This window comes from Pristiophorus japonicus, chromosome 5, assembly GCF_044704955.1.
Source record: "Pristiophorus japonicus isolate sPriJap1 chromosome 5, sPriJap1.hap1, whole genome shotgun sequence".
Taxonomy (NCBI): domain Eukaryota; kingdom Metazoa; phylum Chordata; class Chondrichthyes; family Pristiophoridae; genus Pristiophorus; species Pristiophorus japonicus.
In genome coordinates this window covers 115,372,622-115,660,979 of record NC_091981.1, presented here as the reverse complement: position 1 = coordinate 115,660,979, position 288,358 = coordinate 115,372,622, and the positions used below count along the sequence as shown (strand labels likewise).

The 288,358-nt window shown below is 46.7% G+C and overlaps 1 protein-coding gene across 1 annotated transcript; it reads left to right on the top strand.

The window, feature by feature from the left end:
• The first annotated feature begins 116,238 nt into the window (after positions 1–116,238).
• lrrc3b (leucine rich repeat containing 3B) lies at positions 116,239–249,825 on the top strand. The gene is made up of 2 exons (XM_070879946.1): positions 116,239–116,315; positions 248,187–249,825. The coding sequence occupies exon 2, from the start codon at positions 248,345–248,347 to the stop codon at positions 249,122–249,124; it is 780 nt and encodes a 259-aa protein (XP_070736047.1). The 5' UTR covers positions 116,239–116,315; positions 248,187–248,344; the 3' UTR covers positions 249,125–249,825.
• Positions 249,826–288,358: the final 38,533 nt, after the last annotated feature.

Below are 288,358 nucleotides of genomic sequence, written 5' to 3'. Positions count from 1 at the left end.
CCTGTGCGTGAATTTTTTTTAACGTGTGGTGACCGTTTCACATCAGCCACCACGCGGACTTGACAGAGCTAAGCCTTTATCCAGTGGCAAGGATTAATCAGGATGACTGGAGACCTGCTCTGCTGCACGGACCCAGTGGGCACACATATCGCAGTGTGGACTCGTCCGTGCTGCCCCTGGGCCCTCGGCTCTTCTGGGCCCCGTACCCTCATCTGTCGCACCTCCGCCACGATCTTCTAGGGCCTGGCGCTCCAGCTCTATTTATAGCCCAGACCTGCAGTGGTGTTCTCACACAGGTCGAGGCAGCCCACGATGTTAATCATTGCAAAATGCGCACCTCATGAGTCAAATATTTGGTACATTAAAAGATTACCAGAGTCGCCATGAGGCTTAATCATCCACAACACATTAACTTCCAACATTTCCCCTTGTATTACCTGTACAAATCTGACTTTCACCACTATTTAAATCTAAAGAAGCTTCAGTGTGTGACATTACATTTTTGTTTAAATCTTCATTATGTTTCCATACTTCCGAATGCAGCGACATCCACATCACATCTGATCCTGATGTCAGAGAATTGGTGGCATTGCAAATAATGGCCTCGCTGTCCTGTCACGCGCTATTATGGTTGCAAATAACACTTCAATTGCTGCCTACTGGATTTATTTATTAATGATGTATATTCACATGTTTTCACTAACTATAGCTGTACAAGTTAAATACATGCTCCGTTTCAAAGAATTTGAGAATTCATATTTCAAATAAAAATATAGGAACTTGTTAAAATTTTAGTCAGGGACATGCTGATAAAAGGCAAAGATGTTGATATTATCAGTGAAACATGACTGTGTACAAGGCTCAATAAAGAACAAAGGGTTTCTATACAGATACTGCATTTCAAAAATCAACACTTTGGTATTTTGTTGCAACATTGTAACAAAATGCTGATATATGAAATAGGTCCAAGTACCAGTTTTGGTAACTGCGCAGTACTACATATTTTGACAACGATTCTAACTTCTCGACAAAAGCAAAATACTGCGGATGCTGGAAATTTGAAATAAAAGCAGAAATTGCTGGAAATACTCAGCAGGTCAGGCAGTAGCTGTGGAGAGAGAAACAGAGTTAACGTTTCAGGTCAATGACCCTTTATTCTATCTTCGCTATTTGTTTTGTTTAATGCATTCAGTAAATGTCTTGCAATGAAATATGTAATGCAAATGTTCTCTAAAATATTTACATCTAAATTTAATATTAAGGAACAAGTTGCCATTTAATTAAAAGTTTTAAAAAATTATTTGAAAGTTTTTTAAAGTCTTTTAAAGGAAATTTCAATGCTACAGACGAAAAGAAGTTTCTGTGGGCATGGCTTAGATTTGACAGATTTTTTGGGCATGTCTTCCCTTATTCATAGGCTGTGCACTGCGCTCCTGGGCTCAGTGGTGCAATACACTACGCAGTGCCAAACAGCAAGTCTATGTTTAGGGCCTCGCACAAGGTAAATGTGAATTCTTTTCGCAGGTCAGCAGCGAACTCCATAGCTATGCTGCCGCCCGCAATTATTGAACCAATAATTTTAGATTTTAAGTATTTTATATTGCTGCTGCTTGCATAGACAAAACAATACAAATGGTCATTTTCATCAATGGTTTCATTAACTAACTTTTCTATTTATCATTAATTATTTTAAATTAGCATTTAATTCCCAGACAATTGAAAGCCTGGTCTTTCTCAATCAGTAGTTATTGCATTTCCACGTTCAAACAAGGTGACCTTTCAAACTTAAAACACTCTTTGATGACTATACATACTGTGCAGCTTTTTGAGAAATTACTGTCTTATTCATTAACTGCCAGTCAAGGTAATTGTACTCAAATATTCATGAAGATTTTTTTTTGATCTTACTGGTTGCTATTAACAGCAGAATGCTGAACCAGCACAATCATAAAAGATGCACAGATTATAGTAGACTACAAGAAATATTAGCCAATTTCTTTTTCATAGTCTAACCGCACTTATTCATCTTCTTAGCCATATCCCTCAATCCCTTTCTTTCCAGAAACACATTTAATTGTCTCTTGGATCAATGTATTATCCGCTTCAGTTGCCTTCCCTGGTTTCCAAAAAGAGTTTCACATGCCTATTAGCATTTGGGTAAAAGTTACACCTATTAACACATCTTACAGCACCTCACAGCTAACCTGACATGCCTTGATGACCCTGAGATGCAGAATGTCCACAGCGCTTGGTCTGCCCTCTAGGCCTCCATAACCAGTGCCTGCAAAGAGACGCTCCGTCACTCAATCAGAAAACACCAGGACTGCTTTGATGAGAATGTTCAGGAGATTCAAGAACTAATAAATCGCAAACGCAGGGCATTTCTGAGCCTTAAACAACAACCCAACTCAGGAGCAGCAAAGCAGCATTACAGACGGCTCAAGGCTGAGGTCCAACAAAAAACCCGGGACCTAAAGAACAGGTGATGGATGGAGAAAGCACAAGAGAAACAGCAGCTGGCCGACAACCATGATGTGCGAGGATTTTTCATCGCAGTCAAGGCCACCTTCGGACCAAACACCCAAGGCCCCACCCCACTGCTGACCAAGAACGGGAAAACACTCATCAAGGACACCGAGGCAGTCAGGGCCCGCTGGAAGGAGCACTTCGAAGATCTCTTCAATCGAGACTCTGCCTTTGACTCGAGTGTTCTCGACTCCATTCCGCAGCATGCTACCCACCACCACCTCAGCGATACCCCAACACTGCACGAGGTAGAAAAAGCCTTAAGGCGGCTAAAAAACAACAAGGCTACGGGAGCGGATGGAATCCCTGATGAGGCACTGAAGTATGGTGGAGAGGCACTGCTGGTGCGAATACACGACCTCATCTCTCTCAACTGGAGAGAGGAGAGCATGCCGGGAGATCTTAGAGATGCAGTGATCGTGACCATCTTTAAAAAAGGGGACAAGTTTGACTGCGGCAATTACAGAGGAATCTCCCTGTTATCAGCCACTGGGAAAGTCATCGCTAGAGTCCTCCTCAACCGTCTTCTCCCCGTGGCTGAGGAGCTCCTTCCAGAGTTGCAGTGCGGATTGCACAACGGACATGATTTTTGCAGCGCGACAGCTGCAGGAAAAATGCAGGAAACAGCACCAGCCCTTATACATGCCCTTCTTTGATCTTACAAAGGCCTTTGACACTGTCAACTGCGAGGGTCCTCCTCCATTTCGGATGCCCCCAAAAGTACATCACCATCCTCTGCCTGCTCCACGATGACATGCAGGCCGTGATCCTTACCAATGGATCCATCACAGACCCAATCCATGTCTGGACCGGGGTCAAGCAGGGCTGCGTCATCGCCCCAACCCTCTTCTTAATCTTCCTCGCTGCCATGCTCCACCTCACAGTCGACAAGCTCCCCGCTGGAGTGGAAATAAACTACAGAACCAGTGGGAACCTGTTCAACCTTCGCCGTCTCCAGGCCAGATTCAAGATCACCCCAACCTCTGTCGTAGAGCTACAGTATGTAGATGACGCCTGCGTCTGCGCACACACAGAGGCTGAACTCCAGAACATAGTCGACGTATTTACTGAGGCGTACGAAAGCATGGGCCTTATGCTAAATATCAGTAAGACAAAGGCCCTCCACCAGCCTGTCCTCACCGCACAGCATTGCCCCTCAGCCATCAAGATCCACGGCACAGGCCTGGACAACGTGGATCACTTCCCTTATCTCTGGAGCCTCCTATCAACAAGAGCAGGCATTGACGACGAGATCCAACACTGCCTCCAGTGCACCAGTGCAGCCTTCGGCCACCTGAGGAAAAGAGTGTTTGAAGACCAGGCGCTCAAAACTGCCACCAAGCAGTAATACCCGCCCACCTGTATGGCTCAGAAACATGGACCATGTACAACAGACACCTCAAGTTGCTGGAGAAATACCACCAACGATGTCTCCGCAAGATCCTACAAATCCCCTGGGAGGACAGATGCACCAATGTTAGCGTCCTCGTCCAGGCCAACATCCCCAGCATTGAAGCACTGACCACACTTGATCAGCTCCACTGGGCAGTTCGCATGCCAGACACGAAACTCCCAAAACAAGTGCTCTACTCGGAAATCCTTCATGGCAACTGAGCCAAAGGTGGGCAGCAGAAACATAGGGCTAGACTTTCCACTTTCAGGCTAAGGCCCAAAAAAATGGGCCTTGTTCCAGTGATGCAGGACCTATTGCCCGTGCTGATCGCCAGCTCAAGGCCCATTTTTTTTTTGCGATTTTCCACTCGGCCTTACCCCAGCGATGTCAAATGGGCGATGTAATTTCTCTCCTGATCGCCCAAAGAAAACGGACGTGAATGACAAAAAAAGCTTCCTTAGCAACACATTACTGCGCATGTGCAGGTTGATTTTTTTTTCAGGTTCATGCTTCTTCCCACGTTTTGAGAGGTTAAGGGTCTTCACACATGCTCAGAAGCTTTGGATGGGTCTGGGAGAGAGAGAGAGAGAGGAGAAAGGAAGCAGGTCAGAAAGTCTTATCCAAATTACAGATAAGTTTAAAGAATGGAGGGAGGTGCAGGATAGAGAATGGCCAAACCCTTCAGCGAAGAGGCAAATGAGGCCCTCGTAAATGCCATCAGCTCCAGGTGGGAGGATCTGACACGGGGTGGGCAGGGGAAACCTCCACCCCGTGCATATCGCAGGAATTGGTCCGAAATAGCCGACGTAGTCACGTCGGCCTCCAATGAAACGCGCACACCGGACCAGTGCCGCAAACGGCGGAACAGCCTACTGGCAGCTGCACGAGTAGTTGAAATTTATATTTATGTATTATTTAATGATCTAAATAGTAACTAGAATCTGCAATGTTATTGGGTTACATTTAAACTAAATTTTACGCAACCCAGCATAAAGTTAAATGTTCACTTGTTCACTTGTTATCATTACTTAACTGTTCCCTTTCCATTCTTTCTGAAATGGTCACTTGTTGTCATGACTGAAATGGTCACTTGTTAGCATGACTGAAATGGTCACTTGTTGTCATGACTGAAATGGTCACTTGTTGTCATCACTGAAATGGACACTTGTTGTCATGACTGTAATGGTCACTTGTTGTCATGACTGAAATGGTCACTTGTTGGCATGACTGAAATGGTCACTTGTTGTCATCACTGAGATGGTCACTTGTTGTTATGACTGAAATGGTCAATTGTTATCATAACTGAAATGGTCACTTGTTAGCGTGACTGAAATGGTCACTTGTTGGCATGACTGAAATGGTCACTTGTTGGCATGACTGAAATGGTCACTTGTTGTCATCACTGAGATGGTCACTTGTTGTCATGACTGAAATGGTCACTTGTTGTTATGACTGAAATGGTCAATTGTTATCATAACTGAAATGGTCACTTGTTAGCGTGACTGAAATGGTCACTTGTTATCATCACCGAAATGGTCACTTGTTATCATTACTTAAATGGCCACTTGTTCTGTAAAATGTTCATTTCTTCTTCTTGTAACGTTTTGTGGATTTTGAGGGAAGGGTGGGTTGGTGAGGGGGGTGGGGGGTTGGAGGGAGGGTGTTGTTCATTAGTTCTTTGTTAATTAAAAAAAAAATTTCTACAACTTTTGAACCTTCTCTCTTACTTACATAAGTTTTACAATGTACAGTTCTTCATGCAGATTTGTTTGTTTATTCTGTTTCCCCACGGAATATCATTAAATAACTTCACTATGTAAAAGCTATTTAGTAAATAATTCCAATATATGCATAAATAAGGTGATAATACCTATTTATATTCCCTGTCCCAAATTTCTGAGTACAATTTGCATCAATTTTACTCTTTAAATAACTCAGAACAATTCTCCACCCTTCCTCAGAGGCTAAAAATGGCGTCCATAGTGCCCATTTCCCTCTCAAAGGCCCTGAAAAAGCAACTATTTTTGAGCACTCTTTTGGGCCTTGCATCGGCCCAGCGAAGTGCATGCTAAGTGCTGAAACTTGGAATGGGCCTTGTATGGGCGATCATTTGGGCGATCTTCTCAGTGATCAAAGTGGAAACTTGGGGGCCTATTTTTCCGGCGATATTTTGGGCCTAGTTTCCACTTTTTGCTCAAAATGGGCGGTAAAGGTCCATTTTGGGCCATAGATGGGCCTTAGATGGGCGATGTGAAGTGGAAAGTCTAGCCCATAGAAACATAGAAAATAGGTGCAGGAGTAGGCCATTCGGCGCTTCGAGCCTGCACCACCATTCAATAAGATCATGGCTGATCATTCACCTCAGTACCCCTTTCCTGCTTTCTCTCCATACCCTTTGATCCCTTTAGCTGTAAGGGCCATATCTAACTCCCTCTTGAATATATCTACCGAACTGGCATCAACAATCTCTGCGGTAGAGAATTCCACAGGTTCACAATTCTCTGAGTGAAGAAGTTTCTCCTCAGCTCAGTCCTAAATGGCTTACCCCTTATCCTTAGACTGTGACCCCAAGTTCTGGACTTCCCCAGTATCGGGAATTTTCTTCCTGCATCTAACCTGTCTGGTCCTAACAGAATTTTATGTGTTTCTATGAGATCCCCTCTCATCCTTCTAAACCCCAGTGAATACAGGTCCAGTCGACCCAGTCTCTCCTCATATGTCAGTCCTGCCATCCCGGGAATCAGTCTGGTGAACCTTCGCTGCACTCCCTCAATAGCAAGAACATCCTTTCTCAGATTAGGATACCAAAACTGAACACAATATTCCAGGTGAGGCCTCACCAAGGCCCTGTACAACTGCAGTAAGACCTCCCTGCTCCTATATTCAAATCCCCGAGCTATGAAGGCCAACATGCCATTTGCCTTCTTTACCGCCTGCTGTACCTGCATGTCAACTTTCAATGACTGATGTACCATGACACCCAGATCTCATTGCACCTCTCCTTTTCCGAATCTGCCGCCATTCAGATAATATTCTGCCTTCACGTTTTTGTCACCAAAGTGGATAACCTCACATTTATCCACATTATACTGCATCTGCCATGTATTTGCCCACTCACCTAACCTGTCCAAGTCACCCTGCAGCTTCTTAGCATCCACCTCACAGCTCAAGCTTGGTGTCATCTGCAAACTTGGAAATATTACACTCAATTCCTTCATCTAATTCATTGATGTATATTGTAAATAGCTGGGGTCCCAGCACTAAGCCCTGTGGCACCCCACTAGTCACTGCCTGCCATTCTGAAAAGGACCCGTTTATCCCGGCTCTCTGCTTCCTGTCTGCCAACCAGTTCTCTATCCACGTCAATACATTACCCCCAATACCATTTGTTTTAATTTTGCACACCAATCTCTTGTGTGGGACCTTGTCAAAAGCCTTTAGAAAGTCCAAATACACCACATCCACTGGTTCTCCCTTGTCCACTTTACGAGTTATATCGTCAAAAAGTTCTAGAAGATTTGTCAAGCATGATTTCCCTTTCATAAATCCATGCTGACTTGGACCGATCCTGTCACTGCTTTCCAAATGTGCTGCTATTTCATCTTTAATAATTGATTCAACATTTTCCCCACTACTGATGTCAGGTTAACCCGTCTATAATTACCTGTTTTCTCTCTTCCTCCTTTTTTTAAAAATGGTGTTACATTAGCTACCCTCCATTCCATATTAACTGACCCAGAGTCGATAGACTGTTGGAAAATGATCACCAATGCATCCACTATTTCTAGGGCCACTTCCTTAAGTACTCTGGGATGCAGACTATCAGGCCCTGGGGAGTTATCAGCCTTCAATCCCACCAATTTCCCATCAATTTCCCGAACACAATTTCCTGACTACAAGGACATTACAAGGACACCCTCAAAGTCTCCATGATAAAGTGCGACATCCTCACTGACACCTGGGAGTCCCTGGCCAAAGACCGCCCAAAGTTGAGGAAGTGCATCCGGGAGGGCGCTGAGCTCCTCGAGTTTCGTCGCCGAGAGCATGCAGAAATCAAGCACAGGCAGCGGAAAGAGCGTATGGCAAACCAGTCCCACCCACCCTTTCCCTCAATGACTGTTTATCTCATCTGTGACTATGGTTCTCGTATTGGACTGTACAGCCACCTAAGAACTCATGTTAAGAGTGGAAGCAAGTCTTCCTCGATTCCGAGAGACTGCCTATGATGATGACTCTTAGTTTTAGTGCTAAGATTCAAATTGACTTTCTATCAGATCCTGTTGATTCTCAAGGCCCAATCTACAATGAAACCTTTTCCTCAGTATATTCTTTGAAAACTAAACACTGATCCTGGACAATACTGTTATCTGTTTTGGGATACAAAACTACAATATGAGAAGAAAATAACATTGTTTCAACTAAAATATTTGCACTACTGTGCACATTGCAATGTCTTAATTAAAAAAATCCCACTTCTTTGTATATATTTAAAAACTATTCTTAAATCTCTTTCCAAATTTGGGTATTATGTATATTCATTTTGCTCTGTCATTAATCACTTTTGTGCTTGCTCACATATATACATCATTTATATAAATAGGGGCAGAGCGATCCCATACTGTATTACCGGAATATTCACTATCATTTAAATATTAGCAGATCTGTGATGTTACTTATAGTACTTCATATGGTTCAATGTTTTGCAGAAACAGTCGTGTCATACCATGTAATGCTGCTAAGATGGTGTGTCCCTTTAAGATCACAAAGTCTAATTGTAAATTGTAACGTAAACACTTCCTCAGGTCAATCAGAGTTTAATTGTTGTTCGGTGAGATTTGAAATGGCTTGTAATTTTCAAGCACTTGGTCAAAGGCTGGCTTTTAGAAAAATTATTTCCATCTTTAACAAAATGCAGCATTTGAAGCGATGGACATAAATTAGATGCAAAAAGTTTATATAGACAGAAATGCCGATAATTAAAAAGTGTACAGGGTCTATCATTAGCTTTGGTTTTGTATATGAATACTTAAGACAAACATAAGGACCATATTTACATTTGGAATCACTAAAGATCTATTATTCTGTTTCAGGAACATCCCATGACAGTTTTTTTCCACTTAGGTTTGATGTGAAACATAATGCAAATAAATAGTATGACCAGCCAAATTAAGATTTTGAAAATGTGATTCAATATGCTACCTGTACTTTGTTGGTTAAGGCTCTTTTAACTAGTAAGGCAACATGAAATGCATTGAGCCTGGCTAATTCTGGCAAAGCACATTTCTTTTAGCAACTATAACTTCATTTTCAGTGTTAAGCAATAATTCAAACTCTTCACAGACTCCAGTGTGAATAGAGTTAATCATCTATCAGTAACTCTGACGGATATGAGAAGGTATAAAGAGACATCAATCAAAATGGTGAAAAACAGGTGGTCACTTAATTATAAAAAAACAAATACAAGAAACTAAATATTATTTATAGCTATACAAGCAGAGAATACCACAGACTTTTCTCTGGTGTTTTTATCAGTTCACCGATCTGCACACCCCACCCCCTTTGCCAGCTTGATTAGAGAGAGGTTAGCCACCATCCTCCTCTCATATCCACTCTCACTTTGTATATGCAAGTTTAAAAACAAAGAATGTAGCACAAGCAGGGTCATAAGAACATAAGAACATAAGAATTAGGAACAGGAGTAAGCCATCTAGTCCCTCGAGCCTGCCCCGCCATTCAATAAGATCATGGCTGATCTGGTCGTGGACTCAGCTCCACTTACCCGCCCTCTCCCCGTAACCCTTAATTCCCTTATTGGTTAAAAATCTATCTATCTGTGATGTGAATACATTAAATGAGCTAGCCTCAACTGCTTCCTTGGGCAGAGAATTCCACAGATTCACAACCCTCTGGGAGAAGAAATTCCTTCTCAACTCGGTTTTAAATTGGCTTCCCCGTATTTTGAGGCTGTGCCCCCTAGTTCTAGTCTCCCCTAACAGTGGAAACAACCTCTCTGCCTCTATCTTGTCTATCCCTTTTATGATTTTAAATGTTTCTATAAGATCACCCCTCATCCTTCTGAACTCCAACGAGTAAAGACCCAGTCTACTCAATCTATCATCATAAGGTAACCCCCTCATCTCCGGAATCAGCCCAGTGAATCGTCTCTGTACCCCCTCCAAAGCCAGTATATCCTTCCTTAAGTAAGGTGACCAAAACTGCACGCAGTACTCCAGATGTGGCCTTACCAATACCCTATACAGTTGCAGAAGGACCTCCCTGCTTTTGTACTCCATCCCTCTCGCAATGAAGGCCAACATTCCATTCGCCATCCTGATTACCTGCTGCACCTGCAAACTAACTTTTTGGGATTCATGCACAAGGACTCCCAGGTCCCTCTGCACCTCAGCATGTTGTAATTTCTCCCCATTCAAATAATATTCTCTTTTACTGTTTTTTTCCCCAAGGTGGATGACCTCACACTTTCCGACATTGTATTCCATCTGCCAAACCTTAGCCCATTCACTTAACCTATCCAAATCTCTTTGCAGCCTCTCTGTGTCCTCTACACAACCCGCTTTCCCACTAATCTTTGTATCATCTGCAAATTTTGTTACACTACACTCTGTCCCCTCTTCCAGGTCATCTATGTATATTGTAAACAGTTGTGGTCCCAGCACCGATCCCTGTGGCACACCACTAACCACCGATTTCCAACCCGAAAAGGACCCATTTATCCCGACTCTCTGCTTTCTGTTCGCCAGCCAATTCTCTATCCATGCTAATACATTTCCTCTGACTCCGCATACCTCTAGCTTCTGCAGTAACCTCTTGTGTGGCACCTGATCGAATGCCTTTTGGAAATCTAAATACACAACATCCATCGGTACACCTCTATCCACCATGCTCGTTATATCCTCAAAGAATTCCAGTAAATTAGTTAAACATGATTTCCCCTTCATGAATCCATGTTGTGTCTGCTTGATTGCACTATTCCTATCCAGATGTCCCGCTATTTCTTCCTTAATGATAGTTTCAAGCATTTTCCCCACTACAGATGTTAAACTAACTGGCCTATAGTTACCTGCCTTTTGTCTGCCCCATTTTTTAAACAGAGGCGTTACATTAGTTGCTTTCCAATCCGCTGGTACCTCCCCAGAGTCCAGAGAATTTTGGTAGATTATAACGAATGCATCTGCTATAACTTCCGCCATCTCTTTTAATACCCTGGGATGCATTTCATCAGGACCAGGGGACTTGTCTACCTTGAGTCCCATTAGCCTGTCCAGCACTACCCCCCTAGTTATAGTGATTGTCTCAAGGTCCTCCCTTCTCACATTCCTGTGACCAGCAATTTTTGGCATGTTTTTGTGAAGACCGAAGCAAAATAATTGTTTAAGGTCTCAGCCATTTCCACATTTCCCATTATTAAATCCCCCTTCTTATCTTCTAAGGGACCAATGTTTACTTTAGTCACTCTTTTCCGTTTTATATATCTGTAAAAGCTTTTACTATCTGTTTTTATGTTTTGCGCAAGTTTACCTTCGTAATCTATCTTTCCTTTCTTTATTGCTTTCTTAGTCATTCTTTGCTGTCGTTTAAAATTTTCCCAATCTTCTATTTTCCCACTAACCTTGGCCACCTTATACGCATTGGTTTTTAATTTGATACTCTCCTTTATTTCCTTGGTTATCCACGGCTGGTTATCCCTTCTCTTACCGCCCTTCTTTTTCACTGGAATATATTTTTGTTGCGCACTATGAAAGAGCTCCTTAAAAGTCCTCCACTGTTCCTCAATTGTGCCACTGTTTAGTAGTTCCCAGTCTACTTTAGCCAACTCTGCCCTCATCCCACTGTAGTCCCCTTTGTTTAAGTATAGTACGTTCGTTTCTGACACAACTTCCTCACCCTCAATCTGTATTACAAATTCAACCATACTGTGATCACTCATTCCAAGAGGATCTTTTACTTGGAGATCGTTTATTTTTCCTGTCTCATTACACAGGACCAGATCTAAGATAGCTTGCTCCCTTGTAGGTTCTGTTACATACTGTTCTAAGAAACAATCTCGTATGCATTCTATGAATTCCTCCTCCAGGTTACCCCGTGCGATTTGAGTTGACCAATCGATATGTAGGTTAAAATCCCCCATGACTACTGCCGTTCCTTTTTCACATGCGTCCATTATTCCCTTGATTATTGCCTGCCCCACCGTGAAGTTATTATTTGGGGGCCTATAAACTACGCCCACCAGTGACTTTTTCCCCTTACTATCTCTAATCTCCACCCACAATGATTCAACATTTTGTTCATTAGAGCCAATATCATCTCTCACAACTGCCCTGATATCATCCTTTATTAACAGAGCTACCCCACCTCCTTTCCCTTCTTGTCTATCTTTCTGAATCGTCAGATACCCCTGTATGTTTAATTCCCAGTCTTGGCCACCCTGCAACCATGTTTCTGTAATGGCCACCAAATCATACCCATTTGTAATAATTTGTGCTGTCAACTCATTTACTTTATTTCGAATGCTGCGTGCATTTAGGTAGCGTGTTTTAATCGTTGTTTTTAAACCATGATTTTTAGTTTTGACCCCTCCTGCAGCCCCTTTATATTCAGTGGCCCTTTTTGTTTTTTGCCTTGGGTTTCTCTGCCCTCCACCTTTACTCATCTCCTTTCTGTCTTTTGCTTTTGTCTCCTTTTTGTTTCCCTCTGTCTCCCTGCATTGGTTCCCATCCCCCTGCCATATTAGTTTAACTCCTCCCCATCAGCACTAGCAAACACTCCCCCTAGGACATTGGTTCTGGTCCTGCCCAGGTGCAGACTGTCCGGTTTGTACTGATCCCACCTCCTCCAGAACCTGTTCCAATGCCCCAGGAATTTGAATCCCTCCCTACTGCACCACTGCTCAAGCCACGTATTCATCTGTGCTATCCTGCAATTCCTACTCTGACTAGCACGTGGCACTGGTAGCAATCCTGAGATTACTATTATTGAGGTCCTACTTTTTAATTTAGCTTCTAGCTCCTTAAATTCGTCTCGTAGGACCTCATCCCTTTTTTTACCTATGTCGTTGGTACCAATGTGCACCACGACAACTGGCTGTTCTCCCTCCATTTTTAGAATGTCCTGCACCCGCTCCGAGACATCCTTGACCCTTGCACCAGGGAGGCAACATACCATCCTGGAGTCTCAGTTGCGGCCGCAGAAACGCCTATCTATTCCCCTTACAATTGCACCCCCTATCACTATCGCTCTCCCACTCTTTTTCCTGCCCTCCTGTGCAGCAGAGCCAGCCATGGTGCCATGAACTTGGCTGCTGCTACCCTCCCCTGATGAGTCATCCCCCTCAACAGTACATAAAGCAGTGTATCTGTTTTGCAGGGGGATGACCGAAGGGGACCCCTGCACTACCTTCATTGAACTGCGCTTCCTGTTGGTCTTCCATTCCCTAGCTGGCTGTGGACCCTTCACCTGCGGTAAGACCAACTCACTACACGTGCTACTCACGTCATTCTCAGCATCGTGGATGCTCCAGAGTGAATCCACCCTCAGCTCCAATTCCGCAACGTGGTCCGTGAGGAGCTGGAGGCGGATACACTTCCCACACACGTAGTTGTCAGGGACACCGGAAGTGTCCCTGAGTTCCCACATGGTACAGGAGGAGCATAACACGTGACCGAGCTCTCCTGCCATGACTTAACCCTTAGATACACTTAAATTGGCAACAACAATGTTAACAGGTTACTTACTGATATAAAAAAGAAAAAGAAAAACTACTCACCAATCACCAGCCAATCACTTACCCCCTTGGCTGTGACGTCACCTTTTGATTTCGTTCTACTTCTTTTTTGCCTTCTCTCCCTGCTGCAGCTGCACCGGCTGGGCCTCTCCACGCACCTGGGCCTTTATAGACCGCTCCGACACCACGCACTCCCGCCTCTTGGACTGCCGCCGCCTGTCGCTGTCAGGAGTAGGGTACCGCTGGAGTTGGCTTTCCCTACTCCATCTCTGCCAATCACGCCTCCCCAGAGGGCTGTGTCCCTGCCGACCCTGGCGTTGAAGTCACCGAGGAGGATCAGTTTGTCGCCCGCGGGGACACAGGTCAGGGATTTTTCGAGGTTGGTGTAAAAACCCTCTTTGGCCTCTGTTTTGGATCGATAATAATAGACCCAGGTTTGGGATCTGGATGAATGTTAAATAAGAGACAAGACAAATGAAGTAAAGAATAAAATATAATTTACTCAGAGAAAAGAAACATATTAATACAGTTTACGAAGAAAAGAGAAGTATAATAAGATGCAACGACGCTCACGGCCTTCAGCCTGTCGGGAACTCCACAGCGACGGCTGGTCTGGAGCATTGGGGGTCCCGGCACCGCTCGCGAATCACGGTCCAAGGTGAAGTTCGAAGAGCTACGGGACAGTGCCGCTCCTTTATACTATTGAACAAAACATGGGTGCATGTGGCTTATGGCCAATTCCTAATCTGTAAGACCCCAGGTGCTCATCCACAAAGCATGAGATCTTGAGGCGCTGACCGTCTCATAACAAGCTGGTGTGCGTCCCAAGGTCGCTTCCCTCTCTCTCTATAGCAACAAGATTCTACGGGGAATGGGACAGAGACACACTGTAAATGACTAAATATCATAATTAACCCTATGTGATTAACCTTATACAATACAATCCACCCTTGATATTTAGACATTCTAAGTAATATAATCAAATTGAAGGCGTAATGCATCAGTTACACGTTGAGTATGGGCAAGCAACGCCCGCAATCTACAGCTAAGAATACGTACAAGCAGTAATATCTGTAATAACGCAACGAGTAAAACAACGATAGGATGTATTAACAGCTTCAAAGCGGCGGATGTTTTTGGGGACCATCCATAAAAGATGTCCCACCAATACAATCCACCCTTGATTGTCTTGCGTACGATCAGTGTTAGCTAACCGCCACCCTGTACGGCCATCCCATGCTGTGTTTGAGGATAGAAGTAGCACAGTCACAGATAATGAGACACAGAGACTTGCCAGCATGAGTTGGTAAGTCGCCATTTTTGGCAGAATTCCTGTGGGAGGAAGCATAAGTATATTAATTTCAGCCTCGTTTAGTCAATTTACCCTTGTCAACACAGAGAGGAATATCTTGACCAGTCAGGAGCACCCAATAAGTGTTACCTTCTCCTTTCGCTAAGGATTCCCCTGCTTGTAAGGGTTTCTGGGGGTACTGCACCCACACTTTTCCTCCTTCACAAACTGTGTCCTGAGTCTGATTTTCTTTTTCAATAGTAGGACACTAACTTTGCCTAACATGTGGCTTATGGGAGTTGCCCCCGTAATGGTCGGTGATTCAGATTGCGCACTGTTTGTGGTAAGACCTTTAACCACCCTTGCAATGTGTTAGTGGGAGTTAATGTTTTAATCTGTTGTTTAAGTAGTCCATTCATGCGTTCTCTCAAAGGAAATATTTCATGCACTTTTCAAAGACAAAAAACCAGCATGTTACTGAAGTATGTTGACTGTTGTATCTGTGTACAACAGCTTGCGGATAGTAAGGTATGTGAAACATCCAATAGATCCTGTTGTCTACCGCCCACTGTTGTACTGTTTGAAGTGCGACCCATTATCGGACTGTACTTCTGCTGGCTCACCGTAGTATGTGATTAGATTCTCCAGTCCTTTAATCGTACTTTGTTGATTCGCTTTAGTCACTGGATAAGCTATCAAAAGACCAGAATAGGTATCAACAGCAGTGAGCAAATATTGGAACCGTTGTTGCAATGGTAAAGGTCCTACATAATCAACTTGCCATATTTGTGCTGGTGAAGTCCCTCTCTTAATATGGGCACCGGGTTGTCATTGTAGGGGAAAATGCTTCACCTTTTGACAAATTCCACAGGTGTTTATGATCTGTTTAACACCGTCCGTAGTCAAATGTAACCCCCTATTTCATGCCCATTGTATCGTACCCTGAATGCCCAATTGTCCAGATTTGTGGTGGGTCCACTTGCCTATGCCATATTCTTCCTCTTCCGCCTCTTTGACAGCCCGTACCCAGGCTATATTATCAACGGTGTTATTATATTCAGAGGTCTTTGAAATGTTTTCATGTGAGCGTCCACATGATATACAGTTATTTTCATCTTCTGGGCTTTGGACCATATTTGTTCCCATAGGTGCTTTCCCCACAAGTCTTTCCCAGTTATTTGCCAGTTATGTTCATGCCAGTTTCGCATCCAGCCCGCCATGCCATTGGCTACTGCCCATGAGTCAGTATATATGTGTACTTGTTGCTGTTCCTCTCCTAACGCAAGAACTACAGCTGCTAGTTCTGCTAGCTGGCTGGAGCCTCCCACACCTTCACCATGCACAATTCTCTGGGTTTTTGGATGGAAGGCAGCGGCTCGCCATCGCCGAAGGCCGTTTCACCAGACCGCTGAGCCATCTGTGAACCAGGCATGGCTACGTTCTTCAGGTGTTAACTGTTCAAAACACACGCCCCAGAGATCGGTGACTCTTGGGTTAAACTGACAGACGACTGCATAAGTTCACTCTCAGCTGTTTGTGGGTATTCAGCCACATGCTCATGTAGTCGGGTGATTCCTTCTTTTCCTTTACTTGCTCTGTTTGCGATATACCATTTCCAGCGCACTATGGAGCTTTGCTGCGCTCGCCCGACCTTGTGTGTCTCATTTTCTGAGAGAACCCAGGATAATATGGGTAGGTCTGGTCTTAAACTGACTTTGTCGTCCCCTGTCTGTCCTTCTGTTTCTGTTAGGGCCCACTAACATGCTAATAACTGTTTCTCAAATGGAGTGTAATGAGTAGCAGCATCTGTCAATTTTCTAGACCAGAACCTAACGGTATACGGGTGCAATGTTGAACCTACCACAAACTCCATACTGCAGTATCATTGGTAACGGATACCTGTAGCTCAAAAGGCTGCCCAGGCACTCACAGGGCTAGGGGTAAAGCTTGAGCTACGGCTTCTTTGGCTGCATCAAAAGCCACCTATTGTTCCTTTCCCCACTCGAAGTGGGCCTTTTTTCGTGTTACGGCATACAGCGGTTTTAATAACATCGTGAGGTGAGGTATGTGTCTCATCCAGTAACCCAATAGTCCCACGAACCGTTGTGTCTCAGTTTTATTCGTGGTGGTGGCCATTCCTTTAATTTTATTCTTCACCAGGCTCGGGTATGATGCGCTCACCCCGAGACCATTGGATCCCCAGAAACTGGACAGTCTTGCTAGGGCTCTGCATCTTCTTCACATTTATCTCCCAGCCCCTGTCTCGCATGTGTTGGACTAAAGTAGCTAGGGCTTCTGACACCACTGCCTCGGTGGGACCCCTTATTAGTACATCATCGATGTAGTGTGCCAGTGAGACATTAGGAGCCAACGTGCACATGTCCAGGTCCCGGGCCACCAATCCGTGGCATAGGGTAGGGCTATGTAGGTAACCCTGAGGTAGGCGTTTAAACGTGTATTGCCTCCCTTCCCAAGTGAATACTAACTGGTCCTGGGATTCTTCCGCTATTGGAATGGAGAAAAAGGCATTGGCCGGGTCGATTACCGCATACCACTGCGCACCTTCTTCAGACAGCCGTTCTGTTATAGTTACTGCATCTGGGACAGCAGTTGCCAGGGGAGGGCCAAATTTGTTCAGTTGTCAGTAATCCACAGTCATCCTCCAACTTTTGTCGGGTTTCTGCACAGGCCAAACAGGGCTACTGTAGGGGGACACCGCATGTCTAATGATACCCGCCTCCAAGAGCCCTTGTATGGTTTCCCCTATTTCTTTGTGTCCCCCAGTTATTCGGTATTGTTTCATAGTCACTATACACGATGGCCATGGTATTACCACTGGTTCCCACTTTGCTTCCCCTGCAATCACAGTGATCACCCGTATCCCGAATGAGAATCGTCCGAACGAGATGTTGTGTGTGGTTCCCTTTAAAAGGTCCATCCCAATAATATGTTCCTTTACTGCCGATATTAAGACCGTTACCCAGTGCTGAGGCCCATTTCCCAACGCCATCCTGATAGTTGTTCGGACAACAGGCGTTTCTGCCCCTCCGAACCCATTAATCATCATACGGGTCCCTGTGTGTTCCCTAGGATTTCCATGGATAATAGTAACTTCTGCCCCTGTGTCTAGTAAAGCAACATCTCTTTGCATGTTTCCCCACCCCCCCCCCGCCAATGTATCGTAATTGGAATGTGTGGCCTCAGGTCCCCGGGAGCTTGAGTGGATGTGGTTCTAACAGGGAGTGCTCCTGGATCCCAGCCACACCCCTAGTCGAGGGGATCTTCTACATCCTCTAACTGTCCTAACAATAGGCAAGCGTGCCCCACCCACTGCCCTTGGGCTGGTCCCAATAATACAAGTAGCTCACCCCTCATCATAGGAGGGCCACACTTCATCAGCCTGCTCCGCATTCCTGCCATAAAGAGCTCCTGATCTGGCTCCCCATATGGTTGGTGATATATTCCTCCCTGTGTTGCCATGTTGCGCAACTGTATCGCACCCTCCGCCATAGTATTCCAAGGTTTTACCTCCCCTTCCCAATCAACGGCAGAGGGATATTTTTGCTGGACTCCTATAGTAACCATGTCCCATAGTGAACTTGTGCCCTGAACATTCCGTAGCACTGCTGTGATATGGTGGTCCGTAGTCATAGTCCCCATTTTTGTTAACTCTTCGGGGTTAAGTATTATGCCTGATGCTCCCTGGTCCCAAATCCGGGTTAGCCATTCTGACAATGATTCCCCGGGTTTTTGACAAAATCGAGACCCTATTTCTTGTGACTCACTGGTGGTGAAGTCACGCACCCCTCAAGTGGTTACCGGCTGTTCCCCATCTTGCTGTTTCATCTTATTTGTCATAAGGGGTCTAGCTTTCGTGCTCGGAGCATATGGGGGAGGGTCTTTAGTTTCCTCCTGTTCCCCCCCCTCTCCATCTGTCCACTCATATTCTGAGTCAAATGAGTACCAGATATTTTTGGTGCACCACCCACAATTTTTTCCAGCTTGTATACCTTCCCCACATGATTTTGCATTGGCTTTTAAACACTCACTGGGGTCTGATTGAGCAAGTCCAAACCACATGCAGCAGCAAATCAGTGCAATACAAAGGATATATTTCAAATCCATCTGTAATTTCCATCGTCTGGCTTTCTTTTTATTTTGTACTGTCGGCAGACGGCATATTAAAGTTTCTGATTGTTCATTGACCTTGTCCGCCCGCTCTTGTGCAGTGCGGACCGCTTCAGTCAGGGTCGAGTTTTGACTTTCTAAAACCTTAAGAGCAGTTTTTAACTGTAGGTTTTCTGCCTCACTTTCCTTCAGTTGTTTACACATCGCCCTTAAGGCTGTCAACAAAATCCATCCCATTTGTGGGGGACTATTTTTCTCCTGTGGGAAGCCCACTTCCTCCAGGAGCGACAGTACCGCGTGGGGTACGGTTCTATCCTTCTTCTGTTCCAATAACGGCGTATCTCAATGTTGCGGGGGTCAAAACCATGCTAGCACATTGACAAGAGAGCCAAAACCCTCATCCCTCGTGCCCCACCCTGGTATTCTATACTTCCCTCCCGTAGGAGGGGACTGCTTCTTGTCTTTTCTCTTAAACATTTTACCAGATCCTGTTCATGACGTCAAAATGTTTTGGATCGATAATAATAGACCCAGGTTCGGGATCTGGATGAATGTTAAATAAGACACCAGACAAATGAAGTAAAGAATAAAATATCGTTTACTGAGAGAAGAGAAACATATTAATACAGTTTACGAAGAAAAGAGAAGTATGATAAGATGCAACAACGCTCACGGCCTTCAGCCCGTCGGTAACACATCAGCGACGGCTGGTCTGGAGCATTGGGGGTCCCGGCACCGCTCGCGAATCACAGTCCAAGGTGAAGTTCGAAGAGCTACGGGACAGTGCCGCTCCTTTATACTATTAAACAAAACATGGGTGCATGTGGCTTATGGCCAACTCCTAATCTGTAAGGCCCCAGGTGCTCATCCACAAAGCATGATATCTTGAGGCACCAACCATCTCATAACAAGCTGGTGTGCGTCCCAAAGTCGCTTCCCTCTCTCTCTATAACATTCTACGGGGAATGGGACAGAGACACACTGTAAATGACTAAATATCATAATTAACCCTATGTAATTAACCTTATACAATACAGCCTCATCAGCTGCATCGAGTGTTGGGACGTACTCACTGATGCCTGTGGCGCATTGGTTCCAGGATAGAAGCAGTGCCGCAAAAAAGTCAATGCCAGAGCACTTAAGGACCCAGGTAAGAGAGCCCTATACAGCCAGCGCCTCACAGCTAACCTGGCGTGCCTTGACGACCCCGAGATGCAGAATGCCCACAGCCCTTGGTCTGCCCTCCAGTCCTCCATAACCAGTGCCTGCAAAGAGACGCTCAGTTACTCAACCAGGAAACACCAGGATTGGTTTGATGAGAATGATCAGGAGATCCAAGAGCTAATAGATCGCAAGCGCAGGGCATTTCTGAGCCTTAAATAGCAAACCGCGGGAGCGGCAAAGCAACATTACAGACGGCTCAAGGCTGAGGTCCAACAAAATACCCGGCACCTAAAGAGCAGGTGGTGGATGGAGAAAGCACAGGAGATACAGCAGCTGGTCGACAACCATGATGTACGAGGATTCTTCATTGCAATCAAGGCTACCTACGGGCCAAACACCCAAGGCCCCACCCCATTGCTGGCCAAGAACGGGGAAACGCTCATCAAGGACACCGAGGCAGTCAGGGCCCGCTGGAAGGAGCACTTTGAAGATCTCTTCAAACGAGACTATACCTTTGACTCGAGTGTTCTTGACTCCATCGCGCAGTATGCTCCCCGTCACCACCTCAGTGAGAGTCCAACGCTTCACGAGGTAGAAAAAGCCATAAGACAGCTTAAAAACAACAAGGCTATGGGTACGGACGGAATCCCTGCTGAGGCACTGAAGTATGGTGGAGAGGCACTGCTGGCGCGAATACACGACCTCATCTCTCCCATCTGGAGGGAGGAGAGCATGCCGGGAGATCTCAGAGATGCAGTGATCGTGACCATCTCTAAAAAAGGGGACAAGTCCGACTGCGGCAACTACAGAGGAATCTCCCTGCTATCAGCCACTGGGAAAGTTGTCGCGAGAGTCCTCCTCAACCATCTTCTCCCCATGGCCGAGGAGCTGCTCCCGTAGTCACAGTGCAGATTTCGTCCCCTACGGGGCACAACGAACATGATGTTTGCAGCATGACAGCTGTAGGGAAAATGCAGGGAACAGCGCCAGCCCTTATCTTGGCCTTCTTCGAACTTACAAAGGTCTTTGACACTGTCAACCGCGAGGGTCTATGGCGTGTCCTCCTCCGTTTTGGATGCCCTCAAAAGTTTGTCACCATCCTCCGCCTGCTCCACGACGACATGCAGGCCGTGATCCTTACCAACGGATCCACCACAGACACAATCCATGTCCGGACCAGGGTCAAACAGGGCTGTGTCATCACCCCAACCCTCTTCTCAATCTTCCTCGCCGCCATGCTCCACCTCACAGTCAATAAGCTCCCCACTGGAGTGGAACTCAACTACAGAACCAGTGGGAACCTGTTCAACCTGCGCTGTCTCCAGGGCAGATCCAAGACCACCCCAACCTCTGTCGTCGAGCTACAGTACACGGATGACACCTGGGTCTGCGCACATACAGAGGCTGAACTCCAGGGCACAGTCGAAGTATTTACTGAAGCGTACGAAAGCATGGGCCTTACGCTAAACATCCGTAAGACAAAGATCCTCCAGCCTGTCCTCGCCGCACAGCACTCCCCGCCCCCCCCCCCCCCCACTCCCCAGTCATCAAGATCCACGGCGCAGCCCTGGACACCGTGGACCACTTCTCATATCTCAGGAGCCTCCTATCAACTAGAGCAGGCATCGACGACAAGATCCAATACTGCCTCCAGTGCGCCAGTGCAGCCTTCGGCCGCCTGAGGAAAAAAGTGTTTGAAGACCAGGCCCTCAAAACTGCCACCAAGCTCATGGTCTACAGGGCTATAGTAATACCTGCCCTCCTGTATGACTCAGAGACATGGACCATGTACAGTAGACACCTCAAGTTGCTGGAGAAGTATCACCAACGATGTCATTGCAAGATCCTACAAATCCCCTGGGAGGACAGGCACACCAACATCAGCGTCCGCATTCAGGCTAACATCCCCAGCATTGAAGCACTGACCACACTCGTTCAGCTCCGCTGGGCAGGCCACATAGTCCGCATGCCAGACACGAGACTCCCAAAGCAAGTGCTCAACTCGGAGCTCCTTCACGGCAAACGAGCCAAAGGTGGGCAGCGGAAACGCTACAAGGACACCCTCAAGCCTCCCTGATAAAGTGCAACATCCCCACTGACACCTGGGAGTCCCTGGCCCAAGACCGTCCTAAGTGGAGGAAGTGCATCCAAGAGGGCGATGAGCACCTCAAGTCTCAACGCCGAGAGCATGCAGAAATCAAGAGCAGGCAGTGGAAAGAGCGTGCGGCAAACCAGTCCCACCCACCCCTTCCCTCAACGCCTATCTGTCCCACCTGTGACAGAGTCTGTTGCTCTCGTATTGGACTATTCAACCACCAAAAAACTCACTTCAGGAGTGGAAGCAAGTTTTCCTCGATTCCAAGGGACTGCCTATGATGATGATGATGATGATTAGCAGGGTGAAGTGCACTCAGTGAAGTATTTCTAATTGTATGAAACAGAGCTTTAATCTCTTGGATAATCTGTCAATGTTCCTCGAAATATATTCCCAACCTGGGATCTAACTTCATTCGCACACTTATTTTGTATAAACATAACTGGTTAAGCTGGATGAAGCCTTCGGGCAATCTTAGTTTATTTACTGGATCATACAACTTCATAGATCCTTCGATCTGGTGACTTCAATCCTCCACTCTCCTTTGGCCTCTGTAGTTCAATTAATCTGACTTAAGGGGCTTTCCCATCATCTAAAAATGCAGAGATATTTCTGAAGGCAAAATATTGAGCATACAGGATATATACATACCAAAAACATCACCTTGAATCTTGCCTTATTTCTGGTCGCCATGAAATAAGGGAAATTTGAAAATGCCTGACATAGTGCAGAGAAGAGCCAGAAGGTAACAATTAGTGTTAGGAGTCTGAGTTATCATCAGGAAACACTGGAGAAACTTGACTTTTTTCTGCTGGGAAAGCATAGGAGAGGTGATGTAATTAGATAGTCAAGAGATTGGAAGAGGTAAATCCAGAATATCTGTGAGTACAACAAGGACATGCAGATTCATGCTAATAAAAGTTAGCTTTATAACTGACATCTAGAACCTTGTCTGCACACTGTGGGGTAACTTTAAAATGTTGGATATCCGCTCGCCTGCCCATTAAACAGCTCTCCCCATTTTTGTTTCAATTCAAATCAATAGAAACAAAAATCAAGAGAGGTGTTTAATGGGCGCATGAGCCAATATCACTCATTTTACTATATCATCTAAAGTCAAAATTACCCCCCAAAAATAATCAGCACTTGAAATGGACTTTGAGGAACAGTAACAGAGGAGAAATTCCTGGAATCATTCAAGAAACACTTGGATATTACAATGTGGGATCTTTCTGGATGGATGAATTAAATAGGCCGAATGACTTCCTCACCTGTAATTATATGGTAATTTTAAAAAACTAAATGGAATAGTTGTGAGGGCATGATGCTTATTTGTAGGGTCTCACTTTTTCCCATCAAAGACAATACCATGTTCTACATCACTTGTTCTGTTAGCTACTATCCTAAGCACATTGACCCCCATCCGCTAATGTTAACATATCATCAGCAAAATAGTCACAAAAACATCCTTGAAAGGACAGTTTAAAGTTTAAATTACATTTCTATGCAGGAAGCTTATTTCCAGTGTTGTTGAGAAACAAGTATGGAAGCTTTATATTTTTTTTGTTGTGGTTGATGTAGGGTTATTTAACATCAGAGGTCATGTAACTGTACTTCCTGAATTTCGTTCTGGAACAGAAAGACACATTGGCCCTGAAATTCTAGCCTCGCAGGGTCCATACTGAATATGTACAGACCTGGCGAGGCCTTGCAAAAGCCATTTTTTGGCACGCAATGCGCATGCGCTGAAAACCGGCTTTTCCGATCTGTTAAGATATCTCTTGACAGATCCTCCGCATCCTCAGGAGAAGGACATCTGCACAGGTGAGATTGAGCTATTTGCCCATCTCTTGCCCAGCGAAGGTCCTTCAAACTTTTACGCCTGGTAAAAGCAGGCGCATAGCCTACTTTTACCAGCATAAGAGTTTTAAAACATATAAAAATAACATTTAAATGCACATTTTTATCGTAAAAACCCTGTCTACTAAGGTAAGTTTATTTTAAACACTATTAAAACACACAAAAAAAATCCCCAAAATATATTTTTTTTCTAAATTTAATATTTAGAAAATATTTAATTAACTTTAATTTCAATTAATTTTAAATATGTGTGAATTTTTTAATTTATTATGTTGTGTTTGGATGTTTTAGGGGGTTATTCTCATTGATAGTAATGGGAACTCGTAAAATTGGAATTCCCATTACGATCAATGAGAATGCTGTATCGTGATTGGTTGTCCAGGTCCACATGATTCCAAACTTCTCTGTCCGTATCTAGAAGACGTGGACGCGCCACAAAGCGCAGGAAGAGAAGGCCTCCGACCAGAATGCAAGGCGCTTCCGGGACCACTGGGTACATTCGTAGAGAAATTTCAGGTCAGAGGCGTTCATCCGAAGGAAGTTTCCGACCGGAATTTCAGGGCTATTGGTTTTATTCTAATAAAACCTGGCTGTCTGCCCTTCTGTGCAGTAACAGCAAATGTGTCCAAAACTTTAAATCCAAAAGTTTATGCTTTTGTTGTTGATGTTTTTGCCAAATTCTTGCAGTTCCCCCCTATGATATTTCAAGAATCCTTCTGGAATAGAAACATAGAAACATAGAAACTAGGTGCAGGAGCAGGCCATTCAGCCCTTCTAGCCTGCACCGCCATTCAATGAGTTCATGGCTGAACATGAAACTTCAGTACCCCCTTCCTGCTTTCTCACCATACCCCTTGATTCTCCGAGTAGTAAGGACTTCATCTAACTCCCTTTTGAATATATTTAGTGAATTGGCCTCAACTACTTTCTGTGGTAGAGAATTCCACAGGTTCACCATTCTCTGGGTGAAGAAGTTTCTCCTCATCTCGGTCCTAAATGGCTTAGCCCTTATCCTTAGACTGTGACCCCTGGTTCTGGACTTCCCCAACATTGGGAACATTCTTCCTGCATCTAACCTGTCTAAACCCGTCAGAATTTTAAACGTTTCTATGAGGTCCCCTCTCATTCTTCTGAACTCCAGTGAATACAAGCCCAGTTGATCCAGTCTTTCGTGATAGGTCAGTCCCGCCATCCCGGGAATCAGTCTGGTGAACCTTCGCTGCACTCCCTCAATAGCAAGAATGTCCTTCCTCAAGTTAGGAGACCAAAACTGTACACAATACTCCAGGTGTGGCCTCACCAAGGCCCTGTACAACTGTAGCAACACCTCCCTGCCCCTGTACTCAAATCCCCTCGCTATGAAGGCCAACATGCCATTTGCTTTCTTAACCGCCTGCTGTACCTGCATGCCAACCTTCAATGACTGATGTACTATGACACCCAGGTCTCGTTGCACCTTCCCTTTTCCTAATCTGTCACCATTCAGATAATAGTCTGTCTCTCTGTTTTTACCACCAAAGTGGATAACCTCACATTTATCCACATTATACTTCATCTGCCATGCATTTGCCCACTCACCTAACCTATTCAAGTCACTCTGCAGCCTCATAGCATCCTCCTCGCAGCTCACACTGCCACCCAACTTAGTGTCATCCGCAAATTTGGAGATACTACATTTAATCCCCTCGTCTAAATCATTAATGTACAATGTAAATAGCTGGGGCCCCAGCACAGAACCTTGCGGTACCCCACTAGTCACTGCCTGCCATTCTGAAAAGTACCCATTTACTCCTACTCTTTGCTTCCTGTCTGACAACCAGTTCTCAATCCACGTCAGCACACTACCCCCAATCCCATGTGCTTTAACTTTGCACATTAATCTCTTGTGTGGGACCTTGTCGAAAGCCTTCTGAAAGTCTAAATATACCACATCAACTGGTTCTCCTTTGTCCACTTTACTGGAAACATCCTCAAAAAATTCCAGAAGATTTGTCAAGCATGATTTCCCTTTCACAAATCCATGCTGACTTGGACCTATCATGTCACCATTTTCCAAATGCGCTGCTATGACATCCATAATAATTGATTCCATCATTTTACCCACTACCGATGTCAGGCTGACCGGTCTATAATTCCCTGTTTTCTCTCTCCCTCCTTTTTTAAAAAGTGGGGTTACATTGGCTACCCTCCACTCGATAGGAACTGATCCAGAGTCAATGGAATGTTGGAAAATGACTGTCAATGCATCCGCTATTTCCAAGGCCACCTCCTTAAGTACTCTGGGATGCAGTCCATCAGGCCCTGGGGATTTATCGGCCTTCAATCCCATCAATTTCCCCAACACAATTTCCCGACTAATAAAGATTTCCCTCAGTTCCTCCTCCTTACTAGACCCTCTGACTCCTTTTATATCCGGAAGGTTGTTTGTGTCCCTCCTTAGTGAATACCGAACCAAAGTACTTGTTCAATTGGTCTGCCATTTCTTTGTTCCTCGTTATGACTTCCCCTGATTCTGACTGCAGGGGACCTACGTTTGTCTTTACTAACCTTTTTCTCTTTACATACCTATAGAAACTTTTGCAATCCGTCTTAATGTTCCCTGCAAGCTTCTTCTCGTACTCCATTTTCCCTGCCCTAATCAAACCCTTTGTCCTCCTCTGCTGAGTTCTAAATTTTTCCCAGTCCCCGGGTTCGCTGCTATTTCTGGCCAATTTGTATGCCACTTCCTTGTCTTTAATACTATCCCTGATTTCCCTAGATAGCCACGGTTGAGCCACCTTCCCTTTTTTATTTTTACGCCAGACAGGAATGTACAATTGTTGTAGTTCATCCATGCAGTCTCTAAATGTCTGCCATTGCCCATCCACAGTCAACCCCTTAAGTATCATTCGCCAATCTATCCTAGCCAATTCACGCCTCATACCTTCAAAGTTACCCTTCTTTAAGTTCTGGTCCATGGTCTCTGAATTAACTGTATCATTCTCCATCCTAATGCAGAATTCCACCATATTATGGTCACTCTTCCCCAAGGGGCCTCGCACAATGAGATTGCTAATTAGTCCTCCCTCATTACACAACACCCAATCTAAGGTGGCCTCCCCCCTAGTTGGTTCCTCGACATATTGGTCTAGAAAACCATCCCTTATGCACTCCAGGAAATCCTCCTCCACCGTATTGATTCCAGTTTGGCTAGCCCAATCTTATATTAAGGTCACCCATTATAACTGCTGCACCTTTATTGCATGCACCCCTAATTTCCTGTTTGATGCCCTCCCCAACATCACTACTACTGTTTGGAGGTCTGTACACAACTCCCACTAACGTTTTTTGCCCTTTGGTGTTCTGCAGCTCTACCCATATAGATTCCACATCATCCAAGCTAATGTCCTTCCTAACTATTGCATTAATCTCCTCTTTAACCAGCAATGCTACCCCACCTCCTTTTCCTTTTATTCTATCCTTCCTGAATGTTGAATACCCCTGGATGTTGAGTTCCCAGCCCTGATCATCCTGGAGCCACGTCTCTGTAATCCCAATCACATCATATTTGTTAACATCTATTTGCACAGTTAATTCATCCACCTTATTGCGGATACTCCTTGCATTAAGACACAAAGCCTTCAGGCTTGTTTTTTTAACACCCTTTGTCCTTTTAGAATTTTGCTGTACAGTGGCCCCTCTTGTTCTTTGCCCCGTGTTTCTCTGCCCCCCACCCCTCCTCATCTCCTTTCTGTCTTTTGCTTTTGCCTCCTTTTTGTCTCCCTCTGTCTCCCTGCATTGGTTCCCATCCCCCTGCCATATTAGTTTAACTCCTCCCCAACAGCACTAGCAAACACTCCCCCTAGGACATTGGTTCCGGTCCTGCCCAGGTGCAGACCGTCCGGTTTGTACTGGTCCCACCTCCCCCAGAACCGGTTCCAATGCCCCAGGAATTTGAATCCCTCCCTGCGGCACCACTGCTCAAGCCACCTATTCATCTGCGTTATCCTGCGATCCCTACTCTGACTAGCACGTGGCACTGGTAGCAATCCCGAGATTACTACTTTTGAGGTCCTACTTTTTAATTTAGCTCCTAGCTCCTTAAATTCGTTTCGTAGGACCTCATCCCTTTTTTTACCTATGTCGTTGGTACCAATGTGCACCACGAAAACTGGCTGTTCTCCCTCCCATTTCAGAATGTCCTGCACCCGCTCCGAGACATCCTTGACCCTTGCACCAGGGAGGCAACATACCATCCTGGAGTCTCGGTTGCGGCCGCAGAAACGCCTATCTATTCCCCTCACCTTTGAATCCCCTATCACTATCGCGCTCCCACTCTTTTTCCTGCCCTCCTGTGCAGCAGAGCCAGCCACGGTGCCATGAACTTGGCTGCTGCTGCCCTCCCCTGATAAGTCATCCCCCCCCAACAGTACTCAAAGCAGTGTATCTGTTTTGCAGGGGGATGACCACAGGGGACCCCTGTACTACCTTCCTTGCACTGCTCTTCCTGCTGGTCTTCCATTCCCTAGCTGGCTGTGGACCCTTCTCCTGCGGTAAGACCAACTCACTACACGTGATACTCACGTCATTCTCAGCATCGTGGATGCTCCAGAGTGAATCCACCCTCAGCTCCAATTCTGCAATGCGGACCGTCAGGAGCTCGAGGCGGATACACTTCCCGCAGATGTAGTCGTCAGGGACACCGGAAGTGTCCCCGAGTTCCCACATGGTACAGGAGGAGCATATCACGTGACCGAGCTCTCCTGCCATGCCTTAACCCTTAGATACCCTTAAATTGGTAATAACAATGTTACAGTTCACTTACTGATATAAAAAATAAAAAGAAAAGCTACTCACCAATCACCAGCCAATCACTTACCCCATTGGCTGTGACGTCACCTTTTGATTCCTTTCTACTTCTATTTTGCTTTCTCTCCCGCTGTAGCTGCACAAGTACGCCTTTATAGACCGCTCCGACACTGCTCCCACCTCTCACCAACTGCCGCTGACCCTCGAGCTCCCGCTGGGCCTTTATAGGCTGCTCCGACGCTGCTCCCACCTCTCGCCAACTGCCGCTGACTATCGAGCTCCCGCTGGGCGTTTATAGGCCGCTCCGACGCTGCTCCCGCCTCTCGCTAACTGCCGCTGACTCTCGAGCTCCCGCTGGGCCTTTATAGGCTGCTCCGACGCTGCTCCCATCTCTCGCCAACTGCCGCTGACTCTCGAGCTCCCGCTGGGCGTTTATAGGCCGCTCCGACGCTGCTCCTGCCTCTCGCTAACTGCCGCTGACTCTCGAGCTCCCGCTGGGCCTTTATAGGCTGCTCCGACGCTGCTCCCATCTCTCGCCAACTGCCGCTGACTCTCGAGCTCCCGCTGGGCATTTATAGCCACTCCGACGCTGCTCCCACCTCTCGCCAACTGCCGCTGGTGAATATCAAACGTCCTCTGGTGAAAACACATCGTGGCCTCCAACCAACCCACTTTACTGTTAAACACCCTGAATACATCCCTTAAAATACAACATGAACACATTCGTACAACATATTTACAGAGAAAAACATTCAGGGTCAACCTTTAACGAAGGCCTCCCACTAATTTCAGAGCGCCTTGCTTCACCTTTTGCAAGACAGCCGCAAGAAATACATTACAATGAGAAATTGTACAATTACAAGAGTGTGCGAGTAAATCCGGATCCACGGAGGAACTTCTACCTTCAAACCAATGTCCCACCGGGGCGGGGAATTTATCCCTTTAATTTCCTCCACTGTGTTCCGGTTTGTCTGTTCCAACGTAAAATAATATTTCTGCGAAAGCTCAACGGTTTTGTTAACGTTGTGAGGTGTTCGGGCAGAAAAGGAATCTGATATCTGAACTGTGTGATGTGATGCTGCAGATTATGGATTGTGTCATTCACCGTGATATGTACCATGGATGGCTCTGGGATTGGAAGGATGTGCTCAAGGGCCACTTGAACTTCGGTGTGGGGTTTGAAGCAGAAAGTCGTGTCAGTGACCGGACACCAAGTGTCACAGTACACTCGGTACTGGTCCACGCTCGTCGTCACGCAGTACGTCCCGTTGCCTGCATATGCTACCTGAGGTGGAACGTAGCTCTGGGCCATCACCTCCATGGTGCAATTAATCGGCTCTGCAATCTCTGATTCGAACCCGCACTCTGGCTGATCGACGCGTTCAAGTGCTGGGGACACAAAATGATGTGTGTGCCCCTGCTCTGGCACCCCTTGAGGTCAGTGCCAGTCATGGCGTGTTCCCACTTTATTACAAAGGGTGGGGCTCCGTGGTACCGCACGTGGACCCCCTCCCGTAAGATGCCAATGTTTTCCACTCTGTATACCGGCGCTGGTTGTGGTGTCCTGCCCATCACCGGCATACGCAACACAATCCCAATAACCGAGTGGTTGGACCGACCGCAATCCATTGGGACTGGGTACGCTTCGGAAGCTAAACGGAGCTGACACGGACTCATCGAATTATGATACGGGCTGAGCGCTGCGAGGTGCCGGTTGTTGACCCACGATGGGACGCGACCCTGCCAGAGGTCCTCCAAATTACTACGTCCCTCGCCTAGCAACCAAGCACCGTATAACACGCACACTTCATTCATGGCTGCCTGTGCCGAGGCATTCCTATCCTCCTGTATTAATTCATTCACCATGTTAGCATGTATCTCCAGCTCCGCGATGACCTCTTTTAAGTGAATAGTCATCGCCTGGTCCTCCTTTAGCTCCGACCCTACCACTTCGTTCCCTTCCCCCAGGATCTTCCACAGCTGGTCCTTTAAACCGCTAACCTGCATCTGCAGCTGCACGTCGTCCATACTATTGACGAGAGATGTACCCACGCTAAACGCCGTAGCGACATCAGTGAGCACCCCTCGCCTCTGCCTCCCTGGACTAACGTTATCGTACACTCCCATGTCGTACAACTTTTCCCGACTCACATCTCCAGTTCAAAGAACTGGTGGAACATTCCTTTAATGAGGGCCTCATACAGCTGCTCAGTTTCTTTTGGACACCACTCGGGCAGATGTACCACGGTTGGGAGGAAAAGCAATGCGTGAGGAGGACACAGAAAATCTGTGAAAGGACATAGGGCTAGATTTTACAGTTTTGTGCTTATCGCCCATAAATGGGCGTTATTTCCAGCGTGGGCGATAAAAATGGCTTTTCAGATCGCCAGCTTCTCGCCCATTCTCAAAGCACCTAGTCTCCATTTTTTAAATTGGGCGTTACCGTGAGCGATACGAAATGGGCAGTAGCATCAAATCTCGCTGACCTGCTGCCATAAAATGTCGCTGTCCTTAGCAACAGTATGGCAATGCTCGAGTCCCGCGATTCAGGAGGTCAAGTGTCATCATGACGTGCAGAAGAGGAGACAGAGAGAGAGGGAGCTGAGAGGGACTGAAGGCATGGCTGGGTGTGGTGTGGCTGCTTTGGGAGGAAGGATTGAGACTTTGGAGCTTTACAACAAATAGGAAAATAAAAATTAGCTGTTACCAGCCAAATATTTGCCCGAATTTGGCCTATAATGGAGGGGGAGGAGAAGACATCACAGCACACTGTGGAGACTGATGCTGGAGAGAGCAGTGAAGTGGGAGAGGAGCACATTGGAGGGTGCAAAAGAGCGAGGAGGTTCTCAGACGAGACAAATGCCTCCCTCCTGCAGGAGATCAAGTTATGCTGGGGTGATTTGACACAGGGAGGGCGTGGGAAGCCCACCCCAAAGGCCTACCAGAAGATATGGGCCGAGATAGCAGAGGTGGCCTCGTCGGCGACCATCGAGGAGCGTGAGGGCAACAAATACCGCAAACGATGGAATGACCTTGTGGGATCCGCAAGAGTAACTATTACATTTATTTACATGTACTTATGTATTTATATAATTTGATTTACAACAGACATGAGTGACTATCAGCAGATGTGAGGTCTTTCACTTTTACCAGGAATGTTGTAGTCAAAGCCTGTGGTCACGGTGAGTGTCTTTAGGTAAAGACTGATAATTATCATAATAATGATGATTACATCTGTTGGTTATGTGTTGTATCAGTCTCTGTGACAGTACCTAGCAATGATATCATGCAATGATCTCATGTCATGTCATCCTGACACCTTTTACAGAAGAAGCTATCGACGATGAGGTCCGTGCAGAGGCGAACGGGTGGGGGGCCACCACCCCCAGCGACATCACTGAGACGGAGGAGCGGGTGCTCGGACTCGTGGGGAAGCACCCCCGGATGGCCACGGATGCATCTGCAGACCCTGAAGTGAAGCGAAGTGAGTAAAGTTGACACCATTGCATGATGTAAAGTCAATAGATGCCACACTCATTCATATCTGAACAATCATATATGATAGATGATTTCTAAAATTGTCATGGAAATAATGCTGGCCTAATGAAAATCATTGCAATGCACCATGTGTTGATGGCCATGAAATGTGATGTCAGTGATGATCTTGATAGCAGTGTTGCTTTTGTCGTGCATATGCTGTGTGTAGCGTCGGATTCACCTTGTCACCCTAGCACCCACTTCTCCTCTAATAACCTCATTTGTGTTTTGCAGCTCGGCCAGCAGCGCAGCCCCAGGCAAGACCACAGAGGCCAGAAGGTGGGGGCACGGGGTAGGACTCGTCAGACGATACTACATCTGCTGAGGAGCAACGATTCTTGCCCGTCAATCCACTGGGTCTGTTCTCTATGGATGAGAGCGCGAATTTCGAGGAACCTGCATCGCCATGCTCCAGAAGCTATTCCACCCCAAGGCCATCGAGTGCTCCTCCGGTCATTCCCGCCTCCACTCTGGAGGTACTGGGCCCAAGTACCGCGCCACAGGGCACCCCATTTGTCCCCAGGATGGCGCCGATCCCGCGGAGGTTTTGTGGACGTGGCAGGTCTGGTCCACGAGCGCGACATGGGAGCGGATAGATGGTACAGTTGTCTAGGAGGACTGTAGACATTGGTGACCAGCTCCTCGAAGCATTGGGGGGCCATATCCTGACAGCTGGCCACCATGACTGTGTACATTCCACAGACGGAGGAGGCTCTGAAGGCGATAGCCAGGAACACTGCTGGCACAGGCCTCCCAGTGGTCCAGGAGCGTGGCACTCCTCCACTAGGTTCCGCACCACCATTGCGAAAGACAAATGAGAGGCAGGACCAAGATCCTGCTTCTGCATCAGAGAATGTTCCTCTGTGTAGTCACTGTATAGTTGCATAAGATGGAGACTTGTTATCTGATGTACTATCAATAAGCTTTACACTGTGTATATACTATGCTGGCACCACGAGAGAGTGCAACTGGTGGAGACCGGGGTTTTCTGCCCCTGTGGCAGAGGCTGTCCACTAGAGGGCACTGTGGTGGGAGACCAGAGGGTCACCTGCATAGGTGTGCAGGGCCCAGTATAAAAGGCTGCACACCATGCTTGTGCCTCACTCTGGAGTTTGGAGTAAAGGACCAAGGTCACTACAGTTTGAGTACAACACATTCATAAGTATATTATGGACATAACAACTGGCGATGAGAATATGGACTTTCACGCGAATATGGCTACCTTTGACACACTAAAAGACTTCGCAGAGGGTGATGATTGGGATGTCTTCACGGAAAGGCTCGAGCAATATTTCGTGGCAAATGACCTGGCAGGGGAGACTGACATATTGGCGGAGAAGCGCAAGGCTATACTGCTGACCAGTTGTGGGCCCGAGGTCTACCGCCTCGTCAGGGACTTGCTGGCACCCATGAAGGCCAAGGATAAAACATACGATGAGCTGACTGAACTAATTCGCAACCAACTAAAACCAAAACAGAGCATCCTCACGGCTAGGCACAGGTTCTACACTCACCGCAGACCTGAGGGCCAGGAGGTTGCAAAATATGCTGCCGACCTCAGGAGACTTGTGGCACTGTATGATTTCGGCATGCACCTCAACGAAACATTGTGAGACATCTTCATTATGGAAATCGGCTACGAGGGCCTCCTTCACAAGCGACTATCTGCCGACACCACATCAACCTGCAGAAGGCCATCAGCATCAGTCAGGCGTTCATGACCTCGACCTGCAGCATCAAGCAAATTATTCATCCTGTGGACTCAAACCCGGCAAGTACTGTACACAGAATGGTGCCTTTCACAGGCAAGACTGTAGAACATGGCTCTGCCCAGGGCAGAGAGCACAGACCTCAGGGTTCCAGAACTCAGAGTCTGCCGAGGGGTGCTAATCGAGTAGCACCATGCTGGCGTTGTGGAGGAAACCATAAGGCTCACCAGTGTCGGTTTGCTGAGTACATATGCAAAGCCTATAACATGAAGGGCCACCTCCAGCGTATGTGTAAAAGAAATACAACTCACCACCTAGCAGAGGAGTTGGGAGATGACTTTGAATCCAGTGGGGAGTATGATGATTTGGCCAGAGAGGCAGTTCAGCCCTAAGAAGAAGTGTATGGAGTGTATACCTGCACCACCGATTGTCCTCCAGTGAAGATGGAAGTCGAGATAAACGCCGTTCCAGTCTTCATGGAAGTGGACACGGGCGCGAGCCAATCAGTGATGAGTCAGGAGGCTATGGAACGAAAAATGACCCGAGCTGGTTCCAGTACAGGAAAAGTTGCGCACCTATACCAAGGAGCTGATCCCAGTACTTGGTTGTGCGGATGTAAGAGTAATTCATAATGGTGTGGTGCACAAGTTACCTCTGTGGATTGTTGCAGGTGATGGTCCAATGCTACTCGGAAGAAGGTGGATGGGGAAGATTCAATGGAATTGGGAAGACCTCTTCACTCCAGCCATCGATGTTCCCCGTGCTCAGAGGTAGAGCAAAACCTCACCTTCGTTTGGGCCAGGCACCAGAGAACAGACCAGCGCAGCACCTGAGGCATAGTCCATCCATCACGACTGCGTGGCAATGATCCGGCGGAAACAACCTAAAAGTACCTTCTCGGCTCCAGCGGCAGGACTTCTGGGAGGAAGATCGAATTCACAGGCACTTTTCCAGCATTTGTGGCAGAATCGCAGGAGAGAAGGATTAAGGCAGTTGACCTCGAGGACAGAGGCAAGATAGCGTCCCTGCTGCAGCGAGGTGCAGTGTGGCTGAAAAAAAAGATGACCACAGTCATATCACGAGGTGCAACGCTGAGGGACCAACACGTGGTGTCTAACAAAGGATTTGTTTGGGGTAACGCCAGCAGGGTTCTCTTAAAGGTGACCTACAACCAATTGAACTTAGAAACATTGTATGCATGGCAATCAATGTAACGAACCGATTAAGATTGTGAACAAAATGTTGCGAGATGTCGGGAACAGACCATCACCAAAAGTAGCAAGCGAGCGAATTCGGGAGGGTAAAGGCGCTGATCCTGATGCTCTGCCCCAGGTGTCCCCACAGGTTATAGGCCAGCATCCTCAGGAGGGTGAAGGCACTGATCCTGATATCCTGCCCCAGGTCTATCCAACGCTGCAGGCACCCGATGGCACTATTCGCTACGGACCTGGAAACGAAAACGGTGCCAATACGCGCAGTCGGCCGCCGTTACCCACCACCCGGGTGGAGACGGTGTAGTCCCCAGACCCAGTCGCTACCTCGGCCATGTCCGAGAGCGAAAGATCAGAACCAACGAGTTCCCCAAATGGGACCTGGAACAGCCAGCTTCCCAAAACCTTTGGAGAGCAGGCAGAAGATTCTGCAGCGCTCAAAGGAGGACAGAGAGGCCACACACATCTGTGGCTCCGCCCAAAAGTAGGCAACGGCAAAGGCCCTGAGTCCTGGCTAGGTGAGCGAACCAAGCCCACCCCGCTAGCAGGAGGTGCGGCGCTGCTATCAGATGACTAGGACCCTGTCCGGTTGCTCTGGAACCTGCGTCCTCACATACCTGTACTGCTACCTCAGTACTTACCATGACTGAACCATGAATGCAATCTACCCAATCCTGGCACACGATCGTAAAAATAACGAATGTCAGTCACTGAACCAAAGTGTCACAACATATAATGTAACTTCCTTTCTTTGTACTTGCACTGTGTCTGATCTTGTATGTTAATGTAACGGGCCTGCTGCATGATCTCGCTGTAGGTGTGGGGGGGGTTAATGGATGTATTTAGCCATGGACACACACATGGATTACACCCACAACTGCATCATCGAACCATCCAAACTGGTAACCGCTACCAAACGTTGTGGCTAAAGAACTTGAGATTTAACAGGGAGAGAGCCAAGCCAAAGCACAGACAAGGCGCATGGACTATTGGCACTTAAGTCTGAGAAGAGCTAAGCCAGAGCACATAGTGCAAAGGTAATTGTCACAAAGGACTTGGGGGAGAGTGATGTTGTATATGCAGACTCTGGATGTACTCTCTGTGTAGTCATTGTGTAGTTGCTTAAGATGTAGACTTGTTACCTGATGTACTATCAATAAGGTTTGCACTATGTATATACTATGTTGGCACCACTCGAGGATGCAACTGGTGGAGACCGGGTTTCCTGCCCATGTGGCAGAGGCTGTCCACCAGAGGGCATTGCAATGGGAGACCAGAGGGTCACCTGCAGAGGTGTGCAGGGCCCAGTATAAAAGGCTGCCCACCATGCTTGTACCTCACTCTGGAGTTACAAATAAAGGACCAAGGTCACTACAGTTTGAGTACAACACATTGCCTCGTGGAGTCATTCATAAATGCATTACAGAAATAACAATTCCCCCATTGGCACCTCCCACTCCCGTACTTGTGCAACCATTGCCTCTGCCTTCATCCCCCCCAAAGAGGCACTGCCTGAGGAGCTCTTTGGCTAGGCGCCGTGGAGCGAGGAGAGAAAGTGGTAGAGTTGAGGAGAAGAAGGAAAGTGAGGTGCATGTCCGCAGGTGATGGCTGTGTTATATCTCCATCTGGGTGTATGCAATTTGTTGTAATGTATGAGGGGAGGGGACTACCCTCCTGCTTTGCATTTGTATTCTGTGTTGCTGGACATGTTGAATATTTGATTGATGTCAATGATGGAAAAAGTGGATTGTGGGTGGGGGTTGGGTGTTTTTGCCTGTGATACTCATGATTTCAGACCAATGTTAGTATAAAAAAAATTTTATTGAACATAACCTTGTTGCGCATTGTCTCAGATAGCTGGACCGTTACACACTGGTGATTCCTTAACATGAAAGGATTAAATAAAAGTTAACTTCAATCAACGTATACTTTAACTGGCACCAAGGTGATGGGCACCAATGTATGTCTGAGCTGCACACACACAGCGTTATCACTCACAGCAATGTTCTTTCAGGAAAATCGTTCAGATATCAGCTCCTCACATAAGAGTCTTGCAGCTATGTTGCTCCACGGGCCCTTTACTGTGGTCTGGAGGGGCTCGTGGGCACGGTTGCATAGCCAGCCTGATTGTCTGGCCCTAGGTCAGCACCCAGCCCCTCATTGTCCTCTTCTGCTCTCTCCTGAGGTGGAGCATCAGTCCCTTCTGGCAATTTTTGTCCCCTCCTAATAGCCAGTTTGTACAGCATGGAGCACACGACCACAAATTTACCTGCTTGCTCAGGGTTGTATTGTAGCTCCCCTCCTGAGTGGTCCAGACATCTGAAGCGCTGCTTAAGCACAGTTATTGTTTTGTGAACCACATTACATGTGTCTCTGTGGCTCTAGTTGTATCGCTTCTCGTCCTCGGTGTGGGTGTCACGCAGGGGGGTCATCAGCCAGGTGGCTCGGCCATATCGGTTGTCACCAAGCATCCAGCATTGTCCTTGTGGCTGACTCTTAAAGATGTCAGAGACAGCGCTCTCATGCAGGATTGAGCTTCATCGCAGCTGCTCGGACATTTGGTATTCACTGCCATTATGATCTGGTTGTGGTCGACAACGAGTTGGACCTTCAGGGAGTGAAATCCTTTTCTGTTACGAAAAAGCTCTGGGTCCTGAGAAGGTGGCTGTATGGTGATGTGAGTGCACTGTATTCTCCCTGCACCCTGGGGAACTTAGCAATGAGGTAGAATGCTCCAGCCCTGTCAGTCTGAGCCTCCGTGGTCATGGGGAAGCTGATAAAGTCCATCCTTCACCTGTACAGGTCCTCCATGACCTGTCTAATGCAGCGATTGGTGACATGGTGAGACAGAGGGAAAATCTCGACCGCGGAGACCCAAAATGAACCGGACGCGTAGAAAGACAGTGCCACGTTGACCTTGACCTTGAACTCGACCGACACTGATGTCCTGGTGGTAGGTTGCATATGTGGCCTGATGAGCTCACATATTTCATTGATCACCACCTTGTGGAAGCGCAGTCTCCGAAGGCAGGTGTGGTCGGACACGTCGAAGTAAGACCTCTTTTCCCTGTACGTGCGGGGTGTGTATGGTCTGGCCCTCCTCCTCATTCTTGTACGTCTGAAATTGGGCGCATAATGATGTGCATCACACATTGAGCCATCTGCACGCTGCAGCATCTGCGTATCAATCGATGCAGGCTGAGAAATGGCTGGCTCCATTGCAATGAAAGTATAATAGCGATTGATCGGAAGCAATAATTTCCTCACTAAATACATCTACAGTAAACCCCCAATAGTCCAGTCTGAAAATATGTCTGTTGAGATGGTCACTTCACCTGAGAAGAACTCGAGAGTCAATCCAAACTCCCCTGAAGTTGAAGCAGCCTTTTGAATGAAGCGACCTGCGATTTTAAAAATGGCGCTCACACCGCTGGCTTTAGTTCAGAACAGTTCCACTTTTTCTGGGCGGTATTTTGGGCGAGCGATATTGTGGCCGATATGTGGGCGAGGTGATGAAAGTGACACAAGGCGATCTCCTGGGTGTTAGTTTCGGCAAATGTGATCTTTATGACAAAAAAAAGTGGGCGGTCAGTATTATTGAATCTCGGCATTAATTCCATGCGGAGAGTAACGCTGGGTGATATTATGGGCATTGATTTTGCTCATTCTGATGATTCCGCCCAAAAAGAGTGGGCGGGCGGTATTATTTTTTCCCGGCCTTACGCACATGGAGAAAGTAACGCCCAGCGATAAGTTTCTGAAAAATGCCCATCAGTTTCCATTTTGTGGCTAAATGGGCGATATCTGGGCATTATACGTCATTTCAGCGGTAAAATGGACATTAAGTGGGTGTTAAGCATGCAAAAAATGTGGAAAATCTAGCCCTATGGATGTTATTTATATGGACTTGCAGAAGGCATATGATAAGGTTGCACACAAGAGAATGTTAACATAAATGAGAGAGCATGGAATGGGAGGTAGCTTGTTGACATGGGTAGGGAATTAGTTAGGAGGAGGAGACAAAGAGTAGGAATACTAGGTATGTATTCAAATTAGCAGGATGTGACTAGAGATGTCCCGCAGGAATCTGTACTGGAGCCTCAGCTTTCCACTGTATTTATAAATGACTTAGACAAAGGTATAGCGAGCCATTATTCCAAGTTTGCTGATGACACTAATTAAAGTGGCATAATAAATAGTGTAGATGGGAGCAGAAAGTTTCAAAGGGACATTGAAAGTGTTAAGTGAATGGGCAAAACTGTGGCAGATGGAGTTTAATGTGGGGAAGTGCGAGGTCATCCACTTTTGACCTAAGAAAGATAGATCAGAGTATTTTCTAAATATTGGCAAGCTAGGAACTGTGGAGGAGCAGAGAGGTGTAGGGATACATGTACATAAATCACTAAAGGTGAGTGGACAGGTACAAAAACTAATTAATAAGACTAATGGAATGTTGGCCTCTATCTCAAGGGGGCTGGAATACAAAGTGGTAGAGGCTAAAAAAAAATAGAAGCATTTTGCAAATGGGTCCTAAAATAGGAGCAGGACTTTCATTTTAATATTGAAATGAAGCCTGCCTTCATTTCAGGTGGACGCTGCTTAAAAAAAAGGTCCTGATGAATTTAGAAGCAGCCCAAACGCATGGGTACATCATGCATGGGCCTTCGCTCAGCTAAATTTATCATTGTTATTTCCATATTTCGCTGGCAAAACTGACATAACAATGGTGAATTTTTGCCCCAATGTGTGAATTCCTATTTCAGAAGAACACCTTCAATATCACTAATGTAGTCACATTTCCATTTCCAATACTTTTAATCCTTATGGCATCTGCAGACTTCATGCCAATAACAGAATTTGAAGACTATTTATGCTGTGGATCTGTTAACTGGATTAAGAATGTTCAAAATCATTTCAAGTACATCTCTTCACAGCCATCTGTTTGGATTGTAATTTAACACAGGTCCCAGAGGTGAAAGTATTTTGTTCAATCAGACTGTATCACTCAATTCTCCATGATAAACTCATTGTTAAATCTGAAAAATGGTGATAGATTACAAAAAAACAGAGGAGTGTGAGCTTTGCTTCATTTCAACTTTAATTATCCACCCATACTAAAACCTCACTTCACCTATTCACCAATATTATAAATAAAAGTAATATAACATTTAAGTCAATATTTTGTTTGAATGTTCTTTATTACATACCTTTCAAAATATTTTCTATCACTTAGCACTTGATATGGATTTAGAAATTGAAGACCGAATGTAAAAAATACAGAATGTAGACATACAGGCTTACTAGAAAAAGCAAAAGGCTATAATTTCCCTATGGCATGTTAAGTACAATAGAAATAAAAGGTCGAATTAGAGGATCATTATGAATCTGCCAATATCATAGAAAATGTTTATTATTGCATAGCACTATACAGCACATTGCCCATCATTTCAACATATCATATTCAATACATCACATTCATGCTCAAAACAACATAAGACACTAATGTTATAAAATGCTTTCAAACTGGACAACCAAATAATGAGTTAAAAACCTACATTACTGTGGCTGTATACTGACCAGCAGCTTGAATCCTGTTAGTAGGGCAGTGGACTACCCTTAAAACTGCCACTAAGCTCATGGTCTACAGGGCTGTAGTAATACCCGCCCTCCTGTATAGCTCAGAAACATGGACCATGTACAGTAGACACCTCAAGTCGCTGGAGAAATACCACCAACAATGTCTTCGCAAGATCCTACAAATCCCCTGGGAGGACAGACATACCAACATTAGTGCCCTCGACCAGACCAACATCCCCAGCATCGAAGCACTGACCACACTTGATCAGCTCTGCTGGGCAGGCCACATCGTTCGCATGCCAGACACGAGACTCCCAAAGCAAGCGCTCCACTCGGAACACCTTCACGGCAAATGAGCCAAAGATGGGAAGCGGAAACATTACAAGGACACCCTCAAAGCCTCCCTCATAAAGTGCAACATCCCCACTGACACCTGGGAGTCCCTGGCCAAAGACCACCCTAAGTGGAGGAAGTGCATCCGGGATGGCGCTGAGCACCTCGAGTCTCATCGCCGAGAGCATGCAGAAATCAAGCGCGGGCAGCGGAAAGAGCGTGCGGCAAACCAGACTCCCCGCCCACCCCTTCCCTCAACGACTATCTGCCTCACCTGTGACAGAGACTACGTTCTCATATTGGACTGTACAGCCACCTAAGAACTCATGTTAAGAGTGGAAGCAAGTCTTCCTCGATTCCGAGGGATTGCCTATGATGATGATGATGATGGACTGCCCAAAACATTCATATCATTGTTTCACCTGTTCTGCTGTCTCTTCCTGCAACTGTTGCATTTTGCCTGAAAAAAACAGTGATTGCTCTTTGATTGTTGCTTAATGGATGCAAGCAATTCCATTGGTTATCACCCTTGCCAAAAATTGATTTTTCTTACGCTAGACTGAAGTTCAAGATGTCACAAGGTTATCGCTAAATGCAATTTTCAGTCCTCTGATGCTGGAATTATTGCAGTCTGTGTGGTGAAGATAGTCCCACAATGCTGTTAGGTAGGGAGCACCAATATGTGCCCAAGTCAGGATGGTGTGTGACTTAGAAACCTAGAAACATAGAAATTTACAGTGCAGAAGGAGGCCATTTCGGCCCATCGTGTCTGCGCCAGCCGACGAAGACCCGCACTGCCCTCGGTCAACAGCCCTGAAGGTTATATATAAACCTATGAACAATGAACAATGACGGAAAGGTAAAGAGCACCCCGCCCAACCAGTCTGCCCCACACAACTGCGACACCCCTTACCCCTTACACTGAAACTTTCGACATTCCACCCCAACCGGAGCCATGTGATCTCCTGGGAGAGGCAAAAACCAGATAACAACTCAGGCCAATTTTAGGGGAAAAAAAAATTCTGGGAAAATTCCTCTCCAATTGATCCAGATGATCGAAATTAGTCCAAGAGATCACCCTGGCCGTATTCGATTCCCTGTAGTACTTACCATTACATCTGTGCTGGTCAACAAGAGATTATCCAGTTATAATCCCAATTACTAGCTCTCGGCCCGTAACCCTGCAGGTGCTATGTGGGAAGTCAGGACGCTTCCAGTGTCCCTGACTACTATGTCTGCAGGAAGTGTGTCCAGCTGCAGCTCTTGACAGACCGCAGGTAAAGGTTACACAGGCAGATAGGGAATGGGTGACCAGCAGGAAGGGCAGTGGAACTAAAGTAGTGCAGGGATCCCCTGCGGTCATCTCCCTCCAAAACAGATATACCGTTTTGGGTACTGTTGGGGGAGATGACTCATCAGGGGAAGGCAGCAGCAGCCAAGTTCATGGCACCATAGGTGGCTCTGTTGCACGGGAGGGCAGGAAAAAGAGTGGGAGAGCTATAGTGGTAAAGGATTCTATTGTAAGGGGAATAGATAGGCGTTTCTGCGGCCACAATCGAGGCTCCAGGATGGTATGTTGCCTCCCTGGTGCAAGGGTCAAGGATGTCTCGGAGTGGGAGGGTGAACATCCAATTGTCGTGGTGCATATAGGTACCAATGATATAGGTAAAAAACGGAATGAGGTCCTACAAGTTGAATTTAGGGAGCTAGGAGTTAAATTAAAAAGTAGGACCTCAAAGGTCGTAATCTCAGCATTGCTACCAGTGCCACGTTCTAGTCAGAGTAGAAATAGCAGGATAGTGAAGATGAATACGTGGCTTGAGGAATCGTGCTAGACAGAGGGATTCAAATTCCTGGGACACTGGAACCGGTTCTGGGGAAGATGGGACCAGTACAAACTGAACGGTCTGCACCTGGGCAGGATCGGAACCGATGTCCTCGGGGGAGTATTTTCTAGTGCTTTGGGGAGGGTTTAAACTAATATGGCAGGGGGATGGGAATCTATGCAGGGAGACAGAAGGAAGTAAAATGAGAGCAGAAGCAAAAGGTAGAAAGGCGATAAGGAAAAGTGGAGGGCAGAGAAATCAAAGACAAAAATCAAAAAGGGCCACATTACAACATAATTCTAAAAGGACAAAGAGTGTTAAAAAAATAAGCCTGAAGGCTCTGTATCTCAATGCGAGGAGCATTCGTAATAAGATGGATTAATTAAATGTGCAGATAGCTGTTAACGAATATGATATAATTGGGATTAAGGGGATATGGCTCCAGGGTGACCAAGGTTGGGAACTCAACATCTAGGGGTATTCAATATTCAGGAAGATTAAAGAGGAGATTAATGCAATAGTAAGGAAGGGCATTAGCGTGGATGAGGTGGAATCTGTATGGGTAGAGCTGTGGAACACCAAAGGGCAGAAAACGCCAATGGGAGTTGTGTACAGATCACCAAACAGTAGTAGTGATGTTGGGGATGGCATCAAGCATGAAGTTAGTGATACGTACAATAAAGGTACAGCAATTATCATGGGTGACTTTAATCTACATATAGATTGGGCTAATCAAACTGGTAGCAAACGGTGGAGTAGGATTTCCTGGCGTGTATAAGGGATGGTTTTCTAGACCAATATGTCGAGGAACCAACTAGAAAGCTGGCCATCCTAGACTGGGTGTTGTGTTACGAGAGAGGATTAATTAGCAATCTTGTTGTGCGAGGCCCCTTGGGGAAGAGTGACCATAATATGGTAGAATTCTTCATTAAGATGGAGCGTGACACAGTTAATTCAGAGACTAGAGTCCTGAATTTAAAGAAACGTAGCTTCGATTGTATGAGACGTGAATTGGCTAGAATAGACTGGTGAATTATACATAAAGGGTTGCCGGTGGATAAGCAATGGCAAACATTTAAAGATCACATGGATGAACTTCAACAATTGTACATCCCTGTCTGGCGTAACAATAAAACGGGGAAGGTGGCTCAACCGTGGTTAACAAGGGAAATTAGGGATCCAAGGAAGAGGCATATAAATTGGCCAGAAAAAGCAGCAAACCTGAGGACTGGGAGAAATTTAGAAATCAGTAGAGGAGGACAAAGGGTTTAATTAGGAGGGGGAAAATAGAGTTTGAGAGTAAGCTTGCTGGGAACATAAAAACTGACTGCAAAAGCTTCTATAGATATGTGAAAAGAAAACGATTAGTGAAGACAAATGTAGGTCCCTTGCAGTCAGAATCAAGTGAATTTATAATGGGGAACAAAGAAATGGCAGACCAATTGAACAAATACTTTGGTTCTGTCTTCACTAAGGAAGACACAAATAACCTTCCAGAAATACTAGGGGACCGAGGGTCTAGCGAGAAGGAAGAACTGAAGGAAATCCTTATTAGTCAGGAAATTGTGTTAGTGAAATTGATGGGATTGAAGGCCGATAAATCCCCAGGGCCTGATAGTCTGCATTCCAGAGTATTTAAGGAAGTGGCCCTCGAAATAGTGGATGCATTGGTGGTAATTTTCCAACATTCAATAGACTCTGGATCAGTTCCTATGGATTGGAGGGTAGCTAATGTAACCCCACTTTTTAAAAAAGGAGGGAGAGAGAAAACAGGAAATTATAGATTGGTTAGCCTGACATCGGTAGTGGGGAAATGTTGGAATCAATTATTAAAGATCTAATAGCAGCGCAATTGGAAAGCAGTGACAGGATCAGTTCAAGTCAGCATGGATTTATGAAAGGGAAATCATGCTTGACAAATCTTCTCAAAATTTTTTGAGGATGTAACTAGTCGAGTGGACAAGGGAGAACCAATGGATGTGGTGTATTTGGACTTTCAAAAGGCTTTTGGCAAGGTCCCACACAAGAGATTGGTGTGCAAAATTAAAGCACATGTTATTATGGGTAATGTATTGACGTGGTTAGAGAATTGTTTGGCAGACAGGAAGCAGAGAGTAGGAATAAATGGGTCCTTTTCAGAATGGCAGGCAGTGACTAGTGAGGTTCAGTGCTGTGACCTCAGCTATTCACAATATACATCAATGATTTAGATGAAGGAATTGAATGTAATATCTCCAAGTTTGCAGATGACACTACACTGGGTGGCAGTGTGAGCTGTGAGGAGGATGCTAAGAGACTGCAGATGACTTGGACAGGTTAGGTGAGTGGGAAAATGCATGGCAGATGCAGTGTAATGTAGATAAATGTGTGGTTATCCACTTTGGTAGCAAAAATAGGAAGGCAGAATATTATCTGAATGGTGACAGATTAGGAAAAGGCAAGGTGCAACGAGACCTGGGTGTCATGGTACATCAGTCATTGAAAGTTGGCATGCAGGTACGGCAGGCAGTGAAGAAGACAAATGGCATGTTGGCCTTCATAGCGAGAGGATTTGAGTACAGGAGCAGGGAGGTCTTACTGCAATTGTACAGGGTCTTGGTGAGGCCACACCTTGAATATTGTGTACAGTTTTGGTCTCCTAATCTGAGGAAGGATATTCTTGCTACCTTGGGAGTGCAGTGAAGGTTCACCAGGCTGATTCCCGGGATGGCAGGACTGACATATGAGGAAAGACTGGATCAACTAGGCTTATATTCACTGGAATTTAGAAGAATGAGAGGGGATGTCCTCAAAACATATAAAATTCTGACAGGATTGGACAGGTTAGATGCAGGAAGAATGTTCCCGATGTTGGGGAAGTCCAGAACCAGGGGTCACAGTCTAAGGATAAGGGGTAAGCCATTTAGGACCAAGATGAGGAGAAACTTCTTCACTCAGAGAATTGTGAATCTGTGGAATTCTCTACCACAGAAAGTTGTTGAGGCCAGTTCATTAGATATATTCAAAATGGAGTTAGATGTGGCCCTTATGGCTAAAGGAATCAAGAGATATAGAGAGAAAGCAGGAATGGGGTACTAAAGTTGCATGATCAGGCATGATCATATTGAATGGTGATGCAGGCTTGAAGAGCTGAATGGCCTACTCCTGCACCTATTTTCTATGTTTCTATGGTTATGGCACTTTAAGTTCCCATCCAACCATCTCTTAAAAGTGGTGAGGGTTTCTGTATCCACCACTCTTCCAGACAGTGAGTTCCAGATCCCCACAACCCTCTGCGTGAAGAAGCCACTCCTCAAATATCCTCTAAACCTTCCATCAATCACCTTAAATCTATGCCCCCTCATAATAGACTCCTCCATCAATGGAAGACACTTCAATATTAGAGGATAATTTGGAGGTGAAGGTGTTCCCAAGCACCTTGTCCTTCTAGGTGGTGGAAGGCATGGGGTTTGGGAGATGTTACCAAAGAAGCCTTGACAAATTGCTGCAGTGCATCCTGCAGAATGCAAGCACAGAATGCTGCTGGTGGAGGGGGTGAATGCTTAGGCTAAAGGATGAGGTGCCGAGGAGACAAGAACTGAAGAAGGGGCAGACATTTTATCTTGTACTGCTGTTTCCCAAATTCGAATGTGCAATAGATGGCATCCATGTAGTCATCAAGTCTCTTCACCAGATCCCAACCATCTACATCAATTGGAAGGGCTTCCATTCTTTCATTGTACAGGTCGGGATGGGACATCAATATGGTATCCTGCTTTCCAATACAGTTTCCAAGAGCACACATGGTGGCTTCATTCTCCAGCAATTTGAACTGTCTATATTGTTTGAAGATGACAATAGGGATGATAATTGGGAGACCAGGCCTGGAAGCAATGCTCTTCACACCATTAATAATCCCACACACCAGCTGAGTGCTGCTAAAATAAGGTCAAAGTCACTACTCAAGGCATAATGCTGAAGCAACACTTCCACTGTTTGCATGACTCTGAGTGGAGCCCTACAATACACTGCTCCAATGTATGCCAGATTGTCACAGTGTGCTACATGTTGCATAAGCAATGAGGGATCGATATGTAGCTGCAGGAGAGCTGGGGAAGACAGTGAGAAAGACGAGAAGGAACTCATTCTCTTAGCATGTAGGGTGAGGGCCCAAACCACTGTCATTCTTTTTGTTCTCAGGTTGTGGAAAATGCTGAAAAGTCCACATTATTGCCCTAAGGGAATTATGAGTGTTGTCTATGCGTAGTCACTGTGTGGTTGGATAAGATGGAGACTTGTTTCCCTGATGTACTGTCAATAAGGTTCACATTGTGTATATATATGCTGGCACCACTAGAGGGTGCAACTGATGGAGACTGGGGGTTTCCAGCCCTGGTGGTAGGGCCCAGTATAAAAGACTGCACACTATGCTTGTGCCTCACCCTGGAGTTTGGAGTAAAGGACCAAGGGCACTATAGTTTGAGTACAACACATTGCCTCGTGGAGTCATTCATAACCACATTATGGACATAACAACTGGCTACGAGAATACGGACTTTCACACGATTATGGCTACCTTTGACACACTAAAAGACTTCGCAGAGGGTGATAATTGGGATGCTTTCACGGAAAGGCTCGAGCTATATTTCGTGGCAAACGACCTGGCGGGGAGACGGACGCATCGGCGGAGAAGCGCAAAGCTGTACTGCTGACCAGTGGTGGGCCCGAGGTCTACCGCCTCGTCAGGGACTTGCTGGCACCCATGAAGGCCAAGGATAAGACATACGATGAGCTGACTGAACTAATTCGCGACCAACTTAAACCAAAGCAGAGCATCCTCACGGTCATGCACAGATTCTACACTCACCACAGACCTGAGGGCCAGGAGGTTGCAAAATATGCTGCCGACCTCAGGAGACTTGCGGCACCGTGTGATTTCGACACGCACCTCAACGAAGCATTACGAGAAATCTTCGTTGTGGGAATTGGCCACGAGGGCCTCCTTCACAAGTTATTATCTGCCGACACCACAGTCAACCTGCAGAAGGCTATTAACATCAGTCAGGCGTTCATGACTTCGACCTGCAGCACCAAGCAAATTATTCATCCTGTGGACTCAAACCCGGCAAGTACTGTACACAGAATGGTGCCTTTCACAAGCAAGACTGTAGAACATGGCTCTGCCCAGGGCAGAGAGCACAGACCTCAGGGTTCCAGAACTCAGAGTCCACCGAGGGGTGCTAATTGAGTAGCACCATGCTGGCGTTGTGGAGGAAACCATAAGGCTCACCAGTGTCGGTTTGCTGAGTACGTATGCAAAGCCTGTAACATGAAGGGCCACCTCCAGCATATGTGTAAAAGAAATATGACTCACCTTCTAGCAGAGGAGTTGGTAGATAACTTTGAATCCAGCGGGGAGTATGATGATTTGGCCAGAGAGGCAGCTCAGCCCCAAGAAGAAGTGTATGGAGTATACCTGCACCACCGATTGTCCTCCAGTGAAGATGAAAATCGAGATAAATGGCATTCCAGTCTTCATAGAAGTGGATACGGGAGCGAGCCAGTCAGTGATGAGCCAGGATGCCTTCAAGAGGCTATGGAACGAAAAACGACCCGAGCTGGTTCCAGTACAGGAAAAGCTGCGTACCTACACCAAGGAGCTGATCCCAGACCTTGGTAGTGCGGATGTAAGAGTAATCCATAATGGCGTGGTGCACAAGTTACCTTTGTGGATTGTTGCAGGTGATCATCCAACGCTATTCCGGAGAAGATGGATGGGGAAGATCCAGTGGAAATGGGAAGACTAGCAATCGATGTCCCCTGTGCTCAGAGGCAGAGTAAAACCTCACCTTCATTTGGGCCAGGCACCAGAGAACAGATCAGCGCAGCACCTGAGGCACAGACCGTCCATCACAACTGCGTGGCAATGATCCGACCGTAATGACCTAATAGTATCTTCCTGGCTCCAGTGGCAGGACTCCTGGGGAAGAAGATTGAATTGACAGGCACTCTTCTAGCTTTTGTGGCAGAATCACGGGAGAGAAGGATCAAGGCAGTCGACCTCGAGGACAGAGGCAAGAGGGCGTCCCTGCAGCAGCGAGCGGTTGCGTGGCTGAAAAAAAAAATGGCCACGACAATATCACGAGGTGCAATGCTGAGGGACCAACATGTGGTGTCTAACAAAGGATTTGACGGGAGTAAAACCAACAGGGTTCTCTTAAAGGAGACCTGCAACCAACTGAACTTAAAGAGACATTGTATGCATGGCAATCAATGTAACGAACCGATTAAGATTGTGAACAAATGTTGTTGTGAATTGTCGGTACTATTCCTAATGTAAAGAACAAAATGTTGTTGCGAGATGTCAGGAATAGAGTGTCCCCAAAAGTAGCAAGCGAGCGACCACAGGAGGGTGAAGGCACTGATCCTGATACGCTGCCCCAGGTCTATCCCACGCTGCAGGCACCCGATGGCACTATTCTCCAAGGACCCGGAAACGAAAACGGCGCCAATACGCGCAGTCGGCCGCTGTTGCCACCACCCGGGTGGAGACGGTGCAGCCCCCAGACCCAGTTGCTAGCTCGGCCATGTCCAGGAGTGAAAGATCAGAACCAACGAGTTCTGCAAACGGGACCTGTAACAGCCAGGTTCCCAGCGCCGTTAGAGAGCAGGCAGAAGACTCTGCAGCCCTCAAAGGAAGCCAGGAAGGCCATACAGATCCGTGGCTCTGCCCACCACTAGACAATGGCAAAGGCCTTGAGTCTCGGCTAGGTGAGCGAACCAAGCCCACCCACTAGCAGGGGGCGCAGCGCCGCTATCAGACGACTAGGACCCAGTCCGGTTACTCGGGAACCTGCGTCCTCGCATACCTGTATTGCTACCTCAGTACTTACCATGACTGAATCATGAATGCAATCTACCCAGTCCTGGCGCACGACCGCAAAACGTAACGAATGTAAGTCACTGAACCAAGGTGTCACGATACAAACAGTAAAAACATTTTTTTTTTCTTTTCCTTGTACTTGCACTGTGTCCAATCCTCTATGTTAATGTAACGGGCCAGCTGCATGATTTTGCTGTGGGGGCCGGGGGCGGGGCAGTGGAAATAGATGTATGTCGCATGGATACACACATGAATCACAGCCAGAACCCACTGGAACCTCCACTGCATCATCGAACCATCCAATCAGGTAACCACCACCCAACGTTGTGTCAAAAGGACTTGGGAGTTAACAGGGAGAGCCAAGTCAAAGCACAGCAAAGGTGCAAGTGCTATTGACACTTAAGTCTGGGGAGAGCTAAGCCAGAGCACATAGTGCAAAGGTAATTGGCACAAAGGACTTGGGGAGCGTGATGTTGTATTTGCAGACTATAGATATACTCTCTGTGTAGTCACTGTGTGGTTGGATAAGATGGAGACTTGTTTACCTGATGTACTATCAATAAGGTTTACACTGTGTATATACATGCTGGCACCACTAGAGGGTGCAACTGGTGAAGACCGGGGGTTTCCTGCCCTGGCGGCAGGGCCCTGTATAAAAGGCTGCACACCATGCTTGTGCCTCACTCTGGAGTTTGGAATAAAGGACCAAGGTCACTACAGTTTGAGTACAACACATTGCCTCGTGGAGTTATTCATAAGTACATTACGGACATAACACGGAGACAATCATGTAGTGGACTGGAGTCATGTGTACACAGTCATGTGTAGGGGTGGCAAGGTCTCTTCCTTGAAAGACATTAGTGAATCATTTGAGTTTATGTTTTTACAACAATCCAGCACTATTCATGGTCATTTTTCTGGTTCTAGCTCATAGATTACCAGATTTATTGAATTCAGTTTCATAATTGGTCATGGTGGTATTTGAACATACAACCTCTGAGTTACTGGTCCACGGTGACCACTACGTTACTGTATACAACCTTAATCACTCATTATTTCCAGCAATACCAACACAACACACTCCCATATGCCATCTTTCCTCACATTCATCTGCTACACAGAATCCTCTTCACCAACAGTACAATCGCTGCTGTCATGCCAGCTGACAGAAAGGACACCATCCCAACCACCTATAATTTCACTCCATCCTCATTCAGACACTAAATGTTCAGACAGTAAGAAATGTTGGAACAGTTTCAAAACTTATTGCAAGGTTTACACAATAATCTGCTTACTTACTTCCTACATCTTTGCTTCCATTTTGGTGCTTGTGCAAGGAGTGCTTCTATTTTGAGTTCTAAATTCTCCGTCTCTATAAGGACATAGATTTAAAGTTAAAAACATGGGCGAAAACATTTCCAAAAAGCTGGAGCAAAGTTATAGGCAAAACAGTTTTCCTACCAAAAATATTCAGCTGTATGCCTTTCAGAGTTCCCTTGTGCATTTATTAGCTGGTCCCAGTAACAATGCCTGTCTTATACAAGCAATTCTTAGAAGGGCAGAGTTGATTGTGGAAACTATGGAATTCAGAGTGGATAACGACATCCTGTTCCAAATCTCTCATTTTCATACTCAGCTTGTTTTGGGCAGATGCTTCTTGCTCCCCTGTCCTCACTTCCAGTAGAATTTAGGACATGACAGGGCCAAAATTGCCCTGCAGCCGAAACGAGGCGTACCTACCTATGTTTGGCGTGCATTACTGCCACAATGGATGGGGCGGCCATTAGAGCAAAATTCAACAGTGCAGTGTTGATGGGGGAATGGGATGTTTGCAGTGGTGTGTGGCCGATTAGGCTGAGAAATTGAGCTGATGCCGATTGACCGATGACGAGGCAACAGCTCACTGGCCTTTTTAAAGGGCAGCTTTTGCAGCTAGGCCCTCAGCATTGAGTTTGGCTCTGGTGCTTGTGAAGGAATGGCTAATGCAAGAGCTTTAAGGAGGGCCAGCAACTTCACCAATGTTGAACTTGAGAGCCTCGTCCAAGCTGTGGAGGGAATACAGGAAGACCCAGTCGCGCTGTTTATCAATGCGTGGAAAAAGATGGCTGGGGAGGTCTCGGGGTCCTCCATTCATGACCTTACCGTGACCCAATGCCGCAAAAGGCTAAATTACATCATTTGACTGATGAAAGTGAATACATGTTCCCCCAATTCCTGACCTTCCATCTCTGAGCCTCTCCTTCACCTACTCTTATTTCCCACCTTCATTCATCATCATCATCATCATCATAGGCAGTCCCTCGGTATCGAGGAAGACTTGCTTCCACTCTTAACATGAGTACTTAGCAGGTTGTACAGTCCAATATGAGAATCACAGTCTCTGTCACAGGTGGGGCAGATAGTCGTTGAGATAAAAGGTGGGTGGGACTGGTTTGCCATATGCTCTTTCCACTGCCTGCGCTTGATTTCTGCACGCTCTTGGTGACGAGACTCGAGGTGCTCAGCGCCCTCCCGGATGCGCTTCCTCCACTTAGAGCGGTCTTTGGCCAGGGACTCCCAGGTGTCAGTGGGGATGTTGCACTTTATCAGGGAGGCTTTGAGGGTGTCCTTGGAACGTTTCCACTGCCCACCTTTGGCTCGTTTGCCGTGAAGGAGTTCCGAGTTGAGCGCTTGCTTTGGGAGTCTCGTGTCTGGCATGCGAACTATGTGGCCTGCCCAGCGGAGCTGATCAAATGTAGTCAGTGCTTCAATGCTGGGGATATTGGCCTGGTCGAGGATGCTAATGTTGGTGTGTCTGTCCTCTCAGGGGATTTGTAAGATCTTGCAGAGACATAATTGGTGGTATTTCTTCAGCGACTTGAAGTGTCTACTGTACATGGTCCATGTTTCCAAACTATACAGGAGGGCAGGTATTACTACAGCCCCCTAGACCATGAGCTTGGTGGCAGTTTTGAGGGCCTGGTCTTCAAACACTCTTTTCCTTAGGCGGCCGAAGGCTGCACTGGCGCACTGGAGGCGTGTTGGATCTCATCGTCAATGCCTGCTCTTGTTGATAGGAGGCTTCTGAGATATGGGAAGTGGTCCACGTTGTCCAGGGCCACGCCGTGGATCTTGATGACTGGGGACAGTGCTGTGCGGTAAGGACAGGCTGGTGGAGGACCTTTGTCTTACTGTTGTTCAGCGTAAGGTCCATGCTTTCGTACGCCTCAGTAAATACGTCGACTATGTCCTGGAGTTCAGCCTCTGTATCCGCGCAGATGCAGGCGTTGTTCATGTACTGTTGCTCAACGACAGATGTTGGGGTGGTCTTGGAACTGGCCTGGAGCTGGCGAAGGTTGGACAGGTTCCCACTGGTTCTGTAGTTTAGTTCCACTCAAGTGGGGAGCTTGTCAGTTGTGCGGTGGAGCATGGCAGCGAGGAAGATTGAGAAGAGGGTTGGGGCGATGACGCAGCCCTGTTTGACGGCGGTCCGGACGTGGATTGGGTCTGTGATGGATCCGTTGGTAAGAATCACGGTCTGCATGTTGAGGTGGAGCAGGCGGAGGATGGTGACAAACTTTTGGGGAAATCCGAAATGGAGGAGGACGCTCCATAGATCCTGCAGCTGTCGCGCTGCAAAAATCATGTCCGTTGTGCCCCAAAGGGGACGAAATCCGCACTGCGACTCCAGGAGGAGCTCCTCAGCCACAAAGAGAAGACGGTTGAGGAGGACTCTAGCGACGACTTTCCCAGTCATCTGCATATATTCACTATATAGTCACTGAAGTACCATTTGATTGCTGAGTAATCTAGTGTGCATACTCATAATGGAGGGGCCCTTAAATGTGAGAGTTCCAGCTGCATGTAATGGACCCACACTGGCACTAATTGCCGACGCCTTAATACACTGCTACTCAGCAACCTTTCTTTGCTTTGCAGGCCAAGGTCTCCCACAATCGTTTGGAGCAACAGAGGACTGGTGGGGCCGAGGCCGATATCCAGCAGCTCAGTGACATAGAAGAGAGGGTGCAGCGGCTAATGGGCGCACATATTGCCTTCCCTGTGACCGCCGTTCCATGGGTCCCACTGGGGGGCAGCATTGGCAAGTGAAAGCATTCCTTTAATGCCATCTCTCCATGAAAGTCCAAGCACCTACCAGTCAATTGGTTATGATTGTGTGCAAGTTGCTTGCTGGGTGGTGCAATGCCCTACCTCACTCTGACAGAACCCCTTGTGCTATTTATGATTGCAAATGATATCCCAAGTGTGAGCTATAGCGAGACCAAGATCCTTGAGCCGAGTGTGAGCTAGAGTCAGACCGACACCCTTGAGCCGAGTGCAGACATTGATAGCATGTCCGATGAGGGCGATGAAGAGAGGAACACTGCTGCCAGCACCGCGTCACTGCTTCCGACACGCCCAGCTCAGATACTGGGAATATGCAGTCGTTGCAGTTGGATTTAGGAGAGGAGTCTGCACTGAGTGATGCACCGGGGCCTTGTGGGCTGCAGCATAGTGAAGGGCAAAGGGAACCTCGGGTGTCATCTCTCCGGGGGGCGAGTTCACACGCGAGTTCTGCTGCAGAGGACTCAGATGAGCCCATCGATGTAGCGGCTTTTGAAACAAGGGTGCGGGCCATGCATTTGCAGATGTTGGGTGCAAGTGTGCCCGAGAGCCTGTCGCAAGTGATCAGGAGCATGGAAGAGTCTGCCTCCCGCATGTGGACAGCTCTGCGCAGACCACAGAGCATATCATTGCCAGTGTGCAGACGATGGTGGACTCCCCCAGTGACCGTGTGGATCCAGATGTGATGGCAGCTGCGATTACAGCATAAGCGGAAGGGAACCGACATCTGAGTGCTTCTTTGGCGAGGATGGGTGCTGACCTGGAAGTTCAGAATGCTCTCATGCACTCTCAACAACATGCCACAGAGCATCCTATTGCTGTCGTGTCTGGTGGCATCGAGACGGTGTCTGCTCTCATGCAGTCTCAGCTGATGCCACCCGAGATCTGACTGCTGCCATCGCAGCTAGGTCCACCACGGTCACACCACCCCACCCAACTGTGCTCCAGCAGATTGGTGGGGATGGTGAGGTGCTGCCCCAGGGGAGGGTTCAGATGAGTGAAAATTTAAAAAGTCAAAAGAATAAGGAGAAAGCAATAGAGCAGGGTAGCACTGAAGGAAATGAAAACCAGAGTGTGACAGGAAGGGACAGGATGTATAAATATAAAAGTGAATCAGAAAGTAGGGTCAAACCAGGAAAAAATGGTAAAAAAGCAAATTTAGAAGCTCTTTATCTGAATGCACACAGCATTCGTAACAAAATAGATGAATTGACGGCACCAATAGATACAAATGGGTATGATCCGATAAGCCATTACAGAGACGTGGTTGCAAGGTGACCAGGACTGGGAACTAAATATTCAGGGGAATTTGACAATTTGGAAGGACAGACAGAAAGGAAAAGGAGGTGGGGTAGCTCTGTTAATAAAATATGAGATCAGTGCGTTAGTTAGAAATGATATTGGCTCAGAAGATCAAGATGTTAAATCAGTTTGAGTGGAGATAAGGAATAATAAGGGGAAATAGTCGCTGGTGGGCGCAGTCTATAGGCCCCCTAACAGTAGCTATACTGTTGGACAGAGTATAAATCAAGAAATAATAGAGGCTTATAAAAAAGGAACGGCAATAATCATGGGTGATATTATCCGTCATATTGATTGGACAAAGCAAATTGCCCAGGGTAACCTTGAGGAAGAGTTCATAGAGTGTATCCGGGATAGCTTCCTTGAACTGTACATTGTGGAATCAACCAGGGAGCAGGCTATCTTAGATCTGGTACTGTGTAATGAGACAGGCTTAATAAACGATCTTCAAGTAAATGATCCTCTAGGAATGAGTGACCATAACATGGTTGAATTTCAAATTCAGTTGGAGGGTGAGAAAGTTGGATTTCAACACATAAAGGAGACAACAAAGGTATGAAGGCAGAGTTGGCTAAAGTGGACTGGGAAAATCGACTTTAGGCCTCAATTTTGGCCGAGCCTGTTTCTCGCCGCACTTACTGGAGTTGCGCCACTTATTTACGTGCCGAGATGCGCCGGAAAAAAATGCTGCAACTTTGGCCACTGCCTGTCCTCTTCACTGCAGCCGCGCAGAATGGCGAGTGGACTTGGGGAGCAGAGCCAGCGTTCTGCGCCGAAAACTGTGCCGAGATGTCTGCACATGCGCAGTGGATAGTGGTGATGTCCGCACATGCGCATTAGTGCTGGGAGTTGGCAATGGGCCCCGATGCTTGCCAAGTCCCTCCCTCCCTGCCCTCCACCACCCACCCCCCCGCTCCCCCCCGCAGCCTCTCCGTTGATTTTCAGCCTGCTCTCTGTGGGGCCCGATGCTTGCCAGGTTGCTCCCTCCCTTCCCGCCCCGCGCCCCCCCGCACCCCCCACCCCAGCCTCTCCGTTGAATTTCAGCCAGCCAGTTCCATCGTTCCTGCCCCTAGTCCAGGCCAAGTGGTCTCCCATTGCGTTGTCCCGCCCCTAGCCCAGGCCGAGTGGCCTCCCATTGCTTTGTCCCGCCCCTAGCCCAGACCGAGTGGCCTCCCATTGCATTGTCCCGCCCCTAGCCCAGGCCCAGTGGCCTCCCATTGCATTGTCCCGCCCCGAGTCCAGGCCCAGTGGCCTCCCATTGCATTGTCCCGCCCCTAGCCCAGGCTGAGTGCCCTCCCATTGCGTTGCCCTGCCCCTAGCCCAGGCCGAGTGCCCTCCCATTGTGTTGTTCTGCCCCTAGCCCAGGCCGAGTGGCCTCCCATTGTGTTGTTCTGCCCCTAGCCCAGGCCGAGTGGCCTCCCATTGCGTTGTCCTGCCCCTAGCCCAGGCCGAGTGCCCTCCCATTGCGTTGCCCTGCCCCTAGCCCAGGCCGAGTGCCCTCCCATTGCGTTGTCCTGCCCCTAGCCCAGGCCGAGTGGCCTCCCATTGTGTTGTTCTGCCCTTAGCCCAGGCCGAGTGGCCTCCCATTGTGTTGTTCTGCCCCTAGCCCAGGCCGAGTGGCCTCCCATTGCGTTGTCCTGCCCCTAGCCCAGGCCGAGTGGCCTCCCATTGCGTTGTCCTGCCCCTAGCCCAGGCCGAGTGGCCTCCCATTGCATTGTCCTGCCCCTAGCCCAGGCTGAGTGGCCTCCCGTACCAGCCCATTGCCTTCCCGGGCCGAGTGCAAAAAGCTGCATTGCATTTTGAAGATGAACGTAGGAAGTTAATTTTTTATTTCTTATTTTAAATGTGCGAAGGAAGGATGTCTGTTCCCTAAACTTGGTTAGTTCAGGTCCAGGTCCTCTCCACTTCCCTCCCCTATCCCAGGCTGAATGGCCGCCGATGTACCTACCTGCGCCGATTTCTTTAACTCTCCGCAAGGGTTTTCTGAAGTGGCCACATACACTGGCCTAAGTTGAAATGGAATAACTATTAGCTGGCCAAAGTTGCCTAAATGGGCAGAACTGGCATAGGTGGCTGGTAATGCCCCCTTTTGAGAAAAAAAAACTAACCTAAAAAAATCGTATCTAACTCAGTTACGCTGGTGCAAAATAATTGGGGAAAATGGGGATTTTTAAATTACACCAGAAAAACTAAATTGCTCCAAAAAAAAGGAGCAACTCCTGGCCAGAATTGAGCCCAAAGTGTGGGACGGCTGATGAGCAGTGGCAGACATTTAAGGAGATATTTCATAACTCTCAACAAAAATATATAGCAATGAGAAGGAAAGACTGTGAGAAAGGATAACCATCCGTGGCAAATTAAGGAAATAAGGCATGGTATCAAATTAAAAACAAAGGCATACAATGTGGCGAAGACTAGTGGGAGGCTTCAGGATTGGGAAACTTGTAAATGCCAGCAAAGAACGACTAAAAAAAAAAATAAAGAGAGGGAAGATTGATTGTGAAAGTAAACTAGCATGAAATATAAAAACAGATAGTGAAAGTTTCTACATGTACATAAAAAGGAAAAGATTGACTAAAGTAAATGTTGGTTCTCTAGAGGATGAGACTGGGGAATTAATAATGGAGAACAGAGAAATGGCAGAGACTTTGAACAAATATTTTGTATCGGTCGTCATGGTAGAAGACACTAAAAACATCCCAATAGTGCATAATCAAGGGGCAATAGGGAGGGAGGAACTATCACTATCACTAAAGAAGTAATACTCTGTAAAATAATGGGACTAAAGGCAGACAAGTCCCCTGGACCTGATGGCTTGCATATAGGGTCCTAAAAGTAGTGGCTGCAGATAAACTGGATGCATTGATTGTAATCTACCAAAATTCCCTGGATTCTGGGGAAGTCCCAACGGATTGGAAAATTGCAAATGAATTGCCCCTCTTTAAAAAAGAAGGCAGACAGAAAGAAAGCAGGAAACTATAGAACAAAAAGGGCCACTGTACAGCAAAATTCTAAAAGGACAAAGGGTGTTAAAAAAACAAGCCTGAAGGCTTTGTGTCTTAATGCAAGGAGTATCCGCAATAAGGTGGATGAATTAACTGTGCAAATAGATGTTAACAAATATGATGTGATTGGGATTACGGAGACGTGGCTCCAGGATGATCAGGGCTGGGAACTCAACATCCAGGGGTATTCAACATTCAGGAAGGATAGAATAAAAGGAAAAGGAGGTGGGGTAGCATTGCTGGTTAAAGAGGAGATTAATGCAATAGTTAGGAAGGACATTAGCTTGGATGATGTGGAATCTATATGGGTAGAGCTGCAGAACACCAAAGGGCAAAAAACGTTAGTGGGAGTTGTGTACAGACCTCCAAATAGTAGTAGTGATGTTGGGGAGGGTATCAAACAGGAAATTAGGGGTGCATGCAATAAAGGTGCAGCAGTTATAATGGGTGACTTTAATATGCACATAGATTGGGCGAGCCAAACTGGAAGCAATACGGTGGAGGAGGATTTCCTGGAGTGCATAAGGGATGGTTTTCTAGACCAATATGTCGAGGAACCAACTAGGGGGGAGGCCATCTTAGACTGGGTGTTGTGTAATGAGAGAGGATTAATTAGCAATCTCATTGTGCGAGTCCCCTTGGGGAAGAGTGACCATAATATGGTGGAATTCTGCATTAGGATGGAGAATGAAACAGTTAATTCAGAGACCATAGTCCAGAACTTAAAGAAGGGTAACTTTGAAGGTATGAGGCGTGAATTGGCTAGGATAGATTGGCAAATGATACTTAAGGGGTTGACTGTGGATGGGCAATGGCAGACATTTAGAGACCGCATGGATGAACTACAACAATTGTACATTCCTGTCTGGCGTAAAAATAAAAAAGGGAAGGTGGCTCAACCGTGGCTATCTAGGGAAATCAGGGATAGTATTAAAGACAAGGAAGTGGCATACAAATTGGCCAGAAATAGCAGCGAACCTGGGGACTGGGAGAAATTTAGAACTCAGCAGAGGAGGACAAAGGGTTTGATTAGGGCAGGGAAAATGGAGTACGAGAAGAAGCTTGCAGGGAACATTAAGGCGGATTGCAAAAGTTTCTATAGGTATGTAAAGAGAAAAAGGTTAGTAAAGACAAACGTAGGTCCCCTGTAGTCAGAATCAGGGGAAGTCATAACGGGGAACAAAGAAATGGCAGACCAATGGACAAGTACTTTGGTTCGGTATTCACTAAGGAGGACACCAACAACCTTCCGGATATAAAAGGGGTCAGAGGGTCTAGTAAGGAGGCGGAACTGAGGGAAATCTTTATTAGTCGGGAAATTGTGTTGGGGAAATTGATGGGATTGAAGGCCGATAAATCCCCAGGGCCTGATGGACTGCATCCCAGAGTACTCAAGGAGGTGGCCTTGGAAATAGCGGATGCATTGACAGTCATTTTCCAACATTCCATTGACTCTGGATCAGTTCCTATCGAGTGGAGGGTAGCCAATGTAACCCCACTTTTTAAAAAAGGAGGGAGAGAGAAAACAGGGAATTATAGACCCGTCAGCCTGACCTCAGTAGTGGGTAAAATGATGGAATCAATTATTAAGGATGTCATAGCAGTGCATTTGGAAAATGGAGACATGATAGGTCCAAGTCAGCATGGATTTGTGAAAGGGAGATCATGCTTGACAAACCTTCTGGAATTGTTTGAGGATGTTTCCAGTAGAGTGGACAAGGGAGAACCAGTTGATGTGGTATATTTGGACTTTCAGAAGGCTTTCGACAAGGTCCCACACAAGAGATTAATGTGCAAAGTTAAAGCACATGGGATTGGGGGTAGTGTGCTGACGTGGATTGAGAACTGGTTGTCAGACAGGAAGCAAAGAGTAGGAGTAAATGGGTACTTTTCAGAATGGCAGGCAGTGACTAGTGGGGTACCGCAAGGTTCTGTGCTGGGGCCCCAGCTGTTTACATTGTACATTAATGATTTAGACGAGGGGATTAAATGTAGTATCTCCAAATTTGCGGCTGACACTAAGTTGGGTGGCAGTGTGAGCTGCGAGGAGGATGCTATGAGGCTGCAGAGTGACTTGGATAGGTTAGGTGAGTGGGCAAATGCATGGCAGATGAAGTATAATGTGGATAAATGTGAGGTTATCCACATTGATGGTAAAAACAGAGAGACAGACTATTATCTGAATGGTGACAGATTAGGAAAAGGGAAGGTGCAACGAGACCTGGGTCTCATGGTACATCAGTCATTGAAGGTTGGCATGCAGGTGCAGCAGGTGGTTAAGAAAGCAAATGGCATGTTGGCCTTCATAGCGAGGGGATTTGAGTACAGGCGCAGGGAGGTGTTGCTACAGTTGTGCAGGGCCTTGGTGAGGCCACACCTGGAGTATTATGTACAGTTTTGGTCTCCTAACTTGAGGAAGGACATTCTTGCTATTGAGGGAGTGCAGCGAAGATTCACCAGACTGATTCCCGGGATGGTGGGACTGACCTATCAAGAAAGACTGGATCAACTGGGCTTGTATTCACTGGAGTTCAGAAGAATGAGAGGGGACCTCATAGAAATGTTTAAAATTCTGACGGGTTTTGACTGGTTAGATGCAGGAAGAATGTTCCCAATGTTGGGGAAGTCCAGAACCAAGGGTCACAGTCTAAGGATAAGGGGTAAGCCATTTAGGACCGAGATGAGGAGAAACTTCTTCATCCAGAGAGTGGTGAACCTGTGGAATTCTCTACCACAGAAAGTAGTTGAGGCCAATTCACTAAATATATTCAAAAAGGAGTTAGATGAAGTCCTTACTACTCGGGGGATCAAGGGATATGGCGAGAAAGCAGGAATGGGGTACTGAAGTTGCATGTTCAGCCATGAACTCATTGAATGGCGGTGCAGGCTAGAAGGGCTGAATGGCCTACTCCTGCACCTATTTTCTATGTTTTCTATGTTTCTATAGACCAGTTAGCCTAACATCTGACTTTGGGAAAATGCTGGAGTCCATTATTAAGGAACCTGTAGCAGGACATTTGGAAAAACATAATTCAATCAAACAAAGTCAGCATGGTTTTATAAAAGGGAAATCGTGTTTGACAAATTTGTTGGAGTTCTTTGAGGATGTAATGAGCAGGATGGATAACGGGGAACCAGTGGATGTGGTGTATTTGGATTTCCAGAAGGCATTCGATAAGGTGCCACAGAAAAGGTTACTGCACAAGATAAAAGTTCACAGGATTGGGGTAATATATTAGCATGGATAGAGGATTGGCTAACTAACAGAAAACAGAGAGTTGGGATAAACAGGTCATTTTCTGGTTGGCACACAGTAACTAGTGTGGTACCACAGTGATCGGTGCTGAGGCCTCAACTATTTACAACCTATAATCATGACTTGGATGAAGGAACTGAATGTAATATAGCCAAGTTTGCTGATGATACAAAGATGGGTGCGAAAGCAAATTGTGAGGGACACACAAGAAATCTGCAAAGGGATATAGACAGGTTAAGTGAGTGGGCAAACATTTGGCAGGTGGAGTACAATGTGGGAAAATGTGAGGTTATCCACTTTGGCAGAAAAAATAGAAAAGCAAATTTAACTTAAATGGAGAAAATTGTAAAGTGCTGCAGTACAGAAGGACCTAGGGGTCCTTGTGCATGAAACATAAAAAGTGAAGATGCAAGTACAGGAATTAATCAGGAAGGCAAATGGAATGTTGGCCTTTATTGCAAGGGGGATAGAGTATAAAAGCAGAGAAGTCCTGCTACAATTGTACAGGGTACTGGTGAGGCCACACCTAGAGTACTGCGTACAGTTTTGGTCTCCGTATTTAAGGAAGGATATACTTGCATTGGGGGCTGTTCAGAAGTTGATTTATGAATATAGGTTCAGTAGGTTGGGCCTATATTCATTGGAGTTCAGAAGAATGAGAGGTGATCTTGTCGAAATATATAAGATAATGAGGGGGCTCGACAAGATGGATGCAGAGAAGATATTTCCATTCATAGTAGAAACTAAAACTAGGGGGCATAGTCTCAGAATAAGGGGCCGCTTATTTAAAACTGAGATGAGGAGGAATTTCTTCTCTCAGAGGGTTGTAAATCTGTGGCATTCTCTACCCCAGAGAGCTGTGGAGGTTGGGCCATGAATATATTTAAGGTGGAGCTAGACAGATTTTTGAGCGATAAGGCAGTAAAGGGTTATGGGCAGCGGGCAGGGAAGTGGAACTGAGTCCAGGATCAGATCAGCCATGATCTTATTAAATGGCGGAGCAGGCTCGAGGGGTCAAATGACATACTCCTACTCCTATTTCTTATGTTCTTTTGTTCTTATGTGGCGCAGGCTCCTCAGACCAAGATCCTGATCTCAGGATCACAGCAGTCCTGAGCCGAGACCTGCCACTCCGCCATTGTTGCCAACCATGGCTTCGCCACAGCCAATTCTGACTGATGGTGCCTGTCATGTATCCTACTATTACAAGGTGTGCCACCAGAGGGCACCGCAGTGGGAGACTTGTAGGTTACCTGTACAGGTGTGCCAGGCCTAGTATAAAAGGCAGGCCACCAGGTGTGATCCTCACTCTGGAGTTAACAATAAAGGACTAAGGTCACTACAGTTCAAGTACAACACATTGCCTCGTGGAGTCATTATCAGAGCATCTAAAGACATAACAATTGGCGACATGATTACGGACCTTCACGCGAAAATGGCTACCCTTGGTATATTGCAGCAGTTCACTGATGGTGATGATTGGGACTCCTTTGTGGAGAGGCTTGACCATTTCTTCACAGCAAAAACAACCTGGCAGGCGACAATCTGGCCACACTGGCTGATAAGCGCAGAGCTGTCTTGATAACCAGTTGTGGGCCCACTGTCGATGGCCTCGTCAGGGACTTGCTGGCACCAGCAAAGACTATGACCAAGATGTATGAGGAGCTTGTAATGCTGATCGAACAACAACTCAAGCCCAAAGAGAGCATCCTCACAGCCAGACACCGGTTTTACACCCACCGACAGCCCGAACGCCAGGGAATCACAAAATATGCTGCAGACCTCAGGAGGCTGACGGCACTGTGTGATTTCGGTGACCACCTCACTGAAGCGTTGCAGGATTTCTTTGTCATTGGAATCGGCCATGAGGGCCTTCTTCATAAGCTACTGTCTGAGGATACCACAGTCACACTGCAGAAGGCCATCTCCGTGAACCAGGCATTCATGACCTCGACTTGCGGCTCTAGGCAGATGACTCATCCTCAAGACTCAAACCCGGCAAGTACTGTGCACAGAGTGGCGCCTTTTAGAGGCTGGACTGTAGAACATGAACCCTCTCAGGGAAGAGAGAACAGGCCCCCAAGTCCCTTAACTCAGAGTCTGCCGAGGGGGGCTAATCGAGTAGCTCCATGCTGGCGTTGAGGAGGGAATCACAGGGCTCACCAGTGCCGCTTTAAAGACTATGTGTGTAAAGGCTGCAGCACAAAGGGCCACCTCCACCGAATGTGTAAAAGAAATAAGACTCACTGTGTTGATGAAGAGTCTGCAAATGGCCATGAATCCAGCGCGGATTATGAAACGATATTCAGGGAGGCAGCTCAGCCCCACGATGAGGTATATAGCATGTTTACCTGCACCACCGAGTGTTCCCCGTTGAGGATGGAAGTCGAGATAAATGGCGTTCCAGTCTTCATGGAAGTGGACACGGGGGCGAGCCAGTCAGTGATGAATCAAGAAGTATTTGAGAGGCTATGGGACAATCAAACTGAACGACCCAAGTTGGTCCCGGTTCAGGAAAAGCTTGAACCCTACAGCGATGAACTTATCCCAGTCGCTGGTAGTGCGGATGTAAAGGTACTCCATGATGGCACGGTGCACAAGTTACCTCTGTGGATTGCTGCAGGAGATGGACCAACGTTACTCAGAAGAAGGTGGATGGAGACAATCCATTCGAGTTGGGAAGATTTCATCCCTGCAGCGATCGACGTCCTCTGCGCTCAGAGGCAAAGCAAGCCCTCACCTGAGGGTGGACCCGGCACCAGAGAACAGACCAGCACAGACCGCCCAGCACGACTGTATGGAGATGATCCAACTGAGACGACCCGAACGCACCTTCCAGTGGCAAGACTCCGGAGGAAAAAAATCTGATCCAAAGGCTACTTCCCAGCTTCGGTGGCAGATCCCAAGGAGAAGAGGATCACTGCAGTTGACATTGTGGATGGAGGAAAGATGGCGCCCAAACCATGAAATGATGCGCTGGAGGAAAAGATGGTGGCGGCCAGACCACGAGGTGCAGCGCTGATGGAGCAACACGTGGCACCAAACGGAGAAGAGGATTGGAGTAAAGATAGCAAGGCTCTCTTAAAGGAGGCCTGCAACCCACCACACTTAAAGGGACAGTTCCACATTCTCAATCAACATAAGAGCAACTGTGTTAGATGTAAAATGTGCAATTGATGATCAGAGTTGTGTACATGTAATAAGCAAAGAAGTGTCACGCGATCGTGATCAGAGCTACAGGTTATTTACAATGAGTAATGAAACATTGTGCGATGTAGGATTTCAACTGCATTCAGTAAATGCAGCGGGCAGACACCCTTCGGGAGCACACAGGCCCAGCGAGCTACCCAATGTAGTAGCCTGCGTCCCTGGGACCAGAGTTATGCACCATGGAGTGTGGCCACAAACAGCCAATACATACAAACTGCAGAGCAAGCGATCTCAGGAGGGCAACGGCACCAGTATCGATACTCTGCCCCTGATCGGCTCCACCTCTCAGGCACCTGATGGCACCAACCGTCATGAGTCTAAAAGAGCAAACTGTGCTAAGACGCAGCCCCCAGACCCTCTCACCACCAAGGCCATACCCGGGAATGAAGGGTCACCCGCTACAGTTCTTCCAAATGGGACCGGGACCAGCCAGGATCCCAAACCAAACATGCCCAGGCAAGCGAGTGAGCAGTTCCCTGTGCACTGCTAGATGACTGCTCCTCAGGGAGCAGCAGCGACCCGGGGCGCAAGGAGAGGACAGGGACGTCACAGGCATCTGTGAACCTGCCCGACACTAGGAGCAACTGCAAATGCCCCGAGAGCCGGCAACTTGAGCCAACCGGGTTCCCACTGCCAGCACTGGGCACCGCGCCGCCACCAGACTGCCTGGACACCACCCAGTAGTTCTGGCAACAGTTTGTCCTCATGCACCGGCGTTGACCCCAGCACTGACTCCAAGAATATTCCAAACATGTACCACGAATGTAATACTGTAAATGCAAATGTTTTTTCGGACTTGAATGTATATGAATCTAATGAGCCAACGGCACCATCTATATGTGGGGAGGGAGATAATGGAGTGGTCATGGACAGACAAACAGAAACCACTAGCACTCTACTGCCAACGAAGCACCACCCACTCACCCAAGATCGAAATGACCCGCCAAGGGTCAACCAGATAGAGCTAAGCCCAGAGCACAGTCAATGCAGAGGCGATTTGCACTGAAGGCTTGGGGGAGAGTGATGTCATGTATCCTACATGGTTACTGCTCATACTATTACAAGGTGTGCCACCAGAGGGCACCGCAGTGGAAGACTTGTAGGTTACCTGTACAGGTGTGCCTGGCCTAGTATAAAAGGCAGGCCACCATGTGTGATCCTCACTCTGGAGTTATCAATAAAGGACTAAGGTCACAACAGTTCAAGTACAACACATTGCCTCGTGGAGTCATTATCAGAGCATCTAAAGACATAACAGTGCCGAGGAGGATGTGGTCCAGTCTGCAGCCGGCCCTTCCAGGGCCAGAACTGGTCAAGGGCATCCAAGAAGCATAGCTGTGGCTTCTACACCTAAAATACAGCAAGCTTCCCAGACCCATGATGCAGCCACAGGGGAGACACTGTGGTGTAGTTCCAGAATAGGTTTTAATAAGATGGGTTCTAAGGAAATGTACAAGGGTGAGAATTGATAATGTGAATATTTTTTGCACCATTATTTGTCGTGTAATAAATCTTTATTTTGTGTTTGAATATCTGTGCAGATCTCTCATTTCATTGTGGGGAATGATAAGTGAAAGGGCTCATTGGTTTGACCATGGAGATGCACAGATGACGGCTAAAGTGCGCATGAACTCAGCGGAAACGAGCAGCAATGAGACGGTTCAGGACATCCCTTGCAGGGTCCGGATGGCGATGACGCTTCCTGCATGGCCGACGATCCCCTGTGCCTCCTCCTCCTGCTCCTGCTCATCGTGCTCCTGCAACTCCTTTTCCTGCTCTTCCTCCTCAGGTGATACTGCTTCCTCATCCTCCAATGGTTGTGCTCTCATGATTGCCAGGTTGTGAAGCATGCAGTAGACGACGACAAATAGGGAGACCCGCTCAGGCGAGTACTGCAGCACTCCTCCTGAGCAATCCAGGCATCAGAGCCTCTGTCTAAGGATTCTGATGCTCTGCTCAATTAAGCACCTGGTGGCGGAATGAGTCAATGTAGGATAGCTACGCAGCAGTCCTGGGGTGATGAAGGGGAGTCAGCGGCCAAGTACACAGTGGTAGTTCTTGTCTCCAAGGAGCCAGCCGCAATCTTGGTTTGGGCTAGCAAATATGTCTGGCACACCGCTCTGGCGCAGGATGAAAGCATCGTGGCTGCTGCCAGGATACCGGTCATCAACTGTCATGATTTTGCGGTGGTAGTTGCACACCAGCTGCACATTGAGGGAGTGGACTCCCTTATGGTTTCTGAACATCTCGGGATTGTTCTGTGGTGTCCTCAATGCAATGTGGGTGCAGTCTATGGTGCCCTGAACCTTGGGGAAGCCCGCAATCCTAAAGAATCCGGTCTGCCACTCCAACTGCTTTTCCCTGCTCATAGGAAGGGATATGTAGTCCTTCCTCCTCTTATACAGAGCATCTGTCATCTGACAGAGGGAGCTATGCATGGCAAACTATGAAATGTTCAAAACATCAGCTGTTGCAGCTTGAAAAGATCCAGTCGCATAGAAATTGAGGGCAATGGTGACCTTTGATGTGACTGACAGAGCTGTCCTTGTTTGAGGCTGCAGATCTGGCTGCAAGAGATTGCACAGCTCCGTGACGACGTCCTTGCAGAATCGCACTCTCCGGAGATACTGGTCATCAGTGAGGTCCATGTAGGAGAACTGCTGTCTGTAGACCCTTTGATGATAGGACCTTCTGCCACCATGTCTATATAGGCATCTTCCTCTGACAGCTGCCTCATTGCCTTCTCCCTCCTGCTGTTGTTAGTCCTCTCCCTCTGCAACCTGGTGCTGGGAAGCATCTGCCTCTTGTGCATGCTGCCTCCTCTCCATCTGGGCCACTAAGTTGTGCTGGGAGTCTGTGTACCTGACCCTTCTCCTGACGGCAGGCCCCTTCTGCGGTCCTTCCTAGTGCACCTCTCTGGGTTTAGCTCTGTTGCAATCTCCATGGCCTTCTGCATCTTCCTCAGCCATGTGTGCTGTGTCCCTTGCCCGCTGCTTCTCCAACCGTTGGAACTGGCACCGCCTTGTCCTGCGTGTCTCTGTCGCGCACAATGTGTAGGAGGCATTCCACTGCCAGCACTAACCCCATTTAGTCCTCCTCAAGCCCAGCCTCCTCAATCAGTGCTCTCTGTTGCAGATTATGAAGAGCCTGGGACAGGATAAAGGATAAGGGGTAAGCCATATAGGACCGAGATGAGGAGAAACTTTCTCACCCAGAGAATTGTGAACTTATGGAATTCTCATTCACAGAAAGTTGTTGAGTCCAGTTCGTTGGATATATTCAAAAGGGAGTTGGATGTGGCCCTTATGGCTAAAAGGATCAGAGGGTATGGAAAGAAGGCAGGAGTGGGGTACTGAAGTTGCATGATCAGCCATGATCATATTGAATAGTGGTACAGGCTCGAAGGGCCGAATGGCCTGCTCCTGCACCTATTTTCTATGTTTCTATGTTTCTAATCCTCAATTCCGGTGTCCACAAGGCAACTCTCAATGGTTTAAACTGTTCGAAATAATGTGGCGGACAAGAATGGTGGGAGTTGAACCACGCCTTTAAATGTCGTTGGCGGTGTTCAACAAGCAGTGTGTACCGACCCAACGACAGGCGGCCGGAAGACGATTTAATGGCAATGTAGCTTCCAGGGCGGTTCCGAGGCAGTGCACGCTCTGGTGACGCCGTTAACTACACATACGCAGGAGCGGGGCAGAAGTGGTGGGAGCGGGGCGGATACTTACACCACCGGAAATATCCATCAGGGCAATGCCACGAGTGTCAGTCAATCTGCTGCGACTCAGCAGCCATTCCGCTCCGACCCCTGGCCGCTACTTTCAGGTGGCCACAGACCTTATAGAAAGGGACAATTTCAGCCCCAACTTAAATGGAACAAAAACCTGGTGGATCTAGATCCCGACCCAATTCCACATGTTCCTTCCCCCCCCATAAAAATCGCCCACATTGCATGCCCCCTCGCACCCCCAACTTCACAAATTTTACCCCCCTTGTATCTTAATATACTATTTTAACATATGCATTTTAATGTCCTTCAGTTTATGTTTATTATATCTTAACCTACTTAAGTGTATTATCTCACACCCGTTCAAAAAGCAAGAACATTCTTTTGGGTGGATGGTGGAGAAGTAGATACAAAAAAGGATCCAGTAATAGATTGTTGGGACAATAGTGGTGAAAACACAAACCCATAACCTGCTCTAATTTCCACTTAAATGTCTTCTGTATCCACTATTGACTTTATATGATAATTAAGGAATAGGAACATTAGGGAAAAATCCTCGACTTCTCCGTCTCCATCTCTGGGGATAGGCTATCAACCAGTATCCACTATAAGGCCACTGACTCCCACAGCTCCCTGGACTACACTTCCTCCCACCCCGCATCCTGTAAGGACTCCATTCCATTCTCCCAGTTTCTCCATCTCCATCGCATCTGCCCTGACGATGCTACCTTTCACATTAATGCCTATGACATGTCTTCCTTTTTCCTCAAAAGAGGATTCCCCTTTGTCATTATTAACATAGCCCTCGACCGTGTGTGTTCTATTTCCCGCACTTCTGCTCTCACCCCTTCCCCTCCCTCTCAGAACCACGACAGAGTTCCCTTGTCCTCACCTTTCACCCCACCAGCCTCCACATTCAACGGATTATTCTCTGCCATTTTCACCACCTCCAGCGTGATCCCATCACCAATCACATCTTCCCCTCCCCTCCCCTCTCAGCATTCTGAAGGGACCGCTCCCTCTGCGACACCCTGGTCCATTCCGCAATCACCCCCAGCACCCCTCCCCTTCCCACGGCACATTCCCGTACAAGTGCAGGAGATGCAACACCTGCCCTTTTACCTCCTCCCTTCCCACTATCCAGGGCCCCAAATACTCCTTCCAGGTGAAACAGTGATTTACTTGTACTTCTTTCAATTTATTGTATTGCATTTGCTGCTCACAATGTGGTCTCCTCTATATTGGGGAGGCCAAATGTAAATTGGGTGACCGCTTTGTGGAGCACCTCCGTTCAGTCCATAAGTGTGACCCTGAGCTTCCGGTCGCCTGTCACTTTAATTCCCCGCTCCACTCTCACTCCGACATCTCCGTCCTCGGCCTCCTCCACTGTTCCATTGACGCTCAATGTAAGCTCAAGGAACAGCACCTCATCTTTTGTTTAGGCACTTTACAGCCTTCTGGACTCAACGTCGAGTTCAACAATTTCAGATAACCTCTGTCCATTTTTGGTTCCCTTCCACACCCCCACCACCCCTCCACCACCCCTCCATCCCCCACCCCCCCGACCCCGCATTCCCTGATCTTATGGGTTTTTTTCTCTTTGTCTCCAATGGCAGCTGGTCATTACTCCACCATTCACACCATATCTAAACTAATCTTTTTCTAACCTCTACCATTACCATTTCAATTCGGACCATCATCCCATTTGTCTCTCTAATATCTCCTGCCTTTTACCCTATCACAGACCTTCCCTTTTGTTCTTTTTTCCCCTCCCCCTTTCAGTGCTCCTTAAGAACTTGTTCTTTTCGAACATTCGCCAGTTCAGACGTTAACTCTGTTTTTTTCTCCACAGATGCTGCCTGATCCACTGAAATTTCCAGCATTTTCTGTTTTCATTTCAGGTTCCAGCATCCGCAGTATTTTGCTTTTGTATTCGTGAGAAATTATAGTGGCTCAGAAGATCAAGATGTAGAATCAGTTTGGGTGGAGATAAGAAATAATAAAGGAAAGAAGTCACTGGTGGGAGTAATCTATAGGCCCCCAAACAGTCGCTACACTGTAGGACAGAGTATAAAGCAAGAAATAATGGGAGCTTGTAAGAAAGATACTGCAATAAGCATGGGCGATTTTAATCTTCATATAGATTGGACAAATCAAATTTGCAAAGGTAGCCTTGAGGATGAGTTCATAGACTGTATCCAGGTTGGTTTCTTCGAACAATACATTTTGGAACCAACCAGGGAGCAGGCTATTTTAGATCTTGTAATGTGTAATGAGATAGGATTAATTAATTATCTCATAGTAAAGGATCCTCTAGGGAAGAGTGATCATAGCATGTTAGAATTTCTAATTCAGTTTGAGGGTGAGAAACTTGGGTCTCAAACGAGTGTCCTGAACTTAAATAAAGGCAATTACAAAGGTATGAAGACAGAGTTGGCGAAAGTGGACTGGGAAAATAGATTAAAGGCTAAGACAGTAGATAAGCAGTGGTAGACATTTAAGGAGATATTTCATAACTTTCAGCAAAGATATATTCCAGTGAGAAAGAAAGACTTTATGAGAAGGATGAACCATTTATGGCTAATTAAGGAAGTTAAAGATGTCATGTATGTACATTCTGTTTGTAGCCACCAGATGGCGTCATTGTTGGAGGCCATTGAGCAGCATGCACATGGCGCTGCTCAGGTATAAAAGGCCAGCCATTTTGAGAGTCAGGCACTTTGGGCAGAGCCAAGGTTTTACATTGCTTAGTTAAACAGTACTCAGTTTGAACCTTTATTGCAAACTTAACATTTGGCGACAAGAATACAAGAACTTTTGTTTGCAAAATGAGCACGATTGGATTTTTAGAGCGATTCGTGGAGGGAGAAGATTGGGCAGACTTTGTGAGCTGTTTGAACCAGTACTTCATGGCCAACAAATGAAGGGGGTCGACGATGCAGATAGGCGCCGGGTCATGTTCCTCACTGTGTGCGGTTCAAAGATCTGCTGTCTGATAAAGAATCTACTCATGCCTGGTGATCCAACAGAGAAAACGTACAAGGAGTTGTGTACATTGGTACGGGAGCATCTCAAGCCAGATGACGGCATCATCATCTCGAGATACAGGTTTTATACACATGTTCGATTGGAGGGCCAGCGCGCGGTGGAATTCGTTGCTGACCGTGCAAGTTTGGGACAGTGTTGGCAGACATGCTGCGGGACTTCTTTGTTATCGGTATCAATCACGAGATGATCCTGTGCAAACTTCTGGTGATGGAGGAGTTGGATTTAAAAAGGGCCATCCAGATCGTTCAATCATGTATGGCGACGGACTGGATTCTAAAGCAAATAGCGGTGAGGAACCAAACCTCGGCAAGTATTGTAAATGCAATTGATTCGGCGTTCAGCAGAACAGCACATGGCAGGGCCTATCCGGCTGCGATTGCGAAACCTGTGGCTGCCCAAAATCCGTCAGCGGGAATGTATCCGACTTCTCTGTGTTGGCGTTGTGGAGGAAATCATCGGCACCAGCAATCCGAAATGCCAGAGTAGGAAGTGTATGGACTGTACTCCTTCATAACCAAGAGTAAATCAATTTTGATTAATGTGAAGTTTAACGGGATGGAACTGGACACGGGGGCGAGTCAATTGATCATGAACGAGAGGGCATTTAATAAGCTGTGGGATACTAAGACTGTGAGGCCCAGGCTGAACCCTGTTAACGCCAAGCTGCGCATATACACCAAAGAACTGATAAAGGTGCTTGGCAGTGCACAAATTTAACGTGTCATATAACAGTGCGGTTCACGAGTTACCGCTGTGGATTGTTCCAGGCAATGGTTCAAAGCTGCTCGGCAGGAGCTGGTTGGAGAAAATCAGATGCGACTGGAATGGTGTTGTCATTGGAGGAAGATATATGTGCCCAAGTATTGAGCAAGTTCCCCTCACTGTTCGAACCGGGTATCGGCAACTTTACGGGAGCCAAGGTGCAGATCCACGTGGACTCAGATGCAAGACCCGTCCATCATAAAGCTTGGGGAGTGCTGTATATGGTGAGGGAGAAGGTCGAAATTGAACTGGACAGACTCCAGCGTGAAGGGATCATATCACCGGTCGAATTTAATGAATGGGTCAGCCCCATTGTTCCTGTGCTGAAAAGTGATGGCACAGTCAGAGACTACAAGGCTACGACCAACAGGGTTTCGAAACAAGATCAGTACCTGTTACCGAAGGCTGATGACTTGTTTGCGACGTTGGCCAGAGGGAAGTCGTTCACAAAACTGAAGTTGACGTTGGCCTATATGACACAGGAGTTGGTCGAGACGTCGAAGAGACTTACGTGCATTAACACGCACAAAGGACTGTTTATTTACCACAGGTGCCCTTTCGGAATTCGCTCGGCTGCAGCAATATTCCAAAGGAATATGGAAAGTCTACTGAAGCCCGTTCCCAGAACCGTCCTGTTCCCAGATGACATCCTGATCACCGGTCATGACTCCAAGGAACATCTGAACAACCTGGAAGAGGTTCTACTGCATTTGGACAGAGTAGGACTCAGACTGAAACGCTCGAAGTGCGTCTTCATGGTACTGGAGGTTGAATTCCTCTGGAGGAAAATCGCCGCTGATGGCATCAGACCTACCGATGTGAAAACCAAAGCCATAAAGAATGCACCAAAGCCGCAGAATGTGACGGAGCTGCGTTCAGTCCTGGGTCTATTCAACTTCTTTGGTGACTACCTTCCTAAATTGAGCACCTTACTTGAACCACTGCACATGCTACTGAGAAAAGGCAACAACTGGGTTTAGGGCGCATTGCAAGACAGAACTTTCGAGAAAGCCACCAATCTGCTTTGCACGAACAAGTTGCTGGTACATTATGACCCATGTAAACATTTAGTTTTGGCCTGTGATGCATCGTCATATAGAATTTGTTGCGTACTCCAACAAGCCAATTAGTCGGGGAAACTTCAACCTGTCGCGTATGCAATAAAAGTTTGTCTAAAGCAGAAAGAGCCTACAGCATTGTAGTAAAAAAAGCTTTAGCGCCTGTGTATGGTGTTAAAAAGATGGATCAATACCTATTCGGTCTGAGGTTCGAATTAGAGACTGATCACAAGCTGCTCATTTCATTGTTTTCTGAGAGCAAAGGTATCAATACCAACGCTTCATCCCGCATCCAAAGGTGGGCGCTGACATTATCTGCCTATGATTATGTCATTCACCACAGACCTAGCACAACGAATTGTGCCGATGCTTTGAGCCGGTTGTCGTTGCCCACACCGGAGGTGAAAATGCCACAACCGGCAGATTTAATGTTAATCATGGATGCTTTTGAGAGTGAAGGTACCCCTGTCATGGCTCAACAAGTTAAGACCTGGGCCAGCCAGGACCCAATTTTATTGGTGGTAAAGGGTTGCATCCTCAAAGCGGAATGGTCTGCCTTACCTAAGCAAATGTGCGAGGAGGCCAAATCGTACATTCGTCGCAAGGACGAACTGTCTATTCAAGCAGATTGCATATTGTGGGGCAATCGCGTTGTAATGCCCAAGAAAGGGAGAGAGAAGTTCGTGCATGAGTTACACAGCACACATCCTGGTATAGTGATGATGAAGGCCATCACCAGGTCCCATGTATGGTGGCCAGGAATTGATTCTGAGCTGGAAGCACGCGTGCATCAGTGCAACACCTGCATGCAGCTCAGTAAAGCACATCCACGGCAACCATAGAGAATCTCAATGTCATGTTCGCGACACATGGTCTGCCTGACATAGTGGTGAGCGACAATGGGTCATGCTTCACCAGTCAAGAGTTTCAGGAGTTTGTGAAACTTAATGGCATAAAACATGTAAGGTCAGCACCATTCAAGCCTGCATCCAACGAGCAAGCTGAATGTGCAGTACAAGTTATCAAACAAAGCATGAGGAAGTAACCCAAGGGTCACTGCAGATCCGCTTGTCCTGAATACTGCTGAGTTACAGGACAAGACCCCACACACTCACAGGCATCTCGCCTGCTGAATTCATGAGGAAAAGTGGTCTTTAGACCAAGCTATCTCTAGTACACCCGGATTTACATAATCATGTTGAATACAGAAGACAAAGTCAACAAGGGTACCATGATCGCGCAACTGTGTCACGCGAGATTTCTGTTAATGATCCTGTATATCTGTTGAATTATGATCAGGGTCCCAAATGGATCACTGGTACGGCTATGGCCAAGGAGGGCAACAGCATATTCATTATTAAACTTGCAGGAAACACATGGATCAGACAAAGCTGAGGCACACAGACGAGCCAGAACAGTTGGACGAAGAAACCATCAATGACCAACCAACCTACCAGAAGTCTTCAGAGGACTCAAGGGTCATCAGTGAACCCGGAATTTCCATCACGGACCTGTTCAATAAAAATGGACTTGCAGTTCCTGACATGGCCACTGCTAGCCCCAACAAATCAGTCATCCAGCCATCAGCCACAACAGACCCTGCACATTCACCCAAGGCTGGAATCGAACTGAGATGGTCAACCCGGGAGCGCAAAGCACCGGACCGTCTCAACCTGTGAAAGACTGTGATAAAATCTCAGAGGGGGGTATTGTCATGTATGTACATTCTGTTTGTAGCCACCAGATGGCGTCATTGTTGGAGGCCACTGAGCAGCACGCTCAGGTATAAAAGGCTTAAATCTACCGCCAAGCTCATGGTCTACAGAGCTGTAGTAATACCCACACTTCTGTATAGCTCAGAAACATGGACCATGTACAGTAGACACCTCAAGTCGCTAAAGAAATACCACCAATGATGTCTCCGCAAGATTCTACAAATCCCCTGAGAGGACAGACGCAACAACATTAGCATCCTCAACCAGGCCAACATCCCCAGTATCGAAGCACTGACCATATATGATCAGCTCCGCTGGGCAGGCCACATCGTTTGCATGCCAGACACGAGACTCCCAAAGCAAGTGCTCTACTCAGAACTCCTTCACGGCAAACGAGCCAAAGGTGGGCAGCGGAAATGTTACAAGGACACCCTCAAAGCCTCCCTGATAAAGTGCAACATCCCCACTGACACCTAGGAGAACTTGGCCAAAGACTGCCCTAAGTGGAGGAAGCGCATCCGGGAGGGTGCTGAGCACCTCGAGTCTCGTCACCGAGAGCGTGCAGAAATCAAGCGCAGGCAGCGGAAAGAGCGTGCGGCAAACCAGTCCCACCCACCCCTTCCCTCAATGACTATCTGTCCCACCTGTGACAGAGTCTGTGGTTCTCGTATTGGACTGTACAGCCACCGAAGAACTCATGTTAAGAGTGGAAGCAAGTCTTCCTCGATTCCGAGGGACTACCTATGATGATGATGCACTGTCGGACGTGTCATCTTTTGGATGAGACATTAAACCAAGGTCCCGTCTACTCTCTCAGGTAGACTTAAAATATCCCATGGCACTATTTCAAAGAAGAGCAGGGGAGTTATCCCTAGTGTCCTGGCCAATATTTATCCCTCAATCAACATAACAAAAACAGATTATATGGTCATTATCACATTGCTGTTTGTGGGAGCTTGCTGAGTGCAAATTGGTTACAACAGTGACTACACTTCAAAAAGTACTTCATTGGCTGTAAAGTGCTTTGGGATGTGCGGTGGTGGTGAAAGGCGTTATATAAATGTAAGTCTTTCTTTTTATTTCTAAAGTACCTGTATGCCATTCTTCTTTAAGCCAGGACAGAGATTTCATCATTTCTAAACAGAAATTGCTGGAAACTTACTGCAAAATAAGAATCAAATTTATTCTGCCAATTTCTAATTTCTTCTTCACAACAATTAAAATGTATTAAAACAATATGGTTAAATATTAGTATAGGTTTCCAGCCTTTTTTAAATTGATGGACATCAGACTAGTGATAGGGAATGAGTTCAGGCACATGTTTTTGCTGATAATCACTGTGTAAAAGAAAGGATAATAACTCTCTAAGAAAGATGGATGTTTGTACTTAGGGCTTACATGATAATGAAATAAGAAATTCATGGGCCTGGAACCACAAATAAAAACAGAGATAAATAATTCATAGAGATGCAAGTTTTTTTTTAACTAGTGATTTGATCAACTTTCATTGGTTTTTAATGCATGAATATTTGTCTATTAATATTTGCTTTCTTATACAGGTTGAACCTCCCTTATCCGGAACTCCCTTATCCGGAACTCCCTTATCCGGAACCACCCCTCGTCCGGAACCATTCCCGGCCACCGGGTGGCGCAGGCGCAGAACTCCGATATAAAAAAATTGAACAAATTGAACTCCTTCCTCGCTGCCGACTCCTGCAATCGCTGGCTAGACCTCACAATTCCTCCCCCCCGCCCATGATCTCTCTGCCGCACTCCCAGCCCCAAGCCAGCCAACCCTGATATCCCCTTGCTCAGTAACTGTACCATCCAATTTAACGTGACTACCCCTCATCCGGAAAAATCCCTTATCTGGAACAGGTCAGGTCCTGAGGGTTCCGGATATGGGAGGTTCAACTTGTAGCAGCATTTATTTTCAAACTTAGAAATATGATTTAAAATAGATATTTGAAGCGGTATCTTGGATTGCATAGTATGAATAACTTATTGTGCAATGCTAATTATGTAAAGAGCAACTGGTATTCAGTTCCAATTCCTGATTTTCTTGGCAATATATGTGTCAAATATGCAGCTAGTAAACTCTGAGAACATACCTCAAACATGATTATCTTTAATGTTATGAAAACAGGAAATGCTGGAAATACTCAGCCAGTCAGGCAGCATTTGTGGAGAGAGAAACAGAATTAACGGCGTAGAAATTCCGCTTTCTCCTTCCGCGTTCGACTAGATTTTAGAGAAAAAATGAGCACCTACTTGAAGCTGCTGTGCCCGCTCGACTTCCCAATCCACAGGCCTCCTCTCCCTGCATTTCGCAGCGCCGACATGTTGGGACGTGCGCAGGCCTGGAGCTGGAGTCACATGGCTCTGGGCAGCCAATCAGGTATAGTATATTCTCATGCATAGCAATAGGGGTTTCGTAAGTCCGAAACTCCTATTACTATGAATGAGAAACCCCCCCCAAACACCCAAAACACCAATAAAAAAATAGAAAATATACACTACATATTTAAGATTCATTTATTTTAAAGTTATTAATGTCTTAAAAAAATATATATATTTTCCCAATTTTTAAAAAAGTTTTTTTAATTATGCCTTAAAATAAACTTACCGTAGTGGGGAGGGTTTTTAACAATAAAATATGGTTTCATAACTTTATTTTAATACGTTTTTGTGTGTTTTAAAACACTTGCACCTGTAAAAGTAGGCTATGTGCCTACTTTTTCAGGCGCAAGATTTTTGCTGGGCAAGATATGTGTAAGTATCGCAAACTTACACAAGCTCCAGCTTGACAGATCGGAAGAGTTTGTTTTCAGTGCAAGCGCATTGCGCGCTGAAAACTGGCTTTTGTGATGCTTTCCCGGGTCCTCAGAAACTTCATATGGGCTCAGCGACGTCGGAATTTCTACCCCAACATTTCAGGTCTATGACCTTTCATCAGAACAGCAAAATGTTAGAGATGTAACAGGTTTTAAGCAATTACAGAGTCAGGGGAATCTGGGAGGGGAGGACAGAACAAAAGGAAAGATCTGTGATAGGGTGGAAGACAGAAGTGATTAAATAACAAAAGGGGTAATGATGCATAAGAACATAACATAAGAACATAAGAACATAAGAATTAGGAACAGGAGTAGGCCATCTAGCCCCTCGAGCCTGCTCCGCCATTCAACAAGATCATGGCTGATCTGGCCGTGGACTCAGCTCCACTTACCCGCCCGCTCCCCGTAACCCTTAATTCCCTTATTGGTTAAAAATCTATCTATCTGTGACTTGAATACATTCAATGAGCTAGCCTCAACTGCTTCCTTGGGCAGAGAATTCCACAGATTCACAACCCTCTGGGAAAAAGGGGTATGGCGAGAAAGCAGGAATGGGGTACTGAAGTTGCATGTTCAGCCATGAACTCATTGAATGGCGGTGCAGACTAGAAGGGCCGAATGGCCTACTCCTGCACCTATTTTCTATGTTTCTATGTCTATGTTTCTCAACTTGGTTTTAAATTGGCTCCCCCGTATTTTGAGGTTGTGTCCCATAGTTCTAGTCTCCCCGACCAGTGGAAACAACCTCTCTGCCTCTATCTTGTCTATCCCTTTCATTATTTTAAATGTTTCTATAAGATCCCCCCTCATCCTCCTGAACTCCAACGAGTAAAGACCCAGTCTACTCAATCTATCATCATAAGATAACCCCCTCATCTCCGGAATCAGCCTCATGAATCATCTCTGTACCCCCTCCAAAGCTAGTATATCCTTCCTTAAGTAAGGTGACCAAAACTGCACGCAGTACTCCAGTACCCTATACAGTTGCAGAAGGACCTCCCTGCTTTTGTACTCCATCCCTCTCGCAATGAAGGCCAACATTCCATTCGCCTTCCTGATTACCTGCTGCACCTGCAAACTAACTTTTTGGGATTCATGCACAAGGACCCACAGGTCCCTCTGCACCGCAGTATGTTGTAATTTCTCCCCATTCAAATAATATTCCCTTTTACTGTTTTTTTCCCCAAGGTGGATGACCTCACATTTTCCGACATTGTATTCCATCTGCCAAATTTTAGCCCATTCGCTTAACTTATCTAAATCTATTTGCAGCCTTTCTGTGTCCTCTACACAACCCGCTTTCACACTAATCTTTGTGTCATCTGCAAATTTTGTTACACCACACTCTGTCCCCTCTTCCAGGTCATCTATGTATATTGTAAACAGTTGTGGTCCCAGCACCGATCCCTGTGGCACACCACTAACCATCGATTTCCAACCCGAAAAGGACCCATTTATCCCGGCTGTTTGCTTTCTGTTCGCCAGCCAATTCTCTATCCATGCGAATACATTTCCTCTGACTCCGCGTACTCTTATCTTCTGCAGTAACCTTTTGTGTGGCACCTTATCGAATGCCTTTTGAAAATCTAAATACACCACATCCATCGGTACACCTCTATCCACCATACTCGTTATATCCCCAAAGAATTCCAGTAAATTAGTTAAACATGATTTCCCCTTCATGAATCCATGCTGCGTCTGCTTGATTGCACTATTCCTATCTAGATATCCCGCTATTTCTTCCTTAATGATAGTTTCAAGCATTTTCCCCGCTACAGATGTTAAACTAACCGGCCTATAGTTACCTGCCTTTTGTCTGCCCCCTTTTTTTAAACAGAGGCGTTACATTAGCTATTTTCCAATCCGCTGGTACCTCCCCAGAGTCCAGAGACTTTTGGTAGATTATAATGAATGCCTCTGCTATAACTTCCGCCATCTCTTTTAATACTCTGGGATGCATTTCAACAGGACCAGGGGACTTGTCTACCTTGAGTCCCATTAGCCTGTCCAGCACTACCCGCCTAGTGATAGTGATTGTCTCAAGGTCCTCCCTTCCCACATTCCTGTGACCAGCAATTTTTGGCATGGTTTTTGTGTATTCCACTGTGAAGACCGAAGCAAAATAATTGTTTAAAATCTCAGCCATTTCCACATTTCCCATTATTAAATCCCCCTTCTCATCTTCTAAGGGACCAACATTTACTTTAGTCACTCTTTTCCATTTTATATACCTGTAAAAGCTTTTACTATCCGTTTTTATGTTTTGCGCAAGTTTACCTTCGTAATCTATCTTTCCTTTCTTTATTGCTCTCTTAGTCATTCTTTGCTGTCGTTTAAAATTTTCCCAATCTTCTAGTTTCCCACTAACCTTGGCCACCTCATACGCATTGGTTTTTAATTTGATACTCTCCTTTATTTCCTTGGTTATCCACGGCTGGTTATTCCTTCTCTTACCGCCCTTCTTTTTCACTGGAATATATTTTTGTTGAGCACTATGAAAGAGCTCCTTAAAAGTCCTCCACTGTTCCTCAATTGTGCCACCGTTTAGTCTGTTTCCAGTCTACTTTAGCCAACTCTGCCCTCATCCCACTGTAGTCCGCTTTGTTTAAGCATAGTATGCTCATTTGAGACACTACTTCCTCATCCTCAATCTGTATTACAAATTCAACCATACTGTGATCACTCATTCTGAGAGGATCTTTTACGAGGAGATCGTTTATTATTCCTGCCTCATTACACAGGACCAGATCTAAGATAGCTTGCTCCCTTGTACGTTCTGTAACATACTGTTCTAAGAAACAATCCCGTATGCATTCTATGAATTCCTCCTCCAGGCTACCCCATGTGATTTGATTTGACCAATCGATATGTAGGTTAAAAGCCCCCATGATTACTGCTGTTCCTTTTTCACATGCCTCCATTATTCCCTTGATTATTGCCCTCCCCACTGTGAAGTTATTATTTGGGGGCCTATAAACCACACCCACCAGTGACTTTTTCTCTTTACTATCTCTAATCTCCACCCACAATGATTCAACATTTTGTTCATTAGAGCCAATATCGTCTCTCACAACTGCCCTGATATTATCCTTTATTAACAGAGCTACCCCACCTCCATTCCCTTCTTGTCTATCTTTTCGAATCGTCAGATACCCCTGTATGTTTAATTCCCAGTCTTGGCCACCCTGCAACCACGTTTCTGTAATGGCCACCAAATCATACCCATTTGTAATGATTTGTGCCGTCAACTCATTTACTTTATTTCGAATGCTGCATGCATTTAGATAGAGTGTTTTAATACTAGTTTTTAAACCATGATTTTTAGTTTTGACCCCTCCTGCAGCCGCTTTATATTCAGTGGCCCTTTTTGTTTTGTGCCTTGGGTTTCTCTGCCCTCCACTTTTACTCATCTCCTTTCTGTCTTTTGCTTTTGTCTCCTTTTTGTTTCCCTCTGTCTCCCTGCATTGGTTCCCATCCCCCTGCCATATTAGTTTAACTCCTCCCCAACAGCACTAGCAAACACTCCCCCGAGGACATTGGTTCCGGTCCTGCCCAGGTGCAGACCATCCGGTTTGTACTGGTCCCACCTCCCCCAGAACCGGTTCCAATGCTCCAGGAATTTGAATCCCTCCCTGCTGCACCACTGCTCAAGCCACGTATTCATCTGAGCTATCCTGCGATTCCTACTCTGACTAGCACGTGGCACTGGTAGCAATCCTGAGATTACTACCTTTGAGGTCCTACGTTTTAATTTAGCTCCTAGCTCCTTAAATTCGTCTTGTAGGACCTCATCCCTTTTTTTACCTATATCGTTGGTACCAATGTGCACCACGACAACTGGCTGTTTACCCTCCGTTTTCAGAATGTCCTGTACCCGCTCCGAGACATCCTTGACCCTTGCACCAGGGAGGCAACATACCATCCTGGAGTCTCGGTTGCGGCTGCAGAAACGCCTATCTATTCCCCTTACAATCGAATCCCCTATCACTATCGCTCTCCCACTCTTTTTCCTGCCCTCCTGTGTAGCAGAGCCAGCCACGGTGCCATGAACTTGGCTTCTGCTGCCCTCCCCTGATGAATCATCCTCCTCAACAGTATTCAAAATGGTGTAAAGGAAAAGAGGGTGGTAATGGGACAAGTAAAGAAACAAATGAAGGATCGAGAGGAGCTGTAAATGGCAACAGCCTTTACCATTACCAGCACCTGCTGTTCGAAAAATTGGGAGCAGTGGTTATGGTTCGTTATAATCTACCAAAATTCTCTTGTTTCTGGGGAGGTACCAGCGGATTGGAAAGCAGCTAATGTAACGCCTCTGTTTAAAAAAGGGGGCAGACAAAAGGCAGGTAACTATCGGCCGGTTAGTTTAACATCTGTAGTGGAGAAAATGCTTGAAATTATCATTAAGGAAGAAATAGCGGGACATCTAGATAGGAATAGTAGTGCAATCAAGCAGACGCAGCATGGATTCATGAAGGGGAAATCATGTTTAACTAATTTACTGGAATTCTTTGAGGATATAACGAGCATGGTGGATAGAGGTGTACCGATGGATGTGGTGTATTTAGATTTCTAAAAGGCATTCGATAAGGTGCCACACAAAAGGTTACTGCAGAAGATAAAGTTACGCGGAGTCAGAGGAAATGTATTAGCATGGATAGAGAATTGGCTGGCTAGCAGAAAGCAGAAAGTCAGGATAAATGGGTCCTTTTCGGGTTGGAAATCGGTGGTGAGTGGTGTACCACAGGGATCGGTGCTGGGACCACAACTGTTTACAATATACATTGATGACCTGGAAGAGGGGACAGAGTGTAGTGTAACAAAATTTGCAGATGACACAAAGATTATTGGGAAAGCGGGTTGTGTAGAGGACACAGAGAGGCTGCAAAGAGATTTAGATAGGTTAAGCGAATGGGCTAAGGTTTGGCAGATGGAATACAATGTCAGAAAATGTGAAGTCATCCACCTTGGAAAAAAAACAGTAAAAGGGAATATTATTTGAATGGGGAGAAATTACAACATGCTGCAGTGCAGAGGGATCTGGTGGTCTTTGTGCATGAATCCAAAAAGTTAGTTTGCAGGTGCAGCAGGTAATCAGGAAGGCGAATGGAATGTTAGCCTTCATTGCAAGAGGGTTGGAGTACAAAAGCAGGGAGGTCCTGCTGCAACTGTATAGGGTATTGGTGAGGCTGCACCTGGAGTACTGCATGCAGTTTTGGTCACCTTACTTAAGGAAGAATATACTAGCTTTGGAGGGGGTACAGAGACGATTCACTAGGCTGATTCCGGAGATGAGAGGGTTACCTTATGATGATAGATTGAGTAGATTGGGTCTTTACTCGTTGGAGTTCAGAAGGATGAGGGGTGATCTTATAGAAAGATTTAAAATAATGAAAGGGATAGACAAGATAGAGGCAGAGAGGTTGTTTCCACTGGTCGGGGAGACTAGAACTAGGGGGCACAGCCTCAAAATACTGGCGAGCCAATTTAAAACCGAGTTGAGAAGGAATTTATTCTCCCAGAGGGTTGTGAATCTGTGGAATTCTCTGCCCAGCAAAGCAGTTGAGGCTAGCTCATTGAATGTATTCAAATCACAGATAGATAGATTTTTAACCACTAAGGGAATTAAGGGTTACGGGGAGCGGGCGGGTAAGTGGAGCTGAGTCCATGGCCAGATCAGCCATGATCTTGTTGAGTGGTGGAGCAGGCTCGAGGGGCTAGATGGCCTACTCCTGTTCCTAATTCTTATGCTCTTATGTTCTTATGATCTGAAATTGTTGAACTCAGTGTTGAGTCCGGAAGGTTGTAAAGTGTCTAATCGAAAGATGAGGTGCTGTTCCTCGAGCATTCATTAAGATTCATTGCAACAGTGTAGGAGTCCAAGGACAGAGCAGTCAGAGTGGGAGTGGGATGGAGAATTAAACTGTCCACAAGGCGGTCACTCAATCTGCATTTGCTTTCCCCAATATAGAGGAGACTAAAGCGGGAGCAACGAATATAGTTTATTAAATTGAAAGAAGTGCATGTAAATCACTGGTTAACCTGAATGGAATGTTTGGGGCCCTGGACGTGGGAAGGGAGCAGGTGCAAGGGAAGTTGTTGCATCTCCTGCGCTTACATGGGAAAGGACCGATGGAAGGGGAGCAGGTGTTGGGGGTGATTGAATAGTCCCTTTGGAATGCTGAAAATGGAGGGGCAGGGTAGATGTGTTTGGTGGTGTCATTGTTCTGGAGATGGCGGAAATGGCGGAGGATGATCCATTGAATGTGGAGGCTGGTGGGGTGCAAGGCGAAGACAAGGGGACCCTTATCAGAGTTCTGGGAGGGAGTGGGCAGGGTGAGGGCAGAAGTGCGGGAAATGGGACAGACACAGTTGAAGAACCTGTCAACTACGGTGAAGATAAATCCTCAGTTCCACGTATCCCATGAAAAAGCAGGCATGGCTAGGACTCATATGGTTTCACATAGCGACACCTTTTATTTGGAGGAAGTGAGTGGAGTCAAAGGAGAAGTTGTTCCGCCAGGCGGAGGAGGATGTTGGTGGATGGAGACTGGTTGGGTCTCTATTCTATTCAAGGAAGAAGTGCAGACAGTCCTTGTAGGGGATGGAGGTGTAGTGGGACTGGACGTCCATTGTGAAAAAGAGATGGTCAGGGCCAAAAAACTGGAAACTGTTAAAGTGGTGGAGGGCATTGGAAGAGTCGCGTATATAGGTTGGATGAGACTGGACAAAGGAAGGAAAAAAGAGTCAAGATAGGAAGAAATAATTTCCATGGGGGAAGAACAGGCTGAAACAATGGGTCTACCAGGGCAGTCCTGTTTGTGGATCTTGGGAAGGAGGTAAATGCAGGCTTTTTGAGTTTGAGGGACTATGAGGTTGGAGGCCACGGAGAGAAGATCTCCAGAGGAGATGACGTCAATGACAGTCTTGGAAACGATGGCTTGATGTCCGGTGGTGGGCTCATGGTCCAGGGAAAGTTGGAGGAGCTGTCAGAGAGTTGCAGTTCAGCCTCCATAAGGTAGAGTTATGTTCGCCAAACAACAGCGCAGGGCTTGTCAGCAAGTTTAATGACAATGTTGGAGTTGGATCTGATACAACATAGTGCAGCAAGTTCGGAAGGAGGTCGGTTAGAGTGAGTGATGGGAGCAGATAAATTGAAATGGCTGCTATTATGCCAGCAGCTCCCAATGAAAAGAAGAAGAATGGGTAAGGAGCCAGGGGGAAGGGTCCAGGTAGAACGAGAGTTCTGGAAATGGGAGAAAAGGTCTGCTGTGCCAGAGGAAGACTCCTGTTATAAGTGGTTTTGCCCTTGGTGGTTTCGAATCACTCCACTTACAACAGTTCTAGACACCGGAATTATCGTGGTGAACAGAAATACACAGTTATAGCCACATCTTCCGGTCTCAACCGACACAATGCTTTTATTCAAATTAAAGCACACACCTGCACTCAGTAAAACACATCCTGGTGGTATAAAACAAACAAACACAGTACAACACACAACCCTGGTCCATCTGAACCGGCCCCTAACGCGAAGTAGCCATGATTAAAACACCCCTGCTCGGATTCAAAAGTGCACCACTGAATCTGTCTAACAGAATTGTGCATATGCTTACGATCCATGCAGAAAACCTCCCCACTAAACCCCTAAACGCCTAAGGCTTGGTTGTGACACACAACACCCCTTCACACTATGCGATGGTCTTAAAGATGTGTGTGCTGAGATAAATGCTCACCAATTACCCCTCTGGCTTACTCGCTGCTTCTCCTGATGAGGCGTATCTTCTGGTTCTGTACCAATCTGTGGTATTCAAGTCCAGTCTCAAGGTCAGCTTCCCAGTTGAAATACTGAGGCTCTCTTTGCTCATAGATGATGTTTCTTCTTTCCGTCCCAGAAGGAGTGCTCAGTCTTTGAGCATTGATTGAAGCGAGTAAGCGTCGAATAAAGGAGAGAGAGAGATGGCAGCCAAAACCTGCTACTCTTAGACCTGCAAAGTGCTTCTTTTTGCACAAAAAGTTCAATTGTCCTTCGCCTGAGGCAGTGCAACTGAAAGAGCAAAATCATGTCTTTAGCCTGTTCCTTTGTTACTGGGCTGTTTCCTCGATAAGGCTCCAACAAGTCTGGGTGGTTGAGTAGCTTCCTTTCTGTCTTGAGCACCGACCAATCTTCTTGATCTCTCACTGATTACATGACAAAAGGGCCCATCTATCAACCATCTTCCTGCCATTTCAGCCATTGATTTCTGCCCACCTGCTGTGTATTCCTGTGGGACATGTTTGGACCTGTCCCACATCAGGCTGTTTGCCCTTGTGCAGTAATAGCCAAATTAAAGCAATGTCCAAAACTTTTAGTCCAAAAGTTTATGCTTTTGCTGTTGATGTTTTAGCGGAATTCTTACACTGTCCAACGAGGTGGGCACGCAGGTGAAGGTGACAGGAGAAGAGCTCAGCATTGTACCGAGTTTGAAATTCATTGAGGTGGGGACATAAGTGGATGAAGCTGGGGTGTTTAATGAGGACTCATTATTCAAGGTCAGAGAGGTGAAGGTCAGAGGGGATAGTGAAAACACAGCATAGGGTGAGATTGGAAGGGGGATGGGGTCAGAGGGGATAGTGAAAACACAGCATAGGGTGAGATTGGAAGGTGGATGGGGTCAGAGGAAACTGAAGGGAAGAATAATCCAGAGATGTGTTGTTATCTAAGAGTTGTTGAAGCTTGTAAGTCTTGAGACCTGAAAGGAAGAAAAAAAGTTTTTTTGTTGAAATGGCAGATGAGGCGAAGGATGAAATGGAACTGTCGACCAGGACAGCTTTGATATAGTGAGTCGTTGCTGCTGAATAGAGAGGTTGAGCACATGCATGTGGCAGCATATGGCAGTGAGCCTGGATCTCAGGATGCGATGAAAGCAGTAGTTCGAGGAACGCTGAATATCATGGAGACATCTGTGATCATGGGTAGATCCAAAACATGAGGAGTGTAAATTCAGTTGGAATCCACGTGGAATAAGTCAGTACCAAAGTCAGTTGCTAAGGAAGTTAACTGTCTGTAATGTTAACTGCTAGCTCCGAAACATGTTCCTAGTGTTATATTCATTTTAAATTGAAGATCAGTTTATAGAGTGAGCATAATGATATCAACAATCTGGTGCAGAATATATTGGCCCTGACTTTGCCGTCGATATGAGTATGCCTTTGAAATGGATAGCAAGTCGGGATTTCCGCATGCGCTTGCGGATCATCCGTCAAGTTCCGGAGTGCTGCGCTGTCAGAAGTGCCGTCTTTCGGATGAGATGCTAAACCAAGGCCTCATCTGCTATCACAGGTGGACGCAAAAGATCCCATGGAATTATCTCAAAGAAGAGTTATCCCCAGTCTCCTGGACAATATTTATCCCTCAATCAACATAACAAAAACAGATTATCTGATTATTATCACATTGCTGTTTGTGGGAGCTTGCTTGTGTGCAAATTGGCTGCCATATTTCATACATTACAACAGTGACTACACTCCAAATAATACTTCATTGGCTGTAAAGTGCTTTGGGCCATCCGGTAGTTGTGAAAGGCACTATATAAATGCGAGTCTTTCTTTTTCTTTTACAGTGTATGTTGTTATTTTGTCTCCAATTTGTGTTTCTTTAAAAGAAATGGGAATGTAGCAGATGTTAATTTCACTGAATTTCACCCTGATTCTCCTGAGTTCCTTGTAGTTCTGATAAAAGATCAATTTCATTTCTCCAAATAACATGTTGCTTCTGTTTCCTGATTGGAGTACCGGCCTATGTGATCCCAGATACGTTTACCGTGGGATCCATGGGCCACTATGCTGCCTTCGCAGCGACTGACAGCAACCTTTTGTTTGGGGCCTCGCAACAGGGAAGTATGCATTCGCTTCGGATGCCAGCGGCATAATTCTTAATTACGCCGCCGACCGCAAAATCCAGCAATCTGTGTGGTATTGTACCATGTCCCACCAGCCATTTTTATCGAAAGATTGTTGATGGATTACTTTGAGACTGTAATCCACCAATAGATTATATGGGATTAATTCTGATTACATTTCAAGTAACACAGTCATCTGTATACCTCAGAGATGTGGACAACAGAAAGATTGTGTCCATTCCTCCATGGTTTTTGTAGAAGTTTTATGTACAGGTAGAACCTCTCTTGTCCGGGACTCCCTTATCTGGCACCACCCCTCATCTGGGACCATTCCCGGCCACCGGGTGGCGCTGCGCCAAACGTGACTGTCAAAATCGTACTCACCAATATAATCTTTTTCCTCAATCGGCTGCTTCCTCCTTGTTACTCTGCTGGAACTCCTGCAACCAATGTCCTGAGGCCGGCCGCTCCTCCCCACGACGCTCCCTCAGTGGGTCGGGCCGACTCTTCTTGGCCCGCCAACTCATCGGGGCCCATCAGGGCCCGCCAACTGTTCCAGGGCCTGCTGACTCTTCTGGGCCTGCCAGCTCTTAGGGGACAACCACCACTTTCGGGCCCGCCAGCTCATCGGAGCCCGCCAGCTCTTCGGAACCTGCTGGCTTGCGGGTTCTTCGGGGCCCGCCGGCTCTTCTGGGCCCCATGCATACTGATTGGCTGACTGACTGACTGTCGGTCTAGCCAATCAGCGCACACAGATACTTACCCCAGCAACAGCACTTAAAGGTGCAGTCCACCCAAACACGTCCGGCAAAATCCCTCATTTGGAACAGGCCAGGTCCCGAGGGTGCCGGACAAGAGAGGTTCAACCTGTATTTTTATATTGCTTTTAGGCCATTATTTTATAGAACTTTAGGCCCAACTATCCACAGCATGCAATCTGGATGGTTATGTTGGGATCATGCCGTGCAATGTTAACCTTACTAGAGTTTGTAGGGTCAGTGGAAGAAATTGCATGGGGCAGACAGGCACAAGCTTTGACTTCCCCATTCAACTGCAAAATATAGTGCCTAGCTGCTTTGGGGGGAGGGCCTCTTCACTGGTATGGACCCACAGTCCTCATCTCACTTGGAGTATTGACCTCAGTACTATTCCAGCTCCCAAATGAGCCTGGGAAGCAAGAACTCCTGGCAAAGGGAGTCTCTGCCCCTCCTGCACCCCCTGAAGAAACAGAATCATAGAATCATACAATAGAATCATAGAATGGTTACAGCACAGGTGGCCATTCGGCCCATCGAGCCCGTGCCGGTTCTCTGCAAGAGCACTTCAGCTAGTTCCACTCGCCCGCCTTTCTCCGTAGCCCTGCAAATGTTTTTCCTTCAGGTTCTTATCCAATTCCCTTTTGAAAGCCACGATTGAATCTGGCTCCACCACCCTTTCAGGCAGTGCATTCCAGATCCTAACTACTCACTGCGTAAAATAGTTTTCTCTCATGTTGCCTTTGATTCTTCTGCCAATCACCTTAAATCTGTGTCCTCTATTTCTTGACTCTTCTGCCAATGGGAACAGTTTCTCTCTATCTACTCTTTCTAGACTCCTCATGATTTTGAGCACCTCTATCAAATCTCCTCTCAACTTTTTCTAATCTAAGGAGAACAACCCCAGCTTCTCCAGTTGATCCATGTAACTGTAGTCCCTCATCCTGGAACCATTCTTGTAAATCTTTTCTGCACCCTCTCGAAGGCCTTCGCATCCGTCCTAAAGTGTGGTTGAGGCAGAACCAGTGTTTTATAAAATTCATCACAGCTTCCTTGCTTTTGTGCTCCATACCTCTATTTGTGAAGCCCGGGATCCCGTATGCTTTTTTAACCATACTATTTCTAACTCAACCTACCCTGCCACCTTCAAGAATTTGTGCACATATACTCCCAGGTATCTCTGTTTATGCATCCCCTTTAGAATTGAAAGTTTAGTTTATATTTCCTCTCCTCGTTCTTCCTACGAAAATGTATCACTTCGCACTTTTCTGTCTTAAATTCACCTTGTCCGCCCATTTCACTCCTCAGTTCACTATACTTCCAAGTTTTGAGTCATCTGCAAATTTTGAAATTGTGCCCTGTACACCCAAGTCTAAATCACTAATATTTATATGGAAAAACAGTGGTCCTAGAACCGACTCCTGGAGACCACTGTATACCTTCCTCCAGTCCGATAAACAACCATTCACCACTACTCTCCATTTCCTGTCACTTAGCCAATTTCATATTCATGCCGCCGCCGTCACTTTTATTCCATGGGCTTCAATTTTGTTGGAAAACCTATTGTGTGGCACTTTATCAAACACCTTTTGGAAGTCCATGTACACCACATTTGCCTTGTAAAAGGTGGGTGGAGGTTATACCCTTACAAAGCAGGTCAGAAAATCCCAGAAACAGCATAGACTCAGCACAAATAGGTCCCTACCATCTTCCATCATACAACTGTTGGATTTCAGCTGGAGTCCAGCAGAATTCCCGCAGGTGTTCAGGCCATTATCACACTGTCATCATCACTTCCTTCTGTTATTCTGTAATGCACTCATGAATGACTCCACGAGGCAACGTGTTGTCCTCAAACTGAAGTGACCTTGGTCCTTTATTCGTAATTTAAGAGTGAGACACAAGCATGGCCCCCTGTTGGCTTTATCCCAATCAAATCCTTTGTGAGACACACGTGTTGGCCCCTCAGCGTTGCACCTCGTGATATGGCCGTGGCCATCTTTTTTTCAGCCACGCTGCGCCTCGCTGCAGCAGGGACACCATCTTGCCTCTGTCCTTGAGGTCGTCTGCCTTGATCCTTCTCTCTCGCGATTTTGCCGCAAAAGCTGGAAGAGTGCCTGTGAATTCGATCTTCCTCCCCAGGAGTCCTGCCACTGGAGCCGGGAAAGTACTTTTAGATCGTTCCGCTCAGATCATTGCCACGCAGTCATGATGAGCAATCTCTGTCTCAGGTGCTGCGCTGGTCTATTCTCTGGTGCCTGGCCCAAGCGAAGGTGAGATTTTGCTCTGCCTCATAGCACGGGGGACATCGATTGCTGGAGTGAAGAGGTCTTCCCATTTCCACTGCATCTTCCCCATCCATCTTCTTCTGAGTAGCATTGGACCATCACCTGCAACAATCCACAGAGGTAACTTGTGCACCACACCATTATGGATTACACTTACATCCGCACTACCAAGGACTGGGATCAGCTCCTTGGTGTAGATGCACAACTTTTCCTGTACTGGAACCAGCTCAGGTCGTTTTTCATTCCATAGCCTCTCAAAGGCATCCTGGCTCATCACTGACTGGCTCGCTCCCGTGTCCACTTCCAGGAAGACTGGAACGTCATTTATCTCCACTTCCATCTTCACTGGAGGACAATCGATGGTGCAGGTACACACTCCATACATTTCTTCTTGGGGCTGAGCTGCCTCTCTGTCCAAATCATCATTGATTCAAAGTCGCCTAACGACTCCTCTACTAGATGGTGATTCGTATTTCTTTTACACATACGCTGTAGGTGGCCCTTCATGTTACCGGCTTTGCATACGTACTCAGCAAACCGACACTGGTGAGCCCAATGGTTCCTCCGCAACGCCAGCATGGTGCTACTCGATTAACACCCCTCGGCGGACTCTGAGTTGTGGAACCCTGAGGTCTTTGCTCTCCGCCCTGGGCAGAGCCACATTCTACAATCTTCTCTGTGAACGGCACAATTCTGTGTACAGTACTTGCTGGATTTGAGTCCACAGGATGAATAATTTGCTTGGTGCTGCAGGTTGAGGTCATGAATACCTGACTGATGCTGATGGCCTTCTGCAGGTTGACTGTGGTGTCAGCAGATAATAGCTTGTGAAGGAGGCCCTCGTGGCCAATTCCCATAACGAAGATGTCTCGGAATGCTTCGTTGAGGTGCGTGCCGAAATCACACGGTGCCGCAAGTCTCCTGAGGTCGGCAGCATATTTTGCAATCTCCTGCCTCTGGTCTGAGATGAGTGTAGAATCTGTGCCTGGCTGTGAGGATGCTCTGTTTTGATTTTAGTTGATCGCAAATTAGTTCAGTCAGCTCATCGTATGTCTTATCCTTGGCCATCGTGGGTGCCAGCAAGTCCCTGATGAGGTGGCAGACCTCGGGCCCACAACTGGTCAGCAGTATAGCCTTGCGCTTTTCCGCCAATGTGTCCGTCTCCCCTGCCAGGTCGTTTGCCACGAAATATTGCTCAAGCCTTTCCGTGAAGGCATCCCAATCATCACCCTCTGCAAAGTCTTTTAGTGTGCCAAAGGTAGCCATAATCACGTGAAAGTCCGTATTCTCGTCGCCAGTTGTTATGTCTGTAATGCACTTATGAATGATTCCATGTGGCAATGTGTTGTACTCAAACTGTTGTGACCTTGGTCCTTTATTCATAACTCCAGAGTGAGGCGCAAGCATGGTGAGCAGCCTTTTATACTGGGTCCTGCACACCTATGCAGGTGACTCTCAGGTCTCCCACCGCAGTGCCCTCTAGGGGTGCCAGCATAGTATATACATAGTGTAAACCTTATTGATAGTACATCAGGTAATGTCTCCATCTTATGCAACTACACAATGACTACACAGAGAGTATATCTATAGTCTCCATATATAACACCTTCCACCTTTCAAGATAAACATTTTTTCTATCAATTAAAATTGCTTTCAGCTCTTCAGTGGCACTGGAAAGCTGTAATGTTCATTGATGTAATTGTTGCAGTTGCACAAAAATTAAATTTGAAGTCAAATTCTGGCATTGAATATGATGAAACATTCAGAAGACTTATTTTAGAATAAGCTTGCATAAATTTGAAGCTATACAAATTAAATTTTAGCACTGAATCATGTAGGGATTAGACACTGCCTGAATTATGCAATTAAGACCCTCTGATAAATGGAGCATGAGAGACACAGTGTAAGTGAAGGTGTGGGGAAAAAATAGAAAGTTACTTTGCATTATCTTTTATGAGGTAGGAAATATATTTCATGGTGCACATTATCAACACCCTCATAACCCGTGAAGTTACACCCGTGAATTCCCCCAAGGCTGACAAATGCACTAAACATAGTCTGGAGCCAAATTCTAATTCTCCTGCGTCTGGGATGCATCTCCTCCCCCCCGCCCCCCCTCACCTCGATGTGTGCAGGATCCATTGAGTGACACTTCCTTCAAAAACAGGTCAGCCAAATAAAAATGGAGCTTTCTTCCAATATTTTTATGATCATGGAAATAAGGAAATATTTTCTCACTTCTGTTTCTAGTGTTGTCCTCCAAGCTGGTTTTTCACAACTGTTTCAGATGTAGATAGAAGCTCTTTAGTATATTGCCTTACCCTCCTAGTGCAACGAGGATGACGTTTGCAATTTTCAGTCACAAGTAGAAACCTAGAAACATAGAAAATAGGTGCAGGAATAGGCCATCCGGCCCTTCGAGCCTGCACCACCATTCAATAAGATCATGGCTGATCATTACCTCGGTACCCCGTTCCTGCTTTCTCTCCATACCCCTTGATCCCTTTAGCCTCAATAGCAAGAACATCCTTCCTCAGATTAGGAGACCAAAACTGAACACAATATTCCAGGTGGGGCCTCACCAAGGCCCTGTACAACTGCAGTAAGACTTCCCTGCTCCTATACGCAAATCCTCTTGCTATGAAGGCCAACATATCATTTGCCTTCTTCACCGCCTGCTGTACCTGCAAGCCAACCTTCAATGACTGATGAATCATGACACCCAGGTCTCGCTGCACCTCCCCTTTTCCTAATCTGCCGCCATTCAGATAATATTCTGCCTTTGTGTTTTTGCCCCCAAAGTGGATAACCTCACATTTATCCACATTATACTGCATCTACCATGTATTTGCCCACTCGCCTAACCTATCCAAATCACCCTGCAGCCTCTTAGTGTCCTCCTCACAGCTCACACCGCCACCCAGTTTAGTGTCATCTACAAACTTGGAGCTATTACACTCAATTCCATCATCCAAATCATTAATATATATTGTAAAGAGCTGGGGTCCCAGCACTGAGCCCTACGGCACTCCACTAGTCACTGCCTGCCATTCTGAAAAGGACCCGTTAATCCCGACTCTCTACTTCCTGTCTGCCAACCAGTTCTCTATCCACGTCAATGCATTACCCCTAATACCATGTGCTTTGATTTTGCACACCAACCTCTTGTGTGGGACCTTGTCAAAAGCCTTTTGAAAGTCCAAATACACCACATTCACTGGTTCTCCCCTGTCTACTCTACTAGCATAAACCCATGCTGACTTGGACCTATCCTATCACTGCTTTCCAAATGTGCTGCTATTTCATCCTTAATGATTGATTCCAACATTTTCCCCACTACTGATGTCAGGCTACCTGGTCTATAATTACCAGTTTTCTCTCTCCCTCCTTTTTTAAAAAGTGGTGTTACATTAGCAACCCTCCAGTCCATAGGAACTGATCCAGAGCTGATAGACTGTTGGAAAATTATCACCAATGCATCCATTATTTCTCGGGCCACTTCCTTAAGTGCTCTGGGATGTAGACTCTGTTGACTAAAGTAGTTCTCTTTAATCCTGTGGGTCCTGATATTTTTAATATTCTAGTGTAGAAGATGGCTTGATTTGTGACAGTTGCAAATTATTTGCATATATCTATTTCCAATAAGTCCATTCAGAATAATGCACTAACATAGCGCAACACAAAAAGACTCTGTTCTACTTGTTGCAGCATGTAAAAATGTTAGCTAAATTATCAGTATTGATGTATGATTCATCGTCTTACATCAGTCAGTTTATCTTAGTTGTTGGCACTGTTGCCTATGTGTCAGAAGGATCTGGTCTTGAGCCCCAGATCAGGAGTTCTGAGTTGACATTCCAGTGTAGCATTGAGAGAGTGTTGCATTGCTGAAAGTGCTGTCCTTCAGATTAAGCATTAAACCCTTCTTTCTTTTCGGATGGTTTAGATGGATGTTAAAAATCCCATGCCACAATTAAACAAGAGCGGCAGCTTTCCTGGTATCATGTTTAGCATCTTCAAACAAAGCCAACAACAGATTAACTGGTCTTTCATCTCATTGCCATTTGGAGAATTGGCAGTGTTGCCCACATAACAGTCACTACAATTTAGAGTAATTCAACATATGCTTTTCTTGTCTTATTCAATCTCAGTTCAGTGTGCACCAACCCTTTGTGCTGGGTCTGTTCCCCATTACAGTTGAGGGACTTGGGTTGTTATAATGGATTGAATAGTTTAATCACTGTACAACTGCTCTCTCTGCTCAACAGGAGTATTGTAATTTAATCAAATGTGGTAAGCCAGGGCGAATGTCTTGCTGGGACTTACATAACAATCATCTGATGCAGGATAAAGGCCTTGTTTGTTTTTAATTTTGCTGTGGGTTTTATTTTGGTGCATGCAGCAACTTTTAAGATTCAGGCAACAGAAGAGATCAAAAGATTATTGCATTTATTGGACCATTCGTTCCAGTCCTGGTGTGTTAACTAAATCTAGATAACTGCAAATCCTCTGTATAGAACTGCAGAATGCCAGCAACCTTTTAATAGTGTTTTATTTATATCTTCAACTTAATGCCTCGGGATGAGCCTAACCATTATTTCTCATCCATAATTAATCAGATAAATGATCACTAATTTTCAGGGGAATAATAATCAGCATCAGGAACTCCAACCGAACAAATTCTATTTTTAACACTCATAAATCAGTACAAAGAGTGAATTAGAAAACTAGCCAGAAATATTGGCATCACCTCATTCCAATTGTCAGAATTGCCTTACTAGGCATGTTTTACTTTTTTTCTTTTCTTTCCTTCCCCTCCACTTTGTCTCTTTTCTGGGTACATTCTCACAGGTATTGGATACCCTCTAGTAGCCCATCGCACTCCCAAGTGATCATTCTTCAAGTGTGAATCTAGACAGTGTGCATTGGCTGACTATTCTACCATGCATTACAACCATGACTGATCCTGACCTTACCTGACAATCGCACACATTATCCAGCAGGAATCATACTGTTATGTATTTAACTCCTTGTAACCTGTATTATACTACCACCAGAGGGCCTACCTGTTGGAGTCCCAAGGGATCCAAGCATCCCTTGGCAGCACGAAGTACCTGCTCTCTGGAACCTTAATAAAGGAGCTAAGGTCACACTTGCTCATTACACATAGTACTCAGTCTGACTATTTATTATGAGTGTAACAATTGGCGACGAGGTAATGAACAACCACGCAAAAATGCAAAGAACAGTCGGCATCCTCGAAACGTTCTCAGTGGGGGATGATTGGGAGGCCTTCGTGGAGAGACTCGACCCAATACTTTGTGGCCAACGAGCTGGAAGGGGACAAGAATGCGACCAAACGAAGGGCGATCCTCTTAACCCTCTGTGGGGCAACAACCTATGGCCTCATGAAGAATCTCCTGGCCCCGGCAAAACCAACAGAGAAATCCTATGAAAAACTGTGTACGCTGGTCCGGGAGCATCTAAATAAGGAAAGCGTTTTGATGGCGCGATATCGGTTCTATATGTGTCAACGATCGGAGGACCAGGAAGTGGTGAGCTACGTTGCCGAACTAAGGCGCCTTGCAGGACATTGTGAGTTTGAGGGATTCCTAGAACAAATGCTCAGAGACTTTTTTGTACTGGGCATCAGACATGAGACAATCCTTCACAAACTGTTGACTGTAGAAACTCTGAATCTGAGTAAAACCATAATGATAGCCCAGGCATTTATGTCCACCATGACAAACACCAAGCAGATTTCACAGAACAAAGAAGTTCCAGCCAGTACTGTGCATAAAGTAACGTCGGTTTTGAGCAGAAATGTACAGGGCAGAACATACACGCCGGCTGCTGTGGCCCGACCTCAACTGACCCAGAGTCCGCCATCATCTGTTAGTGCGAGGCAGTTAACACCCTGTTGGCACTGCGGGGGTGATCATCGGTCCCATCAATGCCGCTTTAAGCACTATGCGTGCAATGGCTGCAGAATATTGGGACACCTCCAATGTATGTGCAGGCGAGCTGCACATCCTGCAAACCCTGTAAACCACCACGTTGCAGAGGAAGATCAATCCACAGTGGATCAGACGGAATTGGAAACTCGTACTGAGGAGACAGAGGTGTACGGGGTACACGCGTACACGACGAAATACCCACCAATAATGTTGAAAGTTGAACTGAATGGTATTCCAGTGTCTATGGAGCTGGACACGGGGGCAAGTCAGTCCATAATGAGTAAAACGGCCTTCGACAGGCTGTGGGGAAAGAAGACACACAGGCCCGAGCTCATCCCCATTCGCACCAAACTAAAGACTTACACCAAGGAACTAATCCCTGTAATTGGCAGTGCTGAAGTCAAAGTCTCCTATAATGGAGCAGTACACAAACTCCCACTGTGGATTGTGCCAGGGGATAGCCCCACGATGTTTGTTAGAAGCTGGCTGGGGAAAATCAACTGGAACTGGGACGACATCCGAGCGCTTTCGTCCGTCGACGACACCGCATGTACCCAGGTTCTAAGCAACTTCCCTTCATTATTCGAGCCAGGCATTGGCAGCATTTCGGGGGTGAAAGTGCAGATCCATTTGGTTCCCGGTACGCGACCTATCTACCACAAGGCTCGGGTAGTACTGTACATGATGCGTGAAAAAGTGGAAATCCCGAGTTGGACAAGCTGCAACATGAAGGCATCATCGCACCGGTGGAATTCAACGACTGGGCCAGTCCAATTGTTCCAGTACTCAAGGAGGACAGTATGGTTAGAATTTGCGTGGACTATAAAGTAACGATTAACCGTTTTTCGCTGCAGAACCAGTACCCGCTACCCAAGGCAGACGACCTATTCGCGACCCTGGCTGGAGGGAAGACGTTCACCAAGCTGGACCTGACCTCGGCCTACATGACGCAGGAACTGGAGGAGTCTTCGAAAGGCCTCACCTGCACCAACATGCACAAAGGTCTGTTTATCTACAACTGGTGCCCGTTGGGGATTCGGTCGGCCGCAGCGATCTTCCTGCGAAACATGGAGAGCCTGCTAAAGTCAGTTCCTTGCACAGTGGTCTTCCAGGACCGACATATTGGTTACAGGTCGGGACACCTTGGAGCACTTGAAGAAACTGGAGGAGGTTCTTAGTCAGTTGGATTGCGTGGGGTTCAGGTTGAAACGCTCGAAGTGTGTTTTCCTGGCACGGGACGTCGAATTCTTAGGAAGGAGAATCGCAGCAGACGGCATCAGACCCACCGACGCCAAGACGGAAGCCATCAAGAACGTTCCGGGACCACAGAACGTGACGGAGCTGCGGTCGTTCCTGGGGCTCCATAATTACTTCGGTAATTTCCTACCTGGGTTAAGCACCCTGCTAGAACCCCTACATGCACTACTGCACAAGGGAGATGACTGGGTATGGGGGAATTCATAAGAGGCTGCCTTTAAGAAAACCAGAAACTTATTGTGTTCAAAAAAACTGCTTGTCCTGTATAACCCATGTAAACGATTGGTGTTAGCTTGCGATGCGTCGTCATACGGGGCCGGGTGTGTGTTACAACAGGCTAATGAATCGGGAATTTTGCAACCAGTTGCGTATGAATCCAGGAGTTTGTCCAAGGCCGAAAGGGCCTACAGCATGGTTGAAAAAGAGGCTCTGGCGTGCGTATACGTGGTTAAAAAAAATGCACCAGTACTTATTTGGCCTCAAGTTCGAGCTTGAAACTGACCACAAGCCGCTTATATTGCTATTCTCGGAGAGCAAAGGGATTAATACCAATGCCTTTGCCCGCATCCAAAGATGGGTGCTCACTCTGTCGGCACACAACTAGGTAATCCACCACAGACCAGGCACAGAGAACTGTGCAGGTGTTCTCAGTCGGCTACTATTGCCCACCACCGGGGTGGAAATGGCACAGCCAGCGGACTTGCTCTTGCTCATGGTCATGGAGGCATTTGAGAATGAGAAATCCCCCGTTACGGCCCACCAGATCAGGATCCTTTACTGTTCTGGGTAAAAAAACTGTGTCCTCCATGGGAGCTGGTTCAGTGTCCCAGTGGAGATGCCACAAGCGATTAAGCCGTTCCACAGACGCAAAGATGAGCTGTCCCTGCAGGCGGACTGTCTTTTGTGGGGCAATCGTGTAGTCTTGCCCAAGAAAGGCAGAGACATATTTATTGGCGAACTGCACAACACCCACACAGGCATCGTAATGATGAAAGCCATAGCCAGATCCCACGTGTGGTGGCCTGGCATCGACTCAGATTTAGAGTCATGTGTGCGCCAGTGCAGCACTTGCTCTCAGTTGAGCAATGCACCCAGAGAGGCACCGCTAAGTTTCTGGTCGTGGCCATCCAAACCGTGGTCAAGGATCCATGTCGACTATGTGGGCCCATTCTTAGGCAAAATGTTTTTGGTTGTCGTGGACGCTTACTCAAAATGGATTGAATGTGCAATAATGTTTGTAAGAACATCCACGGCCACCATCGAAAGCCTACGAGCCATGTTTTTCACATACGACTTTGCCTGATGTCCTAGTCAGTGACAATGGGGCGTGCTTCACCGATGCTGAATTCACAGAATTCATGACTCGCAATGAGATCAAACATGTCACATCTGCCCTGTTCAAGCCCGCATCCAATGGCCAGGCAGAACGGGCAGTTCAGGCCATCAAGCAAAGCTTGAAACGTGTGTCGGAAGGCTCCCTGCAGACCCGGTTGTCCCGAGTACTGCTCAGCTACCGCACCAAACTCCACTCACTCATCGGGATTCCCCCAGCTGAGCTGCTCATGAAAAGGGCGCTTAAAACAAGACTCTCTCTTGTCCGCCCTGATAAACATGATCATGTGGAGGACAAGCAGCATCAAGAAAGTGTGTACCATGACCACGCAAATTTGTCATGCAATATTGAGATCAATGATCCCGTGTTTGTGCTCAATTATGGACATGGTCCCAAATGGTTCGCTGGCACGGTCACAGCCAAAGAGGGGAGTAGGGTATTTCAGGTCAAACTGACCAATGGACAAATGCACAGAAAACACTTGGACCAAATTGCGGTTCACCAACAGCTACGAACAACCTGAAGAGGACACCACCAACTTTGACCTTCCAACACACACACACAATTGGCAACTGACATCACAGTTGACCACGAAACCGAACTCATCATCCCCAGCAGCCCGGTAATGATGGCTGCCCAACAGCCCAGTGAAGAACTGACCAACCCACCCACACCAGCATTTGTACCAAGACGATCGACAAGGGAGTGCAAAGCCCCAGATCATCTCACCTTGTAAATAAGTGTACTGTTGACTTCACGGGGAAGTGATGTTATGTATTTAACCCCTTGTAACCTGCATCACACCTGTCCACCAGAGGGCCTACCTGTTGGAGTCCCAAGGGATCCCAGCATCCCTTGGGAGCACAGCATATAAGCAGGCCACCCACGAGGTACCTGCACTTTGGAACCTTAATAAAGGAGCTATGGTCACACTTGCTCATTGCACACAGTACTCAGTCTGACCATTTATTATTATGAGTGTAACACAAACATTGAGCAGTGCACTTTCCAACTGAGCCACCAGGGAAGTGTTGGATATGTGAATCCAGAGAAAATTCTAATTCAGAGTACAGATGCAGTTAGCCTACAATGCAAACTCCTCTTGTAGCATAGGCATCCATCCAATGTAAACAAACAAGACATCGCTAAACATCCGTAAGACAAAGGTCCTCCACCAGCCTGTCCTCGCCGCACAGCACCGCCGGCAAGTCATCAAGATCCATGGCGCCACCCTCGACAACGTGGACCATTTCCCATACCTCGGGAGCCTCTTATCAACAAAAGCAGACATTGATGAGGAGATTCAACACCGCCTCCAGTGCGCCAGTACAGCCTTCGACTGCCTGAAGTAAAGAGTGTTCGAACATCAGGCCCTCAAATCTACCACCAAGCTCATGGTCTACAGGGCTGTAGTAATACATCTCCTCCTCTGTGGCTCAGAGGCGTGGACCATGTACAGTAAACACCTCAAGTCGCTGGAGATATATCACCAACGATATCTCCACAAGATCCTACAAATCCCCTGGGAGGACAGGTGCACCAACATCAGTGTCCTCGTCCAGGCTAACATCCCCAGCATTGCAGCACTGACCACACTCGATCGGCTCTGCTGGCAGGCCTCATAGTTCGCATGCCAGACACGAGACTCCCAAAGCAAGTGCTTTATGCAGAGCTCCTTCACGGCAAACAAGCCAAAGATGAGCAGTGGAAACATTACAAGGACACCCTCAAAGGCTCCCTGATAAAGTGCGACTTCCCTACTGACACCTGGGAGTCCCTGGCCAAAGACCACCCTAGGTGGAGAAAGTGCATCTGGGACGGTGCTGAGCACTTCGAGTCTCAACGCTGAGAACGTGCAGAAATCAAGCGCAGGCAGCGGAAAAAGGTGCGGCAAACCAGTCCCACCCACCCCTTCCCTCAACGACTATCTGTCCCACCTGTGACAGAGTCTGTGGCTCTCGTATTGGACTGTTCAGCCACCATAGAACTCACTTCAGGAGTGGAAGCAAGTCTTCCTCGATTCTGAGGGACTGCCTATGATGATGATGATCCATCTATCATAGAATCATGGAGATGTAAACAATGGAACATAAGAATGTAAGAAATAGGAACAGGAGTAGGTCATATGGCCCCTCGAGCCTGCTCCACCATTCAATAAGATATTGCTGATCTGATCATGGACTCAGCTCCACTTCCCTGCCCGCTCCCCATAACCCCTTATCCCTTCATCATTTAAGAAACTGTCTATTTCTGTCTTAAATTTATTCAATGTCCCAGCTTCCACAGCTCTCTAAGGCAACAAATCCCACAGATTTACAACCCTCTGAGAGAAGAAATTTTTCCTCATCTCTGTTTTAAATGGGCGACCTCTTATTCTAAGATCATGCCCCCTAGTTCTAGTCTCCCCCATCAGTGGAAACATCCTCTCTGTATCCACCTTGTCAAGCCCCCTCATAACCTTATTTGTTTTGATAAGATCATCTCTCAATCTTCTGAATTCCAATGAGTAGAGGCCCAACATACTTAACTTTTCCTCATAATTCAACCCCCTCATCTCTGGAATCAACCTAGCGTACCTTCTCTGAACTGCCTCCAAAACAAGTATATCCTTTCATAAATATGGAAACCAAAATACTGCGCAGTATTCCAGGTGTGGCCTCATCAATACCTTGAATAGCTGTAGCAAGACTTCCCTGCTTTTATACGCCATCCCCTTTGCAATAAAGGCCAAGAATCCATTGGCCTTCCTGATCACTTGCTGTACCTGCATACTAACCTTTTGTGTTTCATGCACAAGTACCCCCGCTGTACTGCAGCATTTTGCAATCTTTCTCCATTTAAATAATAACTTGCTCTTTGATTTTTTTTCTGCCAAAGTGCATGACCTCACACTTTCCAACATTGTACTCCATCTGCCAATTTTTTGCCCATTCACTTAGCCTGTCTATGTCCTTTTGCAGATTTGTTGTGTCCTCCTCACACATTGCATTTCCTCCCATCTTTGTATCGTCAGCAAACTTGGCTACGTTACACTCAGTCCCTTCTTCCAGAACGTTAATATAGATTGTAAATAGTTAGGGTCCCAGCACTGATCCCTGCAGCATCCCACTAGTTACTGGTTGCCAACCAGAGAATGAACTATTTATCCCGACTCCATGTTTTCTGTTAGTTAGCCAATCCTCTATCCATGCTAATATATTACCCCCAACCCCATGAACTTTTAGCTCGTGCAGTAACTTTTTATGTGGCACCTTGTCAAATGCCTTCTGGAAGTTCAAATACACCACATCCACTGGTTCCCCTTTATCCACCCTGTTCATTACATCCTCAAAGAATTCCAGCAAATTTGTCAAACATGACTTCCCCTTCATAAATCCATGCTGGCTGTGCCTGACCGAATTTTGCTTTTCCAAATGTCCAACATGGAATACCAATGGAAAGAGTATCAAGTTTACTATTTCACATTAAGGCTTGAAGAGGTGATATAAAAGCTGACAATATTTTTCCTTACCAACGAGACTGTAGGTGCGGGCAAACCACACTTACCCAGCATAGAATGGACCCCATTTTGTCTTTTTGGGTATTAGGGGAGGGAGGTTAATCGTGTACAGAAAGATTCTGTTTTGACCGCCTCCTGCCACAGTAACAACAGCCAATCAGAATCTGGAAAAAGATTACCTTTCATTATCATAATACTCATTGTCTTTGAGTGCCCAAATACCCCAGATGACATTGCAAGTTACATGGTCAAGATAAGTGCCTGATGAGTGAGGTGTAATTTCGACTCAGATTCCTTGAGACTTGTTCGATATACCGCAATAAACCCATACTGCTTCCTCTGCACATGCTGCACGAACGATATTGGAAGATGGAGCTATCTAACCTCCCTTCTGCTCTAAATAAAAGGCTAAGTGGCCACATGTGAATGCTGGAAATCTGATTCACAAGGAAAGAATTAAAAAACACACTGATGCCCACTCATTATCAATAGTAAATTAGATAATTAGGAACATTAAGCCCAAATTGATGGATTTCCTTTTTTGCATTTAAATTTTAAATAAAGACGTGGAAGAATACATTTCAGAAAGCTTTTCTGTCTAGGCTTGCAATAGTTAGGTCAGGGGCACAGTTACATCACCAGTGGAACAGTTACATGCCCATGCCATTCCCACCAGATTATAAGATAGATGGGGAAAATGGTGGAGAGGGAGGAGTAGCCTCAGTGATTAATAATCAAATTACTTCAATGATAAGAGAGGATATAACAAGTCGTAAGCAGACAGTAGAGACTTTATGGGTAGAATTAAGAAATAGAAAATTATTTAATACTGCAGTGGGAGTTGTGTATAGGCCCTCTGGTAGCAGCTGTGAAGCACTAGATTGAATAAATGCAGAGATTAGACAAGCATGCAGTAAAGACAGAGTGGTTTTAATGAGGGATTTTAACTTTCTTATAGATTGGGAGAAGCAGACTAGCACCTGTGAGAAAGGTAGTGAATTTCTTGAGTGTGTCCGGGATAGCTTCTTGCAAGAATATGTCCTATAACCAACAAGGGGGCATGTCTTTTAAATTTAGTAATGAGTAATGAGCCAGATTTAGTTAACAGCCCAACAGTGTGTGAACATTTATCTAATAACGATCAGAACATGATCGAGTTCAACAAAGTGTTTGAAAGGAAGAAATGCGAAACAGCTGCTAAGATTCTAGATTTAGGTATGGCCGACTTCAACGGGATGAGACAGACTATCCAAAGTAAACTGGGCAAATCTGTTAATGGGTAAAATGACAGAAGATCTGTGGGAGATATTCAAAAAATAATTTTATGTGATTTAGAACCAATTTATACCCCTGAGGGGCAAGAGCTCTACTTACCAAAAAAAACAGCTATGGATGATTAAAGAGGTAAGAGACAGCATAAAACTAAAATAAAAAGCGTACAAAAATGCAAAAAATAACACAGATCCTGGCCAATGGGAAAGATACAAAGAACAGCAAAGGGTCACAAAATCAACACAAAGATTATTTTACAATTATAGTAGGGAAAAGAGCGTGATCAGGAGCAAAATTGGCCTCTTGAAAACAGATATTGATGATGTCGTCAATGATAATAAAGAAATGGTGGACCTGTTGAATAATTACTTTGCGTCAGTATTTACAGTATAAGAAGAGGATAGCACGCCGAAATTATTGAATCAGGGACAGGGACTTAATAAAACTAACGTAAGTAAAGTAACAGAAATGAAGAAAATAATGACAATAAAAAGTGATAAATCCCCAGGACCAGATGGTTTCCATCCCAGGGTTTAAAGAAAGTAGGTGAGCACTGTCATGTATTCAACTTTCATTGTAACTCATGTATAAACTGACCTAAGTTGTACACCGTGAGAACATTGACCACTAGGTGGTGAACTTGTGGGAGACACTCCTAACCTGGACTTTCAGGTATAAAAGGGGAAGCTCCACCCACCTTCTTCATTTCAGTGCTGGCTAATAAAGGTTACTCGTCACAGAGTGACCTTCTCTCAAGTATGGGCCTCGTGTGCATTTGTACTGTATAGTAAGGACATATTATTGGCGACGAGAAACTGGGATTTAAACCACACGAGCATGGCCACTAGCAGCACAGACAAGAGGTACTGTGTTGGTGATGATTGGGACAATTTTATTGAGAGACTACAGCAAAGTTTCATTACTAAGGAATGGCTGGGACAGGATTCGGCCGACAAACGCAGGGCTCATCCCCTGATGGTTTGTGGATCCAGGACGTACTCCCTGATGAAGGACCTTCTAGCGCCAGAGAAGCCGGTGGACAAGACTTTTGAAGAGTTCAGTAAGTTGATTGGGGAACATTTTAAACCGGCGAGCAGCATGCACATGGCGCGACACCGGTTTTACACGCACTGGTGGCGAGAAGGGCAAAGCGTTCCAGACTTCGTGGCAGATCTCTGGCGACTGGCGAGCCGATGTAAGTTCCCAGATACATGCAGAGCGAAGATGTTGTGAGATTTTTTTTATTGAGGGCATCGGGCACGCTGGGGTTTTCAGGAAACTGATTGAGACCAAAGATTTGACCCTGGAAACGGTGGCTTTGATGGCCCAAACATTTATCTCAGGGGAGGAAGGGATCAGAATGATGTTTGACAAAAATATTGGTTTAAATGCAGCAAATGGACAGGGAGTCAACATTGTTAACGCAGCACACAGTTCCCCAGGCAGACAGGGGCAATCGGACATGCCCGAGCATGTAGTCAAACCCAAAGGGGGAATTCAACAGAGACAATGGCTAGCTGAACGGCGATTCATGCCATCGCAAGGGAAAATGCGGCCAGTAATGGGGCCATCAACACCTGTCAATGGTGCGCTTAAGGACAGTTACAGAGACAATCAGAGACGATCGACTGATAATGGACCTTTTGTTTCCAACAATGGCTCATGTTGGAGATGTGGAGGCAAATGCACAGCCAGAGCTTGCAGGTATCAGCAATATACCTGCAGAAACTGCAACGTCAGCGGCCACTTGGCGCGTATGTGCAGGAAGCCTGCAGCCAGGTTGATGCAAGAGGAGGACGGGCCCGATGTGAGCCCTATAAGGCCAAATGGACACTGGGGGAAATCGCTGGAAGCTGAAGTTCAGCAAGTTCATGTGGAGCACATATACAGTCCATACACCAGGACGCCACCGATAATGATGAAAGTGCTCCTCAATGGCATCCCAGTATCAATAGAGCTAGACACGGGGGCCAGCCAGTCCCTGAGGCATATCAAACAGTTCGACAAGTTGTGGGCGTCCAAGGCCAGGAGGCCAAAATTAGTGCCGCTTGACGTACAGCTACGGACGTATACAAAGGAGATCATTCCGGTGCTAGGCAGTGCCACGGTAGTCGTGATCCACAAAGATTCGGAGAACAGGTTGTCACTCTGGATTGTCCCGGGGGATGGTCCCGCACTGCTGGGGAGGAGTTGGCTTGCTGTCATGAACTGGAAATAGAGCGATGTCAATACAATTTCTTCTGTGGAGCGAATATCATGCTCACAGGTCCTGGACAAATTTGACTCACACTTTCATGGGGGCCAAGGTAGTGATTCACATAAACCCGGATGCCAGTACACCACAAGGCCAGAGCGGTGCCGTACGTGATGCGGGTAAAGATAGAAGGCGAATTGGACCGCCTGCTGAGGGAAGGCATCATCTCGTCAGTCGAATTCAGTGACTGGGTGAGCCTGATTGTGCCGGTGCTCAAGGCGGAAGGGTCGGTCAGGATATGTGGTGATTACAAGGCCACCATCAATCGGGTGTCACTCCAAGACCAGTACCCGCTACCGAGAGCGGAGGAACTCTTTGCGACGCTATCCGGTGGCAAACTTTATTCAAAATTGGACCTGACCTCAGCTTACATGAGCCAGGAGCTGGCGAGTGAGTCGAAGAAGCTGACCACCATCACGACACACAAGGGGTTGTTTGAGTACAACAGATGTCCGTTCGGGATTCGCTCAGCGGCCGCGATCTTTCAATGAAACATGGAAAGCCTCCTCAAGTCGGTTCCAAAGACGGTGGTTTTTCAAGACGACATCCTCATCATGGGTTGCGATACTGAAGAACACCTCCACAACCTGGAGGAGATGCTACGCAGACTGGACCGGGTAGGGCTGCAACTGAAAAAGGCTCCTAGCTCCAGAAGTAGAATTCCTGGGGCTGACGGTAGCAGCAGACGGGATCAGACCTACTGCGTCCAAAATGGAAGCGATCCAGAGAGCACCCAGACCCCGTAACACGATGGAGCTGCGTTCGTTCCTGGGGCTCCTGAACTATTTTGGTAACTTTCTTCCCAAATTGAGCACGCTGTTAGAGGCGCTACACGTGCTCCTACGCAAAGGTCATGAATGGGTCTGGGGGGACAGCCAGGAAAGGGCTTTTGATAGAGCACGCAATTTGTTATGCTCCAACAATCTGTTAACGCTATATGACCCATGTAAGAAACTAGTTTTAACATGTGATGCGTCGTCCTAGGATGTCGGGTGTGTGTTGCAGCATGTTAATGCCAAGGGTCAGTTACAGCTGGTAGCTTATGCCTCCAGAAGTCTGTCCCAGACAGAAGGGGCTACGCGATGGTACAAAAGGAAGCGCTTGCATGTGTCTATGCAGTAAAATAAAATGCACCAGTACTTGTTTGGCAGGAAATTTGAGCTGGAGACAGATCACAAACCCCTAACGTCCCTTTTGACTGATAACAAAGCCATAAATGCAAATGCATCGACTTGCATACAGAGGTGGGCACTCACGTTAGCCGCCGATGACTATACAATTCGGCACAGACCGGGCACTGAAAACTGCGCCAATGCACTCAGCAGGCTCCCACTAGCCACCACCGAGGGGGCAATCGAGCATGCTGCTGAGATGGTCATGGCTGTTGAAGCTTTCAAAAGCGAAGGCTCACCCGTGACAGCCCGTCAGATCAAAGTCTGGACAAATGGAGACCCGCTACTGTCTTTAGTCAAGAAATGTGTCCTGAATACGGACTGGGCAGCTACGTATGGGGCATGCCCTGAGGAATTTAAACCATTTCACTGGTGCAAGGATGAACTCTCGATTCAGGCCGAGTAGTCATGCCCCAGATGGGCAGAGAGGTGTTCATCCGAGAACTCCACAATGAGCACCTGGGCATTGTCATGATGAAGGCAATTGCCAGGTCACACGTTTGGTGGCCAGGGATAGATGTAGACCTGGAACTTTGTGTTCGCAGGTGCAACACATGTGCCCAGCTGGGCAATGCGTCCAGGGATGCCTCCCTTAGCCCCTGGTCCTGGCCCACCAAGCCATGGTCACGCATCCATGTGGACTATGCAGGTCCTTTCATAGGAAAAATGTTTTTGTTTGTAGTAGACGCCTACTCCAAATGGATCGAGTGTGACATTCTCAATTCAAGCACATCCTCTGCCACGGTAGAAAGTCTATGGGCAATGTTCGCTGCCCATGGTCTACCGGATGTCTTGGTCAGCAACAATGGCCCGTGCTTTACAAGCATTGAATTCCAGGACTTCATGACAGGAAATGGAACCAACCATGTCAAAACGGCACCGTTCAAACCGGTCTCAAATGACCAGGCGGAATGAGCAGTGCAGATAATCAAACAGGGGATGCTCAGAATCCAAGGGGGTTCCCTACAAAGCCGCTTATCACACATCATGTTGGCCAATAGATCCCGACCACACTCGCTCACAGGGGTTCCACCCGCAGAGCTGCTAATGAAAAGGACGCTCAAAACCAGGTTATCCCTTATACACCCCACCATGAAAGAAATTGTTGAGAGCAGGCGCCAGTCACAATGTGACTACCATGACGGGAATGCGAGGGCGCGATGTATTGATGTCAATGACCCTGTTTTTGTCCTCAACTACGCTGCAGGGCCCAAATGGCTCACAGGCACTGTGATTGTTAAAGAGGGGAATAGGATTCTGGTAGTTAAAATTACCAATGGACAAATCTGCCACAAACACGTGGCTCAAACAAAAAGGAGGTTCAGCAACCCCATAGAAGAAGCAGAGGAAGAACACGATGTAGAGTTCACTCCACCACAGGTGACCTGAACACTGGAACCAAGTGGAGGAGAGCCCAGTCACTGTGGGCAGTCTGGACAGGCCTCAGGCATCGCAAACAGCAGACACGCAGGCCAGCATCTAACAACCGGAACCCCAACTCAGGCGCTCTACAAGGGAGCGTAAACCACCAGAGAGACTTAACCTGTGATCCCAATAAGACTTTGGGGGGGAGGTGATGTCATGTATTCAACTGTCATTGTAACCCATGTATAAACTGACCTAAGTTGTACACCGTGAGAACACTTGTTAGATCTCTTAATTTCCAATGAAATACGAACTCCGATTGTAGTTTCAACTTCTTTATTTTTGGCAGAGAGCAATAACAAGTTCTTGGCTTTAAGCCAGGTCTTTATTCTTCTGGTACTACATGGTCAAATGGCTGTACTTATACCTGGATCAATTTACAGAAAAGAACTCGTCTTCTTTGACCTTATTGGCTCAATTAATAGTCTTTTAACCTTTTAATTGGCTCGCTACCCAAGGTCCTAAAATGTCAAGTTGATTGATGACTTAATGCAACATGCTAACACTCACGTAGCATCTCTGACTTGTTGTCTGTGAATTTTCACAGCCTGTCTAAATGTAGCCTGTTTGTATTCTCTATCAACACTGACCACTAGGTGGTGAACTTGTGGGAGACACTCCTAACCTGGACTTTCAGGTATAAAAGGGGAAGCTCCACCCACCTTCTTCACTTCAGTGCTGGCTAATAAAGGTTACTGGTCACAGAGTGACCTTCTCTCAAGTATGGGCTTCGTGTGCATTTGTACTGTATAGTAAGGACATATTAAGCACATTGTAGATGCCCTAACTATAATCTTCCAAAGTTCTCGCTTTTCAGGAGCCATTCTTTTAGATTGGAAAATTGTGTATGTCACTCCACTATTTAAGAATGATGAGCGAGGGAAACCATGGAATTATAGATCAGTTGGCCTAACATCTGTTGTCGGGAAATTACTAGAGTCTATAATTAAGGATATGGTGACTGAACACCTCGAAAATTTTCAGCTGGTCAGAGAAACCCAGCATGGATTTGTGAAAGATAGGTCATGCCTGACAAACCTGATTGAATTTTTTGAGGAGGTGACCATAGTAATGGACAGGGGAATGTTTATGGATGTTAGTTATATGGACAATGTTAGCTGACATTGTTAACAGTTCGCTCTCCTCAGGTACAGTTCCCCCTCTCCCTCAAATCTGCCGTCATCAACCCTCTCCTCAAAAAGTCAACCCTCGATCCCTCTGTCCTTGCAAACTACCGCCCCATCTCCAACCTCCATTTCCTCTCCAAAGTCCTTGAATGTGTTGTCGCCTCCAAAATCCGTGCGCATCTTTCCCGCAATTCCATGTTTGAATCCTTTCAATCTAGTTTGCTTTGTGACTGTCACAAAGGCAAACTATCCTTCCTCGTACCTTTTGACTTGTATTTGACACGGTTGACCACACTATCCTTCTCCAATGCCTCTCCATTGTCGTCCAGCTGGGTGGGACTGCACTTGCTTGGTTCCATTCTTATTTATCTAATTCTAGCCAGAGAATCACCTGCAACAGCTCCTCTTCCTGCCTCTGCATTGTTACCTATGGTGTCCCCCAAGGATCTATCCTTGGCCCCCTCCTATTTCTCATCACATGTTGTCCTTTGGTGACATCGTCTGAAAACACAGCATCAGTTTCCACATGTATGCTGATAACACCCAGCTCGACCTCACTAACATTTCTCTTGACCCTCCACGGTCTCTAAATTGTCAGACTGCTTGTCCGACTTCCAGTTCGAGCTGAGCAGAAATTTTCTCCAATTGAATATTGGGAAATCGAAGCCATTGTTTTCGGTCCCCACCACAAACTCCGTTCCCTAGATAAAGACTCCATCCCTCTCCTTAACTCCTGTCTGAGGCTGAACCAGACTGTTCGCAACGGTGATGTCATATTTGGCCCTGAAATGAAATTTCAACCACATATCCGCAGCATAATTAAAACCGTCTATTTTCACCTCCGTCACACGCCCATCTCCATCTTTGCCTCAGCTCATCCGCTGCTGAAGCCCTCATCCATGCCTTTGTTACCTCTAGACTTGATTATTCCAATGCACCCCTGGCTGGCCTCCCACATTCTACCCTACGTAAATTAGAGGTGATCTAAAACTCGGCTGCCCGTGTCCTAACTCGCACCAAGTCCTGCTCACCCATCACCCCTGTGCTTGCTGACCTACATTGGCTTCTGGTTAAGCAACGCCTCGCTTTCAATATTCTCATGCTTATATTTTAAATCCATCCATGGTCTTGCCCTATCTCTGTAATCTCCTCCAGCCCCACAACCCACTGAGATGTCTGCGCTCCTCTAATTCTGCCCTCCTGAGCATCCCTGATTGTAATTGCTCAACCATTGGTGGCTGTGCCTTCTATTGCCTAGGCCCCAAGCTCTGGAACTCCCAGCCTAAACCTCTCCACCTCTCTACCTCACTTTCCTCCTTCAAGATGCTCCTTAAAACATACATCTTTGACCAAGCTTTTGGTCACCTACGCTAATTTCTACTTATGTGACTCGGTGTCAAGTTTTTATCGCATAATACTTCTGTGAAGCCCTTTGAGACGTTTCACTACATTAAAGGCACTATATAAATAAAAGTTGTTGTTGTTGTTCTTGATTTCCATAAGGCATTTGATAAAGTCTTTCATAAGAGACTGTTAATTAAGGTCAAAGTCAGTGGAATTGAATGCAAATTATTGGCCTGGTTAGGAAATTAGTGGAGTGGCAGGAGACAGAGAGTAAAGGATGGTATCAAATTGAAAACAAAGGCATACAATGTTGAGAAGAACAGTGGAAGGCCAGAGGATTGAGAAATGTTTAGAAACCAGCAAAGGACGACTGAAAAAATGGTAAAGGCAGAAAAGATAGCATATGAGAGTAAACTAGCAAGAAATATAAAAACAGACAGTTTGAGCTTCTACAGGTATATAAAACAGAAGCAAGTAGCTCAAGTAAACATTGGTCCCTTAGAGCATGAGACTGGGGAATTAATAATGGGTAACAGGGAAATGGCGGAGACTTTGAACAAATATTTTGTATCAGTCTTCACGGTAGAAGACACTAAAAACATCCCAATAATGGATAATCAAGAAGCTAGTGGGGGGAGGGGGGGTGCGGAGGAACTTAAAACAACCACTATCACTAGAGATAAATACTAGGCAAACTAATGGGACTAAGGGTAGAAAAGTCCCCTGGACCTGATGGCCTGCATCCTAAAAGAAGTGGCTGCAGAGATAGTGGAGGCATTGGTTGTGATCTACCAAATTCCCTAGATTCTGGAGAGGTCCCAGTGGATTGGAAAACCACAAATGTAACACGCCTATTTAAGAAAGGAGGAAGACAGAAAGCAGGAAACTATCATCATCATAGGCAGTCCCTCGAAGCGAGGATGACTTGCTTCCATGCCGAAAAGGGATGAGTTCACAGGTGTTTCAATGAAGGACCTAATATTCCAGATCCCGAACTTGAAGGGTGGAAGATGCCTGTGCGTGGATTTTATTAACGGGCTTGACAGAGCTAGGTCTTGGTCCAGTGGCAAGGATTACCCAAGACGACTGGAGACCAGCTCTGCTGCACGGACTGAACGCGCACACATATCGCATTGTGGGCTGGCCCGTGCTGCCTCTTCTGAGCCCCACACTCACGCCTCTCCTGGGCCCCGGTCACTCCCATCTACAAACTCTCGCCCCTCCTGCTGTACCTGCCCGCACTGCAATCAGCGACCTAGCTTCGCAGCCGTCGCCCTCCTGCAGCAGCACGTGCTGCTCCCTGCAGTGGTATGCCGCCGCTCACTGCTCCCTCCAATGGCCCTGGCCTGCTGATGGTCTTGCAGACAGGGACCGCGCCGATAACTATAGACCAATTAGCTTAGCATCTGTCATTGAGAAAATACTGGTGTCCATCATTAAGGAAGTAGTAGCAGGACATTTAGAAAATCAAAATGCAGTCAAGTAGAGTCAGCATGGTTTTATGAAGGGGAAATCATGTTTGAAAATTTTGCTGGAGTTCTTTGAGGATGTAACGAGCAGGGTGGATAAAGGGGAACCAGTAAATGTTGTGTATTTGGATTTCCAGAAAGCATTCGATAAGGTGCCACATAAAAGGTTACTGCACAAGAGCTCACGAGGTTGGGGGTAATATATTAGCATGGATAGAGGATTGGCTAACCAGCAGAAAACAGAGAGTCAGGATAAAGGGGTAATTTTCAGGTCGGCAAAGTGTAACTAGTGGGATGCCACAGAGATCAGTGCTGGGGCCTCAACTATTTGCAATTTATATTAATGACTTGGATAAAGGGACTGAGTGTAATGTAGCCAAATTTGCTGATGATACAAAGATAGGTGGGAAAGCAAGTTGTGAGGAGGCCGTAAAGAATCTACAAAGGGATATAGATAGGCTCAGTGAATGTGCAAAAAATTGGCAGATGGAGTGTAATGTGGGACAATGTGACGTTATCCACTTTGGTAGGAAAAATAAAAAAGCAAATTACTATTTAAATGGGGAGAGACTACAAAATGCTGCAGTACAGAGAGATCTGGGGGTTATTGTACATGACACAAAAAGTTAGCATGCGGGTACAGCAATTAATCAGGAAGGCAAATGGAATGTTGGCCTTTATTGCAAGAGAGATGGAATATAAATGCAAGGAAGCCCTGTTCCAACTGTAGAGAGCATTGGTAAGACCACACCTGGAGTACTGCATACAGTTTTGGTCTCCTTATTTAAGGAAGGATATACTTGATTTGGAGGCAGTTCAGAGAAGGTTCACGAGATTGATTCCTGAGATGAAGGGGTTGTCATATGAAGAAAGGTTAAGCAGTTTGGGCCTATACTCATTGGAGTTTAGAAGAATGAGAGGTGATCTTATTGAAACATTTAAGATTCTGTGGGGGCTTGACAGGGTAGGTGCAGAGAGGATGTTTCTCCTCATGGGAGAATCTAGAACTAGGGGGCATAGTTTCAGAGTAAGGTGTTGCTCATTTAAGACAGAAATGGGAAGGAATTTCTTCTCTCAGAGGGTCGTGAATCTTTGGAAATCTCTACCCCAGGGAGCTGTGAAGGCTGGATCATTGACTATCTTTAAGGTGGAGCTAGACAGATTTTTGAGTCATGCGTTATGGGGAGCGGGCAGGGAAGTGGAGTTGAGGCCAGGATCAGATCAGCCATGATCTTATTGAATGGCGGAGCAGGCTCGAGGGACCAAATGGCCTACTCCTGTTCCTATTTCCTATGGTCTATTGCCAAAAATATATATTTTAATATTTATATAAATATATGCAATACAGCAGGTGAATATAAATTGCTAGCAAATTCTTTTCACAAGATGAGAAAAGACAAATTGCATTAAGTAACACAAAATACCCATGTAGTTTTTTTTGCAGGAATTTTCTAACAATTTAAAGTACTGCATTGTGCCCTAAGGCAAACTAGCACCTCAGCTTTCACTGTCCACTCTTGCTTGTAGTAGAATAGTACAGCACAGAAGAAGGTCATTCGGCCCATCGAGTCTGCATTGGCAATCTAGTTTAGATAGATTTTGGATTCTATGGGAACCAATGGATATGGAGATCGGGCAGGAAAGTGGAGTTGAGGTCAAAGATCAGCCATGATCTTAATGAATGAAGCAACCGGTTTGAGGGGCCGTAGGGCCTATTCCTGCTCCTAATTCTTACGCTCTTGTATAAAAACAGAAAATGCTGGAAATCTCAGCAGGTCAGGCAGCATCTGTGGAGAGAAAGTAGAGTTAATGTTTCGGATCGATGACGAAGGGTCATCGACCCGAAACGTTAACTCTGCTTTCTCTCCACAGATGCTGCCTGACCTGCTGAGATTTTCAGCATTTTCTGTTTTTATTCCACGTTCCAGCATCCGCAGTGTTTTGCTTTTGTCACGCTCTTATGTCCTTTTAGCATTCTCTGCTTCAAAGAGAACAACCCCAGCTGCTCTAGTCTATCCACCTAACTGAAGTTCATCATCCCTGGAACCGTTGTAGTAAATCCTCTCCAAAGCCCAGAATTGGACACAATACTCCATCTGGGGCTGAACATGTGTTTTATACAGGTTTAGCATAGATTGTCATTGACCAGTTAGGTAAGGTCGTTGGCTCCATGTTATGATGGTGGATACCAGATGGATTGTATTTTAAAACGAAGCGCTCGGCTGCCTCAGTTCTCCATGCCCAGCCTGGCCTCACTCGCCTTCGCCCTCCCCAGGCTTGGGTTTTATGGCTCACACTAGTTGCCAGGGTTACGGCCGCCGGGCTGCTGCTCCCAGCTTCCATTCCGGCTTTCCACTTTCTTTTGGAAACCGGATCATTTTAAATTGTAGTTTTACCTCATTTATAATTCATAATCACCTCTTCTCACGAGTCGAAGCAAAAGTCCTAACTTAACGTAACACAAAACGTATGATCAATAGTTAAAGCCACCTCGGAATAATTGGAGAGAGGAAGTGAAAATATTTCACAGCCCCGAAAGCCGATGTCATTCACAATAACGGCACGAAACGATATCCCGCCTCTCAGGATTCACTGTAAACATTATCAAATGCTTAATGGTGTCTGTTCACTGTGATGCATTCTTTTCATAAAATCTAACGTTTGTGCAGGAACCGTTTTCTTTCAGTCGGCGATGGATTAATATCGAAGAAAATCGAATTTCATGAAAATAATTCACGAATAAATAGTTAAGTTCGGCTATGAACATATTGATTGGGCGAGGAGTTTGTGAAGCTGTCCCTCGCGCGCCGAGTTACTGTCTGGGTTTGCATTGTGTTTGAAGGCTGCTTCACAGTGTGTTTGGGGGGAGCTCCCCTGTGACGCGGCAGAGATCAGCAACCTGCTGAAGCCACTTTAAGAGCTCCACAGCGATGCCTTGAAACGCAGCGATTTCTGCAAGTTCAGGGATAAACCGAAGCTCTCCTCCGAACCACTGCCTCCCGGAGATGCAATCGCGAGGTGTGCCCAAGGAGGAGTCGTGCTTTTAATGCACGACTTGTTTACAACAAGCAGAAATGTGACGACTGGGAATTTTCTTCATTACAGACGCAAACGGTGCAAGTTGTGTTTTATTTCTAGAGAGATGAGACGATGCGAGGAAATCGAATTGAGCACAAACCCTGAAAGCGGCGGACAGCTTCTTGAGATCTAATTTTCTTAATGGTAAGGAATGCGCTGCCTGTTGCTCCTGAAACTAATGCACCTTTCGTGCGGGAGAAACGGCCACGATCGTAGTTGCTATTGCTGATGCGCGATCTTTCATTTCTGATCATTACTAATGGTTTTGGATGAGATGCAAGTTTATTTTGCTTTGGCAATTTCATTGTACTGCACTGTGACTGTATACTTTATAGTGAGAGGCTCAGCCCAAATCTGCGACTGGAGGGGACGAGATCGACCCCGTTTCCGCAACGATTAGATCGGCGTTTAGCGGAGGAAACGCTGCAGTACTCGAGGGGAAATTAATAGAACAAATATGTAGTTCAAAATTATGATTTCATTATGTGCATCACATATAATTGCAATATGTTATAATATGCCATTTGTTATATAATTTAGTGCAAGGAACTGTGCATGCATTATACGGTTCTGACAAATAGTGGCATTTGAAATGACTTAATTCGCGTGAAGAAGCTTCAACACTATGTTTACTCGCATAATTTTCATCATTGTCAATATTTGTTTATTATCTGGTGAATCGGAACTGAAATTTAAAACGGATTCTATGACTTTTTTTCATTTCACGCAGCAAGCGAGTGCATTGGAATTGCTGGGATCAGGGAACCTACTGTTTAGTTCATAGAGCATTTAATATTATCGGGTAAAAGTTGTGTTAGTGAAATTGGGTGTGAACTCATTAAAGAAAGTTATCGATTTATGTGGCCCCATAGCTTCGGCGCTAGTGTGTTAAACCTCTGCAATTTCAAACCTATCGAGATGGCTTTCAGTTTCTGTCAGAATGATCCTACCAGAAAGGGATTTTATGGTAAGGATTCACCGAGTCAATTTCTGGCACGAGCTGTGACCTTTAAATACTTTGCTCAATCATTTCTGCTTTAAATCTACAGATTTGTATCTGCAATTTGTAACTATCTCGGTGCCATTGTTTACCTCCATAGTGCCAGTTAAAATTGAGGGGAAAGAGAAACGATGCAGGAGTTTTTTCTCTATTCTGATCGAGTAAATATTTCATCGTTGTTTGTATTGTCCTTCTGCTGGGAATTGACAATAATTGCAAATTTTCCATCACAATTCTAAACAGATTATATCAAACACTCAACCCGTGGCTCGTGACATTCAGATTCGACTGCCCTCTTGGATGAGTTTAGCCGATGTCACATTGAATTTAGAATGAACGCTGCATAATATGCAACTCAAGAGGAAGGTTTCGTTTTGTATTGGTAATGCGGTGAAATCGATGGCAGCCGGGATCCAGACTATTAAGCTCTGCTCCTGCCCTAATATTAGTGAGATATAACAGCGGTGACTTAACATGGGAATAAGTGAGGATATAACTATTTCACCCTATCCCTTTATACGGCATAGTTTGTTTAATTTATGCAGTCTCAATTATTGGTGTGTGCAATCAGTACTACGGAGAGTACATGAGGCGTGAGTACCATAGCACGGGGTAATGAATGGATTACAGGAAACAAGTTTCATCTTGGGCAAGTACGTAAACGGAACTGTTCAGTATACAGCACTGGAAAGAAACACGCTTCTTTCAATATATTTCAGATAGATCACTTTTTCTCTGCACAATAATTTACTGTGGTGTAAAAATTGATTCGTCTTCTACCGTCTTTCCACACAGTTAACCAATTATTGAATATTTGAACGTATAACTTCCTGCCCTCCTCTCAGTTTCCACTTCCCTTTTATTTTCTAATCCTTTCTGCCAATTTCCACACCATTCCTCCTCTCCTGAAGGCACTGACTCAATACTGGGGTACAGTTCAAAGGGTACTAGGCATACTCTGATACCTTGCTCATATGATCGTTATTTATGTCTGAGCTTTGGGTCAGTGTCAGTAGGCTATTGACTGCAAGGGATGTCAAACCAAGCCCAATCCTGTCAACACACATGCATTTTCAGCAGGTGTTAATGGATAGCAGTCAACAGCAGGAACCCTGGCTGCATTTCCTCTTCCTTAGGATACTGAAGTCAATTGTAACATTCCCTACCACTACCCTGGATGAAATCAGCTAATTTAATATAGACCATGGATTGCATTTGGGACCTTCCTGGCCTGTATGACTCATCTACATCATAGGATACCTTTTGCTGATCATTGGTGAGCTTCCTTCTCTGACAGATGGTAACTCATGCTAGGGTACTTTACCACATTACCCATATGGTTACTCTTCATGTATGATCTTAGATTATTGTATGTCAGTAGATTATTCTACCATAGGGAGCATCACAGTGAAGCCTGATGCTGTCCTTACCAAAATCCTTTTCCCAGAAGGGGTTACTGATTAGTTATCCAGAGCTGGCTGATTTTCCCTTTTTCTAGCCAAAGGACAGTGAGGTGAATTGTAGTGCCATCACAACTCTGGTTCACATCAGCTAACTTGGCACAAACTTAGATTCAAACGGGGATCTTCCTGGTCAGTATTACTTAATACTGTAGTTACTCTCTCAGCTACTGAAGAAAATGTACTATTAATCTTATTTGACTTACTGATACTAATAATCTGTAAAATATCAAAATTCTTGCATATAATACTCATTTCCTATGTCACACATACTTCATGTAACAAATTCCCCATCACATTTTTCCCAACACACATTTTTGTTAAGACTCGAACTGTTATAAAATAGAGTATTCTTTGGCACACTGTGAGTAATGTCCAGGGAGATCCAAAGGTACTGCTCCAGCAGTATAACATTGTGCGACAAATTGAATAAGGGGGCAGCAAATGGATCCCTGAATAGTTCTTATCTAGTCGGTTCTTCATGGTAGCTGGTGACCTTTACAATAGATGAGGCACATGATATGCATGGGCACAGAAATTAATATTACTGGGTACGGTAGCATAATATTTATGTTACTGGACTCGTAATCCAGAGGCAAGGAATAATAATCCAGAAATCACGACTTTGAATCGCACCAAGGCAGTTCCAAATTTGAATTAATTTGTTTTTGAAAATCTGTAAATAAAAAGCTGGTATCAGTAAAAGTGACATTAAGATGTCGGAGTGTTGTAAAAACCCAACTGATTCATTAATGTGCTTTAGGGAAGGAAACCCCTCCGCCCTTACACAGTCTGGCCTATATGTGACTCCTGTCCCACACCAACATGGTTGGCTCTTAACTGCCCTCTGAAATAACCTAGCAAGCCATTCAATTGTATAAAACCGCTACAACGGTTCAAGAAAAAGGCCCACCACTACCTTCTCAGGGCAACTAGGGATGGGAAATAAATGCTTGCCTTGCCAGCAAAGCCAACATCCCCAGAAGGAATGAAAAGCAATGGATCTCCAGTCCTCATTTGTTCCATACTAAGTTTGAAAGAATAACATAGTAGCCAACATAATTTTTAATGTTTTAAAATTTGGAGCTAATTCTTCCATTTCTTGCACAGACAGAAGTGGGGTTACATGACCCCCAAAAATGGATTATTGATTACAGTGCTTTAATAACAGAGCTGGAAATACATTATGTTACACATAAAATAACAAATAACTGTACTTCAATTTTTATAATAATGTTTATACTTTGACTTTATTGCATATATATATAGCAAAAATATAGACAACTAATCCATCAATTAATTAGGCAAAAGATTTCCCAGCCAACTTGTCGGGTTGACGTGGTTCATCCATGATGATCAGGGATGCATAAAGAAAGAAAGAAAGATGTTGCATTTATATAGCGCCTTTCAGGACCTCCCAAAGCACTTTACAACCAATAAAATACTTTTGAAGTATAGGCACTGTTGTAATGTAGGAAATACAGCAGGCAATTTGCATACAGTAGGCAATTTGTGCACAGCAAGCTCCCACAGACAACAATGAGATAATGAGTGTAATGTAGCCAAGTTTGCTAATGATACATAGATGGGTGGGAAAGCAAATTGTGAGGAGGACACAAAACATATGCAAAGGGATATAGACAGGCTAAGTGAGTGAACAAAAATTTGGCAGATGGAGTATAATGTGGGAAAATGTGAGGTTATCAACTTTGGCAGAAATAATAGAAAAGCAAATTATAATTTAAATGGAGAAAAATTGCAAAGTGCTGCAGTACAAAGAGACCTGGGGGTCCTTGTGCATGAAACACAAAGTTAGTATGCAGGTACAGCAAGTAATTAGGAAGGCAAATGGAATGTTGGCCTTTATTGTAAGGGGGATGGAATATAAAAGCAGAGAAGTCCTGCTACAACTGTACAGGGTATTGGTGAGGCCACACCTGGAGTACTGCGTACAGTTTTGGTCTCCGTGTTTAAGAAAGGATATACTTGCATTGGAGGTTGTTCAGAGAAGGTTCATGAGGTTGATTCCAGAGATGAGGGAGCTGATTTATGAGGATAGATTGAGTATGTTGGGTCTATACACATTGGAGTTCAGAAGAATGAGATGTGATCTTATTGAAACTTATAAGACAATGAGGGGGCTCGATAAGGTGGATGCAGAGAGGATATTTCCACTCATAGGGTAACTAAACCTAGGGGACATAGTTTTGGAATAAGGGGCTGCCCATTTAAAACTGAGATGAGGAGAAATTTCTTCTCTCAATGGGTTGTAAATCTATGGAATTCTCTGCCCCAGAGAGCTGTGGGTCATTGAATATATTTAAGGTGGAGATAGACAGATTTTTGAACGATAAGGGAGTAAAGGGTTATGGGGAGCGGGCAGGGAAGTGGAACTGAGTCCATGATCAGATTAGCCATGATCTTATTGAATGGCGGAGCAGGCTCGAGAAGCCAAATAGCTTACTCCTGCTCCTATTTCTTATGTTCTTATAAATAATCAGATAATCTGTTTTTATTAGCACTGTTGTTTGAGGAATAAATATTGGCCAAGACACTGCGGACTACTTTGAAATAGTGCCATGTGATCTTTTACACCCGACTGAGAGGGCAGATGGGGCCTCGGTTTAACATCTCATCCAAAAGACAGCCCCTCTGGCAGTGCAGCACTCCCTCAGTAGTGCACAGAGCTGTCAGCCTGGATTATGTGCTCAAGTCTCTGGAGTGGGACTTGAACTCACAACCTTCTGACTCAGAGGTGAGAGTGAACCACGGCTACATACAGTCCAGGTTTGAAATCAGAGTTGTCCTTTTAGATAGATTTGCCTGAGGATGCTGAACGAGCACTGTCTGCTTCTGTTTGGAATCAGATTTTCCCCTCACTTAGATACAGTTGCTTCACAGCACTTTATTATGTATTATTCCATGTAACCCCCCAGGAAACCAGGAAAGGCTACCCCATCCACCACTCGTGGGATGCACCTCTATGCCATTGTATCCCAGCAGAGAGACAAAAGTCCAGGCACTCAGTGACTTTCTCCCACATCTACCGAATCGAGAGATTGTAGGTGAGACTGTGGAATGCATGGAGCAATTTATGTTTCTAGGATGACTGATCCACCAGTCATATCGATGCATCCCAGAAATATGACACAGAATTGTGCTGATGCACTCGGCAATGATGGACCTGGACAAGAACATATGGTCATTGTATCTTCTGCTTCCAACGAAGATTTGCATATATAATACTGGCATCACTCCAGTTCTCCTGCATGCATTGGAGACTTGCATCTCATGCAAGCAGGCCAAGCAAAAAATGTTGCAGCAACCTAGTGGTATCTTCATTACATCTGCTGCATTTGGTGGTGTGACCGTATCACCAAACGTTAGGGCAGAAAGATGACCGCCCAACCTAAATGTCACATCTGCCAAAAGGCAGTTATCACTCTTTGGGCAAGAAGCCAGGTTCAATTGGCTACATGGCACCTCCAGGGCACTCTAAGCCTGTCCTCTGAACACTCACTTTTGGTGAGCCAAGAAACACCTGACTCTTGACTATTACAGCTGACCTCAGGACCATGAGAGATGGAGACATTCGATCTTCCAAGCAATGTTTTGAAGGAGCAAGCTACAATCAGCAAAAATATATATTTACTGGAATTCCAAGTATATACTACCTTATTGTTAAAAAGCAAAACTACCTAAGTTTTAATTATCTGGATGCTATGTGACATGCTACACTCCTGAAAAGGTTGCAGTTGAGCAAGCACTAAAAGATTACTTTGCTTCAATAACTTATCCATACAATGAGGCACACATTGCTAGTGATTCTGGGCTCTTGCCAATTATAGTGTGTAAGCAAGCCTCTGATTGGCTGGCAGCCAGTCCACTCCGGACTGCTTGAGGAGCCCTTTGCTAAGAATTGAAGGAGAGTTATAAAGGGAAGTGCCGGTTTCACAATGGCTTCTAAAGGGGACCAAAATGTCATCTAGAGCAGAAGTAGGTGACAAATCTAGGTGAGGCAATGTCTCACTCAGATTTGTGGCAGGATACACATGCATGAGTTGACACCAACCCTCGGTTTATCCCCAGCTCGTCCTATTCATTGCCAACAGAACGCTGTCTAGCTCCATTACGGGGATATAGATTGATTGCAGGGCTACAGACATATTGGATCACTTGAGCAACAAACACTGGGGTGACAGATTGAGGAGAGAGAGAGAGAGGGATTTAGGGAACAAAGTAAAAGACATTGGAGGGACAGAGATAGATAGATGAGGGAAGGAGAGAGCGAGAGAGAGAGATTAGTGAGAAAGAGAGAGAAATATGAATGTCAGAGAGGCACACATAGGAGAGAAAGGGAATGAAAGGGAAAACAGATAAAAGAGATTTGGAGCACAAAGAGAGTGACATGCATTGGGAGAGGTGGAGTGAGCAAGATGGAAGAACACGGAGAATTTGGAGAGCCAGTGAGACACACATCTGGGATATATATTTTCAAACTGTGATTTATCAGATGTAAAATGGACCATGTTCCTGTGACAAAGCAAAGCAGTCTGATTTTGTTAACTATACTGTTAAAATGTATTCATTACCTGTCCTTCACATATTCATTAACTTTACATATCGCCTCCTTAAGTTGGAAAATGGTGTCATGTCAGCCTGAAGTTATTGCTTGATTCTGAGGCAACCAGGTAACACTGAAAAAACAAGCTGATAACATTCAAAAATATTAATGTCACTGATCAAAGGAAATTTACTTGGGCTTGCTTTCAAATTACATTTTTTAGTTAAAGATTTTTTGGGGGGAGTGAAAAGTAGATTTTCTTCAGTTTATTATTTCAGTGAGAAATATTTCCTCGATTGAAAATAAAGTACAATTTGTACAAAACAGCTTCCTATAACATGTTGCAACTTTCCAATTTGGAGGATGTAAACATATATTTCATGTTTTTTTATGGAGCACATTGGAGCCTTTTACACCGAATGGGGTTGCATACAGTAGAAGAATAGCCGAATGTAGCTGTGAAACATTGGACAAGATCTGTGCAAAATAGCAGGTTAAAAAAAACAAAATGGAGATATGGCTGAATTGGTTCCTTTAACATGGAAAATTAGGATTATTAAAGGTTAATCTGAAATACTGCAATGTGGATAAACATAAATGAGTACAGGAAATAATGGAATTTCTCATTGCCACTGACAATGTGTTAATCTTAAAAATAGGTAAGAATGGGAAATGATTTAAATGATAAAAGATATGATGATGAATACATGGGAAAAAACAGACATAACTTATTCTGGGATAAAAGATAAAGATGTGATAAAAGGCAAATGCAGATTGCAATGCATGAGAACAAAGAGTGAACAAAGATTGCCACATGTGGAAAAAGAGCCTGAGAAAGTAATGTTAATTTTTGGCAAAATAGCTTTGGATAAGAGGTTGGGTAAAGTTCATATGAAACTGGACATCGTGTCCTGTGCAAATGCATAAAAAGTCTGGTTATTTAATTTATAATGTGATCACAATTGAGGAGAAGCAGCGAGATATAGCTGTAGCTAATCATAATAATGCTTGGAAGATGGTGTTTGTGCATTTAAATTATTAGAAGTTAGTGTCTGGAAAGAGCACTGGAATAGATTATAGATGTAGATAATGATCCATGAAAGGACCTTTCTGCACTCAGCTATTGAATGATATTGGTTTGAATAAAATATAATTATCAACTCAAGGAAATTTATAAATTAATGCATTTTGCTAGGTCATGAGAGTAATAATTGTGTAACATGCAACATATATTCAACCTTCTTTCTATTATGTAAGACCTTGACATCAAATTATTACTTGCTTCCACTCTATCAACAGCATCCATTCCTTCAGCTACTATGGCCCACCCTCTGGGATTCTCTTCCAAAATCTCTTTGCATTGTCACCTGCTTCTAAATATATTTTAACCAACGCTGTTCCAGCATCCTGTGCCTCCCAAACCCTGTTTACCCCTCTTTCTCCTGCTTTGTGCCCATCTTTTTATAGCTTTTTAAAACCTCTGAGACATTCTCTTTATGTGGCAAATGCTATGGAAATGTAAGTTATTTTGTTATTGAGTTCTGGTTTATAGTTCCAGAGAACAGTTTATAGACAATCTGTTCTTATAAATTTACTATGGTATTCAAAAATAGGAACATAGGAGCAGGAGATAGCCATTGAGCCCCTCGAGCATGATCTGCCATTCAATGAGATCATGACTAATCTGTGACCGAACTCTAAGGGCTCAATTTCCCCCGGTTACCTGCGCCGTTATTTTGCCGTGCGCCGCTTTTTTTGGCGTAAATTAAAATATCCAAGTTTCTCCAAAGTTCCTGTGCCAGTGTAACTCAGTTAGTTACGACTTTTTTAGGTTAGTATTTTGTTGCGCATAATCTGCCAGTTTTCAGATTCAAGCAAGTTTGGCCAACTTACATTTTTCCTAGGATGTTGCATGTGACCACTCCCAAAAAACCTTCTGGGCACTTAAGAAAAACTGGCACACATTAAAAGATTGGCGCAGAAAGACACCATTGTTTTTTGGCGAAGTTTTGGAGGGAGTCAAGATGACAAAGAATATGCATCATGAAGCTGAACTTTTTCAAACTCAAAACGGAGAAAATGGAAGTCTAATGCAATTCTTTAATTTGGGAATTTTTTCAAAGTGCCACATCACCACCGAACGTCTCCTCACTGGGCTCGAGCGTCGGAGCGTCGGCCGGCACAATCGCTCCCTCGGCCGGACACAGGGGCTCGGCTTCAAAATAAGCCCGGGGAGGGAGGGAAGCTGAACTGAAGGGATGAGACGCCTTACACTATACAGCTACTTCAAAAGAAGCCTGGTGATGGGGGTGGGGGGCGGGGTAGGTGTTTGCCGAGCCCCTGTGTTTAGGCGAGGGAGCGATTCTGCCAGCCGACCCTCGAGCCCGGTGAGGAGACGTTTGGTCGTTGGTGGGGTGGTACTTTGAAAAAAATCTACAATTAAAGAATTGCATTAGACTTCGTTGCCCCAAATGTCCTCATTTGAATGCCTAGCTTCCCGTTCTAAGCCAGCCTATTGCGTATGTGCAGACCAGGGTGTGGTCCATACTAGGGCGTCGACCTTGGGGAGAGAGAGAGAGGAAGGAAGCTTTAACTCCTTGTCCTGCTGTTTTGAGCTTCTTGCAAAGGTACAATTTAATTATGGGGCAATATTGACAATGCCATACCTCGTGGAAGCCTTCTGCATGATGATACTGCGGAGGAGACGTTTGATTCAACGTCATCGCATGAGGAACCTCAGAGCACATAGGATGATGGGCCGGAGGCTTTACCCATGTCGGGTATATTGAGACAGGCGTTCATACCTGCACCTGAGTGATGCAGACTGTGTGAGAAGGCTGCATTTCCGCAAAGAAGTTGTAACCGAGATCTGTGAGTTAGTAAAAGCAGACCTGCAACCTAGAAGCGTCAGGAGGACTGCTTTGTCAGTTGAAGTGAAGGTCACAACTGCACTTTCATTTTATGAACCTGGGTCATTCCAGGCCACAACTGGGGGTGTGTGCGCCATTTCTCAACACATATCGGCAGGTGACTGCTGCACTATATGCCCGGAGAAATGACTACATAAAGTTCCCCATGACCGCCCAGGCAATGTGTGAAAGGGCTGTGGGCTTCTCCAGAATTGCTGGCTTCCCAAAGGTACAGGACTGCATTAATTGTACCCACATTGCCTTGCGAACACCTTTGGAGGATTCCAAGATGTACAGGCACAGAAAAGACTTCCACTCCGTTACTGTGCAGCTCGCGTATGACGACATGTATCACATCATGTCAGTTGATGCGAGATACCCTGGGAGCACCCATGATGCATTCATCCTACGCAACAGCGCTATATCTGCCATGTTTCAGCAGCAGCTAGAAGGGCACAGCTTGCTGCTGGGAAACAAAGGGTACAGCCTCGCCACCTGGCTCATGACGCCTCTACACGTAACCTGGATGGAAGCTGACTGGGAATACAACATGTTGCACATTGCGACACACAGCATAATAGAGAAGACCATTGGCATCTTGAAAGAACATTTACAATGCCTGGACCATTCCGGAGGCTACATGCAATACTCCCCTGTTTTGTCCGTCAGTTCACTGTTGTGTGCTGCATGCTGCATAACTTAGCCATCATGAGGCAGCAGCAGCTTGTAGCAGAAGACCCAACTGAGATGATGAGGAGGAAGATGTAGATGATGAGGAGGAGGAGGACAAGGAAGCCATGCAACTACCTAAACCCGGAGCACGACGGCGGAGGAGGGCGGACCATCGAGCCCCTTTAACGATTGCTCGAGCCTTGCGCCAGCAGCTCATCCGTGAATGCTTTGCTGCCTGAAGGCTAAGCGGCAACTGTTCCGAATGGACCATGTTTACTGTTTGGACCTGTTCTGTAATGTTGTGTTGTGTTAATGGAACAAATCATATAAATGGTTCTTCTTTAATTCAAAAAGTTGTGTTAATAATGGAAATGATTTTTTTGTTCAAAAAGTTATGTTAATAATGGAACAAATAATGGAAATGATTCAGTTATAATTTAAAATAGATTTTATTCAAAAGTTTAAAACTTGTCTGAACTTAACTTTAATAAAAATATTCTTATATCAAATTTTAATGTTTTCAGATAAGATCACTTACAAACTTTAAGATCACTTACAAACTCTAAGAACACTTAAAAACGTTAAGATCACTTACAAACTTTTAAATTTGTAAATTTACATAACTTACAAAAAACCTTTAATTTGAGAACAGTAACAACAGTAACAACAATAATATTAACAACAACAACAGCAGCAGCAAAGAAAGGCTACAGCCATCTCTCCTCCACCTTGCTCTAAGACCCCCCGCTGCACTTGGTCTTGTTGACTCCACCCCTGCCCACAGGTGGTGGCGCCATGTTTCTTGGGTTGGTACCAAGCTTTTTCTTTCAAGCATCTTGGGTAATGCACACTTCTTGATGGGGTGGGGACAGGTAATATGGAAGGCCCAGCTTGGGTCTCTTCAGAGGCTGGTCTGGGGATTGGAGTGGGAGTGGCAGTTGATTCTGTCAATGGCCGCGGGGTCTGGGCTTGTTCCCTTATTGCAGCAGCTAACTCCGACATTCCCTCCCTCATGTGCCCTGACATTGTGTCAACTACCTGCAACATTTCTTCCCTCATATTCACCGACAGTGTACCAGCTACCTGCGACATTCCCTCCCTCATGTTCACCGACAGTGTACCAGCTACCTGCGACATTCCCTCCCTCATGTTCACCGACAGTGTACCAGCTACCTGCGACTTTCCCTCCCTCATGTGCCCGGACAGTGTTCCCATTTCTCGTGAGAGTGTTGTTACTTCTCACGACAGTCCCAATGCCTCATCACCCACCCCACTGATGGTGTCGAGGAGTGATCGCGTAAGGTCAATGCTTTCCGCACTCATTGCCATCATCTGAACCACATCTGTTAGATCCTGCATCTCAAGAGAGCGCTGTCGAGCTCTCCTTCCCCTGGGTGTGGCTCACTGCATCCCACTGGGACCACAGCCTCAGATGGTGGGGTCCTGGGTGTGCCTAAATGCACCCCACTGGAATCTCCATCCTCGGACTGTGAGAAACCATGGAATGTCCCAACACTCGTACTACTCAGGAAAAAGCCTGGCACCTCAATGGGTGGCACCTCCTCTAGAGTGAGTACAACAGTGGGGGCTTCATCCATCCCCTTCCCCTTCCCCTCCCCCTCCCATTCACCCCCATGCTCTTGGTCTGGAAAGTGGTATTGGAAGATGTTCTCCTCTTCAGTCTCGTGCGCATCTGAACCTTTTTCTGCATCGGCTTCAGCCTCGTCAGGGTTGGCCTCAATAGAGGAGGGGGCAGGGTGGCATGAGTAGGCGCACACAGTGCAGGCAGCAGGCTCATTTGAACGACCACGATGAATGATAGCACATTGCATCAACCAAAGCGTAGCTGACGGAGACATTCCCATGAACCGAAGCATGGCTAGCCCACGCAGTACTTAACATTTAGCAAAGCCAGACTGTGGAATTTGCAGGACTTACCCTCTCTCTCTCTCGAGTTTGGGCCCAGCATGTGCAGTGGTGGTTGCTTTTCTCCAGGCAGGAGCCATCAAAGCAGCGACCCTCTCTTCCAAGGGTATCAATGGGTGCAGATTTGCCAGGTCACCTCTTGTTCGAGTTCTTTCCCTTTTGTTGTGTGCCACCTTCCTCTGCAAAGATGAAAATATAACTTTTTAGAGAGGGTGTTTTTCTGCTGAGTGGGACATATACAGATGATCGCATTTACGATTGCAATTCCAGTGAATAAATGAAAATATTACTTACACTAACTAGTTGACCATGGTCCTGCCACTTTTTGCACTGGCCCCAGACCTCGGGGTGGTCACCATTGCACAGTAATCTTTTGTAGGTTGCTTCCAGCGTTTCTTCATTTCTTTTGGTGAAATTTTTATGTGACCTCTGCTGGTGTCCAGCTCGAGTCATTTGGCCTCAATTACAGTAATCAGTGCCTCCATATCATCCTGTGAGAAATTCTTGGCCCTTGAGCCGCGTTACATATTGTATTGTAGCTACGATTTTTCCATTGAGAATTAAAGTTCTCACACATAACTGGCTCTTCAAAAATGGCCAAATGCAGACCGAGAGCTGTACTGGGCATGCACGCCCATATCAGCCACGTAAAAAACGTCATTTTTTTTCTTGTGCATGCGCAGAAGATCGGGGGCGGAGGGGGGGGGGGCATTGTTTTTTTCGGCGCAGACATTAGGCTCCACCCCCCTGAAGCTAAAGGACAGGCTGCGCGGCAACAATTTCAAAAGTTAGAATGGCGAAACTTGCTACTTATTTTTTGGAGTAGTGGGGCCAAAAAAAGGGTGTAACTCTTGCAACACGCCAAAAAACGGCATTGGGGAAAATTGAGCCCTATATATCTGCCTTTGGTCCCTATCCCTTAATAACTTTGGTTAATAAAGATCTATCAATCTCAGACTTAAAATTAATAATTGATTGAGCACCAATTGCCGTTTGCAGATGAGAGTTCGAAACTTTTACCACGCTATGGGCCCAAATTTGGTCCTCCAGTTTTTTCGGCGCACTTACGTGAGGTGCGCCGACTTTCTGTTCTCAAAGCAGCGGCAAAAATATATCGCCGTATTCTCCCCGCTCTGTGGACCGTCCTTGTGCTTGGCATGGCGTGGCAATCACAGTGGGGGGCGGAGCTAGGGCCGTGTGGCTGAGAGTGCCAGCTGGGGGGGCGGGGCTAGGGCCCAGCGTGTGTAACAGTGCCGGCAACATTGCGCATGTGCATTGGAGCGTTCGTGCATGCGCCCGGGCGTCCCACCCACCCACCTATCCGCGGCCTTTCGCACCGGCATTGCTTTAGCATCAGACCTATTGCCCAGAGAAATAACTCTGCAATTGTTGAGTACAAGGACACCTTGAATAGCTGACTACAGAATGGCTGCAGCCCTGAGAAGTATGCAGATAGAAGTAAAGATCCAATCAAGCTCCTTCAATCTTAATCAGTGGATTCAATTCAAGCACATCTCATGCAACCTGATTTTAATTCTATGAATTACGACACTACCATTCAAATTTATAATCATTTCTGAAGTCCATACAAATGGTACATGCTGTTGGGAGTATATTTAGTTGTCTCGAATGAGCTTTCATTTTTAAAATGTACTTTTTTAGTCTAGCACGGATATTTTGGATTGTTTCATGGCCTTTTTGTCAGCATTATTTATGATTTATTTTGAGATGTTATGGCAACTATCAAAATTTACAATAAATACATAATAGACTTTTACACTGAACACATTAAGGCTCATGCAGCCTGTGTGTTCCCAGCCCCCCTCTGTCCTGCCAGCCCCCCTTAAATTCCCTCCTGCAGCCTCCTTCTGCGAGCCCAGCCTGCTGCGTCTTGTGTGTGGCCAGTTCACTGCTCTCCCGCCCGGGCTTCCCACCCACCGCACCTATCCCTAGCCGAGTGGCCTCTCACACTGGCCGAGTATGAAGGTAGGACTTAAGCTTTTTTTTATTTTTTATTTATTTTAAAAACATTTATTATTGATGATTTTTATGCCTCATGAATGTTGTTGAGAAGGTGTTTAGTGGTTTGCAAGGTCCTCTCTGCTTCCCTCCACCCCCCCCCCCCCCCCCCCCCCCACCGCCAATCTCTGGCTACCTGCACTGATTTCTTAACTCTCCGCAAGGGTTTTCTGTGCGGCCACAAGTGGCCACATACGCTGGCCAAAGTTAGTTTGGAGCAACTATTAGCTGTCCAAACTGCCTTAAATGGCTAAAACAGGCGTAGGTGGCTTGTAACGTCCCCTTTTGATAAAAACGAAACTAATAAAAATCCTAACTAACTCACTTACAGTGGCGCAAATTAAATGGGCAGAATGGGGATTTTTAAGATACTCCAGAAAAATCAAGTTGCTCCAAAAAAAACGGAGCAACTCCTGGACAAATTTGGGCCCAATGAGTGTAGAAGTATTTCCTAATTTCACGCCTGAAACATCTGGCTCTAATATTTAAATTATGTCCCTAGTCCTAGACTCCCCAACCAGTGGAAATATTTTCTCTTTATCTACCTTATCTGTTCCCTTTAATATCTTGAAAACTTCGATCAAATCATGCCTTAACAAGAAGATTCTGCTAAGGGATTATGAGCAGCTAAGGGCCAAATTAAAAAGCAGAACCACAAAGGTAATAATCTCTGGATTACTACCTGAGCCACGAACAAATTTACATAGGTTAAATAAGATCAGAGAGCTAAACTCGTGGCTGAAAGACTGGTGTGGGAGAAATAGGTTTTCGTTCCTGGGGTACTGGCACCAGTACTGGGCTAAACGAGAGCTGTTCTATCAGGACAGACTCCACTTGGAATGTGCTGGGGCTAGGGTCCTGGCAAACCGAATAACTGGGGCTGGAGAGAGAGCTTTAAACTAATTAATGGGGGGGAGGTTTCAGGTGAGCAGAAATCTAAAAGCTCAAAGAACAAGGTGAAGGCAATAGTAGCAGGGTAGCATTTGGGGGAAACTGTTATGTATGTAAGCCTGTAATTACCATGTCTAACCACCAGAGGGCTTATCCCCTTGAGTCCCAAGGGATCCCACAATCCCTTGGAAGCACCTGTATATAAGGAGGCCTCACAGGCAGGAGAGGCACTCTGAGATCTGTAATAAAGGACTACGGTCACACTTACTTTGAGCTTGCAGTATCTAGTCTGGCTCTTTATCCAAGACATAACAACTGGCAACGAGATACAGATGACAAATCCCAACACAACAATGCAGAGAACTGTGGGCATCCTGGAGAAATTTTCGGAGAGAGATGATTGGGAACCCTTCATGGAGCGACTTGACCAATATTTTGTGGCCAACGAGTTGGAAGGAGAAGGGAACGCTGCCAAACAAAAGGCGATCCTCCTCATCATTTGCGGGCCACCAACGTATGGCCTCATGAAAAACTTACTCGCCCCAGCAAAACCCACAGACAAGTCGTATGATGAGTTGTGCACACTTCTCCGAGAGCATCTAAATCTGAAGGAAAGCGTTCTGATGGCAAGATATTGGTTCTGCATGTACAAGAAGTCTAAAGGCCAGGAAGTGCCGAGCTACGTCACCGAGCTAAGGCGCCTTGCAGAACATTGCGAATTTGGAGGACATTTGGAGCATATGCTCAGGGACTTCTTTGCACTTGGCATTGGCCATGAAGTAATACTTCGCAAACTTTTGACTGTAGAGACCCCAACCTTGAGTAAAGCCATAGCGATATCTCCACCAGTGACAATACCAAACAAATTTCCCAGCACGCTAGTGCTGTTGCAAGTACTGTGAACAAAGTAACGTTGTTTTCAAATCGAAATGTACATGGCAGGGCTTACATGCCTGTAGCTGCATGTCTGCAGATGACTCAGAGACCACCATCAAGGGTGGTGAATACAAGGCAATTAACACCTTGTTGGCACTGCGGGGATGATCATCGATTCCATTCATGCTGCTTCAAAGGATACATTTGCAAGGGCTGTGGAACAATGGGACACCTCCAATGTATGTGCAGGCGAGCTGCAAACCCTGCTAATCCTGAAAACCATCATGTTGCAGTGGAGGACAGATCCACGGTGGATCATGATGAACCAGAGCCTCAGACCGAGGAGGAGAGGTATATGGGGTGCACACATTTACCACAAAGTCTCCCCCGATAATGCTGAAGGTTGAATTAAATGGACTCCCGGTGTCCATGGAGCTGGACACGGGCGCAAGCCAGTCCATAATGAGTAAAAAGACTTTCGATAAGTTGTGGTGCAGCAAGGCTTTGTAGAGGGTTTTTGCTCTGCTCAATTACGGGGGTCTTTGGTGGCTGTTGGTGTATTGGGCCTCTCTGTCCCTTCTAGGGGACGGTCCAGCAGCTTATGGCTCGCTGACCATTAAACTGGCAGTTTCGAAGCACCCTAGCACCCCTTTCTGGTTCTAACCTCAGAACTTTAGTGGATTATGAGGTTCCACAAGGGAAAACAAAACACCCAGAGACAAATGGTCCTTGGAACGAAGAAAAAACAGATAAGTCCTTTTTATTAACCACGGTAAGTTTCCAACAAGGTCAAACTTCATCAAAACATATATCTGACACACACTTATAAACTATGAAAATCTATGGGAAGAAACGGACACAATGAAAACCTTACACAATTTTATCTTTACAAGACATTTCCAACGCCACCCCCACCCCACTTTTTACCTGACTGACCGAGGCTGTCAGTTAGGAAAAGAAACCTCAGGATAATACTGACGATCCCTTTTGACAGTTATTTTTTTAGCCTTAGGATGGTTGGTTTACGAGGTAGCTGGAGTGAATGTTGCCTCTCCCAGTTACTTCGGTCTCCGGTTCTTCAGCTGGTTGGCCTCGGAGTGTTGTTCGGTGTGCGGCTCGGCTTCTTGAGACGATGTTGGGCCTCTCGGTAGTTGGGTTGTATATTCTGCACACAAGTCGAGTCCAGGGCCTGTTCGATGGTAGGTTTCCCAGCCGGTAGCAGTCCGTCTCCGTTCTCTCTCGGTTTCCGTCTGTCTGTGACTGCTACTGCTCCTCGACTCCTTCTCCTACTGCTCCATCTACTTCTCTCCCTCAGTGGTTCCGTAGGTCCTATATTTGTATCCAATTTAGTTCTGGCCTTTTTGCGCTCAAACTCAATTGGTGGTCCATTCTGTAAGTTTGGGCGGGGAGATAGCTTTGAATATTTAATCAGAAGATGTCACAGGTACAGGTAGGTGTGAGGACAGGTGTATTGTTTCAGTGCACATTGGTGCCTCAAAGTCTGCTGGTCCATTGTAACAGTCCTGGGAGTCATAGAAACATAGAAACATAGAAAATAGGTGCAGGAGTAGGCCATTTGGCCCTTCGAGCCTGCACCGCCATTCAATAAGATCATGGCTGAACATGCAACTTCAGTACCCCATTCCTGTTTTCTCACCATACCCCTTGATCCCCCTAGTAGTAAGGACTACATCTAACTCCCTTTTGAATATATTTAGTGAATTGGCCTCAACAACTTTCTGTGGTAGAGAATTCTACAGGTTCACCACTCTCTGGGTGAAGAAGTTTCTCCTCATCTCGGTCCTAAATGGCTTACCCCTTATCCTTAGACTGTGACCCCTGGTTCTGGACTTCCCCAACATTGGGAACATTCTTCCTGCATCTAGCCTGTCTAAACCTGTCAGAATTTTAAACGTTTCTATGAGATCCCCTTTCATTCTTCTGAATTCCAGTGAATGCAAGCCCAGTTGATCCAGTCTTTCTTGATACGTCAATCGGTTTGGGCCTCCCCTTTGATGGGCCATCACCGCAGTGATCTCAGGACTATTGTCCACTGTCCATATTAATTAGGTAGATGATGGTCCATATTCATAATTTGATTAGGGGTGAGTCATATTTTTTAACTGGGCCGGGTAATCCCCATTGGTTGAGGATTTCCCTGCTTCAGGCCCGACTCGACCCCTGATTGGCCTGCCAGAATGCACTTTTCCCCCATTGGCTAGTGCCTCCGTCTCGCTTGTGAGCCAGACTCCACAATGTTTGTATCCGCCCACATGTTTCCCAGCCTGCCTGGCCTGAGGATTTTACTTGGCCAAAAATGTTCATGTAAAATGTATAGGACGATTCCATCTTAGTTTTCTTGTCCTTAGGATGTTCCAATAAAATGCAGTCGAAGATTTTCGAACCTAACACTGTCCCATCTTGACACACCCGGATATGTACGGAATGTGTCAAAAGGTTTGCCAGAAAATCCTAGAGCTCCCCAAGTGTCAGCCATCCCCATAATTACTCTAAACTATAGACCCGCATAAACCAATGTGCACAAACAATATTTCTATCTATAATTTGTGCACTACCCACGCTCCAGGTACCATTGTGCTTTTAGTTACGTAGAATTAAGTACATAATTATAGCACATTATGTCACGTGTTCCTTGCGTTCCTTGAAAGATTTTTCCGCCATCACAGCATATCAAACAGATGTATTTACACTGTGCAAATGTATTTCTGTGATAAGTAAGTCTGTATTGTGTTCTGTCATGGATAGTTTTAACAGCTTATGTAGTTGACAGTGCCAGTCAGTTTCCAGGTATGGGCTTTCGTGATGCTATGGTAAACCAGAATTTTCCCTTTTGTTTAAAACCACCTGGAAACAAAATGGCATTCTTGTGTGTTAGACTGGGCTGTCCTTCTATTGTTTCTGGAATATTTTAAGATAACCCCGTGCTGTTCGGGCTCTTTTGAATCTGCAGGCATTGATGATGAGACGTAGGACAATGACTTATCTGTCGGTACTAACACTAACCCATTCCCAGGTCCCCTAGTGGTGGGCGGACATCCATAACTGTCAATCGGCTTGGGCGTGGGCAGGGGTTTCTTCACCTGAGCCAGCAGCTCGGTGGCGTTGACTGGTACCCGGAAGCGAGGGAGCACACTGTCTTCCCTGCTGCGATCCCATTCCATCCCCTTCCCCGAGTCTTTCCACCATCTGGCAAAGGCAATGGACAAACCCGCTGGCCACACCTGGGCCGACCCCCAGAGGAATATATAGATCATCGGCCCACCATTTCTCCCAACACACGGTGACCCCCCCCGGTGACCCTGTGATCGTCCGGTAGGTGTCATTGCTCAGAAGTTCCCAGTCTAAGCTGCTGTCCTCGATGTCCGCGCTCAGTTTCCTGAGCCACCACCAGCATCCCAAAGGTATGTCCTCTTCCCTCTTTCATCCTAACCTGGGATGTGGCCATCTCGATTTCGGAGCAAGGGATGGAGGCCCCCCATAGGTAAATCTCTCGTGGCTTGAATACCGAGTGAAATTCGAACCCAACCACCCAGGCCATCTCCCCTTGTGGAAGTAGGTGGCCTGGCCTTCTGCCTCCATGATCCCTTCTCCCATGGTCACGATCGGCGCCCTGCCCCCGGAGCACCCGTATGTCAAAGACATCTCGATGTCGAGTTTCTGTCCGGTGCAGGTCCCCAGGTAGGTAAATAACATCGCGACGGTCCGGAGCATCTTCTGGAACACAAGATTGAACACAGTCTTGCCTGAGACTTCTTCGGGCTCGACTGGAGTAACATCACAAAATAAAAACACCATCCCCTCACTTAAAAATCTCCCTAAACTATATACAGAACACCGGGCTATATACAATGCCACCTGTCTCCGGGTGGCCAGGTCTGTCTCTGATACTGACTTGGCTTTGTCGGCCATCTTGCTGACCTTGCCCCATCATGCTGCCTGTTCCACCTTCTGCCAGGTGGACTCTAGCCCGGGGTGTCCCGCACCTGGACCCTCATGGGCCAGTTGTAGGAACTCCCGCTGGTGTTGTGCTGGAACCACCCACTTATCCCCTTTGAACAGCATCCCTTCCTTGACAGCTATATCCGCGGCACTGTATGGGCTCTCTGCCTTTCCTCCACTTAGGATGGTTGCTATGGCAACCTTGAGGACGGGGTCCTGCGCCTGAACCGTTCTCAGGTCCGGGGCCACCGCTACCCCTGCGCTCCCTTGTTTCCCTGGCTTGCCACTAGCTGCTGTCAACCTGCCTTTCTCATACGGGTCCCAGAAGCGACCTGTCTTGGCTCCTTCTCTGGCCAGGAGGACCGCCCGCTGGTTACCCTCTGCCCTGGTCTCTGTCTTAGAATGTGCCTTAATCTTGTGGATGTAGACGTCACTATTGTTCCCTAGGGCTGCCACTATCCTTACTAGCAGGGGTTTGGTTGCCAGGGGCTTCCCATCTGCGGATGTGTACCCCCTGCGTGACATAGCCAGATACTCTGTACACGAATTGCAAGTAAACATACTGTCCAAACAAATCGTGTACGGGGTGGGGAATTCCTCGGGGTGTGTCACCACGTACATCACGCTGACAGTTCAGCCTGCTGGGCGCTCAGGGTGCTGGGGAGTTTAAGTGCCAAGGCTATGCCTGCCTCGGGGTCCCAAACTCCACAGCCCGTGAGTCTTGTACCCGCGGACTCCGAACTGGATCCATTGACGTAGATCTCGCGGGATGTACCCCTGCCCGAAATCCAAAGTCGGTGTCCCAAATCCCTTCTACTGAGCATCTGTGTGGCTCCCCTGCATAAATGAGGTTAGCTGCGAGCCTGGGCTCGCAGAGGCCCCTGACCCTGATGGCCATTTAGGAGAGGAGGAGGGTCCAGCGAGTGATCCTGGCATTGCTGACTGTTCCATCCTTTATTCTCCCATCTAACAACATCTGGGTCGGGGTGTGATGGGTGAGGAGTGTGATAGGGGATACTCCTGTGAAAACCTGTGTTCTTTTCACAGCACAGTGAGTGGCTAACAGATGCCTTTCACAGTTGGAGTACCCCTTCTCCACCTCTGCAAGGACTCTAGAGGAGTACACCACCGGTCTCAGCTGTCCGTGCCTTTCCTGTAAAAGCACTGCACTCAGACTGTCCCCGCTGGCTGCTACTTCTAAATAGAAATCCTTTCCTACATCAATAGCCCCCAGTGCAGGTGCCTTTTGCAGGTTCTGTTTCAACTGAAGAAATGCAGCTTGGCAGCCTTGGTCCCACTCCCACTCGACCCCTTTGTGTAGGAGCCTGAGTAGAGGGGCTGCGGTTGCTGCATAATCTTCTATGAAATCTCTACAGTAGCCTAAAAAAATCTGACTCCGGATACGGTGGTCGGTACCGGGAATTCAGGCCTTCAGGCCTCTTCTATACCTCGTTCCCCTGCTCTGAGTATTAGACCCAGGAATTTTACTTCCTTTAACCCTGTCTGGGCCCTCTTGGGGTTGACCTTAAAACTCCCCTCCTTGAGCACAGCCAACAGTTCTGCCAGCAGGGGACCATGCTCTTTACTGTTGTCAGTGAAAAGGAGCAGGTGGTCCACATACTGCACCAACTGTTGCGGCTGGCTGAAGCTTTTTAAACAGTTCTCCATGCACTGGTGAAAGATGCTGGGATTGTTGTGGAATCCCTGAGGGAGGCAGCTCCAAGTATATTGCTGTTCCTTAAAGGTGAAAGCAAACTTGTACTGGTCCTCTCTCCTCACAGGGATAGACCAGAAGCCATTTGAAATGTCTCGGACTGTGAAGGTGGTTGCAGACGCAGGGAGTTCCTTGATCAGGTCTGCCACTGCTGCCACTGTAGGAGCACAAGCCGGGATATTTCTGTTGAGCACCCGGTCGTCCACGGTGGTCCTCCACGAGTTGTCTGGTTTTCTGACCGGCCACAGGGGAGCGTTCACGTGCCTGGCTATGGGTCTCAACACACCCTGCTCCACCAGTGAGCTCAGTAACACTTCCAAGTCGGCTTCTTCCTCTCTTGGGAAGTTATACTGCCTCTGAGGTCGGGACATGGGATCCCCATCTATCCTGACCTCTACTCCGGTGACTCTCCCACAGTCGTGTTTGTGGGTGGCAAATGCTGCGAGACTGGCTCGCACATAGGCCCTGTACTCTGCCGGGGTGTCCCTGACCAGAAGCTCTAAGTCATAACCCCCTTTTGGCTTCACAGTACACAGAGCCCCTTTGTCTTGTATCCTTTCTATAAGCATAACCTCATTGTTTGTACATGGGTCCACTGTTCCCCATAAGCAGTGATTTCGCAGATCCATCAGGATCTGGTGGGCTATAATGAAGTCGGCCCCCAATATACCTTTGTTAGCCTGCTCCCACCTTATCAGGACGCACTTCCATTTGGTGGTCAGTGCTCCCAACTTAAGGGTCAGTGGGATCGAAAAATACCCTGTTCCTTTGTTCCCCGTGAAACCGTCTAGCTCATAGGGCACACCGCTGGACAGGGGCGAGGAGGCCGGGTATTCTGTGTGGACAAGGGTGCTTGAGGCCCCTGTGTCCAATAAGTAAGTTCCCTGGTTCCCCTCCACCTCCATTTTCACCCACGGTCTTCCCCACGAGTCATAGTCCAGCGGACACAGGTAGGCAGGCTTGGTGGGTGCTAGTCATGGTTCCTGCCGTATGGGAGCTGTGGGGATCTCGCTACCCACTGCTACATTGATACGGCCGGGACCTGTCAGCAGCTGCCTGAGGGTTTCTACAGCGGTTTCAAACACTGTTGTGGCACCCGCTTTCTCATTACCCGGTTTCACCTCCGTGGGTGTTTTTACTTCTTTCACGCGGTAGGGGTTGGCCCTGCAGTTGTTGCGGTAGTGGCCAGGCTTACCGCACCCGTAACACACCCCCCTTCTATTGGGAGGATGTCTACCCTCATGATGCCACTCTCTCTTGGGGATTTGGTTGGGTTGCACCGCATGCACCCGCCTTTTACTGTTTTCTCTGGCTTCCCCTCTTCCTCCCCATCCCGCCGCCGTGTGGCAGCCAGTCTGCCTAGCACGATGGCTTCGGTGATATTGGGGTCTCCCGGGATGAACCAGAGATCTGCCCTTTCCTTGTCACTGGGCAGGCTGTTTGCAATTATGGTGCGAAACCATGCTTCCCTTTGTTCCGCTGTAAGGTTGTTTCTGACGAGCAGGCCACCACATGCTGTGCTGTAGACCAGCCATAACCTTTCCACGTATATCTGTGGGGCCTCTCCTGCTAACTGGTGTGTTTTCGCTATCCTTTCAAAGGGACTCCCTTCGTTCCACCCCATGGCCTCTAGGATATCCCTTTGGAATGCTGCGACGGTGCTTTGTCCCCCATGACAATCTGGGGGAAGAGCCTGGTAGATCTTCCCGCCGATGGAAAAAGGGAGCACTTTAACTGCTTCCGCGTTATCGCATGTGTTCATGTCCACTGCCTGCGCTATCTCCAGGAAGTGAGCATACGGATCTCCCAGTCTAGTGAGCTTTGGGATATGTGACATCATGGCCTTTAATGCAGCAACTGAATGCGGAATGATAAACTCGCTGTCCAGTGGTCCTTGGGGTTGTGCACCTTGTGAGGAACCGTACTTCCTCTGCATAGCCGGGCACATCGTTCCCACGGCAGACACCACCACTGGCTCCCCCCTTTCCTCAGCCTCAACTGCCTCTGAATTTAAATCTGCAGACTCGACCCTTTCTGCTGGTGTCCCATACCCCTTTGACTGGACCGGCTCTACCTGGCCGACCCCATGCCCTGTGGGTTTCTTGGGCTGCACCCTCTGATTCTCCGTAAGGCCTGCTGGACACACTACCGGCGCCTCAGGAGGCGGTCGACTGTCCTCTGCCGCCGGATCCTCTTCCACTCCCCAATACCCTGACCCGTTGGTTGCCTCCCTGGGCCCCAACAGACAGACTGCCCCCTTTACCTGGGACAGAGCCTGGAGGAGGGATTGGATCCGCTTATGGCAGGGCGCATGATCTGCCTCCTCATGGCTTATTTCGGTGTTAACCTTATAGGCTGTGTGCAAATCCCTTAATTGGACCTGAAGCTCTTGGACCTGCTGGGCATAAGTTCTGTAGCCCGTGACACCGTAACCTGACTCTGCAGGTGCTCCTGATGGTTGCGGAACGTTTCCTCTAACCGTGCCCTTCTATTCCTTTCCTCTATTAACTCTTCTGTGACCTTAGTACCCGCGGCCCCCCTTGCCGCTGAGGTGATAACGGCATCCTTTAATTCCTCCTGTAATTTTCCTACCTGGAGGTCTAATTCCCGAACCTGCCTCGTTAAACATATCAGCCAAATTGCCTTTTCTACCCTTTTGTTTTGTGTAGGCCCTTCTGTCCACTGGGCTGCCGCGTCCGCTGGACGTGGTGCCCTGGTCAGGTTCTGAACCAATGTTTTGGCAAAATTGACCTTGGAAAAAACATATTCTGTGATTCTCTCCTCCATTTTAGATTTTTCCAGTACCACTCTCTCTGAGGTAGTAAGCTCATTCTCCCACTGAGCTCCTGGCTGGCTCGCCATGAGTGTAGGGGGTTTTTGCTCTGCCCAATTACGGGGGTCTTTCGTGGCTGTTGGTGTATTGGGCCTCTCTGTCCCTTCTAGGGGATGGTCCAGCAGCTTATGGCTCGCTGCCCACTAAACTGGCGGTTTCTAAGTGCCTTAGCACCCTTATCTGGTTCTAACCTCAGAATTTTAGTGGATTATGAGCTTCCACAAGGGAAAACAAAACACCCAGAGACAAGTGGTCCTTGGAATGAAAAAAAATGGGTAAGTCCAAATTATTAAGCATGGTAAGTTTCCAACAAAGTCAAACTTCATCAAAACACATATCTGACACACACTTATAAACTATGAAAATCTATGGGAAGAAACGGACACAACGAAAATCTTACACAATTTTATCTTTACAAGTCATTTCCAACACTACCCCCACCCCCCTTTTTACCTGACTGACCTAGGCTGACAGTTGGGAAAAGAAACCCCAGGATAATACTTACGATCCCTTTTGACAGTTATTTTTTTAGCCTTAGGATGGTTGGTTTACGGGGTAACTGGAGTGAATGTTGCCTCTCCCAGTTACTTTAGTCTCCGGTTCTTAAGCTGGTTGGCCTCGGAGCGTTGTTCGGTGTGCCGCTCGGCTTCTTGAGACGATGTTGGGCCTCTCGGTAGTTGGGTTGTATATTCTGCACACAAGTCGAGTTCAGGGTCCGTTCGATGGTCGGTTTCCCAGCCGGTAGCAGTCCGTCTCCATTTTCTCTTGGTTTTTGTTTGTCTGTGACTGCTACTGCTCCTCGACTCCTTCTCCTACTGCTCCAGCTGCTTCTCTCCTCGGTGGTTCTGTAGGTCCTATATTTGTATCCAATTTAGTTCTGGCCTTTTCGCGCCTAAACTCAGTTGGTGGTCCATTGTGTAAGTTTGGGCGGGGAGATAGCTTTGAATATTTAATCAGAAGATGTCACAGGTACAGGTAGGTGTGAGGACAGGGGTATTGTTTCAGTGCACATTGGTGCCTCAAAGTCTGCTGGTCCATTGTAACAGTCCTGGGAGTCAATCGGTTTGGACCTCCCGTTTGTCCGCATACAACTACGCCATCCGCCACAGGCCAGGCACAGAAAACTGTGCCGATGCTCTTAGTAGGCAACCATTGCCCACCACCGGGGTGGAGATGGCACAGCCTGCAGATTTAGTTATGGTAATGGAAGCATTCAAGAGTGAGCAATCACCTGTTACCACCCGACAGATTAGAAACTGGATGAGCCAGGACCCTTACTGTCCTTAGTAAAAAACTGTGTGATCCATGGGAGTTGGTCTAGTGTCCCGTTAGAGATGCAGGAAGAAATAAAGCCGTACCAGCGGCACAAAGATGAAATGTCTATACAGGCAGACTGCCTCCTATGGGGTAATCGGTAGTGGTGCCAAAAAAGGGCAGGGACACTTTCATTAGTGATCTCCACAGTACCCACCCAGGCATTTAATGATGAAAGCGATAGCCAGATCCCACGTGTGGTGGGATCCCACGTATCGATGCAGACTTAGAGTCCTGTGCGCACAAATATAATACATGTTCCCAGTTAAGCAATGCACCCAGGGAGGTGTCACTAAGTTTATGGTCTTGGCCATCCAAACCGTGGTCTAAGGTTCATGTCGACTATGCAGGCCCATTCTTGTGAAAACATTTTTAGTGGTTGTAGATGCGTACTCCAAGTGGATTGAATGTGTGATAATGGCGGCAAGCACATCTGCTGCCACCATTGAAAGCCTACGGGCCATGTTTGCCAAGCATGGCCTGCCTGATGTCCTTGTGAGTGACAATGGGCCGTGCTTTACCAGTGCCGAATTCAAGGAATTCATGATCCGCAATGGGTCAAACATGTCACATCCGCCCTGTTTAAGCCAGCGTCAATGGTCAGGCAGAATGAGCAGTTCAAACAATCAAGCAGAGCTTGAAAAGGATAACTGAAGGCTCACTGCAGACTCACTTATCCCGAGTCTTGCTTAGTTACTGCACAAGACCCCACTCGCTCACCGGGGTCCCTCCCGCTGAACTGCTCATGAAAAGGGCACTTAGGACAAGGCTCTCATTAGTCCACCCTGATCGACACGAACTGGTAGAGAGCAGGCGGCTTCAACAGAATACATATCATGATCGCACAAATGTGTCACGCCAAATTGAAGTAAATTATCCTGTATTTGTGTTAAACTATGGACAAGGTCCCAAGTGGATTGCTGGCACTGTTTTGGCCAAAGAGGGGAGTATGGTGTTTGTGGTCAAACTCGCAAATGGACTCACCTGCAGAAAACACTGGGACCAAACCAAACTCAGATTTACGGACTATCCAGAACAACCCACAAAAGACTCTACCTTTTTTGACCCTCCAATACACACACAAGTGGAAACTGACCCAGCGGTCGATCACGAAGCAGAACCCATCACCCGCAGCAGCCCAGCAAGACTCACCACCCCCAGCAGTCCAGCAAGGCCAGCTATGCAGCAGCCCCAGCGAAGGCCCAACAAACGACTCACCAACTCCAACATTTGCACCGAGACGATCAACCAGGGAAAGGAAGGCCCCAGATCGACTCATATTGTAAATAGTTACACTATTGACTTTGGTGGGGGATTGTTGTTATGTATGTAAACCTGTAATTACCATGTCTAGCCACCAGAGGGCTTATCCCCTGGAGTCCCAAGGGATCCCACAATCCCTTGGGAGCACCTGTATATAAGGAGGCCTCACAGGCTGGAGAAGCACTCTGAGATCTGTAATAAAGGACTACGGTCACACTTACTTTGAGCTTGCAGTATCTAGTCTGACTCTTTATCCAAAACATAACATAAACGCACAGGCATCCTCCACCCTTCAAGATTTAGTTCGGGACCTGGAAATTTAGGTCCTTCATTGAAACACCTGTGAATTTTTTGACGTGGAAGCAAATCATCCCCGATTCGAGGGACTGCCTATGATGATGATGAAATTTAAGGAGATATTTCATAACTCTCAAGAAAAATATATTCCAGTGAGGAGGAAAGGGTGTAAAAGGAAAGATAGTCATCCATGGCTAACTGAAGATATAAAGGATGGTATCCAATTAAAAACAAGGGCATACAAAGTGGACAAAACTAGTGTGAGGACAGAAGATTGGGAAGCTTTTAAAAGACAGTAAAGAATGACTAAAAAAATGATTAAGGAAGGGAAGATAGACTATGAAAGTAAACTAGCACAAAATATAAAAAGAATAGCAAGAGTTTCTACAGGTATTTAAAAAGGAAAAGAGTGGCTAAAGTAAATGTTGATCCCTTAGAGGACGAGACCAGGGAATTAGTAATCAGTAATCAGTCTTTACGGTAGAGGACACTAACACTATCACAACAGTGGATAGTCAAGGGGCTATAGGTGGGGAGGAACATAACACAATCACAATCACTAAAGAGGTGGTACTCAGTAAGATAATGGGACTAAAGGCGAATAATCCCCAGGACCTGATGGCTTGCATCCTAAGGTCTTAAGAGAAGTAGCGGCAGGGATTGTGGATGCATTGGTTGTAATTTACCAAAATTCCCTGGATTCTGGGGAAGTCCCAGCAGATTGGAAAACTGCAAATGTAACGCCCCTATTTAAAAAAAGGAGGCAGACAAAAAGCAGGAAACTATAGACCAGTTAGCGTAACAATTGTGGTTGGGAAAATATTGGAGTCCATTATTAAGGAAGCAGTAGCGGGACATTTGGAAAAGCGTAACTCAGTCAGGCAGAGTCAGCATGGATTTATGAAGGGGATGTCATGTTTGACAAATTTGCTGGATAAAGGGGAACCAGTGGATGTGATGTATTTGAACTTCCAGAAGGTATTTGACAAGATGCCACATAAAAGGTTACTGCACAAGATAAAAGTTCACGGGGTCGGGGGTAACATATTCGCATGGAAGATTGGCTAAATAACAGAAAACAGAGAGTTGGGATAAATGGTTCATTCTCGGGTTGGCAATCAGTAACTAGTTGGGTGCCATAGGGATCAGTGCTGGGACTCCAACTATTTACAATCTATATTAACGACTTGGATGAAGGGACCACGTGTAACGTAGCCAAGTTTGCTGACGATACAAAGATGGGAGGAAAAGCAATGTGTGAGGAGGACACAAAAAACCTGCAAAAGGACATAGACAGGCTAAGTGAGTGGGCAAGAATTTTGCAGATGGAGTATAATGTTGGAAAGTGTGAGGTCATACACTTTGGCAGAAAAAATTAAAGAGCAAGTTATTATTTAAATGGAGAAAAATTGCAAAGTGCTGCAGTACAGCGGGACCCGTGGATCCTGGTGCATGAAACACAAAAGGTTGGTATGCAGGTACACCAGGTGATCAGGAAGACCAATGGAATCTCGGCATTTATTGCAAAGGAGTTGAAGTATAAAAGCAGGGAAGTCTTGCCACAGTTATACAGGGTATTGGTGAGGCCACACCTGGAATACTGTGTACAATTTTGGTTTCCATATTTAAGAAGGGATATACTTGCTTTGGAGGCAGTTCAGAGAAGGTTCACTAGGTTGATGCCGGAGATGAGGGGGTTGTCTTATGAGGAAAGGTTGAGTAGGTTGGGCCTCTACTCATTGGAATTCAGAAGAATGAGACGTGATCTTATCAAAATGTATAAGATTATGAGGGGGCTTGACAAGGTGGATGCAGAGAGGATGTTTCCACTGATAGGAGAGACTAGAACTAGGGGGCAAAATAGAATATGGGGCCGCCCATTTAAAACTGAGATGAGGAGGCATTTCTTCTCTCAGAGGGTTGTAAATCTGTGGAATTCTCTGCCTGAGAGAGCTGTGGAAGCTGGGTCATTGAATAAATTGAAGGCAGAGGTAGACAGTTTCTTAACCGATAAGGGAATAAGGGCAGGGAAGTGGACCTGAGTCCAGCCTTAGTTAACAGTCTCTTATGTGGGACTTTATCAAATGGAGATCTATAAATAACATCCATAGACATTCCCCTGTCCACTACTTTAGTCACTGGGATCCATAGGCGGATGATTCCATCCCAGATATCCCAGCCAGAAAGGGGCTATCTGGGATGTATCCTTCCATCTGACTCCTCTTCGGCTTCCTCCTCTTCTGTGTCTTTCTCTGCGAACTGAAGCTGTAAATCTGAAATGACAGCATAAAATGCTGGAAATACTCAGCAGGTCAGGCAGCATCTCGATCTGAGACGTGAACTTTGTTTTTCTCTCCACGGATGTTGCTTGACCAGTTGAGTATTTGCAGCATTTTCTATTTTCTCAGAGGGCTTCCCTTACCATCTAAAGCCTTGCAAGCATCCAGTAGCACTCTCTACACACTTAAAAATCTTTTAATATCTATTGCAGCAAGCCACTACCTCAATAAATTCAAAAATAATGTCCAAAAGCTTCATTGCAAACTTGAAAGATGTATGTGTCCCTTTAAGAGGGATAGCACCTCTGTCAGTCTCTTTAGATGCTGGGTTTCCCTGGCATGGTTATGACCTAGTGTCGAAGTTGGCCGTGGTGATGTTAAGTCAACGTGCACGTCACCAATCCACCATTTTCTTTTGCAGGGTGCTAATACTTACCGGCAGTGCTTCGGGGAGGTCCAAAAGGGAGGACACTGCAGGACCCACCGCTCTTTCGCCATTTTTTGACAGAAACTATTGGCGTAAAGCCCCCAAATTTTTCGCCCACTGTTTCTTTAAAAGAGAATTTGACAAGCTGCTCAGCGAAAGGAACATTTTCAGTTACATAATGTAAGTTGTGATTAGGAGGAGTTATGGGGTGCCATTGTATTCTGGAAGTTTCCTTGCTTTGGGAAGAGAGAAATTTTCCAAACTGTTTTCTGAAACCGCCGGGTTTTTTTCCTGTATTTTCCAGGGATTGCGGGTTATGGGGAGGGTGAATATTGTACTGGGTTTCACACTTGTCTTGATGGGGCATGCTTAATAAGCCTGTGAATCTTTTATCATGCCATTTGTATGTTTATAAACTTTGATACATTCTATAAATATGTTAACAGATGGGAATAGGTTGTTTCATTTAGATACCATTGTCTGATACTCAATGACAATGGGACTAAATTGGCAAACATTCACTGCTTCAAAGTAATGGATTTTCCAAGTAGCTTCAGCACCAACATATCACATTTATCAAAATAAATCTTTTTTTGTGGAAACTTTTCTTAAAAATATATAAATATATCAAATTTGTAGATGTAACACTAATCGAAAAATAAATAATTCTGATATGTGGATCTTTTAATTATAAAACTTGACCTTTACATTGTCCTTTACCTTGATATTTACTTCGCTTGATTTTTTTTCCTTTTGAAAATTGTGACGATAGCACTCATTGGGGTAGATTTTGACTTTGTGCAATCGTGTAAAATGAGTGATAGCGAGTCGGCAGCCCCGTTTTACATCTCTCCCAATTTTTATTTCGAATAAAGTCAATGGAAGTAAAAATCATGAAAGATATAAAACAGGCTGCTGATTCGCTATCATTTTACACTATTGCACAAAGTCAAAATCTGTATGTCAATTTACAATGATACATTGAATATCACAGATAAGCAAATGGAAAATAGTAAATATTATGCATTGGAGAAGAAGAAAATCAGAAATGTTCAAACATATGGCAAAACTTCAGTTACGTGGGGAGACTAGAGAAGTTGAGATTTTTCTCCTTAAATCAGAGAAGATTAAAGGGAGCTGTTCAAAATCATGAAAGGTTTTGATAGAGTCAATAAGGAGAAACTGTAGAAGAGTTGGTAACTATAGGACGCAGATTTAAAGTGATTGTGGAGGTGAGGAGAATTTTTTTTTATCAGCGTGTTGTGATCTAAAATGCACTGCCTGAAAGGGTGGATAGAAACAGATTAAATAATAACTTTCAAAGGGGAATTGGATAAATACTTGAGGGGAAAAAAATTGCAGGGCTATGAGGAAAGGGCAGGGGAGTGGGAGTAATTTGATAGCTCATTCAAAGAGCCGACACAGACACAGTGGATTGAATGGCCTCTTTCTGTGCTGTCTGATTCTTTGATTCTGTGATATGTTTTCAGTGACAGATTTTCAAAGAGTGTTGCAATTTAAATGTTTTAAATATATCTATATCGCATTTGTAAAAATGTGAAACTAACTTGTTGGTAGCATTTCTGAGTGGGATAACATTTCAAATAATCATGGGGCCTAACTAACACAAAACATTTTGGCATAGGAGAAATAAAAAAAAAATACAATGAATTACCTTTCCTTCCCCAAAGCCATGCAAAAAGTTTACAACTATACAATCAAAGACAAATGTAGAGGTCAATTCCTCACTGGTGAAGCAGTGTTAACTTAAGTGAAGGGATATTTGTTTAGGCCAGATTTTAACCCAGAGTGGGAATTGAGCAGGCAGGGACAAAGGCGAGTGTTAAAGCCCCCTGACCTCGGCAGCATGTGGCCCAGGTGATTTTAACTCCCGGTCCTCCTCTGCATGTCCGCAATCAGTTGCCCACCCAAAAGGGGTGGGAAGTGACAGCTGGCTGGTGAGTGGGAGCAGAATGTCGGGTAGAATGAAGCCACTGGCTGGGACTCAAGGAACGGTCCCTGGCATTCAGGTAAGTCAAGGGCAATGGTCCCGTTAAGCTGCTCGGCCGCATGATAATCTGCAAGGACCCGTGCAGGCCGCTCACCAGCTTGTACATTGTAGATACCGTGCATGCACAAAAATGTGAATGGACTGCGCATTGAGGGAGGCAGGCCGTGCAGGAGACAGCCCTGCATACGGGGGACATTGGTTATAGGTAGGGGGTTTGGGTGGGTTTCACAACTGCGAATGGGGGACACTTGAGCAAGGAGGCCTAAACTTTGTGGGTGAATGTAAAAGATTTCATAGCAATATTAGAAAAAAATCCGTGAATTCTCCCAGTGTCCCCGGCAATATTCATTCCTCAAGTAACATCATTAAGAAAGACAAACTGCTCATTTATCTCATTGCTGTTATTGGAACCGTGCTCTGTTCAAGTTGACTGCAAAACTTGCCTATACTTCAAAAGTAATTAATTGGCTTTGGAGCACTATGGACATTCCAAGGACAAGAAAGGTACTATATAAATGCAAGTTCTCTCTTTCATTACCACCATTCCGACTGAGATTAGCAACACAGAACAGGTAGTCAGTACCATACCACATGGTACACTTACCTAGTGATCCATAGGAGGACCTACCAACACCTATAAAGACACAGACCAACAAAAATGAAATGCAAACTATTATCAGCATAAATGTGAAAGCTGATCCCGTGCCTGTGGTTGGCGTTGCCAAAGGGAACATATAGACAAGAAAGAGAAGGGGGACAAGGTTAGATTCTTGGGGGACCCAGAGGTAATGGTGCAGAGGACAGAAGGGAAGCCATTACTGGAGATGCACTGACTGCATTTGGATAGCTATGAATTAAACTTTGCAAGGGCTGTCCCATGAAACTAAATGATGAAGGTGAGATGTTAGAGGAGGATAGTGTGGGAAATCATTTTGAATGGTCACGGAAGATAAAAAGGGAAAATGCACCACAATCAAAGTCAGAGGATGTCTGTGACTCTGATATTTTGCGAGGAGAAAGCCCTGGAGTGTAGAGGAAATAGAGGGAATGGGGGCAGGTGAGAGGGATGGCCACCCCAAAGCTCATGGCTAGTTGCATTCTCTGTTTTAATTATTTAAGTTATTATTGAATAGAATACTGCTAGTTATCTTTAACTTATTAATAGGGCTTGACATGAAAACTTGATTTGAAAGTATACAGAAGTTACTTATAGTGAAATTGGATATAATGACATTCCATTTATTCCATGGTTATGCTGTTTGGAGCCATGGTGTCATGGGGGCATAAATCAAAAATTCAGACCTGTATTGCTCAGCATTATCCAACCCAATAACTCCTTGCTGGCAGTGTGGACTAGTAAAAATACCTCAGTGGTATATATTTTCAGTTGCTAATAGACCCCACACATCTCCAGTCTCAGCTATTCGCTACACTCACATTCTCATTCATTTTTATCTGCCTTTTCTTCAGAGCTCTAATTCTGCTGGGATTTTTGCATCAAATTCACAGTATAGCAACATGGATTTAGTGTGAAACACCTTTTATAGAGCTGCTGAATTCAGCTGTACAACCAGCTGGTATAATAGTCTGCTGGGTCCAGTGTAACAGTACAACAGCATATGCAAAGGGTCAAACACCTGTTTTAGACATGGATAAAGGACAACTCTTGTCCTTACCAATATGTCAGTCAGTGCACTCGCGCGTGCTTCCTGACATAAGAACATAAGAAATAGGAGCAGGTGGAGGGCCATTTGGCCCCTTGAGCCTGCTCCGCCATTCACTAAGATTATGACCGATCTTCTATCTCAACTCCACCTTCCCGCACTATCCCCATAACCCTTAATTATTTCCTTAGTTCCCAAAAATTTATCAACCTCTGTCTTGAATATACTCAACAGCTGAGCATCCACAGCTCTCTGGGGTAGAGAGTTCCAAAGATTTACAACTCTTTGAGTGAATAATTTTCTCCTCATCTCAGTTCTAAATGGATTTTGGTGCCTTAGTAGGTTGTGTAGCACCTGAAAAACCGGCACTACCCAGCTGCATTACGAGGCCGTAATATTCAGCCTCACAAAAATGTGTCCTCTGCCTCTTCATGCTTTTAGGTCAGCTTGCCATAAATTTGCTGCGTTTATCACAGGAAGCTGATTTGAATTATGGCAAAATGCAATGCATGACTCATTTGTGACATCAAAATATATGTATGTGCTTCTTTGTACTTTGTGCTGAGTCAGTCAGGTTAACAAATGAAGACCTAGCTAATCTCCTGTGGTTTTGCTTACTGGTAGTCTCTGATCTGTAGCATAGTTGTGACATTTAGAATAGCCTCAATGTGAGTCAGGGGATGGCACACCGCAGAACTGGGAAGTGGAGAGCAGAGTATTGGGGCAATTTTGACATCTTCTGTGTGTTTATTATATTAGAAACCTTGGGGGTGAAATTGGTTTTGGGTGATAGTGCAAAACGGGCGATAGCAAATCGGCAGCTCATTTTACACCCCACCCGATTTATTTATAAATAAAATCGGGCGGAATGCAAAATGGGTTGTTGATTTAGCCCCCCCTTATTTTTAGTACCATGGCCTAGAAATTGGTCTCCTTAACGCCTCCAGTTATCGCCTCCGGGAGACAATAATGCGGCGCTAACCAAATATCGACCGGTCGCGGCGATAACATTGACTCCTGGCATATTTGGCGGGAGGTTTGCAATGGTGGTACGGCATTGCGCCCCGATCTCCTTCGCCCGGAGATCGTGACATCATCGCCGTGGCGCATCACCCCGGTAGAGCCCCGGACCAGAACTTGCGTTCTACCCGCTGCAGCATCGCCGAAAAAAACACCGACAGCTACAGGAGACGTTCATTAGGACGCTGGGCGCTGCGATGCTTAAAGGTGAGGTAGCCGAGGTAAGTAAAAAAAAAAATTACCTGCTCTTGTTCAGGTTTGTTGTCACTCTTCTTTGGTCATGATCGATCAGCCCAGCACTCTGCTTCAGTGCATCGGGCTAATCGGGCAGGATCGCGGCTACTGTCGGGGAGAAGGTAAATTTAAATTTTGCAGAGCCTGCAGTGATGGCCCTTCCCTTTAAGGGAGGGTAAGAGCCTTTCAACGTGCCAGCACGGCATAGCCCAGTGTGCAGCGCTGCTCACCGTACCGCCCCGCCTGCTGTCTCTTGCGCTCCAGGAAGGATGTGGAGCACTTGATTTAGCACTCCACTTCCTTTCTGGAATGCTACCCCCGAATTTTTTTAAAGTAGAAAAAGATTAGCGCCTGGTGCTAATTTTTTGCGACTTTTAAAAGTTAGCGCCCCAAAGGGGGTGCGACCAAATATCTCCCCGTCTTCTAGTTACTGACAAACAAGATTTTAAAAATAAATATTTTGAATTATTTAATTGGTTCATCTTCTCCTTCTTGCTAGTTATATTATTGGTAGCTGTTGACTGCTGATTCTTGATTGGTGTTTTACATCTCCTTGGTACTTTCTGTTCAATAGTTTTCATTTTCTGCTTGTTCATCGGTATGTTCCCTATCTGTTCAGTTTCGAATTGTTGGTATTTTATGCATATTATAGTTGAACCAATCAGACGCATATGTGACTTTCAAGTGTGCTGTATTGAAGGATGCATGCTAGAAGCAAAGAATTTGATATTAGGAGAAAAATATATCAAAAAGAATCCAACACACAACTTTTATATAAACTGGATGAATGTTCATTTCTGTACAATGTCACTCCTGTTACAGAATCACAGAATGATACAGTACAAGAGACCATTTGCCCATTGTTCCTGTGCCAGCTCTTTGAAAGGGATATCCTATTAGAGACTATTATGCATGCACAGTAAGAATTCTAAGTACTGATCTTTCATTATTTAGGTTACAGGCAAAAGTGAAATTTGCATCACATGTCATCTGGTTACTGACAAAATAAGTGGGAAGCAGCACTTCCAATCATGAAGTGCTTATTTCAATATAATGACTGAGTCTCTTTTATTGACTTTTAAAAACTTTCATTCCAGTCAAATGCAGGAAAGAAGCAAATGAACACAATAAAATCTGTTTCTGCTAACAAGCAGAAAAATCAGGGATTGCAGTACATTCTTTGAATTACAGAATGTTTGAATCGGTGTCAAGAATGCAGCAATTTCAAATTGGGATAACCAGTTTAGCAGAACTAGAACATACTGCTTTCTTCATTTAATCAAACTATCAGATAATAATGTTCAATCAACCAGCTCTTGATACAGTGAAACCCTTGGCACAGTGCAATGTTTTTGTGCCAAAGGAGATATAATTATAGAAGCATTCTACAGTATCACCCTAACAACAAAATGGATGCTATATTTAGAAGAAAAATAGGAACTATATATAATGGGGTCAGAACATTCAATCTTCTTAGCTCAATAATTCACTGTGCCCTTTTTCACGTGCTATCTATATTTAATAGTTAAATTCTTCATAAAATGACTGTTTGAAAATTCCATCAACTCATCACAGGAGTTCAGACAGACCTAGAAAGAAGAGACCAGTGAGATGTAGATTTCTACAACTGCACTGCAGACGCGGGTTTGTGTTTGTTTTGTACTTTACGGGAGAGACAATAGGGTGGAAATTGGACCTTGTTGCCCCCATTTTCTGGATGGAAAATGGGGCCACAGAGGTTCAATTTAGGGCGTCAACCTCCTGCCCCCAAATAGCATTGGAAACACATCCGATGCCATTTTGGTTCAAGTGCTTTAGAGGTGTCCCTGATGTTAGACGAAAACAAGTGTTAGGCCCTTGCATATACTAATGAGGGACCGAATGCCTGTTTAACAATTCATTCCTGAAATTGAGGTGCCCTGAGCGGAGGAGGCATTGGGCTTTGTCAGGAATAGATGTGGCCTAACAAGCAGCCATCACCAAAAAGGTACAGTTTTCTACTTTTTAAAAAGCCTTCATGTGGAGCCAGGAAGAGCTCTTCCCAGCACCACAGCATTCCTGAGGGCTGCTGCCAGCCTGCAATCATCCCACTCCCGTACTCCGCTCCCCACCCCAACAACAGCATTTACCTGAGGGTTGCTGCTACCTTCATAGTGGCTCCACATTGGCCTTAACTTCACCAGTGAGCTGAATGGGAACACGCAATAGAATGAGGCCCGAGGACCAAAATCGATTGGGCCTTGGGCCTACCTGTTTGGGCACAGGGATTGTTCCCTGCACTCATTTTGCGCCGGCCTAGCAGTGCTAACGAACCTTTACCCCAATATTTTCATATATGATCTTAAGATAAGGTAGTAAAATTGGATTGTATCATTTTAAGTGCAATATATAAAGCAAGATGGTTTAAATTTATGTTTTCTTCACCATGTTTCAGTAACAAAGATGCAGAACACATGAGCTCTTGAAAGACTAATAAGAATGTTTCTTGCACTATATAGATTGAATGCTAGTCAGATTTGAAACAGAACAGATCCTTGGATATACTTTTCCCATCGTATACTTTTGTGATATTCACTAAATTTAATGCATCGCGAGTTTATGTTTCAACTCTGTCTTTCTGTTACCCACACACCCATGGATAATTACTTTTCAAATGAATAGCTTACATCCTTTTTCACATTCATAATTATAAATCTTCTTTTTGCAGTAATTGTTGATGATGTTCTTGTTGGCTAATTAATCTCTTATTAATAATCAAAGCCACTACCTACAAGAGGAATTTACTGTATCAAGGCCAGAATGTTAACATAATTTCCGAAGAAGCTTGCAACGTAGGAGATTTTGTTAATGACAGGAAGTATAAATATTATGACAAAAAATAATCAATGGATTTGAATCTCATCACAAAATTTATTCCCTTGAAATCAGAATATTAGTTCAATATAGAGGTTTTCCTTATTCTTTTCCCCTACGTTTTCTTTCCTACTCTTGATACTTTTTGCCAGGTACAGTTCCTAAATGCCCGGTGGGGAGAGCGGGGGGGGGGCGGGGGGTGGGGGGCATCACAGCCAAGTCCAATCATGTTCCCACTGGACACCATCACCCATGAACTTTCCGGCAAAGAGTCATTGTATAGCTATCAAGAATTGGAATCCTAGCTGATATTTTTCACCTCCCTAACATAGTTGTGCTGAGGCCAACTGTCGTGTCCTGCCATGTAGCTAAGTTAACTCCATATAGCCTGGAACCTCTTGGTTGTATGTGTCAGTATCACATTGGGTGCTTATTTACCCACTAAGCCATCAAGGATTTTGATAAGTTTGTTTTATTACATTCTGAGTATTCACAGTAATGGAATTTAACTTGGAAAAAATCTCAAATCCCCCAAAACTTTCATTAAAAAATTTCTGTCCTGCTAAACAATATATGATACTGGGCTATCTTCCAAGGTCTTGCTCAAAGTGAGCTAAAGGATATGGTGTTTTCTAAAGGCATGGTGTTATACCATAATCTATTATACATTACCCTTGTTCTCTTGTGCCTTTGTACATGGAGAAAAATAAAACAAGATTGTCTCTCCCTACAATTATCTCATGTTCTTTGCTGTTCCTCTAATTCTTTCTGTGTCATTCTTTGAGTTGTTCTGTTTGTTTTCCACTCTCTGTTCTCTTTTTTCCAGCATTGCTCTCAGACCTTTTTCGTATTATGGTATCTATTTACCTCAGAATCTTTTCCGCAATCTATGCTCTGTAACTTTCTCAGTTTGTTGCTATGGCTGTCACACATGTTCCTTAATTTATGTGCTCAGTTTCTATCTCTTTGCATTTTTTAAAGTTTAGGATACATAGCAATGTGACGGGCAACATCTACTTTGCTTGAGGTAAAAATTAGGATCAGGAAGGGAGAGGCTGTCTCGGAGTTGCTGGAATAAATTCAAATGAGAGTGAAAGTGGAAGGTTAGGGACTCAGGCTGGAAGGAATGGAGATACAGCTGTGTTGATTGTCTTGTGGGAGCCAAGGAGCATGGGGCCCAGGGTGTGTGATGTAGTTTGGGGAGTTGGAGTACATTGAGGGAGTTGGATGTATGGTCTGGAAGATCTGGGGCTTAAAGCTTGGGAGAACTCAGTGGGGGTAGGTCTTAGGAGCACTTGAGGGACATGGAATCTTTGAACATACAATGGGTGGGGAAGAAGAAGTTCTGTGTAAGGTTTGTCAGTACTCTGTGGGGTTTGAAAGTAATGGAGGTGCTGCGATTTTGGAGTGCTCAGGGTGCTGGGCTAAGATTTTGAGCACTCGGGATGTGAGAGCAATGGGGAGTTCTGAAGTTTGGGAATATTTGGTGGGTGTGAGTGCATTATCTGGGAATGGGGCTGATCTGGCTGCTGGGGGCAGATACTTTTAGAGCACTGGTGTTTGAATTGCCTTAGTGATCTGGGAGGACTGCAGGAAGGTCTAGGATTTGGTAGCACTTGGGAAGGGAAACTGGGTTTAGAAAGTATTTCAGATGATCAGAGTCAGTAGAATCGTCTGTGAGCAAGTAAAATGGCTGCATCCACATCAGGAACAGCCTTAGTGATCCAACCCTTGCGGGAGAACAGATTACAATTCCAGGAGTACAGATATAGGCAGCAGCTGCAGACACAGCTGGAGCACATACAGTGGCTGTAACCACAACAGGAGAGCAAATATTGTTCGTAGCCATACAAGGAGCAAATATAGCAGCGACAGCTGCCTGGTAGGACAGATAGCTATTTATTCTTATGTATAAGAGAGGCATTAAGAATGAAAAACTGAGCAGGGGCAGTGAGGTTGTGCATGAGTGGAGCCCTGAAAAATATTAGTACTTAATATCTAGGCTGAATAATATAAAGCTCCGGGGAAAATAAAAACTTATGCCCAAGGACCCTGTGGGAAGTAGGCCTTTGGAGGCAAGACATATTTGACAGATTTCCAACCAGACTTGGTCAATTTTCTGGATAAGTTTAAATACATTTTCTGAATGTGTTATAAATTATATTTGTTTACTCTATATATCGTTGACCATCTGTAGTTTGAGCAATTTGATTAATTGTGCTGTGGTTGTTGATTCCCAATTAGTAGCTTTGAAAAAGGTCTGAATGATCTGATTTGTTGGATTATATGGGTTTGTGGCATGATTGACAGTTTTTCCCACCAGGCTGTATTTGAGTAAATCAGCATGGTTAACTTAACAAACAGCTTTTTGAGCAAAGCAGGTCCGATGGACTGCTAGGCTGCGATTTCGCCACCAGTGGCGAGTCAGGTGCAGCCGGCATCGGTGGCATGTGGGGAACCCGCTCTTCTCTGCAGCCCGTCCTCTCGAAACAATCTTCCATTGATGGGGCTTGTTAAGCCCGCCCTATGAGGTTCCCAGCCAATTAACAGGTAGCCGGTCTGATGACATCATTTGATGAAGCGTCAATCAGCCGGTTTCCTTAAAGGGGCCATGCCTACATTCATTTTGACAGTTGTTCTGTCAGTGTTCTGCAGCCTGAGGAAGAGAGTGTTCAAAGATCAGGCCCTCAAATTTGGCACCAAGCTTATGGTCTACAGGGCTGTAGTAATACCCGCCTTTCTGTATGGCTCAGAGACGTGGACCATATACAGTAGACACCTCAAATCGCTGGAGAAATACCACCAACAATGTCTCCGCAAGATCCTGCAAATCCCCTGGGAGGATAGACGCACCAACATCAATGTCCTCGCTCAGGCCAACATCCCCAGCATCGAAGCACTGACCACACTCGACCAGCTCCATTGGGTGGGCCACATTGTCCGCATGCCCAACACAAGACTCCCAAAGCAAGCACTCTACTCGGAACTCCTACACGGCAAGCGAGCCCCAGGTGGGCAGAGAAAACATTTCAAGGATACCCTCCTTGATAAAATGCAACATCCCCACCAACACCTGGGAGGCCCTGGCCAAAGATCGCTCTAAGTGGAGGGAGAGCATCCGGGAGGGCGCTGAGCACCTCGAGTCTCATCGCTGAGAGCATGCAGAAAACAAATGCAGGCAGCGGAAGGAGCATGTAGCAAACCAGACTCCCCACTCACCCTTTCCTTCAACAACTGTGACAGAGACTGTCATTCTTGTATTGGACTGTACAGTCACCAGAAAACTCACTTTTAGAGTGGAAGCAAGTCTTCCTCGATTTTGAGAGACTATCTATGATGATGGTTCTGCAACATTGAGGTGCTGCAAACACTGACAAGCACTGCACAGCGGTGCACGGCTGTACCCAGGCTCTCCTATGATTCCCTACAGATGCTTATGGAGGGAGTCAGAGCGCACAGGGAGATCCTCTTCCCTTCCATTGGACGGAAGAGACCCCCCCCCACGACACCAACACAGCCTGGTTGCATACTGCACAGGAGGGCACAAGCAGGGATGTCATCAGGAGGAGCAGGCTGCAGTGGCACACACCTTTCAATGATCTTGGTAGATCACAAAACATTACTTCTAAGCCACACTTAATCTCATCCTGCTGTGCCACTCGTCACATCCCCATCACTCTGCCTTCCCTACCCTACTCCTGCACATCCTTACTTACACCAACTTACCTTGCACCTCCACTCATCCCTCTCTCTCGGTCTACATTATCACATCCCTGTCTCACTAGCCACCCCTCACACTCTCCATCATCCTTGTCCAATCATACCAACTAACAACACACAAGGATAGTTACTTGGGTTCCTTAGCCAATGTTCATGTATAGTTAATGTTGATGTGTTGTCAAACATTGAAATCTTTATTTTGCACACTTTCCATTCTTGGACAGATTTGTGTGCACCTTTGGAAATGGCTTTGTGAGTTGTAGTGAATGGTGAGACATAAGGGTACCCCCTGCAATAGTGATGAGAGTGAAATGAATGGGTTGGGCATTGCAGGGATGCTTTATGGAATTGTTGTGGGGTGGTGCCAACCTGGCACATCATGAGGCAGGCAAGGTGTACAGCATCAATTGAAGTAAATGTGGCCATGGTGAGGCCATCCCTGGTGCCCGGGGCAGCAATGTGGTCGGGTGCTGATGTCCTGTGTATTGTACAGCATCGGGTGATTGCGGAGAAGGTTGTTGTTGTTGGTGATGCAGGTGTGTTTAGTGATGTTGGTGTTTGGGCTGATCGTGATGGGATTCTGAGGATCAAGTTGAGATTTTTTCAAGGGCACCGATTGTCATTTTTCAACTATCATTGTAACCCATGTATAAGCTGACCTAATGTGGTCAATGTTCTCAATGTACACCTTGAGAACATTGACCACAAAGGGATGAACTTGTGGGAGACACTCCTAATCTGGACTTTCAGGTATAAACATAGAAACATAGAAACATAGAAACATAGAAACATAGAAAATAGGTGCAGGAGTAGGCCATTCGGCCCTTCTAGCCTGCACCGCCATTCAATGAGTTCATGGCTGAACATTCAACTTCAGTACCCCATTCCTGCTTTCTCGCCAAAAGGGGAAGCTCCACCCACCTTCATCACTTGAGGTCTTGGTAATAAAGGTAACTGGTCACAGAGTGACCTCTCAAGTATGGGTTTTGTGTGCATTTATACTGTATAGTAAGGACATACCATTGGCGATAAGAAACTGGGATTTAAACCACACGAGCCTGACCACGAGCAGCACAGAAGAGAGGTACTGCGTTGGTGATGATTGGGACGACTTTATTTTGAGACTACAGCAAAGTTTTGTCACTAAGGAATGGTTGGGACAGTATTCGGCCGACAAACGCAGGGCTCATCTCCTGATGGTTTGTGGATCCAGAACGTACTCCCTGATGAAGGACCTTCTAGCGCCAGAGAAGCCGGCGGACAAGACATTCGAAGAGCTCAGTAAGTTGATCGGGGAACACCTTAAACCGGCGAGCAGCATGCACATGGCGCGACACCGGTTTTACACGCACCGGCAGCGAGAAAGGCAAAGCGTTCCTGACTTCATGGCAGATCTCCGGCGACTGGCGAGCCTATGTAAGTTCACAGATGCATGCAGAGCGGAGATGTTGCGAGACTTTTTTATTGAGGGCATTGGGCACGCTGGGGTTTTCAGGAAACTGATTGAGATCAAAGACTTGACCTTGGAAACGGCGGCTCTGATAGCCCAGACATTTATCTCAGGGGAGGAAGAGACCAAAATGATGTATGACAAAAATCTTGGCTCAAATGCAGCAAACGACCAGGGAGTCAACATTGTTAACGCGGCACACAGTTCTCTAGGCAGACAAGGGCAATCGGACATGCCCCAGCATGTAGTTGAACCCAAAGGGGGAATTAAACAGAGACAATGGCTAGCTGAACAGCAATTCATGCCATCACAAGGGACAATGCGGCCAGTAATGGGGCCATCAACACCTGTCAATGGTCCACTTAAGGACAGTTACAGAGACAGAGATGATCGATTGGTAATGGACCTTTTGTTTCCAACAACGGGGCCTCCAGCTCATTCTGGAGGTGTGGAGGCAAACAGCCAGCCAGAGCTTGCAGGTATCAGCAATATACCTGCAGAAACTGCAACGTCAGCGGTCACTTGGCGTGTATGTGCAGGAAGCCTGCAGCCAGGTTGATGTACGAGGAGGACGGGCTCAATGTAAGCCCTACGAGGCCAAATGAATACTGGGGGAAATCGCTGGAAGCTGAAGTTCAGCAAGTTCATGTGGAGCACATATACAGTTCTTATACCAGGACACCACCGATAATGATGGAAGTGCTCCTCAATGGCATTTCAGTATTAATGGAGCTAGACACGGGGGCCAGCCAGTCCCTGATGAGTATCAAACAGTTTGAAAGGTTGTGGGTGTCCAAGGCCACGAGGACAAAATTATTGCCGATTGACGCACAGCTACGGACATATACAAAGGAGATCATTCCGGTGCTAGGCAGCGCCACAGTAGTCGTGACCCACAAAGATTCGGAGAACAGGTTGCCACTCTGGATTGTCCCGGGGGACAGTCCCGCACTACTGGGGAGGAGTTGGCTTGCTGTCATGAACTGGAAATGGGACGATGTCAATGCAATTTCTTCTGTGGAGCGAGTATCATGCTCACAGGTTCTGGACAAATTTGACTCATTATTTCAACCCAGCATCGGCACTTTCATGGGGGCCAAGGTAGTGATTCACATAAACCCGGACGCCAGGCCAGTACACCACAAGACAAGAGTAGTGCCGTACGTGATGCGGGAAAAGATAGAATGCGAATTGGACTGTCTGCTGAGGGAAGGCATCATCTTGCCAGTCGAATTCAGTGACCGGGTGAGCTCGATCGTGCCAGTGCTCAAGGCGGATGGGTCGGTCAGGATATGTGGCGATTACAAAGCCACCATAAATCGGGTGTCACTCCAAGACCAGTACCCGCTACCGAGAGCGGAGGACCTCTTTGCGACACTATCCGGTGGCAAACGTTTTTCAAAATTGGACCTGACCTCAGCTTACATGACCCAGGAGCTGGCGAGTGAGTCGAAGAAGCTGACCACCATCACGACACACAAGGGGTTGTTTGAGTATAACAGATGTCCTTTTGGGATTCGTTCGGCCGCCGCGATATTTCAGTGAAATATGGAAAGCCTCCTCAAGTCGATTCCAAGGACGGTGGTTTTTCAAGACGACATCCTCATGACGAGTTGCGATACTGAAGAACACCTCCACAACCTGGAGGAGGTGCTACGCAGACTGGACCGGGTAGGGCTGCGACTGAAAAAGGCAAAGTGCGTCTTCTTAGCTCCAGAGGTAGAATTCCTGGGGAGGAGGATAGCAGCAGACGGGATCAGACCTACTGCGTCTAAAACGGAAGCGATCTAGAGAGCACTCAGACCCCGTAACACGATGGAGCTGCGTTCGTTCCTGGGGCTCCTGAAATTTTTTGGTAACTTTCTTCACAAATTGAGCACGCTGTTAGAGCCACTACATGTGCTCCTACGCAAAGGTCGCGATTGGGTCTGGGGAGACAGCCAGGAAAGGGCTTTTGATAGAGCACGCAACTTGTTATGCTCCAAACAACTGTTAACGTTATATGACCCGCAGAAGAAACTTGTTCTAACGTGCGATGCGTCATCCTATGAGTCGAGTGTGTGTTGCAGCATGTGAATGCCAATGGTCAGTTACAGCCGGTAGCTTATGCCTCCAGAAGTCTGTCCCAGGCAGAAAGGAGCTACGGGATGGTAGAAAAGGAAGCGCTAGCATGTGTATATGCAGTAAAAAAAATGCACCAGTACCTGTTTGGCAGGAAATTTGCGCTGGAGACAGATCACAAACCCCTAATGTCCCTTTTGGCCAACAACAAGGCCATAAATGCGAATGCATCGGCCCGCATACAGAGGTGGGCACTCACGTTAGCCGCCTATGATTACACAATTCGGCACAGACCGGGCACTGAAAACTGCGCCGATGCACTCAGCAGGCTCCCACTAGCCACCACTGAGGGGGCTACCGAGCATGATGCTGAGATGGTCATGGCTGTTGAAGCTTTCGGAAGCGAAGCCTCACCTGTGACAGCCCGTCAGATTAAAGTCTGGCCAAATAAAGACCCGCTACTGTCTTAGTTAAGAAATGTGTCCTGAATGGGGATTGTGCAGCCATATACGGGGCATGCCCTGAGGAAGTTAAACTGTTTCATAGGCGCAAGGATGAACTCTCGATTCAGGCTGATTGCCTACTGTGGGGAAACCGAGTAGTCATGCCCCAGAGCGGCAGAGAGGTGTTTATCAGAGAACTTCACAATGAGCACCCGGGCACTGTCATGAAGAAGGCAATTGCCAGGTCACACGTTTGGTGGCCAGGGATAGATGCAGACCTGGAACTTTGTGTTCGCAGGTGCAACACGTGTGCTCAGCTGGGCAACGCACCCAGGGAAGCCCCCCTTAGCCCCTGGTCCTGGCCCGCCAAGCCATGGTCACGCATCCATGTGGACTATGCAGGACCTTTCATGGGAAAAATATTTTTGTTTGTAGTAGGCGCCTACTCCAAATGGATTGAGTGTGCCATTTTAAATTCAAGCACATCCTCTGCCGTGGTAGAAAGTCTACGGGCAATGTTCGCCGCCCATGGTCTACCGGATGTCTTGGTCAGCGACAATGGCCCGTGCTTCACAAGCACTGAATTCCAGGACTTCATGGCAGGCAATGGAATCAACGATGTCAGAACGGCACCGTTCAAGCCGGCCTCAAACGGCCAGGCGGAATGAGCAGTGCAGATAATCAAACAGGGGATGCTCAGAATCCAAGGGGGTTCCCTACAAAGCCGCTTATCACGCTTCCTGTTGGCCAATAGATCCCGACCACACTTGCTCACAGGGATTCCACCCACAGAGCTGCTAATGAAAAGGACGCTCAAAACCAGGTTATCCCTTATACACCCTACTATGAAAGAAATTGTTGAGAGCAGGCATCAGTCACAATGTGATTACCATGACAGGAATGCGAGGGCGCGATGTATTGATGTCAATGACCCTGTTTTTGTCCTTAATTACGCACCGGGCCCAAATGGCTTGCAGGCACTGTGATTGCCAAAGAAGGAATAGGGTTTTGGTAGTTAAACTTACCAATGGACAAATCTGCTGCAAACACGTGAATCAAACTAAAAGGAGGTTCAGCAACCCCATAGAAGAAGCAGAGGAAGAACACGATGTAGAGTTCACTCCACCACAGGTGACTGAACACCGGAACCAAGTGGAGGAGAGCCCAGTCACTGTGGGCAGTCCGGACAGGCCTGAGGCACCGCAAATAGCAGACACTCAGGCCAGCGCCCAACAACTGGAGCCCCAACTCAGGCGCTCTACAAGGGAACGTAAACCATCTGAGAGACTTAACCTGTGATTCCAATAAGACTTTGGGGGGGAGGTGATGTCATGTATTCAACAATCATTGTAACCCATGTATAAGTTGATCTTGGTTGTACACCTTGAGAACATTGACCACAAGGGGGTGAACTTGTGGGAGACACTCTTAACCGGGACTAAAGTAAATGTTGGTCCCTTAGAAGATGAGAAGGGGGATTTAATAATGGGAAATGTGGAAATGGCTGAGACCTTAAACAATTATTTTGCTTCAGTCTTCACAGTGGAAGTCACAAAAACCATGCCAAAAATTGCTGGTCACGGGAATGTGGGAAGGGAGGACCTTGAGATAATCACTATCACTAAGGGGGTAGTGCTGGATAGGCTAATGGGACTCAAGGTAGACAAGTCCCCTGGTCCGGATGAAATGCATTCCAGGGTATTAAAAGAGATGGCGGAAGTTATAGCAGATGCATTCGTTATAATCTACCAAAATTCTCTGGACTCTGGGGAGGTACCAGCGGATTGGAAAGCAGCTAATGTAACGCCTCTGTTTAAAAAAGGGGGCAGCCAAAAGGCAGGTAACTATAGGCTAGTTAGTTTAACATCTGTAGTGGGGAAAATGCTTGAAGCTATCATTAAGGAAGAAATAGCAGGACATCTAGATAGGAATAGTGCAATCAAGCAGACGCAACATAGATTCATGAAGGGGAAATCATGTTTAACTAATTTACTGGAATTCTTTGAGGATATAACGAGCATGGTGGATAGAGGTGTACCGATGGATGTGGTGTATTTAGATTTCCAAAAGACATTCGATAAGGTGCCACACAAAAGGTTACTGTAGAAGATAAAGGTACGCGGAGTCAGAGGAAATGTATTAGCATGGATCGAGAATTGGCTGGCTAACAGAAATCAGAGAGTCGGGATAAATGGGTTCTTTTCGGGTTGGAAATCGGTGGTTAGTGGTGTGCCACAGGGATCGGTGCTGGGACCACAACTGTTTACAATATATATAGATGACCTGGAAGAGGGGACAGAGTGTAGTGTTACAAAATTTGCAGATGACACAAAGATTAGTGGGAAAGCGGGTTGTGTAGAGGACACAGAGTGGCTGCAAAGAGACTTAGATAGGTTAAGTGAATGGGCTAAGGTTTGGCAGATGGAATACAATGTCGGAAAATGTGAGGTCATCCACCTTGGAAAAAAAAACAGTCAAAGGAAATATTATTTGAATGGGGAGAAATTACAACATGCTGAGGTGCAGAGGGATCTGGGGGTCCTTGTGCATGAATCCCAAAAAGGTAGTTTGCAGGTGCAGCAGGTAATCAGGAAGGCGAATGTAATGTTGGCCTTCATTGCGAGAGGGATGGAGTACAAAAGCAGGGAGGTCCTGCTGCAACTGTATAGGGTATTAGTGAGGCCGCACCTGGAGTATTGCGTGCAGTTTTGGTCACCTTACTTAAGGAAGGATATACTAGCTTTGGAGGGGGTACAGAGACGATTCACTGGGCTGATTCCGGAGATGAGAGGGTTACCTTATGATGATAGATTGAGTAGACTGGGTCTTTACTCATTGGAGTTCAGAAGGATGAGGGGTGATCTTATAGAAACATTTAAAATAATGAAAGGGATAGACAAGATAGAGGCAGAGAGGTTGTTTCCACTGGTCGGGGAGACTAGAACTAGGGGGCACAGCCTCAAAATACAGGGGAGCCAATTTAAAACCGAGTTGAGAAGGATATTCTTCTCCCAGAGGGTTGTGAATCTGTGGAATTCTCTGCCCAAGGAAGCAGTTGAGGCTAGCTCATTAAATGTATTCAAATCACAGATAGATAGATTTGTAACCAATAAGGGAATTAAGGGTTACGGGGAGCGGGCGGGTAAGTGGAGCTGAGTCCACGGCCAGATCAGCCATGATCTTGTTGAATGGCGGAGCAGGCTCGAGGGGCTAGATGGCCTACTCCTGTTCCTAATTTTTATGTTCTTATTATGTTCAGGTATAAAAGTGGAAGCTCCACCCACCTTCATCACTTGAAGTCTTGGTAATAAAGGTAACTGGTTACCGAGTGACCTTCTCGCAAGTATGGTCGTCGTGTGCATTTATACTGTATAGTAAGGACATACCACCGATGCTACTGGAATAGATGGCAGGTGAGGTTGAGATGACAGAAGCGATCTGTCAGTGGTGAGAGAGGTTGCTCCAAGGAGGTGACCATGAATAGCGAGTTCACTGCAAACACTTCCAATCTGCATAAAGCTCAAAAGTGTCGTCCAAATCCTGAAGACTTCAGCTTATGACATTGGAAGTGAACAGCTGTGAAATGGTAGCTTCTATATCACTTTTGCAGCTGTCAACTAGTCAATGCATTGGAGAGTCATTGAGAACCCGACACACTTACCTGGCGTGTTCTCCGAGGGATGGCAAACTTGTCAAAAACTTGGTAAAATGTTCAGTGCCTGGTTAAAATCCTTTTAAATATCTTTAAAGGACCTGTTAAGCATCTTATTTGACTGGCCCGCCACTTGGTGTTGGGTCTTCAATCTGTACGCAGACCCGGCGTACTTTTGACCCGCTGTCAATCAGGGCCATTTTGAGAGCGGGCCCACCTCCAAACTTGCACTCGCAGGGCTGGTAAGATTCCAGCCCTAGAGTGTATGACTCTTTTCAACTATGACATTTTCAAGATTTTCCCATGCATGTACAATACAAAACTTTGTCAGAAAAAGAATGAAGAATTAGAAAAGCTTGTCTCACTGCTTTGGACATGGAGGTCCAAATTGACATATTTTTGAAAAGATACCGAGGGCAAAGTTTTGGTGGAGGACTACACATTTGCACCAGATACAAAGAGTGTGGCAGTGCCTCACCGACCCAGGGCAACACAAGTTCAACCATTGCTGGCACCTAGAAAGAAACTTTGGCCTAAAAATTGTCCTCCTTAGTGCCTCCCGTTATTGCCTCCGGGGGTGGATGATAACGGGGCGTTAAGCAATTACCGACCGGACACAGCGAGAAGATCAACTCCCGCTATATTCTGCGGGAGGTTTGCAACAGCGGTATAGCTTTGTGCCCCGATCTCCTTCGCCCGCAGATCGTGACGTCATTGCCGTGCGCATCGCCCCGGTTGCGCCACGCACCCATACTTGCGTTCCGCCTGCTGTACCATTGCCGGACAAAAATACCAGCAGCTGCAATAGACGTTCATCAGGCGGCCGGGCGCTCTGGGGCGGTGTTTAAAGGCGAGGTGGCTGAGGTACGTAAAAAAAATGTCAAATTCTCTCTTTGAATTTTTTCCGGTGCTTTTCCCCCGTGATCGATCAGCCCAGCACTCTGCTGCAGTGCATCGGGCTGATTGGGCCGGATCGTGCCTGCTGTCGGAGAGAAGGTAAGTTCTTCTTTGCAGAGCCTGCAGCGATGGCCCTTCCCTTTAAGGGAGGGAAGGAGCCTTCCAATGCATCAGCACTTCACGGCCCATTGTGCCTCGCCTGCTGCCTCTTACACACCAGGAATGAAGTGGAGCACTTGGTTTAGTGCTCCACTTCCTTCCTGGAGCACAAATAGCAACTCTTTTTAAAGTTAGAAAACTTTAGTGCCTGGCGCTAATTCTTTCAACTTTTAAAAATTAGCTCCCGAACAGGGCGCTCCCGAATTTCTGTCCCTTTCTATCTTCAAAAACGCAGGAATATTGTTCTGTCTTACTATAGAAAAGAAAGACTTTCTTTAATATTGCGCCTTTGGTGACTTCAGGGTATCCCAAAGCACTGTACAGCCAATTAAATACTTTTGAAGTTGTGTCACTGTTGTAATGTAGGAAAGGATATAGAAGAGTGATACATTTAAATGTCAGTTGTTACAAATGTCAATGAAAAAAGCAGTATTAACACAGAAACCCAAATAGTGTAAAGTCTCTGGGGGCAAAATTGCCCCTTTAGATAGCCCTGTTAGCGCCTCTGGGGGCCGCTAATGGGGCGCAAAACACATTTCGCCTGGGGGAGGGGGGGCGCTATTGCCTCCCAGGAAATTGCTTGGGAGCTTGCAGAGGCGCTGCCATGGGAGAAATTGCCCCGTGGGCCACGAGGCTGGTGTGAGTGAATGTCAACGCCAGCTTCGCGACCCACTTCCTTTGAGGGGCGGTAAGAGCAATTCTGCAGTGGAGGCAGGATTTCTGCGCTAAAAGTCCCAGCCCAGAAAGTTACCACCCCCAACCGGGGCGCAGGGCAATTTCGCTTCCACTGGCTGCAAAATTTGGATCGTAGCGCCCGTTGTTTGGACGCTACATGTGCCGTTTTGCTTTCAAAATGGCATCCACATTGCGCACACGCAGGCACACTTCTGGTGTGGGCTGCGACGGTCATCATTTTGGGGGCTGCATTAGCGCAGTCGCAGGGAGCGTTCCCCTGAAGAATGCAGGGTAGGCAGATTGTGACGCCAATCAGTGCGCAAAGCTGATTCGATGCCTGCGCTGCCATTTTGGAGCTCAACGCTCCAGCTAAGGCCCTCTCTTGAACACGCACAGCTGAACATGCATTCAACAGCAGGAAGGTCCCCCACCAGTGCTACTCAGAGGGATCATCAACTGCTTGCAGGTTAGTTGCTGATTGATTTCTACTGGCTGCTGCTGAGTTTGTTAAAGTGTTTGGTGGTTTGTACAGTTATTTAAAGTTATTAAAATCTACAGGGAGTGGTGTGACAGGTGCTGAAGGACTTTGTCCTGACTTCAAGGATTCTGAATAGACCACTTGCTCCAAGACATGGTGCAGTTGTAGGCATTCCACTTGGCCTACAGCCAATGTTCCCATTTTGCAGTCTGAAGCTCCCGCGTAGGCCACTTGCTGGTTTCTCAGTGTAAAAACTGCACATGGGCGAACAATTGAATGGGCTGGGCAGTCCCTTCTAGGGGACATGCACTAAAAAATAAGTTAGTGAGAACATTGCCTGGAGCATGACAAGGAGAATGAGCAAAGGCAACACAGAACAGGACAAGCTGTTGGCAGAGGGAGGAGGAGGACTGGGCGGGGACGGGGGGAGGAGAGAAGGGCTATCAGCAGGAGGCCATATCCACCAGGGTGTTCAGGGAGCAATTCTCCCAGCTGAACTTCAGCAAGGAACAATGTGGCAAATATCTGCACTTCACCAAGGACGTCCTCACTGAAATCTGCCACCTGCTGGAGCCAAAATTGTAACCTCCGAGCAGGGCGAGGATGGCATTGCCAGTGGCTGTGAAGGTCACGATGGCCATGAACTTTTATGCGTCGGCCTCCTTCCAGGCTGGAGCAGGACATGTCTGCAACATCTTGCAGTTTGTCATCCACTGTTGCATAACAGAGGTCATTGAGTCTCTCTATTCAAAGAGTGCTGAATACATTTCCTTCTCTCTGGCCAGAGAACAACAGACGGAGCGAGCTTGCGTTTTTGCAACGTTTGCAGGCTTCTCCATAGTGCAGGGTGCCAGTGACTGCACGCACATTGCTTGGCGGGCTCTGCATGTCAACTCCCTCAGTGTCTAGCTAATGTATGCCATACTCACTGAATCATGCAGGTGAAAGCATGGCAGCAGTCATAGGGGCCAAAATTTCCCCTTTCCTGAAGGCCTCTTAACACCAGAAAGCGGCAGCTATGCTGCGGTGCAATGGTTGCCGACTTTTCGTGTTATGGCTGCCAGTATTAAAATTCTGCTCCTGTGGTATCCCTGCGGTGCCCCGCTTCCCCCCACTACCGCTCCGCTGCTGCCGATCCGTGCTAAGTGCGTCATCACAGTACGTACCGCCGATGTATCCTCCTGACGGCAAAATTCCATTGTGAAAATCTTTGGCCTGCCGGGCGGTGCCTAAATAGGCTTTTTCACGGTGGTCCAGTGAGGCTGAGGCCTTCTGCAATGGCGGCGTGGCTCCCATTAAAGGGGAGGACACAATGCCGCTGCTGCCATGTTTTTCTTTGTCGGCCAACTGCCATGTCAGCCCGACAATTATGCCCCCGGGTTTGGCCGGGTCGCCAACTTCTTGGGTGCCAGTCCATTGGCACAGCTGAAACGCTCCCTGGTGGCCCAGTGGACCGAAGTCTAAACATTGTGCAGGCTCTCCCCTTTAAGTGAAGGGGAGAGCCACGGTGATGCGGTGCCACGATGAGGTCATCGCGTGGTCACTACACTCCCCCCCCCAACTTCTGCCCCTCTGGTGTACTCATCGCCCCATTTCCGCCCCCATTATCAGTGACTTCCGGTCCCCCTGAAAAGTAAAGAGCAGAATTTCGCTCAAGAGGCTGCCTCAACCACCGCAGCAGTGAAAACACTCGTGCACCCCGTTTCTCACGGGGGGCAATTTTGGGGCCATGATGCCTTTATTCTGCGGCATTCCGCTATCCCATCTGCATTTGAGCTACCACATGAAACCAGATGGCAGCTACTGAGAGACAAGGGCTATCTGTTAACAACATGGCTCATTACACCAGTGTGCAACCCACGCACATGTGGGCAACATTCATACAATGAAAGCCACACAAAATATCATCGAGCAGACCATTGATGTGCTGAAGCAGCGCTTCCTTTGCCTGGACCACTCTGGAGGTGCCCTGCAGTACTCGGCAGAGTGGGTGTTGAGATTCTTGGTGGTCTGCTGCATGCTCCACAACTTCCCCATCATGAGGACACAGCCCTTGCCACCATATGGCGACCAGCTGAGAGGCAGAGGAGGAGGAAGCAAGAAGGGAAACCACATAGCCCCTTTCTGGCCGGGATGTCCATGACCAACTCATCCAGCTGCGATACCAGTAAACACAACCCCAATTCCCCATTCAACAACAGTCCCACATCTTACCTTCCCTCTGTCACTGACCACCACAGCGTCCGCTTGGCCATAGTGCACAAATAAAAGTTAAAACTAAAACATTCACACCAAATTAATAAATAAAATCATACCATGTTGCATACAAACATAAACTAATCACCCTAGTGCATTCCCTGAGTGCCTTTTTTCCATGTGCCTTTGCCTGTCCTAGTGCTCCTATGCACTGCTAACCCAGTGGCTGCAGCATGGCTGGTGGAAGGCTGCTAACTTTCAGCGGAAGAGACTGGGGAAGGCCTCAGAGGACCTCCTCGAGCTGCTTTTGGGCATAGAAGGCCCGGCTTCGGTCTGCACCATCTCAGCATGTGCGGCAGCAATCTGGGCTGGCTGGCTGATAGGCAACAGCAAGGGCACTGGCAGAGTGGCAGAGTTGGGAGAACAAATGCTGTCATCCTGAGAAAGGACAGCAGGTTTGTGCTCCCCGGAGCCACAGCCACTCCCCGGGGCAGCATCTCAACATTCCTCGTAATCTGTTGGAGAACAGATTGCTGGACTGCTGTGGCACCCTGCAAGCCCCTTTCAGCATTGGTAATCACAGCCATAATGGCAGGAGTTTGAGCTGTGTGTCAGCAAGATGAGCTTGCATGGCAGAACTCTGAGCTTCCACTGTAGCACTCAGATGTTGGGTGGTTTCTGCTTGTGCTGCAATGGAAGCAGTGACATCGGCCATTCGACACTGCATCCTGGTTGGGACTGCAATTGTGTTTATGGCGTTGGCCATCACTTCCATGCTGGAAAGGATGGGCTCCGAGCTCTGCACAAAGCCTTGTGCCATGTTTCTGCCGGACTCCTCCATGCTCCTTGACATTGCACACCGGTCTTCTGGCAGGCCTTCCAATGCACCAAGCATTTCATCGTGCATATCCATCAGCCTTCTTCTTAGCCTGTCCCATTGAATTCATCACCTGAGTCCTCTGCAGCAGAAATAATGTATGACCTTGCCCTCCGGGGAGCTCGCACCTGTGATACCCTTGTCCCCTGCCCTGGATGCAGGCCACTCGTGCCCAGTGTCTCACCATGTGCAGATCCCACATCTAAGCTATTCCTTAAATTATGCAGAGTGTTAGTATCTGAGCCGGTGGCTGCGAGTGTTAAATTGAATGAGAGTGCTATATCTTCATCATCACTGCCTTCTTCCTCTATCAGTTCTTCCTCCTCCACCACTGCCTAGCTAGTTTGCAGTTCTTGGGTATCTGAAAGAGAAAGGCACAAGTCTTGGGTTGTGATGAGGGGAGGTGGGTGGAGAAAACAAGAAGTGCATGCCACACTATCTGCAGCTTGTAAATCAGAAGAGATTGTGGGATGAGGGGGAAGTGACATATGAGTCGGAGGATTATGCATGAGGATATCGTCATCTTCGATTGTTTCCGCCCTGCTGCTGGCCACAGGCTCAGCGATGGCCACTCCAATGATGGCGAGCACCGTCTTCTCCATCAGAGTAAGATCATGCAGCCATGCCTATTCACTGCTGGTTAACTCCTCCTGCCTCCAGTTATGTGCTAATTTATCCTGCGAGAGAGAGCGAACTGTGTCGGTGAGTTTGGTGCAATCTGTTTGGGTAGTCTGCCTGTGATGGTTGAATAGCTGACAGTGTGTGCAAACTGTGAGATGTGGGTGTGAGGCTTGCAACAGTGCTAAATGTATGAGGGTGAGTTGAAGCTATGAATGTTAGGTATGAGTCCAGATTCATAGAGATTGTTGGTAGGTGAGTGATGGGGGTGTGGTGCATTGAGCAGTTGCTGAGGCTAGTGGTGCAGTTGATGGATTATGGCATTTGAAGATTAATTTACTGACCCTGACCACTCATGTGAGGTCATTGAACATTTTGTGGGACTGCATCCAGGTCCTCGGGACTTGACTCCTGGCACTGACTGCCATGGCTACCTGTTCCCACTGCTTTCTGAGAATTTCTCTAGAAGGCCTCCTGGCCTGCTGTGGATAGAGGACCTCTCTCCTCCTGCCCACCTCCTTCACCAAGGCCTCCAATGTTGCATCTGAGAAAATTGGAGCTTGCTCTCTCTCCTGTTACGCCAATAGTCAGTGTTCTCGCATGTCAGACTCTCTTCCCAAGCACTTCCAGTCCCTGCTCCAGTCAGAATGGACCTCCCCTTTAAAAGATACAGGCTGACTTTAAGTAGTGCAGGCTCGCTTTAAGTGGTGCTAGCCTCGCACGAACGTGGTCCTCTGTTGAGGCATGCAGCCACTCAACAGCGCGTTTAGTGCTGCCTCAACGCTGCAGTCATTTACATTTGCAAGCAGCACAAAGTTTGCATGCTGCCTGCATCGAAAACGGGCACAGGTTAACCGCGCATCGCGATACTTGCACCCATTTTCGGGGGCTATCAAATTTAACCCCTACTGTTTGTTAATGTAGTGCATAAGGGTAGTTATGAACGGCAGTGCTCATCTTGGCCTGGTAAAGACCCAGATAACGTACAAGAAATGGAAGTCAAGCGTTCCTCGGGGGAGAGTGGCCACAGAATTATCAAGGTTAAGATGATCTGGAAGACTATTATACCAAAGATCATGAACCAGGTTTCTAACTTTAAAATGGCTAAATTCAAAGAGATGTGGGAAGAACTGAGACAAATAGATCAGAAAACAATGTTTGTTATATTTCAATGTCATAGGCAGCCCCTTGAAACGAGGATGACTTGCTTCCACACCAAAAAAAGGGTGAGTTCACAGGTGTTTCGAATGAAGAACCCGAACTACATCCTCAAGGGTGGAAGGTGCCTGCGCGTGGATTTTTTGAACTTGTGGTGGCTGTTGCACATCAGCCACCACATGGGCTTGACAGACCTAGGTCTTGGTTTAGTGGCAAGGATTATCCAGGACAACTGGAGACCTACTCTGCTGCACGGACCTAGCGCGCACACATATTGCAGTGTGGGTTGTGCCGTGCTGCCCCTGGGCCCCTGGCCCCAAACTCAAGCCTCCCCTGGGCCCCAATCACATCCCTCCACAGTCCCTCATAGCTCCTTCGCCCCGATCTCACCGCTCCTGCCCACAATGTAGAAAACAAATGGAACATCTTTAAAAGAATAATGCTGAACATGTAGGATATATACATAGCTAAGATCAACAAGCTCAGCTTAAACAAGCCTGACCCAACAGGGATTACAAAACAAATTAAATGGAAAAGGAAGAGGTAAAATGACCTCTATGAATCCTGCAGGGGGAAGAGAAGGGGCTCATTGGGATGAATATATCACCATGCAGAAACAAGTTAAAAGAGTGGCCAGAGGGGCTAAGATAAACCTAGAATAAAACATAGATGCAGAGGCAAAATATAACAGTAAAACAACATTTCAGTTCTACAAAAGCGAGCTGACTGTCAGAAAAGAGCTGAGAGCATTAAAAAGGCAAATAGACTTGTAACTGATAATAAGCACCAGATAATAAATATTCTAAAATGATGACTTCCTAAAACTATTCACAAAAGAAGACATGAACATCATGCTCTCCACTGCCCAAAAAAGAAACAAGGGTTTAACTCAAAACTTCAGTACAAATCAGATTGAAGTCTAGATAAGCTGAAAGATCTTAAAAGCTCACAGGATTAGATGGCATTTAGCCTAGGGTGTTGAGAGAAACTTGCGAGGAGATTTGAGAGTCAGTGGCGATCATTATGAGGGAATCTCTGGAGCTACCATTATATTTGAAACAGGATAACCTGTATGCTTTTTCGACCTCCACCCCTGCCTCAGCTCTTCTGCTGCTGAAACCATTATTCATGCCTTTGTTACCTCTAGACTTGACTACTCCAACTCACTCCTGGTTGGCCTCCTGTTATGTATGTAAACATTGTAACTGTGTAAGACTTGCCACCAGAGGGCGCAACTGTTGGAGGCCCAAGGATCACCTGCACACCTCGTGCAAGGGAGTATAAAAGGTTGTCTGCCATGCTGCTTAGGCACTCTGGAGTTGTATTCAAGAGACTAAGGTCACATCACTTTTAAACTCACAGTACTCAGTCTTGTGGAGTTCTTCCATACGTAACAATTGGCGACGAGGAACAGATTCATGCGGTCATGGCTGCCATTGGTATTTTAGAGAGATTTGTAGAGGGTGATGATTGGGAAGCCTTCGTTGAGCATCTTGACCTGTACTTTGTGGCCAACGAGCTGGATGGGGACGATAAAGCGATCAAGCACAGGGCGATTCTCCTCACCTTGTGTGGGTCCACAATATACAGTCTCATGAAGACTCTGCTAGCACCGGAGCAACCAGCTGAGAAGACATATGCAGAGTTGTGTATGCTGGTTCGGAACCACCTGAAGCCGAAGGAGAGCATCTTAATGGCCAGGTATCGCTTCTACACGCACCACCGCTCTGAGGGCCAGGAAGTGGCGAGTTATGTCACCGACCTGAGACGCCTTGCGGGAACTTGCGAATTTGCTGGATTTCTGGGGGAAATGCTGCTTGGCATTGGCCACGAGGTCATTCTTCACAAGCTGTTGCCCGCCGAATCCCTAGACCTGAGCAAGGCCATCACGATAGCCCAGACATTCATATCTACGAGCGATAATACCAGACAGATATCTTCCCAGCATCGAAGCTCACCGACAAGTACTGTGCATAAAATAACATCGCGAGCAGGCAGAACTGCATATGGCAGGGTCTACACGCCAGCAGCTAGGATGACTCAGAGTCTGCCGTCGAACCTGAATGCAAATCCATTAGCACCATGTCGGCGCAGCGGGGGTAATCATCGAGCCCATCAATGTTGATTCAAGCACTATGTGTGCAAAGGCTGCGAAACAATGGGACACCTCCAGCGAATGTGCAAGAATGCTGCGACTCACCACGTCACAGAGTCGGCAGAGGATGATCGATCCAGCGCGGATCACACAGAACAAACAAGAGAGGCAACTCAACCCGAGGAAGAAGTGTATGGGGTACACACCTTCACCACCAAGAGCCCTCCTATTATGCTGAAAGTCAAATTGAATGGTATTCCGGTATCAATGGAGTTGGACACAGGGGTGAGTCAGTCAATTATGAGCCAGGAGGCTTTTGAGAAACAGTGGGGCAACAAGATACAAAGGCCCAAACTGAGCCCGATTCAGACAAAGCTGCACACCTACACCAAAGAGCTCATACCAGTCATTGGCAGTGCGGCAGTTAAGGCATCGTACGATGGAGCTGTGCATGATTTATCACTGTGGATTGTACTAGGCAATGGCCCAACACTATTCGGCAGAAGCTGGCTGGGAAAGATTTGATGGAACTGGGACGACATCAAAGCACTAATTCAGTGGATGATGCCTCGTGCGCCCAAGTGCTGAGCAAGTTTCCGTCGCTATTTGAACTAGGCATCGGCAACTTCGCAGGCGCCAAGGTGTAAATCCATCTAGTCCCCGATGCAAGGCCCATTAATCACAAGGCTCGAGTGGTTCCATATATGATGAGGGAGAAAATCGAGATTGAACTGGACAGACTTCAACGAGAGGGAATCATATCGCCAGTCGAGTTCAGTGAATGGGCGAGTCCGATTGTTCCGGTGTTGAAAAGCGATGGCACGGTCAGAATCTGCGGAGACTACAAGGTAACGATCAACAGAGTCTCATTACAGGACCAATACCCGCTACCCAAGGTGGATGACCTGTTCGCAACTTTAGCAGGGGGCAAGTCATTCACCAAGTTGGACCTAACCTCCGCCTACATGATACAGGAACTGACTGAATCTTCAAAAAGATTGACGTGTATCAACACGCACAAAGGACTGTTTATATACCACAGATGCCCTTTTGGGATTTGCTCGGCAGCAGCCATCTTCCAGAGGAACATGGAGATTCTGCTGAATTGGTTCCACACACCGTTGTGTTTCAAGACGACATCCTGATCACCTGTCGTGACACCACCGAACACCTGCACAACCTGGAAGAGATTCTAAGTCGACTGGACAGAGTGAGACTCAGGCTGAAACGCTCCAAGTGTGTTTTCTTGGCGGCAGAGGTCGAATTTTTGGGAAGAAAGATTGCGGCAGACGGCATTAGACCCACAGACTCAAAGACAGCGGCCATCAATAATGCACCCAGACCACAGAATGTGATGGAGCTGCGTTCGTTCCTGGGACTCCTCAACTATTTTGGTAACTTTCTACCTGGGTTAAGCACTTTGCTGGAACCGTTGCACATGTTGCTACATAAGAGTGACGACTGGGCTTGGGGTAAATCTCAAAAGACAGCCTTTGAGAAGGCCAGAAAACTACTTTGTTCTAATAAGTTACTTGTACTGTATAACCCGTGTAAACTGTTATGTCTCAAATAAAGCAATATGACTGAATACTGTAGACTTGAGTAAGTGAACCTTAGTCTCTTTATTCTGACTCCAGAGTGCTGGCGCAGCATGGAAGGTCTGCTTATAGGCAGTGCTCCCAAGGGATGCTTGGATCCCTTGGGACTCCAACAGATGCACCCTCTGGTGCCGGTAGAATGCTGGTTACAAGGTGTTGCATACATAACATCACTCCCCCCCCCCCCCCAAAGTCAATAGTACACTTATTTACAGGGTGAGAGGATCTGGGGCTTTCCGCTCCCTAGTCGATCACCTCGGTACAAAAACAGGTGAGTTGGTTGGTCCATCGCTGGTCTGCTGCACAGCTGGCCTTGCTGGGGATGATGAGTTCAGCTTCATGATCAACCGTGATGTCGGTTGCCATTTGTGTGTGTCCTCTTCAGGTTGCTCGTGGTTGGCTGTGAATCACAGTTTGGTTTGGGCCAAATGCTTTCTTCAAGTTAGTCCATTTGCAAGTTTGATCTCAAACACCCGACTCCCTTCTTTGGCTACAACAGTGCCAGCAAGCCATAGTTGAGAACAAATACAGGGTCATTGACTTCAGAAGTTTCTCCTCATCTCGGTCCTAAATGGCTTACCTCTTATCCTTAAACTGTGACCCCTGGTTCTGGACTCCCCCAACATCGAGAACATTCTTCCTGCATCTAACCTGTCCAGTCCTGTCAGAATTTTATATGTTTCTATGAGATCCCCTCTCATTCTTCTAAACTCCAGTGAATACAGGCCCAGTCGATCCAGTCTCTCCTCATATGTCAGTCCAGCCATCCCGGGAATCAGTCTGGTGAACCTTCGCTGCACTCCCTCAATAGCAAGAACATCCTTCCTCAGATTAGAGGACTAAAACTGAACGCAATATTCTGGGTGAGGCCTCACCAAGGCCCTGTACTGCTGCAGCAAGACCTCCCTGTTCCGATACACAAATCCCCTAGCTATGAAGGCCAACATGCCATTTGCCTTCTTCACCGCCTGCTGCACCTGCATGCCAATCTTCAATGACTGATGTACCATGACACCCAGGTCTCGTTGCATCTCCCCTTTTCCTAATCTGCCACCATTCAGATAATATTCTGCCTTCATGTTTTTGCCACCAAAGTGGATAATCTCACATTTATCCACATTATTCTGCATCTGCCATGCTTTTGCCCACTCACCTAACCTGTTCAAGTCAGCCTGCAGCTTCTTAGCATCCTCCTCACAGCTCACTCCGCCATCCAGTTTAGTGTCATCTGCAAACTTGTAGATATTACTCTCAATTCATTCATCTAAATCATGGATGTATATTGTAAATAGCTGGGATCCCAGCACTGACCCCTGCGGCATCCCACTAGTCACTGCCTGTCATTCTGAAAAGGACCCATTTATCCCGACACTCTGCTTCCTGTCTGCCAAACAGTTCTCTATCCATGTCAATACATTACCCCCAATACCATGTGCTTTAATTTTGAACACCAATCTCTTGTGTGGGACATTGTCAAAAGCCTTTTGAAAGTCCAAATATACCACATCCACTGGTTCTCCCTTGTCTATTCTACTAGTTACATCCTCAAAAAATTCTAGAAGATTTGTCAAGCATGATTTCCCTTTTTATAAATCCATGCTGACTTGGACCGATCCTGTCACTGCTTTCCAAATGCGCTGCTATTTCATCTTTAATAATTGATTCCAACATTTTCCCCACTACTGATGTCAGGCTCACCAGTCTATAATTACCCGTTTTCTTTCTCCCTCCTTTTTTAAAAAGTGGTGTTACATTAGCTACCCTCCAGTCCATAGGAACTGATCCAGAGTCGATAAGACTGTTGGAAAATGATCACCAATGCATCCACTATTTCTATGGCCACTTCCTTGAGCACTCTGGGATGCAGACTGTCAGGCCTGGGGATTTATCGGCCTTCAATCCCACCAATTTCCCTAATACAATTTCCTGACTAATAAGGATTTCCTTCAGTTCCTCCTGCTCACTAGATCCTCGGTCCCCTAGTATTTCCGGAAGGTTATTTGTGTCTTCCTTAGTGAAGACAGAACCAAAGTATTTGTTCAATTGGTCTGCGATTTCTTTGTTCCCCATTATAAATTCACCTGATTCTGACTGCAAGGGACCTACGTTTGTCTTCACTAATCTTTTTCTCTTCACATATCTATAGAAGCTTTTGCAGTCAGTTTTTATGTTCCCAGCAAGCTTCCTCCCATACTCCATTTACCCCCTTCTAATTAAACCCTTTGACCTCCTGTGCTGAATTCTAAATGTCTCCCAGTCCTCAGGTTTGCTACTTTTTCTGACCAAATTATATGCTTCTTCCTTGGATTTAACACTATCCCTAATTTCCCTTGTTAGCCACGGTTGAGTCACCTTCCCCGTTTTATTTTTACTCCAGACAGGGATGTACAATTGTTGAAGTTCATCCATGTGATCTTTAAATGTTTGCCATTGTCTATCCACCGTCAACCCTTTAAATATAATTCGCCAGTCTATTCTAGCCAGTTCACATCTCATACCATCGAAGTTACCTTTCCTTAAGCTCAGGACCCTAGTCTCTGAATTAACTGTGTCACTCTCCATCTTAATAAAGAATTCTACCATATTATGGTCACTCTTCCCCAAGGGGCCTTGCACAACAAGATTGCTAATTATTACACATCACCCAGCCAAGGATGGCCAGCCCTCTAGTTGGTTCCTCGACATATTGGTCATGAGCAGTTCGGCAGGGGAACCCCGGTGAGCGAGTGGGGTCTTGTGCGATAGCTGAGCAGGACTCGGGACAGGCGGGTCTGCAGGGAGCCTTCCGACACGCATTTCAAGCTTTGCTTGATGGTTTGGACTGCCCTTTCTGCCTGGGCGTGAGATGTGCGCTTGGCAGGCCGTGCGTAGCAAACATGGCTCGTAGGCTTTTGATGGTGGTAGTGGACATGCTTACAGACATTATTACACACTCAATCCATTTTGAATAAGCTTCCACAACAATCAAAAACATTTTGCATAGAAATGGGCCAGCGAAGTCAAAGTGGATCCTAGACCATGGGTGTAGTGCTCAGTTGAGAGCAAGTGTTGCATTGGCGCACCGCAAGACTCCAAATCTGAGTCGATGCCAGGCCACCACACATGGAATCTGGCTATAGCTTTCATCACTACTATGCCTGGGTGGGTACTGTGTAGGTTGCATATGAACGTTTCCCTGCCTTTCCTAGGCAAAACCATGCGATTACCCCACAAAAGACAGACCGCCTGTATGGACATTTCGTCTTTGCGCCGCTGGAACCGCTTGATCTCTTCATGCATCTCCGCTGGGACGCTGGACCAGCTCCCATGGAGGACACAGTTTTTTACAATGGACAGAGAAGGATCCTGGCTGGTCCAAGTCCTGATCTGGCAGGCCCTAACAGGTGACTTTTTGTTTTCAAATGCATCCATCACCAAAAGCAAGTCTGTAGGCTGTGCCATTTCCACCCCGGTGATGGGCAATGGTAGCCGACTAAGAGCATCAGCGCAGCTCTCTGTGCCTGGCCTGTGGTGAATTGCATAGTTATATGCAGACAGCATGAGCGCCCATCTTTGTATGTGAGCATAGGCAATGGTATTAATACCTTTGCTCTCTGAGAATAGTGATATGAGTGTCTTATGGTCAGTTTCTAACTCGAACTTAAGCCCAAACAGATACTGGTGCATTTTTTTCACCCCGTAAACGCATGCCAGAGCTTCTTTTTCAATCATGCTGTAGGCCCTTTCGGCCTTGGACAAACTCCTGGACACATAAGCAACCGGTTGCAATGTTCCCGACCCCGTATGAAGGTGCATTGCAAGCTGGCACTAAACGTTTACATGGGTCATACAGAACAAACAGTTTTTTGGAACATAACAAATTTCTGGCTTTCTCAAAAGCAGTCTCTTGTGATTTCCCCCATACCCAGTCATCTCCCTTGCATAGCAACACATGTAGAGGATTCTAGCAAGGTGCTTAACCCGGGTAGGAAATTATCAAAATATTTGAGGAGTCCCAGGAACGACCGCAGCTCCGTCACATTCTGTGGTCTCGGCGTGTTCTTGATGGCCTCCGTCTTGGCGTCGGTGGTCTGATGCCGTCTGCCGCAATTCTTCTCCCTAAGAACTCGACCTCTGGCGCCAGGAAAACACAATTCGAGCGTTTCAACCTGAGTCCCACACGATCTAGCCAACTTAGAACCTCTTTCAGGTTCTGCAAGTGTTCAATGGTGTCCCGACCTGTGATCAATCTGTCGTCCTGGAAAACCACGGTACACGGAACCGACTGTAGCAACCTCTCCATGTTCCTTTGAAAAATAGCTGTGGCCGATCGAATCCCAAACGGGTATCTATTGTCGATGAACAGATCTTTGTGCGTGTTGATGCAGTTGAGGCCTTTCGAAGATTCTGCCAGTTCATGCGTCATGTAGGCCGAGGTCAGGTCCAACTTGGTGAATGTCTTCCCTCCTGCCAGCGTCACAAATATGTCATCTGCCTTGGGTAGCAGGTACTGGTCTTGCAGCGAAAAATGGTTAATCGTTACTTTATAGTCCCCACAAATTCTGACAGTGCCATCGCCCTTGAGAACTGGAACAATCGGACTGGCCCACTCGTTGAACTCAACCGGTGCGATGATGCCCTCTCGTTGCAGCCTGTCCAGCTCGATCTCCACTTTCTCTCACATCATGTATGGCACCGCATGTGCCTTGTGGTGGATGGATCATGTACTGGGAACCAAGTGGATCTGCACCTTCGCCCCAGAGAAACTTCTGATGTCTGGCTCAAACAATGATGGGAACTTGCTCAAAACCTAGGCACATGAGGCGTCGTCGATGGACGAAAGCGCTCGGATGTCGTCCCAGTTCCAGCGAATTTTGCTCAGCCAGCTTCTGCCGAACAGTGTGGGGCCATCTCCTGGTACAATCCATAATGGTAGCTCGTGCACCGTTCCATCATAGGAGACTTTTACTGCTGCACTGCCAATTACAGAGATCAGCTCTTTCGTGTAAGTTCTCAGCTTGGTATGAATAGAGCTCAGCTTGGGCCTTTGAGCCTTGTTGCACCACAGCCTCTCAAAGGCCTTTTTGCTTATGATAGACTGACTCGCACCCGTGTCCAATTCCATGGATACTGGAATTCCGTTCAGTTCAACTTTTAACATGATCGGTGGACATTTCGTGGTGAAGGTGTGTAGCCCACACACTTCTGCCTCCTCGGTTTGAGTCTCTAGTTCAGTTTGATCCACCACGGATCGGTCTTCCTCTGCAACGTGGTGGTTTGCAGTGTTTGCAGCTCGTCTGCACATTCGCTGGAGGTGTCCCATTGTTCCACAGCCTTTGCACGCATAGTGTTTGAAGCTGCATTGATGGGCTTGTGATCACCTCCGCAGCACCAACAAGGTGTTAATTGCCTCGCATTCACATTTGATGGCTGACTTTGAGTCATCTGAGGTTGTGCAGCTGCAGGCGTGTATGTTCTGCCATATGCATTCCTGCCTGAAATCGACGTTACTTTGTGTACAGTACTTGCTGATGCTTTGTGCTGTGAAATTTGTTTGGTGTTATCGCTGGTGGACATAAATGCCTGGGCTATCGATATGGCTTTGCTCTGGTTCGATGTTTCAACAGTCAATAGTTTGCGAAGGATAACCTCATGGCCAATGCCAAGCACAAAAAAGTCTCTTAAGATTTGCTCCAGGAATCCACTGAATTCGCAATGTCCTGCAAGGCGCCTTAGTTTGGCGACGTAGCTCGCCACTTCCTGGCCTTCAGATCGTTGACATGTATAAAATCGATACCTTGCCATCAGAACACTCTCCTTCGGATTTAGGTGCTCCCAGACCAGCATACACAGTTCTTCATACGATTTGGTTGTTGGTTTCACCGGAGCAAGAATATTCTTCATGAGGCCATACGTTGTTTCCCTGCAGATGGTGAGGAGAATCGCCCTTCATTTGGCAGCGTTCTCATTCCTTTCTAGCTCGTTGACCACAAACTATTGGTCAAGTTGAACCAGAAGGCTTCCCAATCGTCACCTTCTAAGAATTTCTCCAGGATACCAAATTCAGTTCTCTGCATTTTCGCGCGATGGTTCGTTATCTATCACTCGTCGCCAGTTGTTATGTCTGAAATAAAGCAATGTGACTGTGTACTATAGACTTGAGTAAGTGTGACCTTAGTCTCTTTATTCTGACTCCAAAGTGCTGGCACAGCATGGGAGGCCTGCTTATATGCAGTGCTCCCAAGGGATGCTGGGATCCCTTGGGCCTCCAACAGATGCGCCCTCTGGTGGCGGTAGAATGCTGATTACAAGGTGTTGCATACATAACATAAGCGATTAGTGCTAACTTATGATGCATCTTCGTACGGGGTCAGCTTTGTGTTACAGCAAACCAACGTATTAGGCAAACTTCAACTGGTTGCATACAAGTCTAGAAGTCTTTCCAAGGCTGAAGGAGCGTACAGTATGGTCGAGAAAGAGGCATTAGCATGTGTATATAAGGGGTTAAGAAAACGCTCCAATACCTATTTGGACTTCGGTTTGAGCTTGAAACCGACCACAAACCGCTCATTTCGCTGTTTTCAGAAAGCAAAGGTATAAACACCAATGCTTCGTCCCGCATTCAAAGATAGACATTAACATTGTCCGCCTATGACTACGTTATCCGCCACAGACCAGGCACGGAGAACTGTGCTGATGCCCTCAGTCGGCTACCATTGCCCACTACCAGGGTGGAAATGGCGCAGCCTGCAGATTTGCTTCTGGTCATGGATGCTTTTGAGAGCGAGGGGTCACTCGTCACTGCTCACCAGATCAGGACCTGGACCAGCCAGGATCCTGTGCTATCACGTGTAAAAAGTTGCGTCCTCAATGGGAGCTGGTCGGCGATGAAATTAAGCCATTTCACCGACGCAAAGATGAAATGTCCATCCAATCGGATTGTCTCTTATGGGGTAATCATGTGGTTTTGCCAAAACAAGGCAGGGAAACGTTTATACGAGACCTACACAGTACCCACCCAGGCATAGTCAGGATGAAGGCTATAGACAGGTCGCATGTTTGATGGCCCGGCATTGACTCGGACTTAAGAGTCATGCGTACACCAGTGCAACACGTGCTCACAATTGAGCAATGCACCAAGGGAGGCTCCATTGAGTCTGTGGTCATGGCCCTCCAAACCGTGGTACAGGATCCACGTAGATTTTGCTGGTCCCTTTCTCGGAAAGATGTTTTTAGTTGTAGTGGATGCTTACTCTGTGGATTGAATGTGTAATCATGTCATCCAGCACATCCACTGCCACCATTGAAAGCCTCTTGGCTATGTTCGCCACCTATGGCTTGCCCGACGTCCTTGTCAGTTACAATGGACCGTGTTTCACCAGCTCGGAATTCAACGAGTTTATGACCCACAATGGCATCAAGCATGTCAGGTCTGCCCCGTTTAAGCCCACATCCAATGGTCAAGCGGAACTGGCAGTCCAAACTATCAAGCAGAGCTTGAAACGTGTGACGGAAGGTTCCTTGCAGACCCACTTATCTCGGTTCTGCTCAGCTACTGGACACGACCCCACTCGCTCACTGGGGTTCCCCCGGCAGAATTGTTAATGAAGAAAGCACTCAAAACCAGGCTCTCCCTCGTCCACCCGGATCTAAATGATCATGTGGAAATCCAGCAAAACATGGACCACGATCGCGCGGCTGAATTGTGTGACATTGATGTTAATGACCCTGTGTTTTCCTGAATTACGGTCATGATCCTAAATGGGTTGCTGGCACTGTCTTGGCCAAGGAGGGGAATAGGGGAATAAACACTCTATCGTCAAACTATTGAATGGACAAACATGTAGAAAGCATTTGGATCAGACCAAACTGCAGTTCACCGACAACCAGGAACAACCTAAAGAAGACATCAACATCAACGATCCACCAACACACACCCAACCAACAATCGACCTTGCTGTCAATCAAGAGGACGAACCCACCATTCCCAACAGTCCTGTCAGACCAGCCGCGCCGCAGTGCAGCAATGGTCCGACCAACTCACCCATGCCAGAGTTTGAACCCAGACGATCAACCAGGGAGCGTAGGGCACCGGATCGTCTCAACTTGTAAATAATTTGTATCAAAGACTTTGCGGGGCGAGTGATGTTATGTATGTAAACATTGTAACTGTGTAAGACTTGCTAGAGAGGGCGCAACTGTTGGAGGCCCAAGGGTCACCTGCACACCTCGTGCAAGGGAGTATAAAAGGTTGTCTGCCATGCTGCTTAGGCACTCTGGAGTTGTATTAAAGAGACTAAGATCACATCAGTTTTAGCTCACAGTACTCAGTCTTGTGGAGTTCTTCCATACGTAACACCTCCCACATGCTACATTACGTAAACTTGAGGTCATCCAAAACTCAGCAGCCTGTGTCTTAACTCGCACAAAGTCATGATCACCCATCACCCCTGTGCTTTATTACCTACATTGGCTCCCATTTAAACAACGCCTCGATTTCAAAATTCTCTACCTTGTTTACAAATCAGTCCATGGCCTTGCCCCTCTCTATCTCTGTAATCTTTTTCAGCCTCACAACCCTACAAGATGTCTGCGCTGCTCAAATTCTGCCCTCTTGAATATCCCTGATTATAACTGCTCAACCATCGGTGGCCGTGCCTTTAGCTGTTTGGGCCCTAAACTCTGGAACTCCCTCCCTAAACCTCTATGCCTCTCTACCTCTCCTTCCTCCTTTAAGACGTTCCTTAAAACCTATCTCTTTAAACAACCTTTTGGTCATCTGCTTTAATTTCTTCTTTTGTGGCTCGGTGTTAAATTTATCTGTTTCATCTTAACACTGCTGTGAAGCGCCTTGGGACATTTTACTACATTAAAGGTGCTATATAAATAAAAGTTATTGTTATTATTAGGCAACTGCAGACTCATTCATTTTACTTCAATCCTATTGAAAATAATGGAATTGCTTATCAGGTATAAACTTGAGGATCATCAGCAATCTAGTAAACAGCAGGTCAGCATGGTTTTAGATGGGGATGAACCTCCTTGATTTCCTTGAGGAGGTGACAACCCAAGTTAATTGTGGTAAACCCCATGATGTTGTGTACTTAGACCTGCAAAACACATTTGATAAAGTTTCACATAAAAGATTACTCAAAGCTGTGGGGATTCAGTGCATAACGGGATTGAAAGAAGTGACTCACTGAGAGGTAGGAAACAATGGGTATTGGTTAACTTGAGGATCGGGGTAGGGGCGAAGGAAACATCAGGGCCAGAGCATCAAGTGGGGGGAAGCATCGGAGCCATCCTGAGGATCATCAGAGGGACGGCGGGGAAGCATTGGGCCCGGCCTGAGGATTATCGGTGGCGGGAGAGGGGGAGTCCGGGAAGACGATCGGAGGCCTCGTGGGGGGGGGGGGGGATTGGAGGCCTGAGCGAGGGCCGGGTGGAAGAATCGAAGTCCTCACGGGGGAGATCGGAGGCCTCGGGGAGATGATCGGAGTGTAAAGGCACTTGCCTCCTGGACCCAGCAGATCTTGCCTTGCTTTAGCTGTCGGGTTCTCAGAGGCCTGAGAAACTCGACCAGCCACCGTTAAATTTGAAATGTTGGTTAAATCTGAGGCACGCCAGCCTCATTATAATATTTAAATGGACTACCCACCTTCTGGGAGCAGGTTGGCTGCCCACTACCTGCCCCCGTTCCCCCGTCTCGCCTCGGTTAAAACCAGAAGTGGGCGTGTTGGATTTAATACTTTAACCTCACACCTGATCCCAACTCACCCGTTGTTTGGGGTTAAAATCCCATTAAGTTCTGTGTCCAATTCTCGTCACCAAGAAACAAGAGAAACTTTCAAGCACTTGAATTAATGGAAGAGGCTGAATCTGGTGTCAGGGTTATGAGGAGTGACTGAAGAAACTGGAGAAATTGGGCTCCTTTGCGCCTCCCGTTTACTAACTTTTCAAACTTTTAAACGTTTTCACCCTAAACGGGGCACTCCCCAATTTTTCCCCCTTAGTCTGTTCAGCTTAGAAAGAGGGGATCTAAGAGTGATCATATTGAGATATATAAAATAGTAAAATGATATGGAAAAGATTAACTTGAAATACTACTTTAAATTAAACTGAGAATAGGACAGGAGACACAGGTTCAAATTAGTAAATGGAAATTTAGAGGGTTGAAATTCACTCCCACCTGAAGTGGGTCGCACCTTCTGCTCCTGAAGTGTTTTTTCCACCGCGTCGGATGAAGTCGCCTCTTTCGGTAAATTCAGCTCTTCGGGCTAGAACCTCCACTTTTTTTGCATTCTTAACGCCCATTTTACCGCTGAAATGACATATAACACCCTTTTTGGCACAAAATGGAAACTGACAGGCATTTTTAGGAAACTTAATGTGTTTAACGCCGGGAAAAAATATTACCGCCCGCCCACAGTTTTAGGGCGGAATCATCTGAATGGGCGAAATCAACACCCATAATATCGGCCAGCATTCATTTCCGCTCTAATTTAACACCGAGATTCAATAATACCACCCGCCCACTTTTTTGTTGTAAAGAGCATATTTACCGAAACTAGCGGCCATGAGATTGCTCAGCATCAATTTCACCACCTCGCACACATATCGTCCACAATATCGCTCGCCCAAAAAAACACCCGGAAAATTGAAACTAACCGGAACTAATCACGATGTTATGGACGCCATGTTCTAGATCACATGTCGCATCCTTTAAAAGGCTGCTGTGCTTCAACCTCAGCGGAGCTCGCATGTATTCTGCAGGTCGTTGGAGTTGATGTGAACATCTCTATAAACATCTTGACCATACGGTGACCAATTGGAATTGAATAGGTGTCTTCGTCGGGACATTCCTTGTTTGTGACCAATCGGTGGAAAACACAGAGCTACTGCATTAGGGCCTGTCCTTTCTCACCCTCTCTTGGTGACCAATTACATGCAGCAGACTCGAGATCGCCGAAGGTACGCTTCACAGCATTATGTGCCCAATGTAAGATGTGACAGACTGATGAGGAGGACGAGACGTTACACCTCCCGTGAGTACAAGGAGCAGCATTCTTACCTCGACTTGCCCGACACCACCTGCCTTCGGAGACGGCGCTATCACTGAGGTATGCCAGCTGATAAGGGGTCATCTGCAGCCTGCCAGTACCATCAGTACTGTACTGTCCGTCGAGGTCAAAGTCACCGCGGCACTGTCGTTCTACGCCTCGGGTTCTTTTCAGGCCACAGCTGGAGACATTTGCGGACTTTCTCAGCATGCCACACATCGCTGCATTAGACAGGTCACTGAAGCCCTGTTCGCACGCGGGAAGGACTTGATCAGCTTCCCTATGACCAGGGAGGCACAGAGTGAGAGGGCTTTAGGATTCTACCAAATTGCTAACTTCCCCAAGGTGCAGGGAGCAATAGACTGTATGCACATCTCGATGCGGGCACCTTTTCAGGATGCAGAGGTTTTCAGGAGCCGCAAGGGATTCCACTCCCTGAATGTCCAACTCGTCATCGACCATCAGCAAATTATAATGGCAGTGCATGCTAAATTTCTAGGTAGCATCCATGATGCTCACATCCTGTGTGAAAGCACTGTATCTGACTTGTTAATCAATCAGCCACAAGGTCAATGCTGGATGCTTGGTGACAAAGGATATAGCCCCGCCCCACTATAGACCGCATGACAGGGCCCTGGGTGGCATGATAGCTGCAAGAGCCTTACCTCAGGAGCTCATCAATTATCGCTTTGACTGAAAGAATGCTGGTGTTATTTACAAGGCTGACACACTGCTGGATGTGCAGGTCATACATCAATGGTGGGCATCACCTTGGTGACAGTTAAAGTTTAAGTTGATTGAAGTTAAGTGTAATTATACCCTTGGATGTTAAGGAATCGCCAGCGTCTGACGGTGCAGCTATCTGAGCCAAACATTTCAACCGAACATTAGTCTGAAATCTTCAGTATTTCTGTGCAAACCAACCCTTCCGCTGCCCCCCCCCCCTGCCCCCGCTTCTCCTCCCCACCTCTACCCCTTCCCCTTCCCCACCTGACTCCAAGCCGCCTGGCTGAGGAGCACCTCAGGCGATGCTTCATTGGGGGGGTGGAGGGGAAGGGGGGGGGGGGGGTGGTGACGGTCGAAACGCTGCTTGGACGGATACAGGAGAGGATGGTCCCGAGGCCTGCTACCAGCTCCAGGGCCTCCTCCATCCCTTCCATGTTATATCTTATTTGTTGGACAAAACCTCGGTGCCAACTATGTTCTTGGAGCTTAATAGGCTTTTTGCTGCTGGTGAATCTCGCTCGCGCCTCCCACAACCGCCAGACAAGCACACACCACAGCCACACACGCTTTCAGTGCCTCTGAACTCCCTCTCTATCTGTCTCCTCTTCTGCGCATGTCATGATGACCCTTGATCTCCTGAATCACGGGAATTGAGCGTTGCCATGCCATTGCTAAGGACAGCGACACTTTATGGCAGAAGATCAAAAATGTTAACGCTAACGCCCATTTCATATTGCTTTTCAAAATTGGAGACCAAGTGCTTTGAGAATGGGCGAGAAGCCGGCGATCTGGAAACCCTTTTCTCCGCCCACGCCGGAAATATCGCCCAAAGCACAAAAGTGGAGGTTCTAGCCCTTTGTCTTTTTTTTTCAGGCGGACCGGAAGTCGGTTATAATGGGAGCGGCAATTGGACAGGAAGCAACAGATCGGCAACAAGAGTGGCAGAAGTGGAGGCGGGACAGAGTCACCGGCGCTGTCAATCATCAGTGGAGTGGTGATGATGTCATGACACGTGTGCGTCACCACGCTCTCCTCTTAACTTAAAGGGGAGAGCCTTTGGCATTTAAAAACTTCGCTCCACTGAGCCACCAGGGAGGGTTTCGGCTGGGCCAGTGGCCTGGCACCCAAGAGGGGGTGCCACGCTGCCTGTTCTCGGTCCCAATTGTCGGCCCGACCTGGCAGTTGGCCGACAAAAAAAAACATGGTGGCCGCAGCAGTGCGCCCTCCCCTTGAAGGGCTGCTGCGCTGCCGTGGTTCACACACTGAAAGTAAGGTGCACCGACAGAAAAAGCTGTTGGGGGCACCGCGCGGCAGATCAAAGGTTTTTGGAGCTAAATTTCGCTAGAGGTTTGGGAGATTGGCAGTGTGTTCTTTGATGACGCATTAAGGATGGGTCGGCAGCATTGGGGCGGAAATGGGGACCACCGGAAATACCCCCGAGGTGAATTTTGCTGGCGGCGTCCATTCAACCGCAAATGGGCGGCCACTCGACTCTGCCACTTGACCGCCACTTTCGGGAGGCTGAATTGTCTGATATCAGACAGTGATCAACTCTTCGGACTTCTGAACAGATGATGGATGCAAAAACCTTGGAAACATTTAAGGAACTATTAGATGCTGCAATGAGGGAGCCAAAAATGTTTTGTGAACTTGTCAGATAGATGATTCTATTTCTTGGTGCTAACTTAGCCTAATATTAATACAGAAGTGAAAAGCCTATATAAACATGAACTTTAAAATGAGAGTCATTACACATTTTTGCAAGAAATTATGTACTTACGCAGCGATATATTAAGAAGGAAATAGCAAGTAGTTGTACAATTTAAATAGCAAATTATATGATATGTACCTGAGTGAAAAAGAAAATATATTGCTGGTAGGAATTTATATGGCTCACAACACCTTGCCTGTATTCATACTGCTCTTATGTTTAAAGGTCAGATTTGTAGATAACAAGAGGGCAAGGAATAGAAACATAGAAACATAGAAAATAGGTGCAGGAGTAGGCCATTCGGCTCTTCGAGCCTGCACCGCCATTCAATAAGATCATGGCTGATCATTCCCTCAGTACCCCTTTCCTGCTTTCTCTCCATAACCCTTGATCCCCTTAGCCGTAAGGGCCATATCTAACTCCCTCTTGAATATATCCAGTGAACTGGCATCAACAACTCTCTGCGGCAGGGAATTCCATAGGTTAATCCAGTATCTCCTCATCTCAGTCCTAAATGGCCTACCCCTTATCCTAAGACAATGTCCCCTGGTTCTGGACTTCCCCAACATCGGGAACATTCTTCCCGCATCTAACCTGTCCAGTCCCATCAGAATCTTATACGTTTCTACGAGATCCCCTCTCATCCTTCTAAACTCCAGTGAATAAAGGCCCAGCTGATCCAGTCTCTCCTCATATGACAGCCCAGCCATCCCTGGAATCAGTCTGGTGAACCTTCGCTGCACTCCCTCAATAACAAGAACGTCCTTCCTCAGATTAGGAGACCAAAACTGAACACAATATTCCAGGTGAGGCCTCACTAAGGCCCTGTACAACTGCAGTAAGACGTCCCTGCTCCTATACGCAAATCCCCTAGCTATGAAAGCCAACATACCATTTGCCTTCTTCATTGCCTGCTGTACCTGCATGCCCTCAAGTGACTGATGAACATGACACCCAGGTCTCGTTGCACCTCCCCTTTTCCTAATCTGCCGCCATCCAGATAATATTCTGCCTTCGTGTTTTTGCCCCCAAAATGGATAACCTCACATTTATCCACATTGTACTGCATCTGCCATGCATTTGCCCATTCACCTAACCTGTCCAAATCACCCTGCAGCCTCTTAGTGTCCTCCTCACAGCTCACACCGCCACCTAGTTTAGTGTCATCCACAAACTTGGAGATATTACACTCAATTCCTTCATCTAAATCATTAATGTATATTGTAAAGAGCTGTGGTCCCAGCACTGAGCCCTGCAGCACTCCACTAGTCACTGCCTGCCATTCTGAAAAAGACCCATTTATCCCGACTCTCTGCTTCCTGCCTGCCAACCACTTCTATATCCACTTCAGTACATTACCCCCAATACCATGTGCTTTGATTTTGCACACCAATCTCTTGTGCGGGACCTTGTCAAAAACCTTTTGAAAGTCCAAATACACCATATCCACTGGTTCTCCCTTGTCCACTCTGCTAGTTACATTCTCAAAAAATTCCAGAAGATTTGTCAAGCATGATTTCCCCTTCATAAATCCATGCTGACTTGGTCCAGTGCTGTCACTGCTGTCCGACTGCGCTGCTATTTCATCCTTAATGATTGATTCCAACATTTTCCCCACTACTGATGTCAGGCTAACCGGTCTATAATTACCTGTTTTCTCTCTCCCTCCTTTTTTAAAAAGTGGTAACAGATGGCGCAACATTGATGCAGGAGCCTTTAACTGTCTACGAAAAACAATTTGAATAATTAATAGGAAAGAGAGGCTCTGCAAAATGTTAGTCCTCGGAAGATTGGAGAGTTGTGTGGTACGTCCTGAGCCTAAAGTGATATTATGTATGATTTGTCCATGAACATTAAGTATGAACAAGCACTTTGTACTTGGTGTCATTAAAGGACAATGCCCAAATGGTTAGTGTGCTTATGTACAAATAATGCCCCTGTGCTCTGTATTTCACAGAGAATGGAGTATATAGCGGTCTTCGGGGTGCAGCGGCAGAATAATATTTACCATCGCACCAAACATCATTACCTATACATATCTTCTTCAGGAGGCCTAATATAGACACCTCACATCCATTATTTAGTAATGCTGGTAAGGCAGCACAGGGCAGATAGCATGTCATTGCGCAGCAATCATGGCGGACCAACATGGAGAGGGCCAGGGAGATGGCCACAGAGGGGAGGCAAGAGAGGTGTCACACGAAGGCCTTCAACAAGGGCTTCCACCAAGGAGGAGAATCCGTATGCCGACCTCCGCCCGCCCCCCCCCACCAGGAAGGCAGCCTGCGATATGCTGGGCAGCAGCAGCCTGCAGAATTGGAGGAGGCAGAACAGCAGCAGGGAGCAGACAATGAGCCACCTCGCATAGCAAGACGGCCACACAGAAGTGGGGACGAGAGGCCATAGCGCAGAAGGGCCTACCGGCAGAAATTTGCATACACTGATATGAGTGATGATCAGTGCCATCGCAGACTGAAATTCTGGAAGGGTGTCATCACTGAGATCTGTAATCTCCTGCAGCTGGAATTGGAGCCACAGACACGGGTCAGGACAGCCCTGAGCGTGGTATCGAAGGTCACTATAGCCTGCAACCTCTATGCCACAGGCTCGGTCCATGCTGCCACTGCAGACATCTGCAACAGTTCGCAGTTTGAAGCCCACATAGCCATACGTGAGGTCACAGATGCTCTGTATAGGAGGAGGGCTGACTACATCTCTTTCTCGATGACCAGGGAGAAACAATTGGAGCGCCACACTGCATTCATGTGCATTGCATGCTTCCCCAGGGTCCAGGGCATGATTGACTGCACCCATGTAGGTCTCAGGGCACCCCGCCAGGCTGCTGAGCAATTCAGGAACCGCAAGGGCTTCCTGTTCCTCAATGTGCAACTAGTTTGTGACCACAACCGCAAGATAATGCACATGGATGTCCGGCAGCACTCACAACTCATTTATACTGTGCCAGAGCGGTGTGCCACACGTCTTCACTGGTCCCAATGAACATAACGGCTGGCTGCTGTGTGACAAGGGCTACGCACTGAGCACTTGGCTCATGACTCTGCGCAGCCCGAGAACTGATGGGCAGGTGACCTACAATGTGAGTCTGATGGCCACCAGGGCCATGATCGAACATACTATAGGCATTTTGCCTCGACCACTCAGGAGGTGCTGCAGTACTCGCCTGAGCATGTCTCCAGATTTGTGGTGGTCTGCTGCATGCTCCACAACCTCGCTATCATGAGGATGCAGCCATTAGAGGATGGAGCAGCAGAGGCACCTGTGCAGGAGGAGGAGGAGGCTCAGGAGGAGGAGCAGGAAGTGGGTGGGCAGCCACGCAGGAGGCGGCATCCCCATCCTGACCCTGCAAAGGAAGCACAACGCCATCTCATAGCTGCCCGCGTCACATAAGTAAATGCCTACTTAAGCCTACATCTGGCTATGTCCATGGGCCAACCTGTAGGCCCTCTCACAAAACATTCCCACACACTGAAATGACAGACCTAATCACAAATTCAAAATACTAAATAAATATTTATTACAACCCAAACAACGGGTCCCCAAAATACTCATCATCCATTATCACCCTTGTCAAACTCCTTATTACCCCTATTACGCAGACCTATCCTTACAGTACGCCGCAGTGTCTCCCCTGTGATGGCCTCATGGTTTTGGGAAGGCGGCTGTACGTCTGTAGAGTAAGCTGCAGATGTCCTTCTCGAACACCCTCGACCAGCTCTGGCCCTGGAAGGGCCGGCTGCAGACTGAGCCGCATCCTCCTCTGCACCTTCAGTCGGAAGTGGCTGGGGCGAAGCCATGGTTGGCAGCAATTGCGCAGTGGCAGCTCTCGGCTCAGGGCTGATGTGAACCGGAGCGGCAACATCAGTATTGTGGTCCGAGGAGCCAGTGCCACTCCCCCGCGGCAACACCCCACCTCCCCTACCAAGCTGCTGGAGCACAGGTCGGCCGGATGTGGTGGAACCATTAGGCCCCCGGTGGACCGTGGTGGACACAGCCACAATGGCAACAGTCAGATGTCATGTAGCCTCCAGCTGACACTACATGACAGCACTCACACTCTGGTTGCCATCAGAAACAAAAGCAGTCCGACGCTCCGTGCCCTGTTACCCAGAGTGCATGAGAGCATTCTGAGCTTCCAGGGTAGCGGCCATCCTGTGCAAAGTAAGGTCAAGACGAACTGAAGACACAGTTGCAAAACCTGCCCTTTAAGCAGGCCAGGGAGCAGCTGCATCGTGAGCATGGTGGTTTTGCATCAAATGGATAAGAGAATTTCTCGGTGCAAACACCACACCACTGAAAACAGCCATTACCACCGGGAATTAAGACTTCACTCTGTTTATGACAAAAAAAGGGCAATTTCGATCTTATTACCATCGTAATCATATCAGTGGTAACGGATGGCCAACGTTGGTGCGACCACCCCGTTTCGTCGCGGAGGGTAATTTCGGCTCCAAGAACTCTACTGTACTGATGGCTTTTATGAAACTAGTTAAATTTATAAATATTGTCCTTCCTTCAAAGAACTAATTTTACAGGTGTGATCATTAATTTCAAGCTCACTCTTTGTTTTTACCCAGCCCAGCGCAATGCTGCATGATTTTCTTTTCATGGGTATTGAACATACTTGAACAGTCCTTAACCAGCTATTTTTTTTTGGCTAACATTTGTAAACATATTCGAACTAGGGAACAAGACTTGAGTTGCAGTAAAAATGGAAGTAAAGGCCAACACTGCTTTCTACAGTCATTGTTCCACTGTTTACTCACATCTACTTTTTTCTTGAATTTTCAAATGCTGAGAATCACAGAGTGTATATTGTTAGAAACAGAAAAATGTCCAACTGGTGCAGCGAGGGATGCTCACACTGGGGCAGAATCACATTGTTGAGGCAGTGAGGGGGCTGCCTTACTCTGCATCTATCTGTTTGCTATCTGGCCTGGGAGTGTTTGATGCAAATAGTTAGGTCGTGATTTCGCTTACCGAATCGGACGCAGCATTGAGGTGCTGCAAACACTGAAAAGCACTGCACAAAGGTACACGGATGCACCAGGCTCTCCCATAACTCCCTCCATATGCTTATGGAGGGAATCACAACATGCAGGGAGGCTCTCTTCCCTGCCAATGGGTGGAAGAGACCTCCGCAGGACACCCAATGCAGCCTGGTTGCACCTTACACTGGAGGACACAAGCAGGGACATCATCTGGAGGACCAGGCTGCAGTGTTGCAAACCTTTCAATGATCTCAGTAGATCACAAAATGTTACTGCAAAGCCACACTCAACCTCATCCTTCTGTGCCACTCATCACATCCCCATCACTCTGCCTTCCCTATCCTACTCCTGCACATCCTTACACCAACGTACCTTGCACCCATCCTTCTCTCTCTATCTACATTATCACATCCCCATCTCACTAGCCACCCCTCACACTCACCATCCTTGTCCAATCATACCAACTAACAACACACAAGGGAAGGCACTTGGGTGTTTTAGCCAATGCCAAGTTCTGTTAATGTGTTGCCAAACATTGAAATCTTTATTTTCAACACTTTGCGTTCTTGGACAGATTTGTGTGCCCCTTTGGAAATGGCTTTGAGTTGTAGTGAATGGTGAGACATAAGGGTACCCCCATAATAATGATAAGAGTGAAAGGAATGGCTTGGGCATTGTAGGGATGCTTTATGGTGCTGGTGTGGAGTGGTGCCACCCTGGCACATCGTGTGGCAGCCAGGGTGTACAGCGTCCAGTGAAGTCAATGTGGCCATGGTGAGGCCAAACCTGGCCTCATCGGCAGCAATGTGGTCAGATGCTGATGCGCCATGCCCTTGCAGCCTCAGATGATTGCGGAGAAGGTTGGTGTTGTTGTTGGTGATGCTGATGTGCCTGGTGGTGTTGGTGTTGGCACTGATCATGCTGGGATTCTAAGGACCAAGCTGCGAGTTTTTCAAGGGCAGCTGCAGTTGAGAAGGCAGAAGCAATCTGTCAGTGATGACAGATGTAGCTTCAAGGTGGTGACCATGGATAGAGAGTTTACTCCAAACCATTCCAACCTGTATAAACCTCAAAAGTATGTTCCAAATGCTGAAGGCTCCAGCTTCTAAGGTTGAAAAGTGAACAGCTGCGAAATGGAAGCTTTTATAGCACTTTTGCAGCTGTCAACTATTCTGAGGAATGGAGAGTCATTGAAAACCCGCCCTGCTTACCTGACATGATCCCCGAGTGCCATGAACCTCGTGAAAGAGCTGGAAAAATGCTAAGTACATGGTAAAATACTGTTTAAGTACCTTTTAACAAGCTCTTAACATTGTCAATTGGCTCCCATGTCGTTTGGTGTCGGGTCTGTAAAGCGCAGATAGACTCGGTACTTGGGAAACTGACGTGGAGGCGACTGTCGACCTGCTGTCCATTTTTTATATGTTGACAGTGGACCCGCCTCCAAACCCACCCTCTGAGTGCTGGCAAAATTATGGCCTTGGTGTCTGAAAAAAAATGAAATGGAAAGTGTTGCATTTTCATCTAAATCCTAACCCTGATGAGAACAAAAATTAATAAAAGTAAGTTTAAAATATAGAAAAATGTATTGCTCGTTGATCAGACAGGAAATCACAACAGCATGCAGAAGCCTTTTTATTGTGCTAATTCTTGTACCATTGTTCTACTATCAAAATGTATTAGGAGTGGTACAGCTAATTGGCTCATATTTCAAACCACTTCATCTGCAATTCAAACGAAGCCATCTGTTAGTAATGTATTAGCAGCATCAAGCCTGGCAGCTTAAACCAATGTTTTAGGTAGTGGTGTATGCTTCCAACAAGTGACATCATTACTTTCACAAGTAATACACATGGTCAAGAAAGGTCTAAAAATGATGATACCAAATTCAAATGTGCCAAATATAATTATATATGCTACCACCCGTTCCACCTATAAAAAGGGAAATCTAGAATTGTAAACATTGTAAAAGTTGATCTGCAAACAAAAACAGAACCTCCTTTCCTGAAGACTGTGATGTTGTTCCACAGGAGCCTTTGCCTTTTCTGCATCTTGGCCAAGTGACTGTTTGCATTGTAAAGTGTGAGCTTGAGCAATAAATGCTGTGAAGCCATTTGATTAAAGAGGACTATAACATTGGACTTATCATCCACTTAACAAACTATCTTCCACTGAGTTTCACATCTGTACTTTCCAGCCAGGGTCACAAGGTAGTGATCAAGCACAGAATCTCTGGCTGATTTTTCCCTTCCAAATTAAGGGGCACTCAGGCCAATTGTAGGACCCTTCATCATCATAGGCAGTCCCTCAGAATCGAGGAAGACTTGCTTCCACTCTTAAAAATCAATCCTTAGGTGGCTGAAAAGTCCAATACGAGAGCCACTGTCCCTGTCACAGGTGGGACAGATAGTCGTTGAGGGTAAGGGAGGGTGGGACTGGTTTGCCGCATGCTCTTTCCGCTGCCTGCACTTGATTTCTGCATGCTCTCGGCGATGAGACTCGAGGTGCTCAGCGCTCTCCAGGATGCACTTCCTCCACTTAGAGCGGTCTTTGGCCAGGGATTCCCAGGTGTCAGTGGGATGTTGTACTTTTTCAGGGAGGCTTTCAGGGTGTCCTTGTAACGTTTCCTCTGCCCCCCCCTTTGGCTCATTTGCTGTGAAGGAGTTCCGAGTAGAGCGTTTGCTTTGGGAGTCTCGTGTCTGGCATGCAAATGATGTGGCCTGCCAAGCGGAGCTGATTAAGTGTGGTCAGTGCTTCAATGCTGGGGATGTTGGCTTGCTTGAGGATGCTAATGTTGGTGCGTCTGTCCTCCCATGGGATTTGTAGGATCTTGCGGAAGCATCGTTGGTGGTATTTAGCCAACGACTTGAGGTGTCTACTGTACATGGTCCATGTCTCTGAGCCACACAGGAGGGTGGGTGTAACTACAGCCCTGTAGACCATGAGCTTGGTGGCAGTTTTGAGGGCTTGGTCTTCAAACACTCTTTTCCTCAGGTGGCCAAAGGCTGCACTGGTGCACTGGTAGCAGTGTTGAATCTCATCGTCAATGTCTGCTCTTGTTGATAAGAGGCTCCCAAGGTATGGGAAATGGTTCACGTTGTGGATCTTGATGACTGGGGGGGCAGTGCTGTGCAGCGAGGACAGGCTGGTGGAGGACCTTTGTGTTACGGATGTTTAGTGTAAGGCCCATGCTTTCGTACGCCCTCAGTAAATACGTCGACTATGTCCTGGAGTTCAGCCTCTGAATGTGCACAGACGCAGGCGTCGTCCGCTTACTGTAACTCGGCGACAGAGGTTGGGGTGGTCTTGGACCTGGCCTGGAGACGGCGAAGGTTGAACAGGTTCCCACTGGTTCTGTAGTTTAGTTCCACTCAAGTGGGGAGCTTGTCTGTGAGATGGAGCATGGCAGTGAGGAAGATTGAGAAGAGGGTTGGGGCAATGACACAGCCCTGTTTGACCCTGATCCGGACGTGGATTGGGTCTGTAATGGATCCGTTGGTAAGGATCACGGCCTGCATGTCGTCGTGGAGCAGGCGGAGGATGGTGACGAACTTTTGGGACACAGAGGAGGGCACTCCATAGACCCTCGCGGTTGATGGTGTCAAAGGCCTTTGTAAGGTCGAAGAAGGCCATGTATAAGGGCTGGTGCTGTTCCCTGCATTTTTCCTGCAGCTGTCGCGCTGCAAAAATCATGTCCGTTGTACCCCGTAGGGGATGAAATTTGCACTGTGACTCCGGGAGGAGCTCCTCGGCCACAGGGAGAAGACGGTTAAGGAGGACTCTAGCAATGACTTTCCCAGTGGCTGATAGCAGGGAGATTCCGATTCCTCTGTAGTTGCCGCAGTCAGACTTGTCCCCTTTTTTAAAGATGGTCACAATCGCTGCACTGCAGGATCTTTACCATCACAGTAATTCAGGTTGGCTGGCTCAGCAAGGACGATGAATTAAACCTGGGTCTTTCCAGTTTTTATGGCTTTGTTCTACACTCCAAGATGCATTTATCTGCTGAGTCATGGGGGCTGCTCACTTCGAGTGCTTATTCCAATTTATTACTAGAATCCACATTTTCAATGGAAGTTCTAAAATTTTATTTGAAAATGTGGATTCCAGTAGGAAATTGGAATAGGCACAATAAATGAGCTCCCTCAATGACCAAAAACAAAATTGCTGCCAAATTGACCATTGATATAATTGGCAAATAATTTCGAACAAAATGTGAAGAGATCAAAAAGTCATAGATACAAGTACTGTCAAAAGTATAAACCATGTGTAACATGTAGCTCGGAGAAAAATACTTACAATAAAGAACAAGCAACAGCGCTACAGTACCAGTCTTAGCTCAACGGTTGCAATCTCACCTCTGAGCCAGAAGTTTGTCGTTTCAAGTCCTATTTAAGAGACTTCAGCACATAATCTAGGCTGACACGTCAGTGCAGTATTGAAGGGGTGCTGCACTGTCAGAGGTGCCATCTTTCAGATGAGATGTTAAACTGATGCACCGTCTTCCCTCTCAGGTGGATGTAAATAATCCCATCACACTATTTGAAGACGAGCAGAAGAGTTCTCCCTGGTATCCAGGCCAATATTTATTCCTCAACCAACAGCACTAAAACACATTATCTGGTCACTTTCTCATTGCTGTTCATGGGACCTTGCTGTGCGCAATTTGGCTGTCGGGTTTCCTACATTGCAACAGTGACTACACTTTAAAAGTACTTCATTAGTTGTAAAGCACTTTGGGATTCCTGAGGTAATGAAGGCGCTATATAAATGCAAGATTTTCTTCTTTGTTACTGATTTGTCCAGAGGTTTAAAAAAAAACATATTAAGACAGGCAGCAGAAAAGATAACCCACATAGGGCTGGATTTTTGGCTTTTGGGATTTTGGAGCGGTAATGGCGATGGTGCAGTCCTGATACTGGCTGGAAAAAGTTTGCGCCCTCGCTTAAAAATTTCGACAAAAAATGCGGTTCCATGATCGGGGGCGCACAATCAGGCATCACACAAGGACGCTTTTGCACCCCGGCCGAAAATCGTGGCGTTAAAAAAGTTTTGTTGATTTAAGTAACTCCATTGCTGCTCAGTACCCTGCAACATAACATTGTATATTATATAGTTTTATTTTGGTGGGGGGCAGGGCGGGGAGGGGGGAGTTTTTGTGACTTTGTTGCAGTAAAATTTCTGATTCATCCTTTGCCGTGGATGTCTTGTGTATCATTCCAACGTTCACCAGAGATGTGCCTTTATAGGGGCACATAGTGTGTCCAGTATTAGCTCCATCCCTCAGTTCCCTCCATTTAGGAGAGCCGGTCCATTACGAGCTGGCGACGTGCGACTCTTGGTCTGGCTGCATCTCCATGCTACCTCCTGAGTTGGGCCTGCAATCCCCACTGGCAATGCCTGGCCCTTCATCATGGCAAAGTTGTGCAACATGCAGCACACCACAATGAATTTGGATACCTGTTAAGGAGAGTATTGAAGGCTGCCTCCAGACCGGTCCAGGCATTGGTCTGCTGGTAGGAGATGGCATATCTCTGTCAGCACTTCCTTTCGGAAGCACAGCCTTCTCACACACTGCTCCTCTGAGAGCTGGAGGTATGAGACCTCCTCCACAGACATCTCATCTGTGGGCCGACATGGCCAAGAGCCCTTCTTCTAGCTTGATGCCGCCTGGCAATAGCATGGAGCATGATACGCTGTCAAACTAGTAATGCCCCTATTAAATTCTCTCACTGGAGATGTAAGGGCACTCTAATGGCAGATAAAAGTGCGATTTGCAAGTCGGAGCTTCATGCAGTGTGCTGTGCGCAACCGTTGCAGTCAATGTGACCTGCGATGTAGGAGCCTCATCCCTCCATTTAAATATGCTGTCAATACTGCCTGCCACAACCTGGGAATGCCTGGTTTTTCAGACGTTTCCTGGAGCAGGCGTTAAATAATACTAATAACTTTTATTTACATAGCGTCTTTAACATAATAAAATGTCCCAAGGTGCTTCACTAGACAAACAGATAAATTTGACACCGAGCCACAGAGGAAATTAAGGCAGATGATCAAAAGCTTATTTAAAGAGGTAGGTTTTAACGAGCGTCTTAAAGGAGGAAAGAGAGGTAGAGAGGCGTAGAGGTTTAGGGAGGGAGTTCCAGAGCTTAGGGCCCAGGCAGCTGAAGGCACGTCCACCGATGGTTGAGCAGTTATAATGAAGGATGGTCAAGAATTTGAGCAGTGCAGACATCTTGTGGGATTGTGAGGCTGAAAAAGATTACAGAGATTGGGAGGGGCAAGTCCATGGAGTGATTTGTAAGCAAGGGTGAGAATTTTGAAATCGAAGCATTGTTTAACTGGGAGCTAATGTAGGTCAGAAAGCACAGGGGTGATGAGTGTACTTGACTTGGTGCGGGTTAGTACACGGGCTGCTGAGTTTTGCATGACTTCAAGCTTACATAGTGTGGAATGTGGAAGGCCAGCCAGGAGTGAGTTGGAGTAGTCAAGTCTAGAGGTAACTCCGTGTTTTCAGATGATATCGCTAAGGGGCAGCATATAGATGAGAAATAAGAGGGGACCAAGGACAGATCCTTGGGGGACACCAGAGGTAATGATGCGGGAGTGGGAAGAGAAATGAGGCGTTAGGGCCGGATTTTGCATCCGAGGTGGTAGTTGAGCATTGCACGACGATTGACGTCATGATCTCAGTGGAACTAGATGGCGGGGTGGTAAGTTTTTGCATCGCCGCAAACCATGAGCCAAATTTGCCGGGCGGTAAAAGTTGGACGCCTGACGTTATGCTTTGAAACACCATTTACCATCCCTCTAGAGCGCAAACTGAGGCACGACCGAGCCAAAAATCCAGCCCATACTATACATCTAGAAAGAAAACCTGAATCCTCTTCTAACCACTGCTTCTGGTAAGTGTTACATTATTCAATGAAACTATATTTTATTCATATGTAATGCTCTCAACTATATATATGTAAGTCCTTTGAAGCAAATATAATCATCATCATAGGCGGTCCCTCGAATGAGGATGACTTGCTTCCACATGAGTTCACAGATGTTTCAATGAAGGACCCGATGTTCCAGTCCTGAACTCCAATTGAAGGGGTGGAAGATGCCTGTGCGTGAATTTTTTTAACGTGTGGTGACCATTGCACATCAGCCACCACAGAGCTAGGCCTTGATCCAGTGGCAAGGGATAACCAGGATGACTGGAGACCTGCTCTGCTGCATGGACCTAGTGTGCAGACACATGCAGTGTGAGCTGCCCCTGGACCCTCGGCTCTTCTGGGCCCCGTACCCTCATTTGCTGCACTTTGGCCACGATCTCTCGCCACACCTCCACCACAAGCACTCGCCTCACCTCCGCCACGATCTCTCACTGTTCTTCCGCCACGATCTCTCGGCGCTCCTACGTCACAAGCACTCGCCGCACCTCTGCTGTCGCACTTCCGCTACAAAAAGAGCTGGAGCGGCGGGCCCTAGAAAATCGTGGGTCACCCCGACCTGTGTGAGAACACCACCGCAGGTCGGGGCTACAAAAAGAGCTGGAGCATGCCACTACAACTTCCAGCGCGAGCTGCTCCAAGTGTGCGACGGCTTCGAGGTGGGCGATTGGGTGACGTCATCAGGACCCAGGTCGCTGTTTGGAGCATGGGCTGGAGCATTGGTGGGGCCCTGATACAGCAGAGGAGCGGGTAGGACGTGGTGGAGGAGCGGCGAGTAATCGAGGCGAAGGAGCGATAAGAGATCGTGGCTGAGATTCGGTGGGTGATCATGGCGGAGGTCCAGCGAATGAAGCAAATATAAATGTTCATGGTCCACAATCATTCACTTTTTCACAGGTTTAACATTCATGTTGGATGTTCAAAACTCTTTTAAAATCTTATTAAGGTATCAACATCCACTTAAGCAGAGACCAGTGCGAAGTAAGCAAAACCATGTCTCATATCTCCACAGATGATTCTTTCACCTTTATATTCGTTGGGTCAACACCACTGGATGCCACATTGATCCAGCTTATGGAGGCTTGAGCACAGAATCTAGGCTAACACTACAATCATTTCTAAGGGAATGCTGCATTGTCGGGGATGTTGTCTTTCGGATGAGACTTTAAATCAAAGACAGTCTGAAACATAGAAACATAGAAACATAGAAAATAGGTGCAGGAGTAGGCCATTTGGCCTTTCGAGCCTGCACCGCCATTCAATAAGAACATGGCTGATCATTCCCTCAGTACCCCTTTCCTGCTTTCTCTCCATACCCCTTAATCCCCTTAGCCGTAAGGGTCATATCTAACTCCCTCTTGAATATATCCAATGAACTGGCATCAACAACTCTCTGTGGCAGGGAATTTCACAGGTTAACAACTCTCTGAGTGAAGACGTTTCTCCTCATCTCAGTCCTAAATGGCCTACTCCTTAACCTAACACTATGTCCCCTGGTTCTGGACTTCCCCAATATCGGGAACATTCTTCCCGCATCTAACCTGTCCAATCCTGTCAGAATCTTGTATGTTTCTATGAGATCCCCTCTCATCCTTCTAAACTCCAGTGAATAAAGGCCCAGTTGATCCAGTCTCTCCTCATATGACAGTCCAGTCATCCCTGGAATTAGTCTGGTGAACCTTGTCTGCACTCCCTCAATAGCAAGAACATTCTTCCTCAGATTCGGAGACCAAAACTGAACAGAATATTCTAGGTGAGGCCTCACTAAGGCAGTAAGACCTCCTTGCTCCTATACTCAAATCCCCTAGCTATGAAAGCCAACATACCTTCTTCACCGCCTGCTGTACCTGCATGCCAACTTTCAATGACTGATGAACCATGACACCCAGGTCTCGTTGCACCTCCCCTTTTCCTAATCTGCCGCCATTCATTTAAAATTCTGCCTTCGTGTTTTTGCCCCCAAAATGGATAACCTCACATTTATCCACATTATACTGTATCTGCCATGCATTTGCCCACTCACCTAACCTGTCCAAGTCACCCTGCAGCCTCTTAGCATCCCCCTCACAGCTCACACCGCCATCCAGTTTAGTGTCATCTGCAAACTTGGAGATATTACACTCAATTCCTTCATCCAAATCGTTAATGTATATTGTAAAGAGCTGGGGTCATAGCACTGAGCCCTGCGGCACTCCACTAGTCACTGCCTGCCATTCTGAAAAGGACCCGTTTATCCCGACTCTCTGCCCTCTCAGGTGGGTGTAAAATATCCCATATAGCACTATTTCAAAAGAGGAGGGTTTCCCTGGTGCCCTGGACAACATTTATCCCTGAACCAACATCACTAAAAATAGAGGGGCCGAAATTGCTCTGTTTTGCGACTGCAGTCAGCGCATCCAGAGGTGCTAACAGGGCGCAAAATGCTTTTCGGTCGGTTGCAGCGATAAAAGTGCCCCCCATCCCTCACGGAATTGAGCGTGAGTTTTGCGGCCTCACACCTGCCGAGAGTGCCCCGCTCGGCTGCGCATGCCGGTGATGATGTCATCACCGTGCGCAGTGCCCCGTTACGGCCCCGGGAGTGAAATTTGGCCATGTACCTTCACTTACCACCTGCCGGTGACGTCAGCTTCAGCGGTCAAGTTGCAGTCTGGAAGAGTGCTATTTCAAGGTGCCATCTTGAAAAGAAAATTCTCTCATCCATTACTTTTTCAGCTTTTTCACACGTCGGCAGAGTGGCTGGTGGACAGATCGCAGTGATTTTTACTTCAAGGTCTGTTCTCCCTCCTAATTATTCCTTATAGCACTAAGGGAAGATTTGAAATCATAACATTTCTCTCATTTCATGCGGGCTGTGTTGGCACGCAACCTCCTGCTCAGGTGTCACCGTTGGAGAATGCTTAAGCAAAGACAAAGCCGGAGACAATTGCAGAGAGAAAGGCAGCGAGAAAGGCGTAGAGAAGGACAAGGGGCAAGACAGGGAGCAGCACAGGAAGGAGTACAGGGAGAGGCACAGGGAGCAAGACACAGACAAATGCAGAGACAAAGACAGGAAACAGCACAAGGAGTCGCAATGGAGAAGCATGGGGAGAAAGGTAGCAAAATGTGGCCAGAGGGAGAAGGCCCCATAGGGCTGGCAACAGGAGGCCTTACTCTCCCATGGTATTCCGGCAACAGTTCTCTTACATCAATTTAATTGAGGAACAGTGTGTGCGAAGGCTGCACTTCAGCAAGGACATGGTCACAGAGCTCTGCCATCTGCTGCAACCAGACCTCGAGCCTTAGACCTGGCTCTCTCAGTGGCAGTAAAGATCACCATCGCGCTCAATTTCTATGCCAATGGATCCTTCCAGGGAGATACAGGAGACATTTCCAACATCTCCCAGTTTGCCATCCATCGCTCCATCCGACAGGTCACAGATGCTCTGTACGGAAGGAGAAGGGACGACATTTCTTTCACCGTGACCAGAGGGAAGCAGCACGCGTGTACATGTGGCTTTGCCAGGATAGCGAGCTTCCCCATGGTGTGGGGTGCCAGTGACTGTTCTCACGTCGCTTTGAGGGCTCCGCATCACAATCCTGAGATCTTCCATAACCGCAAAGGCTTCCACTCACTGAATGTGCAGCTGGTCAGCGATCACATACGCGGAATCCTTACCGTTATCCTGGTAGCAGCTATGATGCCTTCATCCTGCGCAAGGCTGGTGTGCCAACCACCATATCAAGCTCACGGCTGGCTGCTCGGAGACAAGGGCTATCCGCTATCCACCTGGCTCATGACTCCCCTCCACAACCCCAACAGTCCTGCCCAGCCCTCATACAATGAGAGACATGCAGCCACCAGGAACATCATTGAGCAGACTATCGGAGTGCTCAAGCAACAGTACCGCTGCCTTGACCGCTTGGGAGGAATCCTGCAGTACTTATCTGAGCAGGTGTTCCTATTTGTCTGCTGCATGCTACACAACCTCACCATCATGAGGGCACAGTCATTGCCACCAGGCATAGCAACCACCTGAGGAGGATGAGGAGGAAGAGGAACAGGAGCAGCAACATCAACGATGGAGGAGGCAGCGAGTCCATCGCGATTGTGCAAGGGAGGTGCGGGACCGTCTCATCAGAATTCGGTTCCACTGAATTCCATCCCACTTCCCAGTTCCTCTGGACGTCCCCATGACCACATCCATTTTCCTTTCCATTCCAAAGCCCCAAAACTGAAATAAGAGACAACAGTAAATATTAAACATTCCAATCAATATTTATATCAGAACAACAAAGGCTTATATAACCGGCCAAAAAATTGTCCTTTTGCGCAGGGCCCATTAGCGCTGGAGCAGTAATGAGTTAGCACGCAGGCGCGGTGGCCACATCGACCCACACAGAATTGCCCACCTCTTCACTGATGGCGTTACGACTTTGCGTCCCACTCCGACATCACTCGCAGTGCTGCTCTGCTCACAGTGATGATGACTTCATCACCCGTGCACGTTGCCTCATGACCACCCCGGAAGGTTAAAATGCCCCGCGCCCCTCTACCTAACGCTTGCCGATGCCAATGGCAGCTTTTGCTGTCAGTTTCAATTCATCAGGCTGCAGTGTCAGCGATACTTAAAGGCGCACGGTTGGCGATATTTTTTGTTGGACAAATTTTTCGCCAGGTTGCACTTACTTTGTTTTTTGGATGTGCCATCACCATCATTGATTGCTGACCCTCACTTTACTTCGGATTCCATCACTCCCCCTGCTTTAGTGAGGTCCATTTGGAGACAACAACAGGCTCAGTGTTGGGCATGGACCGCCTCCTCCAACTTCACCATTGGAGAATGGTTCGCAGAAGATAACGGCGTTGTGATTTAGCCAGGAAGAGGCTTTGGGAGAAGTAAAGAGAAAGGCTCCCATTGGGAGAGGGACCTGCACTGTGAGACGCCCATGGAGAGGACCATAAGAGGCCCATGCACCGAGGATCAGGGAGAGAGACAGACACAGGCAGAGCGAAAGGAACAGGGAGAGGCAAAGGAAGCTGTTATGTCAATAATGTACTTATGAATGACTCCACAAGGCAATGTGTTGTACTTGAACGGTAGTGACCTTAGTCCTTTATTCCAAACTCCAGAGTGCTTTACAAGTATGGTGTGTAGCCTTTTATACAGGGCCCTGCCACCAGGGCAAGAAACCCCCGGTCTCCACCAGTTGCACCTTCTAGTGATGCCAGCATGTATGTACATGGTGTAAATCTTATTGATAGTACATCAGGTAAACAAGTTTCCATCTTATGCAATCTCACAGTGACTACACAGAGTACATCCATAGTCAGCATATACAACATCACTCTCCCCCAAGTCCTTTGTGCCAATTACCTTTGCACTATGTGCTCTGGCTTAGCTCTCCCCGGACCTAAGTGCCAATAGCCCTTGCACCTTGGCTGTGCTTTGGCTTGGCTCTCTCCCTGTTAACCCCAAGTCCTTTTGCCACAACGTTGGGTAGTGGTTATCAGATTGGATGGTTCAGTGATGCGGTGGAGGTTCCAGTGGGTTCTGGGTATGATCCATGTGTGTGTCCATGGCTACTTACATCCATTTCCACCCCCCACAGCGAGATCATGCAGCTGGCCCGTTACATTAACATACAGGATCAGACACAGTGCAAGTACAAAGAAAGGAAGATAAAAAATAAAAAAAAATTTCAGTTTGTATCGTGACACCTAGGTTCGGAGACTTGCATTCATTACATTTTATGGTCATGCCAGGATTAGGTAGATTGCATTCATGGTCTAGTCATGGTCAGTACTGAGGTAGCAGTACAGGTATACGAGGGCACTAGTTCCAGAGCAACCGGACGTAGTCTAAGTCATCTGATAGCGGCGCTGCACCCCCTGCTCGCGGGGTGGGCTTGGTTCGCTCACCTAGCCAGGACTCAGGATCTTTGCCGTTGCCTAGTGGTGGGCAGAGCCACAGATGTGTGTGGCCTCCCTGTCCTACTTTGAGGGCTGCAGAATCTTCTGTCTGCTCTCTAACGGTGTTGGGAACCTGGCTGCTCCAGGTCCCGTTTGGGGAACTTGTTGGTTCTGACCTTTCGCTCTCGGACATGGACAAGGTAGTGACTGGGTCTGGGGGCTGCGCTGTCTCCACCCGGGTGGTGGGCAACGGCGGCCGACTGCACGTATTGGCACCGTTTTCGTTTCCAGGTCCGTAGCGAATAGTGCCCTCGGGTGCCTGCAGCGTGGGATAGACCTGGGGCAGGGTATCAGGATCAGTGTCTTCACCCTCCCAAATTCGTTCACTTGCTGCTCTTGGGGACACTCTATTCTCGACATCTCGCAACAACATTTTGTTCTTTACATTAGCACTGGTACCGAATCTCGCAACAACATTTTGTTCACAATTTTTAATCGGTTCATTACATTTATTGCCATGCATACAATGTCTCTCTAAGTTCAATTGGTTGCATGTCTCCTTTAAGAGAACCCTGCTGGCTTTACCCCAATCAAATCCTTTGTTGGACACCACGTGTTGGTCCCTCAGCATTGCACCTCGTGATGTTGCCGCGGCCATCTATTTTTTCAGCCACGCTATCCCTCGCTGCAGCAAGAATGCCATCTTGCCCCGGTCTCGAGGTCGCCTGCCCTGATCCTTCTCTCCCGCGATTCTGCCACAAATGCTGGAAGGGTACCTGTGAATTCAATCTTCCTCCCCAGGAGTCCTGTCACTGAAGCCGGGAAGATATTTTTAGATCGTTCCGGTTGGATTATTGCCACGCAATCGTGATGGACGGTCTGTGCCTCAGGTGCTGCGCTGGTCTGTTCTCTGGTGCCTGGCCCAAGCGAAGGTGAGGTTTTGTTCTGCCTCTGAGCACGGGGGTCATCGATTGCTGGAGTGAAGAGTTCTTCCCATTTCCACTGGATCTTCCCCATCCACCTTCTTCCGAGTAGCGTTGGACCATCACCTGCAACAATCCACAGAGGTAACTTGTGCACCACGCCATTATGGATTACTCTTACATCCGCACTACCAAGGTCTGGGATCAGCTCCTTGGCGTAGGTGCGCAACTTTTCCTGTACTGGAACCAGCTCAGGTCATTTTTCGTTCCATAGCCTCTCAAAGGCATCCTGGCTCATCACTGACTGGCTCGCTCCCGTGTCCACTTCCATGAAGACTGGAACGCCGTTTATCTCGACTTCCATCTTCACTAGAGGACAATAGGTGGTACAGGTATACACTCCATATACTTCTTCCTGGGGCTGAGCTGCCTCTCGAGCCAAATCATCATACTCCCCGCTGGATTCAAAGTCATCTACCGACTGCTCTGCTAGACGGTGAGTCATATTACTTTTACACAAGCGCTGGAGGTGGCCCTTCGTGTTACAGGCTTTGCATACATACTCAGCAAACCGACACTGGTGAGCCCTATAGTTTTCTCCTCAACCCCAGCATGGTGCTACTCGATTAGCACCCCTCGGCGGACTCTGAGTTCTGGAACTCTGAGGTCTGTGCTCTCTGCCCTGGGCAGAGCCACGTTCTACAGTCTTGCCTGTGAAAGGCACCATTCTGTGTACAGTACTTGCTGGGTTTGAGTCCACAGGATGAATGATTTGCTTGGTGCTGCAGGTCGAGGTCATGAACGCCTGACTGATGTTAATGGCTTTCTGCAGGTTGACTGTGGTGTCAGCAGATAATAGCTTGTGAAGGGGGCCCTCTTGGCCAATTTCTATAATGAAGATGTCACGCAATGCTTCGTTGAGGTGAGTGTCAAAATCACATGGTGCCGCAAGTCTCCTGAGGCCGGCAGCATATTTTGCAATCTCCTGGTCCTCACGTCTGCGGTGAGTATAGAATCTGTGCCTGGCCGTGAGGATGCTCTCTTTTGGTTTAAGTTGGTCGCGAATTAGTTCAGTCAGCTCATCATTTGTCTTATCCTTGGCCTTCGTGGGTGCCAGCAAGTCCCTGATGAGGCGGTAGACCTCGGGCCCACAACTGGTCAGCAGTATAGCCTTGTGCTTCCCCGCCACTGTGTCCGTCTCCCCTGCCAGGTCATTTGCCATGAAATATAGCTCGAGCCTTTCCGTGAAGACATCCCCATCATCACCCTCTGCAAATACTTTTAGTGTACCAAAGGTAGCCATAATTCATGGAAGTCCTTATTCTCGTCGCCAATTGTATGTCTATAATGCACTTATGAATGACTCCACAAGGCAATGTGTAGTATATGAACTGTAGTGACCTTGGTCCTTTATTCCAAACTCCAGATTGCTGTACAAACATGGTGTGCAGCCTTTTATACAGGGTCCTGCCACCAGGGCAGGAAGCCCCCCCAGTGTTCACCATTTGCACCTTCTAATGGTGCCAGCATGTATGTACACACGGTGTAAACCTTATTGATAGTACGTCAGGTAAATAAAGCTCCATCTTATGCAATCTCACAGTGACTACACATAGAATACATCCATAGTCAGCATGTACAACAGAAACAAGAGCAGCAGGCAGAGGCACAGCAACAGGAGGATGTAGAGGGACAGCAAAAGCAGGAGCAACTTGAAGAGGTCCATGAGAATGTGAGCTGAGGAAGACACTTACACACGGTCAACTGGCTCTGTCACTTCCCCGTGGTTCAGGGTGCCACAGACTGCACACACATCGCCTCAAGGGCTCTGCACCGCAATCCAGAGATTCTTCGAAACCGAAAGGGATACCATGCACTCGATGTGCAGTTGGAGTATGACCACACAAGCACAATAATGGCCGTTAATGCCTGCTATCCTTGCAGCAGCCATGATGCTTTCGTCCTGCGCCAGACCGATGTGCCAGCTCTGTTCCAGCCACCGAATGCAGCTCGCGGCTGGCTCCTTGGAGACAAGGGCTACCCGCTATGCACCTGGCTCATGACTCCCCCCACAACCTCATCACTCCTGCCCAGCACTCTTATAATGACAGTCATGCCATCCTTGAGCAGATCATCAGAGTGCAAGGTTCCACTGTATTGGCCGTTCGGGAGGAGTCCTGCAGTACTCGACTGTCCCTATTCGTCATTGTCTGCTGCATGCTTCACAACCTGGCAATCATGAGGGCACAACTATTGCCCAAAGACATAGCTGTTGCACCTCGGGAGGAGGTGGAGCAGCAGGACCAGGAGGAGGAGCTGCAGAAGGAGGCACAGCCAGCAGGCAGAATGTGCTGACATCATTGCGATCCTGCAAGGGAGGTCTGAAACCGTCTCATAAGTCCTCGGTTCCAATAAGCTCCTCGCCACTTCTTCCTTTGTGCCTCCCCATAATCCATCAATGAGCCCTTCCTTCCATACCACATGACCAACAATGAAATGAGATACAAAACCAAACATTAATGATGAAAATCTACATTTATGTGTAAAAATGCAACTTCACCATAACATATATCATTCACCCTTGTGCATCTCCTTATATTCCCTTTAATGTAAACCTACTCTACTACTATGCCGCAGTGTGTCCCCTGCAGTTGCAGCATGGCTGGTGGAAGGGCCAGAGCCTACAGATGGCCTTCTAGGATGCCCTCGACCAGCTCTGGGCCTAGATGACACGGCTGCAGACTGGAACACCTCAGGCTGGGCGGCGGCAGTCTGGGCTGGCTGGGTAACAGCTGTGGATAGTTGATGGAGAGGCAGTGGTGGGATCAGAAATGCTGTCGTCCTGAGAGAGCTCATATCGAGGATGACTTGCTTCCATGCCAAAAAGGGATGAGTTCACAGGTGTTTCCATGAAGGACCTAATATTCCAGGTCCCAAAATATATGTTGAAGGATGGAAGACGCCTGTGCGTGTTTTTTTTTTATGTGTGGTGGCCGTTACACACCAGCCACCACACGGGCTTGACAGAGCTAGGTCTTGGTCCAGTGGCAAGGATTACCCAAGGCGACTGGAAACCAGCTCTGCTGCACGGACCTAGTGTGCACACATATCACAGTGTGGGCTGGCCCGTACTACCACTGGGCCCTCGCCTCTTCTGGGCCCCGATCATGTCGCTCCATGATCTCTCGCCATTCCTCCGCCCCGACCTCGCCGCTCCTCCACCCGGACCCCGCCGCTCCTCCGCCCGGACCCCGCCGCTCCTCCACCCGGACCCCGCCGCTCGTCCGCCCCGACCTCGCCGCTCCTCCACCCGGACCCCGCCGTTCGTCCGCCCCGACCTCGCCATTCCTCCGCCCCGACCTCGCCATTCCTCCGCCCCGACCTCGCCGCTCCTCCACCCGGACCCCGCCGCTCGTCTGCCCCGACCTCGCCATTCCTCCGCCCCGACCTCGCCATTCCTCCGCCCCGACCTCGCCGCTCCTCCACCCGGACCCCGCCGCTCGTCCGCCCCGACCTCGCCGTTCCTCCACCCGGACCCCGCCGCTCCTCCGCCCCGACCTCGCCATTCCTCCGCCCCGACCTCGTCGCTCCTCCGCCCCGACCTCGCCGCTCCTCCCCCCGACCTCACCGCACCTCCATCCCGACCTCGTCGCTCCTCCGTCCCGACCTCGCCGCTCGTCCGCCCCGACCTCGCCGCTCCTCCCCCCGACCTCACCGCACCTCCATCCCGACCTCACCGCACCTCCATCCCGACCTCGTCGCTCCTCCGCCCCGACCTCGCCGCTCCTCCCCCCGACCTCACCGCACCTCCATCCCGACCTCACCGCACCTCCATCCCGACCTCGCCGCTCCTCCGCCCCGACCTCGCCGCTCCTCCCCCCGACCTCACCGCACCTCCATCCCGACCTCGTCGCTCCTCCGCCCCGACCTCGTCGCTCCTCCGCCCCGACCTCGCCGCTCCTCCCCCCGACCTCGCCGCTCCTCCCCCCGACCTCACCGCACCTCCATCCCGACCTCGCCGCTCCTCCGCCCCGACCTCACCGCTCCTCCGCCCGGACCTCGCCGCTCCTCCGCCCCGACCTCGTCGCTCCTCCGCCCCGACCCCGCCGCTCCTCCACCCCGACCCCGCCGCTCCTCCGCCCGGACCTCGCCGCTCCTTCGTCCCGACCTCGCTGTTTCTTCGAGAATATGGGGACACATTGAAATAGTTCCCACTCAATAAAAGCACTGCATGTTAACTAAAGAAACTAATAATGATTTGGTCAACATTCCAACTTCACAGGCTCATTCCTTATCATTTACCCATTTGTTCTCCTGCAACAATCCTTTCTTGTGTTGGAGAGGGGCGGGGTTTGATAACTGTTAGCTTTGCTAATGTTTCATCTGCACTTTTTCATTTTATCGTTTCCTACCAGGCCTCAGTTTTATTGCCAACGTTTAATCCCTGTGTAGCTCCTTTTGTTCTGCTTTGTAAAACCCAAACTGAGGGAATCCACTTTAATTAGTATCTTTTTATCTAGCAAGTGGGCAGGCATGTGAGCCTAATTTATCATTATATCCTATCATGCATATACTAATGAAGGTATTCGAAGCACCTAATTAGTCTTCTAATTAAGACTCCCCCTCAGAAACTCCGTTTCCCCTTGTCTCCCCGGCCTATGCAGCGCCCCTGTCAATATAGGGGCCTCTGTTTCAATTATTTTAAGTTCTGGTTAGACCCCATTTAGAATACTGTGTTCCGTGCTGGGCAACGCACCTCAGGAAGAATATATTGGTTTTGGAGGGGTGCAGCACAGATTACCAGAACAATACTGAGGCTAAAAGCATAAAATTATGAGGAGAGGTTACATAGACTAGGCTTGTATTCCTGTAAGTGTAGAAGATTATGGCATGATCTAATTGAGGTGTTTAAAATGATTAATAACAACAAAAACTTGTATTTATATAGTACCTTTAACATAGTAAAACATCCCAAGGCACTTCACAGGAGTGTTATCAAACAAAATTTGACACCGAGCAGCATAAGGAGATATTAGGGCAGATGAAATGAAAGAGGTAGGTTTTAAAGCACATCTTAAAGGAATAAAGAGAGGCATAAAGAGAGAAAAGGGAATTCCAGAGCTTAGGGCCTTGGAAACTGAAGGCACAACTGACACTGGTGGAGCGAATAAAATCAGGGATGCTCAAGAGGCCAGAATTGGAGGAGCGCAAATATCTCGGAGCATTGTAGGGCTGGAGGAGGCTACAGAGATAGGGAGGAGCGAGGCCATGGGGGAGTTTGGAATTAAGGATGAGAATTTTAAAATCGAGGCATTGCTTAAGTCTTGGTTGAAATCATTTGACGTCATTGACACCCAACATGCATATGTTAACTGAACCCTACCGACTCTAGACTGTGTCTGCCAACTGCTCGGGGGAGTAATTTAAAATAGCAGCAGTCCAGCTTCTAGCGGCTCCAGGGTGGGTAAGTGATCTGGCCAATTTTAACTGCCCACCCGCCAAGTTTCTGCCTGGTGGATAGGGTTAAAATCGTCCTCAAAATAAGTCCCTGGCGAGTGGATATGTGCATATAGGGAAACAATGTTTTCTGTGAGGCCTGACTCTGAGGCCGGAATTTTCCCTATCCAGTCGGGTCGGGTGCGTGCGAGAGTCGTAGCTGGTCAGTACTGCGATGTATTGATCAGCCTGCTCTTCTGAGCGACTTTAGCATAATGGCCCTTATTAAGGCAGACACATGCGTTTCCCAGCCCTATTAAATGGTGTGGGTCCGATGACATCCTCAATGATGCTTTTCTAGCGGGGATATTTAAAGCAGCCTTGGCCACATTGCATTTGAAGGTTCGTGTAGGAGTGTGGAGGGAGGATTGGAGAGGAGTCTCTTGTTGCAGAGAAATAGAAAAATGAATTCACAATGACAGAGGGTTGCATCCTGGTTTTCTGATGAATCACTATACATTCTTGTGGAGGGAGTCAGAGTTAACAGGAGATCCTCTTCCCTGCTGATGGGCAGAAGAGATCCCACCAAGAGATCAAAAGAGCCTGGCTCCAAATTGCTAAGGAGGTCACCAGGGATGTCGTAAGGAGGATCTGGGTGCAGTGCAGGCAGCGCTTCAGTGACCTGATGAGATCAGGAAAGGTGAGTGCAAAGCCACATTTGCCTTCATCCTGATGTGCCAGTCATCACATCCCCATCACTCTGCCTTCCCAAGCCTACTCCTGCACATCATTCCTTACACAAGCATACCATCCTTCTCTCTCTTTGTACATGCATGACAACCATCCCTCACACTCACCCTCATCCTAATGCAGTCATACAAATAACAGAAAGAGGCCATTTTGGTATTTGCACCCCAATCCCTCATAGTCACCCTCTACAGATGTAACCCACACATTCTTCATACTCATTCCATCACTGTCACTCAAACTTCTCTTTCCCTCTTTGCAGAAGAAGAGAGCCCACAACAGCAGGGAAAGGGAGAAACATAGAAACATAGAAAATAGGTGCAGAAGTAGGCCATTCAGCCCTTCGAGCCTGCACCACCATTCAATAAGATCATGGCTGATCATTCACCTCAGTACCCCTTTCCTGCTTTCTCTCCATACCCCTTGATCCCTTTAGCCATAAGAGCCATATCTCTCTTGAATATATCCAACAACAACTAACTCTCTGCGTCAGGGAATTCCACAGGTTAACAACTCTCTGAGAGAAGAAGTTTCTCCTCATCTCAGTCCGAAATGGCTTACCCCTTATCCTTAGACTGTGTCCCCTCATCCTGGACTTCCCCAACATCGGGAACATTCTTCCTGCATCTAACCTGTCCAGTCCCATCAGAATTTTATATGTTTCGATGAGATCCTCTCTCATCCTTCTAAACTCCAATGAATACAGGCACAGTCAATCCAGTCTCTCCTCATATGACAGTCCAGCCATCCCGGGAATCAGTCTGGTGAACCTTCGCTGCACTCCCTCAATAGCAAGAATATCCTTCCTCAGAAGGGAGACCAAAACTGAACACAATATTCCAGGTGAGGCCTCACTAAGGCCCTGTATAACTGCAGTAAGACGTCCCTGCTCCTATACTCAAATCCCCTAGCTATGAAGGCCAACATACCATTTGCCTTTTTCACCGCCTGCTGTACCTGCATGCCAACTTTCAATGACTGATGTACCATGACACCCAGGTCTTGTTGCACCTCCCCTTTTCCTAATCTGCCACCATTCAGATAATATTCTGCCTTCGTGTTTTTGCCACCAAAGTGGATAACCTCACATTTATCCACGTTATACTGCATCTTCCATGCGTTTGCCCACTCACCTAACCTGTCCAAGTCACCCTGCAACCTTTTAGCCTCCTCCTCACAGCTCACACTGCCACTGTGGGAACCGGAGATGGCCCTCCATCCTTCAGTACTTTGACTGCAGCAGAGAAGGTGTCCCTGGAGGTCTCAAGAGTTGCAGAGCTCATGGCGGGGGGAGACGGAGAGAGGAGGACCTCTCAGCAACCTGGTGACAGAATTACATCGCATACAGCCACATGGCATACAGCAGTCACTCATATGGTGACCGATCAGAAGCCAGTGAATGTTCATCATGTGCATAATGGTATCATTACCCATTCTCAATATAACATTTCTATATCACCTCTTTACTCTCCCATGGTCCATCAAGAACCCCCACCATTGTCCAGCCGAAGGAGGACGACGACTCCTCAGTGGAGCCTCCAGCAGCTGAGACACCATCAGCAAACCCAAGTATACCCGGCACCAGCTCAGACACGCACACCTCAGTGGGTCCTGTGCGAGATAGAGTAGTGTTGTCACCTGGCATCTCACACTTCACAAGTGAGCAAGAGCAGATGATGTTGACAGGAACAGCAGTGGAGATTCCTCACTGGAGGATGCAGGACGCTCCAAGCTCTGCCCAGCTACATGCATCAGCACATGCTAGCTATGGAGAACTTATGGCAGAGGCTCATAGACCTCTCTCCAAGGGATCTAAAGTAGACTTGGGTCCTCACATTCCCAGTGCTGTGCAACAACGTGCTCTCCAGCTCCTTGCTAGCAGGGAGGTGCGGGTGGCCCATGAGAGGAATGATGGTGAGATGCAACATGAAAGTGTGGGCTCCTCTCAAAGTGCTCCCACTTCTCCCCCGTTACCTCCCCCTCAGTCATATCCTGAGATGCTTCCTCGGATCGCAATGGGTGAGTCTGCCCCCACAGTCACAGGTGGAGCAGACTCTGGCGGGGCCATCACAGGCTCCAAAACCCAGAGGACGTCCGCCAAAAGTGTCAAAGCAGTCGCAGCAGGGAAGTGAGCAGGCTGCCTCTACCTCTGCTGAAGCCACAGGGATGCACCTCGTAGAAGCACGCGTAAAAGAAAAATTACACAGAAGTAAATGCGTAAGGGTAAGCACATGGGTGTATAAAGAAGTGTTATTGTTAAGGTGCTGTTACTGTTATCACACATATAAATCTATTTATTTTCACCACTTTCCAGTCATGCCCATTTTTGTCTGCTACATTGGAAGTGGCTTTGTGAGTTGGAGTGAATAGTGAGACATAACGTTCCTCCAGCAATGGGGGTCAGTGTGAAAGGAACGGCTTGTTCATTGTAGGGGTGTTTTATGGTGTTGTTTGGGATGGGGCGGGGGGAGGGGAAGCTGCCACAGCATCTGGTAGCCAGATGGGTGTAATGCAGGAAGTTAAGTAAATCTGGCCATGATGAGACCATCCCTGGCCTCCTAGGCTGCAATTGCTCTGGTGCTGATGCCACCTAGACCTCAGGTTCCTCCTGCTACTCCTCCTCATCTTCGAGCTGATGCTGCTCCTTCTCCTCTGAAGAGACTGTGTGCTGTGCGCCTTGCTCCTCATACAGCTCTAATCTTCGTTGCTGCGCTCTGTTGTGCAGGGCACAGCAGATGACAGCAATTCTGGAGTCCCTGGCTGATGTGTACTGAAAGGCTCCTCCAGATCTGTCAAGGCACCTGAAGCGCATCTTCAACATGCCTATTGTTTGCTCTATGATACACCTGGTGGACATGTGGCTTTCATTATAATACTCCTCAGCCTCGTTGATGGGCTTCCTCAAGGGTGTCATGAGCCACATCTTCAGTGGCTAGCCCTTGTCTCCAAGCAGCAAGCCGGAAAGTCTGTTTGTGGTGCGAAGAGCTGAGGGAGCGTGGATTGGCACAGACAAAAGAGTCATGACAGCTGCCAGGGAACCTGGTGCACAAATGCATGATAATCTTCCTATGGTTGCAGACGAGCTGCACATTGAGGAGTGGAAGCCCTTGCGGTTTGACAAACACTCCTGGGTGATGATATTGGCCACATGTGTGCAGTTGATGACGCCCTGCACACATGGGAAGCCAGCCAGAGCTGCAAAGCCAAGCACCACTCAGTAACACTGACTTCATCAGGGCAACGTTCACATAATTGGCTGACATGTTAAACAGGGCATTGGTGACCTGTGTGATGCATCTGATGGTGGCCAACTGTGAGATGCCGCAATGTCTGCTGCAGAACCAAAATGAGCCTGAGGCGAAGAAGTTGAGGGTGCTGGTGACTTTGACAGCCGCTGGTAAGGCGGATCCACCAGGTCCTCTGGGCTGCAGGTCTTGCTCCAGCAAGATGCAAATGTCTGCGATGACTTGACACAATAACCTGAGCCTCCTTTGGCAATGCTGCTCAGTCATATTGAGGTAGCTCATCCTTTGCCTGGAGACCCTGTGTTGGGGGTATCACCTCCCACACTGTGCAGATCTGCGCTGATGTCCTCTATCCTGTGCAGCATCAGATCATTGAGGGGAAGGTTGTGGTTGTTCTGCTACTCGTGTGCCTGCTGCTGTTGGTGGTGGGCTCATCCTGGTCTGATTGTGAGGACCAAGGTGAGACAGTATGGGCCCAAGTTTCCATATGATTTATGCCTGATTTTTAGGAGCAACTGGTGGAGAACGGACTATCTTAGAAATCGCAATTCTCCACATTTTTTTTTCAGCAGTTCTAGTCAGGTAGAACAGTTCTATTTTGGAACAGAATTTTTTCTTCAAAAGGGGGCGTGTCCGGCCACTGACGCCTGATTTGAAAGTTTCCACAGTGAAAACGTACTCCAAACTAAAGTAGAATGGAGCAAGTGAAGATTTTTGTGGAACTGAAAAAACCTGTTCTACATATTAAAAAATCAGGTGCAGGTTACAAATTAGGCGTCCAAAACGAGGTGGGGGAGGGGGTGGGGAAGGGAAGTCATTAAATTCTACAATAAATCCTTATTTATACTTATACAAATATTATACAAATAAATCCAACCTGAATAAACATTTATAAGCAAAGAAAAGATTAAATAAACCATCTTCCTACCTGTGTGAAAGTACTTCAGGCAGGCCTTTCAGGACCGAAGACTGAACTGTCCCCAGCATCAGATTTACAGGTAGGTGGTGTTGGGTTGGGTCGGGGAGGGGAGGTTCGGTTCGAGTCGGTGGGGGAGAGAAAGAGGGAGAGGGAGGGAGAGGGAGAGAGAGGGAGAGAGGGGGGTGGCGGAGGGAGAGAGAGAGAGGGAGGGGGGGCGGAGGAAGAGAAAGAGAGGGAGGGGGGGGAGGGGGAGAGAAAGAGAGGGGGGGAGGGAGAGAGAAAGAGAGGGGGGGGTAGGGAGAGGGAGGGGGGGAGGGAGAGAGAGAGAGGGGGGGAGGGAGAGAGAGAGAGAGAGGTTGGGGGGGAGGGAGGGAGAGAGAGAGGGAGGGGGGGAGGTCAGGTCGGATCCAGTCCGGGAGCGGGAGTCGGGTCGGGTCCAGTGGGGGGGGGTCGGGTCGGGGAGCGGGAGCGCGGGTCGGGTCAGGTCCAGTCGGGGGGGCGGGGAGCGGGAACAAGAGCGCGGGTCGAGTCGGGTCAGTCGCGGGGGGGGGGGGGGCGCGGGTGTTGGGTCTGGTCCGGAGGCAGGGGGGGCGGGGAGCGGGTGTCGGGTCTGGTCTGGTCCGGAGGCGGGGGGAGCAGGTGTCGGGTCTGGTCTGGTCCGGAGGCAGTGGGGGGTGGAAGCAGGTGTCGGCTCTGGTCCGGAGGCAGGGGGCGGGGGAGGGGGAGCGGGTGTTGGGTCTGGTCTGGTCCGGAGGCAGGGGGGGCGGGGAGCGGGTGTCGGGTCTGGTCCGGAGGCGGTGGGGGGGGGGGGGGAGCGGGTGTCGGGTCTGGTCTGGTCCGGAGGCGGGAGGGGGGGGGGAGCGGGTGTCGGGTCTGGTCTGGTCCGGAGGCGGGAGGGGGGGGGGAGCGGGTGTCAGGTCTGGTCGGGGGGGTGGGGGGGAGCAGGAGCTGGCCGTGGGAGGAGCCTTATTCACGCAGTCCCAGTGAGGCCATTCAGCCAGGGCTAGGGGCTGCGTGCTTCGGGCCCCTCCCACACAGTTCGGCGCCTGGAGCTACTGCACTTGCGCGCCCACTGTAGCGCGCATGTGCAGAGGTCCCGGCACTGTTTTCAGCGCAGGGACCTGGCTCCGCCCCCCCCACAGCTCGTGCTGGCTGCGCCGAGGGCCAGAGGACCTGCAAGTAGAATACCGAGGATTCTTTTAGGCGCACTTTGTGGCGCGAAAAACGGGCGTCCAGGTCGGGACTGCGCCGTTCTAGGCGCGTGTGGAAACTTGGGCTCTATAAGTGGCACCCATGCTGATATAATAGATGGCAGGTGAAGTAGAGAACAGAGGACCAATCTGTCAGTGTTGTGATAGTTACTAGCAATGTGGTGAGAGTGGCTTTTGAGGTTGCCCAAACGACTTGCAAACTCTAAACACCTGAATCTGTACTCAAAATGGAGTCAGCTAGAGTCTTTCCCTTTGGCAAGTAATGAGATGGCATGTGGGAGTATTTATTGGGATTGCCATGCTCTGCATTAATGACTTCGCTCAATAGCCCCTGAGCTTCCACCTCAGGTTCACAGACGTGGTTCCGAGCTGCGAGATTCCCGTGGTCATCCAGTGAAAATCAAAAGGTCTAGTTAAAATCCCTGTTAAGGGTCTCACAAGGATTTAATGAGCTAAATTAGTTCGGCCGCCTTTGCCATTCGGGTCCGTTGCATGCTGGCAAATGTGCTCAAGTTAAAGGCGTGAGGAGGCAGAATGACGGAGCGTTCCTGGCGCGCTTGCTTCTTCTGCAGTGTTTACTGCCGACCCACCTCCAAACTCGCACACAGGGCTGTAGGAAAATTCTGGCCAAAGAGCCTCTTGTCTCGTCTTTTCCATGCACCCATCCCCCTCCTCTTTATAGCACAAAAATAGAGGTATTCCCATTTAGGAATCCTTGATCACAGTGCAAAGTAGTACCCTGAACATAGCTGAGTGTAACTAACAGCATAATTCTTGCCTGAATCTCCAAAGCACTAAATAGATTAATAAGCAGGTAAAGTAAATAATTCCAAAAAGGAAGGATCTATCCAAGAACTATTTGCTTTAATTGTTGATTTATTCTACTGATGTCAGCTGGGGCTCAGTGATACCACTCCTGACTCTGAGTCAGAAGGTCATGCATTCAAGCCCCACTCCAGAGACTTGAGCACATCATCTAGGCTGGCACTTCAGAGGTGCCATCCTTTGGATGTGATGTTAAGATAAGGACCCATCTGCTCTCTCAGGTGGATGAAAAGTCTAATTGTACTATTTTGAAGAAGAGCAGGCAAGTTAGATAAATGATAGATAGAATGATACAGCACAGAAGGAGGCTATTCATCCCATCATGCCTGAACTAGCTCTTTGGTTGTGCTATTCAATTAATCACACTCCCTGCTCTTCCCCACAGGACTGTAAATTTTTCCCCTTCAAGTATTTATCCAATTCTCTTTTGAATGTTACTATTGATTCTGCTTGCGCCACTCTTTCAGGCAATGGTTGAAGTGGTTAAAAATTCTGAAAACATTAAGGGTCAAAATTGCCCTTTTTGTAGCTTCATCTCGGGGGGACGCAAGACAGTTTTTGCCCGTTCTGCTGGTGTCTTGGCCAGTATTTATTCCTCAGCCAATGCCTAAAAAAAAGATAATTTGGTCATTTATTTCATTGCTATTTGTGGGATCTTGCTGTGTGCAAATCGCCTGCCACATTTCCTACATTACTACACTTCAAAAGCAGTTAATTTACTGTAAAGCACTTTGGGACATCCTGAAATTGTGGATGGCGCTATATAGATGCAAGTTCTTTCCTTCATTCTTTCACCGACACTTTTCAATTAAAGTGGGGTTTGGTAGTAAGTGATTATTATGGAGTGATGGCAATGACTGTTCGTGATATTTGATCACGATTAGTACGATGTCACAATGTTGCATATCTATATTGTCAAAAGGGGACTAATCCTACAGTATTTTTCATTGATGTGCTCATATACTTTGGCCCTGATTTTACGTATCTCGGCAGGTCTGTGGCAGGTGACATCGGTGGCGGGTATCACCCAGCCCAATAGAAGAAGCGGGTCAGGTGATGTCGTTTGGTGACGCATCATCAGCCGGATTTCTTTAAAGGGACCATGGCTAACTTTATTTTGACATTTGTGCTGCCAGTTTTCTACAACATTGAGGTGCTGCAATCACTGCACAGAGGTGCAGGGCAGCACCCAGGCTCTCCCATGACTCCCTCCATAGCATTAGGGGAGGTCCTCTTCCCTTCCCATGGGCGGTGAATACCTCCCCAGGCCACCACACAGCCTAGTTGAACATTGCAGAGTGTAATATATTTGCTTCATGGATTCTTTGCTTACAAATTCATAACAACACATTGCTATTAAGAACTAGTTGGTTTATTAACAAAGATTTAATAATCAAACTACACAATACTAGTTCATCCACTAGGCTCATAACTGCATATCTCATCATGGATGACCTAGACCCAACTGACTGAGGTTTTATTGAGTCTTGTGAACATCACGTGACTGGCTAAGCCACTCACAAAGCAACAGCTCTACAACTCTTTTTGTAGAAAACAAAAATAAACATTAAATCAAGTGCCCCCCCTATTAAAAGGGGGGGGGGGAACACTCCAAACAGTTTTCAAGCGCCGTTTTTTTTTGTGGGATTTTTTGTGTTTTTTTTGGGGGGGTTTTGGGCACTAAAACCACAAATTATACTAATGCCCCCTGGCTAAAAGGGGAGGGGGTACTAAAACCCAGCAATAAAACAAATTAAACTTTAAAATATATAAAATCAAATTAAAATTTGTTTGCCGGGTGTGATGATGCACTCCAGTCCCCACCTCTCGCGAAAAGCCACGAGTGTACCGGTGGACACCGCGTGCTCCATCTCCAGGGACACCCTGGGTCAACAGCTCTACAAACCTGTGAGCATACTCACAAGTGCATACATCACACAGAGGAGGGCACGAGTCAGGAGACCTGGGCGCAGTGCCACAAACTTTTCAATGATCTCAGTAGATCATGAAACGTTAGTACAAAGACACACTCAACCTCATCCTGCTGTGCCTCTCATCACATCCCCATCATCCTGCACATCCTTACTCACCCCAACTTACCTTGCACCTCCACCCAACCCTCTCTATATACATTATCACATCCCCATCTCACTAACCACTCCTCACACTCACCCTTTTCCTAAAGCCATCAAATCAACTAACAACACATAAGGCACTTGCGTGTTTTATGCAATGTTCATGTAAATTTTCTGTTAATGTGGTGTCAAACATTGAATGTTTATTTTCAGCACTTCACCTTCTTGGACCGATCTGTGTGCACCTTTCACTTAGCGAGTTTCAGTGAATGGTGCGACATAACGGAAGCCCCCACAATGATGATGAGTTTGAAAGGAATGGTTTGGGCATTGTAGGGATGCTTTATGGTCTTGGTGTGAGATGGTGCCTACCTAGTGCATTGTGGCAGCCAGTGTGTAGAGCATCAAGGGAAGTAAATGTGGCCATGGTGAGGCCATCCCTGGCCTCCCGGGCAGCAATGTGATCAGGTGCTGATGCCCTGTATCCTGTGTAGCAGGATTGCGGAGAAGGTTGGTCGTACTGTTGGTGCTGCTGGTCTTAGGTCTGATCGTGGTGAGATTCTGAAGACAAAGGTTAAACTAATTAGTGGGGCGTAGGGTTCAGGTGAGCGGAAATTTAAAAAGTCAAAGAATAAGGAGAAGGCAATAGAGCAGGGTAGCACTGGGGGAAATGAAAACCGGAGCGTGACAGGAAGGGACAGAATGTATAAACATTAAAGTGCATCAGAAAGTGGGGTTAAAGCCGGGAAAAATGGGATAAAAATCATTTTGAAAGCTCTTTATCTGAATGCATGCAGCATTCATAATAAAATAGATGAGTTGACGGCACCAATAGATATAAATGGGTATGATCTGACAGCCATTACAGAAACGTGGTTGCAAGGCAACCAAGGCTGGGAACTAAATATTCAGCGGTACTTGACAATTTGGAAGGACAGACAAAAAGGAAAAGGATGTGGGGTAGCTCTGTTAAGAAAGGATGAGATCAGTGCGTTAGTGAGAAACGATATTGGCTCAGAAGATTAAGATGCTGAATCAGTTTGGGTGGAGATAAGGAATAATAAAAGGAAAAAGTTGCTGGTGGACATTGTCTATAGTCCCCCTAACAGTAGGTACACTGTTGGACGGAGTATAAATCAAGAAATAATGGAGACTTGTAAAAAATAATCATGGACGATTTTAACCTTCATATTGATTGGAGAAAGTAAATTGGCCAGTGTAGCCTTGAGGATGAGTTTGTAGAGTGTACCCGGGATAGTTTCCTTGAACAGTACGTTGCGGACCCAACCAGGGAGCAGGCTGTCTTAGATCTGGTATTTTGGAATGAGACAGGATTAATAAATGATAACCTAGTAAAGGATCCTCTTGGAATGAGTGACCATAGAATGGTTGAATTTCAAATTCAGTTGGAGGGTGAGAAAGTTGGATCACAAACCAGAGTCCAAAGCTTAAATAAAGGAAACTACAAAGATATGAAGGCAGAGCTGGCTAAAGTGGACTGGGAAAATAGATTAAAGTGTGGGACGATTGATGAGCAGTGGCAGACAGTTAAGGAGACACAGGTTCAGCGTCCCAAATCTGGAACCCTCGGGACCGAGGCCGTTCCGGATTATACGTTCTTCTTTGGAACATCTTTCTGAAGTCACGAATCTGGAAGCACCCGAGCCCAGATTGGGGCATTTCCGGATTTCGGAACGTCAGAATTGGCGGGGGGATGGGGTTGCTCTCCGAGGAGCTGTTCAGGTCGTCAGCCCCGTCCAGGAGGTCGTCGGGCGGGCCCCACCATGGAGGAGCTGTTCGGGCGGGCCCCGTCGCCGTGGTGATGTTCGGGCGGGTCCCTTCACCGTGGAGGAGTTGTTCGGGTGGGCCCCACCGTGGAGGAGCTGTTCGGGCGGGCCCCGTCGCCGTGGTGATGTTCGGGCGGGTCCCTTCACCGTGGAGGAGTTGTTCGGGTGGGCCCCACCGTGGAGGAGCTGTTCGGGCGGGACCCGTCGCCGTGGTGATGTCTGGGCGGGGCCCGCCATGGTGGAGCTGTTCGGGTGGGCCCCACCGCCAAGGAAGTGTTCGGGCGGGCCCCGTCGCAGAGGAGGTGTTGGGGTGAGCCAGTGAGGAGGCCCCGAGGTAAGTGCAGTGGCGGCGGGCAGAGCGAGGCGAGCAGCGGCAGGGTAAGGCCTGAGGTCGGGCAGCGACAGCAAGTGGGGCGCGGCGAGTGGAGGTGAGGCCTGAGATTGGGCAGTGGTGGGGCCCCAAGGTAAGGGCAGCGGCGGTGAGCGGGGCGAGGCGAGGCAATTGGAGGCGAGGCCCGAGGTCGGGCAGCGGCGAGGTCCTGAGGGCAGCAGGGTCGGCGGGTCCGAATTCCGGAACATTTTATGGAGTCCGGACAACTCTGCCACCAATCGGTCCGGAGTCCGGATTCCGGAACATTCCAGATTCCGGAACTCCGGATTTTGGATGCTCAACCTGTATATCATAACTCTCAACAAAAATATATTCCAATGAGAAGGGAAGACTATAAGAGAAGGGATAACCATCCATGGCTAACTAAGGAAATAAGGAATGGTTTCAAATTGAAAACAAGAGCATACAAATTGGCCAAGACTAGTGGGAGGCTAGAGGATTGGGAAACTTTTAAAAGCCAGCAAGGAACAACTAAAAAAATAATCGAGAGGGGAGATCGATTATGAAAGCAAACTAGCACAAAATAATAAAAACAGATAGCAAGTGTTTCTACAGGTACATAAAAAGGAAAAGAGTGGCTAAAGTAAATGTTGGTCCCTTAGAGGATGAGGCTTTGGAATTAATAATGGGAAACGTGGATATGGCAGAGACGTTGAACAAATATTTTGTATCGGTCTTCACATTAGAAGACACTAAAAACATCCCAATAGTGGATTATCAAAGGGCTATAGGGAGGGAGTAAGTTAATACAGTCATGGATTTATGAAGGGGAAGTCATGTTTGACAAATTTGCTGGAGTTCTTTGAGGATGTAACGAACAGGGTGGATAAAGGGGAACCAGTGGATGTGGAGTATTTGGAATTCCAGTAGGCATTTGACAAGGTGCCACATAAAAGGTTACAGCACAAGATAAAAGTTCACGGGGTTGGGGGTAATTTATTATCATGGATAGAGGATTGGCTAATGAACAGAAAACAGAGAGACGGGATAAATAGTTCATTCTTGGGTTGGCAATCAGTAACTAATGGGGTGCCGCAGGGATCAGTGCTGGGACCCCGACTATTTACAATCTATATTAACGACTTGGAAGAAGGGATTGAGTGTAACATAGCCAAGTTTGGAAATGATACAAAGATGGGAGGAAAAGCAATGTGTGAGGTGGACACAAAAAATCTGCAAAAGGACATAGACAGGCTAAGTGAGTGGGCAAAAATTTGGCAGATGGAATATAATGTTGGAAAGTGTGAGGTCATGCACTTTGGCAGAAAACAAATCAAAGAGCAAGTTATTATTTAAATGGAGAAAGATTGCAAAGTGCCGCAGTACAGCGGGACCTGGGGGTACTTGTGCACGAAACACAAAAGGATAGCATGCAGGTACAGCAAGTGATCAGGAAGGCCAATGGTATATTGGTCTTTATTGCAAAGGGGATGGAGTATAAAAGCAGGGAAGTCTTGCTACAGCTATACAAGGCATTGGTGAGGTCACACCTGGAATATTACATGCAGTTTTGGTTTCCATATTTACGAAAGGATATAATTGTTTTGGAGGCAGTTCAGAGAAGGTTCACTAGGTTGATCCAGGGGATGAGGGGGTTGATTTATGAGGAAAGGTTGAGTAGGTTGAGCTTCTACTCATTGGAAATCAGAAGAATGAGAGGCGATCTTATCGAAACGTATAAGATTATGAGGGGGCTTGACAAGGTAGATGCAGAGAGGATATTTCCACTGATGGGGGAGACTAGAACTAGAGGGCATGCTCTTACAATAAGGGGCCACCCATTTAAAGCTGAGATAAGGAAGAATTTCTTCTCTCACAGGGTTGTAAATCTGTGGAATTTGCTGCTTCTGAGAGCTGTGGAAGCTGGGACATTGAATAAATTTAAGACAGAAAGAGACAAAATCTTGAACAATAAGGCGATAAGAGGTTATGGGGACCGGGTGGGGAAGTGGAGCTGAGTCCATGATCAGATCAGCTATGATCTTATTGAATGGCGGAGCTGGCTCGAGGGGCCATATGGCCTACTCCTGTTCCTATTTCTTATGTTCTTATGTTCTTATTATCATTAAGAAGTCGTACTCAGTAAAATAATGAGACTAAAGGTGGACAAGTCATCTGGCTTGCATCCTAAGGTCTTAAAAGAAGTGGCTGCAGAGATAGTGGATGCATTGGTGGTAATCTACCAAAATTCCCTGGATTCTGGGGAGGTCCCAGCGGATTGGAAAACCGCAAATGTAATGCTCCTATTTAAAAAGGGAGGCAGACAGAAAGTAGGAAACTATAGACCAGTTAGCCAAACATCTGTCGTTGGGAAAATGCTGGAGTCCATTATTAAGGAAGCAGTAGCAGGACTTTTGGAAAAGCATGATTCAATCAAGCAGTGTCAACATGGTTTTATGAAAAGGAAATCATGTTTGACAAACTTGCTGGAGTTCTTTGAGGATGTAACGAGCAGGGTGGATAAGGGGGAACCAGTGGATGTGGTGTATTTGGATTTTCATAAGTTATTCGATAAGGTGCTACATAAAAGGCTACTGCACAAGATAAAAGTTCACAGGGTTGGGAGTAAGATATTCGCATGGATAGAGGATTGGCTAACTAACAAAAAACAGAGAGTTGGGATAAATGGGTCATTTTCCAGTTGGCAAACTGTAATTAGTGGGGTGCCACACGGATCAGTGGTGGGGCCTCAACTATTTACAATCTATATTAATGACATGGATGAAGGGACCGAGTGTAATGTAGCCAGGTTTGCTGATGATACAAAGATGGGTGGGGAGCAAATTATGAGGAGGACACAAGAAATCTGCAAAAGGATATAGACAGGCTAAGTGAGTGGGCAAAAATTTGGCAGATGGAGTGCAATATGGGAAAATATGAGGTTATCCACTTTGGCCGAAAATATAGAACAGCAAATTATGATTTAAATGAAGAAAAATTTCAAAGTGCTGTAATACAGAGGGACCTGGGGGTCCTTGTGCATGAAACACAGAAAGTTAGAATGCAGGTACAGCAAGTAATCAGGAAGGCAAATGGAATGTTGGCCTTTATTGCAAGGGGGATGGAGTATAAAAGCAGAGAAGTCCTTCTACAACTGTACAGGTATTGGTGAGGCCATACCTAGAGTACTGCGTACAGTTTTGGTCTCCGTATTTAAGGAAGGATATACTTGCATTGGAGGCTGTTCAGAGAAGGTTTGCTCGGTTGATTCTGGAGATGAGGGGGTTGACTTATGAAGATAGATTGAGTTGATTGGGCCTATACTCATTGGAGTTCAGAAGAATGAGAGGTAATCTTATCGAAACATGTAAGATAATGAGCGGGCTCTACAAGGTGTATGCAGAGAGTATGTTTCCACTCATAGGAGATACTAAAACTAGGGGGCATAGTCTCAGAATAAGGGTCCGCCCATTTAAAACAGAGTTGAGGAGGAATTACTTCTCTCAGAGGGTTGTAAATCTATAGAATTCTCTGCCCCAGAGAGTTGTGGAGGCTGGGTCATTGAATATATTTAAGGTGGAGATCGACAGATTTTTGAACGATAAGGGAATAAAGGATTATGGAGAGTGGACAGGGAAGTGGAGCAGAATCCATGATCAGATCAGCCATGATCTTATTAACTGCCGGAGCAGGCTCGACGGGCCAAATGGCCTACTCCTTCTCCTATTTCTCATGTACTTATTTTCTTAAGGTGAAAGAGTAGAAAAGGCACCCATGCTGCTGGAATAGTTGGCAGGTGAAGTAGAGATGACAGAAGCAATTTGACAATGGTGAGTGAGGTATTGAGGTCAGACTGGATAAAGACTTTTGTAAAGACTTGCAGCATGATGAATCTGTCATAGAAGTGCAGTGAGGAAGAGCTTGTGGCTGAGGGAAGATATCTCTGCAAGGTGGGAGCTTTTGCTGTACATTTGAATCTGCAAACTCAACAGCTGTTTCAATGGCCACTAAACTCCCGCTTCAGCTTAATAGACATCATCCATGACCAGCATGGGTCCCATGGGTGAGCTGTCAAATGCAGAAGATAAGCTGAAAATCATTCTTAAGTGGCTATAAACAAGCCACTAATTATCCAAATTGGTTCCCCCACTGTGAACCTGCTGATAGACCTGACATCGGAGATAGGCGTGTGGCGGCAGGTTCACAACAGGGTCCCAACTCGTTCGGGGGAAAAAACACTTTCCCACCCACCCCACCATCGATCGTGCCCGCCGACCCCCCGCAAAATTCAGCCCTTTGATTTTATTAAATATCTAAAATTCATAAGTCACTTAGAGGATCAAATTCAACTTCAGCGGGGGCGTAAAACAGGTGGTAGCGGATCGGCTGCCCGTTATACACCCCGCCCGATTTTGCATCTGTTTAAGTTAATGGAAAGGAAAATCGGTGGAGTATATAATGAATGGCAGATTGCTACTGCCTATTATACACCCATAGAAGTTGAATTTCAACCCCACAGAATTGTTCTTTTAAAGAATCAGCTGGTCTTAATGAAACCAGGCGAACAAATCTTTTGGTTTATTGACTGACCTCCGGTGCAATATCTCGGCTGCCACTTCTCTTCCCCAGGCCAGAACCACTACCCTTTACCATGTTGTGGATGCTGCCTCTCACTTTTCCCACCTGTGCCACTGACATTAGTCTTCCCCAAACTGTCACTGCTTCGGCCACTGTGGTCTAAATACAGCATAAATCAAAATATCTAAATAAATGTTAGCCTCTTTTATTGTACAAATTTATTGCCAAGAATTTTTTTAATGACCAGAATTTCAGTCTTTGATCAGATTTTGCATTGCTTGAAAAGTATAATATCTATACGTTCATCTATATTGAACACCTTACATCTGCACACACATCCTGCCTACAAACACCTTACTTCCTCTAGCAACATTTTTGTTACATTTTAGTCAAGTTTTCCCATGATAATTTCCTATATCCACATTTATAATGGAAACTGCCTATGTGTGGCCAATCAAATACCTTATGGCAAGAATACAGTGGTACAGAGGGTTAACAGATAGACTTTTGATACTTTGATCCAACTGTAAGACTAATATGAGAGTCTCCTCTCTCTGCCAGTTTGTGGATTTGGGATAGTTGCATACATTTTTTCACAAATTTATCTATCTTTGACAGTGGCTGTCACATTTCAAAGGGAATCTTGGTGAAATGTTAAAAAGTCTTATTAGTGAGTTAAACCTAGTTCTTAAAGGATTACATTTGTAGCACAGCAGGGCTGGGAGATATAGATTAGAACTCAGACAGGGGGGCTGACATTCACCGTCCCTGAAGCGATGACTACCGCGGAGTTTGGGCGGTTGAATGAAAAAATTGATCGGCCGCCGCGGTCAGGTACTTTACCCTCCCCGAGCCATATTCAGCTCGGGGAATATTTGAGCAGTATTCACTTCCGCCGGAAACGGCACGGTGAAGCCGCAGAAAAAGAGGGTTTCCAGCGGTGAGCTCTGCAGCGTGTGGGCCACTGGAAAGGGACTACCATAGCGAAATTCACCAAAGAAAAGGTAGGATTTTTCCCGGCAGTGCACCCGCGAGATTTTCGATGCAGTGCTCGAACGCGACTGCGGCCCTTTGGAAGGTAAAAAGTTTTAATATTTATTATTGTTTTTATTTCATTTTTCAGCATGCATCCGCAGTATTTATCTTTTGATATAGTTTTATTAATTATTAGTGTTTTTATTTCATTTTCCATGGTCCGCAGTATTTATCGCTTGATATAGTTTCATTCATTGTTTTGGCTCCATTAAATCTGCTGAGTGCTGCTCAGAGGTTTGCACATACCTCTGTACTTATGGAAAACTTTCAAGTCTGACTCTTTAGTGAGCTTGGCAGGGTTCACCCTGAGGATGGGAGGAGTGCTGGGAGGGCGACACCTGGTACACCTGGTGGGAAGCAGGGTGGCACGCAGGAGAAGGCATAGCCGTCAGCACTGTGCAGAGAGGCAGCGGGCAAAGGAGGCAGCAGCCATGATTCGTTCATTCTGTGCACAACCAATGTGCCCGCCGTCTTCACTGGCCCGAATCAGGATTGTGGTTGGCTGCTTGGAGACAAGGGGTATCTCCTGTCGCTGCTCACTCCTCTGCGGAACCCCAGGACAGCACCAAAGCATGCATACAATGACGCTCATTGTGCCACCAGGTGCATCATCGAGCAGTGCAGAGGCATCCTTCAGCAGAGATTCTGGTGCCTGGACTGCTCTGGTGGCACCTTGCCGTACTCTTCTCAACTGGTCTCCATAATCGTCGTGGTCTGCTGCATGCTGCACAACCTGGCCATCATGAGGGGACAGCTGCTGGAGGTCAAGCCAGCAGTACCATCTGAGGAGGAGGAGAGGGGAGGCACAGGAGGAGGATCCTGTCACCCAGAGCTAGGAGGCGTCAACCCATCGCCACCCTGAAAGGGCCGGGTACAGACTGGCCAGCACCCTCATCCTCACATATATGGTGCCTGAAACCTCCCCTGCTATCTCCCTCCATATATTATGTACTGCCTGTCTGCCAGATCTCCCCACGTCAGGAAACAGTATTCTTCTGTCCTCCATACCGTCCATCAGTATCTCCAGCTCCATATCGGTTAACCTGTTGGCTCTCCTTGCACCTCTTACACTAGCCATCCTTCCAAACTCCTTTCCCCCTCAGGGCCTTGCTGCAAACCCTGGCCAAGCAGCTGGCTCATTAGAAACCTGCATGCTGAATTTCTCAGTGGTGATAATGCTCAAATTAAGACAGCCACACTGCTGAAAAATCCACTTTGGAAGGGTTCATTAGTACTGGAACCTATTTGTTCACTTTTGGAGCTGAATATGGGGTGGCCCAGCCACAAAAAAATGGTGGCGCTAATGACCACAAAAAGGTGCTGAGTTTCGGGCTCTGGGTGTCTTCAGACAATGAAAATTAATTTGGAGAGTTCACACCTATTCTGGGTGAACCAACCTGATTCATTTGAGCTCAGTTGGGCTAGTTGCCAGAATATTCTGGTGAGATTTTGATTCTTGAAGTCAGAATTAAGAAAAAAAGAGAAAAACCTATGATCAGAGTCACATATGCAGTAACGAGTTCATATGTCAAGAGGGACATATTTTTACATCCTTTGGGTTACATAAGAACATAAGAATTAGGAGCAGGAGTAGGCCATTCGACTACTTGAGCCTGCTCCGCCATTCATTGAGATCATGGCTGATCTTCTACTTCAACTCCACTTTCCTGCACTATCCCCATATCCCTTAATATCCAAAAATCTATCTATCTCTGTCTTGAATATACTCAAAGACTGAGCTTCCACAGCCCTCTGGGTAGAGAATTCCAAAGATTCACCACCCTCTGAGTGAGTAAGTTTCTCCTCATCTCAGTCCTAAATGGCCAACCCCTTATTCTGAGACTGTGACCCCTGGTTCTAGACTCTCCAGCCAGAGGAAATATCTTCCCTGCATGCACCATGTCAAGCCCTGTAAGAGTTTTGTATATTTCAATGAGATCACCTCTCATTCTTCTAAACGCTAGAGAATATAGACCTAGACTGCTCAATCTCTCCTCAAAGGACAATCCTCCCATCCCAGGAATCAGTCTGGGTGCAGGGCCCTATATAATTGCAGTAAGACGTCTTTACTCTTGTACTCAAATCCTCTTGTAATAAAGGCCAACATTCCATTTGCTTTCTTAATTGCTTGCTGTCCCTGCATGTTAACTTTCAGTGATGCATGTACAAGGACACCCAGGTCTCTCTGGACACCAACATTTCCCAATCTCTCACCGTTTAAAAAATACTCTGCTTTTCTCGTTTTCCTACCAAAATGGAAAACTTCACGTTTATATTTATATTCCATTTGCCATATTCTTGCCCATCATACGGACATTCTTACACTATTATATAAGTACATAGTCAGCAGTGTGAGCCAACTCTGGAATCAGATGGACTTGGGATCTTCTTCTTGGTGCTACTGATACCACTGAACCCGAAAAAGTATCTGTGGCAGTTTGTAAAAACTCAGAGCAGTGATAAGGATGATCAGTGCAGTGATGGTACTCTTCTGAGCTGGTTAAATCACATTGTCATGCAAATTATAAATGTTGTCCCTTAACATGCCTGGGTGGCTGATGCTGAAAATAGAAAAATATGTTCCATTGCCCAGAACGGTCATCCCTCATCTTGATGTTCACAAAAAATATTTTTAAAAAGGAATGTTGCTTATGTTATAGGTTGCCCATAATTTTAACAAACCATAATCCATGAAGGTTGTACAAATGTAAAACCAGACCCATCCGTCTCCACCCGCCCACTTTCACCTTTCACTCAAGAGGGACGGGGGGGGGTGGGAGCTGCCTATCCGCTGCCAGGAAGCGGGTTGGCAATTTAAATATTATAATGAAGCCTGAAGCTTCTACGTTAACCTGCTTTGCAGGTTTTACTGCAGGTGGCCGGGGATCATGGGGCTCGGGGTTCCCAGTGGCTGCAGCAAGGCGGCCTCAGTCTCGGGGAGCAATCCTTGCAGGACATGAAGAGTAGGAGTGCTTCATCCCAATCCCCCAAACTTCCCCACCATTTGATCTGCCCCCTCACCCTGGGCCTGGATTGGACCCCCTGGGGATTGATTTCAACCCTCCCCCAAGGGGTTAGCGATTGTACACCTCCTCCAGGGTTGGGCTTGGACCCCTCCCCCCAAGGGATCAGACCCCCGCCCCCCCCAGCCTTTGACCCCCACCATCCTGGGCCCAGCACTTATCTTGTCCTGTGGCTTCCTGCTCCGCGATCACCACCTGTCAATCAGGCTGACTCCTAGGCGGAGATCCCACCCTTCACGTCGCACACACGCTGTGGATTTAAAACCCTATAGCGTGCCGGGAAACCCAAACTTCTGGGTTTCCCGCCATATCCTGGGTTCCCCCCCGTGCGGCTAAAACACGGGAAAATCCAACCCCTTATTTTTAAAAATTCCATTAGACATAGCTTTGTTATCAGATTAGATTCATAAAATTTTACCTCACAAAAGACCATGCAGCCTATCATGCCAAACGATCTGTGTTTCTGAATCCTTAAGTCATTCTGCTTTTTTTTTTACTTTTCAGGTTTCACTATTTAGTGTATATTTTTTCTTATTATTCTTCCTCCCAAAATGTATCACCTCACATCTCACTGCAAAACCATTCATCTGACATCTATCTAATCCATCTGCTAACCTGTCTATGCTCTCCTGAAGTTGTTTATAGTTAACTATGCTCCCTATTTTTGTGTCATCTACAAATTGTAACATTGCGTCTTCTACACCCAAGTCCAGATCATTTATCTATAATAGAAATAGTAATGATCCTAATACTAATTCTTGGGGGACATCACTGTTAATATCTATCTAGACTGAAAAAAGTTCAGTAACCACTGCTGCCTGTTTTATATAATTTAGCTATCCATACAGCAACGTCCCTTTAATAATATAATTTAGTCAATAAGCCACCTGTATGGCACATTATTAAATGGCTTTTGAAAACATATACCTAACATCCACTGCATTTCCTTTATATACTCTGTTATTTTAATACACCCATTAGTCAGACACAACTTGCCTTTTACAATTTTATGCTCCTGTCCTTAATTAACCATTGTCTTTGTAAGGGAGTATTCATTTTAGCTTTGTAAGGGAGTATTCATTATGGCTTCTAAAAGCCTAACTATCACTGATTTTAGACTGATTTATAGTTACCTGGTTTACCTCTGTCTTCCTTTTTGAACAGAGTTGATTGCTTCTGAAAAAAATAGCAGAACTCAGAATGAATATTGGCCTCAAATTTCCCCAATGCCGTTATTTGGCATGTTGTCAGAGTTACCCCCATTTTTCTTGGTCCCAACTACTCTAAAAAAAATAAGTAGCAAGTTTCCCCGTTCTATTTTTTGAAATTGGTGCCGCGCAGCCTGTCCTGTAGCTTTGGGGGGTGGAGCCTAATGTCAATGCCAAAAAAAAGATGCCTCCCCTTCTGTGCATGCGTGAAAAAAAGGACGTTTTTGACGTGACTGCTATGGGCGCGCATGCCCAGTACTGCTCCTGGTCTGTATTCGGCCATTTTTAAAGAGCTAGTTGTGGATGAGAGCTTTAATTCTCATTAGAAAAATCAGAACTGCAGTACAATATGCAGCATGGCTCAAGGACCAAGAATTTCTTACAGGATGAAGTGGAGGCACTAGTTACTGTGATTGAGGCCAGATGGCACGAGCTGGACACCAGCAGAGGTCACATAAAAGTTTCATCAAAAGAAATGAAGAAACGCTGGAACCAAGTTGCAGAAGATTACTGTGCAATAGTGACCACCCCGGGGTCTGGAGGCCAGTGCAAAAAGAAGTGGCAGGACCTTGGTCAAGTAATTAGTGTAAGTAATATTTTCATTTATTCAATGAAATTGCATTGTAAATGCGATCATCTGTATATGTCCCACCCAGCAGAAAGCCACCCTCTCTAAAAAGTTATATTTTCATCTTTGCAGAGAAAGGTGGCACACAACAAACGGGAAAGAACTCGAACAGGAGGAGGCCCGGCAAACCTGCACCCATGAACACCTTTGGAAGAGAGGGTCGGTGCTTTGATGGGTCCTGCCTGGAGAAAAGCAATCACCACTGCACAAGCTGGACCCACATTTGAGGGAGAGGGTAAGTGCTGCAAATTCCACAGTCTGGCTTTGCTAAATGTTAAGTATTGTGCGGGCTAGCCATGCTTCGGTTCATGGGGATGTCTCTGTCAGCTACGCTTCGGTTGATGTAATGTGCTATCATTCATCGTGGTCCTTCAAATCAGCTTGTGCTGTGCGAGCCTACTCATGCCACTTATCCTGCCCCCTCATCTGCTGCTAACCATTTGCCTGTTCTGTTATATTTTGCAGAACTTGAGGACAACCCTGACGATGCAGAAGAAGATTCAGACGTGGACGAGCCTGAAGAGGAGAACATCTTCCACTCCCATCTTCCAGACCAAGAGCACGGGAGTGAGGGGGAGGGCAAGGGGGAGGAGATGGATGAAGCCCCCACTGTTATACTCACTTTGGAGGAGGTGCAGATGCCACCCATTGAGTGCCAGCCCCTTTCCTCAGTTGTACAAGTGTTGCTGGGACATTCCATAGTTTGCCACAGTCTGAGGCTGGGGATTCCAGTGGGGTGCAGTGAGGCAGCCCTGTACATTTGGGAAGCCAGCAATCCTGGAGAAGTCCTTTCACGCATTGCCTGGGCAGTAGTGGGGAACTTTATGCAGCCATTCCTCTGGGCATATAGTGCAGCAGTCACCTGCCGAATGCAGACATGTGTTGCATGTTGAGAAATGGCGCACACATCCCCAGTGGTGGCCTTGAACGATCCTGATGCATGGAATGAAAGTCAGCTGTAACCTTCACTTCAACTGACAAAGCAGTCCTCCTGACGCTTTTAGGTTGCAGGTCTGCTTTTACTAACTCACAGATCTCAGTTACAACTTCTTTGTGGAAAGGCAGCCTTCTGACACCGTCTGCATCACTCAGGTGCAGCCTGTCTTGATATACCCGACGTGGGTAAGGCCTCCTGCCCATCATCCTATGTGCTCTGAGGTTCCTCATGCGATGACGTTGAATCAATTATCTCCTCCGCAACCCCACCATGCAGCAGGCTTGCACAAGGTATGGCATTGTCACTATTGCCCCCATGATTAAATTGTACCTTTGTAAGAAGCTCAAAACAGCAGGCAGGACAAGCTTCTTTGTTCTCTCTCTCCCCAAGGTTGATGCCCTAGTATGGACCACACCCAGGTCTGAGCATGCGCAATGATCGGGAAACCCCACCCCGGGGCTTCTTTTGTTGCATAGTGGCAGAGTGTAATGCTTCTCATGCCTTCAGTTTGCCTTCCACAGCCCTCCTTGCTTCATTTGATACATAGTGGCATAGTGTAATGCTTCTCATGCGTTCAATTCAGCTTCCACACCCACCCCCCCCCCGCCCCCCCACCCTACCCCCGCCCCCCGGGCTTCTTTTCAAGCCAGGCCTCGAGCCCTTGTGTCTGGGTGAGGGACCGATTCAGCCAGCCAATGCTCCGATCCTCGAGCCCGGTTTGGAGATGTTCGGTGGTGGCATGGCACTTTAAAAGAAATCAAAACTTAAAGAATTCCATGAAACTTCCATTTTCTGCATTTTAAGTTTGAAAAATTTAAGCTTGATGATGCATATTTAATATCTTCTTGACTCCCTCCAAAACTTTGCCTAAAAACAATGGCTTTTCTGCACCGATTTTTTGATGTGCGCTGGTTTTTCTTAAGTGCCCAGAAGGTTTTTTGGGAGTGGTCACATACACCGTACTAGGAGAAATGTAAGTTGGCCAAACTTGCATAATTGCAGAAAAACTGGCACAGACATCAGGTTATGCCCCCTATGACGTAAAAAAAAACTAACCTAAAAGCATCGTAACTAACTGAGTTACACTGGCGCACAATCTTTGGGGAAACTTGGATTTTTAAATTTAGGCCAAAAAAAGCAGCGCGCAAAAAAAACGGTGCAAATCACTGGTGAAAATTGAGCCCCAGGAAGTTGAATAAAGTTAGACAGGAGGTAGGAAAGGTTTTTGCTGTATTTTTTCAATGCTCCTTAAATATGCAGGTTGTGTCATAGAACTAGAGAACAGCTAATGTAACACCCTTGTTTAAGAAGGGAGAGAGGTATAGACCAGGTGTTTAAAGAAAGTAAAAAGAAATTATTTATATTTTTAAAGCACCGTTCATGACCTCAGGATGCCCCAAAGCATTTTACAGCCAGCTAATTTATTTTGAAATGTAGTTACTGTGGTGATATAGGAGAACGATAGCATAGTGGTTATTTTACTGGGCTAGTAATCCAGAGGCCGGGACTAATGATCTGGAGACATGTGTTCAAATCCCACCACGGCAGCTGGGGGAATAAAAATGCAGTTAATTTAATAAATCTGGAATTAAAAACCTAGTAATGGTGACCATGAAACTACTGGATTCTTGTAAAAACCATCTGGTTCACTAATGTCAAATAGAGAAGGAAATCTGCTGTCCGTACCCACAGCAATGTGGTTTGACTCTTAACTGCCCTTCAAAATGGCTGAGCAAGCCACTCAGATGTACCAAACTGCTACACAGAAGTAAGAAAGAATAAAACCAGACAGACCACCTGGCATCAGCCGAGGCATCAGACACAACAACGGCACACCCAGCCCAGTCAACCCTGCAAAATTCTCCTCTCTAACATCTGGGGACTTGTGCCAAAATTGGGAGAGCTCTCCCACAGACTAATCAAGCAACAGCCTGACATAGTCATACTCACAAAATCATACTTTTCAGCCAGCGTCCCAGTATCCTCCATCACCTGGCATGACAGACCTACTAGAGGTGGCGGTGTCGGAAGGGAGTGGCCCTGGGAGTCCTCAACAGTGATTCTGGACCCCATGAAGTCTCATAGCACCAGGTCAAACATGGGCAAGGAAACCGCCTGCTTATTATCACCCACCGCCCTCCATCAGCTGAATCGGCTGATCAATCCTCCATGTTCAACACCACTTGGAAGACGCATTGAGGGTAGCAAGACACAGAATGTACTCTGGGTGGGGCACTTCAATGTCCATCACCAAGCGTGCTCGGTAGCACCATAGAAACATAGAAAATAGATGCAGGAGCAGGCCATTCAACCCTTTGAGCCTACATTGCCATTCAATATGATCATGGCTGATCATGCAACCTCAATAACCCACGCCTGCCTTCTCTCCATACCCCCTGATCCCTGGCAGAGAATTCCACAGATTCACAACTCTCTGGGTGAAAAAGTTTCTCCTCATCTTGGTCCTATATGGCTTACCCCTCATCTTTAGACTGTGACCCCTGGTTCTGGACTTCCCCAACATCGGGAACATTATTTCTGCATCTAACCTGTCCAGTCCTGTCAGAATTTAATAAGTTTCTATTAGATCCCCTCTCATTCTTCTAAATTCCAGTGAGTATAAGCCTAGCCGATCCAATCTTTCCTCATATGTCAGTCCTGCCATCCCGGGAATCAGTCTGGTGAACCTTCGCTGCACTCCCTCAATAGCAAGCACGTCCTTCTTCAGATTAGGAGACCAAAACTGCACACAATACTCAAGGTGTGGTCTCACCAAGGCCCTGTACAACTGCAGTAAGACCTCCTTGCTCCTATACTCAAATCCCCTCGCTATGAAGGCCACCATGCCATTTGCTTTCTTTACTGCCTGCTGCACCTGCATGCCTATCTTCAATGGTTGATGTACCATGACACCCAGGTCTCGTTGCACCTCCCCTTTTACTAATCTGTCACCATTCAGATAATAATCAGCCTTCCTGTTTTTGCCACCAAAGTGGATAACCTCACATTTATCCACATTATACTGCATATGCCATGCATTTGCTCACTCGCCTAACCTGTCCAAGTCACCCTACAGTCTCTTAGCATTCTCCTCACAGCTCGCACTGCCACCCAGCTTAGTGTCATCTGCAAACTTGGAGATATTACATTCAATTCCTTCGTCTAAATCATTAATGTATGTTGTACTGACCAAGCTGGCCGAGTCCAGAAGGAATTAGATACCTGACTGACCTGTGGCAGGTGGTGAAAGAATCAACATGAGGGAAAAACCTACTTGATCTTGTCCTCACCCATCAACCTGTCACAGATGAATCTGTCCATGACAGCATTGGTATCAGTGACCACCGCACAGTCCTTGTGGAGATGAAGTGCCGTCTTCACACAGAGGACACTCTCCAGCATGTTATGTTTTTTGTGAGCGTCGCTGGCTAGGCCAGCATTTATTGCCCATCCCTAACTGCCCTTAGGTGAATGGCTTGCTAGGCCATTTCAGAGGGCTGTTAAGAGTCACATATAGGCCAATAATCCAGGTCGCTGATTGGAGCGTGGGCAGATACAGCAGGAGCGACGAGGTCGGGGCAAAGGAGCGGTGAGAGATTGCAGCCCATGTGAGGTCTGAGTTCGGGGCCCAGAAGAGTCGAGGGCCCAGGGGCAGCACGGGCCAGCCCACATTGTGATATGTGTGCGCTCTAGGTCCATGCAGCAGAGCTGGTCTCCAGTCGTCTTGGTTAATCCTTGCCACTAGCTCTGTCAAGCCTGCGTGGTGGCTGGTGTGCAACGGCCACCACACATTAAAAAAATCCACGCACTGGCATCTTCCACCCTTCAACATGCAGTTTGGGAGCTGGAATATCATGTCATTGAAACACCCATGGACTCATTCGTTTTTGGTGGAAGCAAATCATACTCGATACAAGGGGATAGGCCAGACCAGGTAAGGATGGTCGATTTCCTTCCCCAAAGGGCATTAGTGAACCAGATGGGTTTTTACAACAATTCAGTAGCTACATGGTCACCATTAATGAAATTCACTTTTTATTCCAGATTTATTTAACTGAATTTGAATTCCACAGCTGCTGTGATGGGATTTGAATTCATGTTTCCAGATCATTAGTCAAGGTCTCTGGATTACTAGCCCAGTAACATAACCACTATGCTACTGTACCCTTGGCACTACCATTGTGCTAAATGGGATAGATTAAGAACAGATCTAGCAGCTCAAAACTGGGCAAACATGAGGTGCTGTGGGCCATCATCAGCAGCAGAATTGTATTGCGCTTCAGTCTGTAACCTCATAACACAGCATATCCCTCACTCTACCATTACCATCAAGCCAGGGGACCAACCTTAGTTCCTTGATGAGTGTAGAAGAACATGCCAGGAGCAGCACCAGGCATACCGAAAAATGTGGTGACAAGCTGGTGAACCTACAACACAGGACTACATACATGCTAAATAGCAGAAACAACAATTCTATAGTCAGAGTTAAGCAATCCCACAACCAACAGATCAGATCAAAGCTCTGCAGTTCTGCCACATTCAGTCGTGAATGGTGGTGGACAATTAAACAGCGAATGGGAGGAGGATGCTCCATGAACATCCCCATCCTCAATGATGGTGGGGCCCAGCAAGCGAGTGCAAAAGACAAGGCTGAAGCGTTTGCAACCATATTCAGCCAGAAGTGCCGATTGGATGATCTATCTCGGCCTCCTCCTGAGGTCCCCACCATCACAGAAGCCAGTCTTCAGCCAATTCGATTCACTACACGTGATATCAAGAAATGGCTGAGCACATTGGATACAGCAAAGACTATGGGCCCCGACAACATCTCGGCTGTCGTGCTGAAGTCTTGCGCTCCAGAACTATCCGGCGCCTCTAGCCAAGCTGTTTCAGTACACCTACAACACTGGCATCTACCCAACAATGTGGAAAATTGCCCGGGTATGTTCTGTCAATGGAAAGCAGGCCAAATCTAATCCAGCCAATTACCACCACATCAGTCTACTTTCAATCATCAACGAAGTGATGGAAGGTGTCGTTGACAGTGCTATCAAGCGGCACTTACTCACTAATAACCTGCTCACGATACTCAGTTTGGGTTCCAGCAGTACCACTCGGTTCCAGACCTCATCACAGCCTTGGTCCAAACTTGGACAAAAGTGCTGAATTTCAGAGGTGAGGTGAGGATGACTGTGCTTGACATCAAGGCAGCATTTGACTGAGTGTGGCATCAAGGAGCCCTGCTAAAATTGAAGTCAATGGGAATCAGGGGGAAATCTCTCCACTGGCTGGAATCATACCTAGCACAAAGGAAGATGGTTGGAGGTCAATCATCCCAGCCACACGACATCACTGCAGGAGTTCCTCAGGGCAGTGTCCTAGGCCCAACTTTCTTCAGCTGCTTCATCAGTGACCTTCCCTCCATCATGTCAGAAGTGGGGATGTTCGCTGATGATTGCACAGTGTTCAATTCCATTCACAACTCATCAGATAATGAAGCAGTCCATGCCCGCATGCAGCAAAATCTGGACAACATTAGGGCTTGGGCTGATAAGTGGCAAGTAACATTTCCACCACACAAGTGCCAGGTAATGACCATCTCCAACAATAGAGATTCTAACTACCACCCCTTGACATTCAACGGCATTACCATTGCCAAATCCCCCACCATCAACATTCTGGGGGGGTCACTATTGACCAAAAACTTAACCGGACCAACCACCTAAATACTGTGACTCCAAGAGCAGGTCAGAGGCTGGGTATTCTGCAGCTAGTGATTCACTTCCTGACTCTCCAAAGCCTTTCCACCATTTACAAGGCAGGCATGTGATGGAATACGCTTGCCTGGATGAATGCAGCGCCAACAACTCTCAAGAAGCTCGACACCATCCAGGACAAAGCAGCCCACTTGATCGGCACCCCATCCACCACCTTCAACATTCACTCCCTCCACCACTGGCGGACCATGGCTGCTGTGTGTGCCATCTACAAGATACACGACAGCAACTCGCCAAGGCTCCTTCGACAGCATCTCCCAAACCCGCGAGCTCTACCACCTGGAAGGACAAAGGCAGTCGGCACGTGGGAACATCATCATTTGTAAATTCCCCTTTAAGTCACACATCATCCTGACTAGGAAATATATTGCTGCTCCTTCATTGTCACTGAGTCAAAATCCTGGAACTCCCTCCCTAACAGCACTGTGGGAGCACCTTTACTACACGGACTGCAGCGGTTCAAGGCGGCGGCTCACTGCCACCTTCTCAAGGGCAATTGGGGATGGGCAATAAATGCTGGCCTTGTCAACGACACCCACAAATAAAATAAAACGTGGCATTCAGTTTGTGTATAGCAATTTCCCATAAACAGTGATGAGATACATGAGCAGATAATCTGTTTTTAGTGATTTTGATTGAGGGATGAATGTTGGCCAGGATACCGGGAAGAACTCCACTGCTCTTTTTCGTATAGTGCCATGGGATTGTTTACATTCACCTGTGAGAGCTAACCTGTTAGTTTAATATCAGTTATTGGCAAAGTCTTGGAATCCATAATACAAGATCAAATTAGTGAGCATTTAGAAATGCTCAAAGACAGCCAGCACGAATTTGTTAAAAGCATGTCATGTTTGACAAATTTAATAGACTATTTTGAAGCAGTGAGTGAATGGAGTGATAAAGGGAATACTGCAGATATAGTGCTTATTGATTTTTAGAAAGCATTTGATAAGGTGTCTGACAAGAGGCAAGTTAGAAAATTTCAAGTATATGAGAAAAAAGAACGACTTGCATTAATATAGCGCCTTTAACAACCTCAGAACGTCCCAAAGTGCTTTACAGCCAATGAACTATTTTGAAGTGTAGTCACTGTTGTAATGTAGGAAATTACAATGATGTAAGAGGAAATGCAGCAGCATGGATAGAAAGTTGGTTGATTGACAGAAACATAGAGTTAGGGTAAATGGGTGTTGCTCAGATTGAAGAAGGGTTGGAAGCAATGTCCCCATTAATGCAACAGTCTGAGATCCTGCGCAGTGGCTCACCAGCTTTTAAATGGAAAACCGCACATGCACCGAAATTTGAATGGCCACACAGCCTGTTAAAAAAAAATTAGACGGAACATTGGTTGGACAGGATGTACCCTAAAAGTCAGTGCTTGGTCCACTTCTGTTTGCGGTTTAGATGATTTGGGCTTGGATATAGGAAACACAATCTTGAAATTTGCTGATGAGAAAAAGAAGGTGGTTTGGCAAACACTAAGGCAGATATTGAATGGGACTTTAATGATCAGTCTTCAGCAAAGGCCTGAGCTTCATTCCATTACCACCTCCACCTCAATTAATTTCGGGCTCAGCACGACCATAAGCTCTTTTTCCGTCACCTTCGTCTCTGTGCCCACTTCCTTGTCCAAGGGTTCTTGCCTCCGCACAGCAGACCCTTTCTCCCGTTTTCAGAATTCTCATTCTACCCTCTCTGGCCTCTTACCCTCTCTTTTCATTGCGAACTGCTGGCGTGACATCAGCCGTCTCAATTTCTCTGCTCACCTCGCTCGCTCCAACTACCTCCCTCTGAACTTGTAGTGCTCCGTTCTCTCAGATCCAACCCTAACATTGGCATTAAACCTGCGCTGTTGTTGTTTGGCGAACCGATCCCTACCTTGCGGAGGCTGAATGCCAAATCTCCGACACCTCCTCCTACCTCTCCCTGGACCATGACTCCACTACCGAACATCAAGCCATCGTTTTCATGACTGTCACTGATCTCATCTCCTCTGGACATCTTCCCTCCACGGCCACCAACCTCATAGTCCCCCAAACCTGCACAGCCCGCTTCTACCTCCTTCCCAAGATCCATATTCAAGACCATGGTAGATCCATCGTTTCAGCCCGTTCTTGCCCGACGGAACTGATTTCTTCCTATTTGGACTCAATTCTGTTTCTCGCTCTCCACTGATGCTACCTGACCTGCTGAGTATTTCCAGCATTTTCTGTTTTAATTTCAGATTTCCAGCATCCACGGTATTTTGTTTTTGTATTATGTGATTTGGACGTTAACTGACTTCAGGAAGATATACACAGGAGGGCAGACTTGTTGCTAGTGTAACTTAATATGGACAAGTGTGAGAAAAGACAAAGAATGGGAGAATACACTCAGTGGAAAATCACTGAAGGGTGTGAATGAACAGAGAGACCAAGGAGTTCAAATACATAATTCCTTGAAAGTGCACGTAGATAAAACCTTAAAAAGGCCAAAAGCATTTTGGGTTTAATAAGTAAGGACATCGAGTAAAAGAGTAAATAAGTAATGATAACTGTTTATGAAATATTGTTTAAACCACAATTAAAGTACTACATGCAGTTTTGGGTGCCACATTATATAAAATGCAGTAAAGCCAAAGAGAGTATTCAACGTAGATTCATCAAGATGATGCCAGGAATGGGAGTTATGAAGAGAGACTTGGGATATTTGGATTATTTCCAGTAGAAAAGGCAGATTCAATAGACTTTTTAAAATTGTGAAATGTTTTAAGAAAGTAACTAGAGAAAGGCTATTTACTCTGATTGGGGAATATGTGACAAGGGTTATAATATTAAAATTGTCATTAAGAGCTTGAAATGAAAGGTCAACGTAATTTTTTACACAGAGGATTGTGGCATCATCATCAATAATCTTCCTTCCATCATAAGGTCGGAATTGGGGATGTTCGCTAATAATTATGCAGTGTTCAATTCCATTCGTATCTCAGTAGTGTAATGTATGCACCAGTGAGGATGCTCGCAGGTTTGTAGAGCTGTTGCATTGTGAGTGACTTTGCCAGTGACGCGATATCCACAAGACTCAATAAAACCCCAGTCAGTTGGGTCTAGGTCATCCACGATGAGGTATGCAATTGTGAGCCTAGTGGATGAACTGGTAATGTGTAATGTGATTGTTAAATCTTTGTTGATAAACCAACTAGTTCTTATATGCAATGTGTTGCTATGAATTCTTAAGCAAAGAAGCATGAAGCAAATACATTACAATTAGATAATGAAGCAGTCCATGTCCGCGTGCAGCAAGAACGGGACAACATTCGGGCTTGGACTGATAAGTGGCAAGTAATATTCATGCCACACAAGCACAATACATTGACTATCTCCAACAAGAGTCGAACCATCGTCCCTGGACATTCAACAGCATAACCATCGCCGATTCCCTCATCATCAACATCCTGGAGGTCATCATTGACTAAAAACTAACTGGATCAGCCACATAAATACTGTGGTAACAAGAGCAGATCAGAGGCTGGGTAATCTCGCCTCCTGACTCTCCATAGCCTTTACACTATCGAAAAGGCAAAAGTCAGGATTGTGATGGAATACTCTCCACTTGCCTGGATGAGTGCAGCTCTAACAGCATTCAAGAAGCTCGACAACATCCAGGACAAAGTAACCCACTTGATTGGCACCCCATCCACCACCATTCATTCCATTCACCACCAGTGCACCGTGGCTGCAGTGCATACCATCTGCAAGATACACTGCAGCAACTCGTCAAGGCTTCTTCAGCAGCACCTCCAACACCCGGGACCTCTACCACCTGGAAGGACAAGGGTTGCAGGCGCATGGGAACACCATCACCTGTAAGTTCCCCTCAAAGTTATACACCATCCTGGCTTTGAAATATATCGCCGATCCTTCATCTTTGCTGGGTCAAAATGTTGGAACTCCCTCCCTAACAGTACTGTGGGAGTACCTTCACCACATGGAGTGCAGCAGTTCAAGAAGGTGGTGCTTACCACCATCTTCTCAAGGGCAATTAGTGATGAGCAATAGATGCTGGCCTTGCCAGCGATGCCCACATCCCAGAATGAATAAAAAGAAGATGGGACAGAGCAGAGTGCCCAGACTTGGAGAGAATGCTCCCAAGAGTTTGCAGAGATAGATGAAGCTAGGCCATGAAAACATTTGCAAACAACAGCAAGGATTATGAAAATAAGACAGGGTCTGTTTTAAATAAAACCAGTCTAGCCTTAGAATACAACAGTGCTCATAGGGTTTCTGGATCCCTGTGCTACTGGTGGCATAGTGAAGTTCATTATGATGCATCCACTCTGCATTCATGTTTACTGTTTGAGATGTATTTTTCAGAGTTGTATTGAGTTTTCATTATGTTATTCAACTGCATGTGTTTTTGCAATAGTTTTTTTTAGAGGGTCACGATTAGAGATTAACAAAATTAAAATCCAATCCTGTTAAAGCAACACCAGGCCCGAAACGAAACCTATCAGCAAAAATGTAAGCAAATCAAAGAAAAAATGTGATATATACCTTGTAATTATACATCAAGAAAATGAAAAAAATTAAATGGAGTTTTTTTTGGGAAAAGCTAATGGGGGCCGAAATTGTCACTTCCCTTAAGGCCTGTTACCACCGGAAATCCACTCCTGGGTATCCCGGCGGTGACCCGCTCCCCGCCTCCCACCCGCCCGCCCCCCCCCACACCGCTCCGCTGCTGCCAATCCATCCAAAGTGCGTCATAAAAGCACACAATGCCGATGGCTGCCCCCGATGGCGAAACTCCGCTGAAAAAATCTTGCCCCTGCTGAGCGGTGCCAAAACCTGCTTTTTTCTGCCGGTGCAGTGAGGCTGTAGTCCTTGTAAAATGGCAGTGCGGCTCCCATTAAAGGGGAGGACATACTGCCGCTGCTGCCATGTTTTTTTTTGTCGGCTGACTGTCATATCAGGCTGACAGTAATGCCCCGAGTTTAGCCGGGCTGCCATCAGGCAGCCTAGCACCCCCTCTTGGGTGCCAGACTGCTGGCCCGGCCGAAATCCTCCCTGGTGACCTAGTGGACTGAACTTAAAAAGTCACGCAGGCTCTCCCCTTTAAGTGAAGGGGAGAGCCGTGGTGACATGGTGTCGTGATGACATCATTAGCACTACGCTGTTGACTGACAGTGGCGGCCACTCCGCCCGCCCCTAACTTCCGCCTCTCTAGACTCCGAAATTCCACTTACTGCCCCATTCCGCCCCCATTATGACCAACTTCCAGCCCGTCGAGAAAAAAAGCCAAAGAGCAGAATTTCACTCGAGGCTACCGCATCCACCGCACCGGTAAAATCAACAGAAACGGTAGATGTGCCCCGTTTCCAGCAGTGGTCAATTTCAGCCCATGGAGTCGTAAAATGCATAACAATGTTGACAACATTCCCAATGTAGTAACAGTTCAGATTAAATTAACGTCCTTTTTTAACATCACATACACACGCAGTCTATCCAATTTACAGCTCAATGAAAAAAATGTATCACAAAACTACAGTCATGACAAAATTATGCAGAATGTACTGAATATAATAGAAGCAATCATGTTTTCTAGCTGTGACATTATAAAGTGGATTTCTCCATGACTCAGCAGCACTTGGTTGAGAACACTGGAACAATGACTATGGTTGCGATTATATTTATTGAAAATTACAGTCAATTAACCTGCCCCTTTAAATGTCACTTTATGAAATTTGTATATAAAATATGTACATTTCTCTTGCAGGTATAATACTTTTGAACATCATTAACAACATATAAGTGTGGACAGCATGTGCAACCTTACCGTGATGTCTAAATTGCTTACCGAAGAGGAAAACATTATTGCCGCACACTGTACGTACATTGTTGGATGAAGTAATGTGATTATGCAGACATCCCAGCATGAAGCTGATGGACCTATTCCTAGCTCGCTCCCTCTCTATGTATTTTCTTCTGCAGAGTTTTGTGCTCCTGATACTGTGCTTTCACTCTGCCAGCATGTGTCCCAAAGGCTGTCTGTGTTCTCACGTCAGTAGCTTAAATGTAAGCTGCAGCAATGCGAATCTTAAAGAGATTCCTAAAGACCTTCCCCCTGAAACCGCCTTACTTTACTTAGATTCTAATCAAATAAGGTCTGTTCCCAATGAGATTTTCAAGGACCTGCACCAGCTCAAAGTGCTTAATTTGTCCAAAAATGTTATCGAGTCCATAGAAGAACAGGCATTCAAAGGGGTGGCTGATACGTTGCAGACTCTCGATCTTTCGAACAACAAGATTAAAAGTGTACACAAAGACACATTTAGCAAACTCAAAGGCAGGGCCCAGTTTTCTGACAACCCATGGCACTGTGACTGCACCCTCCAACAGGTGCTCCATGGCATGCCCTCTAACCGCGAAACTGCCAGCAACATCATCTGTGAGACTGCAGTTTTGGAGGAACACACTGGCAAATCCTTTCTCAGCGCCGCCAATGAAGCCGACCTCTGTAATCTGTCAAAAAAAACAACCGATGTGGCAATGCTGGTCACTATGTTTGGCTGGTTCACTATGGTGATCTCATACGTGGTATATTACGTACGTCAGAACCAAGAAGATGCAAGAAGGCATCTTGAATATTTAAAATCGCTTCCAAGCAAACAAAAGAAGCCAGAAGAATCAGATGACATTAGTACTGTACTGTAACACGTTCAATTAAAGAAAAAGTTTTTGAAAGGAGTTTCTTATGTTGATACTTAAATCATCTCCACTTTGCAGCAAAGTGGTCAGAAAGTCGAATTGCGATGAAATTGAAGGCAGTGGAGCTCAAATGATATAAGGTGATAGAAAATCCATGTGTGTAAAAAAAATGAAAACTTATTTTTTTCATCTCTACAAATGTTGTTAGTTAGTAGGAGGTATTGCTAAGGAGGAAAATCAAGTGTCAGTCCCTTGTTATAAAGCAATTGAGGGTTTTATAAGCTTACAAATTCCAGCTTGGTAATATGAATGGTATTTATGTATTCATATAGCATTCCTCTGCCTGATATTTTCAGATGAAAGAATTAACACCTCCATTAAAATAGTGAACAAAGGAATAACATGCAAATGCGATAAGCATCCAGCTGTTAATATCACTAACAGTCATTTTAAAGCTATAGTGGAAATGATTTTTTAGGCATGGTGGAAAAATATGAAAGATCACTGTTTGAAAACTTTGATTAATCATTGTAAGCACATGTATTTAAGAAGGTGCTGTAGCCCTGAGGATAAGCATTTAATTTGAAAGGTAATTTTGGAAGAACATTTTGAAGTGAGCCTGTGATGTGGTTGGCAAACGTTCCCTCTGCCTCTCTACTTGCAGGTGTATGTCAAAGTTTGTCATGTAGGTTGACATGTATATCACTTTAGATCAGACCTGAGCCATCAGTGGGGCAGAAAGGTATAAAAGTGACAGACCCACTATAGATACTTCAGGGAAGTCACGCTTCTACTCACTGCAGACAAGGCAGATTATATGCATTTTCTGATAGTTTTGTCTGTCGGAACTCGGCTATCGTGCCTGTTTCCAGTTGCAGCTGACCAGGGTGCTGGTATCAGCAGATTGGTGCCTGAAGTAGCTCAACCAACCCAAAGGGTGGTCAGATCAAGATCACTTAGAGCAGGGAAAAAAGATCAAAGCGAGGGAAAGGTCAATGAGAAGGAGAAGTCTAGAAAAACTATTCTTAGGAAACATTTCTGCTAAGCTGTACTGTAAAAACAAACAGCAGAGAAAGGCAAGAATAGATCTGGTACTCCATTTGCTAGATATCTATAACAAACTGAACTGTAGGGTCAGCAGGCACAGCTAGCAAAGGTGATAGGTCTCAATTCCTAACCTACACATAGTCACTGTTTAAGTATAGGGCTGAGATTGGAATTAACCTTCTGATCACTGTTTATAGTCACAATAGAAATAATTTCTGACATTCTCAGCCTTATCCCCTGTACTGTATTAATTAATATAAAGTACAAAATTGCTCATAAATGGTTGGCTCACCCGTTGTAAACATTGGTTGAATGTGTAGACAAGATCAAAAAGGAATGTAAGGTATCTATCAAAATGGATATAGAACCTTTCAGATTAATCATACGCAGTCTTAATCTGTATGTGTCAACAGTCTGCCCTAACTGTGAGAATATAAACCTCGCAGCTGGCCTGAACGAGTAGCACTGCCAGTATCAGAATTCACTTGTACCTGTGCCTGCCAGTCTTGCCTACAGGCAGGCAGCTGAAATTCTCCAGTGATATATTGTAGTATCAGGGTAATATGAGTGTAGGTCTATGGCAGTGACAAGGGGAATCAGTACTCGATATGATTGTCTGCCTGAATCTTACCTGACAGTAGATGCAAAGTGGAAATATACTCCATTTTCTATCGATGCAGAGCCCCACTCCAGAATATAGGGACGTAGGAACAGGAGTAGGCCATTCAACTCCTTGAACCTGTTCTGCCATTCCATTAGATTATCGCAACTCCATTTACCCACCTTTGCACCGTATCACTTGATACCCTTACCCAACAAACATCTTTCAATCTTAGTCTTGAAAATTTCAATTGACCCAGTATCAACAGACTTTTGGGGGAGAGAGTTCCAGATTTCAACGACCCTTTGTGTGAAAACCTGCTTCCTGATTTCACTCCAAAATGGTCTAGCTCTAATTTTATCATGTTGGGCCTTGTTCTTGATTCTACATAATGACCCCTGTTGGAAAGAAGCTTTTGTCAATATTGGATGAGGATAGGATCAGGCTTGACTGTGATGTATCACGTGCAAAATTAGCCTGTGAAAATTCATTGTCACAGTTAACACATGAAAAGTAGACACGTAGACAAGGTACCACAGAGCATCCAGCACACATGGGACTATATCCTTGTAAGGTGTCAACACCTTCAGAAGACAAAGTTACTGGACAAAAATTGGTGTGAAAAATAATAAAATACTGTTCTGCAAAATGAGCGCCTGCGTAAAGGACAAGTTTAACAACCTGGTTCATTCTCAAAATAGTTAATTAAACATGAAAGGTGCTGCTGAGGTGATTAGAAGTAGAGAAACACCTGATGGCTCTCCATATCTGGGCATTCTGACCATTTTGGATCTCATAATGGAAGTGACTGACCTTAAGAACAAGCACAATCTAGCACAGAATGATTCTGATCTCCTATTAAGTGCCTGAAATCTGTGTTGCCTGTTTATGCATTAAATCTTACATGATTTCTGAAAGAAAATGTTTTATTATCTTCCATCTGACATCTGTAGCAATTGCATTTGTATATATTGTATAAATATTTTATCCAGCTAACATAACTATATTTGTCATATCTATATTTCAGTCTCAGAATAAACTAAATGCCAGACAATTAACTCTTGCTGTTTATTTTTTCCCATTTCGTCCTTTGGATTAATTAAATAATTGTTTTCTCCTCCTTTGATAAAACTGTTTGCAATGACCTGACATTCTTGCACAGTGCAGCCAGTGAATGACTCAGTTCAGAGTTGCTGCACTGGAATACGCATGCGCCAAATCCCGAAATTGTGGTCAGTTTCAAAGGGGTAATAACAGTGAATGCTGTCCTTCATTGTTATTGCTCACTGCAAATTCCGGGCCAATCATTACATAGCATAGATGCATTTATGCTCATAATAAAGGATGCAATGTGTAAGTGTGACCTTAGCTCCTTGAATTGAACTCCAGAGTGCTGGTACAGCGTGGGAGGCCTGCTTATATACAGTGCTCCCAAGGGATGCTACGATCCCTTGGGACTCCCAACAGGTAGGCCCTCTGGTGGTGGTGTGATACAGGTTGCCAAGGGTTACATACATAACATCACTCCCTCGTAAAGTCAATAGTACACTTATTTACAGAGTGAGATGATCCGGGGCTTTTCGCTCCCTTGTCGATCGTCTCGGTACAAAAGCAGGTGTGGGTGAGTTGGTTGGTTCTTCGCTGGGCTGCTGGGCAGCTGGCCTTGCCGGGCTGCTGGGGATGGTGAGTTCGGCTTTGTAGTCGATCGTGATGTCGGTTGCCACTTGTGTATGTGTTGGAGGGTTGAAGTTGGTGGTGACCTCTTCGGGCTGCTCGTAGCTGTTAGCGAACCGCAATTTGGTTTTGTCCAAATGCTTTCTGCACGTTAGTCCATTGGCCAATTTGACCTGAAACACCCTACTCCCTTCTTTGGCTATGACTGTGCCAGCAAGCAATTTGGGATCATGTCCATAATTGAGTACAAACACAGGGTCATTGACCTCAATATCGCATGACAAGTTTGCGCGATCATGGTACCTGTTTGTTGATGCCACCTGCCCTCGACGTGATCATGGAGATCAGGGTGGACAAGTGAGAGCCTTGTTTTGAGCGCCCTTTTCATGAGCAGCTCAACTGGGGGAACCCCGGTGAGTGAGTGGGGTCTGGTGCGGTAGCTGAGCAGGACTCGGGACAGTCGGGTCTGCAGGGAGCCTTCCGACACGCGTTTCAAGCTTTGCTTGATGGTTTGAACTGCCCGTTCTGCCTGGCCGTTGGATACGGGCTTGAACGAGGCAGACGTGATGTGCTTGATCCCATTGCGGGTCATGAATTCCTTGAATTCAGCACTGGTATTACACAGCCCATTGTCGCTGACAAGGACATCAGGCAGGCTGTGTGTGGCAAACATGGCTCGTAGGCTTTCGATGGTGGCGGTGGACGTGCTTACAGACATTATTACACATTCAATCCATTTTGAATAAGCATCCACAACAATCAAGAACATTTTGCCTAGAAATGGGCCCGCAACGTGGATCCGAGACCACGGTTTGGAGGGCCACGACCACAAACTTAGCGGTGCCTCTCTGGGTGCATTGCTCAATTGAGAGCAAGTGTTGCACTGGACTGGCACACGCATGACTCTAAATCTGAGTCGATGCCGGGTCACCATACATGGGATCTGGCTATGGCTTTCATCATTACTATGCCTGGGTGGGTGCTGTGTAGGTCGCGTATGAACATTTCCCTGCCTTTCTTGGGCAAGACCACGTGATTACCCCACAAACGACAGTCTGCCTGTAAGGACATTTCATCTTTGTGCCTGTGGAATGGCATAATCTCTTTCTGCATCTCCGCTGGAATGCTGGACCAGCTCCTATGGAGGACAGTTTTTTTTACCAGGGTCAGTAAAGGATCCTGGCTGGTCCAGGTCCTGATCTGAGGGGCCGTAATGGGTGACTTTTCGTTTTCGAATGCATCCATCACCATGAGCAAGTCTACAGGCTGTGCCATTTCCACCCCGGTGGTGGGCATTGGTAGCCGACTGAGAGCATCAGCGCATGCCGACAGCGTGAGCGCCCATCTTTGGATCCGGGCAGAAGCATTGGTGTTAATCCCTTTGCTCTCTGAGAATAGCGATATGAGCGGCTTATGGTCAGTTTCTAGCTCAAACTTGAACTAGTGGTGCATTTTTTTCACCCCGTAAACGCACACCAGAGCTTCTTTTTCAATCATGCTGTAGGCCCTTTCAGCCTTGGACAGACTCCTGGATGCATAGGTGACCGGTTGCAAAATCCCCGATTCGTTAGCCTGTTGTAACACACACCAACCCCGTATAACGACGCATCGCAAGCTAGCACTAATCGTTTACAAGGGTTATACAGAACAAGCAGTTTGTTCGAACATAACAGATTTCTGGCTTTCTCAAAGGCAGCCTCTTGTGAATTCCCCCATACCCAGTCGTCTCCCTTGCGCAGTAGCACATGTAGGGGTTCTAGCAAGGTGCTTAACCCGGGTAGGACATTACCAAAATAGTTGAGTAGTCCCAGGAACGACTGCAGCTCCATCACGTTCTGTGGTCTCGGCACGTTTTTGATGGCCTCCGTCTTGGCGTCAGTGGGTCTGATGCCATCTGCTGTGATTCTTCTTCCCAAGAACTCAACCTCTGGCACCAGGAAGACACACTTCGAGCGTTTCAACCTGAGTCCCACACGATCTAGTCGACTTAGAATCTCTTCCAGATTCTTCAAGTGTTTGATGCTGTCCCGACCTGTGACCAGTATGTCGTCCTGGAAAACCATGGTGCGTGGAACCTACTTTAGCAGGCTCCCCATGTTCTGTTGGAAAATTGCCGCGACTGAACGAATCCCAAACGGGCATCTGTTATAGATGAACAGACTTTTGTGCGTGTTGATGCAGGTGAGGCCTTTCGAAGGTTCCTCCAGCTCTTGCGTCATGCAGGCCGAGGTCAGGTCCAACTTGGTGAATGTCTTCCCTCCAGCCAGGGTCGCAAATAGGTCATCTGCCTTGGGTAGCGTGTACTGGTCCTCCAGCGAAAAACGGTTAATTGTTACTTTATAGTTTCCACAAATTCTGACCTTCACTTTTGAGTAGCGGGATAATCGGACTGGCCCACTCATTGAATTCCACCGGCACGATGATGCCTTCTCGCTGCAGCCTGTCCAGCTCAATTTCCACTTTCTCATCATATACAGTACCACCCATGCCTTGTGGTGGATGGGTCATGTACCGGGAACCAAGTGGATCTGCACCTTCACCCCCGAGAAACTTCCAATGCCTGGCTCGAACAACGATGGAAATCTGCTCAGAACCTGGGCACATGAAGCGTCGTCAACGGACGAAAGCGCTCGCATGTCGTCCCAGTTCCAATGGATTTTTCCCAGCCAGCTTCTGCCGAACAGTGTGGGGCCATCCCTTGGCACGATCTACAGTGGGAGTTCGTGCACTGCTCCATCATAGGAGACTTTTACTTCTGCGCTGCCAATAACAGTGATCAGCTCTTTGGTGTAAGTTCTTAGCTTGGTCTGAATGGGGCTGAGCTTGGGCCTCTGAGCCTTGTTGCACCACAGCCTGTCGAAGACCTTTTTGCTCATGATAGACTGACTCGTACCCGTGTCCAGTTCCATGGATACTGGAATTCCATTCAGTTCAACTTTTAACATAATCGGTGGACATTTCGTGGTGAAGGTGCGTACCCCGTACACTTCTGCCTCCTCAGTTCGAGTCTCTAGTTCAGCCTGATCCACCATGGATCGATCTTCCTCTGCAACGTGATGGTTTGCAGGGTTTGTAGCTCGCCTGCACATTCGCTGGAGGTGTCCCATTGTTCTGCAGCCATTGCACGCATAGTGCTTGAAGTGGCATTGATGGGCTCGATGATTACCTCCACAATGCCAACAAGGTGTTAACTGCCTCACATTAACGACTGATGGCAGACTCTGGGTCATCGGAGGTCATGCAGCAGCCAGCATGTACGTTCTGCCATATGCATTCCTGATTGAAAACGATGTTACTTTGTGCACAGTACTAGCCGCAACCTCTTTATGCTGTGAAATTTGTTTGATGTTATCGCTGGTGGACATAAATGCCTGGGCTGTCATTATGGCTTTGCTCAATTTCGGTGTTTCAACAGTCAATAGTTTGTGAAGGATAACCTCATGGCCAATGCCAAGCACAAAAAAGTCTCTTAGCATTTGTTCAAGGAATCCATCGAATTCGCAATGTCCTGCAAGGCGCCTTTGTTCAGCAACGTAGCTCGCCACTTCCTGGCCCTCCAACTGTTGACACGTGTAGAACCGATACCTCGCCATCAAAACACTTTCCTTTGGATTTAGGTGCTCCCGGACCAGCGTACACAATTCTTCATAGGATTTGGTTGTTGGTTTCACCAGAGCTAGAAGATTCTTCATGACCCCATTGGTTTTTGCCCCACAGACGGTAAGGAGGATCGCCCTTCATTTGGCAGCGTTCCCGTCCCCTTCCAGCTCGCTGACCACGAAATATTGGTCGAGTCTCTCCACGGAGGCCTCCCAATCGTCCCCTTCTGAGAGTTTCTCCAGGATACCAACTGTTCTTTGCATTTTCACGCGGTTGTGCGATACCTCGTCGCCAATTATTATGCTCATTATAAAGGATGAAACTGAGTACTGTATGCAATGAGTAAGTGTGACCTTAGCTCCTTTAATTGAACTCCAGAGTGCTGGTACAGCGTGGGAGGCTTGCTTATATACAGTGCTCCCAAGGGATGCTGGGATCCCTTGGAACTCCAACAGGTAGGCCCGCTGGTGGTGGTGTGATACAGGTTGCCAAGGGTTACATACATAACAGGGAGGCTAGATAAGTACATGAAAATAAAGGAACAGAAGGTTATGATGGTAGGGTTAGATGAAGTAGGGGTGGGCAGAAGCTAGTGTGGAGCACGAACACCGGCATAGACCAGTTGGGCTGAATGGCCTGTTTCTGTGCTGTACATTATATTCAATTTTCATGATGAGGGGATTGTAAGTGTAGCAATTGGATTTTGACCAACTTGGTTCGTTGGCTTAAATTGCTTTTTACTGGTGAGCTACGGCTGCCAGTCATGGCCTCACAGGCAGCTCATTGGTCCCAGGAAGCAACTTACTTAGCCTGCTTAGGTCCCTTGGCCAAGGTTCATGAAGGGTGTCCTGGGAGTGGGAACCAATTGCGGGGGAACGGGGGATGGGGACGACTGGTTGCCAACAGCGGACCACGGATATAATGTGGTAAATTAAATAAGTAAAAAAAAGTTCAAACTTACCTTTGGTGTGATAGCCTCCTATGGTCTCTTTAAGGATGGTTGGTTTGTTAGAAGCCTGAAGAACCTGACCTTAGCATCCACAGTGTGTGCTGCAGACAGTCACAATCACATTTTGCAAAGTTCGGAAATCATTTAAGAAATAATTAGAAACTACAGTGGGAGTAATATAGGGTCTTTCTGAATAGATATGGGGCTAGAAACTCCACTTTTGTGCTTATCGCCCAAAAATGGGCATTATTTTCGGCATGGGCGGTAAAAGAGGGTTTTCAGATCGTCGGCTTCTCGCCCATTCTCAAAGCACCTAGTTTACAGTTTTGAAAATGGGCATAACCGTAAGCGATATCAAATGGGCGGTAGCATTAAATTTTTTTGACCTTCTGCCGTAAAGTGTGGCCATCCTTAGCAACGGCATGGCAACACTCGATTCCCGCAATTCTGGAGGTCAAAGGTCACCATGACATGCGCAGAAGAGGAGACAAAGAGAGAGGGAGCTCAAAGGGACTGAAGGCGTGGCTGGGTGTGGTGTGGCTGCTCTGGGAGGAAGGAGGGCGACTTTAGAGCTTCACAGCAAGTAGGCAAACAAAAATTAGCTGTTAATATTTTACCGAATTTGCCCTAGAATAGAGGGAGAAGTGGAGGCATCACAGCACGCTGTGAAGACTGACGCTGGAGAGAGGTGGGAGAGGAGCACATTGGAGGCCACAAAAGAGCCAGGAGGTTCTTGGACGAGGCAAATGTCTCCCTCCTGCAGTAGGTCGAGTCATGCTGGGGTGATTTGACACAGGAAGGACGTGGGAAGCCCACCCCAAAGGCCTACCAGAGGATATGGACCGAGATAGCAGAGGTGGTCTCATCGGCGACCAACGAGGTGCGTGAGGGCAACCACTGCCGCAAACGATGGAACGACCTTGTGGGATCTCCAAGAGTAAGTATTACATTGATTTACATGTACTTATGTATTTATATAATTTGATTTGAAACAATCATGAGTGACTATCAGCAGATGTGAGGTCTTTCACTTTTACCGGGAATGTTTTACTCAAAGCCTGCGGTCACGATGTACGTCTTTAGGTAAAGAATGATAATGATCATAATAATCATGATTACATCTGTCGGTTATGTGTTGTATCAGTCTCTGTGACATTACCTAGCAATGATATCACGCAATGATCTCATGCCATGTCGTCCTGTCACCTTTTACAGAAGAAGCTATCGACGATGAGGTCCGTGCAGAGGCGAACGGGTGGGGGGCCACCAGTCCCCAGTGACATCACAGAGATGGAGGAGCAAGTGCTAACACTCGTGGGGAAGCAACCCCGGACCACCACGAATGCATCTGCAGACCCTGAAGTGATGCCACGTGAGTAAAGCTTACACCATTGCGTAATGTAAAATCAATAGATGCCACACCAATTCATATCCGAACAATCATATATGATAGATGATTTCTAAAAGTGTCATAGAAATAATGCTGGTCTAATGAAAATCATTGCAATACACAATGTGATGTCTGCGATGATTTTGAGAGCGGTGATGTTTTTGTCGTGCATATACTGTGCGTAGTGCTGAACTCACCTTGTCACCCTAGCACCCCCTTCTCCTCTAATAACCTAATTTGTGTCTTGCAGCTCAGGCAGCAGTGTGGTCCCAGGCAAGGCCACAGAGGCCAGAAGGTGGGGGCACGGGGCAGGAGTCGGCGGATGATCCTACTACATCTGGTGCTGAGGAGCTCCGATTGTCGGCCGTCAATCCACTGGGTCTGTTCTCCACAGATGAGAGCGCGGACTTCGAAGAATGTGCATCGTCACACTCCAGACCCCATTCCACCCCAAGGCCATCTAGTGGTCCTTCGGTCATTCTCGCCTCCACTCTGGAGGTGCCGGCCCCAAGCACCTCTCCATAGGGCACCCCATTTGTCCCCAGGACAGCGCCGACCCCGCGGATGCCTCGTGGACACAGCAGGTCTGTTCCACGAGCACGACATGACAGCGGAAAGATCGTACAGTTGTCCAGGAGGACTGTAGACATTGGTGACCAGCTCATCGAAGAATTGGGGGGCATATCCTGACACCTGGCCACCATGACTGAGTACATTCTGTGGAGGGTGGAGGTCCTGGATGCGATAGCCAAAAAACTGCTGGCACAGGCCTCCCAGTGGTCCCAGAGTGCGGTACTCCACCCCTAGATTCCTCACCACCACTGCAAACGACAGATGATGGCAAGGACCAAGATCCTGCTACTGCATCAGAAAATGTTGCCCCCTCGGCAGCACCCCTCCCCCCCCCCGTTCCCGTACCCGTGCAATCAATGCATCTGCCTTCATCCCCCCCAATGAGGCACCGCCTGAGGAGCACCTCGGCCAGGCGCCGTGGAGCGAGGAGGGGAAGCGGTAGAGGTAGGGAGAAGGAGAGGGGAAGGAAAGTGAGGTGCATGTGCGCAGGTGATAGCTGCGTTACATCTCCATCTGGGTGTATGCAATTTGTTGCAATGTATGGGACTAGGGACCACATTCCTGCTTTGCCTTTGTATTCTGTATTGGTGGACATGTTGAACATGTGATTTATGTCAATGGTGGAAAAAGTGGGGTGTGGGCAGGTATTGGATGTTATTGGCTATGATACTTATGATTCAGACCAATGTTGGCATTAAACTTTTGTTATTGAACATAACCTTGTTGCGCATTGTCTCAGATAGCTGGACCGTTGCACACTGGTGATTCCTTACCATGAAAGGATTAAATACAACTTAACATCAATCAACATAAACTTTAACTGGCACCAAGGTGATGGGCACCATTCATGTCTGAGCTGCACACACACAGCAGTGTGTCAGCGTTGTCACTCACATCAACGCTCTTTCAGGCAAATTTTTCCGATATCAGCTCTTCATGTAAGAGTGGGATTTAACAAATGCCAGCCACACCGCAGCCGTTCATTCTGGTTAGTTTCACTTTTTCTGGGCAGTTTTTTGAGCAAGTGATATTGTGGCCGATATGTGTGCAAGGTGGTGAAATTGAAGATGGGCGATCTCCATGGCCGCAAGTTTGGATAAATATGCTCTTTACGAAAAAAAAAGTGGGCGGGCGTTAATATTGAATCTCGGCGTTAATTCCATGTGGAAAGTAACGCTGGGCGATATTATGGGCGTTGAATTCGCCCATTCTGCTGATTCTGCCCCAAAAAAGTGGGCGGGCGGTGATATTTCTTCTCAGCGTTAAGCCCATTGGGAAAATAGCGCTCGGCGATAAGTCTCCTAAAAATGCACATCAGTTTCCATTTTGTGCAGAATGGGCAATATATGGGCATTATACATCATTTCAGCGGTAAAATGGGTGTTAAGTGGGCGTTAAGCATGTAAAAAAAAGTGGAGGTTCTAGCCCATGGTCTTCTTTATCCTTATTTATCTTGGTCTCTTATGATCTGTAATCAGTTTTGATATAAACACGTTGTTGGCAAATCAAAAGGAAAGTCAAATAACAAGGCCGCCCATGCTGGTGTGTAAAGCTGCCTTCAAAGTTGCACTGGCTGAGGCTTGAGAGCAGGTTGCCTCTCTGCCCAGGGGGAGCTACAATGGGGTAGAAAAGAATTATAATTGCAAAATATGAATTTCAATCAAATCATTTTGCCATTCCTTAAATTAATCAAGATTTTAAGTATTGTTAGATTGAGACTAACAATTTGGAATTGTAATGCTTTCTATTCAACAGACTTCATACTGTAATTACACCTGTCAACACATTAATGAACAGTGTGGCAAAATAACTATAATTGTCATCATCATTGGAGTGTTTATGAAAAAGATAACCCTTAAACAACCTAATTACGCTTGCTTTGGATTTATTGTTCCAATTAAAATACTTTACAGGCAGAAACATTTTTTCAGAAAATAAAAAGAACATTAAATTAAGACTGAATTTGACCTGAAATACAAATGCTTATTGTGTATAAAGTCTCTATTCAATGTACGTTAAAAAGGAGAATGGGAGTAGCTGCACGGTTAACGACTGTTATTTTACACAAAGCACAGTAAATGCATTTTACTGCATCTGAGCCTGTTTTGAGGCTATTTAATGTTTAAAAATAATTACTAGTAATTATAGCTTAAACAGTGCTGTGTGGGGTTATTGTTCTTAGTACTTGATGTGCGTTAAGGAGCCAGTCTATTTTTTTTCATTTCATCAAGAATACAAGAGTACTGAAATGGGAGGAGACGTTTAATCTGGATACTTATACCTGAATCCATAAGCATAGGGTAATCTTTCATTTGTACACTAATGATACCCAACTTTACATCTCAGCCATCACTCTCAACTCCATGACTGTTGCTGCGCTGTCTGACTATCCATCAAGTCATAAATGAGGCAAAGCTATATCCACCTAAACATCTTCATGACTTAAACCATTCTGTTTGGCTCCTGTCAGAAACTGCAACCGCTTACTCTAATTCCCTTACCAGCTATTTGTTCAGGCTGAACCAGAAGGTCCGCAATCTTAATGTCCTGCTCAATTCTGAGGTAACTTCCAAACCCCACAACCAGTCCATCATCAAGATTGCCCATCTACATCCTTACTTCATGCCCTTCATTGCCAACCCCCCATGACATTATCACCTTCAGGCTTGACTTCTCTAATACTCTCCTGAACAGCCTTGTGAACTCTACATAAATCGCCCAGAACTCTGGCCCCAATGTTGCCCATCACTGGGCGCCGTTTTTTCCGCACCCAGTGAATGTTTCGGCACCAAAGCTCAGTTCAAAAATTCCCCAATGTCGGGGCGTCGGCGCCAACTACCATACATTCTGGCGCTGGTGTACATGTGAAAGAAGGTTGCCTGCCATTTCTATGCATAAGGCAAACTTTCCCCACCAACAAAATGTTTAAAATCAGCGCACAGACCCTTGAAGTATCCTTACCTGCAGTTAGAGAATCTGCGCTGGCCCGCTCCTATCCTGGGCCAAATAGACTCCCTGGCTCGTAAAAACAAACTTTAAGGTAATGTAAAAAGCAAATACTAACTATATGCAGGTATAACATTAAAAATAATTATAAACTTAACAATATTGATGCTCCTGCGATGATAAATGAATGCTGGCAAAAAAAAGAAAAAATCTTTACCTTTTCTATCGATGTTCTCATTGCCCAAAATCGTCTAAATACTGCAGGGAAACCTTTTAAAACCTCCAATAATGAAAAATCAGCAGACAAATTGGAGTCTTCTTTTGGCATCTAGTAAAACCTTCTCATTATTCTCCTGGCCGCCGACTGCAGCCGCTGCTAGCCCTCAGCCGAAAGTCCTCCACCCACGCGGCCCGCTGCTATCCCAGGCCGAAGGTCTGCACACGAAAGACAGTGCAAGACACTCCAGGCTCAAAGGGAAGCAGCAGTGATCTCTAATAAAGGTGGAACATTACACTGAAATAAAAAATAATCTCACCACAAATCTTATGTTTTAAAGGAGTGTTGGAATGCTTAGCTGGACATTACATTATGTTTATAAAATACTCCCATCACAAATCTTTAATGTTTTACATAGAAACATAGAAAATAGGTGCAGGAGTAGGCCATTCGGCCCTTTGAGCCTGCACCACCATTCAATAAGATCATGGCTGATCATTCCATCAGTACCCCTTTTCTGCTACCTCTCCATACCCCTTGATCCCTTTAGCTGTGAGGGCAATATCGAACTTCCTCTTGAATATATCCAATGAACTGGCATCAACAACTCTCTGCGGTAGAGAATTCCACAGGTTAACAACTCTCTAAGTGAAGAAGTTTCTCCTCATCTCAGTCCTAAATGGCTACTCCTTATCCTAAGACTGTGTCCCCTGGTTCTGGACTTCCCCATCATCGGGAACATTCTTCCCGCATCTAACCTGTCCAGTCCCGTCAGAATCTTGTAAGTTTCTATGAGGTCTCCCCTCATCCTTCTAAACTCCAGTGTACAAAGGCCCAGTTGATCCAGTCTCTCTTCATATGTCAGCCCCGCCATCCCGGGCATCAGTCTGGTGAACCTTTGCTGCACTTCCTCAATAGCAAGAACGTCCTTCCTCAGATTAGGAGACCAAAACTGAACACAATATTCCAGGTGAGGCCTCGCTAAGGCCCTGTACAACTGCAGTAAGACCTCCCTGCTCCTATACTCAAATCCCCTAACTATGAAGGCCAACATACCATTTGCCTTCTTCACTGCCTGTTATACCTGCATGCCAACTTTCAATGACTGATGAACCATGACACCCAGGTCTCGTTGCACCTCCCCTTTCCTAATCTGCCGCCATTCAGATAATATTCTGCCTTCGTGTTTTTACCCCCAAAGTGAATAACCACACATTTATCCACATTATACTGCATCTGCCATGCATTTGCCCACTCACCTAACCTGTCCAAATCACCCTGCAGTCTTTTAGCATCCTCCTCACAGCTCACACCGCCACCCAGTTTAGTGTCATCTGCAAACTTGGAGATATTACATACAATTCCTTCATCTAAATCATTAATGTATATTGTAAAAAGCTGGGGTTCCAGCACTGAGCCCTGTGGTACTCCACTAGTCACTGCCTACCATTCTGAAAAGGACCCGTTTATCCCGACACTCTGCTTCCTGTTTGCCAACCAGTTCTCTATCCACGTCAGTACATTACCCCCGATACCATGTGCTTTAATTTTGCACACCAATCTCATTTGTGGGACCTTGTCAAAAGCCTTTTGAAAGTCCAAATACACCACATCCACTGGTTCTCCCTTGTCCAATCCAGTAGTTACATCCTCAAAAAATTCCAGAAGATTTGTCAAGCATGATTTCCCTTTCATAAATCCATGCTGACTTGGACCGACCTTGTCACTGCTTTCCAAATGCGCTGCTATTTCATCTTTAATAATTGATTCCAACATTTTCCCCACTACTGATGTCAGGCTAACCAGTCTATAATTACCCGTTTTCTCTCTCCCTCCTTTTTTAAAAAGTGATGTTACATTAGCTACCCTCCAGTCCATAGCAACTGATCCAGAGTCGATAGACTGCTGGAAAATGATCACCAATGCATCCACTATTTCTATGGCCACTTGCTTAAGTACTCTGGGATGCAGACTATCAGGGCCTGGGGATTTATCGGCCTTTAATCCCATCAATTTCCCTAACACAATTTCCCGCTTCAGTTCCTCCTTCACACTAAACCCTCGGTCCCCTAGTATTTCCAGAAGGTTATTTGTGTCTTCCTTTGTGAAAACAGAACCAAAGTATTTGTTTAACTGGTCCGCCATTTCTTTGTTCCCCATTATAAATTCACCTGAATCTGACTGCAAGGGACCTACGTTTGTTTTCATTAATCTTTTTCTCTTCATATATCTATAGAAGCTTTTGCAGTTAGTTTTTATGTTCCCAGCAAGCTTCCTCTCATACTCTATTTTCCCCCTCCTAATTAAACTCTTTGTCCTCCTCTGCTGTATTACAAAATTCTCCCAGTCCTCAGGTTTGCTGCTTTTTCTGACCAATTTATATGCCTCTTCCTTGGATTTAACACTATCCTTAATTTCCCTTGTTAGCCACAGTTGAGCCACCTTCTCCATTTTATTTTTTACTCCAGGCAGGGATTTACAATTGTTGAAGTTCATCCATGTGATTTTTAAATGTTTGCCATTGCCTATCCACCATCAACCCTTTAAGTATCACTCACCAGTCTATTCTAGCCAATTCATTTCTCATACCATCGAAGTTACCTTTCTCCAGGATCTAGTCTCTGAATTAGCTGTGTCACTCTCCATCTTAATAAAGAATTCTACCATATTATGGTCACTCTTCCCAAAGGGGCCTCACACAACAAAATTGTTAATTAGTCCTTTCTCATTATACATCATCGAGTCTAGGATGGCCAGCCCTCTAGTTGGTTCCTCGACATATTGGTCTAGAAAATCATCCCTAATACACTCCAAGAAATCCTCCTCCATCGCATTACTACCAGTTTGGTTAGCCCAGTCAATATGTAGATTAAAGTCGCCCATGATAACTGCTGTACCTTTATTGCATGCATCCCTAATTTCTTGTTTGATGCTGTCCCCATCCTCATTACGACTGTTTGGTGGTCTGTACACAACTCCCACTAGTGGTTTCTGCCCTTTGGTATTCCGTAGCTCCACCCATACAGATTCCACATCATCCAAGCTAATGTCCTTCCTTATTATTGCGTTAATTTCCTCTTTAACCAGCAACGCCACCCCGCCTCCTTTTCCTTTATGTCTATCCTTCCTAAATGTTGAATACCCATGGATGTTGAGTTCCCAGCCCCTTGGTCACCCTGGAGCCATGTCTCCACGATGTCAATTACATCATATCCGTTAACTGCGCAGTTAATTCATCCACCTTATTCCAAATACTCCTCGCATTGAGGCACAGAGCCTTCAGGCTTGTCTTTTTAACACCCTTTGCCCCTTTAGGATTTTGCTGTAATGTGGCCCTTTTTGCTTTTTGCCTTGGGTTTCTCTGCCCTCCACTTTTACTTTTCTTCTTTCTATCTTTTGCTTATGCCCCCATTCTATTTCCCTCTGTCTCCCTGCATAGGTTCTCATCCCCTTGCCATATTAGTTTAACCTCTCCCCAACAGCACTAGCAAACACTCCCCCTAGGACATTGCTTCCAGTCTTGCCCAGGTGCAGACCGTCTGGTTTGTACTGGTCCTACCTCCCCCAGAACTGGTTCCAATGTCCCAGGAATTTGAATCCTTCCCTTCTGCATCACTCCTCAAGCCACATATTCATCTGAGCTATCCTGCGATTCCTACTCTGACTAGCACGTGGCATTGGTAGCAATCCTGAAACTACTACTTTTGAGGTCCTACTTTTTAATTTAGCTCCTAGCTCCCTAAATTTGTCTTGTAGGACCTCTTCCCATTTTTTACCTATATCGTTGGTACCTAGAAGCACCATGACAACTGGCTGTTTACCCTCCCCCTTCAAAATGTCCTGCACCCACTCCAAGACATTCTTGACCCTAGCACCAGGGAGGCAACATACCATCCTGGAGTCTCGGTTGCAGCCGCAGAAACGTCTATCTATTCCCCTTACAATCGAATCCCCTATCACTATATCTCTCCCACTCTTTTTCCTGCCCTCCTGTGCAGCAGAGCCACCCACGGTACCATGGACCTGGCTGCTGCTGCCCTCCCCTGATAAGTCATCCCCTTCAACAGTACCCAAAGCGGTGTAACTGTTTTGCAGGGGGATGACTGCAGGGGACCCTTGCACTACCTTCCTTCCACTGCTCTTCCTGTTGGTCACCCATCCCCTATCTGGCTGTGTAAACTTTAGCTGAGGTAAGACCAACTCACTAAACGTGCTATTCACATCATTCTCAGCATCGTGCATGCTCCAGAGTGAATCCACCCGCAGCTCCAGTGCCGCAATGTGGTCCGTCAAGAGCTGCAGCCAGATGCACTTCCCGCATATGTAATCTTCAGGGATACTGGAAGCGTCCCTGACTTCCCACATAGTACAGGTGGAGCATAACACGTGTCCGAGCTCTCCTGCCATGACTTAACCCCGAGATTAACTTAATTAATGGAGTATTGGAGTGCTTAGGTGAACATTGCATTATGTTTATTAAATATTCCCACGACAAATCTTGTATGTTTTAATGGAGTTTTGGAGTGTTCGAGTGCTTAGGTAGACAATAATACTAAGTTGTTCATGGATCCAGACTGGGTGAGGGTCACTGATACATGCACCAAGGTACTTTGTTGCATGTATCAGTGACCCAGAACAAGGCAGGATCTATGAACACCTTATTACTGGAACCTGCCCCGGTATCATTTAAACTAATAGGTTGCAAGAGGTGAGGCCATTTTACATGTTGAATCTGGTTATCCTGTAATATTTATTTGTGCAGTATTAAAAAATGAAGTGCAGGAGTCAGGCTAAAAGTCCAAAATTAAAATGTTTATTAAACATTTGTACAGCACAGTTGTAATTAGCTTAACTTTACTTATCTTTAAACCTTCATAACTTTAAAAACTTTATTCAAAACTTTACAAAGAACAATCACTAAAGCAACCAAAAAACAAACAAGCCATCTATCCTCCTCCTTAGCTCTGCGGGCCAATCCTGCCCCAGTAGATGCCGCTACCCCTGCACATGCCCGTAGTTACAGACTTCTGCTTCCTTGCCCCTCCCCACCGGACCCCAGGTGTAATCTGTTTATTTTCCGGCGCAGCGTTTCTTGCTGCTGTGCTACAACAGGGACAGAGCCAAAATGTGTCATTATGGAATGCCCGGGTTCCTCAGCCTCAGGATCAACCCTTGATTTTGGTGCAGAGTGGAAAGCGCTCCTCGCATTAAGGACATCCTGGGTGAATACCCTATTGCCGAAACTACCTTGTTCAACCATCCCGAAAGTCTTTCCACCTGTAATGACAGTCCCCCCAACTCTGCCCTCACCCCACCAAAGGCTTCCAGGAGCAATCAAGATTGTTGGATGTTCTCCCCGCTCATCCCCACAAGATGTCCTATGTTCTCAGATTCCAGTGTTTCTGCATCAGGTCTGGAGTTCACCCTCCTATGACGTCTCACAGGTGTGGCTTGCTGCGACACACTTGTAGCCGCAGCCTCAGGCATCAAACCTGGAAAAGTCCTCTCGCTTGATTCACTCTTGAAAGGGCTTGGAATCCTCGAGGGGTTCAGCACCTTCAAATCCAGGGTAACCATCTCGTCGTCTATGACTTCTTGCTGCCCATTATTCTCCTGAATTGGAATATTTGGCGTGGCGTTTTCTGGAACATTCTCTCCTTCAACTTCAGGTGCACCTTCTGTCTCCTCCTGATGCTCAACCTCTGCGAAACAAAAGCTTGGTTTGCAGCATTGAGGAAGGAGAAGTGTAGGAAGCACACGCAGTACATAACCTTTAGCCAACCCAGACTGTGCAATTTGCAGGGCTTACTCTGTAATGGAAAACTGGGCCCAGCTTCCGCATTGATTGTTGGTCTTCTCTTGTGACATTTAATCATTGACGCTATCCTCTGCTCCAGGGCTGTTAGTTGCAGCCTACTTGGTGGACCTCCTCCAGTTTGTGATTGTTCTCGGTTGATCTGTGACGCCATCTTCTGCAAAGATAAAAATGGAACTTTTTAAGAGAAGGTCCTTCTGAACACACGTGCACACACATACACACACACATACACATACATGCACACGGATCAAATTTACAGATGTTATTGCAGTGCATTAATATACATATATTTAAAAGCCCAAATAAATGTAAGTTTAATGTATTACTTACAGTCGCTGCTTGTCCGAAGTCCTGCCACTTGTTTTTCAGCTGCACACCGGTTCTCGGGGTCATGGACATTCCATTAAACTCGACTATGACCTGGTCCCAAACTTTAACGAGTGCAAACGGTTTCAGCTTATTTTTAGCGAAGCTCCCCTTGTTCTCAAGAACTCCCCACCTACTCTCAATTAAGTCTACCAGGGGCTCAATTTCTTCCGCGAGAAATCTCTTCGCCCTTATGGTTTCCCCTTCTCTGTCCCTGGCTCTTTCACCTTCTCTGCGCCCTTCTATTGCAGCCATCTCGTGAACGAAGCTGTATTTCCTACCTGCAAATCTACCTCTGCCACCAATGGATTCTCAATGGTGATCCACACAGTTCCCACATGTGCTGTTTTTTTTTTAATACTTTCTACTGCGCATATGCAAATGGTTATTTTTTTTTTCTTGTGCGGCGCGTGCCCAGTGGGTTTAAAAATTTTTTTTTTTGAGCGCAGTGTGCATGCGCGATTTGGTATCCGTTTTTTTTTTCAGCGGATGCGCTGTACGGTTTCAGCGCACATTGGAGGCTCCGCCCTGCAGATTTGGATCGGGTAGTGCCGGCGCCAAAGGGTGCGCATGTGGTGAGAAAACTCTGCATTTTTATTTTCAGCACTGAGGGGGCCGAAAAAAACAGGCATCCAGGTAAGTGAGCGCCATTTTTTTTCTTTAGGGAAACTTGGGCCCTCTGTCTCTCCTATCCTATCCCACATCAAGCCATAACATCCTATTCTCACTAACCTGCATCAGCTACTCAGCCCTCAGAGCAAGGGTTCTCAAATTCTTGTTTTCAACTTCCTCTACAGCCTTCCTCCTTTCTCCAAATTCAACCTTCCCCAACCCTACATCCCAGCACACACCCTAAGCTCTTCAGATTCTGCTCTAATGTGCATGTCCCTCATCCCCACTTCACCATCAGTGGCAGAACCTTCAGATACTATGCCCCTCCTGCCTTGTTCAGACTGAGTCAGGTGGGTGCACAACCTTGGTGGGTGCACAACCTATACTGAGCTGAACTTCAAGTCCCATAAACAGTCCATCACCAATAGTGCCTATTTGCTCTTTTGCAACATCGGTCACCTAGGTCCTACTTCACCTTCAACGCTGCCAAAAGTTAGAGGTGTGGGTGAAAGTACAGTCATAGAAATAGGTTTCAACGAGACTTTTCGAGGGGGGGACAGATAACAAGGTGTAAGGGTTTAGGAATTATTCACCTAAATCCCTTCACTTCAGAAGACTCTTCAAAACCTACCTCTCTGACAGTTCTATCAGCCATTATCTTGGCAGCTTGGTGATGGTGTGGATATGTGGTTGGAAGCTCATCTCGAGGTCAAATACGACACTAATATTGCGAATGATCTGGTTCAGCCTCAGGCATTTGCCAGTGAGCAGGATGGAGTCAGTGGCTAGGGAACAGAGTTTGTGCTGGGGGCTGATGATGATGGTTTTGACCTTCCCAATATTTCTTCAGGGCTTCTTGTTTCACTTGGGTGAGGACTATGATGTTCAGTACTCATCACCCAGTCTTGGTCTTCTCTCTGGCATTATATGCATTCTTGTCCTGCAGAAAGAGAGTGAGAGAGTGAGTGTGTGCTGAAAAGGTGAGTGGAAATGTGTGGGGCTTGTGCATATAGTGGATGTGTTGAGAGGTGTAGAAGAAGCAAGATGGAATCCGGATGGGGAAGTAATGAATGTAAAGCCAAATGTGTGCAATGTGAAGGAAGAAATGGTGGGAGGAGTTGATGGTTGTGCAAGTGGTAGTACGTGAGAAGAGAATGTGTAAGTGTGATGTGAAGAGAGGAAAGGAAGAGGTGAGTGTGTTTGGAATGAGAAAGAGAGGTGTTGCAGTGAGCCAATGTGATTGTATGATGAATGATGTGTTGGAGAGGAGGGAATTGTTGACAGTGGTGGGGAGAGTGAGACAGGTGTTGTTGAGTGAAATGGAGAGGTAAAGATCTGTACTCACACTTGCTGCTCTTGTGACGTCATTGCACCCAAGCCCTGGGGATGATGCTGGCAGCACTGACCCTGTCACCCAACTCTGTCCAGGTCTGCTTCATTCTGACCATAGGGGACGCCTTTGTGACTTTTGGGGAAAAGTTACTCCCCACTTGTCCTCAATTTCTCCACTAGGACCTTCAGGAGGCATCTGAAAAGCAGGGAGCGATCCTTTAAGTCATCTGTTTCCTGAAAATGTGTTTTATAGTTGGTTAAAGATAATTGTAGATAGGGGATGCAACCTCACTTTAAGAGGCATATTCCTGCTTTAGGTAGTCTTCTGATGTGGGCGGGCTGGCCTAATTGCCACACGATTGGGAGGCCAGCCCATCAATCTTATTAGCTGTGTGCTAGGCTAATTATGGCCTCTTCTGGTTCATCCACTGAAAGCAACAAATGTTGTGGAATAGGTGAACCCTAAAATGGGTGGGTATATTCTAATGTCAGGGAAATGTTGGGACTATGTCATCCAATGTATTTCTTGACATTTGTGCCCTAGCAGCACTAATTGCTAGGAATACCCATGTGTTGCTGGTATCCATGGTTTTTATGGTGCTGGCGAGTTGTTCAAATTTAAAAAGGCCCCTCAGCTGGTGCAATTAATTCCAGGGAAATTGACTGCATAGGATAACGGGAATTACATAAAATTACATAGAATATACGACACAGAAACAGGCCATTCGGCCCAACCAGTCCATGCCGGCGTTTATGCTCCACTCGAGCCTCCTTTTTAATTGTGGGCAATTAAAAAAACAATCAATTTTCCAGTCAGCCCAGAGGCCATTGGCCACACATTCGCAGAGGCATTCTACACTCTTTTTTCATTTTCACCACCCTCCCCACATGTATGTTCCCCAAAGGATGACAAAATTCCTGCTAGGAGCCTGCTGGATATCTTTAAATTACCTTGACCCCAGAAAATCAGCTGTGGTCAAGGATGGTCCATTGGGGCAGGCAAAAACACTCACCCCCAATAAAGTTGACATGGAATTCCACCAAAGCTGAAAATCCTGGACATTACGTTTGGTCAGCTATCTAATTGATGAGGCCATCCATTCAATTCAGTTACAATGATCTTGTGTGTTTTGTTTGCCTGTATGTTTGATTGGCAGCTTTCGAGTTTAAGAGACACATTTTTAAATTTCCTTTGTCTTGGTCAAATTTTAAAAGGTAATTTTGAGCCTGGCTTTTTCAAATTATATAGTCTGTTTAAAGCTATCAGAAAGCAAGAGAAAATGAGAAACATAGGCCAGGAAAATTATGTGGATGGTAAGCAGCAAACTCTCATGTAAAGGTTAGCCTTCAGGGACCCCCCGAAATGAATGCAAAGGTGGGTTCCGAGTGAGGGAATGAAATTGCAGCGCAAAACCCATCTTAAAGTCAGTAGGTCAGATTCTCCGATTTTGACTTGATTGAACCGTTACATCATTATGTTTTCCCTGCCGGATTTCTGTCTCTAAGCTGCGCAGCGGGCATGATATGATCTGAAGTCCACTATTTAAAGGGCCAATGCAGAAATAGACTTTGAAGGAGCCAGGTGGTGTTTCGGATGAATTCATGAAGAGCAAGGTGAACATCCAGATTTAATGATCCTTCCCTTGAATTACTGCTGGGTGCAGTCAGGAGCAGGAGGGACATACTTTTCCCCAGCATTATGGCAGGTGGGTAGAGGAAATGCTCCAAGGACATCCTCAAAGACTCCTTGAAAAAGTGCAGCATCCCCATCGAAACCTGGGAATCCCTGGCCCAAGACTGCCCAAAGTGGAGGAAAAGTATCCAGAAAGGCTCTGAACACCTCAAGTCTCTTTGCCGAGAGCAAGCTGAAGCTAAGCGTCGACAGCGGAAGGAGTACGCGGCAACCCAGGCACCCCAACCTCCCATTTCTCCAACTACTGTCTGCTCCACCTGTGATAGAGACTGTAGGTCCCACATTGGACTCTTCAGTCACCTGAGGACACATTTTTAATGTGGAATCAAGTCATCCTCGACTTCGAGGGACTGCCTAAGAAGAAGAAGAAGATTGAGAGGAAGAAACCTACTGCTCTCTCCAAGAAGGTGTAGCTGAGGAGATAAGCAGCAGGAACGTTGTCTTGGATACAATGCAGGAAGCAATTTAATGACCTAACTAGATCAGGAAAGGTATATTTGCTGATTCATCTATATTCTGTGGTGTATAACTCCCTGCTCTAACTTTGGATCATAGGAACATAGGAACAGGAGACTGTTTGGACACTCAATGATATCACAGCTGATCTGTGACCTAACTCCATAAGCCTGCCTTTGGCCCACATCACTTACAATTTCTGTTGGTTAACAGAAATCTATCAGCCACAGATTAAAAATTAACAATTGATCTAGCATCAGTTGCCATTTACAGAAGAGAGTTCAAAATCTCTACTACCCTTTGTTTGTAGAAGTGTTTCCTAATTTCACTCCTGAAAGGTCTGGCTCTAATTTTTAGACTACGCCCCCTAGTCCTAGACTCCCAATCCAACGGAAATAGTTTCTCTCTATCTATCCTATCTGTTCCCCTTAATATCTTGAAAACTTCAATCAAATCACCCCTTAACCTTCTAATTGCAAGGAACACACCCCTAGTTTGTGTAATCTCTCCTTGTAATTTAACCTTGGAGTCCAGGTATCATTCTGGTAAACCTACGCTGCATTCCCTCCATAGCCAAATATCCTTCCTAAGGTGTGGTGCCCAGAACTGCTCACAGTACTCCAGGGGTGGTCTAATCAGGGCTTTGTACAGCTGTAACATGACTTCTACCCCCTTGTATTCTAGTCCTCTAGATATAAAGGCCAGCATTCCATTAGCCTTTTTGATTATTTTCTGTACTTGTTTTTGACATTTTAATGATCTATGCACCTGGACCCCCAACATTGTTTGCCAAGCGTACTCCATAAAATCATTCCTCACCCCCAGTTACAACAATAACAACAGCAATTTGTATTTATACAGCACCTTTAACATAGTAAAACATCCCAAGGAGCTTCATAGGAGTGTTATGAGACAAAAAAATTGACACTGAGCCAGAAAAGGAAAAATTAAGACAGGTATGTTTTAAGGGGCATCTTAAAAAAGGAAAGAGAGGTAGAGAGTCGGAAAGGTTTATGCAGGGAATTCCAGAGCTTCGGGCCTAGGCAACAGAAGGCACGCCACCAATGGTTGAGCGATTATAATCAGGGATGCTCAAGAGGGCAGAATTAGAGGAGCGCAGATATAAGAACATAATAACATAAGAAATAGGAGCAAGAGTAGGCCATACGGCCCCTGGAGCCTGCTCCACCATTTTATATGATCTTGGCTGATCCGATCATGGACTCAGGTCCACTTCCCAGCCCGCTCCACATAACCCTTTATCCCCTTATCGGTTAAGAAACTGTCTATCTCTGTCTTAAATTTATTCAATGTCCCAGCTTCCACAGCTCTTTGAAGTAGCGAATTCCACAGGTTTACAACCCTCTGAGAAAAGAAATTTCTCCTCATCTAAGTTTTAAATGGACGGCCCCTTATTCTAAGATTATGCCCCCTAGTTCTAATCTCCCCCATCAGTGGAAACATTCTTTCTGCATCCACCTTGTCAAGCCCCCTCATAATCTTATACATTTCGATAAGATCACCTCTCAATCATCTACATTCCAATGAGTAGAGGCCCAACCTACTCAACCTTTCCTCATAGATCAAGCCCCCCATCTCCGGAATCAACCTCATGAACCTTCTCTGAACTGTCTCCAAAGCAAGTAAATATGGAAACCAAAACTGCACGTAGTTAGAGGGGTTGTGGGGCTGGAGGAGATTACAGAGATAGGGAGGAGTGAGGCTGTGGAGGGATTTGAAAATAAGGATGAGAATTTTGAAATCAAGGCATTGCTTTACCAGAAGCTAATGTAGGTCAGCAAGCACAGGGGTGATAAATGAATGGGACTTGGTGCGAGTTAGGACACTGGCAGCCGAGTTTTGGATGACCTCAAATTTACATAGGATAGAATGTGGAAGGCCAGCCAGGAGTGTGTTGGAATAGTCAAGTCTAGAGGTAACAAAGGCATGGATAAAGGTTTCAGCAGCGGATGAGCTGAAGCAAGGGCGGAGACGGGTGATGTTATGGAGATGGAAATAGGTGACCTTAGTTATGCTGTGGATATGTGGTCAGAAGCTTATTTTAGTGTTAAATATAACACCAAGGTTGCAAACAGTGTAGTTCAGACTCAGACAGATGTTAGGGAGATGGATGGGGTTAGTGGTTAAGTTAGGTTTCAGCAACATCCAGTCTTCACTTTCTATGCACTTCATCACCTCACCATGTAACCATCCATCATTGCCACTCACCACAATCCTTATGCAATGTGATGCATCTGTCTGATTGTCAACCTCACCAAATGCACTGCATCCATCAGGTGAATACTTAACCTTTAGTTGCTCATAGGTCTGTTCTCCCCCCGCCCCCACCCTGTAGAAGAAGAGAGTGCAAAACTAGAGAGAGAGGACTGGTGGTGGGTCGCCACAAATTGTGCAGCCCACAGATGCAGAGGAGGACGCCATGGGGACAAGTGGAACATCTGCATTCCTGTCAATCGGAGATGGAGAGACTGGGAACTCGCAGATGGCTGGTGACAGAATTAAAAATATCACTAGCAGCCGAGTTTTGCTGACATTATTTCTTCAATGACTGAGCTATGAGAAGTCTGAGTATGGTGAAGTCTTGCTACAATTGTACAGGGTTTTGTGAGACTACACCTGGAGTACTGTGCACAGTTTTGGTCTCTGAGGAAGGATATACTTCCCTTTGAGGCAGTGCAACAAAGATTCACTAGATTGATCCCTGGGGTGAGAGGGTTGTCCTATAAGGAGGGATTGAGTAGAATGGGTCTATAATCTCTGGAGTTTAGAAGAATGAGAGGTGATCGCATTGAAACATATAAGATTCTGAGGGAGACATGCTGAGAGGTTGTTTCCCCTGGTTGAAGAGTCTAGAACTAGAGGTCATAGTCTCAGGATAAGGGGTCGGCCATTTAAGACTGAAATTAGGAGGAATTTCTTCACTCAGAGGGTTGTGAAACTTAGGAATTCCCAACCCCAAAGGACTATGGATGCTCAGTTGTTGATTATATTCAAGACTTAAATAGATAGATTTTAGACTCGGGGGTGGGGAGGGGGGCGTGTGCGGTGGGGAATCAAATGATTTGGAGATCTGGCAGGAAAGTGGAGTTGAGGTCGAAGATCAGCCATGGTCTTATTGAGTGACGGAGCAGGCTGGAGGGGTTGTATGGCCTACTCCTGCTCTTAATTCTTATGTCCGTATGTTGCTCTCTACCTGAATGGATTGGCTCAAAACTGAACCGATATTTGGCCTCAGGTTACATTATCAGTAAACAAAAATAATGCAAGAAACAGTTTGGTGCACCTCTGTCATATGACAAATCAACGGGCTGGTGGCGGGACCTGTGGCGGCTGACACTTTCTGCAGGTCAGCAGCGCTGCCGTTGCCCGCTATTGGCAAGAGTATTTTAATAAGTTGGAATGTGACATCAATTAGCGTGCAACATCGAGTTGATGTCAATTCAACCATTTTGGAGTTCACCGCTCACATTGTTGCCCACGCTAAATCATGCCAGTGAGTGCTGCCTTATGATGCTCGATTCCGGAACTTCAGGCGTTGTCAATGGGGATCACAGGCCCACCTCAGGAGGAGGAGGAGGAATGGGAGGATAAGGAGGAGGAGGAGAGAGAGGAGGAGGAGGGGGAGGAGGGGAGGAAGAGGAGGGGGAGGATGAGGAGGGGGAGAAGGAGGAGGGGTAGGATAGGGAGGGGGATGATGGAGAGGAGCAGGAGGGGAGGAGGAGGAGGGGAGGAGGAGGAGGAGGGGAGGATGGGGAGGAGGAGGAGAAGGAGGGGAGGATGAGGAGGGGGAGGACGAGGAAGGGGGAGGAGGATGAGGAGGGGAGGATGAGGAGCGGGAAGATGAGGAGGAAGAGGAACAGGAGCCTGGCAATGCCCCAAGTGTCCAGCAACACAACGAGGACCAGCAGTAGCCACGGAGGAGGCAGCGTGCCAATGTTGACTGTGCCATGACTCTTTGGCGGTGGCTCATAAGGCAAAGCTTCGCTTAAATGTAGGTAGCTGAGGGATGCAGTTAACAAAGACTGTGCATTGTGCCACGATAATGCCACATCTCCATCACAACTGAGCAGTCACACACCAGATGCTGAAGGAAACGGTTCAACTACATTTTATTTGGCAAATTTGCTTCAAACAACGCCATAAACCCCTCACCCTCCAATAAAACAACATGGAGCACCCGGCCCTTCAAAAAATACAACAGATATTGAAACTTCCCAACATATATACATAGGTCCCATGGGGAAACATTTATTCAATGTGTCTTACGCTAACATTTCGCACCCTTCTGCCTTACCCCCCACCTTACTGCTCATCCTCAGTGGGTCCTCTGTGCCTGCAGCAAGGCCGCTTGAGGGCTGCTGTGTGAGGGAGACAGGACAGATGGCCTAGCACAATGCCCTGGACCAGCTCTGGGCCTGGAAGGCCCGGCTGCTGACAGCACCGCTTGAGAATGGGCGGCAGCAGTGTGGGATGGCTGGGGTGCAGACTGCGGCAGGTGCAAAGGCAGAATGACAGTGGTGGGAGCCAGAATGATGTGCTCCTGAGAGAGGACGTCAGGTTCCAACTCGATCGACTGGCTGCCACTCGTCTAGGGCACAGATTCAGCATCCGGAGCAATCTGGTGGAGAACAGATTGCTGGCCTACTTCGAGACCTTAACCTCCCCATAGGACTGATGGGGTCCCAGACACAATGGCAACAGTCAGTGCTTTTGTGGCATCAATTTAACTCTGCATCAGAGCAAACAGCGTATTGATGCCACCACGTACTGACGACATAGCAGAATGCAGGTGTCGCATGGTCTCGGCCTGTCGCTCAATGGCTACTGCCACATCAGCCGTGGACCATGCCATCATGCCTGGAACCCCATGGTCACGTCTGGCATCCATCATCCATTGGAATCCACCAAGGATGGACTCGATGAGCTGCTGAGATGCAAATGTAAACATTGAGGCAGCCTCCACCACACTCAAAGCAAGTGCATCCACACTTGGCAGGATCCTCGCCAATGTACCTATTAGCTCGCAGTGCATCTCCATTGACTCCCTGGACATAGCCTCCAAGTCCAGGTGCTCATCTGCCTGTCTGTGAGCAAGACTTATGGGCTGACTTACCCTCCGGAGAGCTGGCTCCCGAGCTTCCCCTCGAGCTGGGCATTGCTGCAGGCCACTGGGGCCAGGAGCCTCAGCTTCAAAATGACCTCTTCCACCGAGGTGCTCTCCCCACTCGCTCCCAATGAGTCGTCCTGTCCCAGCATACTGCTCTGCACCTCCTCCTCATCTTCCCTGTCGTCTGAAGATGTCCGCTGATGGGCAGGCTGCTGCTCTTCTGGTTCATCACCTTAAGCATAAAGCAACAGAAGTGCGGTTATCAGCTGGGGAGGGGGCAGGAAGGTAAGTAGGAGGGCATCATTATTTTGGTTGCAACATGTTGTAAGGTATGTGGCCTCAACGCTAAGGGGACTCACACAAAATGTCCATCTCATTCACATATATCGCCACTGTCGAACATAGGCTTTGCCTCTCCTCCCTCCAGCGCCATGACTTCAGCGCCCATGAGGGCGGACACTCCCTCCTCCAGCTCGCTGAGGTCCTGGAGATGGGGCTGACCCTCTCCCCGATGATGCAGCTCACACATATTGTGCACGAGTTTGACCTGCAATGACAAAAACAAAAAGTTGTTCATGGCTGTGTAGGTGCTGCTGGGCCAAAAGTGGGGTACTCGCGAGTAATATGAGGAAGTGTGCATATCTGCATTTTATCCTGCGTGGCATTGCACAGAGGATGTGTGATCGGTGGGTCTGGGGCAGAAGCAACTACCAGTAAGCATGAGACTTAGGCCTGTGACTGCATATGAAGAGTTGTAAGGTGCTGCTCGGTGGGCTCAGGCTGAGTAAGGAGCTAGAAGGTGAGAGAGGCTTGGAGAGGTCTCAGGCTGGCTTCAGTAAGGAGGATCATGGCCTGGTAGACATATAGAAGGGGTGGGAACTGCAAAGTCTTTACATTGTGTGAGACAGTGAGGTTCACATGAAGGCATTGGAAGATGCATGGAAAGGGTACTCACCCTGATGACCCTAGTAAGGTCATTGAATTTATTGGGACATGACGTCGCTGTTGTGGCCACTGTGTTACGGGCAGCAAGGTGCTGTGCCACCTCCCTCCACAGCCTCGTCAAAACCCTAGGCGATGGCCTTCGGCCCCCTCCAGGCTGGAGGGCATTCCAGTGGTTCTCCACTGCCTCCAGTAACGCATCAAGGGCGGTGGGCGAGAAGCAGGCACTTAGTTAGCGTCCTCCTAGCTCCTCCATTTTGGTGCTTTGAAGGCACTGTGGAGCTGGAGCTGCTCATACACTAACTTACCTTGCCACGCCTTTAAGACTCGGATGTTCCTGGGATCTGAATCCGATTTCGGCGCATGAGCAGTGGATCCGCTAAATTTACCAACCAAACATTCATTTTCGCCCTCTCAGTTCTGGTGTGCAATGGCTGATTTTGTGCCTCTGTCAGCTCAAGACCCAATTCTGCCGAATTTCTGGGTGGAGGGCCCAAATTCTTTCAAGGCGATAAAATTACCGCTCCGCCTGAGTTACTGCCCCAAATGAGGCGCGACCGAATTTCTCACCCTATTTCCCTACACCAGAATTAGTGTTCATAAGGCATCAAATTCAGTTGAATTTATATTCAAATCACACATCAGACCCATAATTCCAGTCTGGGTCAAGGATGAAGAGTGGATGGATCATGGCCAGTTCTACCAGGATTCAGCCCCGTTTCTGATAGAATGCCATTTTGTGGTGAGGGGTGAGAGGAGAGGTTGATTTGTTATCCTCCTGTACATCAAAGGGCATGTCTGGGTGAGTTCCTGGGCCACCCCAGAAATTATGTACATTTCATTGTTATAAGGCCACAGTAGAATTTTCACCAGCTGAGACTAACTGTGAGTTGTGCTGAGACCTTTTGAAAGGCCCTACAATTTCTGAGGCAAAGGTAATTGATCCTGGAGGGGATTGAGTACCTGCTGGAGATGGAGACCTACTTTACTAGGGGCTTGGGCACTCCAGCGGAGGGATATTGGACCACACTGCCTTACATGGTGGATGAGGGAGGCATGGTTGAAATTGGAATTTCAGACCCTATTATTTTAGATACAAAAGATCCAGAAGGTATATAGTGTTATATAGGCAGACTATAGATATACTCTCTGTGTAGTCACTGTATAGTTGTATAAAATGGAGACTTGTTTACCTGATGTACTATCAATAATGGTTACACTGTGTATATACATGCTGGCACCATTAGAGGGTGCAACTGGTGGAGACTGGGGTTTCCTTTCCTTGGTGGCAGGGGCTGTATAAAAGGGGAGCACCATGCGGTTGCCTCACTCTGGAGTTACGAATAAAGGACCAAGGTCACTACAGTTTGAGTGCAACACATTGCTTCGTGGAGTCATTCATAAGTACATTACAGACATAACAACTGGCGACAAGAATACGGACTTTCACGCAATTATGGCTACCTTTGGCACACTAAAAGACTTCGCAGAGAGTGATGATTGGGATGCCTTCATGGAAAGGCTCGAGCTACATTTCGTGGCAAACGATCTGGCAGGGGAGACGAACGCATCGGCGGAGAAGTGCAAGGCTATACTGCTGACCAGTGGTGGGCCCAAGGTCTACTGCCTCCTCAGGGACTTGCTGACACCCACGAAGGCCAAGGTTAAGACATACGATGAGCTGACTGAACTAATTCGCGACCAACTAAAACTAAAAGAGAGCATCCTCACGGCCAGGCACAGATTCTACACTCACCGCAGACCTGAGGGCCAGGAGATTGCAAAATATGCTGCCGACCTCAGGAGACTTGCGGCACCATGTGATTTTGACACGCACTTCAACGAAGCATTGCGAGACATCTTCATTATAGGAATTGGCCACTAGGGCCTCCTTCACAAGCTATATCTGCCAACACCACAGTCAACCTGCAGAAGACCATCAGCATCAGTCAAGCGTTCATGACCTCGACCTGCAGCACCAAACAAATTATTCATCCTGTGGACTCAAACCCGGCAAGTACTGTACACAGAATGGTGCCTTTCACAGGCAAGACAATAAAATGTGGCTCTGCCCAGGGCAGAGAGCACAGACCTCAGGGTTCCAGAACTCAGAGTCCATCGAAGGGTGCTAATTGAGTAGCACCATGCTGGCATTGCGGAGCAAACCATAGGGCTCACCAGTGTCGGTTTGCTGAGGACGTATGCAAAGCCTGTAACATGAAGGGCCACCTCCAGCGTATGTTTAAAAGAAACATGACTCACCTCCTTGCAGAGGAGTCGGTAGATGACTTTGAATCCAGCGGGGTGTATGATGATTTGGCCAGAGAGGCAGCTCAGCCCCAAGAAGAAGTGTATGGAGTGTATACCTGCACCACCGATTGTCCTCCAGTGAAGATGGAAGTCGAGATAAACGGCGTTCCAGTCTTCATGGAAGTGGACACGGGAGCGAGCCAGTCAGTGATGAGCCAAGATGCCTTTTGAGAGGCTATGGAACGAAAAACGACCTGAGCTGGTTCCAGTATAGGAAAAGTTGCACACCTACACCAAGGAGCTGATCTCAGTCCTTGGTAGTGCGGATGTAAGTGTAATCCATAATGGCGTGGTGCACAAGTTATCTCTGTGGATTGTTGCAGGTGATGGTCCAACGCTACTCAGAAGAAGGTGGATGGGGAAGATCCAGTGGAAATGGGAAGACCTCTTCACTCCAGCAATCGATGTCCACCATACTCAGAGGCAGAGCAAAACCTCACCTTCGCTTGGGCCAGGCATCAGAGAACAGACCAGCGCAGCACCTGAGACACAGACCGTCCATCATGACTGCGTGGCAATGATCTGACCGGAACGACCTAAAAGTACCTTCCCCGCTCCAGTGGCAGGACTCCTGGGGAGGAAGATCGAATTCACAGGCACTCTTCCAGCTTTTATGGCAGAATCGCGGGAGAGTAGGATCAAGGCTGTCGACCTCGAGGACAGAGGCAAGGCGCCCCTGCTGCAACGAGGTGCAGCGTGGCTGGAAAAAATGATGACCGTGGCCAGCCCACGAGGTGCAATGCTGAGGGCCCATCACGTATCTAACAAAGGATTTGATTGGGGTAAAGCCAGCAGGGTTCTCTTAAAGGAGACCTACAACCAACTGAACTTAAAGAGACATTGTATGCATGGCAATCAATGTAACGAACCGATAAAGAATGTAAAGTATAAAATGTTGTTGCGAGATGTCGGGAATATTGGGCCCAAGTTTCCACATGATTTGCGACTGATTTTTAGGAGCAACTGGTGGAGAACGGACTATCTTAGAAATCGCAATTCTCCACATTTTTTTTTCTGCAGTTCTAGTGAGGTAGAACAGTTCTACTTTGGAACAGAATTTTTTCTTCAAAAGGGGGCGTGTCCGGCCACTGACGCCTGATTTCAAAATTTCCACAGTGAAAACGTACTCCAAACTAAAGTAGAATGGAGCAAGTGAAGATTTTTGTAGAACTGAAAAAACCTGTTCTACACATTAAAAAATCAGGTGCAGGTTACATATTAGGCGTCCAGAACGAGGTGGGGGAGAGGCGGGGGGAAGGGAACTCATTAAATTCTACAATAAATCCTTATTTATACTTCTACAAATATTATACAAATAAATCCAACCTGAATAAACATTTATAAGCAAAGAAAAGATTAAATAAACCATCTTCCTACCTGTGTGAAAGTGCTGCAGCCATCGTTCGTTCCCTTGGGGGGGTGGGGAAGGAAACCGCCGTTTGTTGCCGCGGAGGGGAGGGAGGGGAAGGAGACAGCGGTTTGTTGTCGTGGAGGGGAGGGAGTGGAAGGAGACAGCGGTTTGTTGCAGTGGAGGGGAGGGAGTGGAAGGAGACAGCGGTTTGTTGTCGTGGAGGGGAGGGAGTGGAAGGAGACAGCGGTTTGTTGCCGTGGAGGGGAGGGAGTGGAAGGAGACAGCGGTTTGTTGCCGTGGAGGGGAGGGAGGGGAAGGAGACAGCGGTTTGTTGCCGTGGAGGGGAGGGAGTGGAAGGAGACAGCGGTTTGTTGCCGTGGAGGGGAGGGAGTGGAAGGAGACAGCGGTTTGTTGCCGTGGAGGGGAGGGAGGGGAAGGAGACAGCGGTTTGTTGCCGTGGAGGGGAGGGAGGGGAAGGAGACAGCGGTTTGTTGCCGTGGAGGGGAGGGAGGGGGAGGAAACCGCCGTTTGTTGCCGTGGAGGGGAGGGAGGGGAAGGAGACAGTGAGAAGGGTAGCCTCAGTGCTGATGGCAATATGCTTTTATTAAAAAATGTTCAAAAATTAAACAGCTACAAAGAACTACAAAAATGGCCGAGTGCCAATGTTTCCTTCACACTGCGCGTGCGCGAATGCTCCAATGCGCACGCGCAGTGTTGCCGGCAGGAAAAAAACTAATTTAAATTGTACCCGCCCCCTCCCACTTACAAAATCGGCGCGAGTGTAGGCTCCGCCCCCCTGGGCGCCGCGCCAAACAGACAAGGAGCTGCAAAACGAGAATAGCGCGTTTTTTTTCTGGCACCGTTTTAGGCGCGAAAAACGGGTGCCCGTTTTTTATCCTGTGGAAACTTGGGCCCAAAGTGTCCCCAAAAGTAGCTAGCGAACGAATTCGGGAGGGTAAAGGCGCTGATCCTGATGCCCTGCCCCAGGTGTCCCCTCAGGTTATAGGCCAGCGACCTCAGGAGGGTGAAGACACTGATCCTGATACCCTGCCCCAGGTCTATCCCACGCTGCAGGCACCCAATGGCACTATTCACCACGGACCTGGAAATGAAAACGGTGCAGTCGGCCGCCGTTGCCCACCACCCAGGTGGAGACGGTGCAGCCCCCAGACCCAGTCACTACCTCGGCCATGTCCGGGAGCGAAAGGTCAGAACCAACGAGTTCCCCAAATGGGACCTGGAACAGCCAGCTTTCCAACACCGTTAGAGAGCAGGCAGAAGATTCTGCAGCCCTCAAAGGAAGACAGGGAGGCCACATACAACAGTGGCTCTGCCCACCTCTAGGCAACGGCAAAGGCCCTGAGTCCTGGCTAGGTGAGCGAACCAAGCCCACCCCGCTAGCTGGGTTGCAGCACTGCCATCAGATGACTAGGATCCAGGTTGCTCTGGACCTAGCGTCCTCGCATACCTGTACTGCTACTTCAGTACTGACCATGACTGAATTAATTATGCAATCTACCCAATCCTGGGACATGACTGCAAAATGTAACAAATGTAAGTCACTGAACCAAGGTGTCACTATATAAACTGAAAAAAGGTATTTTTTTCTTCCTTTCTTTGTACTTGCACTATGTCCGATCCTGTAAGTTAATGTAACGGGCCAGCTGCATGATCTCGCTGTGGGAGGGTGGCGGGGGGGGAGGGGGTGGGAAATGGATGTATGTAGCCATGGACACACACATGGATCACACCCAGAACCCACTGGAACCTCCACTGCATCATCGAACCATCCAAACTGGTAACCACTACTCAACGTTGTGGCAAAAGGACTTGGGGGTTAACAGGGAGAGAGCCAAGTCAAAGCACAGCCAAGGTGCAAGGGCTATTGTCACTTAAGTCTGGGGAGAGCTAAGCCAGAGCACGTAGTGCAAAGGTAATTGGCACAAAGGACTTGGGGGGAGAGTGATGTTATATATGCAGACTATATATATACTCTCTATGTAGTCACTGTGTAGTTGCATAAGATGGAGACTTGTTTACCTGATGCACTATCAATAAAGTTTACATTGTGTATATACATGCTGGCACCATTAGAGGGTGCAACTGGTGGATACTGGACTTTCCTACCCTGGTGGCAGGGGCTGTATAAAAGGGGAGCCACCATGCGGCTGCCTCACTCTGGAGTTACAAATAAAGACCAAGGCCACTACAGTTTGAGTACAACACATTGCCTCGTGGGGTCATTCATAAGTACATTACAGACTTAATATACATAAGGCAAGTGGATTAACAGATAATATACCCATGGTATATGTGACCTACTGGACTGGTTTTTATCGCCTGAGGGGATTGGAGACGAATTCTCCAGAGGCTTTTCCCTCTTATTAGCCCTACTTTTCTTCCCTTTTACTTTGCCTCTCCCAGGAGATTATGGGCTGGATATTTACGCGGGTAGGTTACACAGGCAGTGGGTGGCGGGGAGGGGAGCAGAGTTTTGGATGAGACACCCAGAAGTCTGGCAGGTTCCCCGACTGGAAGTCAGACAGATTCCCCGACTGGAAGTCAGACAGATTGACAGGCTTGGCTTCCAGTCAAGCGTGTAGTAGGACCAGGTAGGTCCAATTCCAACCAGTGGGGGACCCAAAAGGGGGTCTGATCCCCGACCTTGGGTTGGGGGGAGGACGATCCCAACGTGATCCCCAAGTGATCGCAAGGTGAGTATGATCGCCGGCCCCACGGGGTTCAGACCTGAACCTGGAGTAGGAGCCAATCCCATTGGGGGATTTGTATGGTGGGGGGGTCTGATGGTGGGGAGCTTGTGGGACTAGGAAGAAGCACTCCTGATCCTCCTGGCCCACTTACCTTGTCCCCGAGGCTGTTCTTAGCTCACTACAGCTCCTCGGGGAACCTGGCCGGCCACAGTAGAACCTGCAAAATAGGTCAAATCCAAGGCTTCTAGCCTCATCAATATATTTAAAATGCCAACCCACCGCCTGGGCAGCGGGTTGGCTGCCCGCCCTTTGTCTCGCTTCAGTAAAACCCGGATGTCAGCGGGTTGGAGCTGGCTTCCCGACATGCTCAGAATTTTTTGGCCTTTTAACTTCCCACCCACACCCACCCGCTCACCCATGTTAATTTTCTACCCTATATGGCAGTTGTGTGGTGGGGTGTGGGGGAGGGGGGCATAGGAAGCATTTAGTCATAATGCTCCAGCCATCATAAGTGTATGGTAGGTTTGATGGACTAGCTGATCTTTTCCTGCCCATCATTTTCATATGTTTGTAAGTGAAGCCACCACTCCAATTTAGTACTCAATGAAGATTCAAATTCCACATTGGTTCAGGTCACAAGCTAAGGTTTGAGGTGGATCTTGTTCAATAATAAGCAAAGACTTCCTGTTTTCTATTTGCAATGAAATCATAAATGCCTTCTTTAGATTGTGCTTATGATTGGCTACAAGTAGTGAAGAGAATAATATTCCCTTCAATAAATCCAACAACATTGGATGAGTCGCTAAAAGAACACTAAATAAGACTCAGCACAACAGTCATGGATCTCTGAGGGCAAAGTGGAATACTACATGAAGTACGAATTTAGATTAATTTATTTGTCCCCACCTACCAATCTTTGCCAGTTCACTTATCCTCGATGTCAACATGCCAGACTCTTGAATAATGTATGAATAGTGTGTACGTTAGGGTCAAATGGCTTTCAGGATTGTGAAATCACTTCGGTAATCAGTGAAGTGGATTGGCAGGTACAGCAAATAGCTGCTGTCTCGATTTGGACAATAGAGGTTTATTCTGGGTAGCATCTGCACTGAAAAGAGCAGCTCAGCAAGAAAATGAGCTATAAATCTAAGCTGTATGAGGTTGGAAGCAATTGCTTTCTAATTAGTAAATTCAACTTACACTAGATAAATTGAAATTCACCAATAATGACTCCCTATTTCATACACATCGTGAACATTCAGTTAATACTACTGATAATTTTGAGCAGCTAATTGTGGGTTATTTTATTATTCTGCATAATTAATGATCAGTAGATGTGTTATGCATTTTCCAAATTGTGATTGGATAGCCAACAGGGAGCAATCGCTGATGACATCCCATATTCCAAGAACAGTGTTAAAGAATGTTGCCTGAATATGGCAGCAGCACCATCAACAACCTGTCTACTAAATGGAATCTTTGGTAGGTCCTGCTCTGATATAGGGGCTTCAAGCTGAGGCGATTACCTCATGTTTTAATAAATTAGCTCCCTTTCCTGCTACTCCAGCAAGATGCCTGCTACTAACTGCACAATAACCACTGTCAGCAATGAATGTATTTAACTCAGTTGTCCTTAAAAGAGCGATGAAGTCATATTGTATTTTTTTCTGCTTTAAACAAAGTCAGAATCATTTAAATAGATGGCAATGACATGCACCTTATCTTATGAAGTCCTCTTTTTTTTTAAGATCCAGTTATCTTAGAATAACTGGACCTTAAAAGTAAAGCAAAATTGATTAATGCCTAAAATGTATGAACATTGTGAGGACTAGAATTTAACATGAACTTCTCTTACTGTGTACAAAATATAAAATGGAGTTAACATTTTCTGGCAGTGCTTTAATGATATTCACACTGATTATAAAATGACTTTTGCATGTTAAATGTACTTTAGAGTTTACTTCTAACTCTGATTTTTCGCTATAAATTAATTGATTCATGTTGGGGTCTTGTCCCATGGGCACTGGGTCAGATATCCATTCTTCATATGAGGCTAGATGGTGAGTGTTGACAGGCTGTCAGTCATGTGGCATCCAGACTTTTCAGCACAGATGATTGGAGAGTGGTCTTGCAAGCGGTTTTGATCCTAGCCCAATTGCTAGACGGACGGTTCGAATCGCCCCCACCTTACGAAAGTTCTAGACATGGGAATTATTATTCAGAGTGTAAATGAAATGAGTCACGGACAGGAATGCTTTGGTGAAAAATCGTACTTATATTTATTTGGTCTAACACACACTGGCTAAAACATGCATTACTAAACAAAATCACTGTCTCTGTGGAGAATAAAATCCAGGTTACAAACAACATACATACAGTACAGAAATGAGACCTAGTAACATGCTGTAATTCCCTGGTGGAGTCTAACTCTACCCCTACCAACGAATTACCCTCCCCAGAATAGCCCTGAAAAGCTTCACTTCTGAGAAAATCCTGAGCCCTTACACAGCTTGCCTGGGATATCTGGTTACTAGCTGGGACACTCACGACCATGCTCACCACACACACAGCCGGTTTCCTTTCTTTAGCTCAGCTGTGGGAAGTTACTACCTGGTCTTCAATCTCGTTGGCTTCTTCTGTGGTACTGCAGCCCCTTCCTCTGGTACATCGATCTTGGTGGAGAGAGAGCGAGAGGGAGAGAGGGCTCTCTCTAGATACAAGCTGCAAGCTGCAAGCTCCAAGCTTCACTCCGAGCTCCAAGCTACAAGCTTCAAGCTAAAAATAAAATGGAAAAAGCCCTATCATTATGGGAGTTTTGCAATCCCTATCTTTCCCGCCAATCTTTAAAACCCCTTTGTTTCTAAGCACGGGTACTTAATCAGTGATGGGCCATCCAACCCATATGCATTGGGCTGATGGCCCTTAATCTGGGCATCTCTCTGAGTCTTTGTGTTGGGAAGGACCCGGCTCCTATATGGCTGGCCAGGCTAGTGGGTTCATTGTCCTGTTTCCCCTTCTGAGGTGGAGATGAGAAGTGCTTTGTCAATGGCCCCGCATCCTGGCCGACAGCTCTTTTGTCAATATTCGTGGCCCCCTTCCTTTAGCTGTGACTGGTGAACAAACCCATTCTGGATGACTGACAGTTCTTTTGTCACAGCTAACTGCCATGCGGCCTCTGCAGTTTTAAGAAAACAGTTTTTTTTCACTTCTCTGCACAGGGTGATCCCATCACAGGGACAATACCCTCAGAAAAACCCATGAAGTCCATGAAATATTCTCGACTGAGTCCATTCTTCAAATGGAAACTTTGCGATCTCTTCAGTCCCCCGTTTGACTCTTTTTCTTTCCATAAAGCATCACTTGACGAGAGAGCAAAGGCCAAAGTCTCTCACAAGTGAAGCTGTTCCCCTGATTTTACGTTTTCAAAGCCCCAGAACTGTACCCCTTACTGCGTGTCACAGTTTCCTTCTACAGAGTCAAGACATCAGTGAAAATGGCTTGTGAACACATGGTCATGTTCCACT

Bases quoted from the DNA above. Each gene is read 5' to 3' on its own strand.
- lrrc3b (XM_070879946.1), top strand. From the start codon at position 248,345: ATGAAGCTGATGGACCTATTCCTAGCTCGCTCCCTCTCTATGTATTTT.